The sequence below is a fragment of the Pezoporus occidentalis genome, unplaced genomic scaffold (genome assembly GCF_034315485.1).
Source record: "Pezoporus occidentalis ecotype Australia unplaced genomic scaffold, CSIRO_AGI_Poc_V1 ctg177, whole genome shotgun sequence".
NCBI lineage: Eukaryota > Metazoa > Chordata > Aves > Psittaciformes > Psittacidae > Pezoporus > Pezoporus occidentalis.
Window position 1 is genome coordinate 1,136,127 of NW_026913607.1, and position 288,358 is coordinate 1,424,484.

At 39.7% G+C, this 288,358-nt stretch overlaps 3 protein-coding genes across 4 annotated transcripts in view; 1 reads left to right on the forward strand and 2 right to left on the reverse strand.

Annotated features, from left to right (window-relative positions):
* Positions 1–2,998: 2,998 nt before the first annotated feature.
* Positions 2,999–113,306, reverse strand: HTR1F (5-hydroxytryptamine receptor 1F). Its single transcript, XM_062614680.1, has 3 exons — positions 112,796–113,306; positions 65,468–65,582; positions 2,999–6,739 (listed from the first exon to the last, which is right to left on the reverse strand). Exon 3 carries the CDS (start codon positions 6,681–6,683, stop codon positions 5,583–5,585), a length of 1,101 nt encoding a protein of 366 aa, XP_062470664.1. The 5' UTR covers positions 6,684–6,739; positions 65,468–65,582; positions 112,796–113,306; the 3' UTR covers positions 2,999–5,582.
* Positions 112,800–126,034, reverse strand: LOC134161647 (uncharacterized). The gene is made up of 3 exons (XM_062614690.1): positions 125,353–126,034; positions 124,244–124,677; positions 112,800–113,447 (listed from the first exon to the last, which is right to left on the reverse strand). The coding sequence occupies exons 1-3, from the start codon at positions 125,969–125,971 to the stop codon at positions 112,800–112,802; spliced, it is 1,701 nt and encodes a 566-aa protein (XP_062470674.1). The 5' UTR covers positions 125,972–126,034.
* A 147,894-nt stretch (positions 126,035–273,928) lies between these two features.
* POU1F1 (POU class 1 homeobox 1) overlaps positions 273,929–288,358 on the forward strand; it is a 25,085-nt gene continuing 10,655 nt past the window's right edge. Inside the window, exons 1-3 of one of the 2 annotated variants that reach the window (XM_062614684.1) lie at positions 273,929–274,011; positions 274,932–274,997; positions 282,860–282,864. In XM_062614684.1, coding sequence (XP_062470668.1) covers positions 273,929–274,011; positions 274,932–274,997; positions 282,860–282,864 — 154 coding nt within the window. Of the gene's footprint in view, positions 274,012–274,931; positions 274,998–282,859; positions 282,865–287,801; positions 288,325–288,358 lie in introns of those variants that run through there. The other variant, XM_062614683.1, reaches the window with a different exon arrangement.

Genomic DNA, 288,358 nt, shown 5'->3' on the forward strand with positions numbered 1-288,358 from the left:
CTGTGTGTGTGTGTAGCAACTATCTTTTGGTGTTTGCCAGACTAGAAACAACTGGAATGCAAACTACCTGATTTCTTGTTTCATGGCTGTGGACTGTTTTATGCAGCTTTGTACTGTGAAATATGGGAAACCAGGCTTAGCCAAAAGTGAGTTGCCTAGCAGACGCTTACTGTCATACAAATTAGCCACAGCTTTTGCATCTTGGAGTGCTGCCAGCAGAGCTAGCTATTGCATTAAATGTCTACTACCAGTCATGATCTAAACTGAAAGCGAGAAGATTAATTGCTCTTCTAGCATTATCTTAGCAGTTAGCACTTTTTGTGGTGTTAAACATGTTTTTCCTCTTTAAACCCAAACCGCAAAATACTGCTCTCAGTTTCAAACCAGTGAGTGTATGGGAAGAACAGGAAAAAAAAGCAATTAAGTATAAGTATCACACATGTATAAGAGCTATCTTGCTTTAAAGTGGAAAGGGAAGCTAATTGTTTTAGTGCTGCCCATCTGGTATGTAACAACAAATACCTTCAAAACTATAGTTTCAGGAAATATATGCCTTAAAGAGTGGATACAGTTTACTTGAGCTACTAGTGGGTACTACACAATAGCTTTCAGTAACTATTTTCTTTGACTTTTATTCTGCCTCAACCAAATAAATTAATACATAATTGTACTAATGTAGTTTGACTAAAGAAACACAGTACTTTTTCCTTGCCTAGAAATATTTCCGTCTGAAATTTTCCTGAGTTGCAAAGTTCTTAAGAAGTAACTCACTTGAACAAGAAATAAACAATGTTGGAATTTTGGAAACTTCAATAAGCTGCTGAGGATATAAGGTTGTTTTTGGTAACTGATGTCTGTTGTAAGGGAAGAATGTGACACCAGAAAGGCTAGTTTGAGTTCTGTTGGTAACCTTGACTGTTCATACCAATGCTGCTGATTTCTGTTTCTGTTCTCTGTAAAATTTCTTCTTAGCCAAGCTCTTCATCACCAAGGCTTTCATTTCTGCACTTACTAAATGACAGATAGAAATGCTAGATCAAAGAAATGTTTATGTTTCTTCTAGAGGTTTAGCTTTCCTGATTGAGGAGGAAAGTGAGAAATTTGACCCAGGCTCCCCTGAGACAAATGAAAAATCCTAGAAAAAAACTCCAAACCCTAATCTATTGAATTCATTTCAGAATTCTGCAGGGGAGGAGATAGCATCGTCTTCTTGTAATTTTTAGCAGTCCTGCTATTGGTAGTACTGTCCCTGTAGTGCAGCAGCCCTTTTTTGAAGAAGAATATGAGAGCCACCAACAGATGCCATTTACTCCTTGCTTGTGTGTGGGAGTGTTTGTAAGTGCCTGCTGTGACCGAGTGACTGCTAACCCATTAGTTCTCTGCCTGAGAACAGCTGCCTATGCACTGGCGCAGCTCTTGTTGCTACATGAGACATGGTGTTTGGTTTATCCTTAATCCTTACAGGGCTGCTACAAGAGTTTCCTGTCACTTTTCTTGCAGCATTTACTCTTTGGTCTGTAGAGTTCAGAAAAGCCTGTTTCTTTTCTGCAAGGGAATCTGAAATGTAAAGGCCAAATGGTAATGTGTACTAGCCTAGAAATAATGTGCTGAGTTTGTAACTGCTGGAGAAAATAATTTGGCACATAGTTATTTCTGTATACCTCCCTAGCACCAAGAACAATTAGGCACCAGCTGAAGACAGTGACTGCCAAATCCACATTTGGATGAGGTGGGTGTTTCTGGGTGGTGCAGTCATGCGTTAACAAGTGTGACTGCATCACTAAAACAAAAGTATATTTGTTTCCCCAAGACCTTTGTAGGGATATACCATCCTTAAGAGGAAAGGAAACTGATAAAGCATCTGGTGGGAAGGAAAGGTAAAGAAATGAGTACAGGATAATGAGGTGTATTTAACTGCTTGCTGTTAGCAAAATCCATCCACCTGAACTGGATATAATGTTCACAGCTGCTTCAGGAATTATTCTCTGTGAAAGCTGAAGCGGGAGCAGGTCAGCTGCTCCAAAGCCAGCTCTCTGGGTTTTAGAAGGAATCTAAACTGATGGGCGGATGGGTGGGCAGCAACCAGCAACAGGGAGAGCAGCTGAAGCAGGAGCAGGGATAGAGATCTAGGAAGCTTTGTGCAAACCCCAGAGCAACTGTAAGCCCCTTCCCTGCAACGCATGCACACAGTCTTCTGAGAGAGATAGGAAAAGGGCCATAGTTTGGTTTCTTTCTATTTGCTGAGTTACGACACAGAGCTACTTGCAAAAAATCTTAGTTCCAGTGCATAAAATCTTGCTTTCTCTTGCTCCTTGAATCCAGTGCTAAGCTCCAGTGGATACCTGTGTGCTTAATGGAGAGGGCAAAGCAAAATCCCAAGGAAATCTTAACCTTTATGCGTTTTGAAAGAGGAGCTCACTTTTTCTCTTAACACATCACATACATGGCTAAATACTAGAGATTAAATGATCTTGTGTGGGGTTGTGTTGTTTGGCACAGTGGAGTCTGCTAGAGAACGAGTGATGAGTTGCAGTCAGACACAAAGAAATGATGGTCCACAAGCCGCAAGTACTTTTAATGGGATAACTACCTGCTCATTTGCTTAGATTTCTTGTGGTTGCATCTTCCACCACTGGGGTGTTGGAGGGTGAGCAGATACAGCTCAGCGCAAATGATATAAAAGAAACCACCCAGCATCTTGAGAAATGTTTAGCATCTGAATTAGATTCAGAGTATAATACCATTAACAGTGCATAAATGACAGCTATTTTCTGTTTATCTACATATTGTTCCATTCTTGGACCTTTATCCATTATTATTTAAATAGGAGTATTTTAAGTATCATTTCTCCTCAAAAGCAACCCCTGTTTTTACTTCTGATTTGATTTTACATGACATTGTCAGACTTCTTACATGTAAGAGGATAAACAATATACTCTACCCTTCTGCAATCATAAACGGAGAAGCAGGGGAGACAAAGATAGATATCCTGCCCTAGATATCCAGTGCTATGACTGAGTACCCGGGAAATGTGAGAAACAGGTCTTCAATCTTAGATGTTTCAGTGGGGTTTTCTTTGCTGCTTTCTGCTACTCTGCTAATCCTTTTAGAAAGCTGAATTCCATGGCTTTTCCTGGAGACAGCAGAACACAGCTGATGTTTAAAGCAGTTTTTTCTTTCATCATAATGCAGCCATTGCCAAGGTCACGGGGGCTGCAGAGGCTGTGCTCTGACTGCAGTGGTAGGAAAGTGGGCTAGCTTGCACTGACCATCCACCAAATTCCATCCTGTCGCATCCTAATATCTTCAAAATTTAGCTGTGCTACTGCTGTGCTGGAGCTACATGGCATGACGAGCTTTCCATTAGATTCCTGGCTGGGTTAAAATCAACAATAAAGCAAATGCACTGTTTCTACTACTTGTGAATAGCATCTCATTTAGACCTTGATATGAAAGCAGAATACAGTAAGTTGCAAGTGACAGAAACAAATTAGCTCAATATTTCAGGTTTCAAACCTTGTCATCTTGCAAGAAACACCTCTGACAGCTGTTGTGTCAGCTGGTAGCTAGTGGGCAAAATATGAAGATTATTTAACTGCAGAGTTTGTAATACAGGGAAGGGGGAAGGGGAAGAGAACAATGACAGTGATGATTTCTTTCTGGGTTTTCTTGTCTAATGCAAACTACTGAAAGTCTCTTGGAAGAAGAACTGCAAAGACCAGTGGGTGATACCTTTCCAAATCTAACGTGTGCATAGTGGTCTTCTGTCTCAGCTTCTTTGAGATGTCCTTAAGCTGCTGGCTCAGGTGCCAAATCGGTGCTTTTGCAGGAGACTGCTGCTCCTGACAGTAGGGTTTGTAGTTCCTGTAAGGAGCTTCAAGTCCCTATTTCTGCTAGAAAGCACTGAATGGCTGGCAATAAACTCAGAGCCAGAGTCTTGCTGGCACAGCCTAGATCTGTTTGTCCTGAAAAGTGCAAAATCCATCCTTGGGTTCTGGTGTGGCTTTTAGCAGCTTGCCTGCACTTAGGGGTAAATGCCTACTTCCCTGTTAGTACCCTTAGCTGGTGGTAAACTTGCTTTGCTGGTTTTGAGGTGAGGGCTGTTCTTGCACTCAAAAGCGCTGTGGGCATGTAAATCGAAGGCTGGCATGTAAATCAAAGCTGGCCACAGTGCCATTTTTGAGGCCTTAGAAGGAGCCCACAAAGAGATTTGTTCATTGTGGTTACCTTTGACTGAACCAAGCTGGTCAGGGCTGGCTGGAGTGCCTGCAAGGTCCTTTTAGCTCTGCTGGGACTGGGGACATGGACTAAATGCTTTGGGGGAAGGAAGTGCCAGCCAGTGAGCACCCCACAGGATCCCCTGCCTAGGTGGGCACTGTGTACTGAAGTCACTTCCTCTGCCCTTACTGCAGAAACTGCTGCACAACCTTTTCCAGGGACCCATGCTGCCAGTACCATGGTCGGTATCTGCTTTCTCACAGGCTTGGAAAGAGGGTGCACAGCCCTATTGCTTGAGGCAGCTGAGTAAAGAATTGGGGGACACCAGTCTTCTGAGCCAATGGAGGGCTGAACATGCTGAGCTGGAGCTGTTAGCCAAAGTTCTTCATTAGGTGGCACTCAACCAAACCTCACTAAGCCACCCAGTGACAGCAATGCTCTAGGGGCTCCTGCACAAACTGTGTGGCTGGGTTTGGTGCTGAAAGTCATATGAGCCGTGCCTCATAAGGTGTGTGAGGTAGGGGTGAGGACATGAAGAAAGGAGTCTCATGCATTTCTCCTTTCTCACATCTCCATTAGGAGGACCAGGTGCTCTTTATGAGCTTACCCTCCCTACACGCTACTGCACTGGTTTCTCAGAGCACCAGGCACTACGTGTACCCAGCTCACTGGAGGTGCCCCAGCTGTCTGGCTGTTTCCCTTGGGGCTGTGCCCACATCTCTTGTGGATGCACAGTGGCAGAGGGCTTGTAACACTGGCTGGCTACGAAACTAATAACCCATGAAAGCACCTCACCTGCTGCTGGAGTTCTCTGAGGGCAAAACACAGGCAAGTCCTTCATCTGCAGGAGAAAGCCAGAGCTGCAGCTGCACTCAGCTAATCAACACAGGATGATGCTAGATATGTTTAAGTTACTACTCTTCCCTGGGAAAGGGTTGGCTCTGTGCTGCAGGCCTGTGCCAAACTAATAAAATCATGTCTTAATTCCAGGGTGTATTTTCTGTCTTATTTGTGATTAGGGTGTGTCGTCTTTTTTTAAATTTTGTTACTTTGTCTACTTCAAGTGTATATTTCCTTCATATTTAAGGTAGTACCTTAGGCTTCAAGCTAGGCAGCTGTGCAAATCCCAACTGGATTAGAGCCACAATATGCTACCTCTTTTTCCAGAGCAAAACTGACTGCAGATGATCCATCTCTTTAAAACTTGGGCAATTTATGCTCCCAGTGCTACTGATACAAAAGTCATCATGTAAATGAAGAGTCTCAGTGTTTTTTCTTAAATACAACAAATGTCATCTCAGTTATATAAATTTATACAGGTTAAAAACCCAATGAGTATGTTCTCCTTATATGAACAAAAGCTCTTAAAGATATTGCCTACACCGCACAAGCTTCTGGAAGGCTTTCTTGAAATCTTCATTAAAGATTGTGTAGATTAGAGGGTTAATAAGGGAATTTATGTATCCCAGCCATGCTAGGAAATTAGACATGTCTTCCGAGATGTGACATCTTTCACAGGTATTAACAACTACTTCTTTTACAAAGAAAGGGAGCCAGCAGATCACAAATGCCCCTAAGATCAGACCCAGCGTAGTTGCTGCCTTTCGCTCTCTTGTGCTAGAGATTCTCTGTTTTTTCCAGGACTTCTCATGCTTAGATTCAGACCTCGGGCTTCGTATGGTGATACTGATTTTATCACAGTTCACCACGGGATCTGATGTCTTCTCTGCTGTGCTGGGCATTGAAACTGACTTGGTGCTTCTTTCACCTGCATCCAAGAGCACTTGTCCATTTACCTCCTCCCTTACAATCCGGCTGACGCTTCTTCTGTGAAATGTCTTTGCTGCCTTGTATATCTTGTAATAAAGGATCAGAATCAAGGCCAGTGGGATATAGAAGGCGCCAAATGTAGAGTAAATGGTGGAAACAATGTGGTCGTGTTTGATGATGCATTCATCATCCCTGCTGGTTGTCTGGTGCCGCCAAAACAAAGGTGGCATGGAGATAAAAATAGATATGATCCATACCACTGTGATCATGATGCCAGCGTGCTTAGGTGTCCTTTTTCGTGCATATTCCACAGCATCTGTGATCGCTCTGTACCGGTCCAAAGCAATGGCGGAGAGATGCAAGATGGAACATGTGCAGCACGTAATGTCCACGCTCAGCCAGATGTCACACACCACTTGCCCCATGATCCAGGTCTCCTTTACAATGTAGACAATACTGAAGGGCATTACTAGGACTGCCACAAGGAAATCAGTCACTGCAAGTGAGCAGATTAGATAGTTGGCAGGGTGGTGGAGCTTTCTTGTTACAATTATTGCAGTCATCACAAGAGAATTGATGGCCGTTGTCATTAGTGCAAGCACAGATAGGGTAATGGAAATGAGAATCTTGGATGTTGCCCATTTAAATAATTCTTCTGATGTACCATTTTGTTCAGTTGAGTTTATTAAATCCATGTTCTTTTTTTAAAGGTGATCTTTATCAGTAGCAGTTCTTTATCAGTAGCAGTTACCTGTTGGAAAAGTAAAAACATTCAGAAAGTACATCCTAGAATCACAGAATCATAGAATAATTAGGGTTGGAAAGGATCTTAAGATCATCTAGTTCCAACCCCCCCCTGTCATGGGCAGGGACACCTCACATCCTTAGTCTCCAATCTGAATCTCTTGATTTTTGTCATCTTAAAAGACTATGGACCCCAAACTTACAAGACTTGTCACTGGAAATAATTTTGGATCCAGACAGATTTTCCTGGCTAGCACTGTGTGGGGGTGCTCTGCCTCCAGAATAGGGGCCTCCTTTTTCTCCTTGATCATGCTGTTGGGAAGGGCACGTTTGCATGCCAGGGGAGAGGAGCATCCTGTATTGCCTGAGATGGCACTGCCCTGTGGGGTGGTCCATGTTGCTGCACAAGGAACCAGACTTGTTCCTCAAGCAGGGCAGCAGCATCAGTGCAGCCCCTGGGGTGCAGAGCCAGCCCTCCTGCTAAATACTTACTCTGAATGGATTGCAGTCAAGTTTTGAAACTGGGTAAACTCACCCTGAAGTAAGTACTAATACTGCATTTAGGCACTCTCTACTCCACTAAGCAATGTAATGGCTCTTGAAAACTTTAATCCACAGGAAGCAGGCATAATACTTCTTTTCTGTCTAAAATCTCTCCCCATCAGTATATGAGTCCTCCCTTGTGTATAGATAAGCATGGGCTTTCTAAACAGGGATATAGTTTTCAAGAGAAAACAGAATCTTGAAACATTGCAGTACAAACAGGAGAAGAAACAGTTCCATGTGCAAAGGTTTCTTTTAGGCAGCTCTAAAATGAAACAGCTGGATATATTTTAAAGCTTCAAATGGTTGACTTATTGTCTAACTGAAATATTATACATAGAACCATAGACTGGTTTGGGTTGGAAAGGACCTTAGACATCATCCAGCACCAGCCCTACTCCACAGGCACAGACACCCCCCACCAGACCATGTTGCTCCAAGCCCTGTCCAACCTGGCCTTGAACACTGCCAGGGATGGGGCAGCCGCAGCTTCTCTGGGCACCCTCTGCCAGCGTCCCACTATCCTCACAGGGAAGAATCTCTTCCTAATGTCTAATCTGAATCTCCCCAGAGACCCCAGAGTAGAAGACGACGTGTGTGGTATCATGGAAGTTTTCTGTGTTCATCCAGTTGAGCTGTGTTTCCCCATCTTTATCAGTAGCAAGGCTGGAAGCCTCAGTTTGAAGCAGGACACGCTCCTCCACCAAATGGTTGCAAATCTTTCTGAGGTGAGCAATACCTGCTCAGTTCCCTGTGGATTTGTTTTTATTTCCTTGTACTCACTTTTAGAAATGCCTGAGCTGTTCCCCATGGGAAAACTTACTGAGACACAAGAGCCTAAGAACAGTACTGCATCAGAGAGAAGGTCCATATGCCCAATACTTGGTCTCCAAAGAAGCCAAGCATCAGTGTCTAAAGGAAAGCCTATGAGCAGAGCAGGTCTACTTCTGCCAGGGTCCTGGGGGTGCTCAAAGGCCTCAGGGTCTGGGACCCATCTCCTCTGGGACCTCCACCCCACTGCCTCCTCCCAAAGGCCCAGGGAACATAGCTCGGCTTGGGGCCTTCTGTCCCTGCCTGAACCATGTAGCTGAGCCTTTCCCTGTCTCCCGGATGGGTCTGGGACCTTCATTGCAGACAGCTGCTCTCTTATACTTACGTCATCGCTTGTCATGCAGAGCTGTTGGCATCACGCAGCATAACCCATTCCAAGTCTAGTATAATCTGGTGTAGTACATTCCATTCTATCCCGTCCTATTCTGCTCCATTCCATTCCATTCCATGCCATTCCATTCCATTCCATTCCATTCCATTCCATTCCATTCCATTGCTTCCCACTGGAGTCAGAAGGAGATTGTGATGCCTCCTAAGAGCCTGTGCCTTCCCTGTCTCCTGCCCGCACTCACTATTTAACAACTCCTCTCCTCTGTTGGATGACCCATGGCAAGGGTGTCACGCTTAAAGAACAGCAGCTCCTACACAAAAGCAGGTGAATTGCGGGTCCCAGTCTGCACAGTTCAACCCCACACTTATTTTCTAAGCTTTCCTGCTGCTCCAGGTAAACCTGGGCTGGGTCTGCAGTCAAAGCAGCTGCAGAAACACCTCCCTGTCCAGCTCCACACTCAGCTCCCCTCCCCGTTAAAGTCATGTCCCAGTTCTGGTTTGCATCAAGAAGGCCTTGTTATGGTGCTGAAGGGATCTTGGAGCAAGTGTCAGTGCTGGTTAGGAGGGACAGAAAAAAGTTCTGTTTCACCTGCAGTTGCATCTTTTTTCTGTGCCACACTGCAGGGACACATTCCATTTTTTTCCAGGCAAGCATTTACATGAGCTGGTTGTCAGCATGTCTGGATGCCTTCAACAGAACCTCCCCAGCATTACAGCTTTTCCTCTGGAGGATCTCTCCTGCCTTACATGCTTGGTGTCCCCATCTTTATTTCCACCACCATGGCATTTATTTTAACATACAAAGTGGTTAGGCCTCTGCCTGGTGGGAAGCAGTACAAAAGCAACAGAAGTGTTGAGCTGTTTTACATAGCAAGGCAGACTGATAGGAAGAAAAGCTGCCAAACATTAAAATGGTAATAAAAGATGTGCATTAGCAACTGGGGATAAAACTTACCTGTTCATCTCTGGCTGGCAGTATAGATTTGCTTGAGGGTGTTGTTTCCTTACAAACTCATGCCTGCACAGTGGCCAGCTGCCCACTGGAGAAGAAAAGGCTCTGGGGTGTCCTCAGAGCAGCTTCCAGTACCTAAAGGGGACCTACAGGAAGTCTGGAGAGTCCTCATCAGGTTGCTGTGCTGGCACAACAGGTTAAAACTGCCTGACTGTCCCCCTCTGCTCAGAACTGGGAGGAAACAAACCCAAATGGGGCTTCAAGGCATAGATTAGATTATTACTTTTCCTCAAGTTTTGCTATTCTGTGGTTGCTGCTGAGGAAAACTGAAGAAAACTTGGATGCTGGTTGTTCTGCTGATGACTCTACAGGAACAGTGTAACTCCTCTGATGGCTCTGCAGGAAGCAGAAAGCATGGAAATACCGACTGAATAAATTCTCAGTTATGTTCTGGGTATGTGCACCCAGCTTTCTTATCAAGAAGGGTGTCTGATCACTCTGTGGACTGCAGCTTGAGCTTCCAGCTTTTTAGCCTAAAGCTTGTAACATGCAGTAAGAGGATCACTTTCCATCCTCTTGCATGTTTTGACTTGCAATTTGTTGTGTAAGATCTACCTGATGAACCCTTAAGTGGGGTTTTAACTGACACATTTTAGACTGCAATGAGTGGGTTACACTTGTGTGCAACATGTAGATGTAGATGTGGCAACTTGATACCGCATGTAGAGAAAAATGGGAAATAACTGAATGATTTTTCATAGGAAAAAATGTCATTAAAATAGCTAAAGCTTTTTGGTATTATGTTGGAGTGGCTGAAAAAGAATCTCATATACTGTTAATAACCTTGGACCCAGCTCACTAATTTGGTTTGATATTGTAACCTGGGACAATATTTAGTATGCTGTTGACCTACTCAGAAAGTTTTTTAGCACTGCTTGACCAACACTTAATTGTTTGGAAGACAAGGAATGGAAATGTATTTGACATGGTGATATTTACAAATGCTGAACAGAATCTTGTCCTGTATGTGAGCTCATCACAGCATGTGAGTGTTCTCTTTCTCTCTGTGTCTCTCCTCTGAACTTGAAATACACTTCACACACATAAAAATAGATCTTTCATCATGTCAGTGTCACCTTAAAACCTTCTGAATCAACAGTAATTGCTAGTTTGCAGATATTTTTGTCTACAGCTAGCTGCTTTCCAGAGAAGGAATAGGCACATATGGTATTATCTGGTGAAAGTTCAACCTCTGCAAAATAAATCTTAATTTTTAAGCTTGTATAAATACATGGAGGAAAGAAAGTTTACTGGGAAAAACTATGACTTCTGTTGATACCCAGCAGTTGATCATATTTTAGAAGCATTACTCATTATGGTTAATTACCTTATAAATTTCTAACTCTTTGGATGTTAGTCCTTAATTGCAAGCAAGCAAAAAGCAATTTAGAGCTAATGAAAGCTGATTAATAGCTTTTGAAAGACTATTCAGTGTGAGACGTGGAGTAAGGAAGATATTGCATGGGTGCGTTCACCAAACTGGTGTGTAGATTATACAGGTTACTTTAGTGCTGCAGTGATCTGGAGGCTCTTTGTAAGAAGCACAGAAAATGTGCTTACTTGCCGTGTGCAGTGATTATGCTTCTCTGTGTGGTTTTAAGATTATCAGCTGGTATGCTTAGATTTCATTCAGGCTGCTAGCTTGGAAGGACAGCAGTACTGAAGATTACCACATTGAGTTTTAGTGTACTGCTGTTAGATTATTGTGCTGCAGTCTGCTGTTCATGGGGCATAACCTGTTCTCTAATGGTACCCATCCGGATATATACCCTCCTGTTCCTACATCAAAGTTGCCTTTACAGTGCTGTCAGCAGGTGTCCACCGTGGTCCCTGTGGGCTGCTGTGAACACCGGAGTGTGGCTCCATCCAAGACAGACAGAAGTACGGTGATAGGATCTGCCCTCCAAGATAGTGACTCCCTTTGAGGTTACAGTGGGATGTGCTGCTTAGGACTGCCAAGCACAAAGTTTGGTGGCTTTCCTATCCGAGTTGTATAGGGATCCTCTGCTAACTGTGGTGAGAATTCACACAAGGTTTTTGGGTGGTCATTAGCTAAAAAGATTGGTTTATAAACGTGTGGAGTTGGAACACTGGCTGTGCTTAAGGACTGATGCTTCTCTCTCTTTTGATCACTTCTACAATGAAATAATTCTGGATTTTCTCTTACTAAGTTGAACTCAGTTCAGTCAGTGGTCATCAAGGGCTTCTGTCCTCAGGAAGCAACTGAACCACTACAACCAAGTATGAAGGATGGCTCTGTAAACAGTGCACTGGATTGGGATGCAGGAGAGCTGGCTTCTGCCCCTCTGCTGTAGCTTTTTTGTGTCAATTTTAGAGCAAATTCATTAAAGTGCTTCAGTTAATTCTCTGTAAAATAGCTAGTTTGCATATCCATGTTGCCTTCTCTTTGTAGCATGAATAATCTCTTGTATACATTTACTGCAGCGAAGATCTAATCTCAGGTGATATGCACAGGTTCTGTGGGCATACTGACATAATTACACACTGTACTTCCAGCTCAGACTTTAACATAAGACTTCAAAATGATTCATGGAAGACTTGAAGCTCTCTTCTTTGAACTGTGAGTTTACTTTTTTGAGTGAAAACAAACTTGCAGCTGTGCTGAACTGAAGCTAAATCTGTATTTCAACAATTATAGAACGGGTTCAGCAGTGACACATAGCTATTTTCAAAGAAATTATTACAGTCCAGATGTTTTTTTTTTGGCTACTTTTGTGGAACTAGCAACTTGGTGCCCCTCTTGAACTAAGCTGAATCTATCAGCTTATCACTGATAGCGCAAATTCCATGGAAGCTGCTCTTGCTGCAGCTGGAAGTGTTGTCTTTTATCATTACCTTTTCAGTATGCAGCTCTTGTTGGAAAAGTTTGGAAAGACTTGAAACTAATTGCATTATATTGTCCTGAACTGATGATTGGTGAAAGTGGTGTCTTGTACTTTATCTTCGTGATAGATTTTAACAGACTAAATTAATCTATAACTTCTATTAAAATACAAGTATGGTATTTCAGCTGCTCCATTAAAGTATTAGCCTTTGATTGCTGAGCAAGAGCCCTGTAAACCATAGAAGCTGCTGTTCACCTAAGATAGCATGTGTGTTATCTCGGTACTTGAACATTATCATTTTTGAGGAGCTAGCCACTTCTACAGATCTTTTTTCCTTCCCTTCCAGATATGGCACATTAAGCTGACCAGAATATGAGTACTTCCTTGTCTCTAAAAGCCCATATATCATCCTACTGATCTTATTTAGAAGGCATGGGGGGAAAGGTCTGTGCAGCCTTATCACAAAAGTAAACATTCAATTTGTCTAGTGGCCACTGAAAGAAAAGGGAATGTTGTTGGTGCTCCTCAGTTTTGCAGGGGCACGGGTATATGTTATTAAGCCTATAACCATCCATTTATGTCTGAGATTTACAAAACAGTAGTAAGATCGCTCTTGTTCAATAGCATTAGTCTGTCCTTCCAGATTTGGAAAACAGCATTCCTCTGCCTTTGGGTAAACTTAGAACATAATAGGAAACATTGACTTCTGGAAAAACATGTTTGGGAATACCTTTGGGAAGGGCATCATGAGCTTACTGTTTGGGGTTCTGAATTTAGACTGAACTGTTAGAAATGCACAGCTCTTGATTTTGGGGCCTCGTTTGTCTTATGTTGCTTTAAGTTCTGGCAGTGAGAAAAACTTGCTGATTAGAGTTAAGTACTGCTTTTGGAAACAAGCTTTGAGTGTACCGAGGGGGTTTGACTTTTTCCACCTGGGTTCCTTAGCAAAATGTGGGTTTAACTTGAAAACATTAACAGTGCTCAGAAAGCAAAATAAGCAACTGATCGAACTAAGGGTATTTAAATTGCTACAGCCAGCAGTTAACAGCCTTTGTGCATTAAGTAAACACAAAGTTGTGCCAGTGGCACAGATAGGTCCTACCCATTTCTCTCATTCAAACAGGCTTCAGCTGCTTTTGAAATGCTTAAGTGTTTCACTTGCCAGCAGGATCTCTTGCCCTATTGGCCAAACTGATCTGTAAGCCAGTTAGAAAGGCCTAGCTTTCTTGCTCTTGTGGTAACTGATCCTACAAACTTAGTTTCCTGATGAAAAGGAAGACTATACTTGTTTTCAGCTAGTTTTATCCTAGTCCTGTATAGGCTAACCAGATGCTTACTGAAGGTAAGACTAAAATAATCATAGAAGGATAAAGTAGTTGTAAGTACAGCCTTGCTTAGGAGCTAAAATTGCTTTTGAAACCAGTATTTATGAGTTTGTAAAAATCCTTCCTGATGTGGCTGGGTGTCTTTAGATACCAACCATGTGATGTACTAATGACAATTAGCTTAGGAATGATCTGTTGTATCAAATATGAGTAGAAGGAAATAATACTCTTTTGAATTAAACAAATCTATTTAAAAAGAGTGAACTTGTATTTGGATCTGAAAGGAGATAAGTACTTTGTTGAGCCTGAGTCCTAGTGCCCCAACAGATGAGAAAGAGGAGGCAGGCACTTTTACTTAATTCTTAGTGTCCTACCTTTAGATTCTTTCCTCCCAATAACTTTTTCTAAGGCTCCTAAAGTATCTCCCGGGACAAGGCAGAGGTGATTGGCAAGTTTCTAAGAGAAGTTAACCTGAAGGCAGCTGCTGCAAACATGCCATTCCTGGAATGCAAAGTAGATGGCTATCAGCATTGTGAAGCAGAAATCACTAGGTTTTCGGTTGCCCCCTTTTCTTACCCTGCATGCACCTCTGCATGCTTAAAATCTAACACCCACCTCCCTACTCCCCTCTCCACCCCCCCCCCCCCATTTTTTTCCTTTGTATCTGCTACTTAACTAAGAGGTAGAGTTATTCCCAGTTCTTAATCTGTCAGCAAATATTTGTATAAGCATGCTGACGTAATGCTTTGGATTCCCTGTTTTGGGTGGTACTGCCTCAGTCCATGGGACTAAGCACATTCTGGACCTGAAATGTATTGGTAAGATGGAGTAATATCTCAAAAGCTCTTTAGGTTTCGCTGTTTGACTCTATAAGTAACTGGAGTTATTTATCACTTCCACTTGTAGAAGGTCACAACAGACCCATTTCTAGAAACAGACCACAAATGACTGTAAAATCACAGATTAATCAATAATACTAATGTCAGCTAAAAATAATGCAGAATTCTGCCTCCCAAGCACCCTTCAGGAGAAGCATGCATAAATAGATGGCTTTGCAGTGTGCCCTGAGTATCAGTATAGCACATGAAGGAAACAAATCTGGGAGTCCTGGAGAATAGACACCTCTGCCTTAAAGATGCACAAATCCGTTTATAGCCTGAATACAGGTGCTCTGGTTTCTTACAGAATGGCAAAGAAAAATCTATTTATGTGCCTTGAATTCAACGCACAGAAGTTGCATAGTAAACCCGCATGTGATGCTTTTCTTATCCTTGTCACAATCTAAGTCTCTGCATTGGCAAAATGATACATTGCAGTATGTTTTGTGTCAGGCATAACAAAGATGTTGCTTGCTTTAATTTTCAGGATGGTTCTTTAAATTTTTTCAGCTAACAGAAATAATTCCAATTGGCTAAAATGACAAAGTCTGACAGACTTAGCCCTGAAAATTACTGTCCCATGTGTCTGCTTTGTCATGTTACTGCTTTTGGTGCAAATTCAACAGGAGGGATGTAGTGCTTCCACTGAAGCAGCTGAAATTCAAAGTCTAAGGTCTTGCTCAAGATGCCAGGGAATGTGAACTGTCCCTCTGCCACTAGATGCTGCCAAGAGAGATACAAACTCCACTGGGACCAGAACAAAGGCAGTAATCTCTGGCAAAGGGACAGAGTGAAGCGCTGACACAGCTTCTGTCCTCATCTCCCTGGCGTAATTAACTCGCCTTCATGTTTCCGATTGAGGCTGTATAAATTGCAGCGTGCTGGCTGTGACTTCTTTGGCATATCTTCCTCCAGGAGGCTTTGGTCCTTGCTTCATTACTTCATGAGCATTACCAAGTGCTGTGTTTTCCAGCCTGCAAAATAACAGGCTCTTCAGGTCCAACCAAACATGACAGCCACAGGGATTCCCAAACCTCTCTCACAGGGGCAGCTCCTTGCCTTCTGCATTTCAAAGGTGTCACTGCAGTTTCTGTGGAGGCACCACGTGAGCGATCTTTAAACTCAGCCGGGTAACTATGAGCAGAGGACTGAGCAAAACATGCTTGGGTGGCAGGGTTGCTACATAGGTGGGATTAGTCTGTAATGCATTCCTTGATTGCCTTTGTCATGTTCTCTATTTGCATCTGTTGGATTGCATCTGTGCTGCTTGTCAAGTTTGCCTGGAGGATGCCTCCCCTGCTTATTGTTATCATATCTGTAGCAACTGCTGCATTTGCTTATATGAAAGAATGATGTTCAGAAAGTAATTATGCATTCCTTGCTGCTTCCAGTGTTGAAGTTGAGGGTTTGTTTTTTTGTCTCCTTTTGGAAAATCAGTCACTCATCTGTGTTTGCTCTTTATTTTGTGTCCCTCTGCCATCTGTCTTAATCTAGCTGAGGGGGATGAGGGGGGAGGCAAGCCAGCTTCTCAGCCAGCCCTCTGAGTGGGGGGAAGGAGAAGCAGCAAGAATGGCATTGTCCACAGGATGACTGACTTGCCTACATAAAACAGGAAGCATGCCTCTCAATTGCAGCTTTAGTTTTTGGGTGACAGGAGAGTGAACCTGTTATGAACTTGATCATTTTGAAAGAGAAAATTTCAGACTTGTATTCATAGTTCTCTAGAGGGGATGGCAGGGATTTATTTCTGTAATTCATTAGATGAGGCAATTCAGTTTCTTTGCTTATTTGAGGCTTGTCTGAATCCCTAATCCAGACCTATGTGTGAGAAATGAAGTAGTGTCTGGGCATCCCTGTGTGAGCAAAATGGTACTTTCATGATTGCAAGTATTCTACACAGACAAAGTCCCATGTAACTATGTGGTCAACATCCTGTCCTTAGACAGACGTGTGCTCTTGGTGGTCGAGATCTGAACGTGGACCCTCGATATCATGACTGGAGCACTCACTTCCTATCCCCACTCCTTGACACCCATCCTTAATTTAGGCTGGAGCTAACAGCCTGAAATTTTCCATTTAACAAAAAATCTTTTGTATTAGGAAAATATGTTAAAAATTTAATTTCAGTTCTGTTGAAGAATTAAATGTTCTGTTGAATGCAATGCGTGCGTTTGTTTTCGTTTCAAGTTTTTCTTTGGACTGGCAGTGAATCAAAGAAGTGACTATTCACCCATCTCTATATGTAATTTGTACAACTAGTTTCATACTGTGCAGGAATGGTTTGCTTTCATGATTATCAACTAAATTTTTACAGTGAGGTGAAAATGCAGAACGGTTTTGCTTGTGTTTCAAAACACTGCTTTTCAGGTAAGGGCTTGAAACCTGCAGGAATCACAAAGCAGTGTTGGAGTAAGGAGGTTGAGAGGCAGTTTTACTTCCTTTGAACAGTAATAAAATGCAGCCTTGTTTCTCTCACTTCCCACTCATCCTTATGCTTTGGGGCCATGTGTTCTTTGCCAGCCCACTGTAAGCACATGCATGCACGATTGTAAGTCACAAACCCTTTTCACTGATGCACCTACCCCTGAACTCTATTACTAGGAAGCGTTCAACTTTAAAAAAGACAAGAAAAAATCATTTTCTAGTTAATAGGCTTTTTGGTGGAATAGCTCCGGTATTACCTGACTTCTAAGGTAATGTGGGCACCTTATGTCTTAGTTACTTGCAAATTTTATCAAATGTGGTTTTTATTACATAATAACTGTAAGACCTTTTATTCAACTGGAAGAAATAACCTTGTTCACTCCTGCCTGAACAGTAAGAAAACAATATTTTCATATACGTGTTTAGAAAAGGTCTCTGTTTCAATCTACAATATAAAACCCCATAATTTTCCAACTATCACCTGGGCCACCAGCAGGATGTTTAATTACCTGCTGGGTGCTCAACAGGACAGCTTTGAGAGAGAACTGGTCTCAGAAGGGTTTGTTGGAAGAGGAGCAAAGGCAACATGTCTGTGTGCGCTTCTGCTGCAAGGGTTCTTCTGCTTGGCACAAGAACAGTACAAGTGTGTGGTTAATTACTTATAACTTGGAGAGACTGCAAAATTCACATAATGTGCAATCTCACCTCTGCCTAATTTTGGGAGACTGGTGCTTTTTTTGCAAAGACTATCTTACTGCAGACTTCCCAGTGTCTTTCCCTGGACGTCTTTTTACGGTGTCATTTGTCTTTATTCTAATCCTTATCTGATCATATTATAGACAGAATGTCTTTCCCTAGGTCTTGTTATCCATATGTGATGAAATAACCCTATCATGTGTAAACTCTGCATTGGGTTTGCACTAAACATCAGTTCTCTAATATTTTCTTTATCCGGACTGATGCAATTCAGGTTGTTTCCTCTGAATGATGTGCATGTAGCCCTGACCAAGTATTTTAAGCAGAATAAAACAGGTCTTAACGTTGGTGGATTTGGAAGTGGGAGGAAAATAAAGAGCATCAACTTTTCAGAGGTAGTAGACCTCAAAATGGTGTTTTTTTTCTGATCTTGGTAAAGACAGAGAGGAAAGGATGCACATGCTGCCAGAAAACCGTGCTGGATTTGTTTCTTTCCCACAGGGATGCATCCATGGGAAAAGATTTTAGTGTGGAATGTTTGTCTTCAGACAATACTTTTCTGTCAGGGGGTGCCAGGCTGCCTGGCCCTGGTGACTTCCAGCAGTGAAGAACTGCAGCTCTAGGGAGAGACCCTGTAAAAGGTACAAGGAGGGGAAGGGCAAGTGCAAGTGCAAGCTCCTCCATTTTGCCTGGGTGTCAAAGGGACCTGGGCCCTGCCACCACCTCAGAGGAGGATGTGCCATGAGGGAATGGCGCAACAGGCCCTTATCCTGTCTGAAATGCTGGCAAATTGCAGACCCCCATAAAGTAGTGAGTGTGGTCTGCAGAGGGTGGCCTTCATAAGGTCTTTAGTGTCTTTATTGAAATTGCTATGCAGAAGCTTAGCATGCAAAAAAATGAACTTTGAGCTCTGAACAGGCGTGTGGAAGGCCGGGAAATCTTACCAAGTGGATAGGAGACACTTGCACAGGAAGGTCCTGTATTGGAGATGTCAGATGAAAACTCCTGGGCAGGTTCCCAGGTTGAGATTTTATTTTACAAGCAGTAATTAAAATGTCCTTGGGTCAGGCTGGCTTAGATTGCTGTTGGTGGGCTGACTTTGCAGTAGGCTCGAAACCACACTATGTGGTACTGTGTCAGGCTGTAGAGATTGAAGCTATTAACCTCCTCCATAGGTTTAAACAGGGGCAGAGTTCATATAATGAAGAGGCAGAGAGATATAATTTACTGTTGAGACTGGTGTTGCCTGAGCAAGCTGGCACATGCACTTGGCTCCATGTGGGGCTGCTGTGGTGAGGAAGGCAGGAGGTAAGTTGATGCAACGGCTGCCAGGCTCAGGCCAGCAGCTGGTCTAGAAATGCCTTGTGCATGGTCAGGGCCGGGATCTCACCACCATGTTTTGGCACAGAACAACTTTCTTTGTGGTCAGCTGGCACCACAGCTTGCTGAGTCATTCCTGGAAACATTTGGCCCTGGGTATGTTTTTAGGAATGCAACAGAATGTGTTCACACAGAACCAAGGATTTCTCTTCCCTAGGAAGTTTCCTGGGTCTGTCAGGTCTCCTGTTGCAGATTATTAAGGTCTTAAGCTAACACTTTGTGAACTCATTTTCTTTTCTGATAGCAAAATAACAGACTGTCACACACAGCTTTTTTTCTTTTGCATAATTCTGATGTAGTTGTGACACTTGACATACAGCACAGATGACTGTGAACAGCTTCTTAAAATTTAAACAGATGATTCAGAATTGCTTATGAAAACCAACCTTATTGCTGCCTATTGAATTCCTGAGGCAATAACTGTGTAACAAGATTATCCAGCTTCAGCTGATCCCCAAAACTTCATTGATGAAGCACCTAAAGAATCTGAAACGATAAGCCTAGGAAACTATTTCCAAACAAAATCTCAGATTTAGTTGCTGATGCTGATACCCCCAGTAATTCCCCCCCTCCACCTTGAGAACCTGCTGATGCTGGCTTTCTAAGATCTTTTAAACCCACTTGTATGATTAAAGCCTTCAGCACTGTAAGGAAGCTTATATACTACTTTATCTTAGGGATGCTTGTAGGTAGCACTTCAGCTCTTTGTTTCCCAAGTAAGAAAAAAAAGTATAGTTTCAGAAAAGGGTTAAGTAAAGCTATCTTTTAGATTTAGATTGTAATAGTAACATAAAGAAGCAATAACTCCAGCAGCTGTTTTCTCCTTAAGTTGTATGCTGAGAAAATTACAATTGTCTTTCTTATACAAGCACATTTCTTTGTAATCTCTGTGTATACTTGCAATAGATTTCAAAATATTTCCCAAGGATGTTTAAAACTGGTGTTTTACAGTACTTGCACATGATAACATGTAATATTAATTTAATGTTGAAGAGAAGCATTAAACAGACTGTTTCTAATTGCTCAAATCTTCAGAAGGCACATCAGTACTCTGAACTGCTTTATGAGAGTTCAAAAACCTCCAGTGGATTCTCAGCTACTGTAGGCTGTCTATAGTCCCTGTAGTTTCTGAGAGCTAAAGATTAAGACGTGCTTTCACATAATAACATGGTAAAGAGCAGGGGTAAAGGACAGAGGCAAATGGTTAATGTACTGTTCTTCAGAGACTGGAAGAGGCCTAGAAAAATCAAAGGCAAGTCTTTGATGATCTGACTTGTTTGTTATGTATGGGAGCAGCACTGTGCTTAGCACCGTTGGAAATGCTGAATCCCTTTCCCTGGATTGCTTACAGCCCAGCTCTCACACTGGCAATTTGGAGGATTTAACTATGGACTTCAGCATGAGAAACTATTTTTCTACCAGGAGACTGGAAAAGACCAAATTAAGACTTTGAAGCTCTCTGCTAAAATGCTGTTTCAGTTTTACCTTTTGAAGCTGCTGAAATGTATGGAAAAAGACTTTCAACATTTTAACAGTAATACATGGTTGACAAGTAATAAGAATTATAGTATAGGGTGTCTATCCTCATGTAGAGAGGGTATACACTGCATTGTATTTTTGCCCATAATTTCTATGTTTTTTTTTTTTTTAAGAAATCATTATTGAAAACTAAGTTTCCTTAGTGTTCAAAATAAGCCTTTTCTCCTTGAAGATGAGGAATACTATGTTAACCCTTCTGGAAAGGAGCAGCAAAGAGATTCAGGCAAATCACCACATCTGTATAGTCCTTTGTTTCTTTTTCTAATTTTAGGTTTCCCAGTTTTTATCCACAAAATAATGACATTACATTCTTGGATTCTTCTGCTTCTTTATTTCTTGATACACAATCTTTAGGATCTAGCTCGGTCATATATATCAAACATTCCCCCTCATAGTCCTGTTTTATAGGCTTTCTTAAAATGATGCAGACCTAGCTCCAGGTAGTTATATACACATACATAAAGAGGGTGCTCTCTCTAATCAGTGGACCTGAGTATCTACACCTCCAAGTAAAACTAGCAGGCCTGAGGAGAAATAGCCAAATTAACTAGCTGATGGCACAAATTTTATATGGCCTCTCCAGCTATATCACAGCACCTTTGTGATATATAATATGTAGTGTAGTAAATCCCACAAAAGACCACCAGACTCAATCCACTGCAGAGTGTAAGGACTGTCTAAGTACCTAAGTCCTGTAGTATGTGGGCTCCCTCTCCAATGCTTGAAGATTAATGTCCTGATGATTGTGTTGTGGTTTCTTTGGAGCATGTGCTTTAACCAAACAAACTGAAAACCAGAACTGACTATTAAAACCCCCAAATAAAACAAAAGAAAGCTGCAAAAAACTGAACCAGGAGGTAGGGTTTGTGACTTCTCCCGTAAGGGAGCCAATGTCCCGTCTGATGTGTCTGGGAGCTACAGTAACTTTATGCACACTTATTTATACAACTAGAGTATGCAGGCAGCACAAAAGCATACTCAGTAAATCTACAAAGGGCACAGAAGTAAACTTCTGCCTGCCCAGCACTTGATAGTTGTGACATGATGATTGGCAGGGGGTGCTTTGGATGTAGGCACACTGCATGTGTGCATCTTTGTGTTAGGGAGGTCTATGACTTTCATGAGTGCCCCTGCTCCCTCCCGTGGGAAAACTGTCTCTCTGCCCTGGCTGGGGTGTGCCTGAGGGTGGCAGGACTGTGGCTGACCTCATCTCTGTCCTTGGTTTGTTTTACCTTGCTAGGGGCTGTGGGACCTCCTACCTGAGGAGGTAGGGCACCACGCTGCCCTTAGTGGCTCCCAGCGTGGCCAGGCCATGCTGCACCCGGGCACTGTGAGGCATGGGAAGGAATCTGCCCTCCAGCAGTGCCATTAGCGCCTGAAAATTGGAGGTGGATATCTGGGGCTCCAGTAAGACATTTAGTCCCGGTGAGGGTGGGATCCCTGTTGCATCTGCTGTCCGAACACAGTAAGCTTCAGCACTGTCCTCCTGCTGCTGTGTGCAATGCAAGGGGCACCTGTTCCTGTGCACCTCCAAGGTACAGCTCCTGCTTAGCAGTGGAACTTGCTATGTTAGGAAAAGTTGTTGGAACAAATAAAATTAATGGGGTTGGCAGCATCTGAAGAAATCTAAAACACTGCCTTTACTCAGAAGCTCCATCTGGTTTTAGGTGTTTTATTCTGGGTTTTAGGATTGAGAAGTTCCAACCATTAGCTGCAGTTCCCAGTTTTGCTGTTGCTTGACCTCTACTGCAACATTTATTATCCTGATAATTCAAATGAATTGCTTTAGACCCAGGCAAGCAATCACAATATATTCCTTCTGCAAATGATTTATTCCAGTTGCTTTGTTCTCTCTGTTTCTGATAATGGATTTTTTTTTCATTAGGAGCTAAGTTAGGCCATGCAGCTGACTTTGTCCTAAAATCCTAGAATCTGTTGTGTTGGAAATAAGGTTTTTATTAAGATTTCAACCTTTTTTTTTTTTCTTTTGCTTATTTCAGTATGGCCTAGTTTGACCGCAATATTAACTGTCAGTATCCCCAATTCACTAGAAAGGATGAAGCACTGCATAGAAGAAAACCTCACAAACATAACCATTTATTCATCAATTAAATCCAAATTTTAATTAAAAACCCCTATAACAAACAGTATAGGAGTTTTCGGAAAGCATGAGATCTGAGGTTGTGCTGTAGGAGGGAAAGATGCTCAAATGTACTGAAGCCCTTGCTTCTCTATTATTTTCAGCTAGCAGTGGAAAAAATGCTGCAGACCTTTTGAATGCCATGAAAGTTGTTCGTATATCTCAGCTGGAGATGAGATATAACATGAAAAGTAAGTGCAGAAGAACACTGAAGAAAGAAACAAAATGAAACAGAAGCAACTCTGAGCAAATCAAAACAAGAAAAAAACTGCAACAACCAAAACCCACAACAAACCAACCTACAAAATAAAACTTGTCTACTTCTAATAGCCATCAAATATGGTACAGGATCATTAGATTAACCTTTTGTTATGATGAAAAGCATTGCTGTAAGATGTGTTCCAGCTGTATTTAATGGGATCAGTAGGTTTGTGCTCCTTATTATGTTGAAATGGATAGATTTTAATTTAGATAAATAGGTACCTGACATGGTCTGTGTTTTTTTTTCTGAGTTTTTTTTTTTTGTAGCTGCTGCTTTTATGTTGACTTCTGACTTGTGTGATGATTAACAGATGATTACTTTTTCTGTAGCGAGCAGTGTTGAAGTTGGATGACAAGAAGGAAGTATGTTCCTTGTGTAGATGTTGCTTCTGCAGCAACGTCCAGCAAGAACGATGGAGCTGGTGTTCATGTGGGTAATATGTGGAAAAAGCAGCTGCTTTTGCCCAACACAGTGAACTCTGCTACCCTTTTTGCTGGTTTGCATCTGCCCACTTTAGAGAACTGTGGCAAACTGTGCCTGTTTGGACTTAAGATTTAGATGAGTTTGTTTAAATGCTAGAGATCATTATTCAGTCAGAGTAAGTTGATATCTGTGCCAGAACTGTTTTGGGAAGGTCCGTGTTGGACGCTGGAGCAGGGCAATATGTACTGAGCAAGTGTGCTGGCACCTTCAGGTCTCCCTGAACTGATTTCTCTCCTCTGCATTAGGGCATCTCTTTGCCACCTTGGCATTCACGCTGCACACCCAAGACCTCACATGCCTCTCAGTGTCCAGCAGCTGATGCCAAGCGGGGTGCCAAGACTCTGCTCTTCTGCGACTGCAAAGGTACTAGGACATCATGGATGAATGAATGACTTAAGTGTCTCTACAAGTTTCAGTCTCTGCGGTGAACAGCTGAAGCCTCAAGGGACTGCCATTAGCAGTGCTGTATTCAGGAAAGCAGCAGATCCTTCTTCCCTTTTTATTCTCTCATCCTCTCATTGTAAGGTAATGAAATGCAACAAAAAGGGGTTTTGTTCATCAGACATATCAGCCATTTTGATCACAGGGTGATTGTTTCTCAGTCCTTTTTTCCCCAGAGATTACCTTCCAGCTAGAAAAATAGATGCACTCCAGCTGGGGCTCCGTGCCATGTGCCACTGACAGTACTATACACATTTTTCCCTGTCTGGCTGAACGCTTGCCAGACCAAGGCTTAAGGTCTGTTAGCCTCAACAGGCTTTAAGGAAAAAACTGTTTGATTGCTTCTTAATAATGCAATTTTTTTTTTTGGTCCATCCTAATGTAATTAAAAATCTTTTGCTGCCATGATGGTTGTTACAGTATATCCAGAAGGAGGCTGTTTGTTGACTGCTCTTCAAAATACAAGAAGTTGGTGTCTTCGTGGCTCTTCTTTTGCTTGCATGTAAGCATAGGAAAGATGTGCTTGTGACCTTTTATTCAGTTGGTGTGAGTGTGCTTTCTTGAGTTTTTATGGGGGTAAGAAGTCTGTCTCAGAAGAAAGCTCAGATTCCTTCTTGATGGTATTGTGCTAAGAAAAGTCTGCAATATAACTGTTGAGCAGAGACGTATGTTTAGGAATCTGGTAGCAGGAGGCTTTTAATTTGTTTGATTCCATGGCATGACAAAGTTATTTTCCAGTTTGAAGTATTTGTTTTTGACTGTGATTGTTTGTGCTACTTTAATCTTATAAGAATAATAATAACAACAGTAATCTCTTCAGACATTTTCAGCTGCATGTGTTGGCTGCACTGCAGGTTGATAATAAAAATGGTGTTATAAATTGCAATGACTTGCGTATGGGAATAGGTCTTTTTAATATTCTCCGTTTGCCACAGATGGTAATTACTGCACTTGTACTTTAAAGCAGTTCTGTAAAACCAGCAAAATGTGTGTCATGGGAAAAGCAATTGCCTTTGAAAAGTTTTCATAAGCTGTGCTATTAAGTATTTGTATGTGTGGTCTCGGAGCAGGTAGACTAAAAAATAACTGCCTGTAAGTATGCCACAAATGTTGCTTGGGACCCCTGGGAGAAGCAATATTTGGATCATTTATCTACCAATGAAAGAGACTGATGAACACAGGATCTTTCTTCTGACTATAGTAGAAACGTCAGTCTGTTCAGTTCTTCCTGTTTCAAGCCTTGCTTTTCATTTAAGAGTCTACTGCCCTTTAAGACCATTTGACCAGAATATTAAAGGCACATTCAAATCATATAACCTGTTCAATCAGGATTTTTTATTCCTTTATGTATGCTGTAGATGTTAGAGAATTAATGATTCAGTGGGTAGGGAGTGAGGAATCCAAATACCTCTTTCTGGACCTAGTTTCATGTGGTTAAAATTATGTTTTGCCAGGCATAAAGAAGCCTCTAGTGCTTACTGCTATAGCCATATATAGGAGAGTTGTTTGAAAAGACAACCAAGACTGTCTGTATTTATTAGCTTTAGCCAAAAGACATAGAATCAACTGTTTGCTTTTCCTAAAGCTCTGTTTATGACCAGAGAAAATATCATAAAGATCTCCTGTTCTTCATGAAACAGGATAAGGAACCTCAAGGTGCCAATTTCTTGAGAAAGCCTTTCAAGATCTAGTTGACTTCCTGTGTATTTTTAAGGAGCATTTCACTGTGGTTAAATACTTAAAGCAATTGAGTATCAACTTTAGGAAAGAAGTTAAGTTATAGTGATTTAAAAGAATTAAGTACCATTTAATAGTATTTCCCTCATCTGCTATATTGCAAACACTGTGTCAGGGACTGTATTTATCTGTTCAACTATATTCAATACCTAGGCTTAATGGTGCTCCTGTTCCTCTAGGCAATACTACAATTTACCTACCTATACCTATGAAGCTAATGAAATTAACCTCTATAAAAGATATGTAGCCCTTCTTTCAGTACATAGAATTATGATAGTAATAATAAATGAAATGGAAAAATCACTTAGCTTTAATTATCCAGATTTTATGTGCTTGCACATCTGGATTGCCAAAAGGACATGAGACTTTCATTGATTGGGCTTGGTCTTTATTTTTATTTTTTAATTTAACCTTTTAGAAGTTTGATAATATTAACAGCAGAGTAACTGTGATCAGGGAGAGAAGTTGAATATTTCCTGCCCTTCCATGTCCTTCCTTGTGTATCTTCACAGAAACTAGTGAAGTTAAAGACACGTTTTTGGCTTTTCATTTAGCTGCAAAGCAATGTGAAACAAGGGTCACTTGGTGTTCCAGGAGAGGCAGACTAAGTACTTTCCTTTTGCTCTAGTGGCTAAAGTGTCTTGAGGATGAGTTGAGCTCAGTCCTCTGTTTTGTTCAGCTTTTAGGATCTCTTTCTGTGCAATTTGACCAAATGCTCCCATTTGGCTGTCTTTCCCCATCCATACCAGTTGGCAGCAGTGATTTGGTTACATTTTGCCTGCCAATCTGTATGGTCTGCAAGTAGTCAGAGCAATGAGCACTGTCCATTAGCTCTGCTGCAGAGAATCCAGCAGCAAGTAATTCCTGATGCATCTCCTGGGTAGGAGTTTTGCTTTTTGGGTCCAGTGCTTCTGATCCGTAAGGAAGAAACCCAGCTTAAGTGGACTGAAAAGTTACAGATTGCTTTGCTAGCTCTTGCTTGAACTTTTCAAGGACTACTTTTGATGGAGAAAGTACATTGCAGGCCTTATGAGTGTAAGGGGGAATACTGAAAACACTGGGTGATTTATTAAGGCTACAGAACCATACATAATGGTGTAAATGTAATAGGCATCTAGGATGCTGAAAACCACTTGGACACAAGGAGCTTACCACTGAGAATGACTTACTGGTTTTAGTGGTAGTTTGCATTTATAGGGTTGTGTTTTCCTTAATCTTGAAGCAATTATGTTTTCACATAGGTGTGGAACTGTAGATGGGTTTTTGAAGGTGCAAGCTAGGGTTAGGGTACAAGCACTTTACTTTCCAGCCATCTGTTCATGCAGTTAGAAAATGCCTGCTCTCCTAAAGCACCAGTACTTGGGAGCCTTGATGAATGTGCAGAGTGAGTTGAAGTCAAATGCTGAACCTGTTAATTGATCCATTACAATCACCCTGCCAAAATATGTCTCCTGCAAGGAAATGCCATCTATGTTTAAGTACCTTAAACTTTCCAAGAACATTGATTCAGAAGTGGCAAATCAAAATGTTCATCATGCCTTGTATAAGGCGGCAGTAATTTTCTGAGTTGCTAGTTTAACAAGAGAACAGAATATAAAGAACTTAAAGACAACTTAGCTGGTCAGCAGCTGTAAACTTCTGTCCAAGTAAAGCCAGTAAAAAAATTCTTTAACTAAGTACTCTTTGATGTATTTAAGGATAAGACAGAAGGAGGTCCTTGGGTATTCTTGTATCCAAAGCAGAAGTACAGATTGAAGGTCTCTTACATAAAAAGACGTAACTTAAAGATATATCTATGAAGAATATGTTTTGGAAGATTTCTCTCCAAGTCTAATATTCTCTAGTAAGACAATTAATTTTACAGAAACAAGAGTGTGGCTGAAAATAACTGTGTTTCAAAGGGCCACATACTCGTTAGTGTCAAGTTAACTTGGTGCTTAACTAGAAAGTTCATCCTTTTTCCATTTCAGATGGCTGAAGCTAAACTATGACACACATTTGATTTCAGTGCTGTTGGCAAGCAGTATTGTTTGAAAGCACTGGGACCAGAAAAGAGGTTTTCTGTCAAGGATGGCAGATGACCCAGCACCAGATGAGGCATCATCAGTGCTGTTCTGGGGTGGCCTATCCATGCCACATGCTTACATATGGGCCACAAAGGGATCTGGCATTATCCTTAGAGCACTTGACACCTCAGTAAGCAAACTATGCACATGAAGTTTAGGAGCAATCTGTGTAGTTGGTAGGCTGTCTTAAAGCACATTTAACATTGGCAGCTTCCTCTCTTAGGCTCAGCTTTACATCCATGTTTTACAAGTAAGTTTATCTTTCTTGGCAGAAGCTGTATGAAGGATTAAAAGTAACAGAAAGCATTTTTTCTTTTTCTTTCCTGTTGGAGAAAGCTATCCCTGGGCTTAAGCTCCTGATAGTGGAGAAAAGTGCACAGTTAATCTTTATTCTAACACAGTGGTACCTTGCTTGAGTGTATGGATGAAATAAGACCAAGCCTGGTCTGTCTGTGTACCAATGACACTAAAGACAATGGATTTGGGGACTGGAAAAGTTGGCTAGCTCCCAAAGCAACCACTGTGTTCCTTCTGGGAAATTCCCATTTAAAAGCTAGAGAGAAATGGCCCTAGCAGACACTCTAAATCCCAAAAGGGCAAGCTTCAGCTGGCACCCTGTCTCCCTGTCTGCAGTGGCCAAAGGGATTAAACCTGATCACTCAGGAAGTGGGTGGGAATGACAGCTGCTTTGTGCACCTCTAGCATGGCTGGAAGTGGTGTATGTCCTTCCGTTGCTTCTTCATCCATGAACTGTGGCTTGAAAGCCCCATGGGGAAACTCAGAGAAGCTTTTCTTGCAGGAGGGCCTCCTGCTGTGTTCAGAATCAGAAAAGTGCCATGCTGGAGCATTAGAGAGCAAGCTGGAAGTAAATTAAGACAAATCAATTAGCTACAAGTGCTATTCAGAGAGTGTTTTGGATTCAAATAGGCTCCTAAGAGCATGAAGTATTGTGTCAAATTATTGAGAGTAAGGGTGGAAAATAGAGTAAGTGCATCTTAGTACACATGTTCAGCCACATTAATTAAAGCAAACTGATTATTTCCTTTGGTTAGGAAGTGTTGAGTCTGTACTCTCAAAACAAGTGCAGCTCTTTAGAGGGTGAAGTCTGTAGCATGTGTACAGGTTTCCCTTATGACTCTAAGATTTCAGTACCCATGTGTCATGCTCCATATAGAGTTTGCAGGGGAAAATAACACTTTAAACTAAAAACGATGGAATTTATTTGACTAAATGCAGCCAGCTAATCCTGAATTGTCACCCTACATACAGAAGCAGGCATCTCTAGGGCACAGATATTCTCATCCCTTAGTAGGTGTTTCGGTTGAGTCAGATGAATTATGCCTGAAGGTGTTTATTTCTCCCCACTGATTATAAAGGGAGCATAGGAAGACTAATTCAGATCTAGAAATCTGCAGTGTGGAAATCTAGAGCTAGAGGACATGAATCACGCCCAAGATACCAATAATAGAAAACTGGCAGATAGATTTCCAAGCAGAACATTTATGTCTCTAGTGGCCTTACACAGGGGTCCAACAAGGATGTAGAAGTGCATAAATATATGGGGTCATCAGGGCTGCAGTGGCTCTCAGAGAAGAGAACCAACCTAGAAAGGGCATGCAAGAAATATTTTTTAGTATGTCTGCAGTAATGTAAATGTTGAGATCACTTCTCTTGGGGAATTTATCCCATTGGAGTTCACCAGTTATCTTTGCAACCTTGTAAAAGGGGATTTAGTGGAGAGGCAGCAGGGAACTGAAACTTCATTTCATTTCAGCCTATCTGTGTTACTCCTTCTTATAAGGTAGGTGCTTTCCCGTAACACTTTTGACATTAAAATTCTCCTTTTCCTTCTCCCTTTTAATGGGAAAATACTATGTGGTGCCACTTGGTTTTTATCCTATTTGTAATAACCAGTTTCTCATAAATAAGAATATGGAAAGATCAGATGTGGGGTAATGGTAGAATTTATGGAACTAAAGAACTTTCAGTGAGTCTACAGCAATTTACTTAAAATCTCAGAGTTTATGTTTTTAAAACATGCCATGGACACTGGGATTTGTTGAGAGCTTGTGGCTAACACCAAAGGCTGGCTATTTCTCTGTGTTAAACTACACAAGCATTTCTAACTTCAAGGACATGAAATTGCAAAGCTGCTAAGTATATATATTTTTAAACTAATATGTGTCTCTCTAAAGACAGTAAATTGTGGCTGCCTTCTCATCTTGGCAAAGAACAATGAGTCTTAGAAGACAGAAGCTTTAAAGATTGGTAGTTTAATTAGAAAGTGCCCTAAATGAAGTCTCAGCATTTTAATAAATTTCCTCTGGATGAAAGAAGTTTCTCTCAGAAGAAACTGCAGCAGATACGTAAGTATTGAGGATCACTAGGGAAACCTTGTAACTTTAACTGTGAAGTGTTTTCTCCTTGCCACTTTGAAGTATGTGCCTATGTGCAAACACGGTATGTATGTATATAAAATTGAAATATGGGTATATATACACGTGTGTATTTATACACCCACACCCCACCCCCTCAAAAAGGCCAAACTAAAAAGAATAGGTATCTCCCCTAGTAGTACTAGGGAGGGGAGGCATATGGTTGTCACAGGAGAAATTGTTACAGGGTTAGTGAGGATACAGCATAGCCTGAAAGAGACACTTGGAGCCAAAAATGGGACACCCACTGGGCAGCCTGCACAGAAATAGTCCTTTACTACCTCCTGCATTGCTGGTGGGAGTTTAGAGAGTTTACTGAATGCCACGTGCCCTTGACAAAGTAAGAACTGGCCAGGATGGAGGGGAGTGGTGAATCTCTCCTCCCAGCAGCTGTACTCTGATCTTCTCTGACACCACGGCTTGGTGTTCCCAACTCATGTTTTCCCGCCTGCTCTGGGCCAGGCAAGGTGCAGTGAGGAGGCCCACACTTTACCCAGGACAGCATTTCATGTTGGGAATGTCTGAGCCATTCCCACCGCGTAGATTTTGGTTACCTCACTCTTCTCTCACTGATGTTGTTGGGAGTTATTTCCAGTAAGTCTCACATCCTTCTTCCTAAGTGATATACAAATAACTTGGAAAAGCTCCTTTGGGCCATTATTTTTAAATGGCAGTTCTGAGTGACGCTGGTACAGGCTCCACTATGGGAAGCTGCTACACGGTGTCTTTCACTCTCTTTACAAGCTAGCTGATCTAATATACTGGTACTTGCAGTAGGCTTCAAGGGATTTTGCTGCTTAATCTGTATTAATTTGAGTCATGTTTATCCTTAGCATTTTTTTTATTAAACAGTCATAGAAAGTTAGTTTTGGTAATGTATGCTGCTAGACTCTTCCTGGCAGTTTCACATCAGTTGGACTAATTTTCCTAAATCTGTGTAAAATGTATTAAATCAAGCAGTGTTTTACATAACTTTATTCCTCAGTTCAGCCAGGAATATTTTATAACTTTCTCTGCAGGAAATGTTCAATTGACTGGTTTAAAGTTTCTTCTCAGGTTCAAGATTGGATTAACCATTTTACCAGTGCAATGTGGGATTGTTGACAAAACTTCTGCTTCAGAAAGGCTTATCAAATTTACAGCCCCTTATCATGATGTTGGTGCTGGCTTGTGCATTGTCCTGGGTTCAGCAGTAGCAGTCATTTTTCTCCTTCTTGGTAGCTGGTGCAGTGCTGTGTTTTGACTTCCAGCCTGGGAACAGTGCTGGTGATACCGATGTTTTTGGTTGTTGCTGAGTGATGTTTACCCTGACCAAGGACTTTGTGAGGCTCATGCTGTGCCAGGGAGGAGGGGAAGCCGTGAGGAAGCAGAGACAGGACACCTGACCCAGGCTAGCCAAAGAGGTATTCCATACCACAGCACGTCATGCCCGGGGTGGGGGGTAACTGGGAGTTACCCAGAAGGACACGGGCTTCCAGGTGGGACTCGTTTCTTGGCCGGTGGTATTGTATTCTCTTCCCTTATTTTCTCTTATCACTGCTGTCGTTGGTAGTAGCAGTAACGGTGGTGCTTTGTGTTGTACATTGGCTGCTGGACTGTTCTTGTCTCAACCCGTAGGAGTTGCACTCTTTCGATCCTCCTCCTCATTCCTCCGGGAGCAGGGAAGGGGAGAGACCTGGGGGTGGGGGGGCCTTGATTGCTCTCAGCCCAGCACCACTCACTGGGAGTGAGTGAACAAGCTGCCTGGTTACGGTTTAAACCACGACACTCTGCAGTTAGTTTGTGTTTGGAAAAGATGGCTGGCAGGGATTTCTAAGACTTGTGTACCAACAAACATAGGAAGTTTCATATTTTACAGTACCTCTGCCCAGCCCGCTGTACCTGAACACCATCCCCTGCTCGAGCCTTCCTTGAATGAAGGTCCTCTTGGGACAGTGTTTTTCCTCAGAGGACAGTACAGGCCTCTAGAATACCATCTGGGATGCTATAGTGCAGTGTAGATGAGCAAGGATTTCAGCAGTAATCATGTCAGTTCTGCAATAATTACATTGGTTCATTAATAGAATATAAATTCTCCAATTAATCTTATTCTATTTTGAATCCTAAAAAATTCATTTGTACAAGAAAGTTGAGTAATACAATGCTGCAGCATGAAGCAGTAACAGCAAAACAATAAATATTTGCTTTATGCTTTTTTTGTATTAAATATGTAGCTGGTTTTAGAGTAGGAATTACATGAATTACTGCATTAATTTTTGTGGAAAGTATCTGTGGAAAGAATGGACAGTTTGATTGCCATAATGAATACAAGTTTGCATGCAGCTAATGCTAAATGATGGAGAAAGGGAGATTATTGGAAAGACTTTGTGTATGTATATATGAAGTGATCCTTAAGGACAAATTGGGAGAGAAATTTGCCAAGCAAGCAAATTTTACTGGCTTGATGAATCCTTTTTAATTTGCTGGATTACTGGTTTAGGCGGTCCATTAGGTAGCTAATGAAAATGTTTAAAATAACTATTTTTAAATGACATTTTCAGTAATAAGCCAAGTACAAACACAGTCTGTAAAGCTGATAATAGAGTTCATGTAGTACACAGCAAGTTGACTGTGAGCACATTTTCTCTTTCTGGAGTACATTTGTTGAAGATTATGGGTACAGATCCTAACTATACAGTGTGTAGTAGAAGGACAAGATGTACAAGGGCCTGCTTGCAATATATAAGTGCTACTTCTGTGTCTCAAACACACAGATCAACTTGCCTTAGGGCTAGGAAGAAATTTTACCTAGGAAGCACCATCATTTTCTCCCAAGTGCAATTTTGTTCTGGACTCCTGTCTCTGATATCATAGGGTGGTTGGGGCAGGGAAGCAAGCACAGGAAAGCAAACTCCATCCCCAGTGCATGCTTATGTTTAGAGCAGGGCAGTGCAGTATTTCTAAGTCTGAGCAGACTGTCAGTGTTCAGAACTTGAAAAAAAGAAGAGTGAAATAAGACAGACTTGCTCATTCTTTGAAAGACTTGCAAAAGTTCCTTAGCAGAAAAAAATTATATATTTGAACAAAGCATAAAGAAACATGGGGGCTGTGACTGACAAGTTTCATCTTAGTAAAAGTTTGAATATTTTTCAAAAAAGACCTTTAAGGTTGAAATGGTTGAATCATGCCATTTGCTTGTCTTTTCCACGATACCCAGTTTGAGGTGCAGAATGAGGAGATGTAGCTGTTCATAGCCCTTTTCAAAGGGGAATGGAGTGTTTTCACGTAATGTTTTAAATGTTTTTCTCTCTCTGGCCATTTTGGGAAGAAAAGATAAAAAACAAATATTTCCAGGTCTCTTCTGACTGCAGAGACTGTTTTAATTGTTAGAAATAACCATCACGTTTCTTCCTTGGAAACTCTAAGTTTTGAGCAGCTTGGCTCTGCATTCAGTTCACCGGAGGTTCCACAAGCACAGGTGCAAATACAGAAGTCTGCAGTATGAAGGCCAGTCTTCCTGTCAGTGCTACTGTGCTACAGTGCTACTTCTCCAAACATAAGTTCCTCAGTCCTTCATGCTTGTCAGACTCCAGATGTCATACAGCAATTTCTTCTGTAATATACAAGGTGTGCTAAAGAGAAGCACTTAGAAGAAACATGAATGATGCCTTTCTGTAGCCCTTTGGGGCAAAGGCATGATTCAGAGTTGAGCAAGCTATGTATGGCATCACATTGCTGGCTCAAATCTTCTCTGAAGCGTGGGGAAAAGCATGACTAACACTGACTTGAGGGGAGGAACTGAGCTGGACTGCAAAGTCAGAGGACTGCTGGGCTCCTCTGTCAGGGGAAGGTTGATCCAGCAGCTGTGCTGGGATGACCCAAGGGTTTCCTGTATCTGTGCAGTTGGTGGTAGTGGCCAGCCCAGGGCATTGGTGGCTGTGTTTGTTTCAAAGGCTTCTAGCAAAGGTTAACTGGACATCCTTGCCAGCCCGATATCCAAGGAAAATGGGTATACTTAAAATGACAGCTGGTTGTGCCTTGCTGTGGGTCAGTCAGAGAAGCAGAAATGATAGAAACAGCAAAGTTCTCTTGGCAGCATCAGTTCAGATCTTTAACAACCAAATGGTCAAGCTTCTGTGTTCTATGAACAGCTTCTATGGAGCTTAACTGAAAAGTGTCATCTTCCTATCTTGGCCTTAAAGAATTGGGTGAATAAAAAGGCAAGGTACTACTGAGGAAATGGAAAACAGAGAAGGTGATGAGTGTTTCTTGTTCATCCATTTTTTTTTTTTAAATATGATGGGACAGTTGCTATAGAAATGCTATTCTCTGCTTGATACAATGTGTACCAGTTCCAGGAAGCCATTGATGGTTATCACACATAGCTTTCCGTAAATTTAAATGTCTCAGAGTAACGTAAGGAGAAATATATCCTTGTGGTTCTTTCTGGAAGATCAGATTCTGTAAGATCTGCTTTTACTAGAAGGGGAATATGACTGTGTATGAGTATATGGCCATTAGCTGTTACATATGATCTGCAAAGTGAATGTAGCTGCAGTTTTTAGTTGTAAACAAAGGACAGCATATAGTTAAAAGTTGCATCTTTTAAGACAGTTTTGATAGACCAGAACTTGCAAATAATCTCAATACACACCACCAGACTATAAAGTTACACAAATGAATTTGGTTCAGAAGACAACTTTGGCTGTTTGAAACAATGTACTCCATAAGAATAAAGTGCTCAGTAACAAAGTTTTCAGCTGTAAATAGTGTGGGATATTCAAACTTCCATATAAATATAGCGAACAAGTGTTTTATGAGAAGTCAGTTAGCAAGAAAGATACTTCCTGGTTATTTCTGTGGCTGATAGTTGTGTATCCCATCTGTGTGCTCTAGTATAGTAATAGCAGCTGGATGGAGAGTAATGAGCATGTAGAACAGTATGGGCTTCTAGTCTGTTTTTCTTGCTTAGGATCTTGTTCTGCAGGGTCCAGCTGAAAGCAAACACCTTTGGGCAGAAGCTATTAGAGCAGTGGAAGTTGAGCTTCTTCAGGGAAGGAAGAATGACCTGTGCCAAACAGCCTATTGAAACAACATTTAAGAAAATTAAGGCTCTGAAAGTGAACAGATGAAAGAGTCAATTCATGGCTACATTTAATAGCTCAAGCTATCTACGAAATTTTGGCAGTCAAGCTTTATGCTTCTAAGAACTTGTTTCTTTTATTCTGAGATTTAAAAGATATTAAAATGAAATCTATTTTATGGGAACAAATCCCTTTATAGAAGACTAGACCCTACTGCAAATGAAGATAGGGCCAATTGATTTTCTCCAAGAGCTTTCTAGACGGGAACAGCATCCTTAAACAGCCCTATATTCTTTAAGAATGAAGACTGAGGTGTGTTGGGGGAAAAAGTGAAGGACTTGCTGCTTTCCTTTTTTGATAGTTAAACTTGGATGTGCATAAAGGCATGCCAGTAGTAATTCATTACAAAATTTATCTGGCCAGGTGGATGTGCTGTGTAACATACAGATGGAGTGCTTGCTCAAAACTGCAGTCAGAGGAGTGTGTGTTCTCCTGTGCTGCCTTTCTAGACTAAAAGGACCTCTCTGGCCCATCATGCCTTAAAAACTGAGGGTAAAGCAGCTACAGGGTAGTATATTAATTCATGGGAAGGCTAAGTCTATGTGAGAGTCTAGGTCAGAGATTTACTGTTCCCTTTTCCTTTCCATGGAGTCTGCCAGCCACTGTAAATTACTGAAGTATTCATTGCTACTCTGATGGGGAAGAATGAGCTGAATAGCAAGGCAGCATCCAAACCACCTTCAGGGCACAGTGATCCGGCACTTGACTTGCTCCATGGCCTCTCTGGAGCTGTCAGGTGAACATCATAACCTTTTCTCAGTGCCTCCCAGCTGTCCTGCCTGGCAGGGTTTTGATTCAGTCCTGTTCTGCTCTGCTCATTACTAATTCTTACTGTGCAGCAAGGGTACAAGGGAAGTATGCTCAAATACTTTGAGGGGAAGGAATTAGTCATTCTCCTGTGCTGGAATTGGCTGAGCAGAAGTGAGCATCACTCCATGGGCAACAGTTGCTGTTTTGGGAATCCTGGGGACATAGGGGTCCAAAACTGACTGCCATCAGCCACTGTGTGGGATTCAAAGGGGATTCAAGGTGCAGATCTGTGACTGAAGACTGTTGTCATGTCCTCTGGAAGGATGCCATTGCTCAGCACTTTGTTCCTTGGAGAACTTGCCAACTGACATATAGTTCATTACAGGACCAACTTAATTTGGCATTATTCATTTCCAGAAGCCTAAACCCATACTGAGGTTTAGTACTGTTTCTTGCAGCTAGTGTAAACAAATATGTGCTGTCTGGTAAGAGCATAATGTACTTGTTCAATATTAGACTTACAGACATCTGTATTCCTAGGAGTAGTGCTTTTATTCATCACTATGTAAGAAATTGCAAACCTATTTTCTCAACATCAATACCAATCCTGTTCTTGTATTTTCAACCTCTGATTTGTCAAATATCATTAACCTTGACAGAACTCAATTGCTTTAAATAACCAGATTGCCTATCCTGAAATGTCCTGCTGCGGGGCACTAAGATTTGAAGGCTCTTAGTGCTCCAAGTTAACTTATATGATGCTGCTAGTATCTTGAAAGTACCCATTTCAGTTTGTAAACTGTGCTTTGATGAACGGCAATCTATTGTCAGTGATCTTGTACTTTCTCTCTACTTCTGTGCTTTCACAGCAAGAAACAGGACAAATTTTATCCCTACTGTGTGTGGCAGATGTGTCTCATCCCTCTTCAAAACCAGATTCTGTTCCATTTTGTTAAAATGGATAAAACTGCTACCACTTGGAGTGTGGATCTGATCCATCCATGAACAAAATAAATGTGTATTAATAAAGGATGACTATCAGACTTTTTACCTCTATAGTTATTTTAAAGCCCTTTACAAACTAATTATCAGAGGGTTTCGTATTATACCTTATTCTTTCAAAAAAAGTAGAGAAAGTATAGGAAGGCTAAATGCCTTGTCCTACCTCCCAGGGCAAATGGATGGAAAAGAGCACAGAACAAACCTCTAGATCTTCTTTGCCCCAGCCTGTGCTTTGCTTGTCACCCTCCCCTCTGCTCTCAGTGGTATTCCCTAACCTGCCTATTGAGTGTGTTTTCCAGCAGAGGTGTTTATATGAGTAGGAGTGCCAAACATAAAATCCACCTTCAGAAAGAGATCAAGAGGGTAGAGGAGTGCTTTCTAGTGTCTATGCTGATATGCTTAATGACTTGAATTGGAGGAACAGTCTTTTCATCTTGTCTCTTTTCCCATTTGGTCTTTCCCTTTGGTTGTCAGAACTAGCTATGCTTGCTCCGATCTAGAAGGTAAGGTTCGCAGGGCTTTGTATGTGCAAACCTGCAGTACTGAGAAAGGAACACGTCAACCTTTCTGGAAAGTGCACTATTCCGGTGTGAGGCTGCTGTGTTTGTGTTGCTCCCCTTAAGAACCATTACAAAGAACAAGTATTTTGATAAAAATGAGAGGTGCTACAAGCATATTCCTTCTTTTTGAAGTCCATGCTCTGTGCTATGAGATGCAGCTCCATAGGGATGCCTCCCTTCCCAGGCTTTTCTAAATATTGAAACTTGAACCTGCTTGGATAGATTTCCCCCATTATGCACTTGAACCTTCTCCTCTCATGGCGATTCCTCCCTTCCCCAGTGAGACTCTAGATTTACTGCCTCCTGGAAATATTTGTGTTTAGCTTCAGCTAGGAACATTCTTACACGCTCAAAGCACCATATCTCCTACAAAAAACTTCAAGGTAATATATTCGGTTCTGTAAAGCCCACAGCTGTCTTCTCTTAAAGCAGACAAAGTCTTTTGGCTTTTAAAACATTTTGTAATGGAGAATAAAGAGCAGTGAAAACCTGCCCAAACTCTGTGTATTGTAAATCTGCTGGAAAGCACGGCAGATTATTTATTTATTTATTTATTTAAAGAAATCACTTACATCAGTGTCTCTGACTCCAAGTCACTGGTATTGAAAATATCCTAAACAGCTCGTACATAATATTGCAAGATTTCTTATTCTCAGTCCATTAAATATTATTTTGTTCTCTGACCACTTACACATCCAGTAAAAAAATGTCTCCGGCAGGAGTACCACAGCCTGTGCTGAGTGCAAGTCACAGTCCCTGAAGTGGATGTGTCTAGCTCTCAATTTACAAAAACTGATATCCCCCTGCAAAGTGGGTGGCATCTTTCAAAAAAAACAGCTGAAAAGCAGATGGTGTATCACTGTGATGTCTTGGTGACAGGTTTGAAAGGCCCTGTTACGAGCCTGGTTATAGCAAGAGCATCACCATTCTGAATTACGTTGCTTGAGTCAAAACTGGAGGCATCAAATAAAGATTAGTTCCAGCTCCAGAATACCCAATGAGTGATGGGATTTTATATTTTCTTTTTATTTGTAAACCAAACAAAACCCAAACTGAGCACCTTCCCTTCCCTCTCAGCCAGTATCCTGGCTACTTTTTTTTGCTGCAGCTCAAGATCCAACACCATGCATGCTGTGGTGAAAAATGTCACTGATATTACGTGAAGATGAAAGTTAATTACTGTTTTCAGTGCTGCTTGAGTTGTTTAATTTCATGTTCAATGCAAATGAAACAAACTGCTTTCACAAAATAACTTATCAGTTTCTTCCTTTTGTGGTTCCACTGAGGAAGCCTCCATCTCTTTTTCTGGTTTACCTACTCATTTAAAAGAATATTTTTGCCCTGGCTAAAAGTCCCTACAAGGACTGCCCCTGACTTAAGGGAATACTGAGTGGGAGACTCTTAACAGGAGTGAACTAGAGATTCATTACTTCTATATATAAGAAGGCAACAAAACAGGAGGTTTCTTGAAACTAATCTATGTTAATCTATTAAACCATAGATAAGATGTTTTTCATGATTCTTGTGAAATTTGTGATACTCATGATAATGAGAGATTACTTGTACTTTTCCATTAAAGGCACAGGGTAACAACTTGCTACATGTATTCACTATCTGCTGTACAAAGAACAAGCCCGAAAGGGGCTATATTTTGATGTGTTCGAAAAGAAAGGAAAAGACAGTTAGATGTGGAACTCTTGTATACCCTTTTTTGCTTTCAAGTACAGCTCCCCAAATAATTATACATGTGGTCATTGCAGTTATTGTAATTACTCTTAGCCCCAGAGGTACTCAGCCCAGTGTTGAGTGATTGCAGGAATCTGAACAGGAAGTATGGGGTGCATTGTCTAGTTTCAGAGTATTGCCTCAGCCTTAAAATAGTCTTTTAAAATAGCAACTTCCGATTTTGTATGTATTTTGCAAAATCGTTGAGAGTAAAAGCAAAGTTGTGACAAATCTTGAAAGGTAACAAAACTAAAATTATAAGAAGGCACGTATCTTGTGAAATTGTCTCCTTTCGCTTTTGTTGTCACAACAACTCTTTCTTCTACTTCTGGTAGGAAAGGGATAATGAGAGACCAGCAGCTAGGAGGCTTCCAGCTTTCAGAATGTTTCTAGCACAAGGTACAGCTTCATCTATCTGCTGCAAGATCTGGAGTCCAGATTTTCTATGGCTAATCCTCATTTCACAGGTAGAGAAGGCACAAGAAAGGAATGAGAGAGCTGACTAGAGTTTTGTCATGAGCAGGATGAGGTAAAGGCTGAATTCTGCTTTAGGTTATGACAAGAATGAAACACAACATTTTGTAATTTTAAGATTGTCAGTTTGGGTTCTTGGGCAACATGGGCAAGACTGATAGCTCAGTGGTTTATCAATCCTGCATTGGCCTCATGCTGTCTGCTCTTTGCTAACCTAGTGCTAGGCTTCTGCTCTTTTACAAAGGCCCAGATTTCTGCGAAATTATCATCACACAACACCTATCTGCTGCTTGGGGATATGGTGTGTGGTCAGTAAATCAGTATCTGGATTACAGAACTTCTGTTAAGACTTAGGTCTTTGCAGTGCCCTTGGTAGTTCATCACTGATGAGTGGAATATATTTCCTGTGTGCTGGGTGAAAACAGATGGAGAAACCTGATTTCTTTCCTTTTTGAAGTGCTCACTTCAGAATAACTAGAAGCAGCTTTTTTGGTTCTTTTTCCCCATGGCAGTCTCCATAAATCTTAACAAAGTTAGGGATTTTACAGCTGTAGGTGAGCCACATGAAGTTAATTGGAAAGGTATATACATGTTGCTTTATATGTCAAAGTGTGTAAGCTAGAACTCCATCATATATAATATATATATATATATTGTGGACATTCATTCACTGTTTATAATGCTTGTCTGCATTTATAGTGTGAGAAATGCTGGCGTTGGCTCAGCAGTAAGCACTTCTGGGTTTGCATGCTGCTGCTTCCTGTGCAGTGCGATGCCTTTGGCTGTGCAGTCCTCTCGGTTCCCTCTCCCAGTCTGCCCCAGTAAAAATGCACAAGTTGTCTTTCTCATCTCAGAGCCTTTTCCTTTCCAAACTGTGCATAACCATGGAATTTTTGATAGCCTGTTGCAGAGGCACTCAGTCACTTTTAATTTGTACTTTCGTCCACAAGAAACAACACTAAGTCCTTTTACTGGGGATTAATCTTTGTGTCTCTTACCCTTTGAATTGCTGCCAATCAACTAGTATTTATAAATTGATCTCTTGGGTGATGATGGCAGCCTCATGAATAACTGCTCAATTTCTTTCCTAACTTACTGAGTCTAGTGTCGTAAATTCAAGCTGGTATGTCTACCCATTTCTAATTTGGTCAGTACAGACTATTTATCCCCATCTTACTGCCCATACCAGAATATCAAGCAAGACACTTCATTTGCTCTGTACATCTGTACAGATCAGAAATACAGGCCAGGACTTGCTCTGCTTTGGTCTCCTGAGAGCTCATTCAGAAATGCTATCTATCCTGCAGTGTTTAAAAGCAGGAACACTGGTACTGAAATCCTCCCCAGGAGAATGTACTCCTGGGAGAGAGATGGGCTCTGTATTTCAGAAATGAAGGTTGATCCTTTTTGAAGATGCTAAAACTGAGCTTTAGCAGTGTTTGTATGGCATGGCCTTTGTAACTCATTCCTTTCTTTGCCTCTGAAGCTATTGCAGTCTTTCAGATAAAATCTTCATATCACATTGGTCCCAGGAGAGATGTAGAAGCAAGGAGAGGGATATGTATTATTTAATCTGTGGTTTTCACCATGCTTCAGTTAATCTTTAGATAGGACATGGATGGTTAGTGTTGCGTTAATCACAAAGCAGTTCTGTTCAGATAAGCCTTGGCAATTTTGGATGTTTACTCAATGAATACTGTGCAAGTCTCTTGAACTTGCAAAACTTTCTGAAATAACAAGCTCTCTGTGGGATGTCAGGTATTGTAATTCCTGCTCAGGCTTAGTCAAAGACCTTGAAATACCTTCTCTTACTATTTTGCAACATTCCTACTTCTGATGTTATTCAAGAAATGCAGAAATGCAAAAATCACAAATGTGGGAGAGGATGGTGCTAAATAAGCCTTTGAATGTGTGCTAAAACAAATATCTAACAAAAAAATTTGTTTGAATTCTGGGGGCATATTCAGATTACTTTACTACTAAATATGCAGTTTTCCCCTCCCATAGCTGTCATGCAGAAACAGCTGAAATCCTTCCTCAATTAAGGTATTCCACTATTGAAAATAGTGTAAGAAAAATGCTAGCAAAGACCAGTGGTTACCAATCATACAATATCTAGATGTATTCTGTTAACCTTCCCCTATGCTTAGTTTGTTCCCTAGCCTGTGATAACCAATTTGATATTTACTGCTTTATTTTACTTTCCCCATTAACTTACTTATTGTCTAGAGATTGTTAATGTAGCTGATATTTGTATTCCGTGTCAGCTTATTTCAAAGGCTTTCTTTTTCCTGTTTTAAGGTCCTACAGATGCTTACACTGAAGCATTGTTTGTAATGCTAATGGGTTAGCTGAAATAGGAAACACAGCAATTAGTTTTTCCTTCTATCTCATACAACATATAGAAAGGACAAAGAGATTTGCAGCTTTGTATTCTCCTACAGGTTCAGAAAGAGAGGTTCATTGTCGTGGTTTAAGCCCAGTCGGCAACTCAGCTGCTTGATCACTTCCCCCCCTTTCCTCCCCCCCACTCCCAGAGGGATGGGGAGGGTAATCGAAAGAATGTAACGCCCACAGGTTGAGATAAGAACAGTCCAGTAACTAAGGTATAACACAAAGCCACTGCTGCTACCACAGATAATGATGAGGGAAATAACAAGAGAAGAGAATACAACTGCTCACCACCCTCCAACCAATACCCAGCCCTACTCGAGCAGTGATCTAACCCTTCCGGGTAACTGCCCTCGGTTTATACACTGGGCATGATGTGCTGTGGTATGAAATACCTCTTTGGTTAGTTTGGGTCAGGTGTCCTGTCTCTGCTTCCTCCTGGCTTCCCCTCCTCCCTGGCAGAGCATGAGACTGAGAAAGTCCTTGGTCAGAGTAAACATTACTGAGCAGCAACTAAAAACATTGGTGTTATCAGCGTTGTTCCCAGGCTCAAAGTCAAAACCACAGCACTGCACCAGCTACTAAGAAGGAGAAAAATGACTGCTACTGCTGAACCCAGGACAACATGCTTCTCTTAATGTAGTCATTTGCCTTATTTGTGACGAGTGCCAGGTTGTTTTTTATTAATCTGGCACCCACTGTAACCGTGGCACCTTTTCGGCAGGGCTGTTAATCAGCCTATTTGGTTTCAAGCCTTTGCAGATGCCTCGGGTTATTCTTCCCTGAGTGCACAGCTTTGCACTTTGCTGTGTTGAACTTCATGAGGTTTGTTTGTTCAGCCCTTAAAATTAGTCCTTAAAAGTCCCTCTGGATTAAAGCTTTGCCTTTTGTCATGTCAGACACTTCTAGTCTAGTATCCTAGAGGGTAAACCAGAAAATTTACAGATAAGATTCTGCTCTTATTTATTGTCTTAGGAAACATTTCTCTATCCATTAAATATAAAGGGAACCATTGAAGATTTAACCCCCAAGCTAAAGTTGGCTTTCAGGGGTCTTCCCTGCAAAGAGACAGTGTACATGAGCTTTAGCTTTCAGAAGTTGGAGCAGTGGGAGATACAGAGAGACTGCAACTGTTTTTTTTTGCCCTGCTGTGCAGTGCCCAAGTCTGAATCGAACAAGAGCATTTTTGTTTGCTATGATGTTCTGCTTTGTGTCTATTTCTGTCTTCCAAATCCTGTGTTTCATCTTTAATGGTTATGGCACCCATTAAGCAGAGAACAGTCTTATGACTGAACCAGCTCCACAGGCCGTTAGCCTCATTATGGAATCTTAACTTAATGTTCAGTCTGGTGGTACATTAATAATTGTTCAGTATAAAATGTTGGCTTGTCTTCATGCCTTTTTCCCTCTATTAAGGTTCCATTATTTGCAAATAGAGTAACTTTTGGCTGGTTAACTTATGTTGTGTTTTTCTTGTTAATGTTCCTTTTAACCTCATATTAACTGAGATTTTCATCAGACCTCCACTTTAATATTTTAGACAATAAAACCCTAATGGATGTTTCTGTGCATATTCTTGTCTTTATTCTTGTAGTCTCTCTGAATAATATTCATCTTATCCTATTGACTATGCAGATCTTACTTGAGTGTATGTTATTTCTGGAGTGGTTTTCCACTTCTCCAATGTAGGCAATACTAAGAATCTTTCAGTGGAAGCACACGACCCCCTGTGATAACATGTCCTGTGCTAGTAGTGTGGTGGTTTTGGGTTTTGCCTCCCTAATTGTATTGGGTGGATCTCTCAGAAGTCATTCATATACAGGTTTACAGACCCCAAGATGAAAACAGCCATTTTGTTTTACATGATGGGAAAATGGAAAAGGAATATTGCTTACAGTAGAGAAAACGGTATATGCTAAGTGGTGGTAAGTATATGCAATATATTCTGGTTCATATTATATACAGGATTCACAGCAAAACATGTATTCGACTCTCTTTGTTCACTGAGGGATAAAGGTCTGTTAAGCAAAACCTATTTTCGAGAAACCACGAAAATCTTTCACTTCGATATAGCTCTTCAACTGAAACTTACAGCATGAAATCAACATACCTCATTCCATCCTTTTCCTACAAAGTGAATACATCCTGTCTCAAACCAGATTTGGACTGGGTTAGAGGGAAAATGTTTTAACAGAAGAGATGTATTGCTAAGAAGGATAGCAGCAAAAAGGCACTAGGCTGATGAGTGACTGTCTTGCTCTCTTTCAGCAGTAGCGATTTCTCTTTTCAGCCACTAACCATCCTGGATACAGCCATATGAAAAGCCCACTGCTGAGGGGGAGTGAGTGTGACATTCTCTTCCGTGGGACTGAGAGCTAAATTAGCGCATTCCTCCTCCCCTATTTCTTCCTTCATGGGTTGCAGTGCTGTGGCTGTATTAATGAGACACCAGACTCATACATTACATCTTTCTAGTGCCAAAGTTCAACTGAACTTTGGTAAAACTGCATGAAAATATTTAGTTTTCTACAATTACAGGTTATATATATATATATGTATGTATATATATATTAATGGCTTCATTCATTCTACTGTGACCATTCTTGTGTCTTTCCTTGTTGTAAACATTGAAAAATGACCCATTTTATATAAGGAGGCATCTAGGCTTGCAATTTCATTGTCTTCCTCCCTGTTCCAGCCATGGTTGAGTTTCCCCAAGTCAGAGGACATCTCTGGTGGTGTTAGTGGTAACTAGCCAGAAAGTGAACTTGCAGATAATAACCCTGAAAGTTTCTTGCATTATTTCCCACTGCAAAATGTGGGGTGTGTATGAAAGATGACCCAGAACAGTGGTTTACAAAGTAGTCTCTGATCAGAGGACTGGGCAGCGCTCAGCTCTTCAGCTAAAGTGAGTACCTGCTTCACAGTGCTTTGTAAAGGAAACTACCTTTGGTTTTATCAATGTTTTCTCTTTCAGCCCAGAGATCCTGATTTTGTTTGGTACCAGGGCTAGACAGTAAGGAAGAGAGTGCAAGAAATGCATGTTTGGACAGTTATGAAAAATCATGCCTAGAGAAAGTGCTAGTTTCTAGCTGCCATGTGCTGTAGTTTGGCCGATGGTTGAAGAATGAATAACTGCATTCTTTTTTAAATGACACACTTTAGAAGTGGTGTGGATATTCCCTTTTTTTAGTCAGTCACATGTCCTGATCCAGCAATGTGTTTTAGTTCTTTTTAAGCCTGGATGAGATTTTGAAATAAATAAAATTAGCATGCTTCAGCACTCTTCTCAAGCATGAGTTTTTACCAATTTCTAGGCCGTAACTTTTAAGAAAGCAATTACTTCTAGAATCATTTCATGCATTCAGTATTCCTGTGTGCATTCAGCTGATGTACCCTGTGGTAGACACCCAAAACTTGGAGCATGTGTGACATGGGTCAGGTGGGAAATGATAGCTGAACTCTTGGATTTGTTGCCTCTGACCCTATCCCTGTCCCTTAGCCACAATCCCAGCCCCAGCCACTGAAACCAGAGCATGCATGAGGTAGGAAATAGAAATCAGTGGTGCTTAACCATGCTGGTAATTTAGGTGCTGAAGCTGATAGAAGAGCAGAAGCAGAGAAGTGCACTGAGGGGACCAATTTTGAAGTGCTTAATTCTAGAGTGCTTGAAGAAGGCTGGACTCTTTCTGGTGTACAGATCAAGAGTTTCCTCCTTTGATAGGATTAGGCCACTTGTGTGAAGTCCCTTCCAGGCATCTATTGCTTTGATTCTTCCCACTCCCCAAAGGACTGCAATTAAGAAGTTACTGCCTCCCAGCTGTGCAATTATGTTATCTGAAACCAAATAACAAGCCCTTAGTCTGAAACATCCCCTGCTTCCTGCATTAGTATTCTTCTGATAGGTAGGTACCTTATCACACTTTGGTAAAATGCAGCGAATGTTTTGTCATCCAGTCAATTTACTGAATGTGAAGAGTGTTAGAGGAGGGGATCAAAGAGAAGACATAAGTAAGTAAAATAAAAAAATTATGTCAGTATTTTTAAAATAAAAGCTTATATAAAAGTCTAAATATTTAATGAGTTTGTCAGCAATGAGGAACAACAGACTTCCGAGGACTGCACGTTTAGGTTTGCTATTTTTTGTCATTTTTTTAACCCCTCTTAAAAAATAGTAATTCAAAGTAAAATGTTGGAAGAAAACTATCTAAAGAATCAGATTCTCTGTGCTGATGTCAAAAATAAAAATCAAAGAGTTACTACCCCTTAAAGTCCCTTGTTTAGACTGGCCAAACACTCAATTATGTCAGTCCCGATTTTAATTTTCTTTGAAGGCAAAACTCATTTTGTGAAAATTGTGTATGCAAGGCTGTAATATAATCTGCTTGAAAACTGGTATTGAGCAGTAATCTTGACTATCCCACCACACCGTTAGTGCCACATCTGAAAAACAATTATATGTCTCTTGCTTGAGGCACTCCAGCAATAGAAATAAAGCAATTCCTATGCACAATTTTCCAACACAATCACAAAAGTTTGAGCTAAACTTTCCTTGTTGCCATGCACGCCTTTGTGCTGTGCTCTGGGTGGGAATGGAGACCGTCTCATTCCTTACCTCACTGCACCAGCCTTTAGGCTTTCGAAAGTGCTTCCTTCCTGCTTCACTTGTTTAGACTAAATAAGTTAATTTCTTTATCTCTTCTTAGGCCACAGTTTCTAGCTCTTTGAATTTTTAACTTGTTCTTTTCTGGGTGCTTTTCAATATGTCCCTCACTCTAAGTGCTAGAAAATGGAGAGTCATCTGCGTGAAGCCTTGTTAGTGCTTAGCTGAGCAGAAGGAATTTTTTTTAATGCTTCTTTATGTCCTTTTTTATGTATTAGAGTAGAATATTCAGTATAGTAGTTCCTTTTTAATTCCTTCAATAGCATAGCATTGCTGATTCATGTCCAGCTTGTGATCCCTCAAGTCCTTCTTTGCAGAGTTCCTCTCAGCCCTGCTTTATGCAGGTGATTATTCCTACCCAAATGCAGTGCTTTGGAATTCACTGAGGACAACAGCTGTCTCTTTTAAAATGGGCTCCTTCTCCAGTTTGCTACAATCACTCTTGATATAGAGCCTAGTTGTCAGAGATGGCCCACAACCCAGAATGCATTTACCAGAGAAAAGCAACTGTCTGTGCTTGGACCATTGTTCCAGAAAAGGACAATAAACTCACAAGGTATTAACACTGTAGACCTTCAGGGAAGGTTGAAAGAAAGTAGGAATATTCTAAGGAAAACAGGGAGTATATAGTTTTAAAAGTAAAGTTCACTGCCTTACGTCTTTAGTAACTTTTCTCAGGTCTGCAAGTCATGGCAAGTTTCAAATATGTTGAGTGAAAACAATTGCTCTGGGTCCACACCAAGGATTAATGGCAATACATTGAGGAAGAAAACAATAAGTAAACTATGCAAAAAATTAAGGGCACACAATAATAAAACTTTGTTTACTAGATGATTCTAATAAATTGTCTTAGCTAATGAATATAAGGTGTCAAATTCACTTCTAGAGACAATACAATAAAACCTTCACTACTTTATGTTCCAAAATGACTTTTGTAATCACTGCTGATCTCTGCCAGCATCTTAATACAGGCTGGTGACATATCTAAACTATGAAATCACTTATAAGAATTAACCTGGAAACATGGAGAAGTACTGCAGTTATGCCAGCTGTTTTGGGCAAGGAAAAGTGATATATGCATGATGTTCTAGGTTATTGTTTCTTTGAAGTGTGTTCATATCCTGAGCATTGTTTATTATGGGCATGAGTAGGGAGTAGGGCATGAAAATAACGGCATTGTATGGATTGTAGACAACTGCCTACCAAATGTAAGGTTGACATTAAAGTATCAACTTTTTTTTGGTATCCCTTCAGTTCTGTTGCCTGTAGCAGTAGTTAATAGTTGTATGCGAGAGGAATGGAGGACCCGTCATTCCAAACAGAAGTCTCTTAGTTCTGAATGTGCACGTTTCAGGGAGCAGAACAGGGAGCACTATGATATTTATACCAGTAATCTGGCTATTCCTTAGTTAATTACAAACATCTGGTCAAACTGGCATCTCTATTACTGTACACAGAACAGAATATGGTATCTTTATTCTACGTCCTCTTGGTTTTCATGGGGTTTTTCATTTCCCACAAAATATTTCTGTTAGTGTTGATAACAGCTCCATTGAATTTGAATGTCCTTGTATGGATGGAAAGAGTCTGTATTTGTGTAACAGAAGGTAAAAAAATCTAATTTAGGCAAATATTTGAAAGTGTTGTTGAATATATTGAAAACCCATCCCACACCTAAAATGACAAATGCTTGTATAGGACATATCAGCACTCTGCTGTCATAATGCAATATGTTGTATGACATTATTGAATCTCCAGATTTGCTAGTGAGGAATGAAAAGAAAAATAAAACTTCTGCTTCATACCTTAGAGATGAATGTAATCATCATGAAATTCATTCGGGTGACGATATAAACCTATCCACATATTTTCCACTGTAAAATGTGATTTCTGACTTGTAGCTTTGCAAAAAAAATAATTTATGATGCTGATTTTGTGCCTCAGGATGGAATGTAGTGGGATGAACTGAAATGGCTGGGTTGGTTCAGAGAAGTTGTTTAAGGAAAAATGTATAATTTTGTCGCTCTTAAAATCGTCACAGCAGTTTGACTGTGAAAAGCTTTAGAACTTTGGGAGAAGCGAGATGTGAAATGATGGTGAGGGGGAAGTCTCATGGTCATCCCACTATAAAGGGCCTGTCCTCCTGAGAAAATGCTCTGAGCAGGCTAGTGTGAAGAGAGAAATTGGTGGAGAGGAGATGGGTTGGCAGTGGCTGGTTGCTGGTGCTCACTTTCCAAAGCTGGGAAAGAATTGCCATACCCACTACCTCTAAGTTTTTCTCCTGTCAGCCTACAGCTGAGACACCCATTGGCAAGATGTGGACCTGTCTTCTGCTAATGGTCAGCCCAGAGACATGAGTAACTTAAAGTGCTTTCTTCTGCTCTTTTAGCTCAGTCAAAGAAGCTGGTGGCAATGATCCAATGGTTTTAAGCTCATGTGTCAAGGGTAACAATATAAGATGGATGTTCTTAGTCCTCTCCTTTGTGTTGTTTTTAAAAGTATGAAGATTCTGCAAAATAACTATACTGAGAGAAAACAGAAGGTGTATGGTTGCTTGTGCAACCTTAACATGGTACTCAGCATGTAAGAATTTTATAGAGAAGTGAAAAGCTGTATCAGACTTCTGCCTGTTTTGTTACAGAATCAAAGTGTATGTAATAAAAGAAAAGAAAGACTTTAGGATTAGACATTTGCCTCTGGACATTGAAATGAGTTTTAGCCCTATTTCTGTCCTAACATCTCCTATGAACTCTCTGAAAGCAGTTAAGTAAAGCTCTTTTCCCACTGTGTAGTCTTCATTGTTTGACTTGAGAGGCTGTCTGATTTGCAGAAGTGATAAACTACTTTGAAAAGCTGATATCTAGGAGGTGTATTCTTTAAGGAAAAATAAAGTGCAGCTAATGCTATGCTCTTACTAAGCTGTGATCCTGCAATCAGTACGTACTGGGTAGTGTCTTCTGTCTTCAAAATGTGAACAATGCTGAAAGCCTATGGGGGTTGAGGCGGAGGCCATCAACCTTTGGAAGAAGTTTACAGTGGTGAACACCACTGAAAAAGACTATGAGAGAGTGAGCAATTCTAACATGGAGTGGAGGAAAAAGTACAAATTGGAAAAATAATGGGATCTGTCTGATCAATGGGCATGGTCTCTTTGAACAATAATTGTAGCATGGGAAAAATAACAAAGCATGGCCCAATGAAGGGCTCTACAAAAAAGCCAGTGTTCAAAGGAGCTGAATTCAAGTGGTATGATAGTTTCAAGCTTGTTGTTTTCTATCTTTTTATTGTCTGTAAGTAAACAATATATTGACTTGTTGATGTTTATTGTGTGATTTTGGGCATTCAGGGCTTGCAGGGTCTTTGTTTTGTGCTCTCTTCATGTACATGTATGCAAACCAAGAGACTACTTACTTTTCGATATGAGCCTAAAATGTTGCTTGTTTAACCAATGCATTTTTACAACGCGATAACTTTTATTTTCAGGTGCAGCAGCAAAACCCAGTTATGCAAAAATCTTCTGTCCTAAAATTAGGAAGATTGTGATTCACAGAAATATCTTCAGTTTCAATGTATTTCCTTTGGAATCTGCACTTTGGGTTTTTATAGTTGTTTATTTTGCTTTTCTAGGCAACAGAAGCCTACTTTACTCAGTGTCAGAGAATAAATTAAGTAGTCCTTGAGTGTGTCATTTTTAATCTGGAGAGCGTTCTGAAGATATTTTTAATGACTTTGCATTTAGAAATACCAGTGTGATAATTTGTCTAAACTTCTTGGATACTGTTTGTTACAGTTGCATTTATTTAAGGAAATTTATGGTTTAAATGGCAACCTCGCTGTATGCAAAATGTGTTTCTTAAAGGTCTCCTTATAATTTACACATAAACATTAATATCTCATTTTATGACATTACTGTTGTCTCATTTAGGATCCTGGAAAAACCTAATTTGATTCAGAAAGAACATCTATTATTTTTATTTAACCAGCAGGCAACTATTTTTAAATTACATTGAAATTTATCTGAGACGCACAACTGTCCTATTTAATTCTGTCTTACCCACAAACCTGATGGACTTTGTCACCATTAGCTATCAGATGCAGGGGAGAGGACTTCCTCTGAACTTTGTGTGCCTTTCCCAAATTCTGATCCCAATGCACAACGTATAAAAGTAGTCTCCGTCACTCTCCTGTTTGTAACAGACCTAGAAAAAGCTTTGGGAGATTGTGAGCTGTTATGCCTCATGAAGTCCCTCCTGTCATGGTTTTACTCTATCTCCTTCTTTTCATTACATTCATCACGTAATTTCATTCCTTTCATTACATTGTCTTTTTGCCTCCTGTTTTACCCCAGGCTCTGATCCTCTTATTATCACTACTGTACATGCATTAGAATTGGCTCCCTTACAGGACAAGCCAATTTCTAACAGGGCATAACATGAAGGGTTTTACACCTGAGCTTGCTGCAAACCAGTAGCAATGACATGAGGCAGCACGATGTCTGTCATCCTCCAAGAGCAGCCTTTGTATCTTTAAATTATTACATCCCTGTGCCATTGCACAGTCATGTAATAGAAGTGTCACGGTATAAATACATTACTTTGGTAAGCTAGGATGTGGCTTTTTCTTCTTAGCTTTTACCTGAAAAACCACATGATAAAAATAATATATAACAACTATGTCCTGGTGCCACATGGGCTACTAGCCTGGAGGAGAGCACCAGAGAGGGCGTTATAGGCTCAGGTCAAAGATTCCTTTGGCCCTGGGTCATGGCTCCACTGGTAAAGAAACTGCCCCTGGAGCTGCTAAGTCTGGAACTGTTCACAGTGATGTCTGTGGTCAAGCATGCAAGGTCTCCTTGGGAAGCACAAAGATTAGGCTGTGGCTCAAACCTGGAGAACCTGTTGACTTCAGCTCTTGTGCTGACTATGAAACTATGAGTAAAATGAGTTGCTATAATAAAATGTGCCTTCCTATAGCATCATCTTATTCCAGCTATTGTCCTTTAAGCAGCTGTCAGTGTGGCTACCTTTATGTCTTTTATCAGCTCTGCCAAATAAAAGGATGATAAGAGCTAAGGGCCAGAAAAGTGTCCCAAGTGTATGGTTTGTATGGTTGTGCAAAAGTATACAAATGAAGTGCAGGTAGCACTTTGCTCAGGAACTTCCATTGTCAAGAACATTTTCTTCTGACTTTTCAGAACTCCCTAGCTATGTGGCAATTTTCCATGGATTTTTTTCCATAAACTTAGTTAGTGTCAAATTGTGTATTTGTTCCAGAGGATGCAACGTCTGAGCAGATGCATACACAGCCATCTACACCAGTTGGTCTGGTGGCCAGGTTTCTTGCTGGTGTGCTACACAGACCATTTCAATGTAGCTTCAGGTTCCTATTCTAGAAATGTAATGTTTTCTTTTTCTACATGAAGATTAAATTCTAGATGTCTACTCCTTCATGGGATTCCTCCTTCCCCCTAAGTGGCTGCTATGTTAATTTGCACATTGGCCTCTGCTGGCAAATTTTAACTAAGTACTATACTTCCTACCCCTTTGGCTTATTACATGCTGCTGAACATTAGCTTGCCATGCCTGCCTGCTTTTACACTCCTACTGATGCATTTGGTTTTGTAAAGAAGTAACCACAGGGCAAGCAAGGTCAAAACTGTCACTGCTCCAAATGAAAAACGGAATTTCAAATCAAGGGGGAGATTAACTCTGTGACACTGTCCTTTGAAAAGCAGCACTGATTTTCCGTAATAGAAATCACATCTGTAGCTGTCCAAAGCAAGAAAATAATTATTACAAAGATATTAATAAGAGCACTTCTGAAATGTGCATGCATTTGGACTGAGATGTTTAAAGTGTTTTTCAAGTTGACCTTAATTATGGCTCTAAACTTGTAAGATGATGAAAAATAGTATTTTTCTTTTGGAGTGGGTGGTGTTATCTATTAACATAAGTTTGAAGTCACACAGTAACATTTAAAGTCTATTTATAAGGGAAAGACTAACAAGCAGATGAGCAAATAAACATAGGTCAGAGAGGGGAATTAAAGAGAATGGAAACAATAACACCTGTGGCCAAATGGGCTGGTAAGACACCACTGCTACTGGTAGAAAAGGATCAGAAAAATAACTTGGTGTCTAATTAAACTCTGCATTCTTGCAGCAGAACAAAATACCACACATTATGACTGTGTTTTATAGCACTGTGGACTCCCTGAGAAGCTTTGTGTTCCAGATGCAGACATAGGGTACTTACTATTCAAATAACTACCACTTATCCTTGATAATGCTTTGAAGGCATACCTGGCTGAACTGTAAAAAGCCCATCTGGTCAAGTGCTGTTCTAGTATGCAGATGCTGGCTCGCAAACCACCACTGATTGTTTCCATAAACCACAATTAACTGTCAAGATTTAATTAAGAAATGCGTCAGAGCCATTGGAATAAACAGGAGAGGCAGGGCTGTTGGACAAGTTGGCTGTGTTACATGGCAAAGGCTTAAAAACTTGTGCACTGATGGAGTTGTCTTCCCAACAGTGAACAGGGGCAGGATTGCTTAAAAAAGCCACCAAACCCCAAAGCGTCCACCTTACACATATTGCACAAGATAGTTTTACACCATTCTCATCATTGTCAGCCATATTACAGATATGGTTTTTGATTGTATCAGCCTGCATGTTGCAGTCTTGAAAATCCTTGGAAAAGGACACATTTTATGGGACTATGAAATCACTACTTTCATGTGCACTTCTCTGCTATTATACAAAGATTATTACATTCCGTGAAAATACATAACAGATTTAATCTGAAATAGGATGTGTTTTTTCTTGTACAAGTAATCTGCCTGGCAGGCAGCAGGAGATAAAGAGAATGTTTATTTTTAAATTGTAGTGATTTAAGGTAACATTTGTATAAATGTGCATAGACATATAAGTATTATTTTAAAAACCAAAAACCCTACTAAAGCTGACATAAATGTCAGTTTTGAAAAAGCATTCAAAACCATTGAAGCCTAAAGGACAACTAGACATTGCTTATGGACAAAACTAATATAAATCAAGAAATATTTCTCCTGTTAACCTTGTGTTAATACAGTAAATACTGATAAGTTCTATCTCTGAATATAATGAGGATGGTGCGTTATCTGTTTCAGTAATGCAAAGTTAATTTTAGCTGTCAGAAGATTGGAGCCAAAGACCTGTAAAAGAATATCTTCCCTGAGTTGAGTGAAATCTAAAGGGACGTTTGAATTTGTCTCTGTTCCATTACTTCTAAATAAATTATTTAGAAGCAAATAATGAATTAGTGTAAGTGCCGGTATTTTGATCAGGCCCTACAACTTCTAAAAGCTTTCTTAAGAAAGGTTGTTTTTGTTTGTTTTTTTTTTTTTGTTGAAGTATAACCAAATAGTTGTTTGTTTGGTTTTTATTTTCAGTGTGAAGATAGTCCAAGCAAGAGCCTTCAAAATTCAAGATACTGTAAGTAAAATTGATACAGGTGTGACATAATTGTTTATGCATTTTAAGTGTAATTTTTAGGGCTGTAAATGTATTGGCTGGTCCCAGATGCTTATCACAGGGGAGGAGAATCTAATCTGGATAAAGTTTATGAATTTTAATTTCCCCTATTAAAGTGATTGTTTGAAGGTAAGACATTTCATTTAGAACTGTTTAGAGATGAAACGTGCAGGCAAAACCCTCTCTTGTAGTGTTTTCATTTGATATAATGCATATTCAGTTTATGAGTTATTAAAACTGCAGCACTCATTGCCATAGGATGCTGAAATGTAGATTGAAAATGGATATTAGCAAATTGATGGATAAAGATCTGCATTTTTGAACATGAGGACTTTACATTTAACCTCCCTCTCAGGAACTTCTAAGCCATTTTGAGTAGGACTGATGTGACTGTGTTTAGAGGCTGTTGCAAAGGTCTGACCCCATACCAGAACGTTGTTTTGTGCCTTCCTGAAAAAAACCCTGTGTAGTGACATGGAATATTTCTGTTGGTTCATAGCAGAGAAATATAAAGGACTTTATAGGGACAATGTTCTATTTAGCGTCATGGGATTCTTGTATTCAAGTTGGAAAGCTTTTGCCAGGTGGGTAATTGACTGAAAGAATGCTTCTAGCCCTGGAGAACTAGGCTGAAAAGCTTTCTTTCTCTCATTGATTTGTTCTACAACAAAGAAATGATGTGTCTTGGGATGGTGAGAGACTGAATCCAGCAGCATTGTCTTAACTGAGAAAATGTAAAGCACAGTTGCTATCAAGAACTCACAACTATCATCTGCAAGTTGTAATCACACAACTGTGACAAAAGTAGCAGCTTCCCATTTAGAGAAGGTTTCTGTGCTGTGGCTAGCCAGAGGCCTCAGTCATTTCCATCCATCAGCATCATCATCTGTTTCACTTGCTTCTGCTTTACGCTTAGCCTTCCTTCAGTTGAGAATAGCTGAGAGCTCTGCTGTACCAGCGCTCATACTGCACCGAGGTATAAAAGCTGTCACTTAACATGAGTCATTTTGTGTATACATCTCGAGTGCATAGCTGAACGAGAGACACAAGAGTCAGCAAGCTAGCCCAGCACCTCTAAATATAAAAAGCCTCTAGTTAGCTTGACTTGCTTAGGTTTTCTTCTATATGCCTTAGGTTTTCATACTTAGATCCTAAAATAAGCTCTGGAACATGGGCACTTACCTATTTCACACTAAATTGTGACCTTCCCTTCTGTAGGATAAATTGCTAACTTTGCCACTAGTTCTTTCTACCACTGAAGTTTTTAAGATGCCAAGAAATGTTCTTCCAATATTTTGCAGGTCAGAAGGCTAATTTGTTTTACGCAGGCATGGGTGTACTCTGTGCTTCTCCTAGCCTGTGTACCTTTACAACACGAGTGACTGTAATCCAGCCACCCAGAACTGGCAACATCAGCAAAGTGCCAAATCCCCGACACAAACTCTCGCTTGGCCTTGCTCTCCTCTTCCAGAGGTTACAAATGAAATGTAGGCAGCACAGGGGTTTTATGTTTTGTTTTTCTCTCTGCTTTCCAGTAGGGACAGAAGCTGTTGAAGGTGCAAAGCTGTCATTTTTGATTGAAAAATGTTATTTCTATCTCCTGGTAATTGTCTTTCAAAATCTAGGCAGGATAGATCATATGCAAGGACTAGTAGTTAATTTTCTCTAGGGACAATTTGCTAACAACTTTAGAAGGAACTTCCCCTTTCCTATACGTCCCTGTATCTCTAGTCAGTCTGTTGTAGCAATTGGAAAAATCCTTTGGAGTTACAAGTGTAGAAAGTGTGGAACTACAAGGGAAAGCTGGAAAGGTTGAAAAACATGTATCACTTTAGAAACTGAAGTCCCACAATGGTTGTCAGGGCTTTGAAGTAAGGTAAAAAAGAGAAACCACTCAAACAGGGACAGTGTGTGCAGTTTTAATCATGCTTATCACACCAGAAACCACTGATGTTTTCTGGTATTGTAGTTTAATGCAGATGCCGGCTGAAACCATAGCTTGCTGTCAGCAAAGAGGTCTGTGCTGGCCCACCTGCTTTTCAGACTTCAGTGAGGTTGGTTATAGTGAAGATATTTCCAAAGTGTTTGAAGCCACACTACTTAACCTGCTTCAAGTCATTATGTACGACCCAAGGACAGCTGAGTACAGGAACATATACATGTTACGTGTAGAATAAATCAGTTGCTTATGGAAATATTTTTAAGGATGCAAGTTTACAACTGAAGGTGCATTTGATGGAAGGCAGGTGTAAACTATTAAATCCCTACATATGCAGACTTCAGTTGCCTGGCATAACTTCAGTTTTTGAATGACTTTAGTTAAGCTGTTGCAATTTGTCTAGCTAAGCAGGACCACAATTATTTTCAAAACCAGTTTTCCCCAAACCTTAATTTTACCTATTTATACTGAAAGCTCTTTAGCAAATGGACCATTTACCACTGTGTGTTTGTTCAGTACAAGATGGGTTTCTAGGCACTACCACAATAACACAATTATGAACAAATAACCACTTCAGGATAATTATATACAGACTTTCATGTTCATGCTTTTGTACCTCAGATACAGCCACGGAATATAATGCAGTGCAGCAATTAACTGTGCTACTGTTTGTAGTTACAGAGGCATACTGAGGGTCCTATCCTATGTATGACATATGTCCATAGCCTCCAAGTCACTACCCTTTTGAAACACAAATTGCAGGTGTTGAAGGTTGGGGCTTATGTTTGTGTGTCTTAAAAGCAGTGAGGGAGAAAACTAAGAAAAAGTCCAGAAATGGCAACATCTCTGTGCTTGTGAGCAAGAGCAGCAAACCTGTCAAGTCTTGCCCTTTCTTCTTATGGGACAGCTCAAAAACCATCTTCCTGAGTCAGCATCTGGCCACCAGGGTTGTTGCCAAATAGTCAGGTTTTGTTATTTTAAACACTTGCCTGAATCCTCACCAGGTTTCTCAGCTATTTCCTTACTTTATGTAGTAGATCAGTGCAATAATGCTAAGTACTAAACTCTACAAATAGTTTTATGGGGACAATGACCAAGATGACTGAAGACCTGAAGCTCAAATATGGGCTTAATGTCTCCTTCTGGTCAAAAATAGCAGTTTTGTATTTTAGGGTTGCTTTTTTTTAAAGTTATAATATCAAAATGTAAGCTGCTTATTGGTACAATTTCTCTAAATTATATTTATGCAAGCATTTTCTGATTTGGGCTTTTTTTTTTCCTATCCTGTTGCCAGTGTTTTAGATACATCTAAAGGGATAATGTAGCTTAGTAGTGTATGTATTTGTAATTTTAAAACAAATCTGGTTCCAAAGGGAAGGAAATACTATACTCATAATTGACCTCAAAGAACTGGACAGTTGTTTGCCTGGTCAAGTAAATAATAAGTTCATTTGTGATCTTACCAACTACAGAATTAAATTTTCATTTCCAGCTTGGTGCAGGAATAGGCAAGAGAACTGGCTGAGACTGTCTGAAAATTTCCATTGCATTCTCTACAGTTCTCTACTCTCTAAGCTAACCTTAACGAGCTGGTTGACATTTTCATTCTGCCTTAGGGTATATTTTTAAGAGTGGGAAAATGTTTCCAGGAATATATTTTAGAAAAATTTCCCAGGAGCCATTTTTCCAGAGGCAGACATAGAAAATTTAAGTCATTTTGCCAATGTAAAACATCTGTGAATATTTTTCTTGACTGAGAAATTCTAGCAGACTTTTATGACCTTGAGATTTGACATGGGACAAACTTGGTGGTGAAAAGCATGGCCTTGACATCTTTGTGGAAGCTCAATTACATTTGAGTTAGTGAAAAAACAATAAAACCCACAGTGTGTACAGGCTTGGTACGGACTGTATAGATTTTTTTACAACTACATTCTGCAAAGAAATACCAGTGCTAACTCCTGTTTACTCATAGGAAAAATCCACATAGTGTATTTTTATCCCATTTCCAGACCATTGATGGACTCTATGTTCCATAGAATCATAGAATAGTTGGGGTTAGAAAGGACCTTAAGGTCATCAAGTTCCAACCCCCCTGACATGCGCAGGGACACCTCACACTAAACCATGCCCCCCAAGGCTCTGTCCAACCTGGCCTTGAACACCACCAGGGATGGAGCATTCATAGCTTCCTTGGGCAACCCATTCCAGTGGCTCACCACCCTAACAGGAAAGAATTTCTTCCTTATATCCAATCTAAACTTCCATCATCTCTATCATGTCAGCATTGTGGCTCTGAAGTATCCTGCTATGTCAAACATCAATTTATTAGCAGATTAATCTTTGTGAGCTGCTCTGGGTTATAGCCATATTAAGAAATCCTGTATTTTGAATACGTATTATTTTCAACTGGCTGTCTTGCATGTTTCCTCTATAGAGATACTGAGAAATTTCAAATGATAGACTCCATTAAAAATCAACACACTCTTTCAGGACAACACTTGCGTGCAAGCTTTGATTTTTATGGGCTATAGCTCTTAGCTGTCACAAGGCAGGGCTTACAATGACATAGACCTTCTTAAAAACTCTGCAGCAAGGTCTCTTACAGCATGCAACAGCTATCACCCAGAAGAACACATGGAAATTACTACTTATCATAGTAAAGTTTACCAATTTTTCTTGAACAGATCATGCTCCATGCCCCCCTGCACTAGGGAGACTGCAAAAAGTATTTGCATATGTTGATTTACTCTATAAATTAATTATTATTTTTTCCTTTTTTCTTTTTCTTCACTATTTTACTGGTAAACTCCCATTCTCCCTGGAGTTACGCACTCCTCCTAACTGAGAACGTTTCACGCACCTCTTTATTTATATAAAGCAAAATGAAATTCTCCAGTTTTCTGAGCTTTACAGCTACTGTCAGTGTGATTCATCTCCCCTGCTTTTAGGTGTCTGCCTAAGGTAAAAGCAACATGATGCTTTTACCTGTGCTAGATGGATCCTGTTTGAAACCTTGGGCACTCTTTGTGGTCAAAGGTGTGAAGCAAATGTGGGGGTGAGATTCTGATAACCTATTTAGACCACCTTATGAGGCCACCATATGAGGACTGGCACCTTATGCGTGGCTGTATCTCTCGTTATTGCAACAGGAAGCCTGGAGTGATTGGTTCAGGTACAGATGTCTATCTTTGGTCAGATGAATCCTACCCTAAATTTGCATGCACTGTGTTTAAGCTTTGACTGAGAACAATTAGGGATGCATGACGGTGTTCTGGTTGAAAATTTGTGTTACTGAGATAGCAGGAATAAATTCCAATACAATATTGTCCTGATGTTACGTCCTGATTTTGGAAAGGGAAAGATATTACTTCCCTGAAGTAGACTGTAGTGCAACAGGAAAAAAATTCATTATTATATCTTAGGTCCAGAATAAAATCCCAAATTTGAGTGTTTATTTACTGACCCTTTCAAAAGAGAATCTGCTGAGCTTTGCTATATCAACCCTATCTGCAATAACAGAGCTTAGTTTAATTCAGTTAAACATGCTTAGGCGATGACAATACTGTGTTCAAAACAGGCCACATGAAAAAAGTTGTAGTTACTGTCATTTTTAAAAGCACATTATAAAAGTCTGAACAATTTTCCCCGATTATTATAAATGCACATATTTTACTGAAATAGCAGTAACTTTTCACCCCTTAGCTCATGTAAATGACCCTATTCATTTGTAGCTAAAACTGTCCTCCCCAGAGTATACTGTCTTCAGTAGAATTACAACTTGCATGATTTCAGATGATAGTCTACTGCAGCTATAACCTAAAAAAGTAACATATTTCTTGCAATACATGATAAAAGTAGCACTTGGCAAAGGTCAGCTTTGCAGATATATTGTAGAAAATTCATTAAGTACAATATTCTGATAACTCCCTTTCTTCTGCCTCAGTGTCTGCACCAATTATCTGGAATTTCTGGTTGAAGTGCAGCATCTCAGTGAATTTGTTAACTTTAAGTTGGAAGGTTCCAGTATAATTAAAACAACCTCAAAGTCAAATTTAGCAGGCAGGAATTTTGATAAAACTCTGCTGTATGAAAGTAAACCAAATTTTAAGTTATCTGTACTTCTGAATGTAGCCAAGGCTGCTAAGATTTGAGTGAATGTCAGGGGAAGTCCAAAATGTTTGAACAAAAGCCCTGCTAAAGCCAATATTTTACATTAATGAGGGCAAATACTATGCCAAAATGAAACCCTTCTGCAGGTAAGGCCTATCTTGCATTTCAGATTTCATTTTAAATGCTAACTTTTGTCTATCATGATGCCTCCTTGTTAAGCTGTCAAAAGGTTAGGTCAGTGCATGTGTTAAAACAGTGGGGTACAGATATCAGAGAAGAAACCAGATAGCCAAGAAGCTGGAATGAACTCTCGTTCGGTGCTGAGATAAAATATACACCTACCAGCATTGTTGCTGTCTACAAACTCCGGCAATTGCTTTAGTTGAGCCACCTACAAATAGGGAAATGCTAATATTTACATGGTGACTTTCTATATGAATGTAAGTGTTGCTAGCTTTCATTTGGCAGCCTGCTATAAAACAGAAAGATGGACAACAGGCAAGTCATAGTGGTCAAAACCAAATAACAGTAAAAGAAAAGTTGCATATTACATATGAATCAGTTACACAGTGAGATGATGCCTCTGTCTTACTGAAAGTGCTTGTGTAGGGAAGCTAAGTACTTTACAACCTTGAGGTCTCAGAGCATACTTGCTCTCTTTACATGGGAAGCAATATGTGAGCTTGACAGGCTAGCACTTAAAATCTCCATTATATTCCTGTTTTGGAAGGTCTAAGAGAGTCATCTTGTGTAGCTTACAAGGTTCTGTGAGCCCAGATGCTTTTCTGATTTTATGAATTATCCCAGATCTCAGCCTTACAGGGATCACTGCCACCTCTGCCGCATTACAAAGGTCTCTGGATCGAGGTGGCTGCCAGGAGTTTGAGCAGTGCAGAACACATCAACTCTGCAGAGCTGAGGGTTGAGGTACATGGAGCACTGGAGGGGTTAAACTCCATGGCATATTCTCAGCTGATGTACAGGTGAACTTGTATCATGTGAGCTTGTTGGTCAGCATGAGCCTGCAGGACGCTCTAACCACTATTGTGTAAACTTCAGGATTTTCAGTAACCTGCAATCAGCTGCGCTGTATTGAGCGCAGAAAAAAACCCTACAAGATCCAAAACTAAAAGTAAAACCAAACATAATTTGGGCAGCTTAGTGACTGATGTGTGTCCCAGTGAAGGCACTATGTAGTGTGAATTCTGATAAACAGCCCTTAGCCTAAGCAGTATTTGAGTAGTACCCTGTAAGATCACAAAAGAAGAAAGTCTGGAGTACTGTCAAAGACAAAAGGATGGTAAATATTTATGTGGCTTACAAAAGACTAAGTGGTGTAATGTAAGACTACCAGATGTTGAAAGATGCTAGTTTTTAATGCATTGGAGAAAAGATGCAAGAATACCTTGCCCTTTTAGAATACTACTGAGGCAACGTATTCCAAGGGCAGAGACTTCACAAGTTAAGTGCTGTCCACTGAACTAGCTTCAGTCTCAACCTTATTCAGGTATAAGAAATATGTGAATAGTCTAAAATATGCTCGTAATTTAAATGATAAATGCTGGTAAGTACTTTTTTTTCTTTCTGCCTAAGCTTTACTCAAAGTCTTCCATTAAAATATATAATTGAGTATCTAGACAGTTGCATTTTGATTTGCAACTATTGCTAAAACAATATATCTTTCAGATAAGTCTTTCAAGCATTACTTTTAATAATAATGTTTTAAATTAAAAGACTGCTTCTATCAGAATAGTGAAGCAAGATAGCTAAGAAAATAGCTCTGTGCCTGAGCATAGAAATTCATTAAAGTTAGAAAATCCATGAAGCAGTGATGATAATGAGAAAAGTATTGAGCCTCAAAGTCGACAATACTGAAATCAGAGGCTGCATTTAGGGCTTACTGCTCTTCTCTCTTTTCAGAGATTTTCTTCTTTTTTAAAATTCTTTCAAATCAAAGAAAATTTTAACAACTGAGTTACTTTCCATTGCCATAGGCATGTGGGATTTTACTGCCACAAATACCATGCCTGATAGTGCTATAAGGAATAATCCTTTATTTTACTTATGTAAGTGTTAGTATTAATGATTTCCCTTCTTCTTATACTAAGAAACATACAATTATTTAATAAGGACAAACACCACTGCTTGAAGAAGGCAATTTAATATAATCAAGGTACTCTGATTTCTAATTTCCCTCCTGGTCTTTATTTAAGTTGCATATAGTGTATGTGTTACTTTATCTTAGGAGTAAGCTGTCTTTATAAAGAAAGCCTTTTTTTTTTTTTTTTAAAGAAATACTTGAAAAAATGCTGTTTTCCTCATTAAAATATCCTGCCTTCCCCAGAATAGAAGGGACTTTCATAACAAGCGCTGAGACACACGCTTGTCTTTCAGTTGCATTCGCTTTTCCTCTTTTGCTTATGTTATTTCTTTTCTTCAGCAAGTCAAGGCAGTATTAAACAAAAAGTGGCACTAACATAACAGCCGAACTCACGGTTCTCTGCATCCCTGCCTTTCTGCTGAGCTGTGCTGCAGCTCTTGACAGACTGTAGGAAGTTGGGAATACAGAGAGGGTTTACAGAAGAAACTGACACTACACACATCCAGCATGAGACAAAATTTATAAATCTGATACTTGGCTCCATTGACTCTTTTGCCTATGCAGAGACAAAAGGTTCTGCCTGGGACAGAGCAACCCTTTGCTGCTGGAGCACAGATGGTATGAAAGTGCTTTATATGACACAAACTATTACAAAATGTTTGGTGTGCTGTCAAGAACTGTTTTCTTTAAGCTGCCAGTCTGTCATTATCTTTTAGAAACCAGCGTACAGCCAGCAAACCCATTTCCATCAAAGAAAAAAGGAGGAAAAAAAAAGCCCTGATTATACTCCTTTTCATTTTCTCCTACCAGGCAATTTCCCTCTATAATATCACACAGGTATTACAGTAGAACTACGAATAGCAAAAATATCTCTTGTACTAGATACAAAACAGCAAATAGTAAGAAAGAATGTAGGTTTTAAAAATGACAAGAGAAAAGGAAAGACAAACTTTCTCCACACCTGACTCTGCTGAACTTCCCAGATACAGCATAAAACTTCCCTTTTTCTATATTACAGGCACAGCCATGCTGAGAGGCATTAACTCCCTACCTGCAGCTGATACAGATACTGCTAATTTTCATAGCTGAACCAGGTATGGACTAGAGCACTTGTTTCATGCAGTCTAGCTTGCAACTTTCAGGCTGAAACTCTGCTGGAGACAAAGAGTATCATCTACCCTGCTGTTTTCCTGAAGACTTGACAGTTCTTCTGTCTTGCTACGTGAGTCTCATTACAGATATGCAATGTATTTCTCCTGATTTACAATGAAATCTTTAGTCCCCCTTTTAGAAAATGAATTAGGCAGCAATGGGCTGAGATCATAGATCAGAAGAGCTCCCACTTAACTGTTACCTCAGGTACCTGGTTCATTCATCCTCTAACATGACAGTTGGAGGAATTCCTGGTCAAGGTAAAATCCAACTTAGAAGTATAAAATTGTGCAAGTTTGGGAATTTTGTCTTTCTGTATGCATTCCTCATGGCAGCAGAAAGGGCTTTTAAGGGCTGAATGAAACTGGCCTGCATTCTGACTTATTTTTCACTAAAATCTGTATGTTTCATTAAGGCTACCATGAATCAATTAGATGACTTTATTTTCGTCAGTTTTACAGTTGCGCAGTGACACTTTTTAATTGTTCTGTTATTACAAGCAGAGTAACCTTTGCCTCTCACTGTGAGAGAGACTTTTAAAGCACACCTTGCCAAGTCTTTCAGCACCAAGAGTTCAGACATGATCCTGGGTTGGTAGGACTCTGAACTTGTGTAGATATAGGCAGAGTAAGGAGTGCTGAACACGTGAAAACATCAGCCATGAGGGTCCGTTTCTTCTTCTAGCAAAAAAAAATAATGAGGTTAAATACCCCAGGAAGAATGGCTTTGACTGTCAAATGGTGGCACATTGCTCTAGTCTCTCTCAGCATGTGCAATTTTCAGGTCCACTTATGAGCAGTCATACTTCATGTGAGCTCACTCAGGCAATTGACTGCTGAAGATTTTAATTTATTTCTTATTACTTTATTATCCAGGTGTCTTGATATTAAATGTTGATTTTATCTCTTGCTACTGTTGCAGGACATTTTACCCTTCTGTTTTTAAATGTTTTTGTATTCAAACCAGTTGTAAGTACTTTATGAAATGTTAACAATAATCTGTTGTATTTGAACTGCTATGGGAAACAAGTTTTGGGGATTTAATCTTTGTTGTTGTTAAAAGTCTACTGTTATGTCCTATGGGAAAAGTCACTTTGAAAAACTGCACACAGCAAAACCAGGAATAAAACCAAGCATGCAGTGGCATGAGATGGTCACAGGCCAACACAAAAGTGAGAAAAATCTTCTCACAAAATATCTCTGTGATGAGCTAACATCAAAAGATTTTAGGTTCAGCTTGGCACTGAGAAATTTGGTTACACAAAGTAATGAGTGCTGCTGTGCTTTTCATCTTCAAAATGTCTTACAAAGGTTAAGTCTTTAAAATATATCTGTGAAATGAAGCATTATATTGCCACCATTGTTTTTTTTCCCCTTAGTTGAAGTAGATGTTGAGTATTTAACTGTCCAAGGCCATGTAGAAGGTCAGTCAGATCTAGGACTGCAAACTTAGCTTCTCCTGCAGCGCCTGAACTTCTCAGGCTGTGCTAGATATTCTGCATTTATTCAGTCATCCCTCCATTGGCCACTGCCCTCATTTTCTGAAGCTGATTGTCCTCTTTGACATCTTTTCCCTGGCTGGTCGGTAGCCTCCCACTGCACCATGTGCAGATTGCTCTGTTAAGCCTGCAGTAACCTTGTAGGTCAACCTTCAACTGGCTATGTTTGCTTGCTCTTTTACTTCAGCTTTTTCTCTCCTCTTGCACTACTTTAAGGAAAGGTCAATCTTGTAGAGCTCAGCAAAACTCTCCATTCCACATGCTTCGCAGAACCCGTATGAAAGACCCAACTAAATGAATTTGATCATCCCTTACAAACGCAAGTGTAGAATCTTTGTGTATGAGGGTAGAAAGCAACTCACCATCTCCTGTGTTTGGAATAGTCTTGGAAAAGCTGCCTCTGTGCCAGGAAGCCTAAGGACTGGACTGGAAGTAGGAATTAAATGTCCCTTAGCAATACCGGATACTGCCAAAAACCTGAAAGTGAAAAAACATCAATGTAGACTCTGTGAGTGACAATGAAAGATCTTTGTTTCAGGGGAAGGAAAAAAATTTCAGAAGGCCTAAAATGTAATTTGCAGGGTCTCTTCAACTTACTGGGAAGGATTCTTTAAAAGCTTCTAGGCCAATGTCAGGAAAACCCCCCAGAGTTTGTGTAAAAGGATATCTGGTAATGTCTGAAATGCGCTGTAACAGGCTAACAACCAGCAAAAAAACTTGTCAGATTTGATAATTTGAAATTGGCTCTACTTGAGTAACTCAAGAAATTGGAAAAAACTGACCTGGCTTTTCCTGAAGATAAATGGTCAGTAAAAGGAAACGGAGGAGGAAGCCTTTGCTGTTTAGTGAAGCCAGTAGTTTTAGTGTATCTTATGCTTTTAGCACTCGGGTACAACTCTGAAGTACTAACAGTTAATTTCCATTAACTGCAGTGGGAGCCCAGGGTACTTGGCATTTTGCAGTATTAGGTCTCATGTTATTAAGCTAAGAACATAAATATGCCAGAGTATGTGCTGTTTGAATTGCAAGGCATTGCTTCTTGAGTTATCAAAATACTAAGGTCAGTTAGCAATCTCAGTAAGCAACTGTCTAAAGAAGAAATACACTGCAAAAGAGTGTGGCCTGTAACAAGCAGAAACGCAGCATTCTATCAAGAATAGGCTTATTTAATTTTAAGTATAAAATATTTAAGTGGCTACTGTGCTTAAAACGTAGAAAATCAGCTATCAAAAGCAGTTCTTGTTTCAAAGGGGAAGAGCAGTCAGTAAGAAGGGTTAACAACAAGAAGACCAAGTGACTAAATAAGGTCATTGATTTCCTGGGAAAAAAGATGAAACCTAATATTTTTTGCACACATTATTGAATAACATGGTAATTATTCTAGAATATAATTCTAGTAACATTTGACTGTGATCTGGTACCAAATGAGTTCTTACAGCTCAAAGTATACCGTGGCAGGTTTTGAGCGTCGTTACAGACTTACTGGTTGTACCATCTACTCGACATTACAGCCTAGGCTAGGGTAGTCAGTGGTGTGGTTTCTTGAGGCTGTCAGTGCAACTTTGGGAGGAAGTCCATGTTTCATTACTCCCTGCCAGGTAGGCACCCAGCAAATCACGAGTTGTAACATCAGTCATGCACATGTTGAAAAACCATGGAAAAGCAGAAGCTCTCAGGTACTTTTGTACCTCTGCCGTTGCTAGATATGACTTACATTTTTCAAAAATTAGTTTCCTGCTCAGTGCAGAGCATTAATCTTAAAAATGGAACTTACTGGCAGTAATTATAGAGTTTAAATAGCAAAATGACTGCCTGTGCTCTCTTCTTCCATGCTCTCCTTTGCAGTGCAGATTTCTCTAGGCAAGGCCAGGAAGGACAGAAGGTAGAATGGCCAGCATGACCTACTGCAGGAATATGCAGTACTCAAGATGTGAGTAATGATGTACTCAGCTGTATCGCTTTTGTATCATCCAACAAATTATCAAGGCAGAGGCAGAGTAGCCCTCTTGTCTGGTTTTGCTTGGAAGTTATTAGTGTAATGTCCATTCTCTTCTCTCAACACATCATCCACTTGTGGCATAACTGTTCTGCATGAGAATGCAAGAGTGCATGAGCGCCAGAATAGTTTTAGAGTGATCTTAAAATACTCAAAAGGATTTCCATCTTAAGGGGTGAAGGGATGGGAAACTGGTTTTAGTTCCTGTTTGAGATCTCCTATGTTATGTTTCATGCTAAGGTAAGAAATTGTAGGTATCAGAATGTCTAGGTACCACCTACAGACCTTACAGATTATTTTTGGCTTGAGGTCCTTTTCATACATGCCTTCCTCCTACAGTCTATCCTTTTCCCATCCTCCTTCCAGCTTTTACATCTTCACGTTTTTATCCTCCTCTCAACCATGTTTGTGGGCACCTTGTTCTTTACACTCAGACCCTTCCTAATTATGTTCCCTTTATCTCTCCTGGTCTTCTAATGCAAAAAGGAATATTTCTGAAATGTGTCTGCACATAGAGTCAAGCATTTCATTGTTGGCACACCATCCATTGACTTCATTCTTGTCTGGGTGGGAAGTGAATGTCTTCTGAAGGGGATCTGTAGGCCACCTGGGTAGTGAGATAACTATTTGCAACTTGTTATTCAGCTTGGAGTGGTGTCAGGCATTTCTGTGCAGGCAGATTTGCGAGCTGCCTTATGAACTCTTCTGAAGATCTTGTCTGGATGGGAAGGGAGGATGGTTGTGGGAGTCCTTGTTGATGATATAGCACTATGGATGTAGCTCCTTTATCTCCCATTGTTTTCAGCTTAATTGAATTGAAAGTACCCTGGATCTAGAGGTTCAGTGCAGAAACTGAACAGACAGCTCCAAGGAGGATCCTCCATAGCCAGCAGGTGAAGTTCATATGAAATTACACTTTCTTTTAGCCTTCTAAGAATATTTGAAAAAATTTGGTAATGTTCAATCAGTAACTGAAACTGGTTTTAGAATAGTGATTCCTATAAACTGAGATCAGAGAGGAAGAAATTACAGAACTGCAGATACAAGGACTTTTGGAACCATTGCTGAGTGATTTACAACCAGGGTAACTTTTGTTATAGCAGAACATCCCCAGCTAAAGGGAAAAATCAGGAAATTGCTTGAAATCCTATGAACTCACTGTTCTGTTTAATAAACAGAAGCCAAGCTTTTAACAGATGAACAGGGCTGTCCTGTACTTATGAGGACTTAACATTTCTAAGCATAAACAAACTTCTTTTTACCCGATATAAAATCATTTCACATCTGCTCAAAATCCCAATAATCTCAATTTATGCGTGGCAGCAACTGTCTTCTGGAAAGCAGTCCAGCAGAATTAATTGTGGACCTCCCTCTATCTCTGAAGCACATTTATTCCTTCCACCACTTCTCAAGCCTCAGAGTTCTCTTGCTGTCTGAGTATTTACTGTATCATGTTGAAGTCTGTCAGTAACCAAAAAGCAGAACTATGAATTCCAGCCCTCCTTTTGTAGCAAAGACATTGATATTGTGAGGGCTTTGGTCTTGTGAAATGTGTGGAATATAAAGGCAAATTTTTTTTGTGGTTAAAAATAACATATGAAACAATTCCATGACAAAAGTGACCTTACTGCGTAGAGGATCCTAAATAAGACTCTTTAAATGGTATCTTGTGCTAAGATAATTATGGGAAAAAAAAACAGCTTCACATGAATCGGCTGTTTTAAAATCTGAACTAGCAGGACCATTTGCTATTGTGCAGAAGACCTAGGTTCAGAATCACACACAAATCTTTGTCTTCTTAAAAGCCAGTAGGAGCTGGAGGTGGTATAAGGAAAATTATGGCCGTACTGCAAAGGCAAACAGAAGTCTATTTGTGATCTTGAGCTCAGTTTGCGTTTCCTGGGGGAAAGGTGTTAAAAGTAGATAATACTTCCCAGAATGGCCTGATGTCCGTAGTTGGATGAAAATTCTCTTTTTTTATTTCAAATTTATGAGGGTTGCGTTGGATATCCCAGAAAACAATGGATCGATAAAATCCTGTAAATCCCAAACACGTATGTAGTATAGCTTTACAAAAACAACTTACAAAACAGCTTTCCAGGAGAAGAAAAAGTCCACCATAATGACAGCACACTGACAGTGCAATAAAGAGGAATTTGTTACTCTGACTGCAGGCGTTGACAATGACCAGAGGGCAGATGCATAAAATAGAAAGGAAGAGCCTATGCTCAAATGTCAAAAAAATCTCCCTGCCACAAATGAAAGAAAAGAAATATGTTCAAAATATGTGTATTCTGTACAGGCATAATAATAATAAAAAAGCTAATTTATCTGAGTACAATAAATACTCCTGAGCTTGAAGCTGAGGATGCAGCATTACATAATATAATCTGTGTATAAATAAACAATTCCTTTCAAATTTTCATTGCCATGAAATAAAAAGAAAACTTTGCCATTGAATGGACAAGAAAGCAGCAACAAAGATGAAAATGAACAGCAAGTGAAGGGTTAAAAATGTAGGATTGTCTTCATGAGTAATATCTGTTGACAATATTTAAGCTACTGTTTGATTGCAGAAGCAAATCTGATTATTATAATGATTTCTTTTATTACCTAAAGAGGATAGTATCTACTCACAAGTATGACTACTTCAGTATGAAATTAATTTTGCAGGCATAAATTGAACCCTCAAACAAGATCTCAAGCCCACAAAGGAACAGCAATAAATTGAAAGCCCATTTGTTTTTCTGAAGTTATGCAGTTCTAAACAAACCTTTCTGTGCAGCCTGTCTGCTTTTTTGGTTTTTCCTTCTTTTCTATTGAATGTTTTTATAAGGAAGAAGAATTTTTGTTCTGAATTTTTCTTCCCCTGATTTTTCCCATATGAAGTTACAATCCTCTGATAGCTTGTATGAAGAGGATTAGAACACATCATCACTAATTGCAGATGAGGATTTAAAGGAGGGATGGGCATGAGAAGCGGAAAGATGAGATTGCCCTACCTGTCTTGATTCAGACTGTGTGGATGCTTTGTGTCTACCTCTGCTGCTCCAGGAAGTTAGCCTGGCTTCCACATCTGTCTTCATCTTATGGCAAGGGAAAATTGTTTTTCATTGAACATGATGAAAGACTAAGTTTTCTGCTGAAAGACTGCTTCCTTTATTGGACATTGGTCCTAAAGATCTGTTTCTACACAAAGTTAATTGTTTCAAGAAAGCACAAGAGAAGGAGAAGTTGCAGAGAGGAATCACTTCTAAACTCCAACAATAGCCAGATTGCAATTGTGGGATTGTATCTTCCTCCTCAACAGATTTTTTGTTGTTTCTATTAGACTGCAAGCTTCTGACTACTGTATCGTATCCTCACATATACCATACAAGTGTTTCCCCTGAATGTGGAAATAGTAATGGTAATGTATGCAAACCCTAACCATCTGCAAACATTACTGTTACTAAATGTCAGCAATGGGGAGCAATATGACTAATAACCTTAAAGAATTACATAACCTGAAAGTAGCAATGTAACAAAATTATATCAGCACACATCACCCTACTATGCTTCAGGACAAATCAATTATCAAACAGAAATCAAAGTAATGGATACATGCTTATAAGAATTTAAGGTCCCAGGCATTGATTAACCATGACTAAGAGAACTTCCTGTCATGAAGATAATTGTTGTATCATGAAGAACCTAAAAACTCCCATGTGAAGCCATGAACTACTTGGAAAGATGTGTTACTAGCCCTACCATTTTTTGATGTGTTGAAGTCTAAGGAGATAAGACGCAATAAGCAAGTCGGAATTGCTTCGCACTTCCCTGTATGGAATGTTCCTCAGTGAATTGTATAAGAAGGGGAAAGAAGTTAACATTAAAACGCCCTATTGTCTGCTTTTAAAAGTATTCTTTACTTTCAAAGCCTACTATCTTCAGGCCTTGTAACAGGTGACTCAGCAGTTTAAAAACAGCCAGAGGGAATTTAATTATCTTCAGACATTTAATGAAAACCAGAGTTTTGTAAAACTTTTCAGGACTTGTCTGTCAAACCTCGACAGATCAGGAAACTGAAAAAGACAATTTCTTAATTAAGACTGAAAAAGAGCTTGAAGTTAATTTTCAGATAGAAAGGATGAGTTTTTTTTTAATTGATAAAGATAAGGAAATATGCAGTGTAACTACTTCCTTGTGTAACCTATCTATTAACAAAGTTGTAATCAAAGTTCCACATCTTTGCTTGTCCCTCCCATTCCAAACATTTTTTTTTTAAGTCATTTGGAAAACTATCTGTCATTTAGTTAAGGAAAGAATCAAATCCCTCAGTTTTCTCAGAATGAAAGGGAAATAACAGCTTTGGTTACATTAAATAGACTTGATGTAACATGCTGGTTCTTGATCATCCGAACTTAGGATGCACATCAGTATTTCTTGGTGGAAGCTGTGTTATAAAATGATTTATTTTTTGTCATTTAATCACTCAGAGCATTTCTAGTGAGGAAAAGCAGGGATTAACAGACAGAGGACAGGGCCTAGGATTTTAAAATTTATATGCCCTTTATTGGCTGGTATAAATAGGTAGACTAAGTATGAGCAATGTTTTACATATCAAAATGCTATAGCTTTAAAGCAGGTAGCATTTTAGTCTGATATAATATTCTTTTACCAAAGTGACCATATAGCTCAAACTTTACTGAAAGAGTGACTCTGTTTTAATGTAAAGCTATTGATGATGCAGGGCTTAACATAGACAGTTACCAGAAAAAGGAAATCTTGCTGTGAACTTTATCAGTGCCTTTGCAACTGACTGGGAGACAGACAACTTTTCTGTTGGTTCATACTTACTATCAGAGTTTGGCATATTAGTCACCATGGCAGCTTACAGAATCCTGCTCATATTATTTGACTTCTTTCTTGCCAATGCAGGTGCTGCTGTCCAAATATCTTCTGGGGAAAAATTCTTGACAGGGCATAGAAACAGCCATGGATACAGCTGGGGTGCACTAATGGTACTGATTATATTTTTATTTTAGAGCAGGCAAATAAACAGCCTGTAAACCTAGCATAAATAGTCCTGGGACATTATCTTTCACTGCTGTGAATTGCTCTTTCCATTGTCTGATCTGCTTTTCAGCAATGCTGGGTGGGCATTGGAGCAAGTGTGAAAAGCTGTTGACAGGGAGGAGTATGAGAGTAGTACGGGAGCAGGATGTGCCAGAGCAACAGCTCTGCCTCAGCCAAAGCAATTTCTTACCAGTTTCCTCAAAGTTGCAAGAATGTACCAGAAAAGAATCACCTCTGCTACTCATAATGCTTAACAGAAAATGGATGTTTGTAAGGGCAAGTGCCATTGTAAAAGGAAGGAAGGTAAGATATGATTCGGGCAATCTAAGAATCTCAACTTCTACTCAATATTTTCAAAACTGGGCCCTGATGGATACAGCCCCAAAGGATGCCAGTTTCAGAGCTACCTTATGAAACAGATTTACTTAATGCTGATAACGCAGCCAAAGAATTGCTCTCCATTCTGCTAAATTACATTTCATTTCAGGACTCCAGTCCGAAACTATACCCAAGACCTTCATCAGTTTAGAAAAATGAGCCAGCAGTCTGGCTGAGCTTCCATCTCAAGCATGTTTTTATGTGCAGTGATAAATAACTTTTTAATTTTCTGCACAAAGGGCATTTTCTTCTTGATGTATTTGAGAACATTGTAGAGAATCTGTGGTTAAATAAGGAAAAAAGTAGGACTTCTTTTATGAAGAAATTAATTTTTGATGCTATTGAAATCTGAGAATTTTGAAAATACTGTGCATTTGTCATTTTTGCTTTGTACCTGAAAGCTGCAAAAAAGTAATTGCATTTCTCTGTGAAAGATGGTGAAGTGGGAAACAGCCAGCCTTCTTTTACATCGGGGACAGAAAACGTATCAAATGGAGAGACTACATATTTAGGTAAAGATGTCTGGATTATGCCTGAATTAAGATATATTTAAGAAAAAGCTTTCCAAAGTCTTTCACATAATTGTGTACTAAACCACATCTTTCTATCCATTAAAAGTACATATGCTTCACAGTGTTGTTTAGTTTAAAAAATGATGTGTTAGAGCTCTAGTGTTCAGTCTCTAGAGCCAAATACATAAAATGCTCTCCTCTTCCTTATCCTTCTCCAGCCCAGGGTGGCCAGCTTAGTGTTATGCATGTTTTTGATTAAAGATGAGGTATAAATCTGATCCAGCATGGTAATTACTATACTACATTGTAAGTCACAGACCACTGATGCTATTATTTATTCTTAGACAAAAACATTCATCCCCCCAACCTCCAACTAGAGGTTGCAAAACTGCTAATGGCTAGCCTCTTCCTATGAGTAAAAACTCCATTATTTCTCATTTGCTGCAGTTGCTGCGGGCCACCTCACTTGTGACAGCCAAGATACCTGCACTGTCTGCTGACCGTCCTCTGTGGAAAGATTTGAAATTTTCCACTGCTGTCTTTCACTATAGATAACTTAGATAACTTCTTAATGCTAAGGATGGTCACTTGCACCTCATCCAGTCTCTCTGAGCTTAAATAAAGGTGTGCCCACACACTCATGAGATCAGTCTCTCTAGAGAAATTATCTTTTATCCTTCTTAGAGTAGGTGGGGGTATCTGTGCACACCTGAGGCCATCTTGGCAAATTCCAAAGTAAACTGGATGGAAGACCAATGAATTTATTAAATGTCTTTTCTGAAGATTTTCCCCACTGTGAAAACCATTACTTTCTTTTTACTTCATTTTCTACAAAACCAGATGCTAACGTAGAATGGAAGTCTGCACATAAGCTAAAAAAAATTTAAAATGGAAAAAATGAAATTGATTTTAAGTACATAGTGTTCATGCAGAAGATCAGCTAAATCAGTTTTATACTGAAAATATGTATCTATATCCTTACATATAAGGAAGAAATTCTTCACTATGAGGGTGGTAAGACACTGGCACAGGGTGCCCAGAGAAGCTGTGGCTGCCCCATCCTTGGCAGTGTTCAAGGCCAAGTTGGAGGGGACTTGGAGCAACCTGCTCTAGTGGAAGGTGTCCCTGCCTGTGTCAGAGGGTTGGAACTAGATGAGCTTTTAAGGTCCCTTCCAACTCAAACAATTCTATGATTCTATCATATGTAAGTGCCCATACAACATTTTCTTTGGGATTAAGAGAATATTTTATTTTGTATTTTTAATGAGAATTCTATTACACTCACTCCATCATAAATTTTCTGCTATTGTTTATAGATAGTTCAAGAATTTGAAGCCAAATGACTTAATGCTGCAACATTTCAGATAAAAACTGTGAGGTAAGAGGGCAATATGTAGAATATCTCAGAGTTTCATATTCAAAGAAAAAAACATATTTAAGAAAGCTGGATGTATAATGAAAAGGCAAATAAGTGTTTCACGTCCTTATTTTCCTCTCTGAAATCTCAGGCTCATACTCCTCCCTTGGCTTCTGAAGACACAACTGCTTACGTGTCAGTCATGAGTATTGCTTCCCTTTCTCAAACACTTTTCCCCCACCTCTTAAAATAGTTTCCAATGTTGGAGCATGAAGCCAGAAGTGGTAAGGTCCTACCAGATATCACATTATCCTGACAGGCAAGTTAGGGAAGGACTGCAAGCATGGCTTTTCAGGAGGAAAACAGCAGTTTTACAATAGCAAATCCTGTAAGCAAAGAAATGTAAACAGGAATGATTCTAGGGTTTTAAGATGGTCCTTGTTGTCTGAAGCCTCTTTTAGCCAACATGGCACTTGTCAAGGCTTAGGCACCTAGCTGTGTGTTTTCAGAATGTGTGACCTGATAGTTGCTGTCACTGTATCTTACCTCATGAGAGGCAAAGGAGTCTGACACTGGCCCCAAAGTGGTTCCTATGAAGACTGGGACTGTTTTGGGACTGCCTCTGGCAAGTGCTGTCATCTCCATCTCCAACAGCATCTGATCTACTTCTGGGGACTGTAATACAAAGTGGACTAGCCTTATTTGAGTAGAAAGGAGTAAGGTGAGCCAGGATCTTCCCCTACTTTACTGGGCTTTCCGTTCTTGAGCTACTTTGCCGGAGCAAGAGGCACAGCAAAGAGATGCAGCAATGAAAGAGTGCTGGACAGAGGGATCCTGCTAGCCCTCAGCTTCACCATAACCTTCATTATAGAGGATTCTGCAGGATAAGAAGAGTTTGGAGGTGAAATGGTGAAGATGAAACAAACGGCTTATAACTAGCCATGGATTGCTATGTGTATGGCTGATAATGTGGTTAATGATAGTTTTGGGTTTATGCTTTGTGCCTAAGGAGCTTGAGAAAGTAGGGTTCATCCCCAAATACCACAGGACCCACATGGATGTTTGAAGGCTAGTGCCAGAGAGGGTTTATGCTGTGGGAGAAGTCTCTGCAGGGGTTAGTACTGGACACACTGACACCTGAGAGAGAATATGCTCACGGTTTGTCTGAGGTGGAGATAAAGTCTTTGACCCAGGGATGAGTCAGGTCTGGCCAAGGCATGGGAGGAGGAGGCAGAGGGAAGGATAGTAGTGGGGCAGGAAGGAAGATGAAGTGGGAAGAGTCACATTTGCTGCTCTGGCTGTTGCATGGAAAATAGGAGGGGAAACAGTGACTCCGTGCACACTGTGACTCTGTACTGCTGTGACAGCCAAACAGGATTTATGGGGCTCCAGCACTGGCATACTTGGAAGCTGAGCATGTAACTTGTAATGCCAGCTTAGTGAATGCCTATAGCTGATCTGAAGAGTTAGATTTATTATTGGTTGCTACAGGACCTTTAGGACTTGTGCTGACAAAAGCCACTGGCGTATGGGTGCTTTTGCAGGTGGAAGATATCACTGCACTCTGATTTAGGCTGAACTTCAGGCAAGGATTGCAGTTAAAGAGCTTGACAACAGGGTTTCAACACTTAGGTTTATTTTTGCCTCCTTTGTTTGGCAGGTTAAGGAAAGGGTTGGTAATAAAACAGAGCAGCTGGCTCCAGCTATGCAGGAAAGACTGGGAGGAGGGTATGTATAAGCAGGGGTGAGTGCTGGATGCCACCAGTAAAAGCAGTTTTCAAGGGAGGCTGCTAAGAGCGAGGAGAATCAAAAAGACTGGAAGGAATGGTGAGGGAGAAAAGTGTGAGGGAAGAGACAAAAGCCAGTTGCAGTTTCCTAGGGCTCCTTTTTTCATCTCTGTCCTTCCTGTCTTCAGTGTACATCCTGACTTTACGTCATATCCTCTCAGAAACAGTACACTACAAACTACAGATTTCTGTTATGTTTACGTAACAGAATATACATATTGATCTGATACCAGAATATACATGATCTGATACCAGAATATACATGATCTGATACCTGCTTAAGTGCCCTGGCCCTGGCTACTACAAATCACAAAGAAAGTGCAATATCTGTATATATCTTTGTATCTATTTCTATCTATGTCTATATCTTCTATACCTATACATATATTTGTATATAAGCGAAGTATTGAAATACCAAGAGTAGCCAGCACTCAATAAAAGCAGGGTTGCTTGTGGCTCGAACAAAAGGAGAAACAAGGTAGTCACAGTGCAGGTGACATGATACTACAGCTTGAAAACTAATTACGAACAGAATTTAAATAACATTTGGACGCAACAGCAGGAAACACACATGTTTAACAGGATTTTGTTTGACTGTTTAACCTCTTCATTAACACCAAAAACCAAACTCTGTCAGACTTTGGCTTTACCTGGTTTCTGTAGTTATACTTTTGCCTGTTTCATGCTTCAGAGCATTTCTTCTGCTGTTCATTTGTCTCTAGGGATACAGGCCTCTGTCTCTAAGTTCTTTTGATCTCCACTGTATGTGTCACTATCTCTTCAGCAGTCAATAGGATTACATAGCTATGAATAAGGCCTGGCATTCATTACTCTGCCCTGCAGGTTCACTAAAGAATCTGCAGGAGAGATCTCCTTACAAAGCTGGATGAAATTTGTTGCCAAAGACCTACAAACCAAGGAAGGCTTTTCTTTGTGATAACTGTAAAACATAAAAGCATAAATAAGTGGTTTTCAGTGTTTCGGGTATTGGTATAGTCTGAAGGGATATCAGTTAATAGAATAGGTCTCTCACTGCTGATACCCTACTAAGTGACTGGGACTACATAAAACTGAAGTGGCTTTACATCTTCAAAGATGTAATGACCTTTTAGGAAAGAGCTCTTTTTCTCTAGCATTTTATATTCTGTTTCACAATGGTTTTTGAATTAGCAAGTGAAGAGGGACAGAAGTGACATCTGTTTTAAAAGTCACCTTCTAATGTTGTATTTACTTCTATCATGATTTAAAAAAGCTTCATCCTGAATTTGTTTGAAGGGTTCACGGTCTGAAGAGAAGAAATGATTATAGGTTTATATATGACTATCACTGTAAAAGCATGATTTCTTTAGGATGGGGTTTCAATAACTTTGGACAATAGACAGTATTGGTGTCAGATTTTACATGGATGAGTCCCCCTGCTCTCCTCCTACACCCATTTAGACCTTTACATGGCAGAGACTTTTACATATGCATCTCCTACTCCTTAGTCTTGTTTCCACAGAATCTTATCCCATTAGCTTCTGCTGCTTTTTGTTATTATTCTTTCCTCTTCTCTTCCTCATTGCTTTCCACACAGCATGCAGTCCAACCTGCTGCCTGATGTTCTTCCAACAAATTACTGGTTTTGACACTAGAATCTGTTTACTTCCTCCTCTTTTTTTTTCTTTTTCCCCTCAATTTTTTTATAATTAACTTTTTTTTTTTTTCCCTGCACATGCTGTTCAAACCTCCTTAATAATCTCACTCTTCTCCAAATAAACTGATTTGTCTTCTCATACCATTCCAATATATGTATCTATGAGAACTGACTCTGTACTATGTCCTCCCCTCCCTGACTTTCCTTTCTATCCAGAGAAGGGTCAGACTTTCTGTCAGGACACTGAATGCATCAGCACACTCTGCAGCCTCTTGCTTCAAGGAGTTTGGCTGGCTGGGCTCAGAGCTCTGACATTTGTTGACAGCTCTTTTTTACTTGCTGGATGTTAGCTCCAGGGCTGTTGGTAGCTTGCATTCCCCAAAGAAAGAAAGATCCTGCTTAACCTCCTTCCCTATTCTTACCATTGATTATGATCTGTAGAGATTTCATTCTCATTTTCCAAATTCCTTTCTTTTTTTTTTTTTTTTTTTCTGATGGAAATGCACCAAGAACACACACTGCAATGTGCAGCGACCATGCTGATCTCCAACAGGATGTGGCTGTTCAAAGGGAAAAGAACAATTCAGAGCTGAAGGGCCTGCCAGTATGTGTACCTGAGTACCTAACTCAGAATTTCCCTCAGATTCCCTAGCTTGAGCACATTTTGTGATCTTGAAGCCAAAAGTAACCAGCAACACATGGAAACAGGAGATATATTGGGTAATATGGTACAAATCCTTGGCTTGTTTAAAATCAGTGTTTTGGGCTACATTGCTAGTCTACTGGGAAGTATGAAAAGAAACATGTTGGGTGTATCCGCCGGGTACAAGAGGCTACATGAGTGGATCCTGACAGCTTCCTACTTAGCAGGGTGGTTTTGAAGTGCTTAGATTGACTTAACCCATTAAGCAGAAAGATGTTTCATAGACCAGATGTTACACCATTTCTCACTCAAGAGAGTTGCTTCTGGTATGGCACTTCATCTTTTAAGATCTTAATCAATACTAATTGGTATATGATTGCCTCTAAAAATACTATTCTATGAGAAAAACTATTCTCTGATGTTACAGAGATTGATATTTGAGAAATCATAATGTACTACAGCCCCATGTAAATGACTAAATAGGTGATATTCCTGTTTTGTGTGTATCTATATATTGTTTTCCTTGATAGCTTATATTGTAACTCACACACCTGGAACTTCCACCATGTGTTTTAAACCATTCCAGAAGTAATGCCCTGCTAAAGGAGATCACACTTTTGAAAACTGTCATGAAAAAACATTAAATAAGAGATATAGCTTTTTTTCCCTTCTTTTTTCTTTTCACTTTGCTTTCAATCAGCATACTGATTCTGATCTTATGAAGAATTCACCCCTGCATTTAATATGTAAGGATGGTTTCATCTTTGGTCCATTCCTGTTTTGAAAAGGAACCCTCCTGCATACATCCCTAAGATTTCCTTTCAGCAAGCATTGTGATTACATACAACTGAAAGCAGAGATCACAGATCTTAGTAAACAAAAACAGAGGATTGACATAATATTTAAAGCTGGCTATGACAGAACTCATAGTTCACATCTTATTTTTGTCAGTAGCACGTCCAAGCCGCGAAGGCCATTCTTGAAAAATCACAGCTGTGGTATCTACAATAACTGAACTACAGGAAAGCTGCAGTTAGGTCATAATGCCTTGTCACTGCAAATGAAACCAATGATAATAGTTAGCACTACCTACTGATTTTGCAGCATGTTTTGTTCAGGAAAACCAATCCTAATTATTAATAGGATGATAAAATAGTATGCTAAATGCCTTCCCTCCTGCCCTGCGTGGTTGGCTCAGATAAGGAGCATGATGGTGTCGATCATCCACAGCTGAATCAATCTCATCCCTCCTTATGGTGGGCAAGTGCAGAGAAAGGTGATGGAATGGGCTGGGAGGGAAATTGGGTGGGGCCAGGTGGGGTTTGGAGGCCATTAGGGGAAGGGGAAGTTTCCAAAAGGAAGCAGGGAAGAGGCTAAGGCCAGCAATCAGCCTTTCAGTGGAGAGGAAGAAATTTTCTTGGCTTTCTCTGAACAGTAAGAGTTTGTGTTGTCAGTGAGAGCTGTTGGTCAAGGAGGAGGTGTTCAAATTAGTTTCTGTGCTGAAAGAGTATTGGGAAATCGATTTGGGCATTTTACTGTACCTTAGCAATCTAATTCTCAAAGTAAGTTTTATAGGGCTTGCTGCCAATTGTTTCAAACAGAGCTTGAAAAATGTTCCTGCCTAAGGTAAATACTGGCAACTCCAGAAAAACACAACTGCTGTTTCAAAGCACTTACGTAAACATATGTTCCACATCTACAGTTATTTGTTTTACAGAATTTTTTTTAAGTGCTATTAATGGTTTGGGAGGCTTATACCAGCCTTCTGTGTGCACAGGCAATTCGACCACAAGTATCTGATTTAGAAGATCTGCAAAGCATCTACTTTGCATGTTTGCAAGCAGTCCAGGACGAATTGTTTGATGATGCTCTTACAGACATAGGCTACATGTGGGAAAATGATAGATGCTATGGACAAATGGGAGTATTTCAAATGCTCTAAGTACTTGCAGTATAGGTAATATGATGTGAGAAATGTTCAAAGGTCCAAAATGTTGTCTCATGTTAAAGGTAAGCGACTGGTTTGTTTGTTGTGTGGTTTTGTTGTTTTTTATTTTTTTGTTCATCTTTTTGTTTTCTTCATCTTGGGCTGAGGTGGTTTGGCTTAGGCTGAGGGAATTGGAGAGCAGTTGCTGCCCTAGCCCTGGGAACTGAATTCTGGTAGGCAAGCTGGTACATGCTACTTGCAGCCTGTCTCTTGCTGCAGCCAGCTGATGGGGCAAACTTTGGGGCACTAAAGTTGAATGCTGAAAGACATTCTAGATTTAATCTCACAGGATTCAGAGGAAGGAGATAAGAAAATTGGAAAACGAATTATGTGTCATAGGCAAAAAAAAAAAACAACCTTCTTTGCTCTTGGTAGGTAACCAAAAGAAATTCTAATGCAGATGTTTAATTACAGTATGGGTGTCATGCAAGTAAATTTTTTTGGCTGTACCACTGCTCCAGCAATTCAAGGACCTGTAGCACAGGCTTGTTTTTCTGTTTGCAGCAATCCCTGCATAAAGTGCTCAAACTCTGTTTAAAAACCATGCCAGTTCCTTGTCTCAGCTGCTTTGGCTTGAAGGCTGATCTAGATTTTCATGCTGGTAAGTGTGAAAGCACTTTCTACCCCCAAGTTCTACATTCAGTTGTATTTACTTGTATACCAGTTTGTATTTACTTGAACCGTTACTGATGTTACCTTTGAAGCATCTCTTACTTTCATATTTGTCCCTTCTTAACTATGTTTTATCCATTCCCTTAATCATCTTTCTATTCTTCCTCTGTACCCTTTTTAGCTTACGTGAGTGATTTTCAGAATGTAAATAACCAAAAAGTAATTCAAACAGTGTATCAGTGAAGCTTTTCAAAAGGACCGTCTTCTCTTTCTGTTCCAAAGCTATCTTGGAGGTCACCAGGGGAAGAGGAAGTTTCCATTCACCAGGGGAATGATATCTTAAGATGTCATTAGCTTTTTGCATCTCTTCATCCCACTAACAGCTCACAGCCATATGCTGTTTGAACAGTATATCCTGATTTTCCTCTTTATAGCCATCTTCAGTACTTGATCTCCATGGGAATAGTAAGAATTCTTGTAGTTGTATGATTAAAGATCAATAACATCTCATATACTGTAAAATGCCTCCTTATTTTTATGATGAGAACATGCTATTGCTTATTGGCATAGATACCCAAGAGCTCCAGTCATATTGGGCAGCATTCTGCAAGGTTGTATGTGAGGGGGGAAAAAAAAGGGTGAATCCTCCATTGATCAAATACAACCTCCAAACTTTCCCAAGTGATATATAAAGCCTGAAATGTGCCCCAGAATGTGAAATGTGAAGAGCATGGTCATGGTTAATGTAGGCTGGTGGTCTTGGTTTACAGCAGACTGGCGAGCCCTCATGTGGTTTCAAAATATCCACTGTTTTGGATTAAAGTTATAAGTGAAACAAAATAGGCAGAACTAAGGTAACTGAAGTTGAACACAGCACTCAGACTTGCAAAACTTTTATGTATTAATCAGAGCCTTGTGAAAAAAAGTTTACCTGAACATTTAGGAGTTTTACCAAAGAATTACAAATTCAAATTCACAGAAAACTAGCGAATAAATTGCTGCATACAAATTCAAACATATCTGAAGTGCCAAAATGAGAAGTTTATACTGAAGAGAAATGCTGTGCAAGAATTGTTTGGTGTGTCAACAATTTCTTGTAGGATTTATTGAAAGGTTAATACAAGTAAAGACTATTTGCTCAATAAAACGGAAGCTAAGCAATAAAAAGATGAGCTCCAACAAATATAAAATGTCAGGAACCTCTTATTTAACAGCTGTCATAGCAGCAATATCATCTTTCTTGAAATATGTTATATATGCATCTTGGTTGATGAACAGCTAATTAATCTTGTAAGGCTAAAAGCTAAAAAAAAAAAATCACAGCAGCATGGCTGAGCAATCTTTACAATCTTTATATCTGGAAGAGAATACATGGTAAAATTAAAAGCTTTTCAGAATCACAGCCAGCCAGACATCCTTTATGCGCAGCATCGTTTTTATGTCTCATGTTATGCTTCCCTGAAATGAGCTTTTTGTTTTGATTTTTTTTTTTTTAATGCATTTAGGATGAATAAATCTTCTGTGAATCAGCTATAAAGATTTCTATCCTGCTTTTAGTGTCCTGAGCCAACTCAATCTGACAGAGAATATTTTTACTGTAAGAGAGTCCCTTTACTTGGAAAACTTAACACAGCATTTCAAGTGAAACAGTACTGAGAGGGCCATAATTTTTAAACTATTTTAATCCACCCATTTAAAAGCAGTTTCTACTTCTGATACTAAATTCAGCAGCATGGCCTGAAAAATTCCAGTGAAGAGATTAGTTTGGTTAAATGTAGATATATATATATAATCATTTAGGTTGGAAAAGACCCTTAAGATCAAGTCCAACCACTATGATTCTATGATTAATATAACACTGCCAAGTCCACCAGTAAACTATGTTCCTTAGTACCATGTCTACATGCCTCTTCATACTTCCAGGGATGGTGACTCAAACACTTCCTTGTGCAGCCCGTTTCCAAAGCTTGACAAACAACCCTTTCAGTGAAGACATTTTTCCTAGTATCTCATCTAAACCTCTCTTCGTGCAACTTGAGTCTGTTTCCTCTTGTCCTATCATTTATTTTGTCAGAAAAGAGACCGTTACCCACCTCACTACAACCTCCTTTCAGGTAGCTGTACAAAGGGCTAAGGTCTCCCCTGAACCTTCTTTTTCTGCACACTAAACAACCTCGGTTCCCTCAGCTGCTCCTCCTAAGACTTGTGCTCTAGACCCTTCACCAGCTTTGTTACTGTTTGGGTTCATGTAATGCAAACATCTGTAAACTAGGGTGTGGTTTCTTTTTGCACTCCATTTATATTCAGTTGTCCTTCAAGGGTAGAGTGATTTATATCTGAAAATAAATTGTCTAAATCAGGTAAGAAGATTTGTATTCTGTCTTTTTCTGTTGGCTACACAGAGTGTAGGATCTTAAGGTCCCTTCCAACCCTAACTATTCTATGATTCTATGAAATGCTCAGATGCAGGTTTCTAAGTTACATACAAAAATCTTTTCTCAAGCAATGGCACTAATTGATATAACTTCATAAAGGAAATAGTAATTCATCAATCATATCTTTTCTATAAATTTATCTTCTGTATGAATATCTGGCTGGGCTGAAAATTGGTCTTAATAAATCCAGCCTGCTTTAAAGTGGATCAGCAATGCCAATTTGCAAATCTCACCTAAGCTAGGGGTTTCTTTTCTACTGAGAATTTGGGGATAGCGCAATTCCTTTATAATGCCCTTAAGCATGTAGTCCAAACCTGCCTAGGAGGTGCTAAGTAGCTCATATTATTTGCATACCCTTAGCCTGAAGCCTCCTTCAGGAGTCAAATAGCTGAGGTTCTCCCTTGGGGTTGGTCAGACCTTCACAGCTCTGGCCAGAGAGTATAGACCTGTTCTCAGCAGCAGCTCTCCACAACAATCAAAAGCTACTACAGAGGAAGCCTTTTAGGGGCCCTTTATCTGTTCCAGAAGTCTTCAGTTGCTATAACTTGCTGTAGTTGCCACAATCCTGGACAAAATGCATTCCCCGGTAACGTGTCTTTTTGAATGTGTATGTTAAATAATGTATGTTCTATATTCTAGTTTAGTTAGTCTATGTCTCAAGTGGGCACTTCCAAAATAAGACACAGAACCTTCCTGAGCTGTGCACAGTACTTGAAGGACTGTGCCAAATCTGAAACTACCATGAGTTAACAATTATGGGTTTATCATCTTGCAAATTTAATTTTTAAATGAGAACAAGCAAATTTAAACTCAGCTTTCAGGTCTCTGAAGGCTTCTTTTCTTTCTGTTCCGTGTTCTTCCTTTTCCCTGTTCATCTATTCAATAATGAAAAATGGACTAGAAGAGTAGAAGTACTTTGGATATTGAGCCAATGTGTTAACACTTCTACCACTGCCATTAGAGCCACTGTAGTTGGAAAACAAAGCAAAAGAAATACTCATCTAAAATTCCTTCAACTGGAATACTGTGTTTTCTTACTCCACATTTTCCTGAGTGGTAGAGACTTTTTTTATTAATATGATATTAAATCAAAATAATACTAATAAAATAAAAAACAGAAACACTTTTGGTTACAAGCTTGAAATGATAGCCCTGCTTATCCTTTTTTTTCTGTATTGAAGATGAAAACAAATATAAGCCCAATTACAATCACAGAAGCCATAGATGTATACAAGAAGTGACTGAAACACCCAGCCCATGATAAACCAAAAGTGAGAAAGTATAAAGTATATTGCTTTCTCCTTACAAGAATCTTGCCAAGTGTGTTTTCAGCTCGTAACAGTAGAAATGTTGCATGAGCTAGATGATTTAACAGCTAATAAAATACGTCCAAGCTATCTGGTACAAATAAAAGGTTAGACCAAATTCTCGCTTGGTTTTCTTAGTTACACATCCAAAATGCCTATACTTGCAAGAAGAATTTGTGAAGGGAAGTCATGGTATTTAAAATACCCATGGAAATTCAAGTATTCTATCCTGCCGCTGTGCTAAATTTCATGCTTTAGGCAATGCCTTGAGAGAAACATAAGCTACTGCTGTGCATCAAAATGAAAACTCTAGGACTTTTATTTATACATGTTGATACTCTGTATTAATGTGTTATGTGCATCTAAAGCCAACAATTGCTTTATCTTCCTCTTCTGAATACACGAGACCAAGAGGGGCTGAGAAAGCCCTGCTTTCTAGGGAGAAGAGTTCCTATGTGGTTTTGTGGGGTTATATACAAAGGATGAGTCCTGCTTTGTGGGTGGTCCCTGTACTTGAGGCAGTGTTAGCACCACCCCAGCAACCCCTGGGCTCTTGTGCAACCCCTCTGCATGGTGCCCTAAACCCTACCCTGGTGTACTTTTGGCATTCTGACCTGCAAAACCAGTCAAAAATCATGTCCTGGTGTGCCTCAGGGCAGAAGTTGTCCCTTGCCCTCCTTGTACTTTGTCGTTCAGCTGAAGTGACTTTGTCTGAGCCTGCTTTGGAGAATTAGTCCCTGAGGAGTTTGAACATGAGTCAGCTTACACCCTTTGGCTTTCATGGTCCACATGGCCTGGACAAATAAGCCAAAGGCTGAAGTCTTGACATCCCCAGAGTTCTCACTGAAGATACGAATCACATCCAAGGGGCAATGGAAGACAGGTACACAGTTCAGATGCTTTATTCTACATACCTATTTTGGAGGAAAAAAAAAAAAAAATCCACGTAGAGATATTCCTAGGTATATTCATCAGGTACGTGACCTGTACATGCACATCGTTAACAGAATTGTTAAAGGCTTGTAAAACAGTGTAACTTGCTGCTCACATATGAACTAGCTCTCTAGCACTTTGCTGAAAGTCTGAGAACACTGTGATCATATTTTACTGAGTGCTTCTGTCTTTCTAGAAAAACTAATGCTTACTTTAGTTTAAACCATAAAGCTGTGTCCAGCTCTGCAAGCCATGGTGCTTCTGCCCCATCACTTCACCTGTTCTGCTAAAAATGTGTTATTACAATGATACTGTATTTTTTGGAGGGTATTACGAAAGGGTGGAAGGAAACAGCAAACATCTGGAGTTGATCTGGAGGTTTTAAATAAATATGAACATAACATTGAATCAGAACACCACCACTTCAAACCCCTTCCCTTAAAGATTTTGTTAATCACCATCCAGCGCAGGGCAACCAAGATGATTAAGGGAGTGGAGCATCTCCCTTATGAGGAAAGACTGAGGGAGCTGGGTCTCTATAGTTTAGAGAAGAGGAGACTGAGGGGTGACCTTATTAGTGTCTATAAATATATAAAGGGGGAATGTCACGAGGATGGAGCCAGGCTCTACTCAGTGGCAAACAGTGATAGGACAAGGGATAATGGGTACAAACTGGAACACAAGAGGTTCCACTTAAACTTGAGAAGAAACTTCTTTTCGGTGAGGGTGACGGAACACTGGAACAGGCTGCCCAGGGAGGTTGTGGAGTCTCCTTCCCTGGAGACATTCCTGTGTAACATTATCTAGGTGTTCCTGCTCTGGCAGGGGGATTGGACTAGATGATCTTTTGAGGTCCCTTCCAATCTCCAGCATACTGTGATACTGTGATTTACCTCAGAGCTAGACAGACAGATGGCGGTAATCCCTCCTGATGTACAGTGCAGCATGTCATGTTCAAATAACATATTACAGTAAGTAACACACAAGTGTCTCACAAAGTACCGTCACTTTGTACTAAAATTGATATATTTATTAATATTTAATATTTCTGCTGTGTGAGCTTTGCTAACAGTTTTCTGTAGGCAATTTGGTTTTTATTTTCAGACACACATATTTGTATGTGACACTAGGAACATAAAAATATTTAGAGATAAATTTTACTTAAAATTCTCCTCAATTTAAAAATATTCAAAGATGTTTAAGAATATATTCTAAATGTTAACTAAAGAACAGTTAAACATTTTTTAAACTGCCCCATCCATAAATAAGAATGTCTGTTTTAAAAAGTCCTGTGTTGACTGTGTTAGCAAATGTTTGGATTATTTGCTATTAAATGACAATTTAATCTTTGAGTACGTTTATAAAGTTCTGCAGTGTTGACACTAGTACATATTTCATTTCTTGCAGATCGGTATAATGATGAAATAATCTTTGTGCAAATACATTTAAAGCTCTTCATCTTTAGATCTGAAGTTATTGATGTGGATGGAGTTAGAGATATTTACCACCATGTTTATTTTGATCCCCTTTTCCGCAAAAAGTCAATAAGCTCAAAAATTCATGCATCTGGAGAAGGAGGAAAGACGGTTTCATTTGACACTGAAAGTAATCACTTGGGCATAAAGGATTGGCTGACTTCTGGATGTGAGTGGGTACAACATAGATATCTCGCAGATACTGCATGTTGCATAGCAGTCTTTCATCAAAGCAGAATTTATGGGTGTTTCCTTGCTACTAGGTCAGAGGTGTGTAATATTATTCCATTAATTATTATGAAAAGCAGGTAGCGGTACAATAAAAGGAAATACTGATTGCAGGTACTATTGTATGTTATTTTGTATGAACAAAGAAAAGGGGGGAGATCACTCCTTTTGTGAATATGTGAATATTCACATATATTTGTGATTATTTTGTGAGTATTTTAATATTGAACTGATATGGGCAGGGATCCCCAACCTGTGTTCCAAAGGAAGATCAACTTTTTCTTGGCCCGCTGGTTTGGATAGAAAACATGTCATATGGTAAAGTGCTTTATACAATATATTTTTTCATTCTTTAAGTAGCATGTATCAGTTTGTTGCTTTCAATTTAAAATAACTGCTTATTGTATCAGACAGAGAACACCATGCTATTACCTATGCACAACGCATGTAAAACTTTCCAGTTTTCTAAGGCCGGAAGCAGATGAAAACAAGCGGGACTAAAATATACACCGTTTCTCAAAGAACAAAACTAAACTAACTGTCTAATTATCTCTTCCCAAGCCCTGGACGCTTCTTTGTCCTGGAAAAGGGGTTGAGTAATGAGAAGGTGCAGCAAGTGTACAGCAAAGGGAAGAGAAAATAAATGTGAAAGACAGTTGCATTCAGTCCTAGCTACTGCAAAAGCTGCACTGAGGAGACTTTCTAACATCTCCCACTCCAATGGTAAAATTACCGCCTACTAGGCATATTATTGATGTGTATTTGAAGTCATAGCTACGAGCTTGCTTTTAAAGCTGATGTTTTAACTGTTTTCTTTGGTATGCAAGCCCAGCAGAGACGCGCTGAGAGTAAACCAGGTTCAACATTTTCTTGTATATCATTATTTTTTGCTAAGTTCTTGTCTGCACTGGCTGTGCAAAACATGCTGACAGGAAATAAAATGCTCAAGTGTCAGTGAATCAATTCGTTCAGGGGATTCTTCGTTCAAGGTTATTGTGCATGAGAAGAACTTTGCTTGATCGTCAGCTTGAGTATGCAGAACTGAGGGATTGGGGAAAACAAAACCAAATTTAACTTGCTAATACTGTATTCTTAACAGGAAAGTAACTGACACACCACAACTTATAAAGTTCCTGCCTGCTGCTTTTATGGCCACTTTGCAGGTAGAACTATCATTTATATGGAATTTGAAAGCACTACCACCCTCTCCTGAAGGTTTCATTGTGATCAAGCTAAATCTGTTTAGAATGGGATAGCTGGGTCCAGAGCCCTTTCAAAGGCACCATAAAAGGCTGTTGATAAACAGCCTGTCCCTTCTGTGAAACAGAGGTGCAGAAAAAAACATCTTTAATAGAAGTGTCTGTGAAGTAGCCAGATTTAAGATAAGACTATTTTTTTTTCTGTTTTAAAGCAGATAAATAGAAGAATTTTCCTCTTCATGTTGAATCTTTTTTTTTTTTGAAAGCACTGGTCTCACATAAGCAGTAAGAACTTCTTATGGAGACTGCAAAACCAAACAAAAAAGCCTTTGCCCCAAACCCAGTCTGCAAACCCTCCTCCATGTGGGATCTAAGGGTAACAACATCCTGGCATTCTTTCAGACCCCTTTCACACTTCAGCTGGGAAGGAAGGGGAGCAGATTCTCTGGAGCTTCAAACAATCCCTCTTTCTTGTTTCTCTCTTTATCACTGGTTTGTAAAAGTGTTTCAAGTATTTAAAACTGATGTTTTGAGTATGAGGAAAATAGATGCTAGCAAATTTCAGTTCCAGCTTTGAAAAAAGGTCTGTCATCAAATTGAATTGCTTAACTGTATATAATTTGTTAGAAAGGCAAAACACATTCAGAAGATTCAATAGAAAAAAGAAATGGGTTTAGGAATAAATAAAAACAGGTTAGCTGTGAAATCTTTGTTCAGAGACTGGTAAAAGAATATAACTGAAATACGTATTTGTTCTACAATTTATTTTTTTTTGTGCTTTCAAGACTGAAGGAATTTAGAATTGACTAAAAGGAGAAATTACAGATCTGAAATTCATGATACATATTTGCAATTGCTACGTAATAAGATACGTTCAGATATAGTGCGATGTAATATGTACTGAAAATAGTAGACATGGAGGAAAACTGCATCCCAAAAATTGTATTTCACAAAAATTGGATTTCAAGCCGTTCATTACACAATGGAAGTGAACTTGGAAGAAGAAGATATGGCTTGGCATGCAAAATATTTTAAATGAGTATGTGCTTTAAAAGGTTGTGTTAACACACACACACAACTTTAGTGACCTTGTCTGGTAGAGGATGGGGAATTTTGACTTCTGACTGCTGCAGGCTAATTGGTACTGCACTCCTGCTTTCCTAAAATAGAACACTTAACACTGATCTTTATTTGGAAACCCCTTTTCTCTTTTATGCTGCAAGGCTTTTAAATAAGAAACCTTAGAGTATATTTGTGAAATGAGTCAGTTATTTTAACTGGGTATGTTGAGGCACGGTAAGTAGTAAGAAGTAAAAAAGGATTTACCAAGGTGATGTGTCAGTGGTAAAAAGCTGCCTGAAAAGTTCACAAACATAACACGTACTTAACTTTGGTTAAATCCATAGAGGGAATATTACATGTACTCTAAACTTGAAAAGCATAATGGTAGTTACCTGTAAATAGCTTGCTTTAGCTTTGAGAAACTTTGCATAAACTCTGTTTCAAAGTTTCAAAGGAACAGATTAAGTTGCTTTTCCTTAAATGTGTGTCCCACCTGGGCAGCATGGGTGCAGTTGACTACATGAGAGCTGGGTGAGACACCTAGAGATTTCAACCACCGTTAACAGCAGGCAGGGTTTTTCTCTTTCCTCCTTCAGCTGGAACTGGCAGAACCAGCAAAGTCTATGCCGTGTCAGCATGCCCAACAGAAAACTTTGCCTTGTGAGGGAATACATGTACCTTGTTTGTTGCTGGAGTGACAGGTATGCAAAATGGTTAAAATGACTGCAAGTAGTAACAAGGCTAAATATTATTACTGAATGCTGGAGTATTATCTAGCCAAATGCCTAGAAAAAAGTGCAGGAATCACTGACGATTATAAAGAAATGTACAGAAAAAAATGACTAAGAATGGTTTCTCTTCTACCAGCCTCAGGCATGTTTATCGCTAAATCCATTTCCCAGACTGATCAATCTCCATTTCTGACTAGTTCTGTGATAGTTACTCTTGTTGGAAGATTGTTTCCCAACCTCAGTGGCTGAAGGTTAGAAATATTTATCTAACTAACTTCAGGATGTTTGTTCTCAGGTCCACATCACCCTTGAGCTAAAATACTATTTTCCCCTTTCCAGTTTTTACTTCAATTATATGTTTGTAAACAGAACCCCTGTCCTCATCTCAACTGTTATTTTGGCAAGTTCAGTCTTTCAACAGCCTCTTTGCAATTGTATAGCCATTTAAAAATGGATTGACCTGTCACAATTATTGGAAATACTGGTTACTTTACCTAATATTTTGCATTCCATTCTTTCAGAATTCTGTTGTGATGATTATTTGCTCTCAAAGACCAAATAAGCTCCTTAGCAGTTTCCCTACTCTGATTCCTTTTAGATGTTCTGCCTTTTGTTTCATGCTCAACATCATCTACTCTGATTGAAATGAGGCAAAGTATTTACATTGGTTTTGGGCTGTACCTAGATTATCTTTAATCTCTGTCCCATTCTTCCTGCATAGCAACTCCATTCTCTGCCCCTGGCCAGCCCCCACCCCCCCATCCCCCCCGTTTGTTTTTAATATCCTTTGCAAAGTCTAGTTTTCATTGTATATCAGCCTTTCTTCATCTCTAACACTCTGATGCTTTGCTGCTCAGTACTTTCTTGTTGGCTCTGCATACTCAGCATCAGGTTTTGCTGCCACTATTCATTTTATTTGGCAACCCTATCTAAGCATTTAAAACAGTAATTAAGGGTTTAAATAAGTAAAACACATTTCCTAAAACCAGTCCTACTACACTGTGCTTCACAACTTGCAGGTCAGGTTATTTTATCAGCCTGTTTTTGTTACCCTAAAGAAAATTCTCATTAGACAGATGCAACCTTCCCTTCGCTTACTTAGCATTGCCTAGTATGTACCATTTTGTATTGACATGTTGGCTTCCAAGTTATATTCTGCATGAAATACCATTTTGTGTTCTATAAAGATTTATGTAGCTATATATAGCTTCTGCATGCTCTCCTAAATGGTGATCAAATGAAACATTTCTATTTACTCCATGCATGACATTTATTGACTGAGTAGAAATAAGGTAAAGTACTTTCTTTGGTAATTCAGAAGGAAAACACAGCAGCTTCTCATGGTAGACATAATTTTTGATACGGTGGTGTAAAATGAACACTAAACAGAATTTTAGCAATAAATAAACTTCTAGAAGAATAACAGTAAATTAAGCTTATATCTGTGCTGTCACGCTAGTTTTCAAGTCTGCCTTGTACCTGTGTTTTTCTATTTTCTTTCCTCGCATTCTCTATCTGCTCCCACACTTTTATTAACAACTCCTTATTTAATTTTGCCTGTTGCGGCTTCCCATTATGTTTCTCTTTAATTTGCTTGAATTGCTTTTCTCCTGTTGCTGTTTAACTCCTACTTTCAAAGTAATTTTTTGCTTCACCTGACTGCTTTCATAAGACTACGCTGGTTTTGCCTTGACTATTTCTTAACAGGCAACTTCGAGCACTGCAAGGTCTCTTGCTGTCTGGGTGCTAGGGGAGGGGAAGCTGTCCTTTGCAGCATCTGTTGCCTAGCAATTTGTTCCTCGGGTGCCTTTAGCTGTACAGTATTGTGATCAAAGCTGAAAAGCCAAGTGGAAGGAAAAGTGAAAATGGGCTTGAAAAACACTGCAATCAAAACACAGCACTTGCTGCAACATTTGTGACTTCTACATGACAGTGAATAGACCCCAGCTATACATTATGCCCTACCTGCCATTATGTACAAAAGGCTTAACTCCTTTTCCTAAGTGCACTACGCTCCTTGGAAGAGAGAAAACATCTGTCACCATCTAGCAAGCTCTCCACTGGACGATGCGGCATGGCTCTGCCTTTTCAAGATTCAAGCTAATGTTTCTCAGCCTTGATTTCTTTTTACATCACCTTAGATATTTCCACTAACCATCAGGTGGAATTTGTACCAGAGGTCAGGAAGTAGCATGTTTCCTACAGCGTAAGTTTAATAGAGGTGGGATGGAGTACCTTGAGAATCTCTACTTTTTGTTGTGCAGGTATCGTTTGAATTCACAGACTTAGATGTGGCTTTGCATGTAAAAGACCATCACTGTAATCAATTTGAGCTGTTTCATGACATACCAACTACAGCTAGTTCACAGTAGCCCCTGCTAAAGATTTGAAAGTTCCCCGTACCTCAACACCAACAATATTGTGTTCAGTGTAAAAGAAATCTTGTGTTAATATGGATGATGCCCAGGTTCTTGAGATGTTGGGCTAAATTTTATTTGTGCCATGAAAATAGCTAATATCATCACTGAACAAAATTAGATGGAGTGATTAATGCCATTCATGATGTTAGAGGGGAAATTAAATTAATCATACTTGAAAAAACAAGTTTTTCTCACTGACATCGTCTGGATGTCAATACCTAGATTAAGACAGTATGGCCCCAGCCTAACAGCATTTTCCAAAACTGCCTTTGTACTTTGGTTATAAGGGTTGTATTGACCTTCAGTGTGTTTGAGAATTGAAATAATTTTGGAATTCATACAAGCATTTCATTTATGAAGTGCCCCCTGAAAGAAACATAACTATGTACTCTGCTATTAAAAAAAAGGAATTCTATTTGTGGTACATAAAAATACAGGGATAAATATAAGTAAATTATCCTAAAGACAAAATTTCTCAGAAATTTAGACAGGTTAGGATACAATAGCTAAAAAGGATCTTTTGATAATCTCTTGTTCTTCTTAAAAGTTCACAAAAGAAAGGACTTCATTCATCTGTCTTTCAAAAGCATAACAGGGAAATGCAGTAGAAGCATAAATGATTTTGAGTTGCGCTCAAAGTCTCTGTACCATTAGAGGGTTAAGTATCTCCTTCCCAACTAACCAGCTGCTGAGTGAGTCTTTTGATTGAGATTTTGGAACTTGACAGTGACATTTTCACATATCGTGCTTCTGGCATGGAAGCAAAAGCCACATTCTGCCACTTCTCCTGTTCCTGATAATTTCTCACTGGGAAGATCGCATTTATTTATCATAATTTTATTAATTACATTTCATAAAAGGAAACAAGATTTTCAGGGAATTAGGTAATCAGTAACATACCCATAGCCATGATTCCTTTATTTTCAGACTCTAACCATTCTACAGTGCATCTGAATTTCAAGTTTAAATTGATTATTTGCTTCTAAGATAACACCTTTCATTAATAATCATATAAGAAGATAGATGCTTTGTTGTCTGGAGAAATATAAAATCAAAGGGTTGATTTGGAATGGATTTTTCTTTAGCTTTCTGAGCTTGAATGACCAGCTTTTCTGTTTGTGTTTAATGTCAGGTTTTAAGTTGTCTCAAGAAAGTGTTCCCTTACCCATGTTGTAAAAAAAATAAAATAAGTGTAGACAAAAAGAGACAAGGGAATGAATCTTCAAAAGTAACAGATCTAGGACCTTTAGTCTGAAGGTATTTTCCTTTGCAAGGCTGGAATGGGGATGGAAATGAGACGGTGAGGGTGGAATTATAGTTGGACTGAGAGCCCCGCTGAATGTCTGAACCTTATTCTGCTTTTAGACTTTCCCAAGCTCCCACACTATAGACATTATAGACCAATAAGTGAATGAAGAGTCACCCCCTCTTTAAACTCTGGAAAGGAACACATTAATTTCCCTGCTTTTGAAGGCTTGCCTACAAGGGCAGGTTTTGAGAAATTATGGGTTTATTTGAAACTTTTCGCACAGCAACTAATAGCCAAAACTGTTTATTTCTCACTATCCTTTTAAATCTGTTCATCAGTTGGTTCTGTAACACCAGACCAGACCTTAGCCTCACAGTTTTCTCTCCTATCATGGGGCTGGGAGCAATTTGCTGTGGTTTTATTTCACCTCCCCTTGAAGCTGAGTTAGAAATTGTATAAGAAGCTCTGGGAATGCCGGACTGGAGAGTCGAAAGAGTCAGCTGTACTGTTTACGTGTCTTTTGCAAACTATGTCCATTTTCAAGTTGTTGGCCAGCAGGGAAGGAAGGTGGTGCAGCTAGGTCCTCAAAGTCACTGCTATGGGGATGTTACTGTCTGCGTGTGCCATCACATAGCAGGTGTCACTGACAGCCAGCTGCTATGTCATTTTGGACAAAGGAGGATAAAATCTAAGGGGTAGTTTTTGGTGAGCTCTGCCTGCACCGAACGGACTTCCAACAGCTTGGTTTCTGGGCACAGAAAATCGGTATTCCTTTTTAGGAAAGGACACAATGCAGGATGAGAATACATAACAATGGCATAAGTGCACATGCTCCCCTGATGAATTTTGGGCCCTTTTTGAAGCCTGTTTTCCCTGTAGCTGCAGCCCTACTCCCTCGCGATGGGTGGCCAGGCAGTGCCAGGCATCCTGCTGCTCTCCTGGAAGGCACATTTTATCCTCTGCTTATCAACTTGTTTATGCTGTCTTTCATTGGCTAGGCAAAATAAAAGTTCACCTGTAGTTTCGATGGCTGCAGAGGAATGGGTTTTTGGAAGCCTGAAAGAGCAAAGGTGGTGGTTCCTGCAGGGACAGAGGTAGCAAAGTAAGGCTCATTCACCGAGTTTTGCACAATGGCTGTGGCAGCAAAAGCAAATAATATTGGCAGGTGAAACCTATATTCAGAGACACTTCACACAGGTGGCAATGCTGGCTTTAGCAGCTGTGGACAATTGCAAAACAGCGGATCAGAAGTGCCCCAAGCTCCTAATTTTCATCTACAAGCTCAACCGTATCCTTATTACCCTTTTCAAATGCTTTTCCAGTGTTTCTGCAGAAAGCTGGAAAAGCTTTACGTTTACAACATTACATTTACAGCATTACGTTTACAACATAGTTGATTTTATGAAGGGGTACAGAACTTATGTCAACAATTCATACATAAGCAGTGCAAGCTTTAGGGTACTTGAACATAAACCCCTTCAGAAACAGCACAGCCATCTAACTGAACATAATTATGTGGGTGTGGAAAACTGTTTAAAATGATCAAATTAATTCCAACTTTCGCTTTTCCTCTCAAGAGAAAGTCTAATGTTATTTGCTTCTTAGAACCTTTGCTTCTCCTCTCACTGCTGAGTAAAAGGGAGAAGCTGTTGCATACAGGAAAGAAGAAGACAGTCTCAGTATTCACAGCCAAGTGCTGTACGGCCTGCTCATTGCTCTCCAAGGTGGCAGAGCTTCATTAATGAAGCGCAAAGGGTAACCATATGGTACCAAAATATTTTCCAAAATATTTCTCTCTGTGCCATCTCCAAAAGCTGTTTATCCATGTCCTGCCTCTTAAAATCTTCCTTTTCTGGTCCTTGGCCAGACTTCAGGTTCTTTATATGTTTTCCCATTCTCTTTCCAGTTCCTGACCCAGAAATCTGTCAGGGTGTGCTGGGATGTTGTTGGTACGTAACTGGTGGAACAGGGAAGGAGTTAAAACCAGAGACTGGGAAGCTTTAAAACAGAACACAATAGTTATTGTGCTAATTTTGATCTCCATAGTAACACTAATGCAATTTTTTTCCCTCTCTCCTGGTAATTCCCTTCCTATGATCTCTTACTGGGCTCAGACTGGAGACCAGACTGGCACAGGGACTTAGAGGATGCCTGGACGGTTTTGAATCGGTGGAAGGGCTGTTGCAAAATGGGTGAGAGGCAGGGAAAAAAACTCGTAACCTGCTTGTGCAACTCTGCTGGCTGTCCTTACTGTGGGGGACAGATGCCACCAAGCAACAAAAAGGGTGTTGTTGAAATGACAATGGCAGCTGGCTCAACAGGCAGCAATGTTTCTGTTGGAAGGATTCTTGAAAAGGTTCTGTGAGGATAAGATGTCCATATTATTTCTATAGATGAGTCCTCAGAAAGACATTCTTGCCTTTGAATGTAGTATCTTTAAATTTGGTTTTGGATTATCTGAAGGTCTGCATAAATTGCATAGCAAAACCAGACTTTTTCAATAACTTTTCTGAAATCAAATCATTAATTGTGCTGAGGCTGTGACGAAAGCAAACTGAATATCTTAAAATCCATATGCATCTTGAACTATCTTACTTTGGCAATATATGTTATAAAAGGTAAAGGTAGATGAAAGCTCAGAGCATTGTTCAGACTGTAAAGGAAATTATGATCTCAATTGCATTTTCTCCTGTACTTGCTGTGCTTGCATTATAATAAGCTTGGGGTTTTTAACCCTCATGGTACCATCATACTGAACAAGAATAGGGGGTTAGCTGGGAGAAAGGAGACTTTTTGATATTTCATAAATGCAAGTATCCCAAGGTGTATTTGCCCCTGCTTAATGCTGCTGTGCCATTTGGAGAATGACAGAGGGCAAACTTTTAAAAGGCATGAGAAGCACCAAGAGGAAGAAGAAAATGTTAGAAAATGCTGTTGTGACAGATGGTGAGGTGGTAGGCTGTTCTCAGATGGAGACATGTTGAAGAGCTTTACTTCTGTGCTCTGGACACCTTCTTAAGAACAGGCTGGAGGCAAAACCACCCAGAAAACCTCAGAATGGCTTTCATCTGGGAACTTCAACCACTGGAAGAAAAAAGTTAGTTCACAGCTCCCTATGTAGCTGTATTAGAGTTAAATGTGAGAGTTCTTCTGCTAACAGTGTTGGCTGTCCACGAAGATCTATCAGGAATCCTGGCTGGAATTCCTTACGCCTTGCCTGAGAAGTGTTAATGCTGGCCACAAAATATGTGAACACAATAGTGGTCTTCCTAGCAAAATACCAGTGCTGTTTGGAGCCAGACCAGCACTGCTGTATCAGCTGACTCTGAAGATAAATTGATAAGTCATTTTCGAGCAAGTGTTCCACTTCACCAAAAGCATATACTAATTATATAGATGTTACCCTATAGACATGAGGCATTTCAAAGAATTTTATTTTTTTTTTAAAGGAATAAACCTAAGTGTCTTTTACCTCCTCCAGTCCTTTCTGTCCATCCGTTCTCTCATCTTTCAATCCCAAAGCCTTATTATCCAAATTAGAGACCTTCCTTTCCCCACACGTTCAGAGCCTATTGCGTATATGTAGTTTCCAGAGCACTGAGTGGGTTTGATGTATCATCAGGCTAGAATGTGTTAGGAGCTAATTCTGGGATGCATGAGTGCAGGAATTGTCATGGGAACACAGTCGATAATCAAAAAGGATAAAAATTCCAGTAGGAAAACAGGCTATGAGAGGCTTCTGTCATGTTGCTCAAAACAACCTTAAAGAGATAATGATTTGCAGTTACCTCAAAGGAGACATCATGCAGTGGAAATCCCTGACAAAGCAAATCACCAGTAATTAATAAAAAAAGGCACTTAAAAAAGTAATTTAGTTATACAAGGACATAAACCTATCCTTCTAGACACTACTAATGAAAAAGAAAAAATTGGGGGAGTCAGTTTCCCTCTGACCGAAACTGATAATAAACACTGATAAAAAAAAAAATAGTGTTTTCTCACCTTAATTTTTTTTACTGACAAAAAAAAAGAACAGCATACTTAGTCTACCATGTAGCCAGCTGCTAGGCTTCTAACCCAGTTTCCTTGGAAAATGACACTTACAAGATTGTGCCGTCTGTCAGTCCCCATGAGTTCCTTTCGAACTCACTGCCCAGTTTTAACTAAACTTGCACAGATATCAAAAGTCTCTGTATGTCTGATGAAAACATGCTGCCAAATAAACACAAGGCAAATCCCTGTTAATGGAAAGACCACAGCATGTGTTCAATATGTTAACAGACATTAGAAAGTCTGTACGAGGGAACAGAAGGACTGAAAACTTTTATAAGAACTACAGGAAAGCAAGCTTCAAAAGTTTCACTGCTCCCATTACTAACTGGGAGTCACTACACTAAGCTCTATGATATAAGTACTCTTAACTTTCTAATTCCAACCTGTGTAGGGCCTCCTGTTAATTCAAGTGTCAAGCTTTCAGAGATGAAAAGCTGTACTGAAAATCAGTGATAAGTTGATATTGCTGCATGCAAGGAAGCTGGCAAGATCTTGTAAGGGTCTGCAGAACCAGCTGTGAAAGTCTTCTGTCGCCTTGCTGGGAGAGAAGAGCCATAAGACTGAATCACCATTTGCTAATTCTCATCCTTTACACTTACGGCTGGCTATGGATGAAACCAGAGGCACATCTTTTACCTGAAGGCCTTCAGAGCTGCATGCCCTGCTTAAAATTTATTTGCAAGTATTTTACATGTTCCCATCCCAACATAACAGCCTGAGTAACCCTGAACTCAAAGTAGCAGGGAATGTCATCACAGGAAGATCTGGCAATCAGAAATAGATGCATGGCTCATCCTTGCAGAGTTTAAGTACCTCTTGCAATTCAGTGTGGTTTTCTTTCTAGTTCTTTGTTAAACAGGGGAATGCTCTTCACCTTGCTTTATGAGTCAGGCAAGCTAACAGCCTAGACTGTGATTCTGACTGCGTAAAAGGTAAGTAATTGCAAATTATGAAAATTAAGTGCTTATATAATTTTATGTATTCTGTTATAGTCTCTGTTACTTTTTAATCAGGGTACCTTATCCTTAGCTAGTGCTCTGCTAAGGCTGAACTGACAGTGTATGGTGTGGTTCAGAAAGACCTAGTGAGAGCACTAGGGTGGTATGAGGGAAAAACAGATGATATAGCAGAAATTCTACTTCAGCCTCTCTCCTGTAATAATTCCATCTCTTTCTTATTGTCTGTGTTTATTCTATTGTGTCTTGATTTACAACCTCTTTAGGGTCATGTTTAAAATGTGTATTTATAGTTTTCAATACTACTCTTTCTGGAATGCTTTGTTTAGACTTGCTGAATGTTTGCAATCCACTAATGTTTCCTCCAGCTCAAACAACTTTTCTGTTTCCCTGCTCCAGACAAGCAGGCACTATCCCAGAGCCCACCCCTGCTCCTGCCTTCTTGCTAAGGAAGAACTGCCCTGCAGCCCACTTGCAGGTGTTGGCATGGAGCATATTCTGTAAGGCAGGAAGACTGCTCATCATTTATAGGAATCAGGTGGGGGAGGAAACTCTAGGATCAGCAGAAACCTCACCTCAGCACAGTGCAAGAAGGAGTGTGGTCCAAGCCTTGTTCTCTTAAGACAAGCCACCTGCCTCTAGAACTCCACAAGCAGTGCTTCCTGCAGTGCTGAGTGTAAAGAGGTGGCGGTAGCTTTTGTGGGTGCCTGACAGGCTGCAAGTTAACAGTAGCGCAGGCTGTTCAGTGAAGTTTTGCTTTTATAGTCACACACATAGGCCACTGCCAGAGGCTGTGTGTGGTACAGCCTCCTTCTTATCACAGTGGAGAATTTGAAAAGCAGAGACTGCGCTGAATATTTTTATCTTTTCGATGTATTTGTTCATGTATTTCCTTAGTTCTAATAGGGACCCTTCTACCTCCCACTGGCTCCTCCAATCATGTATATAAAACAGCATAAAATACAAATAAGCACTTGCGCACAGAAACCATTGGGTCTGAGCACTGAGTACTCCAGCAGTAACACTGAATCTACATTGCAAACAAACAAAAAGCATAAAAGTAGCTAGGTGGATAACCTTTCAGAAGGCAGAAACATCTGAATTACCTCTTTACTTCCTTCCTTTAACACATTACCATAACTTTGATCTAAACTGAATTGACTCTAAGCCAGTTTATTGGAATGTATGAGCTGCTCCCCTGTAGATGAGGCTCTTGCCTGAAAGGTGTGACACTGCTCACTCTCAAAGGCACCAAATGAGAGAGGTGTGAACAGATTCTTGTATTTCCCTCCATTGCAGAGACAGAAGAAAAACTGAATCTCACTTTCAGTTTTAGAGGAGGTGAAGATGCAAAGAAAGGAAGAAAACTATTCCTCCCCCCCCCCTTCTTCTTTTCACTCTCAATCAAAACCACCTCCTCTGCCCTGGCTGGGAGGTAGCTGTGGTCTGTGAAGAACAGTTCTGCCCACCAGGTCTCCCTACTCTTTCAGTGTATTTCTGTTGCAGCTCAGCTATTTAAGAGCTGGCAGCTGTGGTAGGTAAGAAGACAAGTGTCTGAATAAAGGAGACAGGGTGCCAAAGACTTACTGAAAGCAAGCACAATACTTCTTGATCCTTACTGTCATTGATTCCCACAACTCTTTAAAGGCCAGTACACGCAGTGATAGCACTTGCTTGGCAGGTGTTGATCCAGATTTGTAACTGGGAATATTAGGGGTACGATACATTCTCATTGCCACAAAGAAGTTTTCTGTTTCAGGCAGGATGAACAAGTCTTTAATTTCCTGCCTTTTTTAATTAGCTCACCAATTTATTAAAATCTTTATTTTTATATTCTTAATAATCCCTTCAATACTTTGACTTATTAGGTCAGTGACTCATACCTACAGCTGTACAAAAACAAACCCCTTTTATATAAAACAGCTTCCTTTTCAGGCTGACCATGTAGTCTTACCATTCTTCAAATGATCTATACTTCTCTAGATTAAAGAATGAGTTTCCAGGAAGCAAATATGTTTGGGCTCAACAGACAAAGCTGTATGTCAGGTTACTGCCACAAAAGTCTATACAGTATTTTCTCAATAAAAAATGAGAAAGTAAAATTATTATAGTCACATATGTGCTACACTTTACATATGCAGAAAAGGCATCACAAAGTTATGATGTTGCAAAAGTAGTTCCCTCAGTAACACTGAAGAGAACAAATGAGTTGGTCTTTCCTAAAAAGAATTGCAGTAAAAAAGCCAGAATCACATCTCTAAGTGAAGTTCCAATGACTTAAAGCAGCTCCTGATATTTAAAGTACTCCCTCCTGTGTAAACGGTACTTTGTCCTATGAGTATTTTCAACGTATCTCTCTGTCAGCCTGCTTTTAACTTAGGGTTTACACTGTTGCATTGAATTTCAGTTTACATTCCTGTATCACTTTCACCAAGACGTCTCGCAGGTTTGTGAAATAAGTAAAGATATACATACTAGAAGTCAGATGTCAGCAGACAAATGCATCCAAGGTCAGCAAATACATTATTTGCTTTTTGATCTTTCTGTGTTTTAAGTCTATTTCCGTTTTAAATCCAGGTAAATTCTGGCCAAATCTGTTTTCCCAGTATTTTGTACAAAGCTTTTTCTTGTGAATTTTCTAATGGAGGAAGAGATAACCAGTTTCTGAATTGTTAGATAAAGTTCCCTTTGACTATCACATGCTGATAACGTGTGTTGCAATAGTCCTGGTAACTGCAGACGGTCACCAGTGTATCCTCACTACACACCTGAAAAGTCAGCATCATTGCTGTGTTGCTTGGTAAGATGAGAGTCAAACTCCTTGGCCTAGGATATCATCCCTGGCTTTGTCCATAGGCAGGGGTCTGTCTCTGAATCAATAAAATTAATGGACCAGCCACATTTCCACCTTACAGACTGGTGAGACATTCAGTAAAGAACAGATGATACTGCAGTAGTGGAGAACACATGGGTACTTTTAAGGAAGAGAAGCACCTCTGTGGGTCTGCACACCAAAGGGAATCAGGACTCATTCTCCTCTTTATCCTTGCCTGAGGATATGACCAAATACAGCAGATACATCCCATTCTTGCAAGTGATTTACATGGATGCAACACAGACGCTGTGCCTCTAGTGTACTGTATTTCCTCTGGTTTTCATGTGTTGCATCAACTAGCCTTCCTGAGAAAGAATAATTCACTGGGATTTTCTGCAAACATGTATTTGAAAGAAAAGAGTGGCTTGCCAAAATATACCTTCCTCTGTTCATTTGGATGTAAATCAAATCCCTTTATTTCCTTTTTATACACTTTTATTCCAGTAGAGGTCAGCTCTGCTTGAGCTGGGGAAGAGTAGAGCAGTTCAAAATGTTGGTGCCTGCACACCTGGCAACAAAGTGCTGGTTTCTTTTTACGCTCCCCTTACAGCTACCAACCAAAGCCCATTTCTTGCCCTCCTCTTGGAGAGAACAAAAGGTACTTTAAACCAGGTAATCTGTACCTTCAAGACTGCTGTAATAAGCTGCTGAGCCATTCTTGCTGCTGTTGTGTGGCTCCAAGCCTGTTTGAGAACAGCCTGTAATGTGTAGGAGGAGCAGGAAAGCCAGAAAGCATAGTCCTTGAAGAGGACTGTGAGACACGCAGCTCCTGAAGAGTAATAAGCTGTGTCTGGAATGTGCTTTCTAATTACTGAACTATTAGGGGAACAGAAGTACTGCTGTCCTGTTTCAACTATCTTCATTTACTACTGTACCAAAACTGTTAAATAATGAAGGTCTCGGTGCTCAATAATGTTTTGACAAAGTTGGTTCTGGCAAAATTATTTGGATGAATTCACAAATAATTTTACCACTTTAAATGGCATCATTTTGGTGAATATGTAGTTCACCACAAATATTATTTCCTCAGCTCCATCAGTTACAGTTCTTAAATGTTCACTCTTCACAAGACAAGAAACATTTTGATGCTGAAGGAAAAATGTGTTGTTAAAACTATGTAGTTCTACTCTCTGGTTTAGTGTCCCCCAATAGATGTCCTTTATTGTCTGTTTTTAAGTGTCAACATGCATTTCAGATTTTGCATCTAAACAAAATTCTCTTACCTAGTCGCCGTGGTTTGAGGGCTGTTGTTGTGAGTGACAGCTGCTCCCACTCTTCCCTCCTCCCCTCCTCTTTGGTTTCACAACCTAGCCTTTTCCTTATGCCTTCTCCTTTTTTTCCCACCAGTACCCAAAATACTGTGGAGGAAATTGTGTTTAAATATTCAGAAGTACTGTGCATGGCAGAATGCTGTATTAAAAATGTGCAAGATGCATTTATTCTCTTTTCTTTTTAAAGACTAAATTATTGCTACATTCAGAATTTTCGTTGGTTGTCATTAATGATTGACATGCTTGACAGAATTTTGAAGTTAGAAATTAATGACAGCTTTTCTGAAATTAAACATCATGCTTTAGACCAAAATCTCTCCTGTACCCAGTGATGTGCACCATTGAGACAGCAGCTGCTTATGAAGGATAATGCTTAAAAACCCTCAAAGAACCTCACCATAAATCTAATCTAATTAAATAATTAATATTTTTCACACTTTTCTGTTACCTTTTTGAAATATAGCTTCCTCATAGTAAAAAAGAGGAGAAGTTTCATGCCATCTATGCGCCCCTTTTCTTTGTTCTATTAGAGAGATTCAGTAGTTTGAAATGACTGAAATGACTAAATGTGGTCTGCTTATTTCTCACATGTAGCTATATATATCAATAAATGAGTGCCATTAGTCTAACAAACTATCAGGAGAGCCAATAAATAATTTCAGTACAAGATCAAGGATGGGTCTAATAAGCAGCAGACTTGACTTGTTACCTGAGAATTGACAGAAGAAACAGAAATGCACTAGGAAGAAGTAATTCAGGCATACCACCATGGTGAACCTGCACTCCATATGTAGTGTTGGCCCAGCTGCAGCCTTTTGGAGTGTCAGATGAATGTTAATGAAAGCAAGTAAAGCTATTTTCCATTTTAGTGCTTGTTTCTCCTGATGGTGTTATCTGTTATAGGTCAAGCAGCTACAGATGACAGCTTAATAGGTCATCTTAAAAGCAAGATATACAGAGCTGTTGCCACTGATTAAAAATCACATATCTAAGTGCAGATGACACACTTCGCTTTTAGGTGGCTACAGTGGATTGAGAATTCCAGTGTGAATATCAAATCTTGTCACAATATCGTATATACACAATTGGATGTTGTTTACTAGAGACCATGCAACTACTTCACCAAAAAGCAAGTAATTTTCTAGCAAATTGACAGCATTTGGAAAGTTGCCATTCTTTGCTGCTATCTGGGTGTCTGCATAGCCCACCACTTCCAGGTACTTGCTGCCAGTACTGACACTCATGAGCAGGCTCCACACTTAAGCCCTCTTTTCTTTCCTTACTAGCTCAGTCTAAACATAGGTCTTTTCTAGGTCAAATTTGTCTTTACAGATAGTTCAAAGCACCACTGGCTTTTGTGCCAAACACTAACGGAGGCATCCTAGGCTGTTCATCTTGCTGTTTCGTTTTGGTATCTGTTTGGTGATAACTGGCTTGCTCTATACTGAAGAAGGCCTTATCTGCTTTCCCCAAGAAGAAGTCTTGGTATCACTCAGCTATTCTCAAAATCTGAAATGGAAACAAAAAACTTAAGCCTGAACCAAACAGATCTAAAACAAATGGAAAATATATCTGTATTGCCGAGATCCCTGCTCCCTAGCCTAAGTGTGACTGGTGCCCACACTTGCTCATGTTAACTCTTCTAAGAGCAGTGTAAACGGCTGTGCCCATGCTGCATGGCGTCTAACACAGGTCCCAGTGGCTGAAAGACATTTTTACTAGATTTTAGAGGTTTTATGGTTCAACACAGCTGAATTGATGTGAGGGCTGACCCAGTGAAAGGGTAGTTTGATAGCATAATACTAATGGGGAGACCGGTTGCATGTCCTTCGACATGGTATAAGGGCTTGTGAGCCCTTAGGGGCAGAAGGTCTGCTAGAAGTGTGCTGGAATTACTATGTACGACAGGAAGATCCCAATCTGGGCATGGTCTCAGCTGTCATGTTTATGTGAAATGTTCTCCTCAGAAAATCATCTCTAAATTCGCAACTGCCTTTTATCTTGGAAATAACTTGTTGGTTTGGTCCACAACAGGATCCAAACAAACTAACAGGGACACAATTTGGATGATCAGAAGACAGGGACTTAACAGCAAATCAGGGAAGTAACATACCCATAGATCCTCATTAATAGAAAATAGTCAATTATTCTAGCTATAAACATCTTAAAAGATTAATTAAACAAAATAAACCCAGACCAAAACAAACCCTACAGCCACCTAAGGCTTTTAGTCTAGATGAAAAAAACCACATTTCATCTTTTCCAAATCAGCAGGGACCCTTTCTGCAAGTGGCAACTGTCAGTTTTTAGGTAATTTCATAATAAGAAATTACCTGAAAGCACAGAAGAAAAAAATTAAAAGCTTTCAGTAAAAGGCAGAGTAAGAATGAACTTAATTTATAACCCTGATGTAAAAATTCTTTGTGCAGAAAAGAAGGGAATGATGCTGTTATATGCAAGCCCATTGTGTAAGATTGTTTATGTAGATACAAGCATTAGAGAGGACACAATGAAAGTCATTTCCCTAGGAAGAAATTAACAGCCATAAATGAATCTTTTACAGAGAACAAACTGCTAGTAGACTTCTAGAGTCTGACTTCCCTGTTTTCTTGAGGAGATGATTACATTAGTTGCTTGTTTTGTCTTGTACATTTGGGATTTTTTTTATGTCATTAAATGATGTCAATGTATTGTTTTGCTTCTGGCTGCTCCCTCAGGTGGCCTCTCATCCTGGTTCGTCCCCTCACTGTGCTGGGGCTGTCGATGGATCCTATTACCAGCACTTGGCTCTACCTGCTTGCACTTGGCTGCGTCCCTCTGGTGAGGCAGTGCCTGTGATGGGGTCACCTTGGCTTCCAGCACGTCACCCCTTGCAGAGCAGCCCTGCTCTCTCTGTTCTCCACGTGCCCGTGTTCAGGATGTGGATGGCCATGTATCAGTGGGTTACATCATCTGAACATGAATCAGCTCTGATATAGCTGATATTTATTGAGATGTACCTCTCTGCCTGGTCAGTCATTTCCACTGTTATATTTTCAGTCTTGGATGCTCTAGCCCAAGAGTATCCTTGATACTTGTTCTATTCAGTTACTTTTCTTAAAACAACTTTAAATTCTAACTCAATTATTCAACCCATTTGCATTCCTCCTCAACCTTTTATCACCTGCACTTGACTACAAGTTATTCTCTAAGCTAAACCGTTAACGAATAATTAAACACTAATTATTATTAAACTATTAATTAAAACATTACATGATACCCAGGAGAGTCTCCTGGACAGTCACAAGTGGTGCAAGCCTTATAGCTTGACATTAGTTTTATAATGAGTAATTAAGACCTATTCTCTGAGCAAATTTTTCCAGAAAGTGGTATCTGGAAAATACTCCTACTAGTATTTTCAGCCAAGCTACATTTATTGCTTTGTGTCAGTGACAATGTCAAGAGCTTGTCCTGTAGTTAATAGGATTTATTATAACACCAGTTGGAGGAAAATACTACAATAACTGACTGAGCTGCATCTGTAAACAATACAGATGTAGTCCAAATTTGCCTGCACCTTCTAGTGGCTGACACACCGATAAACCATGGCCTGAAACGTCTCCCAAAGATCAATCCTTTCGATAACAGACCTCCTGTTTCAATTGTATCTCTTCTGGTTTCAGAGCACCTGCTACTCATCAGTGACCCAACTCGTCATCACAGTGAGTGAGGGAAATTGTACTCCATGGGATCCATTACTGCCCAATACAGTGTTTTGTCCAAACCATGCCAATCTTTTGCAATCTAAGGTTAAGAGAATGAGTACTGATAGCTACTTTTTTTCCATATTGAGCTTCATAGATAGTCTTATGCCTAGTACAAATGGACCGAATAGATTTAATGCTATCAAATCAACAGTGTCCATGCTAGGTAGCCAGGAATGTGTTCCTTTCCTCCCAGAGGAAGGATCACTTTTCAGCAAAAGATCTAATTAAAACCCAAATCTATGCATCTAGAGACTAATGAATGTGGTTATGATACAAAGAAATGATCTGCACTTATAACTGGAAAATGCTTGTTTTTCATATACTGCAGCAGCCATTATGCATCCTGACTTCTGGACTCAGGGGAAAAACCACAGCCACTATGGTTATTTCTGCCCACACAGAAAGTTTTCCAGTCAGGGCAGTGTCAGTGCTTTCACAGGAGTGCAATCAGTAGCAATCCAGGAAGTCAAAAGACCTGGAAACTCAAGACATCTGAGGGTGAGGAGAATGTGGTCTGTCTGAAACCTAGCTGCTGTGAGGTAAGCAAGATGAGGAGACTGGGACAAAGAGGGAGAAGATGCAATGTGATGCTGCAGTCATTCTATGCTGCTGACCTTAAGTGTGATTCACTGAGCACTATGTCTCAGTCAGAGGTAGGAAGCAAGAAGCAGAGAACATTTGGCATTCCAGTCCATGAAAAGGTCCAAGCCAACTGTTCTGCTCTCCTCATTCAGCTGCTGTAGGAACCAACTACAGACAGCTCTAGGAAGTAAGTGTCACTACGGGGAAAAGGATTGAAACTTGATTACAACAAACTCTTATTCCCACGACTGTGAAAAAAGGAGGAAGAAGAATCTGACTGTTGTCTCTTTGCCCATAATTGTTATTGCAGACATGACTACACAGTTACAGGTACAGTGATTAAATACTCATAGACTCTATTTTGAAGGTCAGAAGTTTCTAAAATTGTCATATTTGTCATTGTGACTTATAGCAGCAGAGTTCAGAAGTTCTCAAATCAGGAGAAGCTGCCAAATGCAACCACACTTCAGTAGGTACAAAGTACCCCTTGGAGCAATTCCTGGTTTTGCGTTATCATAAAAGATCCATCAAATTCTAATCACCTCTCATTACTGCACATGCAGAATTTTTTCTTGGTTAGGTAAGTTCCAGTCCTTCTCCTCACCTACTCTGTCCAAAATTTACATAATGGATCAGACCTTTCCGTGACTCTCGGTATTCGTTCTGTCCTTTCCTCTTTCTCCAGCGGGTCACATTCCCAATGTTTCTTCATGATTCAGGGCAACTTTTTATTCACTCATGTGGGTTTTATATTTGGCTGCCATGAAATCAGTATTTGTGTACATACACCTATAAGCACACACACATTTATATACACAAGTAGGTAGCTAGATCCCCTTAGCCTTCTCCTTGCACCTCATAGTGACAGTCCTGCTAATAAGCTATCCTTTAAATAATATTCCCTGTGGCAGAGAATGACTTTTAAATGTTTAGCACATAAGGCATAACTGCTGTGCTTGCACATGGGCCAGCTGACTTGCTGATTAGTTTCTGGATGTTTCTGCCATCAAACCTTTCTATTTTCCACCATCAACAAAATCCCAGTTCAGTCAAAGCCTGAAAAACTAACACTCATTTAACATGGTGGAGTAATGTTTTCCTACAAAATGCAATAGTTTAGGCACAAGATTTTTCTAGCAGAAAATAATTTTAAGAAATTAATTTAGGTGGCCATTTTCTTACTTTGATAAACCCTGTTTTCCATCTGGGGCTGCTTGCCACTCAGAACAAGACTTTCAAAACTCAGCTTGCATTCTGACAAGATGAAACAGAGCTTAAACATATGCAACAAGGTTACTTGCTTGTATACTGATGTAGTTTTTCAAAAGACAGTACCACAACTAGTGCCTTACAGAAATCCTCTCATTTTTCCATTAAGCCAGTGATGTGTGAGTCCTTAAATTGGGCTTTTTGTGGTGCTGAGCTGCTGGCAATTCATGGCAAAGCAAGCCATGTTTGCTATTTAAAACTAGCTGTCCTGCCTTTAGTCATAGACTCTCTGCCTCTCTCCTGCAGAAAACCTGCAAATGCATACACAGAGATGCATAGCTGGAAGAGTCAAACCCAGTTTCACAACTCTTCCAAGTAAGCCTCCGAAATTGTGATGTGATACAATCCAGCTGTAGGCAAGGGAAACTCAAAAGTGTTTAGTCAGTTCTTAGGATGCCTAGATCTGCATAGTTTACTGTACTTTCATGTGCTTTTCTTCTTCCAGGAACTCTGCAGGAGAGCTGAGGACATGAAGAGAGCGTGAAGGAAAATGACCACCAATTCCCTTCTCTTACTCCATTGCTAATTTATAAGATGAACTATCATGAAAATAACACTTGAAATTCAATATATATAATGCACGTTCCCAACATTTTCTGAAATATGCTCTGGCTTAAAAGAAAATGTGAAGCGTTTACACTGAGGGACTTGCTTCTCTGCCAGGAGCCTTGTGCAGCTTTCCCACCATGGACATTAAATGTCAACTGGAAAAAATATGTTGTTTTTATCTTGCATTGAAAATTCTTCAACTTTATTGCATTTGGAAACATAATGTAGTAGTAGAGGGCAACGTTATGTCTCACATATTTAACTAGTTTACAAAAAATATGACCAGTGAAAACATTTTGGATAGAACCACTTCACGCAATAGTTGCGGAATGATGGATCACATTCACTAATCCTTCTTTCTAAATGTTATGACGAAGTAAATGAGCATTTGTATAAAAATGCTGTAACAGTTGAATTAGAGTGTGTAACCTTTGTGATCATAAATTAGAGAGAAGCCCTTGCAGGCAAGAATGTAACATTAAATAAGTAAATAAATAAAAAGGCATCCAAAGCCAAGAGATACAATCTAATACTGAAAATGTTTGAAAATATTATGTGCCTAGCATTAATCACTAAGGGTCTTATAGTATAAATTGTCTCACAGGTCAAAGGGACACCCACAGGTGGAGATTAGTCATTTAAAAGACATGGGTAGAAAACGTGATTTCAAGTACTAAAACTGTCTTAAAGTCAATTTCTCTTTCATTTTTCAATTTTCCTGCCCTGTTTCAGGGTGAAGGGCTCATAACACCTGCAGTATATAAGGCTTTTCCAATCAGTAACTGAAAGAAAATCAAGGCAAAAGGGTGTTACTCTTCCAGATCCAAGAACTTCAGTTGTAACTTACAGCTGTGCATCAGTAAGCTATTAAAAATATCTGAATTTGCATCACCTGTTCCCTTGTACACACTGTAACAGTGGTATGTGATCCTCAGATGTGGAATTGGCACAGGATGCCATGAGCACCTGAGGGATGTCATGTGCAGCAGAGACTTTTCTGTCTGTAACCCCAGCTCAAGAGGAATCTTAATACTGAGAAATCAGATTCCAGAAGTGGTGAGTGCCTCCTGCCTGACTATATTCTGTAAGCTTCCATTGCTGTCTGGATAAAAGACTTCCCCCCTGCCCCCCCCCCCCCCCCCGTTACTTTGGAGCTTATAGGAGATGGGGAGGGAAAGAAGGGAAATTCAGCAAGGAAACTTGCTTATTTGCAGGTTTCACTGAAAGCAGTGAGAGCTGTGGAGCCTAAAACTTCTGAGGAAAAAAACGATATTAATAAACAAACAAAACCCAAACCCACAAACAAATGACAGAGGCTTGATTAATCTCTTCTTAAGAAGACTTTCTGACTTCCCTAATAGTCTATTTTAGTTATTTTAGTGACATTTCACAGTGGCTCGGAGCTGATCACCTTTTTTTCCTCTGACAATCCAGGCACTTCAGTCTCCACAATCAAAATGAAGAAACTTTCAGATATTTCTGACAGGCTTGGCAGAAATCTGGTCTTGGCAGAAATTGCACTGAAGAAAGAAGGCACTATCACTGCTATGAATAGTAATTGTGAAGAGGTACCTTAAAACAATCTGATGCAAAGATCAGTGCTGTACCTTTTGCATTGCTCAGACAGTAATATTACCTGGAGTGACTAAAGCTTTGAGCAGCACTGCTGACCAGTCATTTAACCATTCATGTCCTGCGTGCAGAAACGATGCTCCCTACTCCCATATTCCCATTTTAACGCAACACTGCAGAAAGTTAGTGTGCAGTGACAGCGGCACACAGTAGTTTCTATGTTAGTGAACAAAGACTATTTTTAGCCCCTAAGCAAAGTATGTCTCTTTGGTCAAAAGATCTTAATATTTAGCAGACTCTAAATAATCAGTGAATGCATATTCTATCCCATTTTCCACACTAACAAAAGAAATGGTGGATGAACGTAAGTTTTTTGGAAGATGAATTCAAATAGAGATGTAATCACAGCAAGCAGCAGTTTACAGCAGAAGCATACGCTATGTGCTTTCAAAGGCATCTCAGGTCCTGTCTCTTTTCTTTGACTACTGAAACCAGTCTCCAGGCTAAAATCCCCAGTATATGTGCCCAAAAGTAAATGTTGTAATTCTCTTCTCCTTTTTCCTTCCTTCACTATTGTCTGTAAGTCCCCTGTAGCTCAAAACTAGAATCATAAGTCCTGTGCTTGGGCACTATCTGGTTGGTGTATGCCTGGGCAGGTGTGTGTGCACATACACGTGCAGGTAGGCAGATCAATACACAACTAACTTCTCAGAAAGGAAAGAAATAAAACCAATGAAGAGAACAGAATCTACACTAAGCTAAGTTTTCCCTAAGTTAAACTTGGAAATTTAGCTCATATTTTACAGCAAAGTTCAGGTCAGTCATTTTTACCAGCTATACTCCCATTTTCTCTTATTTCATGAGAACAAGGCAGTCTTTTCTCCATGTATACACTGATTTTTTTTTTTTAACTGACCTCATTTTTGTTTTCCTCAGGTGAATGGCTGCTGGGTTAATGCTCCAAGAAGAAGAATACCTCTTAGGACAGAGCATAAATGTGTATGAAATTATAATATCTAACAAAACAAAGGCATACAAACTCCTAAAGTTGGTTTTCATAATGCGCAGAAAGTCTGGGGTTGCCCAGCGTCATAAAGCATTCAACTAATACAGTGACTGTATAAAATCAATAACCTCTTAAATAAAAGCCTACTGGATTTAAAAGCTATGCAAATTGTGCAAACTGCATGAACCATGGCATGTTTCTATCATAGAATCACAGAATGGTTTGGGTTGGAAAGGACCTTAAGATCATCTAATTCCAACTCCCTGCCATGGACAGGGATGCCCTGGGGCTGAGAAATAGCACTTGATTTGGTTCGGGTGACCTTGTCTTGGCAGGATCCACAAGATGAATGAGGGTGAAAAGAGAAGACAGTTCACTTTTTAACTTCAAAAGCTCAATTTTTTAACTGAAGAGATTCAAAGCCAAGTGCCAGCATTCAACATCAGTCAGCATACAGGATAGCATGCACAAATCTATGCCATATTAGAGAGCATCGGTAAAAATTAAAGTAAGGAAAAGCAAACTCAAGGGGATGCTGACACATGAAATCCCATCTACATTCGGGTTAGTAAAACAAGTAAACATATTTGCAAGGCTGGTATGACGTAGGAAGGTTTTCATTCCTCAGTTCAACTTTAAGATAAAGCAGACTGTTCCATTCAGACCCCAATATTTCAAGTTCTCCTGCAGCACAAGAGAAGCTAAAACCGAAAAGCTAAGGATGATGAAATGAATCCGGATAAGCCATAAATACCTACATACAGAAGCACACGCGAGCAAGACAATGAAAAGTTAGCTGGATTTACCGGTTTAGTTATCCAAGTGGGTGGTTTGTTTGGGTCTGGGTTTGCTTGGGAAACGTCGGGAGCTGTGTTCACGAAGACCAGTCCATACGCATCCGCACCGCGGCAAGCTGCGGAGAGCAGAGCGCTTCCCTCCCCCGCCACCGCTCCCCCCGCCAAAAATGAACAACGAAGAAAACACAGGGAGGGGCGGCACCAGCCGGACCGGCAAACTCCGCCGCCAGCGCTCCGGCACCGCCCCGGCACCTCCCCTGCCAGGAGGAATGCGGGAGCGGGGGCTGCGCGCCGCTCCGCCGCCTCGCAACTTGCGCCCGTCGCGGAAGCCGCTGAAGCGGGGTGGGCAGGGGCGGCAGGAGGCAGATGCCGGGATGTGGCGAGGCGGTCCCCGGTGATGCTCCACCGGCGGTGCCCGCCGCGGGGATGCGGTCGCCTGCGGGCGGTCCCCCAGCTCCGGCGCTGTGGACCGTAGGGATGGATGCCCCCAGCCTGGCCGCGCAGCGAGAGCAGGGGCGTCCCTTGCTCTTGTGGGGCCGCCCTGCGCTTGTGCCACCTTCACGGCTTCCCGAGCAGGACGCGGGCCACGAGGAGCCACGCGAATCCTCGGGGGAGGCTCCGGTGTATCCGAAGTTGGGTGGGAAGGTTGCTGCCTGGTCGTCTGGGGAGGGACAGGAGAGGGGAGAAGGGGAAGGTCCGTTTCAAGCACCCGACTTCTGTGGGATTTTGGATCTTCAGAAGCATGTACTTATGGATGGGACTGAGTGCCCCCTCCAAAATGTTATGACTGGGCTGTGAGGAGATGCCAGGTTGCATGTAATGTGGTGCAGAAGTGGACAAGTGTGTGTGCACTTCTGCAGAGGTGAAAGAGCATCCAGCAGTCATACATTTTGCGTAGGAGAATTTGAAGTGAGTGATACCTCTGTGACGTGCTCGGACATGCCTGGGGGGTGCCTGACCTGCTGTCCCTGGGCTAAGCCCCAGGATCTTCAGCATCTACCAACAACTGCACATCTATTCGGTGTCCTTCTTAGCAGCTAACAAGGGGCCTCTGCACTCAGCATGTCTCCGATGGTTGCTTCTTGCCCATCATCCAAGGAGGCCAAGTACCAAAAGGACAATCTGTTTGGAAGCAGAGCTTTGACCGCTTATGTGCTGTTTGCAATTCACTTCCCTGATGCATATTTTGCCTTGATACTAAGTAATCCTACTTGGTAGTAATCAAGTGATCACCCTTGATACTAAGGGTGCTGGTTAGTACCCTTTCCTTTAGCTCATGATGTTTGCTGCTCGCTTGGGCCTCTGTTTGTATGAACCCTTGTTTTTGAAGCAAACCAAAGTGTGGTCAGTGAAACCACTCTCTATTATACCATCACAAACTTTTATTCCACAAAAGCTTTAAAAAGTTGAAAATACTAGAAGTTAATTTACAACTTTAGATATTCAAAAAGGCAAAGGCGTCTCAAACCTTGAGATGCTCTAACAACTATCTGCATCACACGGCCACACTGTAGTTCCATCAGTCTGATTAAGGGCAGTTCCCCTGGATCATTTGGTCCTTGCCAGGTTCTGAGATGGCTGCTTACGACTTGCCTTCTGCAGGCTTTTAAAGTTCCAGTTTTACACGAGCTGAACACAGGTTTTTCTTTTGCAGGTTTTGGCACTAGTGATGAATATAGTCCTCGCCTCCCTCAGCTATCAGTCACATGTATCTTATGCTAGTGTTAGAATTAATTAATGAGTTTTAATTATACTGCAAGTGACCTTAGAAATATCAACAATAGCAGCAGACCAATCCTGCTCTGTCTGCTGACAGTCCTGCTCTGTCTCTGCTTAGTCTGATGACTAAGAGTTGACTGTTTATGATTAACCTGTGTTGCTCTGTGGTCTGCGTCTGGGTTCGGATTGATGCCATTACACTCAAACTAACAGGAATGGTAAAGTGCCTCTTTTGAACTGACAATTTAGTATATTATTTTTCTGCAGTGCCTATACACTTTTAAAAATAGATTTTCTCCTAGGGAAAACTGTTGCAGTGACATTGATAGTGACAGAAATTCTCTAGTAATTCCCAAAACAGTGTGCAAGGGCATTGGATGTCAGAGTGTGAGCAAGTAGTCTTTCCATCTTCTTCTTCAAGTATCTCCCTAGGACCTCTTGCTTCCTGTGGTGTTTGCTTTGGGTTTGCTTATTGCTGCTTTGCTCTTTGTGTGTTCTTTCAGTTTCAAACTGTGGCTCATCCTTAGATTGTACCCTACTCAGTGTAGTGCCATCTTCAACATCTGATGCACTTCATAGCAATACTTGATTGTTTTAAACGTCTGTTTAGAAAGTGTATGTCAAGGTGAAAGTCATGCAACAGTGAGAAAGGCTTACTCATCTTAAGTGATATTTGCATTAGTTTAGATAAAGCTATTTAATACCCTGCATTTGAAAAAAAGAAAAAATAAACAAAAACGTAGGTCAGCGAACAGGTAATAGCTGCATATGGGGCCACTACGTTTACTGTAGGAAGAAGGAGGTCCATACTTCTGTACGTAGATCTCAAGGTTTTTGATAGTTATTTTGCCCTGAGTTTCTACAGCACCTGCTGCATTAGAGTGCTGATCCTGGACTCAGGCTCAAGACTCTGTGACAACACAAATAATAATAATAATGGATTGTTTGAATGATGAATAAAAAGAAAACAAAATAGTCTGTGGATGCAGAGCCCTGTTGAGATTTGTGACATGCATTTCAATTCCTTTCTGAGAGATTACATTCCCTGTTTTCTGTTTCCGAACAACATTTATCATCAATGACGTTGCTAGTCCCAACTTCTTCTTTTGAGCTGACCCAATTAGTCACCAGAGGCTTATTGTTGTTGATGATTTTCCAGGTCTGTTTGTGGCCAGGAGAAGCCCAGGAGGGATTTCCGTCCATTTTACCATAAACTCTCCACAAACTAAACCAAAAACTCTGAATTTAAAGACTTCAACAAGGTTATAGAAGGTTTGCACGCGTCACAGTCACCCTCCAAAAGACAGTCTTTCTTAGCTCTTTGCATTTATCACCTTAGGGGGGTGGGGGATCAAAAAAGTGGCACTGCCCTGCAGTGCATTCAGAGCCTTGGGAAGAGATGGGTCTTATGGAGTTAGTTATTCTCTGCACAAGCCAGCTAATGGCCTCTCCAGTGTCTCAGCTCCCAGGACCGGTACAATAGATGATAATGAGCTGGTGTGTATAGCTGGTGGATAATTTGTACCTCCTGTGGCATTCCTTTTTTTGCAGGTTTTGTTTCCTTCTGGGATGTTTCTTTCCAGGAATGTTAAGAAGCATTAGTTGTTCCCTGCTGCTTCCTCCTTTCCCATTCACTAATGTAAATCTGGTGGCTGGGGTTTGCTGACTGCTGCCTTTCCTCTCTGCCTGGATTGTATCCACAGGCCTGGGGATGCTGGGTTTTTTTCCTCATATGCTTCCTCTTTTACAGGCATTGGTTTGAGAAAAAAAAAGGCTTTTGTTCAGGAAGAACATAATAGCATGCTGGTGAAGGCTGTGGTCAAGCTCCCACTTTTGAGCTGTGGATGGATTAGGAGGTTAATGGGTAGCTACTATTTCTTCTTCCTCAGCTAAGGGTATGCGTGTGGAAATTTATACAGTCACATCTTTACAGTAAACAAAGCAGGACCAGAGCTAGGTCTTGAGCATGAGCATGTCATTGCCTATGCTGTTTAATTTGTATCACACTCCTGGGTGCAATGGTAACTTGTGCTAGCCAGCACTCTGAGCTGATGCCTAGGCATAGTTCAGGCCAAAGGCTGCTTCTCTTAAGCACTGAAGTTACAGTGTAAGTGGGGTGGGTGGATTTAAAGTCAGCTGTATATAGACATAGTGGCTTCTTTAATGTATTTCAGCTGCAAGGATCTCAGCAGAGTATTTTGTAGTAGGGAGTAGTCCCACCCCCCAAGAAAACCCCACCGTGGAAATTAATTACTTACCATAAGTAAGTAATTCATGTTGTAATTTGGTATTTCCTGTTTCTCTTGCTCCCTGCTACCTCTTTGTTATCTTACCTCCCTTGCGTTATCCTGACACTGCATGTCAGTTGTAAGACAGAGGGTCAAAGAAAGGTTTTAGTGAAGCTATTTCAGTTGTGACAGGAATGGGTTCCTGTCGTGGTTTAAGCCCAGCTGGTAACTCAGAACCACCCAGCTGCTTCCTCACTCTCCCTCCTTTCTTCACCCCCCCCCCCCCCCCGAGGGATGGGGAGGAGAATAGAAAGAATGTAACTCTCATGGGCTGAGATAAGAACAGTCCAGTATAACACAAACCACTACTGCTACCACCAATGATAATAATGATGAGGGAAATAACAAGGGAAGAGAACACAACCGCTCACAACCCCCCCGACCAATACCCAGCCCAACCCTGGCAGCGATCTAACCCTTCCGGGTAATTGCCCTGAGTTCTACATCCTGGGCATGACATGCTGTGGTATGGAATACCCCTTTGGTTAGTTTGGATCAGGTGTCCTGTCTCTGTTTCCTCCCGGCTTCCCTTCCTCCCTGGCAGAGCATGAGACTGAGAAGTTCCTTGGTCAGAGTAAACATTACTGAGCAACAACTAAAAACATTGGTGTTATCAGCTCTGTTCTCAGGCTGAAAGTCAAAACCACAGCACTGCACCAGCTACTAAGGAGAAAAATGACTGCTACTGCTGAACCCAGGACAGTTCCACTACGCCCTTGGTCAGAGCCACACCCGTACACAAGGCATTTGCTTTCTGGGGTGTGAAGAGGTCTCCCTGACCGTGTTTGTGCAGACATAACCAAAGTCACTAAGCACAGCTTGAACTGATGCAAGAAATTAATGTGGTGAATAGTGTTGTGAGAAGAGATTTCCTCCTGCTGGCTTTATGAAAGATAAGGATAAAACTTGCTGTGTAGTCTCTAGGGTCACACTGTCTTGGAGAAGATGCTCCTCCTTGGCAGAGACATTTATCAGGACACAATTCAGCATCACAGAAGATAGGTGTGACTTTTCAATTTTTACTGCTCTGCTTTTAAAAGAGCTTTAGTTGACCATCTTTTCCCCTTTTTAAATCCCTCTTTTTTGCTCTCTTTCTGAGTGTATCTAGTGTACAAATCCTGACTAGCTTGTATGGTATGGAGGGAGACTGAGTCAGTGTGACACAGGGATTTGGAGCAGGTTCAGCTCAAGGACAAAAGCCCCACAGAGCAGTGTGAGGGCTCAGTGGGTGGCCTCACGGACAGGAGAGGTGAGACGAACCTTGCTGAACCTGCAGTGCAGCTGCTAGTGTTTGCATCAGAGCCATCTTTAGGAGCTGTTGCTGAGTCCCAGGATGACCTAGGGGCTGATGCCTCACAGTTCTTGCTTTTTCTATTTCACTATAAATACTTACACATTTGGGATAAAATATGATGTGCAGATGCCAGGGGTTATGATGTTACTATTTACTCTATGGTGTCTAGAGGGTAGGGAGCAAAGCCTTGTTAACTCTACCTTGCACAACCATCACAGTGATGTGCTGTGGTATGCCCTTAATGAGGGTCAGCAGAGCAGTTCAGCAGGGGCAGTGACAGAACATCTGTGGTTTGCAATACCAGGTGCTCAGTATCTCTCAAAATCAGACTATTTGGTTGCATTTTTTAATTATAACACTCCTAGTTCGCTCAAAGTCTGACCATCAAGTGAGAATGTACACTGCTGCTCAGGAAAACAGCAGATAATTTTTGCTTAATGAAATGTATGTATCTCATTGCTGTGAGGGGAAAACTGTGAAAATGTTTATCCTCTGTAAATAGTACTTACACTCCATGTATTCAAACCTGCTTTCATCACAGAGGATTAACCTGAAGCATACCCCCAGCAGATGTAGCATGGTACAGAGGGCAGGGCATGGTCTGTTACTCTTCTCCAAGTTAAAATAGAGAGGCTGAGACTGCCTTCTGGTAAAAAGAAAAGCCGCAACTTCTGTGGACAAAGGGTGGGAAAGCAGATGTACAGCAGGGGGTACCTGAAGAACAAGAAAGAGCCTGGGGTTTTAAAAGCATGAATATTGCCTCATGATGAACAGGAAAAGAAGAATGCAATGGGAAGTCACTTAGAACAAAACCATGAAACTTACTGTTACCAGAAAATTCATTTCAGAGTTTTCAGAATGTGAAAATTGTGTATGACACACAGCTGAGAGGGAGGACAAGGATGCTTATTTCCTGATTTACAACTAGATTATGTCAGCAAGATGTTTAATATCTCTTTCTTAGATTCAGTAATTCCCATTCCACTTGTCCCCTGGGGTTTTAGTGGCTTTCTTCAAGCCAACATATAGCGATGTGTATATTCATGTAGTGAAAAAGACTACAGAAGGCAGCAAAAGCCCTGTGCTTTCCTCCTTCCTTCAAAAGTGAGGATGTCTTCCATACTTCGTGTTTTCATGTTTTTCTAAAGCTGAGAGACTTTGCAATACAATTATTCTTCCAAAGTGATAACTGTCTGAGAGAGGTGGGTATGTCAGCCCTTAATAGGTATCAAATCTACTCTTAATTGTAACAAAGAACATACGTATCTGAGGAAACTTCTAGATGAGAGCCACTAGAGAAATCTTGATCATTTTCACTGCTAAATTACTGGGTAGCTGCATTTTACAGATTACTTATTTAGGCAGATTGTTGTTTCTGTGAATGCATATTTTTATTTTCTGGAAATTGTATTTTCCACTTGGCTGGGTGCTGTGGTTCTGTCAGCTGCTGTGCTCATGCTTACACACACGCACTAACACAGAGGCTGGTATCAGAGGAGTGTGCAACTGGGAAAGATGAGTTTGATTAGCAAAAGGAAGAAATCCTAATTACATGGCAAAGTGGTGGACAGTATGCTGATAGCTACAGGTAATAGTGCCCTTGCTCAGCACATCATTAAAATATACCTGATAGCTCAAGCTAAAAGGCTGGCTGTAGCGTGTAAACCAGTAATAGAAAGAGTAACCTTACTTCAGTAATGAGAAAAAAATGAGCGTATCTTTTTCCCCAAAGAGAAACACTTTACATAAAACTGATCATGAGAACTATTGATGTCAGCTGTGCTAGTAGAGATGTTGATAAAAAAAGTCAGTGGCATGGGGATGACTTCTGAATATAGCAAAAAAAAGCACAGTGTCTGCTTAGATACATGCAGAAGTGCCAGTAACAGAAAAGCCAGAATTCAATTGAGAGAAAATATATTTCATTCCACTTCAACACAATCTGAAGCAATTTTACTTGAAGAAAAGGGTATGGACTAGTCTCTTTTGTGTTTTGTTTTGTTGTGCTTTCTCCTAATTTCTGCAGGCATAGCCTCTTCTCTAATTTGTTGCTCTTTTGTTTGTTTATTGGGTGTGTTTTTCCTGCCATGTTGTGTCATTTCTGTATTTCTTTGTCCCTTTTACACATATTTTTTTTCCCCTCTGTTTGTCTGTTTCTATTTGCTTCCAGTTTTACTGTCTTTTTTGTTATAATGTTTTCTATTAAAGTTTTTAGAAGCATTGATAAAAGATGCAGTGTCTACCGCAGATCCTATTGGTAGGCAACAACCTCTTCTTCTCATCTAGTTAGGTAAAACAGGAAAAGAGCATAAAAGAGAACAAAAACACTGGCAGGTGAGGTAAAGTCTTGGCTTTCTTACCTCTTGCAGCTCAGTCGTATCTACCTAAAAGATTTTGCTAAATTATTATAGAGGGAAGGTTCCAAGCAACAAAATAATAAGAGTTAAAAACATCTATAGTGTACCGTATCAGCAGAGGACAAGACTGCTGTGGAGAATAGAGAAAAGGCAATTAAGTAGTTAAATTAAGTTTAAATTAAATTAAAATTACTAGGGTTTGTTCAGACATCTCTTGAGTCTTTTTGTTTTCTGCTGCTTTGATTGATATTTAGAAAATTCCATTGCAAACTGAAAAGCCCAGGGACATATTTAACATATTTATTGAAAAGGTTTTGAATCTTCCATTATTAAACAACTTGACTGATTGCATTGTTCTTCAGCAGACTGAGCTCAGGTGAGGATATGGAAGAATAAATAAGACAAATATTCTAATAGCTTCTAAAAATGCATCTTTCCATGACAGCATTTGCTTTTAAAGATCCCACTCTTTCTGCATCATTAATGAATAGTGTATAGCTGGCTGATTATTCACCTTTTGTGCAAGAGCTTGGTGGGCTTGCTTTGAATACAGACTGTGGAATGAATGTGTTTGAGATTTTAAATGCCCTTGTTTTCTAAAAGGAAGCTTTGTCACCATGATATATCTTTGGAAAAGCGTTAACGCAATTTCCCCACCAGCTTCTTGACTTGCAAAAATTTAAATCATATTTTAGGACCCTCACCAATGTATCTGCATGGTTTCCTTTGTTCCTGAATAAGCATACTCTTTCAGAGCTCTGATGAATTTGAAACTAAAAAGTTCTTCTGAAAGAATATAGGAAAAGTTTCTTTTGTGTTATTTTTTAAATAAATCACTAGATTGTGCCTTTATTTTTCAATATGACTTTGTAGGTGCTGGTGGTTTGTGTTTTCCAAAAAAAAAGTAATCAAGCATAGATTTATATTGACCAGTTGCATACTATCCCCAAAATCTGAGGCTGGTAAAGTTATTTACAGTGGAGGGAAACCTTCTAGTGACAGCTGCTTTTCTCCAAAGACAAGATTGGGGAAGTTACTGACAGTTCTGCCTTTACGCTGAAAAACTTCAACTCTGCATCCAAGCATCTCCCAATAGATAGATAAATCATCTCTCTAAGTTTCTGCCTTGTATTACTCACCCTGTGACCTCTTTTTTGAGAGCTGCTGGGCTATCTCTGTCACCATGGAGCTTTGAATGTTTTTCTGTCATATATTTCCCAGAAACATCCACTCTTTTACATAATTTTTCCTCTCCCTCCATTTGTGTTTTTTGGTCTCTCTATCTGCCAAACCCTTGCATGCATCCAAAGGCATTAGACCTTCACCTCCTCCTTCTTAGAGGAAGATGCTTTCTGAGATATGTTCTTTCCTGTAATTCTTGTGCTGAGCATGTGTTTTGCTTTCTCAGGCTCCGTTCCACTCCCCCCCCCCTCTAATAAAACCTTTGGTCTTAATATTTAGTAAGGGCAACCTTTCAAAGTCATTTTCAGACACCTAAGGGCAACTCTTCCTTCTTACTTCTGTTTTGTCTAGAAAATGTGTTTTTGCCTAGAATATTTAGGAGGAACAGTAAAATATGATTAGGAGATCTGTCACATCCATAATCTTAAATTTAGTTGATACACAAGCGACCACTGGCTCATTAGTTTGTTCCTGGCATCATCTACATGAAGCCCAGCTATTCCTTTCTTTGAAATTTAACTATTGTCTGCCTGCTGTTCCTTGTATGAAACTATCTTTGCAAAGAATGAGGGAAGTCTTAAGTGAAAACCAAGATTCCTCCTGTGTTTTGCTGTCTAGCAGAAGATTTGCAGGTGTGTTTCCTGAACTTTTATATGGATGTAGGTATATGGCAGCCTCATTCACCAATCTGTTGGAATGTTTTTATGAGGGAAAGCATTTGCAGTGAATAATAAAACACATTCAAAACTATAAATGAATTATTTTGAGTTTATAAATGTAACAATTGATCTGCTTTGTGGACTAGGTGGAGCTTGATGCAAGGGAGCCAGCTGGCTTTGTTTGTTATCAGATCCAGCTGGGAGATAGCCAGGTGATTTCTCTAAAGGGCTAGGAACAAAGCAAGTTTGCTTGATTGTTTGAAGGAGGTTGGGGGGCTGCAGTGTCTACAGCCTGCCTTGGTTAGGTGTGTGTCTGGGCTCTCTGCTTTAGCAGTGCAGCATGTCCTTAAAACCTTAGTTGAGTCCTTTTGGGCAAGCTGTTAGCTTGCTTTGGTGCTCTGCAACTGAAAGTTTAGCTATTGAAAGAAGAGAAATGGAAGCTGAAGTGGCAGCGTTCAGGCTGTAGGCAAAACCTTTGGCCTTTTGGAGGGCAGGGAAAAGGCAAGTACAGCTGAGTTCACAGTGTATCTCTTCTCTGTTGCAGCTAAGTCAGGGTAAGATGATTTATGGCTGATAAATTTCTGTTTTGCTTAGGTTATGTGCAGATGAAGGTAGTACCTGGCTCCCACCTCTGCAGGGGTTGTCTTGTAGAACGTGGGCTCCAGCCTCACCTGGGGCTGCCCTAGGGGCCACTTTTGAGTCATAGGCTTTCTGGAGTCTTGGCTTTCTCATCTCAGTGTTACTGTTGTGTGGCTCTTAAGGCTGTTTTTAGAAAAGCAAAGACTGTTTGATGCAGTGTTGTGAATCTTGTCCTTAATGGTTTGGGAGTGTGTTGTGGTTTAAGCCCAGCCAGTAACAGCACCATGCAGCCACTTGCTAACTCCCCTTCTTCCCACACCTCCAGATGGGATGGGGAGGAGAAGGGAAAGAATGTAAATCCCACAGGTTGAGATAAGAACAGTCCAATAACTAAAGTATAATATAAAATTACTACTATTACTACTGTCGTGGTTTAAACAAAGTCAGCCATAAATCACACAGTCACTCTCTCACTCCTCCCTTTTTTGCCCTCCCCCTGCTGCCGGGGGGATAGGAAGGAGAATCAAAAGAATGCAACTCCCGGGGGTTGAGATAAGAACAGTCCAGTAACTAAGGTGTAACACAAATCGCTACTGCTACCACCAATAATAATGGTAACAGAAATAACAAGGAAAGAGAATACAACACCTCACCACCTGCCAACTGATAACTCGCCCCCGCAGCACGACGAAGCACCGACCGATACCTCCTCCAACCCCGCAGTCCCCTAGGCCTCCCGGGTAACTCCCAGTTCCATCCTGGGCATGACGTGCTGTGGTATGGAATACCTCTTTGGTCAGTTTGGGTCAGGTGTCCTGTCTCTGCTTCCTCCTGGCTTCACCTCCTCCCTGGCAGAGCATGAGGCTCACAAAGTCCTTGGCCAGACCAAACATTTGAGCAGTAACTAAAAACATTGGTGGTATCAGCACTGTTCCCAGGCCAAAAGTCAAAAACACAGCACTGCACCAGCTACCAAGAAGGAGAAAAAATAACTGCTACTGCTGAACCCAGGACAGCACCTACCCCTTATTCCATACCATTCACATCATGCTCAGATCCCACATTTTCAATATACCATCATTCTTATCTCAGTGCACTCTTATTTTAGGGCATGGACCAGTCCCTATAAAGCTGCTGAGTCCACCTGGTCCATGATGTCAGGCTCCATCTCTTGTAACAATCTTTCAGAGCAGGAGAGGCTGAATGTGTTCACACTCGTGAATAACCTGGGCAATAGTGTCCGTAACTAAGTCCACCCCTCAATCATGATTCCGTCTCTATGTTGCATCTCTGCTCTGATGGCCTGAAGTGCCATGGGCCCACCAGGCTCAAAATAATTCACCCTTCCCTTCTGCAGCCTCTTGCTGGGGACTCCATACAGCTGCCTTCCAACTCCGACACTTCCAAAGCACTGGAGGGGCCCAGTGGACTAGATACTTGCCCATACTGTCCCACACACCCTGCCGCTCATGACTGTCCAGCCTTGGGGAAAATCTCCTGATCCTGCTATATTGTCGTCTAACCCCAGACAAGACCCAAACCTGACTCTGCTTAACTTCTGAGATCAGACAAAATGGTTGTGGGTAGAACACAATCTGTGTGTGTGCCAACATGCTGATCCCCATCACAATCAGCAGGCAGGTCCCAAGGGTACCCAAAGGCCATTCAAAACCTTCAGAACTCTCAGATGATGATGCTGTACTTGTCACTGGGGCTGGTGTAGCTGCTGTGCTTGCTGGCTCTCTAACCACCAGCTTCTCTTCTTCTGAGTCCAGACCTTCCTCCTCAGCCTTGCTGGGAACTGCTTCGTGGTCTCCTGCATAGAATCATAGAATAGTTAGGGTTGGAAAGGAATTTAAGATCATCCAGTTCCAACTCCCCTGCCGTGGGCAGGGACACCTTATGCTAAATCATATCAACCAAGGCTTTGTCCAACCTGGCCTTGAACACTGCCAGGGATGGAGCATTCACAGCCTCCCTGGGCAACCCATTCCAGTGCCTCACCACCCTAACAGGAAAGAATTTCTTCCTTATATCCAATCTAAACTTCCCCTGCTTACGTTTTAACCCGTTACCCCTTCTCCTATCACTACAGTCCCTAATGAAGAGTCCCTCTCCAGCATCCTTACAGGCCCCCTTCAGATACTGGAAGGCTGCTATGAGGTCTCCATGCAGCCTTCTCTTCTCCAGGCTGAACAGCCCCAACTTCCTCAGCCTGTCTTCATACGGGAGGTGCTCCAGTCCCCTGATCATCCTCGTGGCCCTTCTCTGGACTTGTTCCGACAGTTCCAAGTCCTTTTTATGTTGAGGACACCAGAACTGCACACAATGCTCCAGGTGAGGTCTCACGAGAGCAGAGTAGAGGGGCAGGATCACCTCCTTCGACCTGCTGGTCACGTTCCTTTTGATGCAGCCCAGGATACGGTTGGCTTTCTGGGCTGCAAGCGCACACTGAAGCCGGCTCATGTTCATTTTCTCATCGACCAACACCCCCAAACATCCTCCAGTTGTCCCGGGTGCCCGCGGCTGGGCCCAGGTGTGGCTCCCAAAGGTGGTACCTTGCTCTCCACATTCTCCTGGGGCTCGGAAGGCGGCTTCCGGGGGATGCTCCCGGCCGTGGCAGGGCTCGGCTCCTCCCTGGGGCTCGGCTCCCCCGCGGGGCTCGGCTCCTCCGCCGCCTCCTCTCGTTCCTCCCCCTCCCCGGCCTCCTCCACCGGCAGCTGCTCCCTACCGGCCTCCGGCCCCGCTCCCGCCGCCGCTTGGTCCCCGGGGCCGCTCTCCCGTGCTGCTTCGGCCGCCGCTGGCTCCCGGGGCCGCCCCCCCTCGGCTCCCCGCGGCCTCACGAAGACGGAGGCGAGGGCGAGGGCCAGGCCGGTGAAGAGCAGCCGGACGGCCAGGTACAAGTCCACGGCCACGTCCGTCCCGCCCTGCTGCTGGAGCCCGCCCGTATTACAAGTCATTGCCATAAAGCACAGTGAGACAAGAACCTTAGCCCAGGCCCCACACTTGATAAACACCAACACAGCAAATACCGGCTCTAAGTAATGTACTGCATTCTGAAACTGTGAGATCAAGAGAAACAACTTTGAGAGCCAATAAATCGGCATTGTGACAAGTGACTATCAATCCGGCCAGATCTGTTGTCATCTCAACCCTTTGTGCCCCACGTTGGGCGCCAAAAAGAGCTGTCGTGGTTTAAACAAAGCCATAAATCACGCGATCGCTCTCTCACTCTCCCCCTTTTTGCCCTCCCCCTGCTCCCAGAGGGATGGGAGGGAGAATCAAAAGAATGCATCTACCACGGGTTGAGATAAGAGCAGTCCAGTAACTAAGGTATAACACAAATCACTACTGCTACCACCAATAATAATAATGATAAAGGAAATAACAAGAGAGGAGAATACAACACCTCACCACCCACTGACCGATAACTCGCCCCCCCCCCCCCAGCCTGACCAAGCACCAACCGATACCTCCTCCAACCCCGCAGTCTCCCAGCCCTTCCGGCTAACTCCCAGTTACCTCCTGGGCATGATGTGCTGTGGTATGGAATACCTCTTTGGTCAGTTTGGGTCAGGTGTCCTGTCTCTGCTTCCTCCTGGCTTCCCCTCCTCCCTGGCAGAGCATGAGGCTCACAAAGTCCTTGGCCAGACCAAACATTTGAGCAGTAACTAAAAACATTGGTCCTTTTATTGTAACTCTTGTCAATATAAGGTTGTAAGAAACCTTATAATGGCACCTGATGTATTACTCAGAAATTGGTGTGAGATACTTCTGTACTTAAAAAAAAGTCTTCTTAGTATCCATCTAACTCTTCCTGCTCTCTCACTATTTAAAGTTGGCTTTCTTTACACTTTCTTGATCAACTTGAATATACTGGCCTTCGGGATGTGCTGTTCATAATATATTGACGATGATCCAACATATATTCAAGTAAAGATGATCATTTATTGTTTTTTTGATTTTTTTTTCTTCTGAATATTAAGCTGAAATGCTGCAAGTTCTCCAGAAAAGACTGCAAGAAATATTGCACACAGAAATTGTTTGATGTAAAAGTCATCCAGTAGAAAACTGTTGAACTACTTTCCAAAGATGCATACCGGTGCACTCTGGACAGCACAAGTTTGTACTTGCTGAGGGTATGTGTAGGGATATGCAAAATATCTTCAGGATTTGTTCCACTGACTTTGCAAGTTCATGTAGCAAATATTGAGTACCTTTTTTTGTAATTACGGTTTTGCAGACCACAGTAAGTTTATTCCCAAATCCTTGCAGTGTGAATGAAAATACTGTACCCTGAAGTACAACTGCAGATACAGGTTAGTTGAGCTAAAAGCCTGTGATTATTTTAAGCATAGGTCATAAGAGAATGTACAGAGATGACTATAAATATGCATGTTTATGAGTTTATTACCATCTATTGTTTACCAGATACTGTTTACTAAACCTCTGTTCTTGAAAGGTGGGAAGTGAAGAAGGATGGTGAGAATACAGTGTGCTCTGTTTGACTAGATTTAAGTGAGTCAGCTGGTTAATGCCTTTACAGCAATAATATAACTGCCTGATAATTGTATTTTTTTTTCCCCTTGACTCATTCAGGGTGAGAACTTTGCTTTGCAGGAATAAAACGTGCTAGAATGGTAGTTGAAATTCTAAAGTTCAAAAGTAGCTTAGTTTCAAAATTGCTACAGGTAAATGGAATGCTTCATGCAATTAATGTGCTTGTAATTCAATATCTATTTCTGATGCACTAGAGAATTTTTTTTTGAAAGCTTTCTCTGAAGCCTAGAAATAGCAAAGTGACTTTCAGTCCAATGTGGAGCTGCACATACTAGCTGTACCTCTATGAAACTTTGGCAATTACTTGTTTTTATAACCCAATAAAACAGTATGCCTTTTTTCCAATTTGTTCTGCTTGCATTGTTGCAAATGACTCCCACATTTCCCCCCCCCCCCCCCCCCCCCCCCCTCGCCCCGCAAAAGGGTGAAAACCAATGGTTGGTAAATGCTATTCAGTGAACAAATTGTTAGGTATGTTACCAGACTTGCTTTAAGCACTTGTCCGGGAATATGTACTGCTAATGGCCTTTTTCTAACAAAAGCTTAATCAATAAACATTAACTGGGGAGTAGGAGCATGCAAGTTATTTGTTTTATTGTGTATCAGTAAATAACACTTTCAAGTTTGATGGAGAGCCTGCCTGCTAAATTTCAAATTCAATGTAGTCCGTTTTATTTATTTATTTTATTTTTCTTCCACAAAATAGCTCATGTCAATGTCAGGGTGTCTTTTTTTCTGCTATACTGATATAGTGGATAGTAAGTTTTATCTAGACTTACAGACAGTCAACATATAGAAATGCCTTATTTATAGCAGAATTTGCACACCCGTGTGAATGTAGAAAGCAAAAGATGGTATTAGATTTTATTTAAGGATGCAACACTGCAAAAGAATATTTGGAGACTAAGAAATTTACCAAGCTTTTCTAAATATTTAGGAGCCGTCTTACACTTTTTGCTGCTGTCTGTAAAGCTTGATGTAGCATGTCTTCATCCATCTCCCTGTGTGCAGTATTCAGTGTATTGTTACAATGCGCCTTCATACCAGTGTGTCGCAGGATGCAAAATGGTCAGCGTTTCTTTTTGTGTTACAAGGAAGACTCAGCGTGCTTTTGCTCTAAATCAGCATTATCCAAGTTCAGGCTAAGGTGGGAGTTAGGAACAGCATAGGGAGTGTTTTAGGGTTGATGTATTGTCAGAAACTGCAGTGAAAACTGTTGAGATTTTTTCATAGCTTCTCTGGGGGGCTGTGGTGCCTGACCCTGCGCAGGTCCCCTCTGCTTCATTACCTGTGTTCAAGATGTCAGCACAACCTGGTGACTTCTTGAAGAGTTTCTTACACTAGTCTCTGAAATATTGATCATTCCTGTCAGCAGCCAACTTAATTCCATCTCCTGCTCTGCAAAATGTGCTCCAGTCAGGGCCCCTGATGCTGCATGGTTAGCAGGGTTCTTGTTAGGCTTAGTGCCCAGTGAGGCAGGTGACTGCCTACCCTGTAGAAAATCATCCCAGCTCTTCAGAGTGGCTGCTCTCATCTTCTAGGTCTGCTGTAATAGTCAGAGACCAGTCACTAAATATTAATGCTTATGTGAAGATTAACTACCCTGTTTTTTCTTGTCTGATGGAGAAGTTGGAAATTACTTGATTCCCAGGGAGGTGCCCCACAATCCCCAAGTAGCTGTTCAGGGGGATGAATTCATTGTGTGATGTAACCTAGAGTAAATGATCAGCTGAACTTGCATGGTTTGGAAAGGGAAGGACTTTGGCTTCAGAAAGCCTTGTAGATCTGGAGATGCTGACATTTTGGGTAGGAATGCACTTATGGTTTATACAGTTGATCATTATCCTAACTTTCTACTGGTCTTCTTGTCCAAAATAATAACCAGTAATTACATGCAGCTTGTGTGCCTTGTCCGTCCCCTGTCCCCCCCCTTCCCCCCCCCCCTTTTTTTTTTCAGGGTATGTATAATTTTACTTCCAGTTCAGTAACCTTGTTGTTTAATTGGAGTGGTATTTTATTCTTCTGTATGCTTGCATGTGAGAACTCCTAGTGTTTGAGCAATAAAATGCTGGTTTAATGTTTCTTCCTTCACTATGTGTGTGATTCTTCTACCACTGTGCAGTCCCATAATATGAAGGATGGTATTGGTGCATTGCTAAAATGCAGTCAACCTCTACTGCATCCGAAATAATCACTTGTAAGTGAACGCCATCCCTTTAACTTGTGAACTATCCTGCTTGCTGAATAAGTACTTCTGCCTTGTCCCCAGTTTCTCCATGAATTACAGTTCAAGACTAGTTCAATAGTTACCCAGGGAAAGGGAATACATATCGGAATGTTTTTTCTTCTTTTGGATAATAATCACAAAATATGCCTTGCAGTATACTATGACTGCTTCAGATGGAAAACTCGTCTTCTTCAGGGAGACAGATGCCATTTAGTATAAAGATGTTTGTGATAAGCAAAGAAATACTGCAGTCCAGGGGGATTTGACTTTTTTTTCTGTTTTATAATATGGATATTCCTAGCAAAAACGACTCTACCTACTATAGGGAAAGAAATGATGGCAAGAATTTAACTGCTTCCTTCTCTTGACTTAAGTTTAAGAAGTATTGGAGTAAAAAGAGATAAAACAATGGGGGGGTGTGGGGGGGTGGGTGCGTTGGTGGGAGGAAGTAAAGTAGATGCTTGTAGAATGGAGACTTGGAGCCTTAAAAGGAAAAGAATTTGAAACTACAGTAATAGCATTATTGATGTACAAGTACCACAGAGGTTGGTGTCAAAGAAGGCAAATTTTCCTGCCTTTTGTAGGAACATGTTGTAGGTTTTTTTTCTACTTGTATATCCAAATTTAATTGGTTACAATGAAATGAATCTTAGTTTCTCACTAATATCTGCAGCATCCATTTACAAAAAATAGTTGTCACTCTGTTTTTCATCTAGCATCATTTGTCTTTCAGTGTAATAGTCACTGTCCTCAGTTTCACAGCATCATAGGTGAGGATATCACAGAGGTAGCTCAGCATCATACACTTTTAATCTGCCTGTTTTATTATTAAACAGAGATCTTACTTGGGTTAGCAGTCGAAGGAAAACAACAATTGAAAATGTATGAAAGAAAATGAGAAGAGAGGGAAGCTCATACTAGTTGATGACAGATTTATCACTTTAACGATATTTTATGGTGTGCTCCTGAGTATGCATCAACAGGTTGTAAATAATCTCAAGGAAGGATTTGCACAAGCTCTGAAATGCTTGCAGTGTCCCAACCCAATTTCAACCTGTGACAAATAAGCATAAATACTGCAGGCAGCATTTTACTCATCTCTGTAGCATTCAATCACTTGTGAAACAAACTTAAAAGGAACAGTGCTGTGCAGCCTAGCTTAACTGACCGCTGGGGAGAGTGGCAAGAAGGGGGAATATAATTTTAATAGAGGTTTTAAAATTATCTGGAATACTTTGTGGAGAATACTTTTTTTTGTTACGAAAGTGACTTCTTGCATCATTTTTAATATATATGGAAAATATCAGTTATGGAAATGATGGCAGTTTTATTCCCTCTGCAAAAACTTAATGAGCAGCAGTAATATCACAGTGACTCCTTTCTTTTACTGATGTCTGCTGTCTATGTGAGGCTGTTTCAAAATAGTTCAAAATAGTGACTGCCTACTGCAGCTATGCCTGCTCAGTGGCAAATACAAATATTCTAGCTTGTCAAATAACATGGTTATTTGACCCTGGTTTCTTTGTAATCTGTGGAAAAACTTTGATTATGGTCACTTTGGGAAAGTATTTGTTTTAACGTCCTTTTCTAAAGGGATTGGGTTTAGGGTGGTATTTCCTGAAGTGGCACTTCTACATTACTTTGAAAGACCCAAATTCAGTTGAGGTCTTTACTGGGGGAAAAAGGGTTCTCTGGTGGTCAATGCAGTGACTTAGGAAGTCTTGGAAGCTGGAACCTCACAAATAGTATTTTCAGAAACATGATCCAAACAGAAAGTAAATTTATTGACACTTTCAGATATATAATGGAAAATATACTAGTGCACATACAGTACCTGAATACTTCGTGGTGTTGAAAGCTGCAACTCCAGAATGACAGAATATCCTTCTTGCTGATGACTTGCTTGAACGTTGTGCTTCAAATCTTCAATTACTATTCAGGGATAATTAATTACTAGGCAGCCACTGAAAACAAAGCATGGTGTTTCTGGAGATAGTGTTTTTTTTCCTGTGCCCTGTAGCAGAGGGAGACTTCCCTCTGTGTTTGATTGTGCAATGCTTATGCGTGTTTGTAGGGGAGGGCGATGATGAATGAATGACAGGAAACTTAAGAATAGGGGGAGAGGGATCAGTACAAAGGCCAAGGTAATTAATGCCTGAGGAGAAAGTGTGCTCTATAAATGGGGTTTTAAACCCTGTAATGTATACCAGCAGTCAGAACAGTTTTTGGTAACTTTTGAATGATGTGCTTGTCAACTATGAGAAACATAATTTCTGAAACCTCTTTTCCCATAGTAGAGCTCATGATGTCAGTTTTGTTGCTGAACCTCATCACTTGATCTTCACTTGCATGTTTTTGACTACATCTAGGGTACCACCCTGGTTCTGAAGTGTTTATGGTGCCTTGAACAGCCCAGAGAAGACTTTCACTGTGTGTTTCTCACAGAGTGGGCTCTGCACACAGGAATGTGCTTTTTGTGAACTTCCTAAGTTCCTTGCAATGTGTGTGTATGTGTGTGCAGACACTTGCATGAACACACACTCAGCTGTTGACTTAATCAGAAGAGGTTGGTTTAGCTATGACAAACTTGTTATGTCCAATTTCTTGGTTATCTAGGTGTGAAATCTGTCATGCAGGGGTAAATCTGCTTCTAAACCAGGAGTACCTTTGTAAAATTACAATAAAGAGAAGTTTGAGAAAGTGCAATTCATTTTTCGAATCGCAGCACAGTCCCAAGGCTGCAGTCACAGTGACTGAAAGAGCAGCTGCTGCTGCTTCTCATGTATCAGCTGTGAAATGGGCTGGCATCATACATTCGATAACCAAATAAATGCAGATGTTTGCAAGATCTCTTTTTATTTTCCTTAGAATATCCAAAGGTCACACAATTTTTTGAGGATCGACTGCTACCAGTGTTTCTCATTAGTTTAAGGACAAAGAGTTTCACTGTTTGCAGGCAGTGCTGGTACTGGAGATGGGGAAAATTCCTGGCATGAAATTATTCATTCTTGTTGTGTTATGAAATGCTGATATTTGTGCTGGGTGATTCAAGAAGCACTGGCATTCTCGCCATCGTATACCGCCCATTTCAATCACTGTGTGCAGATTTTCCTTTGGGCACAAGCAGGTTTTTAGGAGGACAAATGGAGATAAATTCACCTATGTTTGCCTGAACTCCGCATTTTCGGTGAAATATGAATTTGTAAACTCGTGGAAATATAGGTAGGAGGATAAGCAGATGTGTAGAAAGAGGAATATGGGATTTAACTGTGCTTGAAGGTGTTTATTAAAAAATGAAAAGCTTCTGGAAGTCAAAGCAGTTCAAGGTGAACAAACAACCCTTTCCTTGCTCCTTTTCTTTCTTTTATATACTGAGGAATTGTCTCTTTCTGACCTGAAATCTTGAGCTCTTGGCTTCTTCAATGTTTACATTGTGACTTCAGCTGTTGAACAGTGTGGTTCTTATTAATATTTACTTGTTATGCTGATCTAAAATCAGGCTATATTTGTCATGTTTTGTGAGAAAGATTGAACAGCAATTTTACAAGCTTTAGTTAATGCTAGCTTAAATCAGTATTTTGCGACTCTCATTTAGAGCAGGTGGCTGCTGTGCAATCACAGGGTGGCCCCAGAATTGTTGTTTGTAGTAATTCCAATTAAGTTAAAGGATTTATAGTTAGCTAAGAAAGTATGTTGCTTTCTACCACCCTCTGTACCCTGCCAAGTCAAAACTGAAACACATGTTTTCATATGTATGGGTGGTTAGGTTTGCTCAAAGTCCTGCTGTTCACCAATTTCTATGCACAATATAGAAGCTTTAATGGATTTTAGTCTGAATTACAATGGGTGAGGCATTTTTAGTGAAAATTAAAAAAGATGCCCATAGAACACTAATGCATGGATATAGCGTGTGCTGAAATATCATTTATTATGAATAAAGACCTTCCAAACTATATGGTTCTTTTCTTGACGCTACAAGATTCTAAACATGGGAAATTTTAATGCTGCAGCTGTTTTAGAAATAATTTACTGAAACTGTTTAGACTTTCACTTGCATTATAAATATAGTAATTTTTAGTTGTCTTCTGCCTTCCTATTTGATAAGACCTTTTTTCAATGTTTCTTAAAGCATTTATGTCTCCATTAGCTGTGTGTGTGTGAAATTATGATACTGACAAGTCCTCACTGGTAAGAACCTAGTAATTACTATGCAGTGTTGGTAGAGCTGGTTTTCTGATGCTTCTTGACTGCAGGCTAATGTACATGGATCAAAATGTTGTTTTCAGCTACACGTAAAAGTGCAGCGGGCTGCAGTGTTGGCAGTGAGCAAAAAAGATCCCTGAGTCACTGTGGAGACCTGTATGCCTATTTTATCTGTACTGTAATGGAATTTAGTTATTCAAACCCTTTGAGTGGTTCTGAAGCTCTTGCCTTGTATGGATGTACACATGAACATGCAAATTTGTTTATGTTGTATTTTACATTCTTGTTTAGAAAAGTTAGTAATATCTGCTTCTGGTACTTAGTGATGTAGCTTCACTGATCAAATTAATTTTGTGTAAATGTGGTCCTCGTTCACTAATGATAACATATTGTACCACTGAAGTCTAGTGGAAATTGAAATAAAATATTCTCCATTTTATTCTTCTCATCAGAATTATGTTATATAAACCATAAATATATTTATATTATGGTGATGGTCTTGTTACCACTCGTATTCTTTCACTGCAAGTGACACTTAAATTCAGGCCTCATTAAGGGCATTCAAAGCCACATGTAATACCATTGTGATTGGCCATGTTAAGGACTTTTTTCCCCGTGATTCTTGATGCAATAAATTCATTGTCAGCGAACCCATTGTTTCAGTCTCAATCCACATACTTAGAAGGACAAAGTAATGGGGAAGCTTTGGAGGGATTCCAGCATTATGTTGATGTAGCCTTATCACAAAAGGCAGGGTTAGTAAAGGTAGAGTTCAAGTGTGGTGCATACCTTGAACTAGTTGTACTAGCTCAGATTTAAAGCACTTCTCTACTTAGAGAAATGTTTCTCCAGGAGAAAAAATGAACCAAATACAATAACTAAAGAAGATTTTGGGTTAGCTCTGCAATGAACAGTAACCCGTATGGGTATATGTTGCTTTGGATGCTGTGTTGAACTACTGTCAATGACCACTGATTAGTTAAAAGTTGTTTTTAAACTATCAATCACATATTCTTACAGCTCTTGAGCAGTGCAGTCAGAGCCCACCAATTGATCAGAGAAGTACCAAGTGGGGTGAAAGGGAAGAAGACATCTTTCTAAGATCCAATCCAAGACCATAGATTAAGCATACTAAGTGTTGCTCCTGACCAAAGTCTGGATGAATGGTTTTTGTATGTTTACATATCTGCGATTGGTTTTATATATTTTACCTTGAGTTTCCTGGCAAACTGGCATTTGATGAAAGACCCAACTGCCTTGTCACTAACTTTTCCCTGTAAGGAATTTTCTTGCTTGTTAAGGTCTTTCTGGAATAATGAGCAAAAACTTCTTGCACGCAAGATAACACTCATTCAAATATATGAAATGTTGAATATTCTTGTGTAGCTTGCTTTCATATACCAGCTCTTTTCTCCTCCTTGTCCCCCACATTCCCTTACTCATTTAGGTTTTCCTTTTGATTCTTTCTTCCCTTTTAACCTCTGGTGCTCAGACAAGAGCCCACAACCATATATTAAAAGACTGGTACAAGAGAGGAAGGTGAAGAATTGCAGTTACTGTGCGGAGACAACCATGCAATTCATTATGAATGGTAGTGTAATAAATCACATTTCCTAATAATTACAGAGAATTGGCAAGTGACTAAGCCTGTTGGCATAAGTCACATAGCTTTCAAGAGAAGGACCAGAGGTAAAACTGTGGCAAGGTAGCAGCTGTTGTCCACTTTGACTTGGCATTAGGAACCAAAACATTTTGTTGCAATCTAAGCTAGCTCTGGAACTACAGTGAACAAACTTCTTTAAGTGATAGTGAAGGAACATTAGTAATGCTGTAAAACAAGAGGAAGTTATGCCAGTGTTTTCATTTTGATAGACTTAAGCCTTCATAAAGGCTTTAAGAGGTGTGAATGCAGTGCTTTGACAGTTTTTTGTTTGGCACAGAACGCGCTGAGCAGTGCTGCAGCAGTGTTGGTACAAAACACTTCTACCTCACAAAGAAACATGACATTCTTCTAGTTTTTTACTACAACAGTACTTCAACAGATTTATTTGAATTCTGCATTTTGGGGGAATTTGACCCCTTCTGTTTGGAGAGGAAGAATTTTTTGCTCAATGAGAGATCTTGCGAAGAACCTATGATCTTTCAGTAATCTTCAAGTGTTTTGAGTCTCAGCTTGGTATATTGACTACATTTGAGATGGTCAAAAATCTTTAAAGCTCAACCTGTAAGAAACTGGTGAGACCATTATTACATTGCTGTTCCCATCTGTTGATTGAGCTCCAAGAGTTCCTTTCTCCTTTGTGGGCTTTCACAACATTCACTGACTCTGACATGTTTGATTTGCTTTGTGAATTATGCATGACAAGAAACATCTTGCTCACTGCAGAGGGAACAGCCTGTGCTGTGAACTGTGGTGCTTGTCTGCTGCATGTGGTGCTAATCTCAGTCACAGATACCCCTAGAAATCTGTGTGGGATTTAGAAAATAAATAAACAAAAATATTACCTGGCAAGAAAATATACCTGTATTCCTGAATAATGGAATGGGATTGAAGTTTTCACAAGACAGAAAGCAAGATGAAATATTATTTTGTGTTGGTGTATTCAGTCATTAGGTTTTACATCTGAAAGCCACTGGCAGATAGCTCTGCTGTCTGTGAGGCACCAATGAATTATGAACAGAGCTCCCCAGTGATTCTGGATGCAGTGAAAAAACTTATGGAGCATTGTCATGAGATGAATGTATGGCTCAGACATCACAGATCTTCAATGTGGCTTCAAATCTCTTTTATGGGCTTTTTCAAAACTGGGCAAGTTATGTTTTTTCTGTCTGTAGAGTAGGCAAGAGCTCCAGTGTTCCTGTCCCTGCCTGTTTTGGAGCTTTTGAAGTGTGTGTGTGAAATCATGGTTTTGGCGATGTTAATGTGAATGGATAGGTAACAAAGTGGTGTTATGTCAAGATAATGAGTTGATGTTTGGACCAAATGGTTCCTCCCCTCTCTGGTATGGTGACACTGCTGCTATAGATCTAACAGGTTTTGGGTAGAAACCATTTTTCTCTTCAGACTATTTTTATTGTATGCTAGTTCACTTCAGCATCACTCTCTGGTTATGTGTGTTTACACTTCCTTCACTGCAACTGATTGCAAACAAAACTTTGTCATATTTGAGTGTGGGTCTGAAGGATCTGAAGCCTCTCTAATATGGTTTCACTGATCCTCTTTTATCCTTTTTCCTGTAAAAAGGTGTACAGATGTCTGTTCAATATTTTCAGTGTAATAAGATAAGTATTGATTAAAATAACTTTTCCAATAGGATTAAAAAGATCATGGGAGGTTTTTTTAGTGTATTAATTTCACATTTATATTAATAGTAGTAGTGAGTAATAACACTCCAAGGATATAGAGAATAAATATTTTCTTGAAATATGTTGTTTGTAAAGGTTGAATAACTACATGAGTTGTAAGACTGAAGATCAATATATGCCTCTGTTACATTCTTTGATTTATAATTAGGTTACTGAAAGGTTTGAAAGATTGAGGTAATGGAGGGAGGATGGAGTTCATGAGTGAAGTAAACTTGTATAAAATGTTCTGAGGTGGAGAACCAGAACTTTCCCTCCCTTTAAAGTAGAAGTTTTAAAGTCTTTTCCCTTAAATGAGGTCAGCTGTATTGTTGAAATGAAGTAGGTGCGTGTGCAATGTTTGGATACTAGTTGCAAAAATAATATGAACTTGGTTGTGTTTGCTTTTTGTCCCCATAAATGTGTTTTGGAGTTAGATTTTTCTTTTTGAGCAGGAACAATGTTTTAAAATTTATTTAGGGAGACAATTCAGTTGGCATTTCTGTATCTCAGGCTTTTAAGGAAATTGATACTGCTGCATGACAAGTATTATACAGGCACTCTATGCATCGTTAAAAGGCTTGAGAAGATGCAACCTTTGGACTTAAATTGGCTGTCATAATTTGAGCTAGTTAGTAATAAAAGAATAAACAAAGTGATTATTTCAGTAGATTTTACATAAAGCCAACAGGGTAGCCTCGTTTGGAGGATCTTGAAGAGGTTTGGTGGATTTTCCAAGATACTTTACTACATGTCTGGAATAAGAAATGCTTTGCTTACTGTGAGTTTATTGTGCCACTTTTGAACTAACATTTTTCTAACTTGTAAAATTCTCCTAGAACAGTGTTCACTGGTTTGCTTGTTTGCAAATGACTTTAACTCCATCTCAGTGAAGTAAGTGAAAAAAAATTCTTTCTCTCCAATCAACCATTTGGGAATCATTCTAGTTATTGCTTTTCAAAATAGTAAAAACCATGGCACATCTAATTAAAATGCTTTTTAAACACTGTGTTCTGTAGGCAACATTTTTCTTTAAACTGACATGTTTCTCTACGTTTGTCAACAGCACACTCCTCAGTCTGTACTTTTTGGTCTCAAGTTGTCATACTTATTAGCTTGATTACACTGTATGTCATCAGACTAATAATGCATATCTTTGTCTATATCCAGATTCCACTGAAGTGAGTGGGAATTCAGCTATAAGTTTCAGTGGAATAATTTCATATTTTACCTTAAGGAAAATATTTACTTTTATAAACTTCTGCTAATGATTGGCAAAATCTGAAGGTTTAAATGGTGGTGGTGTGGTTTAACTCCAGCCGGCAACTAAGCACCACGCAGCTGCCCACTTGCTGCCCCAGCAGGTTTGGGGGAGAGACTAGGAAGGGTAAAAGTAAGAAAACTCCTGGATTGAGATCAAGGCAGTTTAATAGGTAAAACCAAAGCCATGCAAGCAAAACTAAACAAGGAATTCATTCAGCACTTCCCATTGGTGGGTAGGGGTTCAGCCATCTCCAGGAAAGCAGGAATCCTTCATACATAACAGTTACTTGGAAAGAGAAATGCCATCACTCCAAAAGTTCCCTCTCATGCTTCTTCCCCCAGCTGTATATGCTGAGCATGACGCTGTATGGTCTGGGATATCCCTTTGGCCAGTTGGGATCAGCAGTCCTTGCTGTGTTCCCTCCCAGCTTCTGGGGTTCTTTTAGGTTTCTGCTATAGTAATTCTTAAACATGCAAATGAAATAATGGGTTATAACAGTTTAAAGGTATTTCCATTACAATATTGACCCCTGATCCCTTTGGACCAGATCATAGGTTTTAACATTGCAATGAACTCCTCCCCTTGCCCCTGCTCTGGCTTCAACATATCCACAGACTGCAGTCCCCTAGGGGTGTATCTGTTCCAAGTGGAGCCTTATCAGAGCCGCAGTCTCTTCAGGGGTATACTTGCTGCAGCATAGACTTATCCACAGCCACAGTTGCCTTAAGGTGCACCTGTTCCAATGTGGCCTTATCTATGGACCTGTTCCAGAGTTTGAGGATTCCAGGTTGAGAGAGAGAGGTGAGACACAATGGATAAAAAACAACTAGTTTATTACTATAGGAAAAGATAGGGAGGAAGGGCAGGCAAAGGGTAAAAGAAACAGTGACAGATATTTTTGGTGAGTGTTCATCTTGCCAACCCCAAAGACCCTGTGATGACGATCAGGAAACCAGCTCTGACAGGCATCATCGCAGTATGTGAGGTGGCAGGCTCAACCTTAGCAGGCGTCCCTGCAGAAGTAACATTGACCTGAGTGTTACGAGGTTCTGGCTCCCCACATTGCATGAGGCTTGCGCTTTTGTGCTAGTGAAAGGGGACACTCATTCTGATGTAGGGGGCCAGCCTACATCAGAAGGAGTGGCCAGCTATACAAAAAGGGTCTCTGGGGGTCGGGACATTTTTGGGATTTCCAAAGCAGGACTTTTCATAGAGGAGCCACCATGGACCATTATCTCATGTGTCTTGCAACTGGTATAAGACTCCCTTTTGCTGACAGCGGTGTTAACTCCCCTATATTCAACGTTATGTTCGTACAACCCATGCCAAACAGTACTTCTCAATTTTTGTGTTTCACCACGGACCATTATCTGTTGTCACTGACATAGGACCACAATGCCTTCAGAGGTATGCCTGCTCCAATGTGGCTTTACCCATGACAGCAGTCCCTCAAGGGATACACATGCTATGCTGTGGGCTTATCCGTAACTGTGTGCTTTGAGGTGCTCCATCTCCAGAATGGTCTTATCCTTGCGCCATAAGCCTCTCTGTGGGAAGGGTATGGCCACATGGCCAGAGACAATTTGAGATGTATTTGTTCTGGTGTGGACGTATTCATGGCCACAGACACTTTGTGGTGTCCTCCTCCCACATGGACTCATTTGCAGGTCACAGTCACTTTGCCTTGAGTTCATGTTGGAGTTCCAGCCTGTCCAGTACAGCAGCAATGCCCTGTCCATCTGCCAACCTGTTGTGATTTAAGCCCAATTGGTAACTCAGAACCATGCAGCTGCTCACTTGCTCACTCCCCCTCCCTTCTTCCCCCTGCTTTGGGAGGGATGGGGAGGAGAATCAAAAGAATGTAACTCCCACAGGTTGAGATAAGAGCAGTCCAGTAACTAAGGTATAACACAAATCACTGCTGCTGCCACCAATAATAATAATGATAAGGAAAATAACAAGGGAGGAGAATACAACTGCTCACCACCTGCCTACTGATACCCAGCCCAATCCGAGCAGTGATCTCGCCCTTCCAGGTAACTGCCCCCCAGTTTCTATCCTGGGCATGACGTGCTGTGGTATGGAATAACTCTTTGATTAGTTTGGGTCAGGTGTCCTGTCTCTGCTTCCTCCCAGCTTCCCCACCTCCCTGGCAGAGCATGAGACTCACAAAGTCCTTGGTCAAGAGTAAACATTACTGAGCAACAACTGAAAACATCGGTGTTATCAGCACTGTTCCCAAGCTGAAAGTCAAAACGACAGCACTGCACCAGCTACTAAGAAGGGGAAAAATGACTGCTACTGCTGAACCCAGGACACAACTGAGGCACGTTGCTGTTATCAAAGTGTTCCCAGGCACAGCAGAGTAAGATGGTAGGCTTTACAGCCAGCAGAGAGAGCAAAAAACCAGCCTCTAATGAGCACGAGACTCCAATATGCAGTGAGGCAAGCAAGCACAGGAGCATGTAAACAAATAAATAGCAATAATAGCTATAAATTCCATCTAGCACATTCCAGTCAAACCTGTTGTTACCTCAAACTCTTTTAGCCCCATGTTGGGTGCCGACTGCTGCAGTTTAACCCCAGACATCACCTAAGATAACACAGACTAACTGATGGTGGGGTGAGGTAAGAGACAGAAAAGGCCTCGATTCTGTGCAAGCACAGCTCAGCACTAACAAATCACACCTCTGCATTATCAACACTGTTTACAGCACAAATCCAAATCATAACCCCATACTAGCAACTATGAAAAAATTAACTCTATTGCAACAAAACCAGCGCAGATGTGATCATCCTAACATCTGCAATCTGGAAAACTGTCTGAAAATCTTACTTGAAGAATCTGTTAAAGTCCCTATTAGGAGCAGTAAAAGCCTTTCCACTTACACATTTTTTGGCACTGGTTCACGTGCAGAACAGAAGAGCAGCAGAGTTGTGAATTCGTAAAAGGAGAAAAAATAATAAATGAAAGCAACTTGAACTACCGAAATCAAAATTCAGTTTTGTTCACTGAGACTTTTTTATATTAAATCTGGCCTGAATCATTATTTTTAAGTCAGGAGGTGTTAATACTTCAGTCTGTACGCTTGAGTTTATCAATCCAGATTATAATCAATACTCAAGAATAGTAAATACTGGTATGCATAAACAAGGGTAAAAGCTTTACTTTGCAAAATTCATCTCTCTGTTGAAAATACAAAACATACTTGTCTTGCAAGGTACTTTGATATTTTTCTTATTTGTTTAAAATATAAATCTATAGCATAGAGCAGAATTGCTTTTGCAGTATAACACTGTCCTGTGTTAAGCCTGTTACTTGACTGTGATACTGGGGTATTATATACGGGGGAGTGGAAGGCAATGACTTAACAGCAAAGGGAAAAAGACAGTTGAAGTCCGGTGAAGTCTCTCTAATACCAGTCTCCTTTGCTGAAGAAAGTGTGAGGCTGTGGGGTTTCTGAGTGCATGCTGGTTTCCAAATGCTCCTGACAAGGATGACAACTACTGTCTGCAGCCCCTGGGTGTGAATAGGTGCTCTCGTGACACGGGACAGCAACCCTGGGTAGAATAGCTGTTAGCCACAAACCAACCCATATTTCTGCAGAGAAAATGGTGTCTAAAAGGAGCAGATGCTGCTTTAGTCCCTGTCACAGGTACCTGATTGGACAGACTTCTCCTTGATGGGGAGGAGGTTTGCTATCCTAATCCCATCTCTTCCCCTGAGTATGTGGGAGACTTCTGCAAAGTGCTGATTTTCACTGTGTAGATCTTCTGAGTTATCCTGACAAGCCTTGAAGTTAGACTGGAAAGACAGGCAAAACTCCTAAGCATATGAAAATTGCCAGGCTATATAGTGAAAGGAAAAATACTGAAATAAAGCAAAGATAGGTCTTAAAAGCCCATATTTGTGTCAAAGAAACCTTCTAAACCTAACTGGTGATGCACTTGACCGATCTCCAGGTCTGTGCAAGTGCTTGTTTTATTAAAGAAGTCTATTCAACTTTATTGTCTGCACTTTACTGCAGTCACTGAGCAACATCCTCACAGAGAATCCCCATGATGACTAGCTCTTTGGAAATAAACATGAGTGTAGTTTTGCTTTGTCCTACTGCTGCTGTCACAGGCTGGGAGAGCACAGCTGCGTCCCAAGGCATCCAACAGAGCTGTTTGCTTAGTACTTTCATTGTGTTGATGGTGTGCTTGCTAGTGCAAGTAGTTATTATTTGTTCAGTTTCATTTGTACAGCTCACAAACACGGGAAACATGGACTTTCTTATTACAAAAGGAGCTGTTACTAAACATAGAAAACTTCTGTATTTCAAATATTTGAAGTTGTTGTGGCACTTGAAGGATGAGAAGAGGTAGATATGGCTTATTCACACCTATAATAAAAAGCAAGCATCTCTTTGGCTTCAAGTGAACAAGTATCCATATGCAAACAGCTGTTACTCATCAATGATCAGTTTGTTAGAAAATACATGGAGTGAACAAACTCTTACATCACCCTTGCTCCCGTTCCTAACGATGTGCACTTTGCGTGGACTTGTCATGGTTTCAGGGAAAGAGAAAAACAAAACTTGAAAGTGGTAGTCACCAGAAATTCTGTGTGATAACAGAAATGTGGTGTTGGCTGTAGCAAGCTGTTGCTCTGACGCAAATGTTAAGGGAGATGTTATCACCTTTCCTTTTGCTTAAGAAACCACAAGAACTCTGTTGCAGAAAAGAAGGTTGATTTTTTTTTTTTTTTAACTTTGTAATCACTTTAAAATCATCCAGTATGGATCTTTAAAGCATGGGCAATTAGAATGGATTTTCATGATAATTATTATCTTGTCTTTCATTTGCTATCTAAGAAACTATCTGGTCGCTTAGGGACCTATATTTGCTGATTAAAGTGATGATATAATGGGCCTCTGATGGTAACTCAGCTTTAACTGGAGAGGTACTGAAGTCCTGCTAGTTTGCTATACCAAATGCAGAAGACTACTGGGGGAAGAAGGCAGAGGAGCTGGTGTGTGGGTTTCCTCCCCACACTCATCCAAAGAAAACCCCAGTATTAGTATTTCTAGTTATGCGTCTAAGATACTTTTTTATTAAAAGACCAACCAAAGTGAGCTGCAATATGTGTAAATGTTTCACAAAGCATAGTGGGAATCCTACCAGATTTACTGGTGCCCTTCATGTGCAGGTCTGCACTTCTCTTCCACATCCATGTCATGACTGAAGCTGGGATTTCACCAGTGCTGTAAACATATTGTGTTGGTATGACACTGAATGCAGGAAAAATGTGATGGTTTATTCATCTTAACAGTTGAAGTTGTGAAAACTTTTGTGGTGGAGAGTTAAATTCTGCAATTTTGCAGTAGTTATCCTGGTCTGGTTAATATCAGCAGATGCACTATGGGGCAAGGAGTTATCTCTTTAATGGGGCAATACATACGTCATATGCATTACATTTGCAAGTCACATCTATGTGCAGTGTAAATAGGCACATTTCCTGTAAACTGGTTCTGGTAGCTGAAGTTGTGTCTTTAGTGTCTGACTTAGCTCTGTCTGTGGAGGAGAAAGTGGTTTCCTGGGGTTGGCACCACCCCTTGTGCAATCTTTTGACATGTAATAGCATATTTCTGGGTATGATACACATTATATTATGACCTGCTTCTCCTAGGTACGTCTACCAGCATGGACGGTATAATCCAGTAGTAGTAATTGTGCCAGTATGGGCAATACGGTCTGATAGTGGTTTATGCTCTGGTCGCCCACCAGCTACTGGAAGGGCTGGTTGGGGACATCTATGTAAAGCATCACTGAGAGCAGTGCTGAGTCAACATCTGTTTCTCTTTTCTGCTCTCTTGCCACTACCAGCATGGCAAAAAGCAAGCAGGCGCTCTCTGAAGAAAAATCGCTCTCACTTTGTAGCACAGCCAGTCTCATGTGTGGAGAAAAAGTATACTAGGCCTTTTTTCTCCCCTCAGAGAGAGAAGAAGCTGTTCCTGGGATCTGTGTGCTCTGTCAGCAATCCTGTCCTTTGGCACATTAGCTCTTGGCTGTTTGTCCCTGGATTTACAGCTGCTACAGCTTACCAGAATTCCTAAAAACATTGGTTTACTTCTATATTAGTCTAAATTTAGTGCAACTTAATGAACAGATGACTGATCATCTCCTAAACAATTATTCCTGCTGTTGGGAGAGAAGCAAGTTGAGAAATGCCTGAGGGAGAAAGAACTGTCTTCCCTCAGTGAAGCTTGCAGTACCTTCTGGCCAAGTCCCATCCTACAGAACTGGCTCAGGGATTGCCTTAGGGTTCTGCCCAGTTCCTGCCTTGCCTTGCCTGGCAGTTGATTTATGTGTGACTTCTGTGTTGATTTAATGGTACTTAGTGTGTGTTTGCATCTCTCAAGCTACAGGTGTACGCAACACAGCTCAGGCTCATCTTCTCCTCTGGCACAGGGCATGCTGGCTATTATGCGTAAAATATCCAGTATGGGGGAGGAGGTTTATTATCAAATTAGCAAACTTTAAGACATTACAAAATACAACTTACTTCCTTGTAGTAGTTGAAAGATTTATAGGCAAAAAGTGAGTTAACATTGTTTTAGTTTAGGAGGAGATGCTATTTTTCATATCTTCACATGACCCTTCCTTCCTTCCCTCCCCCCCACCCCCAAACTACAACTCAAGGATTTACTAATCTTGTAAATCAATCTATGGTTAACATATTTAAGATGTAAAGCAAGCTGCCTATTTTGGCCTAGAGTCAAACCCAGCCCTTTGCTACAGGGTTTACCTTGCAGCAAACTGATGTGCTCTGGGAAATAAGTCACTAAGGGGAGGCAAAACCTCAGTAACAGCTTGTGGAGAATCTACATTCAAAGAGCAAAGGCAAAAATGAAGTTTATTGATTGCCCTGGGTTGAGCAGTAGCAGTCATTTTTCTTCTTCTTGGTAGCTGGTGCAGCAATGTATTTTTGACTTTCGGCATGGGAACGGTGCTGATAGCACCAATGTTTTTAGTTACTGCTCAAATGTTTGGTCTGGCCAAGGACTTTGTGAGCCTCGTGCTCTGCCAGGGAGGAGGGGAAGCCAAGAGGAAGCAGAGACAGGACACCTGACCCAAACTGACCAAAGAGGTATTCCATACCACAGCACATCATGCCCAGGATGTAACTGAGAGTTACCCGGAAGGGCTAGGGGACTGCGGGGTTGGACAAGGTATCGGTCGGTGCTCAGTTGGGCTGGGGGGGGGCGAGTTATACGTCAGCTGGTGGTGAGGTGTTGTATTCTCCTCCCTTGTTATTTCCTTTATCATTATTATTTTTGGCACAAAAAGGGGGGAGTGAGAGAGGGACTGCGTGATTTATGGCTGGCTTTGTTTAAACCATGACATTGACCTAGCTCATAATGACACAGCATAGGCTGATATGTATGCTGCCTTAGGAAGAAAGGTCTAAAATTGCCAACGGGAGTCAATGCTGTATACCACAGAAAAGTTGTACACGCAGCAACAGGAGCTTAACTGTTGTAGCTGTTGGAGGTATTTTTTTTCTCCCCCCATGCAGTGAGTCTACATCTTTAAACTGTCTGTATAGATCTTGCCTGCAACCAGAAGTGAGCTCATGTCTGCCTATCCTAAGAATTGGGGAATTTTTTTTTTTTTTTTACAGAATGTTTTGATATAATCAGGTCAACTGGAAAACCAAATTCTAAATGCTTCTGCTTAAAACCAGAATGCAGTAGTCTGACCAAAACCCAACACTGTGGTACCTCAGGGGAGCTGTGTGCACTCCCTATTCTCAGGTTTTAAAGACTGAATTGTGGTGTAATTACATTTCCCATTATGCACAACTTGAGAGCTGCTGTGAGGCTCTTGTAATCCCAAAGTTATGAGATGACAGAGAAGATGGGTTGTCTCAAGAGCCCATGTAAGTAGGAGGATGAAAGAACCTGATCTCAAGTATAGTTGTGAGGGCACTACAGTCATCTATATGGAAAGAAGTGCTTTTGACTTGCTCTTTTCTGACTTATGTTTCCTGTTGGTGGCCTATGCTTTTTTCCGCACATTTTTACCTTAGTTTGCTCCTGCCCCAATTCCCCAGATTATAGACATTACAGAATTCTTGAGGAAATGGTAGTCAAAAAGCTTTTATAACATAAGGCAACAGCAATCTTAATTTATTATAGTTTTATGAAACCTAACTATAGGTCTTTTTAAAAACATGGAAAGCCTTGCTCTTTGAGATGAAACATGACTTCCACATTTTAGTATATCTGCATAAAGAAAATCTTACCTGTGAGTTCATCCTTTGGTTTTAGCATTAATTTGTTTTAGAAACTGTTGTCCATGTATATATTTCCATGGACAGACACTGTACTGTCACTCACATAATCGTTTTTGAGTTGCTTGGTGTAGCAATGTATTGCTAGGTCTATGCATAGTCTTGTGCTATAACTGTCACTACAAAAAAAAACAACTACAAATAAGGCTTCTATTTTTCCCCTTCTGTGTAACTTGTGACAAAGCCATTATATAAAGATTTCTCCTGAAATGAACTTCTGTAGTCATCAGAGGCACTGCAAACTGCTTGGAAGACATGCTTTTAAATGGAATTTGAAAAGATTGTAAGGATTAAAATAGCTGAACTTGAAAATAATAACATAGCAATGATGTTCGGATAAGATACTTTAAGACTGAATTTGTCTTTATAAGGTCTACAGGTTCATTTAATTTTTCATTAGGATAACAGACTAAATATCAATCTTTCCATTATCAATGCATTTTGCAGTGCTATGTCAGACAGTTAATTTAAAACCAGTTGTCTTTCAATCCCTATTTGATGGATGTGTAAGGGACTGGAGAATTGCAATTGATTTGATTTGTGCTTTTGCAGCACTTCCAGTAACTTGAAATGCTACTGTTTCTTGATTTTTCTTAAGATGTGCGTTTGCAAAATGTAGATAAATTGGGCTTGTTATATAGAACAGGGCTGTTATAAAATCCTAGCAACACTCTCTGCATCCTCATTTTGCATCCCAACCAGAAAGAAGTGCAGCAGGAGGGCCAGGAGACCTCCTTGGATGGATAAGGAGCTCCTGAGGAAAATTCAAATGAAAAAAGAGGCTTATAATAAGTGGAAGCAAGGACAGGTGGCCTGGAAGAGTACAGGGATGTTGTCTGGGAAGCTAGCGACCAGGTTAGGAAAGCTAAGGCCCAGTTAGAATTAAACTTAGCTAGAGGTATAAAAGATAACCAATTTGGTGGCCTTCTATGATGGGGCTACGGAACTGGTGGACAGAGGTAGAGCAGTTGATGTCATCTACCTGGACTTCTGTAAAGCGTTTGACACTGTCCTGCACAACATCCTTGTCTCTAAATTGGAGCGACATCAATTTGATGGATGGACCACTCGGTGGATAAAGAACTGGCTGGATGGCTGCATTCAAAGAGTTGTGGTCAATGGCTCAATGTCCAGCTGGACACCAGTAACAAGTGGTGTCCCTCAGGGATCGGTGTTGGGACCTGTCCTGTTTAACATCTTCGTCGCTGACATGGACAATGGGATTGAGTGCGCCCTCAGCAAGTTTGCCGATGACACCAAGCTGTGTGGTTCGGTTGATACCCTGGAGGGAAGGAATGCCATCCAGAGGGACCTTGACACGCTTGTGAGGTGGGCTGATGCCAACCTCATGAAGTTTAACCATGCCAAGTGCAAGGTCCTGCACCTGGGTCAGAGCAATCCCAGGCACAGCTACAGGTTGGGCAAAGAAGAGATTCAGAGCAGCCCTGCGGAGAAAGATCCGGGGGTGTTGATTGATGAGAAAATGAACATGAGCCGGCTTCAGTGTGCACTTGCAGCCCAGAAAGCCAACCGTATCCTGGGCTGCATCAAAAGGAGTGTGACCAGCAGGTCAAAGGAGGTGATCCTGCCCCTCTACTCTTCTCTTGTGAGACCTCACCTGGAGCATTGTGTGCAGTTCTGGTGTCCTCAACATAAAAAGGACATGGAACTGTTGGAACAAGTCCAGAGGAGCCCACGAGGATGATCAGGGGACTGGAGCACCTCCCATATGAAGACAGGCTGAGGAGGTTGGGGCTGTTCAGCCTGGAGAAGAGAAGGCTGCGTGGAGATCTCATAGCAGCCTTCCAGTATCTGAAGGGGCCTATAGGGATGCTGGAGAGGGACTTTTCATTAGAGACTGTAGTGATAGGACAAGGGGTAGCGGGTTAAAACTTAAACAGGGGAAGTTTAGATTGGATATAAGAAGGAAATTCTTTCCTGTTAGGGTGGTGGGGCACTGGAATGGGTTGCCCAGGGAGGTTGTGAATGCTCCATCCCTGGCAGTGTTCAAGACCAGGCTGGACGAGGCCTTGGTTGATATGATTTAGCATAAGGTGTCCCTGCCCATGGCAGGGGGGTTGGAACTGGATGATCTTAAGGTCCTTTCCAACCCTAACTATTCTATGATTCTATGATTTTACTGTGATATGATTGAGTCAAGTTCATTTTTAGCATCTTCATATCAACAAATTATTCTTCCCATATTGTCTCCTCCTATAGGAAGGGGTAAGATAGCTTCCTTTGTCCTCTCCCCTCCTTTCTTCCCTGCCCCTGATAATAATTAAAATTTAAAAAAGAGAAAAGGGAGCTTGTCTGTAATAGCTAATACACTGTATTAAGAAGAACAAAACTATGGAGAAAGCAAGCTCAATATGGGTATCTGTGCAGCTGCAGCAAAGAAGACCAACAGGATGCTAAGTTACATCAACAGAAGTATTATGAGTAGAGACATCATTATTTCACACAATACTTATCAGGCCGCATCTGGAATGCTGTGTTAAGGTTTGGTCCCCACTATGCAGAAGACATGGACAAGCTGGAGAAGGTCCAGATAAGATGTTCACAGATGTTCACAAAGATGTTCAAAGGACTGCAAAGCCTGGCATGTGAGGACAGGCTGAGAGAACTGGATTTGTTCGGCCTCAAGGTTGAAAAGAAAGCTCAGGGAGACCTTATCACCATGTTTCAGTATTTAAAGGATGGCTACAGAGATGAAAACCCTGTTTTTACAAGGAGTCACATGGAAAAGATGTTCTAGAGAAGATCAAGAAACTGTCTTCCAGTAACTGCAGGCTATGCTGAAAGTCTTGGTCATGAAGAAATTCAGTACATACTTCAACATCAGGTGTCATGGGAGCAACATATCACCCCTGCTTTATTGCCCTTCCTAGTGTAAGTCCCTTACTGTCTATCGGCTTGGATTTCTGTGTGGATCAGCCTCTGAAGAGACCTGAAATAAACTTCATGTTGACTTTTGGAAAATTCTGCTCTATCATTACTGTATTCGTGTTTCTTACATGGGAACCGGTGGTGTGCAATACCTACCCCCAAGTTTTAAAAGCAGTATTCTTTATTAGAAAAAAAAAGCGATGAGTAAAATGTAACTATCTGATAAACAGGTATGACTGGTGACATTCCTATGTGGTGTTTGCAGTTTTGTTATATGAAGCTAAGCAAGAAAGGCAAGAGCTGAATTGTGCCATGTGAGAGGGGCTCTGGAAGAAGAGAGGTTGTCCTTCTCTCTTTCTTGCACCATAAAAGAGATAGAGCTCTGATCAGAGTGGTGGTGGTCAAAGAAATAGTCTTTCAAGATAAAAATGAATAAATTAAACCCTGTTTGAAGTATTAAGACCGAGTCATGCAATAAGTATCTAAATCTTTTCAGTGATTGCAGCTTTTAGATGTAGATAACCTTTTAAGCTTGCTCTGCTTTTGAACTGAAAATAGCAAAATAGTGATATGGCAGTATAATGAAAAGATAGGTGAAACATAAAATATGAGCCTGAAAGGGAGAGGTGAGCATGAAGCAATGAAACTTCTAGTTGTTCCTTAAGATGAAAAGCTGTTACAGCTGAAACGGTGATTCTTCAGCTACACATGTTATAATTTTTACTCTGCTAGAGTGGGTATTGATATCATGCAGCAAAATATCTGAATCATCATTCCATGGGGGAGGCTAATGATTTGGGCTATAATAAGAGTTGTTTCCAGAAACAAGATCTGGAATCCTTCAGTGGTGTTTGCAGTATTTCCAAACGGGTGAATACATGCATCCAGCATACACTGTATTTGATGCACTACTTAAGACTTCAAGCTGCCTGAAAAAACTTAAAAGCTGTTCCTGAAAAACTCTTGCTGCAAAACAAGGTTTTACTTTTATCAAAGGGAGCTGAAGAGAACAGGTAAACACTCCAGGGTGAAATGCATAATCATTTTACTGGCTGAAGTACTAAGGTGAAGAGTTCAGTACTTCCAGAATATCTTACTATACCTTCCTGACATCTAAGATGCAGATTCCTGAAAGCTATACAAGTAGATGTGGAGTCATTATGTGATAGTCTATGTCACACTGTGTCACTATATGTCCCTGTCACTGAAATGGGTACCCTGAAAGGTGAAAGGTCTTTCCAAAAGTGAGTGACTGCAGAATGAGCCAAGCAGCTGTCATTTGCCTATGCAACTCTCCACAAGTATGAACTTTTCCACTGAAGTATTTTTTTTTAATGTGTCGAAGTTAATATTACAATTCTACCTTACATTAACCCGGTCTTCAGAAGAAGACTCAAGATGCATGTAGTTTGCTGTCAGTCAGTGGCCATGCAGCAGATCTGTTAATTGCTGCTGGAAGCTGTACCTGCCCATGGTGGGGGGGCTGTGTGGAACTAGATGATCATCAAGGTCCCTTCCAACCCAAACCGTTCTGTGGTTCTGTCATCTTGTAGGGTGACCCTGCTTGTAATAATTAGTACAGCATTATCTGTAGAGAAGAGAACACTTTGCCTACTTAATACCCATGCTGTGTCAAAAATAAGAGGTGTCACTGATGCTCCAGTATAATTTTTGTCCTTCCTATTCCTAACAAAACAGATTTTGAGCTAAGACGTGATTGTTCTTATGTCACAGCAGGATTTCTATGATAGGATTAAGTAGCATGATAAGGCTTGGGAAGATGAGTTAGCAGTAGGTTTGGAGTTGTATGCCATCACAGGAGAGACTACATCTAGGAGATCCTGTGCAGTACTTGGGGTTGATGATGCCTCTGAAATTACCATAGTGTGATCTGTTTCCCCTTGCTAGGTCATCTAGAAGTCAGATGTCCAGTCAAGTCTCCTTTCAGAGTCCTCAAAGATAGACTGATACCTTTTGGAGACTTGGATATTAATCTCAGAGGATGGATTTCCACCTAAAGGGTTGTGTACTTTTCTCCCTTGGCTGACCACAGATCAGCTCCAGCCTGGACATCTAGGAGTAGTGCATCCAGCATGAAGTTTACATAAGGATCTTCCAGCTTATCGTTAATGCAACCATTAAAAAATCCTGATAAATAGCAGGAGAGGGATAAGATTTCCAGTGTATGAATACACGAGATCACCACAGAGTAAATAATTTACTTTTAGGTAAATGTTAGGTAATTGTCTTTAAAGTGGCTGTGACTTGATTGAGTTCTTGCTGGCTGAGAGGCATCTTGTGGAGTCTTTGAAAACAGTAGGTTTTCTGCTTGTAACCTGAAATGATGGAGTGAGTTCAGACTCTCAGCTCAAATGCAGACAAGGCAACCACTACTCGTTACTGCTTTACCTTCTGCATTTGACTGCAGAAATGTAGATCTCCATTCAGGATTTTGACTTTTAGCTGTTTTGGATTTAGTTTGCCTTTTTTTTTAATTTGCTTTTTGGATTTTTACCCATTTTAACTGCGGCATTTTTCTGGCTTGACTGGGAAAGAAAGATATGCTCTTGTAGGGAAAAGGAAAAAGCAGCAGTTTGGAACTAGATAAGCTTTAAGGTCCCTTCCAGCCTTAACCATAACCTAATATAAGTGGTTATATTATTCTATGAATGATGTAGTCATACTTCTAGTCTTAGAAGATGTTAATCATCTTAACTGTTAGAAATTCTTGAGCAATACAAGCCAAAGTCAAACATTACAATGTAGCTCATGGTACAGTTTTCCTTACTTCTAGTTTTGACACAATTTCTAGAATAACAGAGACAAGAATTAAGCTCATAAATGGTTTCCAAGTATTTTTATTGATCAAGCATAAAAAGAAAGATAAATGCTGATGTTAATGCATTGCACTGTTCATTATTTTGTGTGGCTGAACTGTGGTTTATTTTCTGCATGATACAGCAAGAAGATATTTGACTAAAATCTCTCCTTACAGTTCAATAAATCAGATCATTTCAAGGTAGACAGTTCACTCAATTTATTTCAATAGATATGCCCATTCTGATATGTTTTTCCTGCTTTCCTAACGCTGTTCAGGAATCTCATTCTGAAATGCATTCTTGGTGCATTTCAGCTGAAAGGTAGGCAGATAAGTATTATTTTGACATAGCAAAAGCTGAACTAATTATTGCTGCAGGCTTTGGAAAATGGAACACTTCTAGTGTGTCTGTTTCATTCTGAATCAATTGTTGGATGTTTGTGTGTTGTCCTGATACATGTCTATAGCTTAGAAGATAGTACTGAGACCGACTTGTGTTTTGTGGGTTGTATGGGTTTGGGTCTTCTTATTCCCATTAAATTTGCAAATAAACATCACTCGCACTAAAATTTTCTGCTCTTTATTCATACTGTTATCAAGCTGAGTGGGTATAGCTGTGGTTAGGAATTCAGGCTGATTTTGTACCCTTTCCTCTGCAGCTGGCTGTAAGGAAGGTCTAGTGATAAAATTTTGTTTTAGTGTCCTCCAGTGTCATGCTTGTGGAGATACACAAGTAGCAATGACTTGGGCTTTAAAACACCACTACTTTTTCTGTATGACTATTTCAGAAAGCCTTACTCAGATGTAAACCCCAATACAGTGTCAACTAAAACACCAGAAGAGACCTGTAGGCAGATACTGGCAACTCTGATGTAGAAATCCATTTGAGAAGCAAGTTCCTAGTATTTTACCAGCTCATGCATGCTGAGTGCTTCCAATGTGAGGAATTTTTTCTGACATATCTAAGCAGGTTTAATTTTACTTGTTTGCTCCCCAGAAGCTTGGTTTGCTGTCTTTCCCCGCTTTCTGCTGGAGTTCATAGTTTTAGTGTGTGACGTGGATGCTCAGACTACAGCTCACTGAAGAACCTGGACCTTTGTGTGCTGGTGAGAATGTTTTTCACTCTGTCAATTTTGAGTGTTGCTTATCTCTCTGTATCTGGTGTTTGGCATGGCATCATTTCTGGTGTTTCCTTGCAGTTGTGAAATATTTCAGATAATTATGTTTGGTTTTCTTTATACTCTATGAATTGCCTTCTAAACTGAACCTTTTTGGACAGAGTGGCTAGTGCTTAGGTGTCCCTGATGCATTTCCAGTAATGCTCTTGGAAGATTTCTGTCATGTGTAAAGAGGAATGAGTAGTTTTTTTCAGAGAAACAGCTTTTTTGTGTAAATGTAGACCAAAGATTTCCTTCCTCATGGGCAAGTCACCAAGCTACATGTTGTTGCCTTTGAAAAAAGGAAATAGCACAGGGCGAACACCAAAAATTATGCTGTCTTGGTGTACCATGATACCAGGTGGTGTGAAGCAGGCACAAAGCAGTCTTTGTTCTTTCTGTGCTATTTAATATAAGCTACTTAATATAAAGAAATGTTCTCTTGGTCAGTTCCCTTTACAGATTAGTCAGGAATGCTCATAGATCTCTTTCTGCTATTAATTCTTTAAGAACAAGTGTAATGCTGGCTAAAGTGTCCAAGGCTCTAGTTTTATCGTTAGCTGAGATTTTTTTCTCTCTTTCTCTCCCCCTTTCCCCCCCTCCCCCCACCCACTCAGCCCCGCTTCTAATCTGGAATAAGAGTAGCTGTAAGAAAATCAACTGAATTTATCCTATCTTCTTGCTTTTACCAAACAACTGAATTTCAACAAAGCTGCAGGGAGGGATTCCATAGCTGTAGAACAGGTGCTTTGTGGGTTCCTAATCTGGGATTTTATTTCTTCCTCAGACACTTGATCTGGCTGCTTGTCCTGAGGTGTCTGCTTATTGCTTATGTTTTAGGGTAAAAGAGGACTTGATCCTGCTTGAATTGAGAGAAAATGTCTTTCAGCACTGGTCACAAACAGCAGTTTCTAAGTAGATGCATAAAACTGGGAGAAAGTGTTAGTATAGATGTTAAACTGGATTAAGTGATGGCTGAAAGTATGAAATTCTGCTTTTCATCTGAGTGATAGTTGTTGCCATAGGGAAACGTTACAAAAACTTCTCTTGATGCAGTCCAAAGAAATGAAGTAACCACAAACTGTGTTTATAGAGTTTGTTTATATTTTTTCTTCCTATATCTTCACCATAAGGGTGGGAAGAAGGAGGAGAAGAGAAACCTATATTCTAGCAGAAGCTAACTATCTACAACACAGATGAAACATGGACTGCATTCCCTCTCTGAAATACAAACACCAGTGGTGCTTTTATAAAAAAGGTAGAAAACTATTGGAACAGAGAAATAATGGTGTAATTGAGTGCACTTACCAGAAGTCTTCATGCTTATAGTAGCCTGTGGTTGTTTTCAGTGGTGTGGGGTGAAATATTGAACATGGTGCTGTATATATATAGTCCTTCTCACAGAGCTGTCTTAAGGATTTGTTGAATGTAGTTACATTAAGCAGATTGCTATCAATCTTGCAGGCTAACTCTAGCCTTGCATCCTCAGTGCTTTCAATAGCCTAGCTGCAGAAGCCGACTATCTCTGCTGCACATGTGGTGTTCAAGCAATTTTGCTTTGGTAGGGTCTTACAGTTATGATACTTTCCTGTTCTCCTTGTAACTTCCAGTTCTAAATTACTTGTACATCTCTGAATCCTAGACTTCTCCATCTCGTGGTAGTCATGTTCAAAGGATATCTTGTTTTCTTTTTTTGATATTAATGTGTTGAAAATATTTTAAATTTTTTTATGGACCTTTCTATTTCTGAGTCATTTTAAACCTCAACTGTTTTAAGGCCTGGATTTCACCCCCCCCCCATCCTGTGTTTTCAAATGTCCTTCAGTAGAGTCGGAAATATATTTGCAGAGTTGCAATCTGGTAGTTGTGTAACCGAGGCAAACACAAAATTCCTCTAAAATAACACTCATTTCTATCTCTGCCTGTTTCCTCCTGGCTTTTACTTCTGGTTGTTTCTTTTTTGGTAACTGCAATATTTTACAGCTCCCCCACCTTTGCATTTTTGTGTTATTTTTCAAGAATTTTCATGCAAATGTTTAAATTCCTGAGTCATCCTGTGAAAGTATTTTCTTGCCTTAGTTTTTCCTTCTTGCAGTACCCTCACAGTGCTGCTCTTTCACTTAAATTCATGCAGTATATGCTTTCACACCATTATTGCTGGATAGGTAGAACATGCTAGTCTGAGAAATGAAGTTTGCTGGAGAGATCTACCTTGGACTTGGCCGGGTGGACTTCTTAATGTTCTTAATTTTGTTTCTGATCACACTGGCAAGTGGTAAAACATTGCGATTACCATGAAGAGCAGCCAGTGTCCAACTGTGGGCCACCCTGACTCACACTGAATACTAACTTATTTTGCACAGAGCTTCATTGATTTCAGTGGCATACTCATCTATTTTCTACCTATTTCTGCAATTGGATGCCATTTGAAGATGAGCTAATTGTTGATTTGAAAGTTATTGATCAAGGACAGCTACTCAAAGGGAGCTATATCCAGAGACTCAGTTAGCAGTAGTAAGTATTCTGAGAGGGACTTTGACCTTGCAAAAGTGGTACAGATATCCTTGAATAAATGATACTTCCTACCTTCAAGCTGAGATGAGAACTTTTAAATGCTTTAGGACAAAGTGCCTCCATGTGCTCCTGGAGGGGCTGCATGCACAAATGTGGTGATGTTAACAGACTTGAATCCTGCTGTTCAATTTTATTTCGTGTCTGCCTTCTGGTCACTATCCTCTGAAAAATGCCAAGGAAATATGCCAGTGAAACTCTTAGAGGACAGGTCCTGAAGGAGCGTAGTAAGCTATGGGAGCAAGATGACTGATTCAGGCACATCAAAGAAAATACTGTGTCCAGTTTCAGATAGTGTATGTTTAAGTTAGATTTCTTGAACCCTGAGGCATCCTGTTTGCTTCTTAATAATACAGACATGTTATACTAAGGAGATGTGCAGGGACATGGCAAAACGAGGCAACTGTGTAACACATGCTGGGTCAAATTGATTGTTGATGTATGCCACAGAAGGAATAATATGTGTTGTTTACATTCTGCTTTGCCAGCTTTAGAATTAACCGCAGTCCACAAATAAAAAATGGTTTGGTATCACTAAGAAACCAAATTACAAGCAGGTTGTGGAAAGAACAGGGGAAATACTACTTAATGTCAGTCACCCTCACAGTGGTGCTCAGCCACCTGGAAAGCAGTGTGTGCCCTTAGCCTGCTTCTGACAAGAGAGTAGAGATGGAGGTGGAAGAAGTAAAAATAATAAGTGATATAGAAAAATACTGCTAAGAGGAGGTGTGCAAAGACTGGGAGCATTTTCTGGGAGACAAATGAATAGAAAGGATCACTGAAGAAAGCTTCAAAATGGATTAAATTGTGTATGAGTTGGTCAAGAGAAGTGTTTATGCTCTTTTCTTCCTTATTTTCTTATGACTGCAGAATAAACCTTTCAGTTACATGAATGGTCATCATAAGTTTATTCAAGAAGCACTACAGGCAGACATGAGAATTATGGGTGACAGATGAGGACAGCCAGAGGGGAAACATACAGAGTGCAATGTGGAATTTGAACCAGCAGTGTAAGAATACATCTAGTTAAGTTCATGCAGGCCAGAGCCTCAGTGGAGAATCAGCAGCACTGGAGGACTCTGGGTTGTCACAATTCTAGCGACTCTGTTAGATGTACCTGGTGTCAGTACTTGTGTTGTTTAAACTCAACAACAGCTATGCCCTGCAACTTCTCTGCAAGTACTTCCAGGTAATGCTACTCCAGTACCTCCTACTAGTTGGGTTACTTAACCTGGTGGGGACTTGGGAAGTTGCTTAAACCGGGTTGAAATCTGCAGGCATTTTGTAACTTCCTTTTCACCCTGTTTAACATATAAATCAAACAAAGTTCCTTATTTGGCTGCTAATGTTAAATACAGCTGAGACATTTTCCACAGAAAACATATGAAGTTCTAAAGTCCTTTTTAATAAAGCAGTTTTCAATTTAGAGATGTGAGGGTAAGTGGCATCAAAAATAGCATCTGTGGGAGTTGCTGTTCAGCACGGTCAGTGTCCTTACAAGATGATGAAGAGTATTCGTACAGATATGTGAGAAGTTATAGGAAAGGGTAGCCCCAAGGTACATAAAGAATTGCTGAATTTTAAGTTGGGTTAAAGACAGAGAAGATTTACTTTTTTTAATGATTTTGTTATACATTTATTTATTTATTTGAGTTATATGAGTGATTTTAGGCAGGTATAATTTCATTAATTTTAAATACAAAAGTTGGTATTTTATACCAGGAACACATGGCCTTTTGAAACCCTCTGAGTATTGCAACTGCAATTACAAGGGTATCTTTTTGTTGTTTTGCCTTTTTCTTTTTTCTACACATGTAAGAATGATGTTGGTTTACGCAATTCTGTTGCATAACAAAGCCAGTTTCCCTTGTTTTGAATACTGATTAACAAGATCCTAGCACTATTTTGGCTTCTGTCATCCTTGTTTGCAAAGAGTTAATCAACCAAATTACTTAATAACACATCCATATTTCTGTAGGGTAACAATAGCTTCTCATGTCCACAGAAATCACTTATATTTTTATTTAATGATTCATAACTGCTTAGGAATTGGTATCTTGGCAATGTAGCATCTTTAATCACACAGCTGTCTGCTGTTCTGATGTGTATGTAATATGTGCATGATATTGCAGAAGTTCCTTCAGAGTACTGAGAAAATGAGATAAGGGTACATCATCTGGTGATAAAGTTAACTACCTCTATATTAATATTATTCTCAGGGTTTCTGTATTAATCCATTTGAACTACTTTTACCTATAAAACTACAATAACAATGTTATACTATTATATAAACACACTGGTTTCTCATGGTGAGCTGCTGCTAACAAAATTCACTAAAGACATTTATTTAGCAGAAGCTGTATTTATATAGTGCAGCTGAAGTTGCTTAATACCAATCATTCACTTACAATTATTTATGCTTTATTATTGCTTAGGGGGAGCATTGTGAAAGATGATACCTCAGTGTGTGTCTGCTTTGGACCATCTTCGTATGGTTTGTTTGTGGAGTCTAAGTATAGCTTAACCCTCAGACAGCAAGAGTTGTCCAAGAGGGACCAGGTTTTGCTGCAGGGCTATGTTTGCTTATCAGTTCCCTTGCTTGCTCCAAGGGAGGGGTGGTGACCATTAAATGGTAGTTTTTGAATGGCAGTGGTGACCTCCTTGAGTATCCTGCTGCTGGCTCCCATGCAGCATGTGCTCTGGGGAGCTGGGGTAGTCACTGACCCTGTCAGCTATGGAGATGGGCAGATACTCTGGGATGCATTTACCCCTTGGAAAAGTGGCAAGGGTTTTCAAGAGCCATCCCTCATGCCAGGAAGTTTCCAGGCACAGAGAGCAGTGTTGGGCAGGCAAGGATGGGGAAAGTGCCCTGGAGCATTGGTATCTGCCCTTCCAAGGAAGGGTGATTGCCCCAGCATGGCAAAAGTTGGTGGTGGTGGCTGAGCCAGATGGTCTGGGGCAAGCATTCTTCTCCATTTCTTTATAGAACCCCTGCTAGCAAAAGTGGCGTTTCTAACTCGTACCCTCCTCCAGTGGAAGCAGGATCACTATAAAATGTGGGGGAGTATGTGTTTTTACATCTTAAAATTTAAACTATGAAGCAATTGCATATAGAAACCTTTTTATCCCGTTAGGAAGCAGGCTTTTATTAGAGTACTATTGCTAGATTTTCTAAGCCATAGTAGAACTGTCTCAGAGGAGCACAGAAGGTATTTAGTTATGTAATTTATTCCATAAAATGGGTAAGGTGTAATATAAATCTCAGAGCTGATGAACACGTTATGCATGTTGTGGCTCCACTGAGCTGAAATAGTTCTTTTATGTTGCTTGTAGTAGATGGTTCACAGACTTCTTTTTAATACATGGACATGTTATGCTTTGCCTGTGAAGTGCCCATGTTCTAAGATGCCAAGACTCCTCAAAGGAGTGCAGACACCACCACACATTTGTTTGCTCCTTTTAGCACCCCCCACCTCCTCCTCAATAACCACAAAACCCCCAAAACTTCGTTTCTTTTTTAAGCCTAAAGCAGAAGAGTTGTCACTAGCAAATACTTAATGTCTAAGGAAGAAAACACCAACACCACAAACCCAAGGAAATTAACTTGTATCTGATGTGGTGTTTGTTCTGGATCTAGTGGAGAAGATTGCTAGAAACATCTTTCACCCTGACATTTTTTAGTGGTAAGCATTGCTGTTGCGTATGATGTGGTTCATGCACGTCTAATGCTAGTGTTTGCTGTACTGCATAGATCTTGACTTGCCAGAGGTGGCTAGATTTGGGATAAGGGTTTTGGGGAGGTTAAGACCAGAAGATCAAAGTTGGAAGTCAGAAGGGAAGTACATGGAAGTTTATGCAAGGCCCAGAGCTGCCGTAGCAGCAGAGCGCGTGTGCCTTTAGTAATTGTGAAACAGATACTATTCTTCATACGTAATTCATAGTGGCAATGTCTGCAAAGCAGAACCTTAGGAAGAGCCTTTCATCTGAAGGGATAATCTGACTTTTAAGAAGCATTGAAAACCCTCAAGTCCTTCTTGCGTTAATGCAGGCAGAGGAGGCACTTACTTGAGCAGTGCTGTGGGTGGCTGCTCACTAAACTGTGTGACTCCTTGCCACGGCCAACTATAGAAAGTAAAAGCTGAAGGAATAGATGGTGGTGAGGGAGAGGGACAGTCACAGATTGTGATACAAACCCACCACCATCACTTGTTCAGAAAGTGCCTGTTGTGCAGAAGCATAGGCACAGGGAGGTCGTGGCTTGGTGCTCTTCCGTTAAGCAATTGCTGGTGGCTAGTAATGGCAACAGGCTGTGAAGCCAGGGACCCCTTACACTTGCTCTGATTTTGTGTGCTTATCTCCCCCATGAAAGTAAAAGCAAGCTAAAAGGCTGTATTTCACAATATCTTGTTTAGCTGATAAGCTGATAGCAGTTGGTTCTACAGAACACAGAGCGACTGCTTCATGATTGTTTCATGATTAAAAAACCTGATCTTGAGTTCTCATCATTGCACTGGTTTATTAAGAGATAAGGCCTGTTAACTATTGGACCTTTACCAAATGATTAGACTGCTGGCTCTGCTGACTTTGCATTACAAGGATTGAGTTTTATGAACTAAGAGTACAAAATCTGTAAATAGTTCCTCTTGCTTCTTCAGTTACTTGATATGCATTGGCAGAATTGCATATTCACAAGGCCCTGCATTGGTTTTGCCTGACTCCAGCAGCTGTGGTGCTGGGCTTTTTTCATAGCAGCAATAAAAGCATCTCTTCATTTAACAAACCAAAAATGTTCAATGAATCACTGTACCAAAAAATACTGATGAGCAATCTGCTTTTTGGCCCATTAAGAGACACTGACCACTTTCCTCCATAAGACTTTGAAAAGTTGAAGGCCTGACAAATGCATTGGGATGGCTGTTTAGAGATTATGAATGCTGTGTAACATGTCAATGCATATGATCAGGGCTGTTTCAGCAGCTGTGCTTCATATTGAAATGATTCAGCACTAGGTCTATGAGAGTTTGGGAAATGTCTTGGTATGATAGGAACAATGTGGGGTATTATTTTTCTCTTTCTTTCTCATCTCGCTTTCCAGGACAGGCTGTGCTATGTTCCTGTATTTCCACATCACTGATCTTGAATCTCTCCTCTTCAAACATTAGGGATGTTTTTCATTTTTATTGTGACAACCAAAACTGAGCAAGGCTCAGTTAGGGGAGGCCAGACTGGACAAGTATAACTGATGGATTTAGTAAGCTCAGGAAAAAGAGAGCAGCAACAGGGAAAGAAAGGAAGTATGAAAAATGGGAGAGAGCAGGGAAAATGAAGAGTCTGCATGTTGATGTATTCAGCCTGAGCAGCAGAAGATTTCATAGAATCATAGAATTCATGTTTCAGTGTCTGACCTAGAAACTACATCAGTCTGTCAGAGCAAGATGGGACAGCAAGTTGAATTTTATCCACTTGGTGAAAACTGGGTAAGGAACAAAGTGCTGTTTTTCTTTTCTGATGCTTAATAAGCTTTGGTTTTCTTTTTGTGCTATAGTATTTGAAAAGAATTCTGCTCACTGTAAGTCTCTTGGCATCCTGTCATCTTCATTCACCTGAAACATTGTGCAGTTCTTTTTCCTTTGTGCACCTACACCGGAATCTAATTACTTCAACCTGCAGTCTCCTGGTGCAGTACTGTCGGTTTTTAGAAGTGAGGCTTCTTTACTAGGTAACATGCATGGAAGAGCAGTTTAGGACAGGGGAGAAACTGCCTGCAATTTGTATCACTGCTGTCTTTTGAGGTAAGTAACCATTGGTGGTCTCATCCTGCCTCCTAAAGAACCCTTCTTCAGGACTTTTTGTCTCAACTTTAACAGCAGGTGGTTCCCAGTGTCTGTTTTAGAAGATGCTGTTTCACCTTGGAATATAACAAGGCACCAAAGGAGGAAACTTGCCTCCTGAGAGCTGTGGTCACCATCTCGCTTCTGTTGACTTCACAGGTTTTTACCCCAAATGGAGGCACACCAAAGTGGGTTGATATTTTTTGTAAGGCAGACAGGCTCAAAGGAACTAGCAACCAAATCCTGGTGCCTTATGCTCCTGATGGCCTCCTGCAGGATGTTGTGTTACCTTGGCTGCCTCTTGCTGGCAGGCTGCCATGCCACGTGGGGCATTCTCCCCATTTCTAAAAGAGAGTATCATCATGTTTGCTGCTGTGAAGATAAATATAGCACATGAGATTAGCTTACCTGGTAGTCCCTTGGCTGAAGGCCCAGATAACAACTGTATTTATGGCCCTGCTCCTTTCAGAAGGCCTTTACAGATCATCAGTTTTAATAAAGGATGTTGGGAGCATCGAGCTTTCACTTCTTTATTTTTTAAAGTTCCAGGGAAAACTAATTTCCTTATGCATAGAATGTCCTATATCAGGGTTCCAGACTGTTGTTTGTTTTTGGTTTCTTTCTTTCCCTTACAGCCTTATTTCGTGGAGGGTTGATTTTTGCACTATTCTAGATCCCCTAAGTGAAGTTAAAACTCTGTCATATGTTAGTGGAAACAGTTGTACCATCAAGGTATTGAATATTCTGCAAAGTCATGTTTAAATGTTATTCTATGGCATAGAGGAAATCTGTAATAAGGCTTCACACAGAAGTGGAAGTTCAGTGTTCTGGTGAAGGGTTTTGCTAGCCTTACTGCAATATCCTTATGACAAGAAAAGGCGGGTGAAAAAGTGCTTTTTAAAGTTAACTTTCCAGCTGCTTTGAAGTGAGACTGGCATAGCTGCAAACAGTTCCTGTTATAGATATGACTTTTGCTAGTGGAGAAAAGGATGCCAAGAGGGAAGGAGACCTTAACAACACAGTCCTGGAACACAGGGAAATGAAAAAAGCACCATGTGCCTGGAGTTACAGGGTAACATGGGGCATTGGTGGAGGATGCATCAGTGTGTGCAGCACCAAGCTCAGCAAGTCCTAGCACAAAACAACCACAGAGACATGGACCTAACTTTTTGTAAGCATATGCGGGCCTTCTAGTTGCAATTGCAAAGTTGAGGAAATGTATGGAAATGGAAGAAATACACATTATATTTAACCATACCATGGATTTCAATATCGCTTTAATATCCCTAATGATCTTCAAAGACAGTAGTTAGAGCTGATGTGAAGAAGTTGCTATAATGAATAGTCTTACTGCAGTTCTAATGCAAATGCCCTGGACCGTTTTACTCAGTACACCATCAACCCCTCACCTTATTCATCTAAATAATTTCAGAACAGCTGAAATGTTACTCAAAGCACTCCACTAAACTAACTCTAAATATTCCTTTAGCTCTTAAAATGAACTTTCCATTTCAGTAGTAAAACAGAATCTCCCTTTCACACTTGACCCTTCATACAGTACCCAAACTTTGTTCATAAACATTAATCTATCTTTATGAACTCTTAACATTAAGTATGTGCTTCCCAGCAGGTGTATTTAGTATTCTTCTGTGCAAATTATGAATATGCTGTTAAAAATGTGGTAATAAATGAACTTTTAATTTTTCTTATTTGTGAATTCTATTTGCCATGGTGACCAAGTAAACTTATTAATGTAGCACCACTAATATTTTTACAGTGTCAAAAATATATGAAAATGTAAAGAATTTTTTTAGCAACTTAAAAGTTAATGTTTAATATATCAATGTTTTCAACTGTACCAGACTAATCTTTCCCTTTTATTTTGACATTTTCAAGGCAGATACAGGATTTTTGTTTCAAGGAACTTCCTAGATTGGTCCCATGTGTTAAAGTTTTTATTAAAACAAAAAGGGAGATGGGAAGGTCTGCATGAATCTAATCACTGGGGGTTTTATTTATTTTTTTTAAAAAACAAACATATAGCTGTACACAGATTAACTTCCTATGCAAATATTGTGTTCTGAGTCTACTTTACTATCCTTACTTGAGTAAATTTTACTTCACTGCCTTAAGTTAAAACCCAAGACATTTAGCTATTATGAAAGCATTTGGTTGATATTTCAGAAAACATCAGTTCAAGATGAGGTTGATACGCTGGAGAGAGAGGGAAATGTCACTGATTTGGTAAAAGCCCTGTTTTTTCTTCAGATGCAATTTCACACTTCTAATGCCAGAGAAATGCTTTTTTGATTCATAGAAAACAGAACTATCAGAATTTAGGTTTCATGGTATATCAGCGAATGGTACAAAGAAATGATCTTCAGCACCATTTCTGCTTCTTTAGAAGGAGATCCCTGGATTATTATTTTTTTCCTCTCAAATCAGATTAAAGATGATGTGTTCTCTATCAAGACCTTTCCAGGTCTTTCAACAATATACATTCAGGGTAGACAGTGGCTTTCTGAGTTTAAGTGGCAACTGCTGCCAGATATGAGAAGACTGGAGGTAAATGCTTTAGTTCTGTGAAGCCACTGATTCCCTTCTCATGGAGACCTGTGCACTGCACCTTCAGTTTTGCAGGGGTTTTCATATAGCAGTTTCTCCATCTTCCATCCTTTCTGGGGTCCTTTCCAACCCTAACTATTCTATGATTCAATGTTGGCTGCTGTGTGCATGGTATTACTGCATCACACAGAAGAAGCATGCACCCACTGGAGGTGTCACTCCTCAGCTTCTTTTGTTGACTGCATTTGGGACAGATGATATTTGGTAGAACAATTTTTGTTTACTTTAGAATTGCCAACTGACTACTGCTGTGAAGGTTACTCAAATAGTTCAGCTTAAGATTCATAGAGGATCATAAAGGACTGCTCTAAGCTTGAGCTTGTCCCAGTTCATATTCATATGAGAGTCCCATTGAGAATAAAATTTCTTGCAAGAGATATATGGAACATCTTCAAACAAGCCACTTCAGGAATTTTTTCTCTTAAAAAGATTTCCTAAGTATCATGAAGGGAAACTATTGCAGAGGGATCTTCCTTTCTTATCCTCACAAGAAAATGTTTAAAGACAGTAGTCTTTGTTCAGAGAATAAGCTTATAGAGAGTTTTCTTCAGCAAAGCAAAAATTGTCAAAGATGGAATATCTGTGTTTAAGTGGTTCCCACTGCGTTAATGTTTCACAATTCAGTATCATTTAAAAGGCACACTGGTTGCCTCTGATTTGAAATTTCCTTAAATCAATATGTTGCAGAAAAGGTGAACACTAAAGCAAGAAATCTGAATTGAACTCTGTGGGATGCTTTAACCATAGATATGTTTAAATTAAACACATTTATATTGTCTCAAAATGCGTCATTGTTTGTGTGTTTTATTGCCAGGGTGTCCTGGGACTGTGAAGCAGGAGCAGAGGAAGATTTTACACAACAGTCTGGCTTTAAATTCAAAAATGTCAGGGTGCCTCACTGTGTGACTTTTTCAAAGCCTGAACTAAACTCACTTCTGTTCTGAACCATGCTCAACAGTATAGGAAGTTGGCCGTGATATAGTGCTTGGTTGTGTCCCTTTAGTAGGAGACAGTGTTTGAGTTGCAAACCCCTAGACTTGCAAGCTTTGCTGCTGGGTTCCCCAGCAGCATGTGCTGGGGAGAAAGGGCACTGTTCTTCTGTGCCTGGACCAAAGATTTCAATTGTTCTTGTTTCATTTCTCTTGTAATACAGTGTGGTGAAGGAGGAACTCTTCTCCACAATAACAAAACTGGACAACAACCTCTGTTTTTATGTCTGAGACAAAAATTTAGCTCAAAGGTACCTGCAGTCTCTAAATGGCTATTTGTTATTACTGCTCATTCTTAGACTGAGGCACATGTACAAATTTAATTAAAATCTCAATTTTGCTGTCTCTCTTCCTGCACGCTGAATTGTGAGGTTAATAAATGTCTATGTGGTGCCTCTTTTTCCTTCCAGCCATGCTCAGTCATTTCTGTGACTACATCTGCTTCAGGACACATGCTGAAAAAAACTAGATTTGCAGCTCACAAGTGTTACCGGAGTAGGAGAAAATTCATATTGTTCTCCACGTCAGGGGAGAATGCAGGTTTTCTCACGAGAAATAACCTGATAGCTCTCTACTTTTCTGCAATATCGCCAATGTTTTTGTCACCCATTGGAGAGAAAAATGCATGTTCAGGCCTGTAGCTGACTCTGGAAAAGGTAGGCAAGGAGATTTGGTGAGAGACATCTTTTTTGTGCTTTTAACACTACATCCCTTTTAAGACTGACTTTTTACTGAGATTTCAACATAACACTAAGAAAACAGCACCTTCTTCACCCAGAATTATTTACTTTTTGCTTCATCAATGAGATTGTATTTGCATTTTGCATCAAAATGTTGATGGTATTTCATAATGTCAGGATCTACTTTCTTGGTCTCTCCAGACGGTATATGGGGTAGAGCTTTTTCCAGGAAGCATCTGTCTTGGCAGTAGAAATTCGAACAGAATGGTTAACTTTTCGTAAGTGCTTGATGGTTTCCAGTTAAGATCCTGGCTGCTGGTGCCAGAAAGGGCCCAGGGTGAGTGAGGGCAGGCTGGTGGGGGTCAACTGAATCAGGCAGAGAGTTGCAGAGTTGACTGGGAGCAGTGAGCATGGGTCAACTTGCAAAGATAGGGTGGCCAGGGGGAGAGCTGGGCAAACTCTCTTCTTATTTGACATGGTCACTGTGTTCTCTACCCTAACAAGAAATCTAGTTTTTCTTATTTTCTCCCAAAAATCTAACTCTTTGTGTGTCTCTCTTGCTACTGGGAGATATTCTTGTAATAAGGAGGTGAAGACACATCCATCTCTATGCTGTGAGGTCACCAGAAATACCCTGATATATGTCCTGGCATTATACATAAGAGAGGTATGTTAGTGAAAAACCTGGAGAATGAAGAGCAAAATCACTGTGAAAATGCAATAAAGTGATGAAGGAAGAAATTAGAAATAGTAAAAGAAGATTTTCTGGATGAAATGAAGTTGGGAGACTGCTTCCAGGAAGGTAAGTAAGTGGCATAAATATAAACAGTGCAATTACCCATGGAAACAGTGATTACTTTCATGGAAAGTTAAACTTATAATTTAATAAGCAAATACAATCTAGTAAGACTGTGTTGTCCTAAGTACAGGCCAACTGTCAGCACTCAAAGAGCTGTCAGTAATAAACTGTGTCTCATTGCTTCCTTCTTTCTGAGGAGAGAAAAAGGAAGAGAGTGATCCCCTTCTTTCTGTGATCCTAGGCCACTGGGACTGAAAGTAGTAAATGCTGTTTCTATTTCAGAGTAACTAATCTCAGAACCTGGATCTTCAGTGACCTGAATCCTGGGGACAGAACTCCATGGAGAGGGGTAGTAGAAAATCACTTTATCAAATCAACAATTCAAAAATAACATAAAGTAATAAATGGTACAATTGAATGCAATAAGAATGGTTTTGGTAATGTATTTCTTAATAGTTGGAATCTGGTTTTGCTGTTGAGGGGCTTTGTGCTGAGGATAGTAAGCTTCTGAATCTTTTTTGTGTAGCTGAATATGGTAAAGCACTGCATATGCTTTAGGATCAGTATTACGCTTCCAGGAGAAGGAGGGAGTTTGGAGATTATTTTTCGGGGGAGAATAAGGTCCTTGCTCAATGTTTTGGATTCAGCCTTTTCTTTCAGGCTAGAGTTTACTTCTTTGTGTTGACAGATCTGTTTCTTCCTATTGATCTCCTAAAGATTCATCTTTATGTGAAAAATACCAATGGTTTTTCAATGTCAGCTCACTCTTAAAATACATTTTCTTCAAGTGAAAATGTAATTACTTGTTTATAAAGCAGAAGCCCCTTTTTTCATCTGTAATCTTTTGAGTAACTAGATTTTTTGTTTGCTTAAACAAACCATAATCTCTTTCCCTGGGTGCCTTCAAAATCTCTCTCTCATGCTAAAAATTGCATCTCAAACCTAGGAATTTGAAGATCCTTATCATCTTATTGCAGCATAGAGCCTGCTAAACCTTTGACAATTGCCTTCAGCAGTAAAAATTCTTTTTTTATACAACAATAGGTTTATAAAGTGTATAGAGGAAGCTTTATAATGTAATAGAAAACAATTTTCTTGGTATAGCTTAGTAAAGCAAAGATCACTTATCCTATATAAGCAGCACAACATGAATAAAGGTTAAGTTGCTGCAGATTTGTGCAAGCTTCCTCGCAGTTAATTGAAATGTAGACTTGTTAAGGAAACCTGGTGGTGAGATATAGTTTATCCATAGATAGGAAGAAGGAGGAAGGAGGTGCAGATAGGTATTTCTCTGGTAAAGTTGCTTTGAACTGTGGCATGCAGATTTTTACACATACAACTGAAGCATCTCCTGGTCTTGGGACTTTAAAAAATTGAAGTTTTTATGACTACGTTGTTACAGGATGTATGCTTCCTTCAGGTCAGCTGTATCATTTAACAAACAGTTAACTGACCTCAGCTGATCCTACTAATGCAGCTTGTGCCTGCTGTAGCTTGGATAGTGCTGCAGTCAAGTGTATAATCTGCGGAAGGACAGTTGAAGAAAATGTGTGCTGTATTATCTATAAGAGAATGAAGCTATCGATAATGAATCGATAATGAAGTTATTGATTGTGTGTGGCTTTGTCTTAGTTTAGCTTTGCGGCTTAGAGAATTGTTGAGCTTGTATATCCCTAAAATTACCTCTGGCGGGTTAGTTGCAATCCACACTACTTGAATGCCTGATTTCCCGGTTGCTCTGCTGAGAAGGGGGGGGGTGTGGGGTGGGTTGAGGAGTGTTTTGTTTGTTTGGGTTTGGTTTTTTTTTCCTTTGATAGGTTAATGCAAATTGTTCAGGTGAATTCCTGTCCCTTTTAGGTAAAACACAGCGGGTTTGCTTCATGTATTCAGTTCAGTGCAGAATGGAGATGACTCCAAAACGCTGGATGGCTGCATATTGCCTTGTGAGTCCTGGGAATGCTCCTGCTCCAGGCAGGTGCTAAATCAAGCTGCTTTTGCTCAACATCGTATACCTGTGGGCTTTAAACCTGCCAGGTGTCTGTCCTCTAGAAACAGCATGCTTCTGTGGGCTGGGCGGGGAGCCAGCAGCTCTTAAGCTGTACTCCCACCTGTATGTGGTTTAATAATGCTTTGTCATTAAGCAACTTTATTTTGCTGTTATCTTTTGCCTTTCTCTCTCCTTTCCTCCCTGTCGTGGTTTAAACCCAGTCAGGCAACTTGTTTGCTCACTTCCCCCCCCCCTTCTTTCCCTCCCCCTACTCCCGGAGGGACGGAGAGGAGAATCGAAAAGAATGCAACTCCCACGGGTTGAGATAAGAACAGTTTAGTAACTAAGGTATAACACAAATCACTACTGCTACCACCAGTGATAATAATGATAAAGGAAATAACAAGGGAAGAGAATACATCATCTCACCACCAGCTGACCGATAACTCGCCCCCCCCAAGCCCGACCAAGCACCGACCGATACCTCCTCCAACCCTGCAGTCTCCCAGCCCTTCCGGCTAACTCCCAGTTACCTCCTGGGCATGACGTGCTGTGGTATGGAATACCTCTTTGGTCAGTTTGGGTCAGGTGTCCTGTCTCTGCTTCCTCCTGGCTTCCCCTCCTCCCTGGCAGAGCATGAGGCTCACAAAGTCCTTGGCCAAACCAAAACATCACTATCAGCTCTGTTCCCAGGCCGAAAGTCAAAACACTGCACCTGCACCAGCTACCAAGAAGGAGAAACATGACTGCTACTGCTGAACCCAGGACACTCCCCTACAACTATGTTGTTTCTGAAGCTTGCCAGCAGTACATAATAAGAGCATATTAGGGCTCTGTTGATATCGTAGGATTGGTTCAGATCCACAGATTTGCCAGTGGATGCTAAAAACCAGCAGTGCCAGCATGCTGCTAAAAACAGTCACCTTCTTCTATTTACTTTTTTTATATCTTTTTTTCCTCAGGACTGGGGATTATGTGCCTTATGGTCTGTTGCTGATGTTGTACTTACATAGGAATTGCTGTTGTTGTTTTTATCAAATACAAGTTTGATTTTACCAGAGAGCTTGTAGTGAAGTAACAAAAAGGCAGATTTGAAAGGACCCAGCTGGTGGTTTTGCAAGACGATCACTGCTGGGGGGGTGGGGTGGAGAGAAGGCATTTAATTGGGAAAATAAATATATCTTGCAGCTCACAGAACCAAAAACACCAGCTGCTTTTGACAGTCTGGTCATGAAAATCCATTAGATGTGGACACAGATGTGTCACAATCAATCCCGATTGGCACTGACAGGTCAGATAGGGATTTTCATTGGAATAAAAAACCAACCTTGGTGCAAGTCATCTGAGGTTAGAGACAATTACAGAATGTTCCTTTAGTGGTATATGAGGTTCCTTGGTGAAAGAGGACTATGTTCCCACCGAGACCTTGTAGGTGAGGATCTAGGCATTACCTGCTTTGGGGCTGTGCCCTAAAGTAAAAGCTGAGCTTTCTTCTGTGATTATCTGGTGGTGGTGGTGTCTTTGATTGAATAAAAAGAAAGAAAAAGAGAAAAGGTGTAACTTTTGACAGAAATGCTTTGGGTGAAGCTTTAGCAGTGTCCTCTTTGGCTGCCAGACCTTGAGAGAGCAGTCTTTGGGATGAGTGTATGAAAAAAGACTGAGGTGAATCTTGGTTTTGGAGAACAGAAACAGTATTACTGCATATAGGTGCTTTGGTGAGCAGTCCCAAGGATAGATGATAACATGGTATGGAAAAAATTCTGGTTTTGGGTGTAGTAAGGTGAATATTGAGGATGGATACACCTGGCTTTTTGTTTCATGCTAAAGTCTTCATAGCTTTTTTCCTTTTTTACTAAGTGTAGATATTTAAAACAAATAACATGATTACTTTCCTGCCTTGAATAAGATGTAGAGACTTGAAATATGTTTCCTGCAATAGGCCCACCTTCTACAGGATGTCTCATGCTGGCTTAAAATTGTTGCAGAGTGAAAGCTCTGGTCCCTAAACCAGATGCTTTTCTAATTAACTATCTTTGCTTTTAAAGTAAGACCCTCTATTGTAACATGAATTTGTTGCCTTTGGTTTCCAGGCTTTGGAAAGTTGATTAAACAGCCCTTTATTGCCAGAATTCTTTCCCTCAGTAGACAGGCAATCCAATCAAATCTTCATCTGTATTTCATTTGAACTACACAGATTGAGCTTTAGTCTGTACCTATTGTCATTTTGCTAATTCAGTGTATGGTGAAATGACCCATCTGCTTTTTATTTTGAATCCCTAAGAATAAGCATAAGAGTTCAGTTTTCTCTTTTAATTATAGGGTATTTCTGTTAATTTTCTTTTGAATTTTTTGGTGCACATTTTAATGAGGGTAAAACACCAGGATGAAATTGCTGTGAGAATTCAAAAAGTATAATATAATCTAAATTATCTTATTATTTTCTTCTGTGATATCAAGATATACCTTGATGCCTGGAAGAAGGAAATATTAGTGTCATAGAAGTTTGAGAGGTAAGATATAAACAAGGCCTCTGGTAGAAGTTGCTGTTTCTGTTAGTTAAGTCAACAAAGTTGATAAATCTGGCATTCAGGGAGTACAGCTTGTGCAAAAACTTTCCAAAGTATAAAAATTTAAGTCAGAATAGTCTTAGACCTTCAACTGTTCCCTTTCCACAAGCTTGGAAAAATCAAAGGAGATGTACTGCTTAAGTATAGGAAAAGGTTTGTGGCAAAAGCCTTTTACTAGAAGACAGGAGATAAGGATTTTCTGAGTTGAACGGCACAATGTCTTCATGCTCATGGAATGGAAAGCAGCTTTGTGATAAGCAACTGAATATCTTACTGACCTCAATTAACATTTGTTCTGTCTGTGCCAGGACTGAATTTTGTTCTTCCAGCCTGCTAGGTGATATTAGGTGAATAGCAGACAAATGTAAATGACCTCCTTTTATTGCTTGGGTGGCATGAATACCTACCTGAGTCCACTTTTAACTAAATTAGAAGCCTCAATGAAGAGCTATAGCTCTCTGTGAGGTCCTTGGAGAGAGCTATGCTACTTGGGTGTCCTGAATCGCCCTCTGTGCACTTCATTGAGCACATCGGAGCATAGAGTCATAGCTCAATCCAGTGTTAATGTGAATTTGCTCTCTGTATTCACATGCATCTAATCTTTCTATATCCATCCCTGAATTTGCCTTTCTCTTGTTTAATGTTTAAAAAAAAAAGAAAAAGTTTCTGGTTTTCTCTCACAACAGAGATTTGTCTAATTGTGAGATAACACAAGAAATTATAGAAATCACAAACTGGATGTCAATTTGTCTTTGCAATTCATGAGGAAATGCTGTACCTTTAAATCACAAAAATCTAATGGCGGAAACTGCAGCCAGATAAAACACTGATACAAGGGCAGCTGAGAAGCAGTGAAAGACAGATGAGACAATGACTTTTTGTCAACTGCCTTCACCCTCCTGGAGAATACGTGGTGTCAAGCTGTCAGTCTACCTGAATTCCAAACGGAGTGAGCTGATAAAACAGCATGAGTCTTATCACCTCGTCTTTCTTGGGAAAGTTTAGAGACTGACATAATTCATGAGATGTTCTGCCTTTTCACTCCTCTCCTGCCCTTTTTCTTTTTATCCTCCCTTGTATTTTACCATCTTGTAACCTAAAACTATAGTCTGTGGTGGTTAAATACTATGCCTTTACACTATTTTATGAATAGACTGTCTGACAATAAAAAATAATTGGTGTTGTCCTGGGTTCAGCAGTAGAAGTCATTTTTCCCCTTCTTGGTAGCTGGTGTAGTGCAGTGTTTTGACTTTCAGCTCGGGAACAGAGCTGATAACAAGCGATGTTTTGGTTTGGCCAAGGACTTTGTGAGCCTCATGCTCTGCCAGGGAGAAGGGGAAGCCGGGAGGAAGCAGAGACAGGACACCTGACCCAAACTGACCAAAGAGGTATTCCATACCACAGCACGTCATGCCCAGGATGTAACTGGGAGTTAGCCGGAAGGGCTGGGAGACTGCAGGGTTGGAGGAGGTATCGGTCAGAGCTTGGTCGGGCTGGGGGGGCGAGTTATCGGTCGGCTGGTGGTGAGATGATGTATTCTCTTCCCTTGTTATTTCCTTTATCATTATTATCATTGGTGGTAGCAGTAGTGATTTGTGTTATACCTTAGTTACTAAACTGTTCTTATCTCAACCCGTGGGAGTTGCATTCTTTTCGATTCTCCTCTCTGTCCCTCCGGGAGCAGGGGGAGGGCAAGAAAAGGGGGGGAAGTGAGCGAACGAATTACCTGACTGGGTTTAAACCACGACAGGTGTAAAGGCAGAAAAGGTCTTGAATCAACTCTCAATCTGCTTCTGGATTGGTAATGCCTCTAACTGGGAGATCAAGTGTACCAAAGTATTACTAAGAAGTAGGCCCTCTCCAAATTGTGAAGTTGTAACTTATTTTAATCTGCTCTGTCTTCCACAGATGTGCAGAGATTGTTGGGTTGTTGGTTTTTTGTGTTTTTTTTTTTTGGGCAGGGTGGGTTTTTTTTGTTTGTTTTGGTGTTTTTTTTTTTGCATATACACATTTAATTCTAATTGCAAAATATTTAAATATGGCAATGAAATAATATCCAGATAGACCCATTGTTCTACTATGGGAATCCTGTGGCTGCAGAAATAACTTTGATTTGCTATCACACTTTATTTCTGAATTACTTTCGAACCTTAGTCATAGTTACATATGATTTATTCTGTTGTTTATTTAATATGCCATTGAATAGGTGAAGTCAGTACAACAAGGTTTATTTCAACATCAGCATCATCAAATATCAAAAGCCTTAGCTGAAGGGACCTAAGCTGATAAATGAAATCACTGATAGTCATGGATTCAGAAGTCCATGACCTTCCATTATTTTATTACTATACAGATAATGAAGAAGCAGAGAGGATCCATCCGAAGAGGCAATAATGAGGATCTTGCTCAGAGATATTTGCTTTCCCAAACAATTCCTTGCTTCCTGTGCACTTAAGCTCATGGTGTTAAAAGTGCTTTGGTTCCCAGCTTCTATTCAACCACCTTCAGATACTCTTTTCTTTTACCCTAGGGTTACATTTATTGTTTGCAGTACGGTAAATTTACTTTCACGTCAGCTAATTTGGTCCATCCACATAGATTTAGTTTCATTATGGACCATGGGAAATGACAGCAAGAGATGTTTTCTGGGTCCCTAATTGCAAAATTCTCAAGTTTGCATCTGCATTTTTATGGAACATGCAGAATACATGTGCATATATAGAAGCTTTGTGGGAGGAATGAGGAAAGTGGACAGAGAAGGGAGGGATCTTCACATCAGCCTCTGAAGTAGCTACACTAGGCAAGTACTGTTACCTGCTTCCAAATTGCTTCAAAGAAGGAGGCTGACTGTGGAGGAACATTTTCAGTTTAGGGATTTTCCATCAGGTGGGCTGATGTTCAGTAAAAGCATGATAGCTCTTTCAAGCATGTTTCAGTAGCTGTAGTAGGAAACGTCAACATTAAGCTTTGAAGAGAGATTTTGCTATAAACTATGTTACACAAAGTCTAAGGTTGGGAACTTCATCTTGTGTTTTAGTAGGCTTAGAGTGGGAATTGGTAGACTCATTTTAAGGGACATGGAGGGTGTTGTTGTTGGGGGGATGTGTGTGTCTTTTTTTGCTGTGTTTCTTGTTTGGTTGATTGGTTTCTTTGGGGTGTTGGGTTTGTTTTCTTTATTTGTGGTATTTTACTAAAACTGTAGTCTGAATTAATACCTGGGGAAAAAACTTTTGAGGGTCAGGTTTGATCAGTTTTGTGTTGTTTTGGGGAAGTGTTTTGTTTTGGTTTTGGTTGGGGTTTTTGTTTTTTTTCTTCACCTCAAGCTGCGATGTTTTTCTGATTGGTGAAATGTTATGGCTTTACTGGGATTTCAAAGGAACTGTATGCAAAGTAAAAGCAAGGCACAAAAGGTTTAGCCCAAGCTCTAGACCAGGTGCTTCAGATGTGGAGGGCCAGAACGCCAGGCTGGTTCTGTGACCAGGCCTTCTGGAAGGATGTCTTGGGTACTGGGTGTGTTGTGGTGCTGGTGCCTTGATGTTTGCATGGCACTGGTGTCTGTTATCTCTGCAGTGCCCTGCAGAGACTTATTTGATTAATGCAGAAACTAGTTTAGTTTTGATCTTTGAAAGAGTTGGGGAAAAATGTGACCACAGCCCAAAACCCACTAGGTATTTGTAATATTGCTAGTAGTGCAAAATATGTAGAGTTCTAAAAGATAATGCAAGAAAACCATCATCTGTTTGACAAATATTGTCTGATATGCAAGGTAATAGAGAGCGTCATTTGTTTTTTGGTGTGTTTTTTTTTAAGTATATACACAAAACAGAAAAACATTAAACAAAGATACAAGATTGTTTATCTCTATGGAAGACTGCATTCAGAGTACTTATAATGACCTCAGCATTCTGCTTAATGAATAAATGGAGTATTCAGCCATATCTGATAATGAAAATGAAGCATGTTTAATTGACTTAGCACTTAGTCAATCAGCAGTTAATGCAGTTCTGAAAATTGCTAAGTTATTTCATCTTGGAAGGTCAGAGCCTGCTTGTAGAGAAGTGACAATCTAGGCTTTATACCTTAGGCATGAAATAAGTATAAATGGCAAGCAGTAATTGATGTAGCCTGGAGGTTTTAATCAGTAGTGTGGCCTTGATCCACTTTCCCTGAGCTGTCTGCAAAATGTTTGCAATTCTAGAATGAAACTTTGTTAGTGGATGTCCTACAGGCAATTGCACCGGAGGATCTTTTAGACTGTGAGCAAAACAGCTCTGGTATTGGCAGACCAGCAAATTAAATTGGGTTAATAAAAGTGTGATTTTTGGTTGCCACTGTGTGAATGTCCCAGAATAGCCTGCTGGGATTTTATTCAAAGTACATATTGAGTTACAGTGCTTGATTTGACACCTGCAAATATTGCTGCCCTGATTTTACTTGGCTACAGACAGTGATTCAGAACTAAAATAATTCCTTCCAAAATCCTCCCCTCTCAGCAGGGATTTTTCTATGCCTACAAGAATGACTTAGTATTCACAGCCAAAACAGCGGTGTTTGAGGAAGAGGCCATCTATTTAGTTTCTTGCACAAGGGATAACTTTTTCCCATTTTCTGTCACCTGGCTTTTAGCAATATTTTTCTTAATTTTCAAATACTACATGGTTTTCACACACCATCTTGATCAGCAAATAGCAACTATAAGGATTTAGGATATTTATTTTATTTTTTTTCAGGTTGTTTTGCATTTATTTGTAAGAGCAGAGCTTTAAATGTGCTAAATGAAAAATGAGCTATGTGCCCTGAATGAATAGGAATGGCAGCAATGTCTGAATATTTGTTTCACAGCCTTTGAATTGCTCTCTTGTCCCTGATTTTAATGTCAGGTGTCGTGATGGGGCCCAGGATTTATCATTCTTTTCCCTATTGGAGAGCAGCCCTGGAGCATTGCAGTCTTGCAGTAGAACGGGTGGGAGAGGGGAAGATGAGGCCTCAGCCTCCATGTTGGTCCTCTGATCCTTTGCAGACATGATCCCTGCCCATAAATCACTGCAGAGGCAGCTGATGATTTCCTGGGCATCCTACATGTGATCTTGATAAATGAGGGAGCAAGTCTTAAAATGCTATATTCAACTACATTCTTCTTTGGTCACCTGCTTGCTGATGCTTCCTGTCCTTGAAAATCATCAGATATATAAAACAATTGAAAATGATTTTATTTTTTATTAAAGTATGTGCTAGAATACTCCTTTCTGCTTTTGACTTATTTCAGTGTCAGGCTTAAGACACTTGGTGTTTTGTAAGTTGGGGCTTTGCAGACCTACCCTGAATATATTCTGAATATATTGCTCAAAATCCAAATTTTTGATCTGACATCACTGAAGATGATTTGAATTGGTTTTAAACCTGATTTTTGTACTTCCTCTGATGTATTAGCTATGAGTGGTCATTTATCAATTGTGGATCTTGACAGACTCGAAGAGCTTTGGAATTTGCTTGTGGAACAAAAGGAGAGGCCTGCCAAACCTCCAATGCAGGGTATTGTGTGGACTTTCAAATTACAGATTTTACTTGGCAGTGCTGGATTTTTGGGCAGCCAAGGATGTACCATGAAGGTATTGACAAAACATCCTGTCCTCTAATGAACGTGTATTATAGTGATGCCTGTAAAGCTCCAAGAGTAATACATTTCTATTGTTAAAAATATTTGGAGTCCAGACCAGAAACTTCCTGTAAATACTTTGTAAGTATGAAAGTAGCTTTTGGGAGGAATCCATATGTGGCCTTTGTTTCAGTCCCTGTTATGCACCAAAACCACTCTGCTAACCATAGTTTTAACTAAGTCCATTTACCTGTGGTAAATAAGTGCTGGACACTTCATTCTTTGCATGAGCTTGCACTGGATTAGATAATGCGTTTTGCAGAAAGAGGTAGAGAAGAAAACACTGAATGGCATGTTTTTCTTAGATACTTCTAAAGGTTGTGTTTCTCTTAGTGTTCTGCTGTGAAATACTGATCCTTATTGCTGGTATTTAGTGTGTTTCACCAGTCTCTGTGCTACAATCCACCCTCAGCGGGTATTAATGTTGATCTGTATAATTGAAATGGATTATAAAGGAGGCATACTTCACCTGTGTGTTGCCTTTTGGTTACTTATCACTGTGCACGGACTGGAAATAATTTGGTATGGTATTTGATGGTCAGAATGTAGTGGTACCAAGACTGTTACTGGAGAGAAGCAAAAAAGGACAGTGTCTCCCTCTCCACTGTTCCTAACATCCAGCTGTGACACAACTCAGCTGCAACCTTCTGGAACTATCATGAGGCAGGAGTGCACTGGGCTGGGCTTGGGTGCCAAGCTGCCCTCAAACACCCTTGGGAATGTACCCAAACTTAGCCTATATAGTCCTTCAGTTTCCTTGCCTCCCTGTGTGGCTTTAATTGTAAACTCCATGCTGGAGGGGTGAGAAAAGAGCAGGTCAAGAGAGCTGTGCCTCCTACACGGGACAAGACTATAGTAAGCAAATACATTTGAATGGCTTCAGCATGCTGTGGTCTTCTGCAACAGGGATTGATTTGAGATCAGAATTCAGCTCCTTCCACACGTGGACTGATAGCAATGTGAGAATGTTTGTTCTTGTCTCTAGGGAGACTTCTTTTCTCTGCAGCTGGGGGAAACCCCCAAACATGCACAGCTGCAAAATAGGAAAGAGGGAGTGGTTCTCTTTGTATTAGCATGCCAGCAAACTTCAGCTGAGCATCTACTTCTGAAGCAAGTTAGCTCAATGGATATAGAGGTCTGATAAGGACCGAGTTATAATATAACCCTGGGTAGCTTATGTTGGATTTGAGAGCATATTATCTTGTCTTAGTTTCCCATATGCTTTGCTTCTGGTATGTGGCCTGTTTTCCATGTTTAATTCACGTATCTAAATGATAGAAAGTCTTCAATGCAAAATGAACCACCTGAACTCCTTTAGAGGCAGCACAATTACAGACAGAAAGAACAGTTATTCTCTGTAGATCAGAAAGGAAATTCATTTAGAAAACTCTCCTACACCCAGAATCATTTCTTTCAAAACATATGTACATGCATATATGTGTGTATGTGGCAGCTGTTGCATAACACTGCTCCCAAAATCTCGTGTTCTCATAACACAGTTTCCTTAATAAAGGGGTGTTTTCTATGTGCCTGCACCTTTATGGATTAGTTCAAATTGAGCATCAGTGACTAAAGGGTGTAATGTTAAAGATGAGATCTGATGAATGCTCAATGTCATAGTCAGCAGTGCTTCTGATTGCCTGACATATTTCTGAGACATGACTTTCCTAGATCTGGTCACAGCCATCCTGTGATTGCACGCCTATTCTCATCCTTTTCAGTCACTTTCAGCTGATGAGCTCCCAGATTGCAACCTGAAGACTTGCTGTTAGCTTTTAAATGTTGTAGTCATGACTTTGTGTGGGGTGTAAGTTGTACTGAGTTGATTGGAGGGGTGAGGCTGGAGAAAGCTCTTTTCTGTTTGGTATTTGTCATTAGCTTGTTGCCTCAAAAATGATTTTTTACCATAACATGCAGGAATTTGCCTACACAGTGTGTCCTATTAGTGTGGAGGAATTAAATATGGAAAAGACTCCCACTTCCATTGTCTCTTTTATTCTGTTCCTTGAATGCCCCAGTTGGACTTCTGATGAAGTATTTCCTCCAGTTGTCAAGAAAGTTTAAGCTATGATCCTAATTTTCTGTTTCCTAGCAACTCTGCATCCTTTTGCTCACATAGAAGGGTGTCTTATACTTTTAATATACTTAATTATAAGCCATGGTCAATGAAGGGAAATGCTGTGGAAGAATAAATGTCATCCATACTTCAAACAGAAAGCAGAAAGTTCATGTAATAATTGCTTATCTCCTTTAGAATTGCTTATCTGCTTTAGCATTGCACAAGTAATTCTTTATATGTGCTTGCATTTCAAACTTAAATTTTTAATTTTGGTTGGCAAGATGGATATGACCACCCTCAATCATTTGGCCCTGGGAGTAGGTATCACTGCTTGTAAAAGTTTTCTTTGGCAACTTCTTGTGTTTGAACATCACCAACATGTTACTCGGATGGTATTTGGTTTCCTATTTATTTTATTTCATCATATTTTGTTTGACTGCCATGCTTTGAGCCTGACTTTTCTTACTTGGAGGGTGGGGCAGCAGTCTGCTGAACTGGATTGTGCTGGATTGCAAGTTCTACATTAAAAGATTTCAAAGGGATTGCATTGCTGCTCTGTAATGCCTGCATAAAGCAAGTCACTGACATCTTCAGCAATCCAATTATTGTGATGATTCCTTACTATTTTTCATGTATAAAATGAAGTATTTTTTTCCATTTCCTCTAACTTCATTATGATGTAAGCGTGTTGTGAAAGTGGAAGTTGTGAGGGAAACCTTTGAAATCAAAGTTTCTTTTAGCCGTATTACAGGCAGAACATGGATGGCAGCCGAGTGAGAATTCTACATTGTCTAGAAATTTAGGAAGAGTTAAACATGTGATTGGTGTCTGAGATTTCCTAAGTGACTAAGTAGGTGGCATAAAAACAAAGTGAATGCTAACTAGGGGTTTACTTTTTGGTTATAGGTTTTGCACATTTAGAAGTATCAGCATTTCTTTGCATAGGAATTAAAGACGTTTCTGATGTATTAACAAAGTATCTGTTTCTGTTAAAAAAGATCAAACTTGTAACATTTTTGCTTTCCCCCCCTCTGAAGTGCCGGAGGGTTTGCATTGCTTTGTGGAAAGAGAGGTTCTGAAAGAGCAAACTTCAGTGAAAACACACTGCAAAAGAAGTGTTTAGCTGTAGGACATAGGAGCTGCTGCGCTGGTTTACAGTAGTAATATATTTAGCCTGGGATCTTTCTTCAATAGAGACTTAAAGATGCTATGAATAAATTTTTTTTTTTCTGTATTTCAACACCACAGAAAAAAACCTGCTTCTAGAGAATACTTCCTTCTCTATATCTTCTGATGAATGTCTTCATTCTTACTTATTTTGGATAAGTCTTTTGGATAAGACTTTTTCTTAGTATTTTATAATGGAATCAGTTTGTGTTTTGTCTTGCTCTTTAAACACCACCCCACATAAGCTCCCTTGTTGTACAATTGTTCTTAATTATGAGGTCACATATTATTACTCCCACGAATACTTGCTTCATGGTGGCACCAGTTAATACTGGTTCAAGATTTTATGCTTTAAAGTGATCCTGTGTGTTATTGATATAGTATCATCCAAATCCTGATCTGACTATAAACCATTTGTTATAAAAATGGTTTTCTGCAATGCCTCTCACTCTGGTATCTTACAAGATTTGTCATCATTCATGCATCTGTTTTCAAGGTGTTCTGTGAGGGAAAGTGATGTCTTGCCATTTTGCTTGAGGGGAATGGAAGGGCAGAAATGTCAGTGTAAAAAAAAATAATAATAAAAAAAATACTCATTTGAAATGCTTTAATGAAGACACTAAAACAACACAGGACTACATAAATTTTAAGCACACATCCAGGTCAGAGCTTGATTCACTTTAGCTACAGGTGCTGCAGAGCTCCTATGCAAAAGACTTTTTTATTATATAGCTCTGCTTCATCCCTGAGCAACCTCATCCTGTGCATTGACCCATCCATCAAAAATGCAAACAACAGAAACTCTGCTGGTCCCAGTGTGAAGTCATGTTCAATACGAAGGAACAAAGCTAACCATTAGTAATCACAGTCTTTCACTGACTAAGCAGATCCTCCATTAATTAGGGAGGACATGCACCTTGCCGGGAGGTTCACCAGTATTTGCTGGTAAGGCAGGAATGGCACAATGTAGAAACTGTGGGCTGAGTTAATACCATGTGGAGAAGAATAGGCTTGCTTACAGCACAGCTGCTGCCCTGGTGGTAAAATCTGAACCTCTCATGATGAACACTTTTATCTATCCAACACCCAGGTAAAACAAAAAATCGCTGTTATTTCGTCTGAACAGGTAGAGATGTATGACAGAGAAATGAAGTAGTTGTTTACAGCTCTGTAAGATCAAGTGGTACGAGCTCCAGAATAATGCTTTAATCAAAATTACCACAGTGTCCTTTTGTTTCTGGTAGCCATGGCTTCTTTCCTCAAAGCTTCCTTAGTTTTCTTGCTCCTATTGTGCTAGCTCAATCTCTCCACCCTATGTGGGGCTCCCAGTGCACTCTGCCCTTCTGCCTTCCTGCTCCAAACTGCACTGCACTCAGCCTTACCTGGTGCTGCAATTCACTTTTAACTCTCTATTTGGGGTATACTATAGTTACAGTCTTTTGTTTTCTGTAGCATGTTTCTGATGTACAGTACCATTCTCCCTCACCGTTGAAATGTTTTTACCTTATACTTTGTTTCCTGAAGCTCTGTTGAGAGAGGAACTTGGTCTTGTGCCTACTATCATTTTGCCCTTTGTGTTACTGCAATTTTATAGGCAGGATAGGGCCATAGAGGGAAGCTCTCTTTCTGCAGTAACTTACATGCAGTACTTACCAGCACAGCCAAGACATGTACTCATTGAAACTATAATTTTTGAAGGGAAGAGGATTAAAACTTGTCTCCTGGGTATGAAAGTTTTAATACTTCTGACTGTTTTGCTTCCTCTTCTTTGGCTGAATGAAGTTTTAAAACATGACTGTTCATCTGAATGTATAACAAGGTAATATTGTAGGGAAATAAAGATGGATAATACCTCTGCAACTGCTGTGCTTAACATGATGAAAGACAAGCTTTTAAAAACTTTTAAAATAGGTATTCTGTAGGCATTTCTCTTGTCACTTTCATTATGCTGAGTGGAAAGTGTTAGATAGAAGTCTCCCCCTCTTTTTAAAGCAATCTTTTTTTTTTACAGCAACCACTTTATGTGGTTGCTGTAATACATGGGTAAAGACATTGAAACATCCCACAGTTTCTCTAGCTTTTTTACAGTGGGAACTTTATAGGGTAATATCAACTTTACTAATAACTCAGTGTTTGAGACTTCCCATTCACAGTCTTTCACAGACATGAAAAGAAAATGATGTGTCCCAGACAAAACTGCTTTCTGTCTTGAATAGCTGGAAAAACTTCTGCACTAACCAGAAGTAAGGTGGTGTGTTCCACAAAGGGCTTTGAAAGCTCCTTCTAAAGTTTTATCAGAAGCTGGAAGGGAGACAGCATTGAATCAAAAGTGAAATGTTCTTCCCAAATGCCCTTCCTGCACATCCCCACCATCATCTCATCTCAGTTTGAGCTGCTGACCTAGAAGCAAGCAGACATATGGATACATGCCCTTCTGCTGCTTTTTGCAGTGACAGAACATCGCAAGTACTTTGTTACATCTGTGCTGTATTTGGTCAGCTTTGCAGCCAGGGCTTTTAAATTACTATTTGTTTTCTGATGCTTCTACTAAATCAAACAGAACTTTTGTGGCTGCTGTTTTTTGCCAAAACCATGTATCCTCTGTCCTTTCCCATCAAAAGTTTGGATGCTTAGAAGCTGTGCAACTTTGTGGATGATTTCTGGTGTAAGAGCAAATTGTGTCCCATGACAGGAATGTCAGCAATTTCCTGCATGAAGCGCAGTGTTGCATCCTCTGACAGAGGCTTATACTCCTGACTGTGAGCTATTAACAAATTAATTGCTGTTATCCCACTAGTCCACTCTGAAATATTTTAGAGCCAGGTATTTCAGCACTTAAGCTGGCACAATTTTCCACTGCTGCAAAAGCTTATGGTTGAACATCAAACAAGACTAATTAGCTTTCAACTGCCTGAGGTGTGAAATTACAATTTTCATGATTTCTTGATTTAAGATAGAGCTCAGAAAACATTTGTCTTTGCTGATCTAATCAGTTTTTGGTGGAGGAGAGAGGAAACTGGCACAGCTTTGATTTCAGTATGACTTACTGTACATAGCATTATATCCCATTATATTTGCAGTGAGGTATATACATGATTAACAGGCAAAATGTATTTCCTGCAGAGTTTTGAAAAACTTAGGGTCTTGTACAAATAGGTGCTGTCAGTCCTTTGGATCTCATGCACTTTGGAAATGAGACTGCAGCACCCAGTGCTGACATTCATGCTTTTCAGAAACATCTTTGCAAGATCTTTGTTGTTTCCCTGTCCTTGCTTGTTTTGTTTATTCTTCTTTAAAGATGTGCTTGGCTATTGTGGAACAGTGTAACTAGATTATCTTTAAACAAGAAAGCTGTGGTACTGAGCACTCAGATGAAGTCCTGCCTGCTGTGGATGAGTTTTGGGTCAATCTGCCAGCAAAGTCTGATGCTTGAAGAGAAATTGCTGCATTCCTCCAGCTCCAGATGGAGGTGATCTGTTTGTTCTATACGCTTACATATAGAACATACAAGGGAGAAAGAACGGGGTTACAATGCTCAATTTCAACAGGCAGCATTCTTTAGAGCACCTGCAAGTACTACTGAATTGCACAATTATTATTTTCTTTGCAGTCTAAGTCACTAATATAATAAAAGTAAATCACAGAATCTTCTCCCCCCTCCCTTAGACTCTTTCCCCCAAAAGGTTTTTTACAATGTGTAAACCATTTCAGTAATCAGGTGATGAAGTGATACACCCAGAATATTTCTTCTTCTCCCTCAAACCCCATAGTATTTGGAACATAATGTCTTTCTCCTCTCCTCCCTCTCTTCTACCCATGTATATACGTGTGCTTCTGAAGAGTACTCTAGGATCTAATAGGAGATTTGCCCACTTTGCCAGTAAATGAAGTCTTTTCCCAGTAGGTGTATAACGTTTGTTTTTACCATCTAAATATAATTTTCTTTTTCAGCTTCTGAGTCTGGCTGCCAGACAGACATATCCATTATTCAACATGGTGTTAATCATCTGGACTGAGATACCTGGACCAAAAGATGAACTGTGCAGAAAGAGCTCTGTGTGAAGAACACTGGTGTGATAATCATACCTCACACTCACAAAGGGCAAGACTTTTATCAGTGATCATTGTATTTCCACAGCATTGATGTTTTCAAGCTTTAGCCAGTTGACACATTTAATAGTCAGGGAAGATGTGTAGGTGCTTTTTGGTCATAATTTGTCTGACCTGTTTTAGTTGTAGTAGATGGTAAGACAAGATGACTCATGCCCTGTGAATGCTGATTTTTCTCCAGTGACTGGAAAGGGAACCTAAGGTGGCTGTTGCAGATGGAGACATCAGTATTTATTTTGATCCTTTTCAATCCATTTAGTCATTCTAAATTAGCAGTACTTTTCTTCAAAAAATTCTTATGATTCTTAAGAAATATAATGAGATTTATTTTACATCTTTATAAAAGCATGGGCAGAAAGTTTGTTCATATTTGTGGTATTCTTAGTAAAAATATGAAAAGGGGGGAATAAGACATTGTAATGAAATAAGCAAACATGGAACAGTTTTCAGCTCTTCATTCTCTGCCTCACTGAGACATCCTTGCAGTATTTCACGCCTACTGTTTCCAGAAACGGGACTGCTCTGTATTTTTTTCACTGCATGTGATGGAGTGTGTTTGCTTTAGCCAAAAGCACTTTGAAAAATTATGTAAGTTCTTTCATGCCTGCCTTTTAGTAATTGAATTCAGGGGATCAAGTAAAATGAGTGGTTGTGGGAGGGAGGGATATTACAGGTTATTGCAGAAATGTATCTTTTATCCTGTTTTATTTTCTTGTCTGTTTACTGGGTACTGATGAAAATACTTTCAACCTAGTGAGAAATCTGTTTCTGTAGGTGGTATGTGATGAGTGTGCGGCTGAAGAGGGGGATTTTTTTTCCTCCTCCTAGGAATGGTAGGATATCAGAAGAAGGAGAGTTTTTAACCATTTCCAACTAAAATGGGTATGTGAAGAGGATTAGTGAAGGTATACAGAGGTTTATAGTTAATGGATTTAAGCCAAGGGAGTGCTTTGCAGTAACCAAAATTGTTGAGGAACCTGAAAGGAAAAAATTCTGGTTGGAAGGGAATAATTTGTTGTGAAAATATTTGAGGCCAACAAAGTAGCAAATGTTTCATACAAAAAAAAACCAAAAACAACAAAAATCCCAATCTGCTGCTTAGCCACTTTAATGACAGTAGTTATTAGTCACCACCAGTAAGGCAGTTACCACAGTATCACAGTATGCTAGAGATTGGAAGGGACCTCGAAAGATCATCTGGTCCAATCCCCCTGCCGGAGCAGGAACACCTAGATAATGTTACACAGGAATGTGTCCAGGCGGGTTTTGAATGTCTCCAGGGAAGGAGACTCCACAACCTCCCTGGGCAGCCTGTTCCAGTGTTCCGTCACCCTCACTGAGAAGAAGTTTCTTCTCAAGTTTAAGTGGAACCTCTTGTGTTCCAGTTTGCACCCATTACCCCTTGTCCTATCATTGTTTGCCACTGAGTAGATCCTGGCTCCATCCTCGTGACACTCCTCCTTTATATATCTATATACATGAATAAGGTCACCCCTCAGTCTCCTCTTCTTCAAACTATAAAGACCCAGCTCCCTCAGTCTTTCCTCATAAGGGAGATGCTCCACTCCCTTAATCATCTTCGTTGCCCTGCGCTGGACTATCTCCAGCAGCTCCCTGTCCTTGAACTGAGGGGCCCAGAACTGGACACAATATTCCAGATGGGGTCTCACCAGGGCAGAGTAGAGGGGAAGGAGGACCTCTCTCGACCTACTAACCACCGCCCTTCTAATACACCCCAGGATGCCATTGGCCTTCTTGGCCACAAGGACACAGTGTTGGCTCATGGTCATCCTGTCGTCCACTAGGACCCCCAGGTCCCTCTCCCCTACACTGCTCTCTAACAGGTCGTTCCCCAACCTATACTGGAACCTGGGGTTGTTCCTGCCCAGATGCAGGACTCTACACTTTCCCTTGTTATATTTCATCCAGTTATTCCCTGCCCAACTCTCCAGCCTGTCCAGGTCTCGCTGGGTGGCAGCACAGCCTTCTGGCGTGTCAGCCACTCCTCCCAGCTTAGTGTCATCAGCAAACTTGCTGATAGTACACTCAATTCCCTCATCTAAATCATTGATGAATATATTAAATAATACCGGTCCCAGTACTGACCCTTGAGGCACTCCACTGGTTACAGGCCTCCAACTAGACTCAGCCCCATAGACTACAACTCTCTGGCTTCTCTCCTTCAGCCAGTTCACAGTCCACCTCACTACCTGATCATCCAGTCCACACTTCCTCAATTTAGCTCCGAGGATGCTGTGGGAGACTGTGTCAAATGCTTTGCTGAAGTCAAGGTAGACCACATCCACCGCTCTGCCATCATCCATCCACCGTGTTATTTCCTCATAAAAGGCTAAGAGATTGGTCAAACATGATTTCCCCTTGGTGAAGCCATGTTGACTGCCCCTCATAACCCTCTTATCCTTGATGTGCCTTAAGATGGCACCAAGGACAAGGTGTTCCATCACTTTCCCAGGGATGGAGGTGAGGCTGACCGGTCTATAGTTACCCGGGTCCTCCTTCTTGCCCTTTTTGAAGACTGGAGTGACATTTGCTTTCCTCCAGTCCTCAGGCACCTCTCCCGTTTCCCAAGACTTGGTAAAGATGATGGAGAGTGGTCTAGCAATGACTTCTGCCAGTTCCCTCAGCACCCGCGGGTGCATCCCATCTGGACCCATGGATTTATGGATGTCCAGATTGCTCAACTGGTCTCTAACCCATTCCTCATCGACTAAGGCAAACCGCTCCGTTGACCTGACTTCATCTAAGGTCTCAGGGGTACAGGGCTCTTCAGGACTGCCTGCAGCAGAGTAGACAGAGACAAAGAAGACATTCAGTAACTCTGCCATCTCTGTATCTTCTGTCACCAGGGCACCCATCCCGTTCATCAGTGGGCCTACATTGCCTCTGGTGTTAGTTTTATCTGCCATGTATTTGAAAAAGCTCTTTTTGCTGTCCTTGACCCTTCTCGCCAGGTTTAATTCTAAGGAGGCCTTAGTCCTCCTAGCTGCCTTCCTACATCCTCTAGCAGCAGCCTTATATTCCTCCCAAGTGGCCAGCCCCTCCTTCCATCACCTGTAAACTCTCCTCTTCCACTTGAGCATACCCAGCAATTCCCTATTTAGCCACGCAGGTCTCCTGGCCCTCTTCCTTGACTTCCTACGTGTCGGGATGCTCCGATCTTGAGCTCAGAAAAAGCAATCCTTGAATGTCAACCAACTATCTTGGGCCCCTTTACCTTCAAGCAGCCTTGCCCATGGGATTTCCCCTAGCAATTGCTTGAAAAGGCCAAAGTTTGCCCTGCTAGAGTCCAGGGTTGCAATTCTACTTGCAATTCTACTAGTCCTACCACACAAGATCCTGAATTCCACCATCTCGTGGTCGCTGCAACCAAGGCAGCCCTCAACCCTTACTGCTTCGACCAGACCCTCCTTGTTAGTGAGGATGAGATCCAGCAGCGCTCCTTTCCTAGTCGGCTCATCCACCATTTGCAGGAGGAAGTTATCATCCATACACTGGAGGAACCTCCTGGACTGTGGCTGGGTTGCCGAGTGGTCCTTCCAGCAAACATCAGGGAAGTTAAAATCCCCCACGACGACCATGGCCTGTGACTGTGAGGCCGCTCTCAGCTGCCTGTAGAAGGCCTCGTCAACTTCCTCACCCTGATCTGGTGGTCTGTAACAGACACCCACAGCAGTATCGCCCCTGCCAGCCCACCCCTTAATTCTCACCCACAGACTCTCAACTCGCTCTGTTTCCCTTTCTCTCATGTTAGGCATCAAGATGAGCACAAGCTTTAAAGTTAATTGCTAATGTACCTTCAGCTGCGGTTTCTAGGTGTCCATGGAGTTTTTTCCCTGAAGAACTAAGAAATAGGAAATTCCTGTTCCTCAAATTCTTTGTGCTGAAAACCATGACTCTTCTTTGCATATCTGAAACTCAAGGTGCCTTGCCGAGGTTGCTGATCAGTTCTGCCAGAATTTCTCTAATGTGTGGTAGAAATCCAGGGGGTGATGTTGTGTTGAGTCCAACTGTCAGTAGGTAGAGGGTACTTAAAAATATTGTTCAAATGTATCATACCACACTGAAAAATCTGAGTAGCATTTCCTCTTGACAGACTTTTGTTGTAAAAATGTAAACTATATTACATATACAAATGCAGATGTTGCTGCTAGCACCTGTATACTGTGGTGTGATGCAGAGAGAAGAAAGAGTGCCAGAACCATACTAATAAAATCTTGGGAACAGTAGAAGAGGAAAACCAAAAAAGTGTTGGCTTCCTTGGTACCAAGCTCTTCTCTCACTTACATTTTACTGTTGACTCTTGTTTGTTAGTTCATTGCGGGCATTAGAAAATGTGGCATACCGGCTTTGTTGAAATGGGTGTGTTCTTAACTGTATTATACAACATGAAGAGAGAAAATTACAGAGTGTGAGCATATGTATACTGAAAATGATTCATTGATTGCAGATCATGAGTAAGATGTTAATGTCAATAATGGTTGCCTTGATTGATTTTCTGCAAGATGTGGTAGGCATCTGATTGAAATGGTGCTGTCATTTCTGGTAAGATAGCAAATCCTCTTGCATGTCTGACGGGTACATGCCATGGATGAAGCCAAAGCAGGTGAGCATCCCAGTTATTTTTGGTTAAAGTATCTGTAAACTAAATCAGGGTTTTTCACAATTACTTGTGACATTAATGTGAATGGTAGAATACTCCTGTTTTTATACTACTGTTTCAGAACAGCCAACTTTATGTGGCTGTGATTCATGCGCCCTTTGTTTTAGCAGTATAAAAGAAACCTTTCTTCTTCAGGCATCTTAAGTTCGCAGAAATTTTGCCCACACTGGGCACTCCTCAGATTTTGTTTTGATTCTAAACTGATTATTCAGTTGCATTCATTTTGCATTTATAGGTATCAAATTATTTACAAGGAACCTGAAACTGAGGGGATTTATATAAAGAAGTGCACTATGAAGAGTCTGAATTTCAAGAAATGGCTTTGTATCTGTCCAGTCGCTTCCAACTCCATCTAATACCATTGCTGCACAACTGTTGAGTTCTCAAATATTCCAACCCATAGCCTATAGTATGCTAGTAATGGGGTAACTAGTTACTGGTTAGCACTGTAGCATGGTTTTCTCTCTAGCTAAGAAAACCCAAATACTGAATTATACCCAACCACATGACTTTGCAGCAGTGGATGGCTGCTGCTGTTGGCTAGGTGAGGGAGAAGGGTGTGAAAATGTGCCACTCTTAGAGTAGGATGGAGCTTTTCCCTTTGACACCACCTTCACCTTTTATCCTTGCAGTATTAGGAGCAGAAAGCTTTCTTGCCTGCAAGTCTTTCACTGAGCTGAGCTGGCTGGGTCAAACCTCCTCTGTTCTTTGTACTTGTGCTGATGTCTGTGTAGAACAGCAGGTGAGCATGCACCAGATGCAGGAGATAGGAGTTTGGAGCCCACCATCTGTTTCACCAAAAGTATGTAGGTATTTTTATGGTACAGTTTTGGAAATACAGAACTGATCTGAGGAAATGTAACACAATCTGGTAGGGAAGAGTTATCTTTTTCTGTTGGTCGTAGGGGTTTAGGAAAGAGCAAGCATCACAGCAGTCGGTGTGGAGGAGCTTTTGTGATAATATGCTCCTTTCTGTTTACAGTCTGAGGACTGTTCTGGATGACTGAACTTTACTCCTATGTACTCGAGCCAACAATTTTGGCAGCGAGATCTGGCTGTGTGCTGTGTTGTGAAAACTCTCCAGACATTGAAGCCACCTGCTGAAAGGCCAGTAGGAAGGATGCCCTGCTGCTGGCTGCCGCAGGTGCTGGTCTGTGCTCACAAAGAGGCAGGAGCCTTTTCACAGGCAATTGCTCTCTGCTTTTATTCTGGTCAGACAATTTGCCATGGAAAATGAGTTTGATCTTTTTCTGGTTTAGTCTTTGTTCTTTTAGGTGGACTGACTCAGGTCAGGAAAAAAGGCTATGGGTGAGAGTGCACTTTCTGTGGTGGGCATAACCAGGGACAACACTGTTCAGATGGTAAGGTGGGCAGGACTGCAGCCAGGGAGGGACATGGGGTGGCCCCTGCAGACCCTGTACGACTGCAGCAGGAATGTACACTTTCAGGGCTGGCTGGAAGTCCCCTGTGAGGACAGGGGACTGGACCCGTGTTGGGGACGCTTATGTAGGTGACATCATTGTGCACAAGAATGGGAACTTGCTTGCATGCACACACTGGGCAAAGAGGGCACTTTTCTTTGGTCTGTGGGTCTCCCATTATACTGCTGCTTTTCATGAGAAAACATAAAATTTTTAGTTCAGATTTTCACCAGCTTTATTAATTGGAGAGGTATTTGCCACTGAGTTTTCTTCAGATCCATACTTTCTGTAATCCCTTATCGTATTACAAATATGCAAGTGATAGCTTCTTATGTAATAAGGCTGCTGTCGTGGTTTAAACCCTGTCGGCAAATCAGCCACGCAGTCTACTTCAACCCCCCCCCCCGCCCCGCTCCCGGAGGGATGCAGAGGAGAATTGAAAAAGTGTAACTCCCACGGGTTGAGATAAGAACAGTCCAGTAACTAAGGTGTAACACAAATCGCTACTGCTACCACCAATAATAATAATAATGATAAGGGAAATAACAAGGGAAGAGAATATGATACCACCCACTGAAACAAGCCTGACTGAGCAGTGAGTGCCCTTTCAGGTAATTCCCAGTTACATCCCAGGCATGATGTGCTGTGGTATGGAATACCTCTTTGGTCAGTTTGGGTCAGGTGTCCTGCCTCTGCTTCCTCCTGGCTTTCCCTCCTCCCTGGCAGAGCATGAGGCTCAGAAAGTCCTTGGTCAGACCAAACATTTGGGCAGTAACTAAAAACATCGGTGTTATCAGTGCTCTTCCCAGGCTGAAAGTCAAAAACACAGTGCTGCACCAGCCAGTAAGAAGGAGAAAAAATGACTGCTACTGCTGAACCCAGGACAGCTGCTTATTAAACTCCTTTTCAGGCTGACTTTTGAGAAAAAAATCTGGCATATCAAATGCTGGCAGTTGCATGGAACTACCTAGAGTGAGCATCCTGCTGGACTGAGCCCATCTCTTTCTACTAGGTAGAAGATGAATTTTGTGATCAATCTCTTTTCTTTTGATAAGCTATGCAGACAGTTAAATCTTGACATGTACCTCTGCATGTGGGCATGTCGCAATGGGAAAAGCTGTCATGTGGGCTACACAGCTAAGGGGATGCCCATGCAGGGGTTTGGTGGGAGCAGTGCCTCTTTTAAAAGGCTGTGTGGCCAGCTTTGCACAGAAGGCTGGATGCTACAGTCCAGTTTATTCTAACCTCGTTTTTAAACACCATAGTGTATGCTTAAGAGTGAGTGTTATATCTACGTTAGAAAAGTTTCAGGTTTGAGGCTAATCTTAGGTTTGATCTTGAAAAACTGCAGAGCCTTCTGTTTCTTCCTAATATTTTTTTTATTCAAGTGGAAAAGCAAACTCTTTTCTAATATACGCCTTACAAATGTTGTGATAATGTGAATCTGCATACTTCTGAATCCAAGTGCTTTTAAACCAATACTTTGTATTGTTTGTGAAGACTGTGTATTCTCTTATAGACTCAATAATTACAGGCTATGCTTATATGCATTGGCATTGCTGCCATTGTGCTTTCTGCTTATTTAAATGAGAATTTAGCAGGAAAAAAGTAGGAATTTAGTGGGAATCACAGCCAGAAGATGCCCATCTACTGACAGTGGAACTCAAAAGAAGCTGTTTCTATTTTTGCACTAAATTAGTGTGGTGGGTTGACCCCAGCTAGCAGCCAAGCCCCCAGCCAGTAACTCACTTGTTCCCCATAGCAGGATAGAAAAGAGAAAACTTGTGGTCAAGATAAAGTCATTTCAAGTGAAGCAAAGCTGCGCATGCAAGCAAATCAAAGCAAAGAATTTGTTCACTGCTTCCCATAAGCAGGCAGATGTCCAAGCACTTTCTGGCAAGCAAAGCCTCAGCATATGAAATAGCTGTCTGAGAAGACAAATACCATAACCACACATGCCTCCCTCCACCTTCTTGAACTTTTATTGCTGAGCACAATGTCATATGGTATGGGTATCCCTTTGGTCAGTTCAGGTCAGCTTTGCTGGTTGTGTTCCAACCCTTGCAAACCTCACTGAGAGCAGAGAGAAGGGTAAAAAGCTGTAACAAACCCTCCTGCCCCAAGCACCCTTTATGCTGCACAAGCATGGCTTAGCAATTAGCCAAAACACTGGTGTGTTATCAACACTGGTTTAGTCATAATTTCAAATCAAAGCATCATATAGGCTGCTATGAAGAAAGTCAGCTCCATCCCAGTACAAGTGGTCTAATAGTGTATTTGTTTTACTATCTGTTCATTACCACTGTACCTGGTACTTTGGCTTTTCTGCACTTCCATGATATTCAGAGCTCTAACACTGGCTTTTGTTTGTCTCCTTGAAAATCACTTGTCTTTTTTTTCTTGGAATCTGTCACTTAAATAACCTCTATGTTCTCCACGCCAGTTGCTGCTTGTCTGATCAAGCTGCACCTACTAAGAAAAGATAATTCCAGACAGATGGAGTGGTCTTGCCACAGAGGCTATGGGAGAGTGGCAACTAAACTGATTAAACTTGATGAAGACACTGACAGATTTGCACAATTAATATACTGACACATATCTTTCTTGCTTCAATCTGTCAGCATGGCTAATTCATCACTGTTAAATTCTCTTGACTTGACATTCTAGGCTGGTTTTTGTACCATAATTCACCTGCCATACTACCTGTGTTCTTTTTGAAACAAACCCTTTGAATCAAAGCTATTTAATAATACGGTGTGCTTTTCATCCTTAGAAGAGGTTTTACACTTAATATTGCAGCAGCAGAGAGCTTAGAATTATGTCAGCTAGTAACCTAAAGGTGTTTGTTTAAGTCCTTCAAAGTGTTCATCTTTATAAATATGAATAATATTATTCTGAATGGTTTTAAGATCTCGTACCTGCCAGTTTTGAAACCATGCAAGTAATAGCACTATGAGGGCTGATCCTGCCTGTGGAGTCTTGGCTGGACAGTTAGCTGCTGCAAAGATCCTTTGACCAGAGTACTGTGAACACTGAATTATAAGCAAATCTTGTAGCAAATTGTTTTTCATATACAAGGTAAATCAGGGTCACTGTTGCTCAGAAGAGCTCTTTCATGCAAATTCTGAAGTTATTCCTGTGCTTTGAGTGCAGTAAAATCCAAAAGTTCAGTGACAGAAAGTAAGTTGCTAGATACAGAAGTTTTATCACACAAAAAAATATTTCCAGTTACTAGCTGTGATGGTTTGGGGAATGGGCATGTTTAGGGCTTAACAGTGATCATTCCTGTTCTGATATTGTTGACTAATATATGTGTCGAATTAGCTGTGGACTTGTCAGCCCTGTGATTTATTTTGCTCGGATTGCATAATTGAAGGTCTTCTGCTGATAGAGTCTTTATAAGAGGCCCACTGCAAGAGAGACACATTTTATTTGCAAAAGGCACTCTGATGTTCTCTAAAGGTGAGTCGGAAAATCCAAGGTGTTGATGTCAGCCTTCAAATATCACAAAGGCTGTATATGCTGTGACACTTACAGAACCACATACACAGTTTGTTGCCAGCTCCTGAATCCAGAAAACTTTGGAAAGGCAGATACAATGCTGCTGCGGACCTTTATGTGAGTATGGAGGAGTGGAGTTTCACTTACCATATTTACACAAATATCCTTAATTACTATGTTCCCTTTAATTAACACATGGATTGTTAATTAATAAAGACATTGGCTAATAAGAGGTTGATCAAGAAATGCTGGCTTGTTTGGGGAACACTGTCATATCACTGCTTGTACCTCCTTAGGGAGAGGTGCAGCCTGTGATGATGTCTTAGCAGGAGTTTGCTTTCAAATGAATTAGCTGAAGACCTGTAAAGAAAAAGGCCAAGCCTTTGGGGAAATTATTGTTGCATTTTTGCTGTGTCTTTACCTCTCTGGTGAGCTGAGAGAATGTATGTTGTTTTACTTATGTTTACTTACGTGGGGCCGCTGGTGTACTACGTGTCTCTTGCCTTCTCTTTTATTGCACTGCTGGAGGACTCTTCCTAGTAAAAGACAGAGTTTTAGACCTTCTGACTTTCATTTCCAGACAGATGCTGGGAGAAGCCTGGAGCCACAGTACACTTGTAAATACAAACAAAGGTTTCAGCCACCCTGTGTAACTAGATGCTTTGGGGGTCTTACACTTAATGCCTGTGCTGGCTGCTGACTCACCTGGATCCATTATTCTCAGAGAGGCAAGTGGCACTAAAATATTTGATCCTACATCCTGAAGCACCAACAGGTGGATTGCCAGGATTCCTTTATGGTGGTACAGTATCCACTTATATACAGTGGGATTGTGGGGTTAAAGATGACGAATGAAAAATGTGAAGGACAAAATTATCAAACACATCAAACCACACAGTTGGCATAAACTCTTCTTTGCTTGTATGTAACCAAACTAATAAGGGTCAGGATGTATTTCTGCATCTCTGAAGAACTGGCAACTAACTTCTGGTTTCTCTATAGAAATTGCTTCCATGGTTATAGTTAGAAGAAGAAAGGAAACTTGTTTTACATCCAGCAAACACTTCCATGATTTCCTTTTTTTCACTGTTTAAGCTTTTTATTTACTTACTTTTATTTAAACATATATATGTTTAAATATATATGAAAGTTCATATATATGTTTAAATATATATGAAAGTTCATATATATGAACTTTCTGCAGACTGCTTTCATGGTCTTGGTAGTGTGTCTAAACACGGCAAAGTAAGAAATCAGCTACTGAGTCCTCTATAGTGAAGGGAGAACTTTGCTTTACCATACCAATGTCTATCCTGAAGTTAGATCCAACTTCTTTTTAGTGCTAGGTTCTTGAAAATGTCACTAAAATGTCCATTAAGTATTATTATAGCTTCATATGTTGGTGGTTTTGAATAAAAAACTTCTACCATGAACATACCAAAGCAGATCTGCTTGAATGGTCATGATGAAATAGAAGCATGTGAATAAAAGCTTGTTAAAATAATCAGTGTCTTTGTGCATGAGAAAGCTAGGGATATGGCTCTGCAGAGTCTTACAAGAGCAATTTCAACTGTCTAGTCTTGTTATAATGAAGTATTACTCTTTGTCTTTAAAACAATTCTGCCCCCCCATTTTGTCCCCTCAGTACTGCCTTTATTCTTACATTCTCCCAGAAACATTCTGAAGCTGGGAAGAATGAATATATGTAATGATATAAATTATAATTTTATAAAACTTGGACTCACAAGAAAAAAGTCTTGAGGAGAAAAATGATGCCAATATAAGTAACTTTTAGATGTTTTAATTTTCTAGTGTCCAGACAGAACATCTAAATAGCTGCCTGGTGTTGTTCAACATGCCAAGCCCTACAGAAGTTTCATAACGCATTGTAGAGGAAGATGTAAAAGACAGATGACTTAGCACAGATGGTGGATAAATTTGAGTAGTTATCCCAAGACAACAGTATTATGGCTTCCATAATCTTAGTATCTGTTACATTTTGTCTTACAATTCATAAACAGGGAACATTCAGGCCAGCCATATGTTAGATGCATCTTTAGTGAGAAGGAATAGAAGCATTTGGAGGCTATTGAAGCAATTTAGCATTTTGCTTTTTCTCCATCATGTCAAATGATGCCATCTTATTCTGTCAGAAACTTTGGCTTCTTGCTTTCTGCTGTGCAAGGTGTTTCTTAATTCAATGGCAGGACTCAAATGTTACATTTATAAATGCTCAAGTAATTTCCAGTCTCCCCTTATCCATCTTATCCAAAGAATCTGTTTCAATTTTGGATTGCTTTGCCTATCTTGACAGCTGAGACAGTAATGTGCCCATATTTATTAGAGGTGATGTGTCTCTGAAGATGAGAGTCACATCACAGGGAGGGATTCAGGCTAATTGTACTCTAGCTTTGGAGATGATTGAATTGGTAGCTATATTGCAAGTTGCTGTGTTTCTTGTAATTTTTCAGTGACTGGTCACTGTACACTTTGAGGAGTAAAACTTTGGGCCCAAACTCCACACTTTCAGCTGCTTAGTCACAAACCCCGGGGGAATGGAGGAGAAGGGAGTATGAATGGATTAAGAAAATTAGTGACCTGACAATTTTATTTTTGATCAGTGTAACAGATGTTTGCTGCTCTGTCTCATATGCCTTCAGCTGGATGCACAATACACAGATAACACTAATACTACTTGAAATCCTACTAAGTTGGGGAATATCCCTTTTCCTATCTACAGACAAAAGACACAAGAACTGGCAAAGGATAGGTTGGGTGTGTACAATGCACACTTGCTCAATTCATTCTTTCTTAACCCATGTGTAGCTTCCTTCCAATAAAGAAAGCAGGATATTAAAATGCTAAAGTGCAAGGGTGTTTTTGCCTGAGAACTGATTGGAACATATCAGCAATTGTTCCTGTATCTACCTTTGTAAATGTAGTTGTGGATGCAGATTTCATTTTGGGAGTTCTCAGGGTATATCCCACTCAGACTTGGGAGTTATCTTTAGGGTTGTACTGTTTGCACTACATGCTGACTGTTTCTGTTGTCAAATAAGCAAATTCTCTTTTGCTATTTTGAGATTAAATACTTGCAGCTGGTAAGTATGCATCTTCTTTTACTGAAATGATTCTCTACTACATTGGAGACTATGTTGTTTGACTGGAAAGTAGAGAGTTCTGAAAATTATTTTGTATCAAATTTATTCCAGCCTGATTCCGTAATCTTTTAGCACAAATCTGACGCTAAAAAAAAAGTCAGGACACTTGATATTCTTGACGGAAATTGTGTTAATTTCTAAAGACTGTATTCTGCCCCTTGACTTATATCTCTGAAAATCAGTTTAGATATATATTGCTTAGCATGATGAAAGACGGCAAAATCTGGGCATGAATCAGAATTGACTACAGTGCTTGATTTAGTTTTGAATGTGAATAAGCTTTAAATTGATTTATCAAATGAAAATAAATGACAGTGTTCAAGAAAGTGAAAACAGGAATTTACTGTGGTACAAAGAAATCTTGAAACAAGAGTGGGCAGGATTATTTTATGAGGGTTTTTTGCTCTTTATTCATCAACACCAATATTACTAACCCCATGGTAGTAGAAAAAAGAAGGGTTTGGTGTAAGATGTAGCAGAACACAGAATAAGCTCTGTCTTTTAAGGCAAATAAATAGATATGATGTTATGTAAACGATTACCAAGGGTTCTGTTTCTGTTTCATTTATGACATCCGGTTTGTGAACTTTGAAGTGCTACAGCAGTTAGCTCTGCTGTATTTAAATGATTCTAGTTTACTTACCATGAACATTTTTATGGTGACATTTGAGACAGTTCTGCAAGAGTAAACATCTTTATTCAGTGAGGTCTCAGGCATTTTCTGTAAAAATATGATTGTAAAGATACCAAAATATGTATGAAAATTTCATAATTCCAACAATTTTTCATAATTTTATATTATTTTAGAGTGTTATATAAATTGGTCAACAATCTTTTAAGAACTTTTCAAAAAGGGAATTGGTATGACTCTCTTCACTTCCCCCCCTCCACACACTATTACATTGGTAGAGCATGTGTTAAGACTGAAGCCTTGTTTTGATTCATTTCTCACAATTCACATTTTCCTTTGATTTAAAAAAATAAAAATGAAAGAGGGAAAAAAAAAAAAAGAGAAAAGGAAATAGTAACTTTGGATTTTTTTTTAATTTTAATAAAATAAACAATTACTTTTGCCCTATGAAAAACAGTCAACTGATCAAATAATGCCTCAGAATCATAGCTATCTGCATTTTGACACATCAAAAGCTGAATGTCATTTGAAATCAAATGATATATTTGCAATATGAAGGCATTATATAGCCAGTCTACAAGGTAAAATCTAGGAATCAGATTGACCAATATCAAAAAGTAAAACATTTAGAAAATATTTCTAAACAAAACTATATTTTATCTATTAACACTTGCTCAAAATTAAGAAAATTTGACGAGACAGTGATAGCTCTGAAGTTTTACAGTCTTCAAATTGAAGGATAAACAGCATATATTCTATTAGCTCAGTATCTGAGAATCATTTTCATAGAATGAAGACAGAACACAGCTGCTAATGATACTGCAAGTTTCATTCATCAAAAGACTTTTTGTGTCCTAATTTTAATGCTTCTTAGGAGGCGACTTCCTTCTGCTCTATCATCTGTCTCTGTTCTGAATTAAAAGTTAAAAAACATCCTAATTTAGCAATATTGTTATAGCTGTTATCCAAAACTAAAAAAGCATGCTCTTGATAATATTTACAAGAATGTAGGTGAATGAGACATTCGTATTTTGGGAGAGGCTTAGACTGGGGTTCCTACATGCGATCTTTTTTGTGTCTTTCTAATAGTCATTTCACTTGCAGGGTTTACCAGCTGTTTAAACAGGACTAGGCATAATAGTTCTATAAATATCTTGGATCATGTCTTGAATCCTACAGAGCAGCTGTTCATGGTTATGTGAATAATTTACTGATTAATTAAACATAGTCCCTTAAACTACTAATTCACATCAGTTTATTGCAAAGCCTAGAGTCTAATACCACATGGCACTGACTCAAAGATCACAGGACTTCCTAAAATGTTTGGATTATTTTTCTAGCTAGCGTCTGTATCTAGGAAAAAGTGACCCCAACCAAGTGGATTCACTTCTAATCTTTCAAGAAGCCAAGATGCCTGATTATTTGATGTGTTCCTACTTTTATTCCCCAGCTGTGACCTGCTAAAAAAATTGTAGACCAAGAAAAATAAGCTGAGAACTAACTTCTGGCACCTAGAGTGTTTTTATTTTATTAATTTTTTGTTTGATTGTTTTTATTTTTAATTTTAAATTTTGATTTTTCACTACTTTATTTTTCTTTTTTAAATTATTTTATTTCATTATATAATTTTAATTTTAAATTTTAATTTTGATTTTTTTATCCAAGTAGAATTATTTTATCAGTATAAATATAAGAAATAGAACTCCCTGGGTAACAATATAGAAAAAAAAATCTATTTTAATCACTGTCAGTCTAAAATAAGTGAACAGCATACAGATTTTTTCCCAACCCCGAAACGCACATAGATTTTAATCTACTGATGGCAGTATCCTAAGACTTTTCTATAGCTAGGTTATTTCCTCAGATTCCCCCTGCCTTCCAAGGTGAATAGCTCAGCAAGGAAAAATCCTCTTCTTTAGGAAGGTTCAGTCAAAAACAGGAGTCAGTTTATGTGTTAGGAGTAGGTAGTTATATTATTCTGGCAGTTAATGCTAAAAGTTGGAGGATTTTTCTGAGATGGAAGAAATTGATTTGTATGGAGATTTGTTGAACTGAAAGAGATTTGCTCATGTCTATCATTACATCATTATTTGATGCCAAGAAAATAATTGTGAAGGGTCATTACCCACGAAGAATACAAAATCCTGAGAAATCATCTGTGTATCTGTCTTTCCAATGGTCCATTTGTAATCTCAGCTACATCAATGTGTGGGAAATAGTATCAGTCTGTACTCATAGAAAATCTCCCAGAAGAAAAGCAAAATTAGAAAAGATGTCTGTAGTACTTTCAGTGCCACAGAATGGTATTGTCCCCTTCTTACTGTGATGTTCACATTCAAAACATGAGGGAATATGTTGTATTAGAAAGTGTATTTTGTTCATATTTGTTGTTGATGTCATGGTTTATAATAGAGGTAGTGCACAAAATTGGTTGTTGCTTTCTGGGTTTTGGCTTTGAAAGCACGATTTTGAAATGAGATATAAACCAGCTTCATTTGCTGTTTGAAGCAGAAATAACAAGGTTATTTCCTCACTGAAACTTCCAGGTGCTCAGATTTTCAGCTCAAAGTCCATGGGTTTTTCATTGGTGTGCCAACAGGTAGTACCTCCAGTTAACTAATGTATAATGTAATAGCTCTTACAAGTGCACAAGGAAATTAGTAAATCTGATAAATTAGCAAATAACGAAATAACGGCAGTCATGGACTATCTTTGAATCTGTATGCTTATCTCCTCACAGTTTGCTTCCATTTACTCCTCACCAATATTTGTGACAGAACATGGCTAAAGGCCGTAGCAGCAGTCTTTAGAGAACTGCTTGATATGCATGGTTAGTTTTCTATAATCAAAGTCACAAGCCTGCTTCATGTTCAGATTCTTCTCCTGCCTTCTGACCCTGTTACATGATTATTTTACTTTTTTTTTTTCCCATGGGGCAGGTATTTTGGAGCTGTTAATATATCCAGGAAGAAAAAAAAAAAAAAAAAAAGCATTCACAATGTTTTATAAGCACTGGATCAGTTCTATACCAACTTATTTGGGACTGTTGTGGTTTAAACCCAGTCAGGCAACTCGTTCACTCACTCCCCCTCCCCCCTGCTTGTTGTTGGGGACTCCATACAGCTGCCTTCCATCTCCCACGCTTCCAAAGCACTGGAGGGACCCAGTGGACTAGATACTTGCCCATAGTGTCCCACACACCCTGCCACTGTCCAGCCTTGGGGAAAACCTCCTGGTCCTGCTATATTGTCATCTAACCCCAGACAAGATCCAAACCTGACTCTGCTTAACTTCTGAGATCAGACAAAATGGTGGTGGGTAAAACACAGTCTGTGTGTGTGCCAACATGCTGATCCCCATCACAATCCCAGGTCCCAAAGATACCCAAAGGCCATTGAAAACCTTCAGAACTCTCAGTTGATGCTGCTGTGCTTGTCACTGGGGCTGGTGTAGCTGCTGTGCTTGTCACTGGGGCTGGTGTAGCTGCTGTGCTTGTCACTGGGGCTGGTGTAGCTGCTGTGCTTGCCGGCTCTCCCACCGCCAGCTTCTCTTTTCCTGAGTCCAGCTCTTCCTCCTCTGCCTTGCTGGGAAATGCTGCGTGGTCTCCTGCATCCTCCTGGGGCTCGGCGGGCGGCTTCCGGGGAATGCTCTCGGCCGTCGCGGGGCTCGGCTCTGCCGCGGGGCTCGGCTCCTCCGCGGGGCTCGGCTCCTCCGCCGCCTTCTCCCGCTGCTCGGCAGCCGCCTCCTTCAGCTCCTCGACCGCCCCGACCTCCTCCACCCGCAGCCGTCCCCTCGCGGCCTCCGGCCCCACTCCCGCCGCCGCTTGGTCCCCGGGGCCGCTCACCCAGGCCGGTTCGGCTGCTGCCGGCTCCTGGGGCCGCTCCCCCTCGGCTCCCCACGGCCTTACGAAGACGGAGGCGAGGGCGAAGGCCAGCCCGGTGAAGAGCAGCCGGACGGCCAGGTACAAGTCCACGGCCACGTCCGTCCCGCCCTGCTGCTGGAGCCCACGCGCATTGCAAGTCATTGCCATAAAGCACAGTGAGACAAGAACCTTAGCCCAGGCCCCACACTTGATAAACACCAACACAGCAAATACCGGCTGTAAGTAATGTACTGCATTCTGAAACTGTGAGATCAAGAGAAACAACTTTCAGAGCCAATAAATCGGCATTGTGACAAGTGACTATCAATCTGGTCAGACCTGTTGCTATCTCAACCCTTCGTGCCCCACGTTGGGCGTCAAAAAGAACTGTCGTGGTTTAAACCCAGCCACACAGCTCGTTCACTCACTCCCCCCCTTTTTTTCCCTCCCCCTACTCCCGGAGGGACGGAGAGGAGAATCGAAAAGAATGCAACTCCCATGGGCTGAGATAAGAACAGTTTAGTAACTAAGGTATAACACAGATCACTACTGCTACCACCAATAATAACAATGATAAAGGAAATAACAAGGGAAGAGAATACAACACCGCACCACCCACTGACCGATAACTCGCCCCCCCTGCCTGACCAAGCACCAACCGATAACTCCTCCAACCCCGCAGTCTCCCAGCCCTTCCGGCTAACTCCCAGTTACATCCTGGGCATGACGTGCTGTGGTATGGAATACCTCTTTGGTCAGTTTGGGTCAGGTGTCCTGTCTCTGCTTCCTCCTGGCTCCCCCTCCTCCCTGGCAGAGCATGAGACTCACAAAGTCCTTGGCCAAACCAAAACATCCTTGTTATCAGCTCTGTTCCCGAGCTGAAAGTCAAAACACAGCACTGCATCAGCTACCAAGGAGGAGAAAAATGACTGCTACTGCTGAACCCAGGACAGTGTCTTATGTGACTTAAAAGCCTTGGGTGTTTTTTATTCTGGCTGGAATTTTCAGTATTTCGAATCTTTTTGATCTCAAATTGAAATTAAAATGTTGACCTTTGCCAGGTGAAAATATCAATTGTTTTCCTCTCACAGAAAAGCCAACAAACTCTGGTGTGCTGAATTTGAATCAAAATGCTTTAGGTACAGTTTAATTTGGCCTTACTTTACATACAACTTCCGGGTACCTCCTGTGCACTGCAGATGCTGCATACCTGCTCTCTATTGTTTTATTCTCTCGTTTTCTCTGTTGCCATATGCTGCATCATTAACTAGATTGAATTTCCACCGGAGTACTTTGGTTATATATTTATCCACACACACTGATACTCAGTTTAAATGCATGCTCTGTAAGAATTGTGGAAAATTGCCATTTCTGTGGAATTCCTGACTGTCCCTGTTGACTGCCAGTAAATACCATTTTTTAAGATGACTTAACCAGATGACTCCAACTTTGTCAGAGATATATCCAAGACATGACGTTCACATATCAGAGTAGATAGCTCACCAATTTTCAGAGATGAATACAGCATTTTTGACTCATTTGGAATTTGGAACAAATTGTGGTCAGGGGGACTTCTAAACCCCAAAATTGTCCCCCTGGGAAGACACAGCAGAAATGGGAAAAGGTCTGAAAACCTAATTTCTTTTTAGAGCCCAAGTTTTTCTAAGTTACTGATTCAGCATGATCTTCTACCAAATCATGGAATGCTTGTGTCATCACATGTCTAATTTGTCACTGAAAAAGTTATTTCATGTGATTTTAATCCACAGCTTTCTCACTGGCTTTTCCAGATAAGTCCAAAACAAGAGCTTCCTGTTAATCTGAAACTAAGGAACTGAATTTTTCATCTGCTACAGGAGATGGCAATATTTATATTGATTATACACTGAGTAATATAAACACGGCAACTCAATCAAAGCTGTCTTAAAATCAGTAGCACTTTCAGCAGTGAACAGAACTAAGTTATAGTATGATGTGATAATATAAGCAGTAAAATATAAAAAAGAATGTAGCATACTTTAGACTAAAGGAATAAACTTTAAACGTGACATATGATGTACTTGAAAAAACATTGTACTAAGACCATTTCAAATATCTATTTCAGATTCTTATTGTTTAGACTTGCTGGCTAATTCCAACACCCTACAGTACTCACTGATTTTGGTACCAGTTCTTTTTTGAATTGGTGTTAAGTTTTCTGAATATTGTTGTTGTTGCAGGTTTTGCAAACAGACTTTTGAAGTTCTTATGATGGTCTTAATGTCGTATCTGCAACATATTAGTAGAGATATATTAGTAGAATTTCTTAATGCATCCTGATTATCTGGGCTTAAAAAAGAAATTGCTTTTGTAAAGGAATTTTTGTGGCAAAATGGTTTTTTACTGACATACTGATGTAATGTTCATGAAATCCAGCTGAAAAGGCATTTTAGAGCTGAATATTTTTGTTCACGTTCAAGGAATTTAGGTTTACAAGATATTTAGCTATTTTTAGCCAGACTGAAATGGGCTGGAAGTTCTGCACTTTTAATGTCCTCAGATGGTGTCCAGATAACTCTTTAATGAGTTAATATTTTAATAACAAGCTGGGGAAACAGCTGTGTAACAGTAATGAGGAAAATACATTAACTTTGAGTACAAAAATACAAAAATAAAAAGTGCTGTACATGAAGTGAGGCAATTTTAAGAACTTGTGCAACTCTAAGACCAGAGGCTGTATGGAGCTGCATATGATAAATACAGCACAGAGGTGGAAGAGTTTATAAGAGCTGCTGACTGCACTGGAAAAGGTTTTCTGAAGGGACTAATGAAGGTTAGTTTTGTGAGATATGATTTTTGCTTCCTAAATAACAAGTAAGGTAAGTAGCCCTTAGAAAGGTGAAGTGTGGAACATTCAGTAGCTACCACTGTGCAGCTTTTTCACTTTGATCAGAGGGAGCAGGTGCCAGCATTTGAAGTAATCCACCACATTTTCAGGGGGCCACATTTTCTGGTGTGAAGCTCAAGTATCAATAATGGCAATGTTTTCATTCTCCTAATGGATAGGAAGTAATGAATTCACCTCCTTCTCTGCAAGGAAGCTACCATCTTGGCCTCCGAATGATTCCATAGCTTTGTATTTTAAAGGATTTATGATTCTGTGACTTTGTTATGTGTTTAACCTGGTATATAATTCTTAAAATAAGGGATTAAATTATAGAATCACAGACTGGTTTGGGTTGGAAAGGACCTTAAGATCATCCAGTTCCAACCCCTCTGCCATGGGCAGTGGTGCCCCACACTAGACCATGTCACCCAAGGGTGACCATGTCCAACCTGGCCTTGAACACTGCCAGGGATGGGGCAGCCACAGCTTCTCTGGGCACCCTGTGCCAGCGGCTCACTACTGTCACAGGGAAGAACGTCTTCCTCATATCTAACCTGAGCTTCCCTTGTTTAAGTTTAAACCTGTTACCCCTGGTCCTGTTGCTGCAGTCCCTGAGGAAGAGTCCCTAATCTCTCGTAAATTGAGACATAGATTGTGCATCATGTGACTATTGGGTAGAAGTACCAGGCAAATGTTTATGCTTTTGTAAAAATTGGCCTCAATCTGGAGAAACTTGTCCTGGCAGAGAGCAGATAGCCCCTTGCTATATGGGACATGCTAGGTATGGATTCTCTGAAGCATGATTCTTGAGCTGCCTTCAAGTCCTTTGGTTGCTTGTTGTCATTTTAAAATGACGGGATTGTGCTTGGGAAATTTAAGTAGGTACCACATTATTATTATTATTATCATTATTGCTATTAATAATTATTATTATTGTTATTATCTTTTTTATTGATAAATGCTTGCACCTTATCTGCACCGTATCTTTACCTATGTGTAAAACATACAATTGCAAAAGAAAGCTATGCTATGATGCAAACTGAATTAAGGTAAACTACTGAAATCTTGCTCTATTGAGTTAATTTGTTAGATGTGTACACAGTTTCATAGAAACATAGAAAGTTTAGGGTTGTAAGCAACCTTAGAGATCATCTAATTCCAACCTGCCTGCCACTGGCAGGGGTACCCCACACTAGACCAGGTTCCTCAAGGCCCTATCCAACCTGTCCTATATATAAAGTTTAGTTATTATATAAATATAGAGTTTAACAGTATGTAAATAAGATGACTTGGAGTTGAGAGGTGTTCAAGTGTTTTTTGAAGCTCTTCAAAATTTCTTGACATTGGCTGTTATAGTGTCACAGTTATGGCATGTTGCAAGGAGGGGAAGGGTTTGTAGTTTAGAACTGGTTTTCCTATTAGGAAGCTAATGATCTTGAATAGTGTTTAATTTTTGCTGTGAAAACACAGCTTATTACAATAATACATGTGTGACTGATCAGGCGCATGATGTTATTGCAATTATCTAGTAGACGTTTTAATCTGTGTAATATGTTGCTATGTGACTATTTTGCAGATATCCTAAAATCAGGATATAAGGCAGACAGGCAGTGGGTAGTCTGTTTGCTGGCACCATTTTTAAAGAGGTATTACAGTGCCTGGAGGCACAGCCTGAACCAGCTCAACCCTAAGCAGACAGAAACAGTATAATGCTTGACTCCTTCTCACTTTATTGCAGTCAGATCCCAAAAGGCCCATTTCAATGACTTCAGAAATGCATCACAATGTGTGAAAGGCTGGTTGCGATGCAGGTGGAATGTGTCTATGCTGGAGACTGACGGATGATATACACATCCAGTATGGTGTACTGATCATCCAAGTGCCTGTCCTGTCTCTGTCCTGGGCTGGCTGCTCCTAAGGTATAGCTGTACTTTCCTTGGATATTTGAGAGGGTTTCAAAGTGATTCTGATGTATCTGCCAACAGCTAAGTAGCACCTGGCTGAAGTCTATACAAGCCATGTGGAGCTGCTCTCTCTTCCTCTCTGCAGGTTGTTGAGATTACAATTAAAGGTGGAAAGGTGGGTGAGAAAGGAGGAGGTAAATGAAATGAAAGGGGAGATGGGAAGAGGAAGGTGAGGCTGAGATTCAGCAAGGTTAAAGAAGGTGAGGTTAAGGGGAATACCTCCTCACCCCAAAGGAAAACAAGCAAACAAAAAAAACCCAAAACTAAACCCCAAAAAAGCTGCACCCTGAACTTATCTCAAAGTAAAGGGAATCAAATAATTACAACTGTATTGTGATTGAACTGTATGTTGCAACTGCTATATTGTGCTTGTATTGTGATTTCAATATGTTGCTGTATCACTCTGCGAAATCAAAATCCCATGTAACATCAAATATCTGCAAATAAGCACATTTGGTGTTAAACCCTCCTTGTGCAGAATATTTAACAGAACCTAGTCAGAGAGTATTGGACTTGGGCAGGCATGGAAGTTGTTTGATGCACAAAGGAAGATAACTGCCGGTCAACATTTCTGTAACTGCATATTCCTAGAAATCTTTTTTGTCTGTTTGAGGATTGTCAGCTCATAGGTCGGATTCCCACCATTTGCTCTCATATACCTTAAATTACATTTATTTTTTTCTTACTGCTAATCTAGATCAAATCCAAAATACTTTCTGTTTAATGAGAACCTTCTGAAATCTAAGCCTGGTTAGGTTACAGCTTGATCCTTCTCTGAAACACACTAATCACTAGTGAGTTGTCAATGGAATAAAAATTTAAACTTGCCAAGTCTGGCCAGTCTTTAGGAATTCCTGAAATATTTGTAAGTAAAGGAAAACATGTTCTTTTTTAAATCCATTAAATAGAGCAAATAAGTGTTCATTATTTATTAGACTCTTCCTGGTTTTATTCAGCATCTTGCTTTCCCTGAAATCTTCCTATAGTTTTGGTTTTCATTTTAGATACAAATTATATAGTAAACAACTGCTGTACAATGGTCTGAAGTAGTCATGACAGATTATTCATCACTGCAATGATGCAGTTCAGTGATGTATATTAGCCAGCTGAAAATCTCTGCTCTGTCTTCTTGCTATGAAGGGGTCTAGTTCTAGAGAAGATACATAGCTACCAACTCTTTTTTTCCTCATTTCACTGAAAAAGGAACAGTGGCATGAAGAGGAAGAATCAGAAATGCAGTTTTCACTTATTTCATTCTAGATAGGACCTCTGTGCAAGTGGAGAAGCACTATAGAGAGAGAAAGGGAGACTAAAAACTCTCACAGATGGTTATCAGAAATTGTGATGTGACTACGGCTGGTGTAATTTGATGGTGTAGCTTAGTTCCGAGTATGAACAACATATGGTTTGAGGTTTGCTTCTGAAATGTAATGTGAAAATTCATACGTACGTAATGAACTGATCTGGATTTATGGGAGAATTAAGTCTAAATTAAGTAATCTCTGGCCACTTCTGTGGGTTTACCCTTTTTGCACAGTTAGATGCCATTGAAAGTCCTGAGGATAAACCTTTGTCTTGCCTACAGATTGTATCTCTGTGTGGCTTATGCGCTCAGCTTTATGATGGCCATGGAAAGGCAGAGGAGTAGACTCTCCTCTTTCCCAGGTGTTGCTGATGAGGGCCCTGTGTAAAAATGGGGCTTTCCAGACCATCGTGGTTGGTGTATCTTGCTAGTTGTCACTTATCATCCAGATTCTAATTCTAAGGTACAAGTGCTTCAGGTCAGGCTTATGGTACTGTGAAATTTTAGTTTTGATGATATGGGAAGAAAGAAGGGATCTTTCCTTTCTTTGTGGTCCAGAAAGCACTGAATCAATTTTAGCTTATAACAAAATCATGGAACTAATATTTATACAAGCTAATTTGTTTTCAGAGAGATGGAAGCTGAAGTATATTTGATAGCTTCAGATAGTGGGCCTACTCCACTGGAAATAATTGCTGTTTCACTGTAAGATGAAAGAGCAACTGCATTTAAAATGCTGGGTATTTGCTTGAAAAACAACATATGAGCTCTTATTTATATCTTATTTAAGCAACTGGTTATGCAAAACAATTTGCTGTTTGGCTTGGCTCATTTTAATGACAGCAAAAAGCAGTGTATGCTGAGGTTTTGATTAGCTGTGCTCTAAATGTGTTCTCAGAGTAAAGCTTTTCTTGTGGTATACATTTACAGAACCTCAGGAATAGCTACTTTCTAAAGTTTCTTTCACTGTAGATCATATAGAAAAGTGATGGTAAGCTTTGGCTACTGCTCTTGCTACCTGGCATGAATTTGATAAGTGTCTTGTCATGTTCTCATGACAAATATTGCCATGCCGATTCCATGGGAGGTTGGAGTCTTGGCAAAAGCTTTCTTGATAAAAAAATTCAGACATTTTTTAGCATGGAAATAACCATTAACAGTGATGGTATTAGATTGCCTTAGGTAGCCTTGCCCTGTGAACCAGAGCCCCTAGATTACACTCAAAACTTTTTCGTATGGAATGAACTGTTCATTCTGTCATCTTGAGCTATATCAGGGGAAATCTTAACAACATGCATGTTGTCATATCCATTCTTGTAGAAAAATCAATGGCAGCATAGGTTAAACTTTAATAGGCTATTTCTCATCTGTTAGGCACATGAATTACATTTATTTTGCATCAGATCTTCGTCTTCTCTTTTAAGGGACTTAGTTTCCTTTTGTGGCATTCCTTGTAGCACCTAATATGTCAATGAGTTGTCTTTTATGTGTTTCCTTCACAAGATGAATAGCGGTTATTGCCTGTGAACAATTTTGAATAGGGTAGTGCTGAACTGTAATATCTTTTGTTCACCCCTGGTACCTTTATTATGACAATTGAAATTTCTAAGTTACTCCTGTAATACTAAATGCATAAAATTAAAGACTGAAGGGACTGCTTCTAAAAGGGAAGGGGTAATTGAAGCTCAGCAAGATCTCTCTAGCCCCAGAGCACTAACCTGTCTGTGCCAGCAATAGTGTTAATTGATGACGTTCCTAATATTTCACATGTAAGATGTGTGGATGCCAATCTGGTGGGATCAGAAGAATTCAGGGCTCCTGGTTTGCTAAAAAGACAGAAAAAAAAACATGGAATTTGATTACTTCTTGGACATTTTCAAGTGGCAAAAGTTATAAACTCTAGGTTTTTTTAATATTGTTTTTAACCTGGAATTATTAATGGATAATCTTGTTATTGTGAGATTTTTACTAAACTTTATTTTACCATGTTCTTGGGACTCTGTTTTTACTTGATCAATGATAAGGTACAAATTCAGAAAGTGAGAAGTTCTTCAAAATGTGGTTGAAATAGTAACGATGTGCCTGAGCGGGTTTGTCCAAGTGAATGCAAGAATATGACAGTGTGGCAGCTTAAATTTGCACGATGGTGGTTTTATAAAAATAAAGAAAAAATCATAATTATTTCTGAATAATTAGGAATGTGGACATAACTAAATGTGTGAAGGATGTCATTTGACTTGTCTAATGCCTTTCTAATGCGGAACAATTCATAATATATTCTTTGCTTGGTGAAGGACTCAAACAGCATTACTTTCAAGACCCTCTGTGTCCCACTTCACATGATGATCAGTCAACTGCTTTCAAATTACAGCAATAAGTTATTGCCATATTTTTGCAATATAGTCTAAAAGGGTGTTGTATTACAAGGGGTGGAACAAAGAACTGGTCTTTGTAAAGATGAGGTTACTTCCTTGTGGATAAAATTGTTGAAACCATTACTCTAGTCGCTGGGAACTGGCGTTACAATATTTGAAATGTGAGGTAAAGGACAGCAAAAAGCTTTTTCAGAGTCAAGAACCAATACCTCTCACTGAGGTATTGGAAGGATTTTATAACTTGAGCTGGGAATTGGGTTAAAGCCAGCTCATGTAGGGGTACATTCAACCTGAGAATGGCTGCTCATCCATGACTAATATTAACTTTAGCATGTCTTTGAAAGCCTCTGAAAGTATTGTAGCAAATGTCTGTCAGGATTCTGTTTCCTACTGTTTCATGGCAAATGATTAATACTCAATGACTCGATTTCCTTTTGTTTGCTTTCAGTTTTTTTAAGTGACCTTTCATTGATTCCTGAAGTTCTGTATACAAACGTCAGTGTCAGTGAATGCCACAATGGAGCTACATCCTCCCAAATTGTACTTAACTCGCAGTAAATCCAAGGGTCTTATTCTGAGGAAGTGGGATAATGGTGTGAACAGTTAGAAGGACTTGTATTGTAAAACTAATAGAGTGCATATTGTGCAGGTCATTGTTTTCATCGAAAGATGCCCATTTTGATCAGCCTACCATTATTTCCTAAAATAGGATAACATTCTCAAGATGAATAGGAGGGAAAGAAAGATTATGCCTGAAGATTAAATGCCACTGAGTTTCACTTAGTAGCCTGTGGCTCATATAGAGCCAGACTGAAAGTAAAAATGCTGCTTCTTAACTTTCTCAGTGTTACCTGTATTTTTTCTGTTTTGACCTGCCTTGTCATTTTGTATATACCACAGCAGTCTGTATCATAATGGCACAACAGAGGAATTTTGTGATGAGCCAAGATGCACACATTGCAACCCTGTATTTACTCTCCAGAGAAGAGCCATATAGTTGAAGTTGTTGGAACAAGAAGGTAACACATCTAAATCTCTTTTTCTAAAAGGCTTAATGTAGTGAAATGAAGCCTGCTGGATTTTCTCTGAGAGTCCTTTTTTTCGCTGGCAGAACAGAAAGACTTTTTTCACAGAATTTTTTGGAGCAAAGTTATTTTGAGTCTTGATTTTCAGAATCTGAAGCACAGAGTACTGTCTCAGAATTCAGTGACATTTTACTGTGTAAAGATGTGTTGGAGAGAGTGTGCTGCTAGATTTTATGAGAAGTCATAGTTTTGCTGCTTAAGCAGCAGTTGAAGTTAAACATCATTCTGTTTCAGTGTCAGATGCTGATGTGTGTATGTTTAATGTGCTCTGTGAAGAAGTGCAAGGTAAAGGCCTTCTATTCATTATAACTATTTAAATCTGAAGATAATAACATGAGTCATGGAATAAGTGAACAGTGAGAGAAAGCGATTGACCACAAAAAAGGAAAAAGATGACTTTCTGAACTTTCTGCAGCACTATGTACCTGCTGTCAGCATAACCTGACACTGCAGAGCTGTTGCACAGCAAACAAGTTGAAATAAGGAGGCAAGTAGCTCAAATGCTGGGATATGGGACTCTAAGTAAACCTATGCTTCATTGCCAGTATGATCACCAATCTTCAGAAGCCTGCTTATCTTGATGATACCTTCAAATCTTTCCAACCTTGATGATTAATAATTGCAAAGTATTTTTATAAATAATTGCAAAGTAAATATTTGAAAATAAAAAAAATACAAATAATAAACCTGATATGGGCCAGTACGTAGACCAGAGATTTACTTAAATCATTGAATGCCACTTAGGTTGTACTAGTTTTTTCTGGAATTGTACTTGTCAGAAATAGCGGCTTTTTTCTGGTCTTGTATCCTATAGTTTGCGGATAGATAGAAGGCAAGATCCTTGAAGTTTCTATGGACGTTTCTATGTTTTTGAACTGACACCAAGCTGTGAATAAAAGAGCTGCCCTAAAAACACCAATTGGTTTTTGAGACAGGGTCAGAAGCAGTAAGCAGCCAGGAGGGATTTGAGAAGCTTCTGTGTGTGGAAGACAATTTCTGGATCTAATTTAGGGGAACCTGCTGCAATCCTAAACACATGCAGGCCTAGAAAAAGGAAATAGGACTTCTTGAAGATGGCTGTTTCTACTGACATAGACTACTCTCTATCACAGCCTTTCACTGCAGCCATTTGTGACCTATTTTATAGTGTCTGAAGCACTAGAATCGGAACGTTCTTCTATCCCTCTTTCCTTATCATATAAAGAGGATATATAATACCATATTTGATCATGTCAGCCAACAGCAGCATGCAAAAACTTCCTGTTGTAAATGTCCGCATTTTGTTGTAAATGGTCTGTTTGCACCAAGAGCGAAGTCCTGGTTACGTTTATTTGGAGAATAATAATTATGCCATACTTTAAAGCAAACTAAAATTACAGTGCATCCTAAAAAACATTTCTGGAATATCAGAAGGTGGGACTTTATATCCCGTATTACCCCTTAGCTTAGCTTAGCTTCATATACTGCATGAAACACTACGCTACAGGTCCAAATGCAGTAGTAGGATTGATGGATGGGATCATCTTTGCAGCTAGAAAATCATGCTAGCTAGCTTATGCAATCGGTGAAGGCAAAGTTGTTTCATCCATGTTGCTTGGCTTGCCTAATCTTAGAAAATGTATTAGTGTAGGATAACTTTTTATGTACAGAATTCAACTTTGAACACAAATATGTAGGCATGATCCATCCATGGTGGTAGACTAGAATTGTTTTTAGCTAAAACCAGTTCGGTTTGGCCTAGGCAGGGTTTGTGTTGCTGATGTCCTGGGGAAGCTTCACAGACTGCTGTTGCCAATTCAACAGACATTTAGATCATTCTGGGTCATTTTAAGGTGAAGGAAGCATGTCATTTGTCTGTCTTATGCTTACAGAGAAGCCATTTTTCAAAGGGGCTGTAAAACTGAGGGTTTTAGTATCTGTGATTTATCATAGTTATCTTCGCAGTGTCAACAGAAGTAAGATTTGACTTTAATACAATACATTTGTGGTTTGAACAGTTGCTTTCTGCAGCCTATGTATCCTGTTTGGAAACATTTCCATGTCTTGGGCTAAGAGTTGGTTGTAGTAATGTCAATAAGTTGAGACTTGCAATAAGCTCATTATGTGTTAATTATTAGTACTTCATTGCAATGAAGTAATTCTCAGAATAGAAGTTAATTTTCTCTGTTTTTCTCTCCCCTACCCTAAATAACGTATAGGCCATAAGACAGGCATAGGGAACAAAAACTGCAGTGAAAGTAAATAATTTTGAAATAACTGAAAGTGGAGACTTCGGGATTAATGTATAGTGTGCTTTTGTTTCTAACAGTTGCCCTGTCTATTAAATTGAGTCTTGGTTCTTTTGCTTTCTCTGATTTTTATATACATTCCAACAGTGGGGCTTTTTCTTCTTGACAGAATTGTTCCCTTAAAAATAAAAAATCAGAAATTAAAATTCTATGAGTTTTAGAGCATACTCTAATAGAATAGTGGCATGATTACTCTGAAGTCAGTAGAAATTAAAAGGTCTTAACTCTAGAGTTTCTTGGCTCCTGCAAGTGTAGAAAGAGTTATACACTTAGTGCAATATCTTATTTGGACCCACAGTGAAAAGGTGCAGTGGACCTTCTGCCTCTGGTTTTGGTGCTTTATTTTGCAGTGTAGTTTGATACCAGTTTTGGAAACAGCTTCTGATGAAGGCTCAATTGCTTTCTCTATAACCCAATAGAAACAAGAATTCTATAACAACGACCTTTCTGAGGCCAGCAAGAAAGAAATGAGAGCACTGAAAAGATAACCTTGCGAAAAGCAGAGCAAAATAAAGTATTAGTGAGAAAACTTCAGAAGTATAAATAGCTGCTCTAGGACAAAGTTTCATTCAGATTTTCTTCTTCTAAAATATTTTAACAAACATTTCCTAGAACCTCATTTTCGTTTGATATATGAGGAATGCCTTTGCATTTAGCTTTTGATTATTTGACTGCTGTTGGAACCAATGCTCTGTGGGATCAGTCCTAACAAGGTAATGGAACTGTGCTCAGGTTTTGGGCTGTTGCTGCAGAGTGGCAGTCTGGTTTTGCAAGTGATTTTCTGAAGTTTTCATTTCTTAAGGAATTCTAAATCTGAAAACAAATATTGCTTGTGTTCCTTTCTCATTAACTTCAAAGCTACCACCTGCTTTCTATTAAATTAATAATGTAATTGCAGATAATGTCTTTATGAAGGAGGTGATGGAGGATGGCTTACAGTGTTACTGTGCTGTTGCAGGAATAGAGGTGTGCATTGGGAAATACCAGTTCTTAGTGTTCAGACAGTGTGTCAGTATGCTGTGCTGGAGCTTTCTGTCTCTGTTATCAAGTACAAGTCTGCGCACCAGAAATGAGGAAATAGGTAACTGCAGACTCCAAATCATAGGCTTTGGGTAGGTATTTCTTTCACTGGGATGCAGTGGTGATTTTTAACATACTATCTCATATAAGAGATTTTCTCTCAGTAGGGGGGGAACTGTCTAGGGTCTGCAGACACTATTTGACTGATCACTTTCATGAAACTTGAATTATGCTTGCCACCTCTGAATTTCTTTTGGGACTAGTGGAGATAAACCTAGCAAAAATAAAACTGCAGGTAAAGGTGAAAAGATGTAATGTTTAAAGGCAGTATAGATCATACATAGACCTTATCTTTAGGAAAACTGCCTGTAAACACAACATTTAATGAGAGATATTTTTAACACTCAGTCTTTTGTATTTATTTCTTTTTCCTATCATGTTCCTCTATTTTCTCCTGGGAGGGGACAGAGCTGTGCTTTGGAGGTTCAGGTAAATATTCATGGGAACAAGTCATCTTTGTTGTCTTATTTTTGCTTCTGTTGTTGCGAGGTAAGCAGAAAGCCAACACAGCAGAACATGAGCAGAACATGTTGATGCATCTCAGTGGTGCATGTATGTTCCCTTGTGCTCTTGCTTCTGGGCAGATTATACCTAGATAGCAACATCACAAAGGGAAGTGGAAATGCCGGGCCCATCTTGGCTTCTCTCTGAGGCAACAAGCCAGTAAAATCCTTCACTTGGCTGGATTTGCATTGATTCAGTTTTCTGTATTAGTCCTAGAGGAAATCTTGGTTGCTTGGCAGGAAGTGTTTGAGAAATGCTGAAAAGTTTCCACAAGCCACTTAGTGCAAGACAAACAAGACAAACACACCAAGTATATATTTCATTCTGATCAATATGTATTAGTCTCAATTTTTTTTTTTTTTTTATCAGGGTCATCCTGTTAACCCTACTGTGAGTATTTTTATTGAACTGCCTTGATGAAAATAGCACTTCAAAAGTAATATTTAATTACTGTAAATTATGGAGGAAGCAGGTGCCTTTCTGAAAATTTCATTATTTCTTTTCCCCATGTTTTGCATGTTTTAATTTATATCAAAATCTGTGTTTGTTACTCTGCTAATGTGAAAGATATGAAAACTGAAACAAGCTTTTGAACTGAAAGCCAACTTGTGATGTTCTTGCTACAAATACTATTGAATTTTAAAAATGGAAAGATGATCCTTCCAAAGCCACCTTTGCAGACTTCCTGTTCTTTGCACATTTTTAGGTGTTCTCTGTAATTTTTTTCCACTTTGCTGCTGTAGTTAATGACATATTGAAGCTTGACTTTTCTTATGGCTCAAACAGCTTGACTCTCCTCATAGCCGAAAGAAGTAATTTTGTTACAAAGCACTTTTTTCTGAAGACATTAAAAACTGTGTGGTGTGCAGAAGGGCTTGCTGGGCAAGGTAATTATCTCCTGCCTCCTATTTAAATGAAAATCGAACATTCAGGACATTCTCTGGACTGGAATATAGTCTGCCCAAAATAAAAAGCAGTTCTGGGGGCTAGGGTGGTAAATCTGCAGTCCCTCGTGTATGATTTTTTGTTGTTGTTTTCTGTGGGATAGGTTAACTTATTCTGTGTCAATGCTAGCTGTGTGAAATGATATAGTATAACAGGGTCACTTGTTGCGCAATCTGTCTGATCTCACAGACTTCCTTTGCTGTGCCACCTGATTAACTTCTGGGACCTAGAAGCTTTAAGTGGATTTATGTTCTGGCTATTTTTCTCAAGTCTGTCTGTTACTACACTATATCCCTTATATCTGTTAATCAGTATCTCCCTTATATTCTAATGCGGTCAAGATCTTGACCTGATTGTTGTGGAGCTCAAGGGTTTGAATACTTTTCTTTTTTTAAGTCTTTGAACATGCATGCCAACCTGTGGGAGAAATAAACCAAAATCCACCTTCTTTTGCAGCAAGCATGAATGTCTAATTTACCTCTAAGCTGCACATTCGGCACTTGCTGTTTTAAGGCTGTTATCTTTTGTTGTAAAGTACCATTACCGTTTTTAACTATGCAGGGTTTGTACATTGAAAGTGATAAAATATTGCTAGCAAACAACAGCCCAGCTGAGAATACAACACGAACCAATGTATACAGTAATTAGCAGTAGTTCCAGAAATATCCATGGCTAATCATATCAGCCACCTGAAAGAAGGTAATAGTTCCACTCATACCTAGTTAACTTTGGATAGCTTAAAACAAATTCCACCCCATCCCTCCTTCTGTTGTTTTGTTGTTATTCCAGACATTTGTCTTATAGGCTATGCAAAGACCCTGTATAACACCCCAGAAATTATACAACAGTTAATCCAGAACTGGTATTGAAAGTCAGGACTTGCTTTGTGGATGGCTCTGTAAACTTTGTATCAGCCTCCAAAGAGGAAGAGTTTCAGAACATTTCTTGCACCTTCTTTATTCATTGATTGTCACTACAGAAAATACCAATTTGGAGTCTTAAACACCAGAATAAGCAGTGGATTCCCATAGAAATGAAATATTCTTACACTGCTGTCTCACTGTAGGACTTGCCATGCAAACACTTCATAAGCATTATTTAAATCAATAAATCATCCTTTTTGTGGAGAGTATTGGTATTTGTAAATGCATGCAGAAGCATTCTGGAGTTATTTACTCTAGCTCTCTTGGCAAGAGTTAATTTACAGTATCTTTGTTATGTCTTAGAATACCACCATGCACATTCATCCTTGCCATTTTATATACTGAAAAGCTGGAGATTTGAGAGCAATGTCATTCTGCTATAATATCATCAAGCTGAAGGTATTATACTGAGTTCATAAAGAGAAAAAAATTTTAGGCCTTTATCCTATTCCCACATAGTATACACATGCATACTTAATTCGCATACATCTTATTCTCTCAAAAAAGATCCCAGATAATTGTTAGCAATTTCCTTAAAGATATTTAGAGCAATGTATTTTGTATCAGGAAAGCTGCTGGATTTCAGAAGCTGAGGGTAGGAAATACCTTTTTTTTTTTTTTTAACAGCTTAGTCTCTTAATTTTTAGCAACTTTCTTGAATAATATAGTGCCTTAAAACACCAACTGAAATTTACTGTCTTGAATTTGCAGTCTTTCCTTTCAGATAGAAAAAAAAAAAAGGGTTTATGACTGGAATTATAGGGACTGGTCTCTACAAGAGGACAAAAGAGAAGTGTCTCATGAAGGATATGATTTCAGGTACAAAGGGTTGGGTTACTAGATCTTGTTCCTTGCTATGGATAGAGAGACAGACCTTACAAATTGAAAAGTGAAGATGTTGCACAGAACATTGCTTTGGTGAATTTATTTCAGTTCTTCAGTGATTACCCTGATAAAAGCAACAGCATACTCTGATACTTTTACATGATTTTGCAGATTTTTTCAAATTAATAAATACGAAGGTTCCCCAAGATAGTTGCTTTGGAAACATAAGTTATGGGTAGCCTTTAATAATGACCAGTGAAAGATGCTTACCACAGAAGTGTAAATCTACTAAAAGCAAATGTGTTCCCTACAGGAATTTTTGGCCAAGTTAATAGTACCTAAGTTGTCCTATTGTCTTTGTTCTACACTTCCTTAGCAGAAGTAGAGACCTGTGTGAAAACCCTTTTGTCCTTGATGTCTGTCTTAACTCTTTCTCTCGATAATTTAATGATGGTGATTTCCACATATTAAGAAGAAAATATTCCAGATCTATAGGATCTCTTTATTGGAGAATAATTAAAGATACAGTACTCTAATGTTAAAGCCTTTGTACTGTGAAATATGGCAGATCTGAAATGATTGTCTTCTCTTTAATGTAATTCTAATTTTCAGTCACTTGTATTGAAGGTGACTTTTTTTATGTGGAAGAGGAGGGAGCAAGCTTGCTTGCTGGTAAAAAGAATGAAAACTTTTCAGTTTTTGTGCAGTTGAATGTTGCCTGTAATCTCCATCTGTGGAAAGTGACATGAGGGAAAAAAAAAGCAAGTATTAACTGTGTTTACAGCAGGACTTCAACCAAATTGTTTCATGAATGAATGCATGTAACTTTCTGCAGAGTAAACCTAATCATGGCATTCATTTTAGTGCCTTCAAAACATCCCCCACTGCATTTCTTCAAGCTTTCTGAAAAAAACATTTTAAGTAGAATCTTTAACTGTTGTTAAATGATACAGTATTTCAGGAAAATTCTAGAAAATGATTGCTCCTCCCTGCCCTTCCAGATGAGAATGATATGTTTTCCATTTATTGATGGAAATTTTTGTTAATAAGTAGAAATAGACTTCTTGGATTTTGGAGATTTTGCTGGCATGTTACTAATGTGTGACCTCTGTGATCCTATGGCCTTCCCTTGTTTGTTAGACCCTGCTCTGCCTGAAAATTCTGTCCTAATTGGATGTTTTTCTTCTACTGACACTCTGTAAAATTACCTACAGGTATGCCATGAGGAAAATATAAATACACTGACAGACTGCCTATTATTTGACAAATAAACATATTGGAACATTTGTCTCCAGTAGTACATTACTGTACACAGATCATTGAGGTAGCCAAATATCCTAAAGGTACAGGACATCTATTACGCTCCCACACAAGGCAAACAAAGTAGTTAAATTTAGTACTCATCCACCAGTAGCCTACAATGCATTTTTATATTTGTGTGTATTATTTTTTTAAGCAATATCATCAGAAGACTTAAAGGTGTAAGAGGAGAAAAAAGATAAGTTGAAATACAGATATATCAAACTAATGCTGTGCCTTCATATATCTGATTTCTCATCAGATGTATTTGAAGTCGCTGAAGTTAAAACAGGTCTGAGCTTAACTTTATGCTTGTCATCCTAGCATTTTAAGTTCATTATCTCATGAATTATATTTGTGTTATGTTACCTGGCTCCTATTCTTGATCACTTATGCAATGTCTGACTACCCTGTTGAATGTTAGGACTTTGAGTTGGTGGGAACTCTTGGAGTTAAAGACAATTAGCCAATTTAGCTTTGTTTTGCTGAGACACTAATTAAGCTTTCTCTTGCTTAAAATAGTATTGCTGCATAAACAGGATTGTATAAAAATTAATGTCTGAGGGGAAGAGGAGGAGAAAAGAAGTGTTTCTATGTATGCTATTTCTGTTAAAATTGGGTATTAAAACTATATATTTGAAATAAAATTGTTTTATCAATTGCATAAGTATGTTTTACACTAAAATTTAAGCTGTTTTGTACTGCTGGTGACCATGGAACTTCTTTTCCATTTGGGAGTGATGTATGAATAACAAAATACAGGTTTGGTTTGAGTCCATGCAAGTTATGTGTACAGAAATGCAAATATGTAGGCACGAAGATGCAGACTAACCAGGAGCAGAGCTGCTTGGTCATATATTATCAGCCGTCTGTCCTTTGATATTACAAACTAGTCTATTATTAGACAGCTCAGACTATGGCTAAGAAGTATCTATCTCTTTACTTGTGATTAGTTAATATGGCAAAGTAGGTTAAAATATGTACTTAACAAACATTCTTATGTTATGTATATATCTGCAAACAGATTTACTCAGACTTCAGTTTTCCCTCTGCCTCTCTTCCTTATCTGTTCTTCAGATTTTGGTACTGAAGTGCCAAGCCAAATATATTTGGTTTCCTGTGGTGCAAGCTGCTTACACAGAATGCATGGAAAATTGGAATTTAATAGTTTTCAGTTTTCCTGTCTAATTGACATTCAAATTCTTCGTAACCATGCAAGAATTGCTCCAAAATGCCCTTCAGTTTTCACTGTAAAAGCTCTGTGTATCCTATAAAGATATATATACAAAATCTTTTTATGCTTCCTAGATAATAACCCCCTTAACAATCAAACCCAGAGAATTCTTCAAGTTCTTGTCTCTACCCAGAGTTCATACAAGGAGGATTTACCGTTTTGGAATGAATAGGTCTCTAAGTTACTCTAAGCTGAGCCAAAATAAAAAGATGCCACATAAACAGAAAAAAATGTACAGTATGTTCAGAGGGGAAGAACTTCCAATAAGTTGCTTTTTTTTTATATACTTCCATGGAGCAAAAAAAACTGACGAAGCTTCAGAGTTAGGTGTTTGCCTGTGGTGCAAATGTTGGTTATTTCAGGATGTAATTTGTGATTACAGACCAGGGTCTATGCCAAAACAGGCTGTGCAATAGCAAACAGAAGGAAAAATTGCAGATGGGAGAGTGCGATACTTTGAAACATAAATTGAGTCAGCTCTTGGCTTCCTCTTCTACCTCAGACTTTCTCTACAGTGCAGAACTAATCTGATAGTGTTTGACACTGCAACTAGAACTGCTTCCCCGGAAACTTCTGGGGACAGCTGAAAAATACTGTTGCTTTTATTTCCTCCTGTTACTAAAAAAGGAATGAACAAACCTTTCTAACTCACTTTTCATAGGGGAAGACTGCTTTGTATCAATTTTTTAAAGTTTTTTTCAAGTAGTATGTGTGATCATTATAAATTTGGTCCAAAAATAGCAATGAATCTTCTCTATTTGCTTTTATAGGCCAGTGGTACTTGGTGAAGGACTGACTGCCTGAGGCAGTCACAGTTGCCAAGCTAACTATGCCTTGTTTCTGTAAAGGTAGATGCCTGCCCAATTAATTCACCCTGCATAATTTTAAGTAGAAACCTTGCCATCATTATAATGAAGCTCTTTGTCAGCCTAATAGGATATGTAACATTCTTTTATTTAAGAAATCCATGCAGACCAAGAGAAAAAGTAAGAAAAGGATTCTTCTTTCAGTGTAGTAATAGCAAGCAAACAGGAAGACTGGAGGATAATTAAATTACTTTTTCCTTCAAATGCAATATCATAGGTTTAATGAATTGAGACCTCAAACTTAAAATGCATTTCAGAAAATCAAATTCCTCTGAGGACAAAAAGTCCCTGTGCATTATTACAATGTGGAACATGTGACCTTCTAAGTTTCGTTGTTTATAGCAAAGAGTAGGGTTGATCTGCATAACTGCTACCGAAAGAAATATATGATACTGCTGCCATTTACCTTGTATTCCACTATTTCTTGAGAGAAGGAGAGAGGAAGGGAAAATAAAGAATATTGACAAGCCAAACCAAATCTGAGTGTGCTTTCAAGACTTAATAGTGGAGTAAAATCTGGAGAAGTGTATTTGAAATTTCTCCTTATTAGGATCTTTCTTCCCTTCCTTCTGTGACGAGGGTGATGCAGAGAGAGGCCTGTTGTAAATACAGCAGGAGGTTGGAAGCATGGCAGGTAAATGGTGGTGGTGTTTATTTCTGAAGCATGCTGTGACATTCAGCAGCCTTTCTGCAGTGCTTAATCTGCATGCTTGATATATCTATCTAGACCTAAACAAGATGGATGAGGGAAGGAAATAGTTTACAGGATGTCTGCTAATCAATGGCACATTCTGTTTGGAGGTCAAAATAATTTCCAGCACAGTAGGATTGTAGATGCAGCAGCTTTCCTGAGCAGGGGCCTCTATTCTGTGCCAGGTGTTCACACAGGGTCTTCTGTGGCAACGACATGAGGAAAAAGCAGCTTGAGTGATCAGAAGTGTTAGAGAAGCAGCACATGGTACCAGCAGGTATACTACTTGCTGGCCAGACTTCCATACTCTCTAAAAGATCACTCACTAAACCATTCCTTGAGTGCCATGCCTTGTTGCATTCCTTTCTTTTCCCCAGAGTAGGATCCCTAGGTTTCTGGTGCCTAATTCCTGCTAGGCTTCTGCCTCCCCAAATCCATATGTCTTTTCCTAAACCTGATCTGGTTCCACATGCTCCAGCAGAAAGGAAAGTTCTTGATGTGCCTGAATTCCTGAGCCAACTTCAGTACTGTATACAGCAGGGAAAGGTGCAGGAGAGAGCTTCTCCAGAGAAGGTTGCAGCATTGCCTCCACATAACCCAATGTCTGTTACTCCCGTATCAGTTTTCTTAACATAGATTACTGCCACAGAGCAATTTCTTCCCTGTTGTAGAGAGCAATGCTACCACACTTGAAGCTCAGAAAACCTCCAGCCGTTAAAGTGTGCCACATTTGAACTGCCAGACAGCTGCACATCTCTGTTTGGGTCTCACCTTCCATAACTGGTGTTTGGCATCAGCCTGAGAGGGTTTGCTTGAGTTATTGCCAGCTTTTTTCTCTCTGGTACAGAGCAAGAGACAGTGACTCTTCAGCCTAGTCTTATGTTCCCATGTGCGACTTTTGGGTTTTTGTGTCCTTTGTTCCTGGTCTAGGTCAAGCTGCTGAGGGACTTGAGGCTGAGTCCTTCGTGCCCTATGGATACGTGGAGTGTTGCTGTTCTTTAGTTACTCTTGTAGGTGCTCATTATCAAAATACATGAACTCTGTGAAATAGAGATTTTCAGAAAAAGAGACATACACCCCCCAAAGCAAACCCTTTGGCCTGTTTTCAGTGAAGTGTCTAAGAAGTTTTCATGCACTTATGAGATTTCCTAATTCAAAACTGATTGTGTTTGCTCAATTACTAATCTAATTTGCAGTACTGAGAGCTGATGTTTTAAATAATTTGATTGAACCGAGGTAGTTTTGTATGGCAAGTGTTTGCTCATCAGAGCTTGATACAAGATATGAGCATCAGACTTTGATGTTGTTGAGCATATAAATTAAATAAATATTCAAATAATGAATGAGCGACTAAACCAAATCTGAACTGCATCTGTTGCGCATCTGTGGACACTGGGGCTCATGGTGTCATCATGCAAGGAGGGTCAAGGATGGTCAGGGGCTGGAGAGACCAAGCACGGGAGCCTTAGCTCCCACAGGCAGGGGTCACCCGTGGCTCCCTGATGCACAGTGCTGTCAGGGCATCTGATGCTCTAGTTCCAGTGGGATGGGGCTGCCCTGGGCTGTGCTGGCCCTGTGGGCTCTGAGTCCCCATAGGCAAAAGCCATGAAGGGGGACACGCTCCAGGCCCTTATACCTAGGAAGGAAATGCTGATGTTGATTGAACTGGATGATTGGGAGTGAGCGCTTCCATAAATGCAGTTTATGTGACTTTACACCGTGTCACACTATGGCATGGTGTTATGCAGCATTACTGTCTTGGGATTTGACTGAATGAATGAAACCTGCTTTAACATTAAAGGTCTGTGAGATCACTGTGTAAATGACTTATGTCATTAGGTTCTGCTTAGGTCAGCTTGTAGCTCTAAGCAAGAAAAAAAAATAATGGTATAAACATAATCTCATATTTGAAGACAAGATTTTAAAAATCTTGCCCTATCAGTGATATGCTGCTGCTTTATTTGCACAGTTAAAACAGACACTGTGGTCCCTGTAAACAGAAACACCTTCTCAAACTGATACTGTGATTTTTTCCTTCAGGGTACCTATCTTCAGGGTAGTTATTACTTAAACAGCAGAATTTCACACTGGCTTTGAAAAATAAGGCTGAGCAGCTGGAGAGATTCAACAGCAGTACTGTGATTGTTCCTTCTTAAATGCGGTTTAGATTGTAACCCCACACTGTGAAGCTCCTGACTCCAAAGATGATAGGGGCAGAAATATCGAAACTTTTGTGATGGAGAAAGGGGCAGAGTGAAGTGGATGATAATGTGGTTTATAATGAAAAGAGTAGAAAATGATTGGATGTATTTGAGCTTAGATCAACACATAAAATAGAAATTTCAGAGCTAGAAAAATTAGAGGATAATAGATCTGAGTGAAAAGTTTGCTTTTCCAGAGAAAAAGTTGGAAACTTTTCAATGTTCTATAACTTCAAAGAAGGACTAGCCCCACACCACACACAATGGCGTGAATTATGAGCAGAATATTTTACAGCTTGAAATGTCTTCATGTTACTGATTTGTTGGTCCTAATGTTGTTTTTAAACCAGTTTTTGTGTAGTCCTCTTACAGCTGAATTGCAGCAAACCTGCCTCTTAATTCATTCAGTTAAAAAATGACAAATATTTCTTAACTGTGTAACCATCTAGGTCATTTGATTAGCCTGATATTTCAATCAGGTCTGTTCCGAAAACAGCATCAGTGACAGTAGAGCTGACAGTGACAAGTGATATTTTATTCGTTTTTTGTCCCATAATTTGCCAGCATTTATTTAGCTTGTTCTGATGAATAAATATATCCCATGACAGTACCGACTTTGAATTTTAATTTAGGGTCACTTTTGACCATTATTGGAGGCAAGACATGGTACATAACACTATGCCCTCAGACAAACTCAAGTGAAAAAGTCTAAAGTTTCATCAAACAAGATTCTTACAATTACAGTAGGAAAAAATAAAATATGTTAGTATGCGGAAAGTTGATGGATCTTCTCCAACTCCAGTTTCTGTGATTTTGTTAGTTTTATCTTTTTATGTGAAAAAGAGCTGTGTGTAAAACTGGTGAGAAACTTTGTGCCTTTAGGCTTTCTACCTTTAGCTGAAGGTCCTGCTGGTGCCTAGGGGTGGCTGAGCTGTGGCTGACCCCAGTCACTGTCACCCTTTCTGAGGTCTGTGGAATAGGTTGGAGAGGGAGGGCACTGCATTGCCCTGGTGCCCTGCAACCTGGCCATGGGGTTTAAAGGTCACTGTAGAGGAAAGGTTAGAAGAAAATATATCTTGGCAAGATGAAATTAAGTGATGTAGGAGGACAAGAAAAGCTGAGGAAGGTCATTGGCTGAGGTGGAAATACTGGGAGTTAGACACCTGGAAAGTGATGGTAAGGTGGGAGAGAAGGTGATGGAAGCATAAGAAAGTTAAGTTACCTTTGTGAAATGGAAAATGCACTGGATAGAATTGGATATAGTACATCTTCTAGAAATAAAATATAGACACAAAGGAAGAAGCAGCCACTTACTTGTTTCTGAATTTCAATCCTAAAGTAAAATATAGAAAGCTCTTCCTACATACTTCACATAGGGAAAGAAAAAAAGGAGATAAATAGTGATGAAGATAACACTGAGTGTAAGAACCTCTGATCTCTCTTCATACACTGCTAAGCTGGTGTTTGTTGTGATTACATCTTTAATTTGATGATTTTATTTTTTAGAATGCTGGAAATATTGCTAAAAAATCTGATAAATTCTTTCTTAATAAAAAAAAATGTTTTAGATATCTGGGGTCACCATCAAGAGATTTAATCGTTCTCTTAAGCACCATTTGGTTAAAAATGCAGATACCAAAACCTATGATCCAGAAACTGAAAACTTGTGGCATTGCATTTTTTTATTTTATATTTCTGTCTCTGGAGAATATCTTGTGTTTCAGTATGTAAGCACGGTCATGGTAGGGACTTGACTTAATAAAACTTAAACTTGTGTTTGTAGGTCAGCTTTGGCATTTTTTTCAAATTGCTTACAGCTGAATCCAGTAGAAAGAGATAAAAGTCGGGATAATGGGTAGAAGCGGCTAACAGTGCCTCATGTTCTCTCATCCAGGCAGGTATCCTATTCTAAGACGATAAATGATAAAGGTAGTGATCAAATGTTATCCGAATTGTGGTGCAATTAATAACCATAAAAATGAAAATACTAAAAACCTAGCAAATGAGAGAATTATTCAATCTCTGTCTCTGGAGGCTACAGTGTGGGATAAACTCCAAATGTCTGGGTAGCTAATTATTTTGTGAGTAATCATTTCAATACTAGATCAAATCTTGGGATTGTAGCTTTTTCCATTAGGAAGATGTCTCGTTATTTCAGCATTTACACTGATTTAGTCAAACGTAGAGGCTATTGAGCTCTAAAGTATTCTTCTCAGAGAACAGCTGGATGAACTCTATTACTAAGATTAAACCCCACCACTGCATTTTCAAACTGGGTAATTCCTAGCACTGAAGATAAATGCTTCTCTGCATCAGACAGGCAGGATATCTCAGAGTAAATTTTATTGCTAGGTTAATCCTAGGAATAAAACTTCATGTTTTTGTTGCTTTGTTTGACTTTTTTGTTTTTTTTTCAGTTTTTTTTTTCTCCCAAGGTTGGTTCTGCTCTATCACACTACAATTGTTAAAGAAAGTTTCAGGCAGAAAACAAGACATGCAGGTAATATAGTAATATTTTTTCTTATAAAAGTTAAGTTTATGCTTAGAAATATGAAGGAGATAATAAAAAAAGTTTGCAAATGTGTGTTGCTTTACTTGGTAAAATACCATGAATTTACTATAGTAGATCTTATTTTTCTGTGTATATGTCATGATCCATAGAGAAGATCTTTCTACTATTAAATTAATAATTCATCTGTCATATTGGCAACATTGCTAGGATCACGTAGTCCCACATAAATCCTCTGTTAAACCCCCTTATACTTGTAGCAACTTTATGTTTCACAAAAATCTGTGATGTTAAAACAAACTAACCTTGTGATCACATTCCAGTTACAAGGCTTTATCTGCTTGCTTCATAAGAGAAAACTTGTATTTGTTTGCATAAGGAAGAAATCATGGTGCCAAATCATGAGGTTTTAACCATATAGGCTTGCAAGAACCCAGTTTGTGGATGGCTTTTTAGCAAAGAATGGCCACGTTCCCAAGTCAGCAAATGCCTACGTGGAGTTCGACATGAACAGAGAATGAAGGAGGACGTGGGTAAGGAAGCAAGAGTAACGGTACAAGCAAGATAAGAAGAAACTGGAATGTGCTAAGATACAAAATAGTGAACTGTTGGCAGTTTTAAAGGTTAGGTTCCCATGCTGTTATTTGACCAATTGTATACTAGCTGCTGTCTGCAACAAGAATATGTATCCAATCATAATACACCAAGTTATTGTAAGCAGATGCAGACAATAGTATAAAAAGGATAGATGCTTTGTAATAAACGGCTTTTGTCTGATCACATTGATCTCTGACTGAGTCCATTTCTGCAACATCAGTTCGTTTCTGTTTAAATCATTACCAGAATTACCTTATAGACAAAGCTAACATTTTAAATAGATACTTAACGTTGTATGCCTTCATATCTTTCATCTTCAATTTATAAAGAAATTCTTAAATTCTTAAACTTTTATTAATCTCTATCTGACAAGCAGTTACTGAAGTATTGACCTTTTTTTTTTTTTGGCATCTTTTTAACTTTTTGGATCACTTCTACCACTTGAGTTTGATTAAACTTATATACACAGATAGTTGCCTTATGTATATGCCCCCTAGTGTTCAAATGAATTATTGTTCCCTTAACGGTTTTCGTTACCGGTTAAACGCTTTTGAAGAAATGCCATCATCTTAAACATTATGCTTATAAGTTCTTTATGCTTTAAAATGTGGTTTAAAATGCTCGCTCGATAAAACAGTTTTCTTTCTGACCTCCCTTTAGTTTTGATGCTTCTTGCAATCCCTGACATATGGAAGCATTTAAATGGAACTTTATTTCAAATAACATACCAACAGAACATTAGGAGCCCTTTTATATGAAATTCAGGAAGAAAAATCTATTAAAACACTTTGTAGACTATTTTTTTGTACCTTTAGTGTTACATGGTGAGTCCTCCTGTAGACTTACTTTGAGGCAGAGCTACATGCATCCCTCTACAGTAAAAAAGTGAGTATGGTATTAAGGTTCATCTTAAGTTTTATGCTGTCTTGGTCTGAAGTGAACAGAGATACAGTGTAAAAATAGCACACTCTGCAAGAACTGCAGATAGTTCAAAGCTGCGTGTATTCTTAAGAGGATTAAATGCTGGAATTTGGGGAGGAAAAAGTCACTATAGTAACTGTGCTGATTGTATTTCACATATGTGACAGCTAAAAAAAAAAAGCCCTGTATGTAGGAGAGTTGCTATCTGTAAGGTTTGTGTGGCTTCTAAATCAGGTTAGTGGTTATTTGGTATTTAAACTTATTTGCTTAAAAAATAGAGATCATAAAATAAGCTTCGAGTTTTTAAAAGAAACTGTGTTACTTCCAAGCCTAAAATGTTCAATGAACATGTTCAAATACTCAAGTGGGGGAAAAGTATTATAAAAACTTATGGGAAATGTGTTGTTATGTCATCTATCCATAGCCCTGCTTCACCTTTTCCTCCCTCCCCTTTCCTGAGCAGAAATAGAGGTATCTTTTCTTTTGTCAAACATTGGACTGTTCATTATCATAGGAAAACTCCTATTGATTTCAGGAAGATGAGTCAGAAGTAATAGTGGTTGCCTAGAATGCATGTTTTTATTAAGATTTATTAAGATTTACACACCTTTTTTTTTTTTTTTAGATGTTCAACTCTGCCTTCTGGAGTAAGTGCACACTTCTCCTAACACTTGCAAGAATACAGCAGGATGTCCAGGGCCAGGAGAGCTATTCTCTAGTTTGTTCAGTTTCATATCTGCATAGAGATTATTAACACTCTGAAGATCTCCCAGGCACTGAATGGAGTTTTAGTCATTCAGAGGCTAAGAAATTAGATCTGGCTGATTATTCTGCAAGTCTTCTTCTGGTCTTTAGTCAGATGTACACAGAAAACTCCCATTGAATTATTTGGATTTTCATCACAGCCAGTGTAAAAGATTACTTTTTTCTCAGTAACTTAATGCTAATGCTCCTTCAGTGTTGAATGTCAAAGCTGTGACTTCATATCATGACAGGATAATCCAGCTGGAAAGGACCTGAAGAGTCTCTAGTTCAATCTCCTCCTCAAAACATGGTCAGTCATGAGGCCAGATCAGATTGCTATGGACTTTATCTAGACAGGTCTGGAAAATCTCTGTAATCTTTCTGGGCAAACTGTTCCCGTATATGACATCCTTATCCTGAAAAAGTCTTGAACTTCCCTTGTTTCACCTTGCTCCTATCTTCTCTTGTCCTCCTGCCATGCACTGCTCTGAAGAGTTTGACTCTACCTCCTTGCCTGTGGGCACTGGTAAATTTCTGTTAGATTCCCCTGAAATCAGCTCTTGTCTTGGCTGAACAAGTTCCAGTCCCTCAGTTTCCCCTCACAGGGCAAGTGCTCCAGTCCTCAACCAACCACCACCAAACCCTGATGAACTTTGTCAATGTTTGCACCAGTTTGTCTGTGTCCCACTACAGAGTCCCAAGCCAGATACGGTGTCTAGCTATTGGTCTAAATAGGGAAGGGATCATCCTTTCTCTCAATCTGCCATCTGTACTCCTCCTGTTCATACATCTGAGGGTGCTGCTGAACATCTTTGCTGCCAGAGCACACTGCTGGCTTGTGGCCAGGTCCTTTTCTCAGAGCTGTTTCCTGCCTGCCATTGCCCAGGAAGGGTTGTTTCCAGGGCTTTGTATTTGTTTTTGTTTAACTTTGTAAGGCTCATGTTGGCACATTCTTCCAGCCTAAGTGTCCTGCATGGTAACCTTGCCCTCAAGTGTTTTGACTGGCTTCTCCATCTAGTGTTATCTGTATATTTTAGCACTCTGTTGCATCTTCCAGGTCACTGAAAAAAGGACACTGAACAGGACAGGGCACAGTATAGACTCTTGCAATACCTACCACAGGCATCCGGGTAGAGTACAATCCATTAACCACTACCTTCTGGACCTAGTCATTCAAACAGTTGGGTTTGGCTTTTTGTTCGTTTGTTTGTTTGATTGTTTAAATCCTTCTAGCTGTCCACTCATTCAGACCATAACATTCTAACATGCATGCAAGAATATTGTGGGAAAGAGTGATGAAAGCCTTCCATAAAACATAATCCAGAAAACATGGCTTTCATGTAAAAAAGCTGTCTATCTCGTTCCTGTTCAATATGACATAAGGTATAAATTCAGGTTTTGATGCTTCTTAGTTAATACTTTTTTTTTTTTTTTTTTTTGTGAGCATGTCATGGTGTGTTTAAAGAGAGGGTGACACAAATGACCTGGCTCAGAAAACCTTAATAAAACTAAGTCATGTGAGGATGTGATACAGGAACAAAAAGTGTTCAGATGCTGTCAATGCCTGCTGTAGAAAAGCTAGCATCTGTTTGCTGCATTAGGTGCTTATGGTCCCCTTTTTCACATTTTGTAGCACAGAAGAAATAATTCTATAGTTGTTGTATTAACACTTCTTGATTTACTTCAGCTTTTGCCAAGATGTATTAATTTGTGTATAATTTCTCTGTAATTTCAATGTCTGATATGCTTCTTGGTTTTACCCATATTTTTCATTAGATTATAGTTGGTATAATGATATAGCCAAATGTCACATACAATTTTTTGGCATAGTGTTATGCTGATCATATGTGGACCTTCGCAGTGTAGGCTCCCTTCATTACTGAAGGAGGGAGATGGGTACATCTGGCAAGCAGCTCATTTCTTCCTCAAATAAAGAGGAAAAACAAGGAAGATGAAATATGTCTTGAGAGCACCCATAAGCTGTCTAAAGTGTCCTGCTCATACTCAATCTTTATATGCCATGTACATAAAAATAGGGAAGGTAAATCCCTCTTTTTTCTTTCTCCTGAGAATTGTTGAGCAATTAAAGCTTTCACACTGAATGCAGACACACTGTGAAGATACAGCTATGGCTCTACTAGCTCAAAATGGCAGAGACAATTTTTTAGGAACATTTAGATTTGATGTTAGCTAGCAGGCTGCTTCTATGAAGGGACTCCTGGAGTATGTGCAAAATAACCTATGAATATGTGAGAAGTACTTGCATGAATAATTCTGGTTTGATGGTAGCAAAGTACAGTTTCAGGCCATGGCTCAGCTGGCAGTCTGATTCACTGGACATTGGTCAGACTTTTCTGCCTTTCTCCAGATATTTAAGGAAAATGGAATAAAGATGTATGGAAGAGAAGAAGTTTTTTTCTTTCGTAATGTCTCATCCAGTTTTGCATGAAATTATTGGTGTGGGCTTTCCAGATGGTTCAGTGAGAAGCACAGTCAGGAACAACTCCAGAGACGACTCTTATGTGGAGCTAGGAATCCTCCAAGGCTAGCCTTGGATAAAGTAGAAGAATGCACAAAGCCAGCAAACATAATTAGTTTGAATTGGCTGTTGTGTTCTCATTAAATGGAGCAGAGAGGAAATGTCAAAATAAAACAGAAAAAAATAGTAAAAAAACCCACCACTAAAAAACAAGTATGCCAAATTATGAACTGGTATAAGTTGCTTTTCTTGCTTTGTACCATTCTTCAGTTTGACCTTTGAAGCCATGGTTTATCCAAAGAGGAAACAAATGTGAAGTTCTACTTATCGGCAATTCAAATTATCTTGTTATCTACTCCTAAAAACGACCACTTGGTGGTGGAATCAAACACAATAAAATATGTTGTGCATTGCAATTTCCCCCTGCTTTCGGCCACTGTCTTTTCTAATGTGCTATCTAGATAAAGGTGAATTGCTCTTCATACTTTGGGTTTTGATACTCTTCATTTTCTCAAAGTAATGGCAGTAATGTGTGCAAATCTATCCAAGAGACTTGCAGTCAAGAGTGAGATTTCCAGTTTGAAGAGCTGCTTTCCTCCTGCCTTCTTGACTATGGTTAGAGATTGGTTTTGTTGTAGAAGAGAGAAAGATTATAGCCAGTACAGTAGTTTGTTTCTCATTGGGGTAAGCATTTGTACATAGGGTTTTCCCACATGTCAGGCCCCAATGCAGTTTGCACAAGGGTCTAACTAGTTGCCTGAAAACGACCAGACTGAACAGAAAAGTGTTTCTTTTGTTACTTCACAGTACTAATTAAAAGCTTTCATACCTTAAGCTTGTGTGATTGGGCTACGTTCTGCCTGTTTTCCATCCATGCTGTTTGAAGCTTTTCCCACTTGGATTTCTAATATGTAACTATTTGAACACAGAAAGCAAGGGACTTTGTAGGAAGGGCATCCTGCAATGTGGTGAGAGAGTCAACTTTCCATCTCGGTTCTCAGTCAGGCCTAGATCTAACTCCTGGGTAGATAGGCTTTCTGGGAAGGTCTCTAAAATAGTTTCACCAGGTTCTTTAACGTTCTCTTTTACCTATTAATCTACATAACAAACCCAAATATCTCCATTTAAATTGCTTCCATTGCAGAAACAAGGAACATAGTTTAATCTTCTTTTGTTACCTGTTCCTCAGGGAGAAAACATCAGAATATTGCAAATAACTGTGGCAGTCACCTCCTTTCTTCTACTTCAACAAACAGGTGCGAGAACAAGAGAACTGGTAAAAACATAAAAAAATTGTGATTAAATAGCTGGGGCTTGACGCTGAGCTTTAATTTTTCAGCTTTGTTCTCAGAATATTTCTGTGTTCATTTTCATTCTCTGCAATTCTTGAAGCTTTGTGCTGAAATATATTTTTCTTTCTCCTCTTCATCACTCTTGCTCATAAATTCTGCAGTGGACAGAAGAATTTGGATGCATACAGGAATATCCTGTCTTCATTAAATTCAATGCTTAATTGGGATGGCTTCTTCTGTATGCTTGCCATTGTAACTTAAACACAATGTTTTATGAGTAACTCATAAACCCTGAACTTACTGGGAGTACAAAACCTTCATTCTTTCCTAGATCATCTCTTAGTTCTAGTATCATAGAAACAAAACAAAATGCTATTACATCAGCTTTGGTGGTACAAACATAGCATGCATTTGCCCTGTTAAACTTCCCCTGCAGAAAATTCATCTCTGGTAGGCTGAGTTGCTTTGGAATAGTTTTATTTGAATGTCAGCTTGGGTTTTCTGCTGCCTTTTGAAAGGTCTGCAGATCGAACATTACCACCTAGTGGTTGACTCTAGTGGACAGGAGAAAAGAATTGCACGCTGCTGCATATAGGCCATGCCAGGTTTTGCTTTTAAAAATCTGCCCACCGTGTGCAGAGGCTTAAATATCTGAAAGCAGAGACCTGCTGGGTTTGTGTTTGGTTTAGTCCCTAAGTATTGCATTGTAGTTGATAAATATCTTCAAAAAGAAAACACAGAACAAAGGAAAAGTAAACTCGCAGTTATGATCAGAAATCTATTTGCTTCAGATTAACTACAATAGCATAACTGCTACTGTACACCAGATGTGTAGTGCTTCTAAGGGAGTTCTGCACTCAGGTGAAAGAGCTGCAACCAATGTTCTAACTGTGAGAGCAGACAACACCTCTGCAGAGGGGGCGGCTGAGCTTAACTTGACTCAGAAGCACAGGAACGGAATTTTTCATTTGTCAAAAAGTTGGGTAAAAAAAAAAAAGAAATAAAAATTGTTTGTTTTTTTTTTAACTTGCTAACTAAAGCAGTAACATTAACTAAATAGTTTAAGCATGGTTTTTATTACCTAAAAAAGAAGTCTTTAGGAAGTTTATATTGTCTTATGCTGAAGATCCACTTCTATTACTTGATACTATACAATATGATATACAAGCTCATTCAAAAAGCAAGAAATTGGGTGAGCTTTGAGTCTCTGAAAAAACTAACTTATTCATGATTAAATTTAAGTTCTCTATGGATTCCTAACATCCAAGAGGCAGGAGGGGAGCAGGGAAGGGAAAGGGGTAACTTTTTTCCATTTCATTTGAAAAATCCAGTTACATGAAGGGATAGGTATTTCTCTTGGTATTCGTCATCATATCTTCAACTTCTGATTAGAGGCAAAAGAAGCAATGTATGAAGAAATCAGTTTTGAGTTTTAAAGGGGAAATTTATTTACTGTGTTTTTTTGGTTGGATGATATGTGTTTGGTGAACTTTTCTTTTGCAATTAAATTCTCTGAAAAAATTAAAGTTGGATGAAAACTTTCAGTTCTGGGACAGATTTTTCTCTGTGTTTAAGCTATGATAGTCACTGCAGATATTATCATTAATGTGATTATTTTTGCAGATAATTGATTTTTAGGGGTCACCAGAAAGAATTTCACTAAGGCTGACTTGAGTAGGCAGTAGCCTGAAAAGTAGATTGCATTCCCTTTTATTTCTTTGAAGACAAGGATCACCAACTGTAACTTTGTTCCCAGCTTCTGCACTAGACTTTGTTTATATCTCCAGAGAGCCTGGATTCACTGGGACCTAGTAAATGAGCTAGTAAGGACAGCTCGTAGGTATAAGTAATTTTGGCAAGGGGCTCGAGCTAGAGGCTGAAGTGTAAAAGCTTTCTTTTATCATAAAGTGTTAACAGTGAATCAGAAACTGGGATCAAGATATCTGTGTCCGCTCTTACAACTGTATGTGTGTGCTTTAATCAGGAAGAGTAAGGCTGGAGGTTGCAATTGATTCGACAGGAAAATGGGGCAAAATACTCATTGTGAATACTCAAAACAATTCTACTTGTGAATTTATGTAAATCCATACTCCTTAGTTTAGCCTTCAAAATATCTTATTCTCAACTTAATGGGTTTTATTTTCTTATGGACCAATTTTAAACCTTTTGCATACTGAAAATGCTCTAAACAGTAAAAAGTACTTTTCTGTTTTATAGTACAATTATAACTATTTCTCCAAACATCTTCCAATATACACACTAGGCTAACACTAAGGAAAAATATCCAGAGTTTTGGCAATGAGATCCTAAGCAACGTATTTCTATGGTAAAATGAAACTTAAAGTGACTACTAATACCCAAGGGCATTCATAAGTATATAAAAGGGAGGAGGGAATAGCTTTTAAGCAATTACGAAGTTATTTTATCAGAAGAGCTGATATCACATCATGTCTTGTTAGAAAGTTAAATCTCTCAGAACTAATCTCACTGCTTTGTAGTGAAAAGGACTGTACAAATGAAATCCAGCATCTTGCAAATGAGGCTCTGCAGTAACTGATGCCAAGTTTGTCTTTTTAGGTGTTGATAATTGTTCAAGGTTACACTTGTAAAGAAATCATTGGCTTATAAACTCCAGAAATTACTGCCTGTTTTGTATGGCACAGGGGAGATGAAGTTGTTGCTTCTCGAGGGCAACATCTCAGTGGTGGTAAATGGTTGGTGATGGGAAAGGATAAAATCAATATTTTTGTGGTTTTTTTTAGCCAAACTATATAGTGTTCAAATACCACAAAGATAAAGATGTGGTAGCATATTGATTACTGCCCAGATGTGTTCAGGGAGTCAAAAAGGTAATTTTCTATGCACAGGGAAAGAAGGCTGAAGAAAAACCATTAGAAAAGCAAGTGATTTTAGTCTAAGATAAAACAACACTCTCAGGAGCTCACCATTCATTCAGGAATTAGCAATATAGTTCTGGCTAGCCATTTAATATAAAACTAGCTCCAAAAAATAATTGCCAAAGCATTATTTCTTTAACATAAACAACCAAGGAAAATATTTGCTATAACTGCTGCAGAGATAGATAGAAGCCTATGAATAACCATTACTGAAGGAGCAACTTCTTGAATGAAGTATAAGGCTATGAATCGTAAAGAGGTGGCTTGTTTTCCTCATGGCAGATTCTTTACATAAATGGCTACAGCAAGGGCAAACAGGTAGCAGTGGCTGCAGAAAAAAACAGTGTTTAAAAAGTTTAAAATGATGGATGGTCCAGTAGTACAAGGCTTCTTGTATTAAGATTGGCAATATGTATTAAGTATTTTCTTGGTTTAGATGCGTAATTAACTGTCTGTGGTGGAAAATCATCTCTTTTTTTTTCAGCAAAGAGTGACTAAGAAGGTATCTTTTTATATGTGGGAAAACAATGAAACTGTTTCTAATACAGATGCACTGTCTTCTGATGTAGACGCATTACTAGAATGTACTCAGTTTATGCTTTGTAGACTCTTACGGAACTTGAGCACATGCTAAATCTTAAGTAGCTACCAGGTGCTGTACTGAATTTTGGCTGGTGACAGGCTGTTCATAAAACCTCCTTTGTGGGTTCATCTATATTAATGCTGATGGTCCACTCTTTTTTGAGGTCTCTGTGGTGTGGTGTGTTGTGGGCAAGGTGTTCCCAGTTGTCTGGTGTATGTGTGTGTAAAAGTTCCTGCTGTCTTTGGGGTTTAAGTGGATTGGTATCTGGTTTTAACCAAATTTCAAAGACTTGTTTTGGGAGTTACCTGGTGCTATTGTATATTTTGGTAGTTCCCCCACACCAGGTTCTTCAAGTAAATCCCTCTTAGTCCTCCTCTTACTTTTTATTCTCTTCTTTTGTGCTGTGTGTTATACATCAAGGCTGAGACTTCTTAAAATACTCCAGGACCCTAATATCCTTCACACTGATTTCCCTTGTTTGTGACCAGTGTTCCTTCCCTATGCTCCATCAACAGTTCTTGGCCCAGTCAATTACAAGTCCCCTCAGCTTAGGAAATAATATTTAAAGCTTAAACTTTTACTGAATTCGTTTTGGTTTTAGAATGATTCAGGGACAGGGGGTGGGAATGGAGGGATAGTAGATGATGATGTAGGAAAAAAACCCTCAGAGCCAGAGTTTAATATTTTTTTTCCCTAGATGCAGTGAAGTTTATAGGCCTCAACTTCAATTATAATCTTTGAGTGGATGTTAATCATGGACCAGTTATTAAGGAAAGTCTTTATGGTGTCCATTTTCACAAAACTTAGGAATCACAAATAACCTTAATAATTGGAACGGAAAATTGTATATTGACAAGGAGGGTTTATTGGGATATTGCCTTCTTTTTGTAATGCCTTTATTGTCTTATACTTCAAAGAGACTATTTGAGTGAATAATTAAATACTTTCCTTTATTTGTTTTCAAAATTCTTAAGCTCTGTGTGCTATTAAGTACAACACAGGGTTTCCCCATTAACGAATAATCACTTTATTGTAACAATTGATATGATTATTCTTGGCTAATATTACTCTGTTCATCAGAAAAATTTGGTGGCATTAGTAGTCTAGAAGTTAGGTTTTATCAAGTACTTCAAAAGGAAAAGATTAGATTTATTTTCATCAGTTCAACATCTAAGAACCTAAGCTTGGTACCTCTGACTATTTTCTTGAAGTCAAACCAGGTTTCATCTATGCAAACACACACAGGCTTGTATGTATGTGCACATACACTCTTTGCTGAAAGGAAATATGATATATATGGACATAGGAAGTACATGAATTTACTGGTAAACAAAATCAGTAAGATAAATCTTGTCTTAATTACTTGGAAATCCTTTGAGCAGAAACTTGCAGTAAGACTTTTCTGCTTTTGCAAAACTTAACACAGTTTTGATAAAGAGGAGCAAAGTATGACAGGTTATTAATTTAGGAGGCAAAATTACACTTATGGTACCATTCAGTTGAAATTCTTTGCAAAATTTGTTACGATTTTTTTTTTTTAATTTTATAATTTATGGCTGAAGGATGCAGTGTTTTATCATGGGGCTCTGAGGAAATGCTTTAAACCGTTATGGTGGCTGCTGCGGCAGCCACCAATGCAATGAAAGTACTGTTGTTGTCAATAACATGACTAAAAACTGATAAAGTGGCACATCTTGCCTATATGCCTTGTAGCTGATTAACATCCACTCTTTTGGTAGGCAACCCCATGAATTCCATTAAGTAGTACGCACTGGAGAGTACTAGAGCAGGATCCAGCTCTTAGAGATGTGTGGATCTGTACCTTTGTTTTTTGCCAACGTTATTTAGTTGAAAAGAAGACCGAGATAAAATTATAGCCTTTTGAATGCCAATGTGTGCTTGCAGCTTTGTTAACCCACTTTTTTTCAATCTCAGTGAAGCATTCTTGCATAAATAAAACACACTATTAGAAAATAAATTATGCATAAGATGTATTTTATGAAACTAAATAAGGGATAACAAAATGAACTGGATTACTGACAATAATAGTTTTGCTATCTGCTGTACCAAAAAGAAAAAGTAACATATCTGAAACAATATTTTAATAGCCTTGCCAGAAACAGCATGAAGAGAGAGATTGCAGATAAACTGGAAAAACTTACCTTCATAGCCAATATTGTTGAATATTCTTGTTTTCAGAGTTATCTCTTTTCAGAAGGTCTAAAATGGAACATGGATATGAATATTAAGCCAAATCCTGTTCGTCTTTTCCATGGAAGAATTTGTCTTGAACAAGTGACAGCTTTGGTAGCAATAAAAGCCTGTCATGGGACAGATCCTTTATGGTATCTTACTTGCCTGGACACCGGCTTATTACTAATCACTTACTAGTCACTTGAAGGATGTCCTCAGCTATTCCATTGCTTGACTTGACAACTAAAAGACCTCCAGATGATCCTACTTGAAATTTTGATATGGCATAAATTAATAAAAAGAAAAGGGGGTGGTGGGGGGAGAGGGAAGGGAATGTAGGGAACTATGGAGCATAGATTTCATTTTCCTCCCATCAGTTTTTAGGCCTACTTTAATTCCCAAGGACCGGGAGTGCCAGATCCATTTGATGTTAATGTGACAAATGCATGTTTCCTTGCAGATTTAGTGTAGCCATTGAAGAAGTCCACCACCTGATATGAATCCCACCATTTGTTGAGCCACTTTAGGGGACTGTATGGGTATGCGAGTGTCGTGGTTTAAGCTCATTCACTCCCCCCTTCCCCCCCCCCCCCCGGATGGATGGGGAGGAGAATGGAAAGAATGTAACTCCCACGGGTTGAGATAAGAGCAGTCCAGTAACTAAGGTATAACACAAACCACTGCTGCTGCCACCAATAATAACAATACTGATAAGGGAAATAACAAGGGAAGAGAACACAAACACTCACCACCCGCCGACCAAGCAGTGATCTCGCCCTTCCGGGTAACTGCCCCCAGCTTATACACCAGGCATGATGTGCTGTGGTATGGAATACCTCTTTGGTTAGTTTGGATCAGGTGTCCTGCCTCTGCTTCCTCCTGGCTTCCCCTCCTCCCTGGCAGAGCATGAGACTCACAAAGTCCTTGGTCAGAGTAAACATTACTGAGCAACAACTGAAAACATCGGTGTTATCAGCGTTGTTCCCAGGCTGAAAGTCAAAACCATAGCACTGCACCAGCTACTAAGACTGAGAAAAATGACTGTTACTGCTGAACCCAGGACAGTATCCACCCCTTATGCCATATCATTCACATCATGCTCAGACCCCACATTTTCAATATACCATCACTCTTATCTCATATATATACATATACTACATCCACACAGAATGAGAGAGAGAGAGATCATTCCTTAGTGCAGGAACCAACCCTTATAAAGCTGCTGAGTCCATTCGGTCCATGATGTCGGGCTTCATCTCTTGTAACAGTCTTTCAGAGCAGGAGAGGCTGTGTGCAGGGTACACGCTCGTGAATAACCTGGGCAATAGTGTCCATTGCTAAGTCCACCCCTCGATCATGAGTCCATCTCTATGTTGCATCTCTGCTGTGATGGCCTGAAGTGTCATTGGCCCACCAGGCTTAAAATAATTCACTGTCCCCTTCAGCAGTTTCTGCAGCTTGTTGCTGGGGACTCCATACAGCTGCCTTCCATCTCCGATGCTTCCAAAGCACTGGAGGGGGCCCAGTGGACTAGATACTTGCCCATACTGTCCCACATACCCTGCCGCTCATGACTGTTCACAAGGAGAAAAACGACTGCTACTGCTGAACCCAGGACAGCGAGTCAGTGGTAGCTTAAGTTCAGTGGGTACTTCAGGGCACGGTGATCTGGGTGAACCCCTCTGGTTCTGAATGAAGTGACGTGGAGTTGTTTTGTAATACCCTAGAACAGATTAGCAGTGGGGTGTTTAAAAAGAGTAGTGAAAAGTAACTTTTTTAATTGCTTCAACTGCCTCTAAAACAATCTTATCCAGAGCTTTCAACAGCTTTACAATGCTCCCTTAAAGCATAATTTTAGCTGTTTCACTTCTGTAACTTTCTCCTCTCCTTCCCCAGCCCCTTTTTTAAATCCTTTGGCATTATAAGAGATAATCAAGGTTTGTAAATAAGGTATTTCCTTGTACATCATATAGCCTGGTACAGTACTTGCTAGCACCAAGACACAGCATGCTTATGAAGGTGGGCTTTTGAACCTGCATTTCTTGCTTAATTAAATAAAAAGTGAATTAAATATGCACCATATCTTTTGCCTCAAAAAGGAAAGTGAAGGCCTTTGTACAGATTAGTTAAGGGTCTTTGCAAATGGTAGCATAAACTCTATAAATACTATTTCAACATTAGCAGAACTGAAATAATTATTGAAAATATAATCATCATGATTTATGTCAATACATAAACAAAAAAGCCTCCATCCCTTGAAACTCTCATCTGCTTGTCAAATTTTGAGTAGCAAATGTAAGGAAAAAAAAAGACACATTAGATGTGGCAGATGGAATTAGTGAAGAGATCATCACAGCCGCACAGATCAGAGATCATAGGCAAGACGTTTTACAAATTCCAATGAAGGTTTTTGTTATATACATGGGAACTACAGAAACTGTGTTCCATGGAAGCAAACAAAATTTGGCCAGTTTTAGAGAAAAGAAATATGTAGGCTTGGGTCAGAAGAAAAATCTACCTTTAAGTACATGCAATAGATATTTTTCTTAATGATCTTTATAATTAGGTTCTTCCATGAGCCTCAGGAGTACTGGCAGTTAGTCAAGTTACACAGAAATGTGCAGCTGGTTCATTTCCTAATTGCTGCCCATAAATTAAAGAAATAGTGCAAGATAGGTTTCTTAGTTATGCTATTCAATAACTTCAGCACACTGGATAATCTGGCTGCACTTCAGGTCTCTGAAAACAATGTATTTAGCTATAAAAAGTCAGTTTAACTCTGTGTATATGAAGGTTAGAGAACCCTTGAAGAACTGTATCTACAATGTGTATAATAATTGCTTAATGTAGCATGTAGTGTACTTGATAGACACTTGTATTAATTAGTGAGGAGAGGAATTATATTTTTAAGAAAGTCATTGGTATCTTCTTGTACAGTACAATCTAGGCACTGCATGGTGTGTCACTTATTTGAACCTTCAGAAAAAGGTCAGGGACATCAAGTCTAGGAAACTTCATATAAAACCAGTTTTAGATAGCTCTATTTTTTTTTTTTAATTTTTGAGAATACAAATATGTTGTCATTTTCTCGCTTAAAATTGTGTTTTATTTCCTGAACTTGATCATATTTCACTAAGGAAATCTTCATGTAAATAATTCTTGGATTAGAGGTTTGTGTTTGATACTAACATCTCAAACTAGATACTGTTTCTTCTGAACAAAACCAATCAAATGTAACTATTAACATTCATAAATATTTTATTACTTATTCTTCCTTGGCTAGGAATAAATGCACAGATGTGAAGGTAAATACTAAATTATTCTCACCTATGTGATTTTTTGTAACCCTTGGGATATTTAAGAAACTGTTAGGTTAGTCCTTTCCATATAGGTGGTGACTAGGAGCTAAGAGTACCAAATACCTTTCCTTCCTATAGAGCATGGAGTTAAATACTGAGCAGGACAGTGGTAGGTATTTATTTTATGACAATTTCATTTGCAGAGTTCAGAGAAGGCAACTAGAAAGATACTGAAGTCAACACAGTTTTAGGCACAGGGTAGGTAGCTACATCTTGACTTAATTATCCGGAGTGTACTGCCAGTGATATCAACCAGTGTCTTCTTCCTTCTGAAAGAGTTACTTCTCTGATCCAAAGATGAGAAATTTTTTGTTTCTTTTTTGTCCTGGTCCCTCTTCAATTTTCTTTGACCATTCAAGTGCTAAGAGGCAGCTGGAAGAACTTCTAGGGTGTTAAGAGTGTCTCTCTTAAGTATTTGGAGAAAAAGGCCTCTAAAGTTTTGATCTTGTTTTTATTTCAAACTTAACTACTACTCAAGTAACTCATCCTCTGAACAAGAAAGCTCAAAGCACAATGTAATCTCTCTTGTTTCTTGAATGTTGTAACAGGCACCTCTTTCCTGCGCATCTGCCCCTGCCCTCCAGAAGTTTGTGAAACAGTCTAATCCTCTGGCTAGCAGGGGTATGCAGCATTGCAGGTGTGATTGAAAGGAGAACTAGATTAATTTATTGAATATACAATTTTCATTTTTAAAGGATTTGTTGATGATAACACATATCTAGGAACAAAATATCCAACACCAAGGAAATGGAGAAAGAGGAGGAATCCTATTTATTTCAGCTGGCTATCAATAAATTCCTCTTATCTGCATCCTTGTTTAGAGGGCTTAGTGACAGACTGTCATAATTTGACTTGTTAAAGTTGTATGAAACTTTTTCTATTAGATAGTAAATTTATTTGAGAACAGTTCTATAGACACTGAGCTTGTTCAGATTTTCAATGACTAGTTTAGGCCCAAAAAAAGGAGAGAGAGAAAAGTGCTGAAAAATTACTAAGGAAAAAAAAAAAGTATTTTCCAATACATGGTCTGATAAGCTTTAGCAATATGATTGTTTGCTATCTTTTTTCCCACTGAAATTTTATCTTATTCACTGTTCACACTGGAGAGCATTTATTTAATGATGACTACTGCTATCTGAAAAACAGGTCAGTGACTTCTTTCTCACAGCCTGTTCAAGTTCTGTTTTGGAAACTTCTTTTGAAATTTACTGGCCACAAACATGAGCAAAGAGGCTCCACCTCTGTGCAAGGTGAAACAAAGAAGTACTGCTCTCTCATCTTACAGATTAGGACGTGACACATAGGAAGACTATGTCAAAAATGCTTCTAAATTTGAGTGCCTGCTTGAAGATGCTTTTTGGAGTGATATTACCACTAAATAACACGTTTCATGTTCACAGCATAGCTGTTATTGACCTTCAGTACCCTGAAATGAGAATTTGATTTCTGGCTGAGCAATGAAAAAAGACTCTCTAAACCAAGCCTGTTCTTATTCCCTTAAAGTCCTGGTCTTCTGCTAAGATGCCTAATTTAACTCAAAAGGCTAAAGAAATACTATAGAACTAAATGTAGGCATTGCAATGTGCACATTTATGTCTGAATGAGTAACACTGAGCTCTTTTGTGCGGTCGAAAGAAATAAATGGCAAGGATCTCCCACAGATGGCATCTAAAATATAGTAATAGATTTACATTCTAGCACCTGTCTCTGAAAGTGGGGTGAGTAATCCACAGCTGGACATCTACAGCTAGGTAAAATTAATCCTACCTTCTGTGTCTCACTCAGCTAGCTCCTTAAATGGCCACCTGTGCCACACTTAGTCTTCTTGGCTAGCCTGAGCTGGCTTTGACACCAACATGTCTTCAGATCTTTTCTCCATGTCTACTTTCTGCCCCTCACACCCTTTATTAAAGCAAGGCATCCTCTTTTTCCGTGCCTTGTAGGGGTTCAGAAGTGTCAAGCTAGTAAGGACATAAGATAGTATTCATGTTCCTGCATCTCCTTTCAAATCTATGAAGGTTAATAGGGAAAATCCTGCTTATCCCTTGGAGTTATGCTCACTGCTCTGCAGGATAGTGATGGGTGTAAAAAGGTTAGCCTACAGCTTCCCAGGGAGCTGGAGCTTGTCTGGTGCTGCTGATGGCCTCTGAAAATGAGTTGCTTATTTCATGTTGTCTCCTGACTATACATGACCTTAGAGTTTTGAAAGCCATTGAACTTGCCAAATTTGAAGAGATAAAATTATGTGTTTCCAACATCAGGGACACTCTCCTTTCTTCTACCCATTGTTCAATTGGCTTTATTGGAGACATGACGAGTTTTTCAGTTAGAGAATACTTTATCTTCTCTAAAAGAATCGGAACTGTTTTCTTCTGATTTTCTTCCTGAAATGGGTGATTCCTTTCAAAAATGACCTCCACCCCTCCCAAGGGGAAAAAACAAACAAACATCAAAAAAAACCTTATCCTCAAAATTCAGCTTTGGGCAGGAATATGATGCAGATAGCAGCAGCCCCAATTACTTGAGCTGTTGGTTAGAAGAGAATGAGAAGAAATAGGCATACGAAGTCTTATGATAGAAAAAAAAAAAAAAAGAAAAAGTAATATCTCTACAGATTTGATTTTTTATTTTTGTTTTTCAGTTTTATGCCTATATATTAGTGTTGTAGTTCAAGGCTGGCACTGCTTTCAAGTGACAGTTTTACCAGTAGATATCCAGTTTTACCAGTAGTTTTACAGTTCACAAAACTACCTATTAATTTAGATTATGCTTAGCAAATAGTTTCAATTGGAAAAGAAGGTTTTACCAGAAGATCAAGTTTTATGTCATACTCAATAAGGGATGGTGAGGAACAGTCAAGTTCAGTGCCCTCATTTTATAAACAGATTTGAATTACTGTTTTCCATCTCCAAAGAAAATTCCCTAACCCCTTTCATATGAGATACTATCATACTGGTTGTTCTGACATTTCTGATTCAAATCACTTCACTTTCTCTTAATTTAGAATTCTTCTCCATTCATCGTGGGTATTGAGGGTGAAGAGGAAGCTGCTACCGCCTACCACTATTTTTTACTTCTTTTTTTTTTTCAGGTGGCTGAAAAAGAAAGGCTTTTGATTCAAGTCAGGCAAAAATATGTATTAACAAAAATGTCTTGTCATTTAAAGTCCTCTGAAGTATTAAGTAATATGAAGATAGTGGAAATGCATCTTCCATTGCTTCTTCAGAAGGTCTGAAAAATATTCTCCTGAAAACTTGCATGCTGTGAAGTTCCCTTTTATCATGAGAATATGATTTTTTTTTGTGATCCTGAATACAGATACATTTCTGTAAGTAAATTGAGCTGTGATAAATGCCTAATTATCACCCTTTAATGGTCATAATTAACCTTAGGGAAGGCTTCTGTTCATATGTTGCATTTGCAAAACAATTATCTGTATGTAAGACTTTTGTTTAATCTTTTCATTCCAACTGCCCCCTGCAAATTCTATTCACATTGAAATTGTAGAACATAATTTGTTCAGAGAAGGTTAATCAATTCTGTTGTTTAATAAGAGGTTAAAGTACAGCCCAGAGGAATCTTTTGTATTTCTCATGCCCACTTTTTAATGTTTTATCTCTTATTTGCCAGGATCAGAATACTGTTGGTTTTTTCATGCATATAGCTGTTCACTATTCCAAAGCATTAACACAAGAATATATTTTTCCAAACAGCAGAATGCTTTCAGTTGCTTCAATAGGACTTCTTTACAAATATATCTGTTTGGCAATGGTATTCCTTTTACATTTGTTTCCTCTTTAATGTGTCGGTGTTCCAAGACCCTACATAATTGCTTGCAAAGTAAGAATTCTTTGCCAGTGCATCATTAGCCTTATATACAGATACATTAATATATGTGATATTTATTCAGTAACATACAACAGCTTTCCATAAATCTAAGTAATCCTGGCATATTACACTTCATAGCCATCTGACACTAAACTAGTGGCTGTGAAGTATCTTGTACCTGCCTTATACATCAGTCATCTACGGGACGAGAGTAAAGAACTTGCAATTATTCCTTTTCTTTGAGATAGCTTTTTAAAATTATGTACTGATGCATGAATTTGTATTTTTCAGCTGTTATAACTCTGGGGCAAAAGATATTTTAACTTTACTTACAGACAAGCAGAGAAATAAAACAATGACAGATGTTTCATCAATGAGAGACTTCAAGATAAGGAGGTTCTCTCTGGACATCAAAGGCACAGTGTGTTGTGGAATTATAGACTGAACAGTTTCTAATAACCTGTTAATTCAGCAGGAAATGGAGGTGTAGAAATATGGAGGGAGACAATGATCTTTAAGGCCTGACTAGAAAGTCTTCTACCATGGTCACATGCCTGGAGAGTAGTAGCACTTGGTCGATTCTGCAGATCTGAAACCCTTACTCAGAGACTTGAGCTCTGTCCCTGCACATCAAGAGGCACCTTCTAGTGTCCACTAGCAAGTGCCTCAGCTGATCCTACAAATTTTGTGGTGCATGTTTCTGTTATTCTGTAATGGAAGCAGAAAGTATAAATGTTTCCTGCAGCCTCTGATATCTCTGGCTTTAAGAGCACAGCATGCTACTTAGAAGTCTTGATTTCTAATAATGATTGTGATTTCACTTTATGCTGGATAATGCATATCTTGCAGTATTTTCTTTTATGATTACACCTCTTTTTACATACAGTATGAAAGCAGTGTACAATAAGAAGAATTATCTTGAAGTGTTTCTTAAATTTTTGCTTAGGTCAACAAAATAACTTAGGCTGCTAGTGGTCAGCAATTGCTTGTGTGAACTTGGTGAAAATTCTCTCATTTTAGCAACAGAGTAACAGAAAATAAATTCCACTTCTTCCACTCAAGTGAAGGGAAAGTAGACTTTTCTGTTCACGTTTTTTTTTCTAGTCTGGAAATGCCAGTAGTATGGAAGGAAATATGCGAATTCAGTGTTTAGATGAAAACAGTTTGGAAAAACTTTGCAAGACAGAGTATGCATGTATGTGAGACACCTTTCCTGTAGCATCCTTCAGCTAGTTCTAGTTGTAGCTATTGTACCTTTCTTCAGGACTGAGGAAGATCATACAGCACAAACTATACCTGAATCAAGGGTTATGCATCCTTACTTACAAGGATTTTGTTTGAAGTGAAGGGGTCTAGGAAGCGGCAACAGTGGGGCTGCTCTCTCACCTTGGAGAAGACAGGATTTGGAGAGGTTGTAATTGCTATCTTCAAGTACCAGAGGAGCATGAGAGAGAAGATAATATCATGCTCCCTACGGCAGTCCACAGTGAGAGGACAAGGGTCAATAGTCATAAGTTGCACAAAGGGAAATTCCAGTGGAAAATAAAGGGAGGGCGGAAATTTGCTGTGAGAGCAGTCTAATAGAGCAGCAGATTCCCAGTGAGGCTATTGAACCTCCGTTCCTGGAGGTATTGAAACTTCAAATGCATGACACTCTGAGCAACTTGGTATGAATTTGAAGCAGAAGGTTGGATTGAATGATTTCCAGAGGCCTTTCCATCTGAATGATCTGTGGTTCTAAGAAAGCATAATTCTCATTTCAAATGTCTGGCCTGATGGTTGGGTTCCCCTGGTTTGGGGGCAGAGGGTGTATAAAGCGGCATGTTCTTTCTTCCAGAGTTTAAGGGGGAAAAAGAAAAGGCAGAGGAGTTCAGACAGGTCTCACTTTGTTCTGATGGGAAGTAAAAGCATGCTTGAAAACAGGCTTACAGAGTCAGAAAACTGTTTCCTACTGTACTTTAGCAGCAAGAGAAACTACCTTAGTCTCAACTTGCTACTGTCTACCAAAAGCAAGCAAACTTCTGCCTCACTTTTTTAGTGATTGATGCCATTCAGTATAGTGATATGAGCAAAGAACTTGCTTAGGTCTTCTGTTTTAACTCATTTTTCTATATCCCTATTCAGCCATCATCTTCAGTACTGGTTATTTTATTTCTTCCTAAATCCCCTAGCAAAATCTCAAAGAAAATAATCCTCCTCAGTATGGCTCATTGCCACCATCATTACCTCTAGGATTAATAGCATTTGTGATAACTGCAATAAATTGGACTATTTCATGTTACCATGGCAGCCAAATTGAAAGCAGCAATTTTTCCCCCTAGGTTCGCTGCAGATACTGTTGCAGGTATAAGATATAAGCTAATATTGGTTTATAATTTTTATCTGTGTTATAACAAAATGTATTTTCCTAGATTTCTCATTCTCTGTGATAAGTACCTATGGTGTAGGAGTTTCTAATTACAGAATATCTGGAGACAGAACTCCCTATTTGAGTGTATTGGTGATTAAATGAATCTGACATTTTTGTCTTGAACGATAGTGAGTTTCAAATACTATACTGAAAAGCTCTTATAAAGCATATAATTGTTGACTGCCAAAGAAAACTTCCTTCATTATGCTGTTGTTAAAAAAAATCAGGTTATGCTTTAATTTAAAACAAGACAAAACATAGCCAAAATCGAACAAAAAATAAAAAATCCACAAACCTAAACCAAAAACCCACCAGAAAGCTGTATTTTCTGTTCACTATGGGCAGCAAGATTCTGAAAAGTTTTAAAATCTTATAGAATCTTGTAGTGATTATAATTTGCCTTTTGTATTCAGTCTCTAGCCCTCTGTCACAATTTCCACTCAAGTCTCTTAGCTCATGCTATAGTAACCATGTTCAACTAGTAAGAGACCCTGAAAGTCTGCCCTTTCTGAATTAAACATGTTAAGTACTTTATGTATTCAACTGAACTAAAAAACTTAGCTGCTTATAAAGATGTTTGTAAGGTAGTAGTCTCTTGGAAGTATAGCAGGAATGGTAAAAATTAACAAAAAGTTACAGTAATAACTTCATAATTGGGGTCTTTCTGTTATCTCTAATAACTGAGGTAGAGAGTCTGATCTCCAAGTATGGAAAGACTGAGAATCTAGATATTCTTGTAATTTTATTTAAACGTGTTGTCAATACAATAGATTTGGTAATTGCATGTGCTAAAGAAATAACATCAACTCCTGCAGCAGGCAGGCAATGGTTTAGTGTTCATATGGGAAAATGAGACTGAATTCACTACAGCATAGTCTCTCTGCAGCTCTGGGTTCCTTTCTGTTGTGTAAGCAGTGTGTCTGATGGGGAACTGAGGCAATAAATACAACATGCTGATAGAATGCTTAACCAGAGATCAAATGTAAACCTCAAAATCTGATGCTTGTGTTTGTTCCAAACATCCTATTCCGTGATGACTGCTGTTACATATATTAGTTCCTGAAAGTCCGTTGTTTGATAGAAATGGTTCAATGTTTTATAGACAATCAGCACTAGTAAAGCACAACTTTTTTAGAAGCTGGAGGTATTTTGTGCTTCAAAATCATATCATTTCCATGGAGAAAGTAAGCCTTAGATGGATCCTTACAGTCACTGTGTGCATCCCTGCCAATCTAAGTAAGAAGATATAGTGCACTTCTGGTGTAAAGCTTTTGGTTTTCCTACCCTACTGCACTTTGATTTGCATTGAACTGCATTCCTCTTGGATGAAACTTAATTGGAATATCTTCTCGTGAACAGCATCTAATGTGCTGCAGACGTTAATATGTATGGAAATATCTAATCAAGATAGCAAGCCACACATCCACTCCACCTCCCAGCACATACTGAGGCGGCGGTCACTGATAGAAAGCTCTTAGAATTATCAAGGACTCGTGCTATGCCAACTTATCCTTTGTGCCATGAACAGTTAGGTAGGATCTGCACTTTGTTATCTCCTGCTTGCCTCTCAGTTCCTTGCTGGTCTCCACACACATTGTGTTTGGCTTCCTCAGGAGCACAGTGGGATTTTTTTCTCTTTGTTCACTTCTGCTGTTTTGCTTACTTATTTCTGTTTGGCTGGGGGGAGGGGTGTGTGTGTGTCCTTTCCCATGCTGATTTTTGGCCTAAGTCTAAAGCTGTGTGCCTTCTCAGCATTCATTTTCTCTGAGGTAGGTGGCTAGCAGCTTGGTATGTAAGGTGCTTATTGGTGTCCTGTCATGAGGGTGTCAAGGCACAGTCCCACTCTGAAGATTTGCCATTAGAAGAGAATCAACTGCTTGTTGTTTATTACGTGATATTTGCCACAATGCAAGAGAAGTAAACGTAAAATTACACTCCCTTATCCAACACTGTCTACTCCTTGACTTTCTGCATTTTCCTATTCTACAATAGTGACATGGTTATCAATTGACCTGGATATGTATATCTGGCTGGATGTCTGACTTCATATATATTAAGATCCATCTTAATATACACACACCCACAAACACATATATATATATATTATTTTGCTCCCTTTTCCTACAAAAAGTATTGTTTCAAAGTCTTATTGTTCAGATTAATAGGAAATATGTTTTAATATTCTCATTTAAACTTGGTATCACCAAATCTATGCCTCCATCTCCTGTTCTAGTCCTTCACCAGCGCTACTTTTTCTCTGTTGTATTTGCCATCTGCAAGCCTACCCACTCTGATGTATGCTGGCTAATTAGAGAATCACTGCAGTGGAAAGACATCTCTGGAAACATCTGCTCAGAACAGGGTCAACTAGCACAGGTACTCAGGGCCATGACCACTCAGGTTGTAAATATCATCTTTCAGAGCTCCTTCACTCGGGTGACTCAGAGCCTGTTTGATCTTTTAGTAGACTCAGCTTCTTTTCCTCAGCTGTTTTCAGACAGTAAAATCGCATTTTAGGTTAGATGTTTTCATCAGGCCCTGAGTGCATGTGTCTGAGAAACAGTAGCACTCAGTTTCATCATGGTTTTCTTCCTCTAATCAAGCCTGATGGTGAAATTTCTCCTGACAGAATTATTTTTCCTGGAGAAAAATCAAGAAGATTCTGTTTCTTAGAGGAGAACAAAAGATGGTGGGACTGGATGAAAGGAAAGCTGGGAAATGCATATGGGAGAGACAGAAGAGGAGGTGCCTGTGGGTAAGGTGGACACTAAGTGGCTTGTATTTCTATGGTAAATTCTAGGTCTGCTTGCTCATTGGAGTTATGCACCTCTGTTCAAGCCTTTGAGGAATGATGATGGGTCTCTGGTATAAACAGTAGTGATTAAGTCTGTGTAATCCTATCTGTACCAAAATTACTGATGTAACCAAGAGGAGTCCTGCAGCTGGTTGTCTGCCCCTGGCTGAACTGCACTAGTGGCCTTCCTCATACCTGGTGGCTTGTCTTTCAGTGTTTCTTTAATCAATGATAGTGGTGTAAGGAAATACTTATATGGCTCTCTGCTATAGCCATTGCAGTGACATTTTTCCATTGTCACAAATGCTCAGTGAGTTTTGTATATTATTTGTACATGATGATTATAACTCCCTCTTTTGTCATATATACTTTATTATTATATTGCTGGAGCTCAGGATGTTAAAGCTTGTTTGAACAGAAGTTGTCTTCTGTTCAAAATACAAAACCTGACTGATACATTAAACAAAAGCCCTTCTTCTCTCATGCCTTCCCCATATTACTGTGTAAAAACTTTCGTGGTTCTTGCCAGCCTTTTGGTCTTGAACTCATCATTTTCACTTCTAGCTCTCTTCATCAGCATTCTTGTTTTTTGTTTCTCCCTTCTCCTTTCATATTGCTTTTTTGAACATTTCTTCTTCTGTTTGTATGGGGATGCTTGGAAACAAGTAGCTTAAGATCCTCTGAGAACATCAAGAGTGCTCTTCCAAGGCACATCTGAAATCTTCCTGTCTGAGCTTCAGCTTCCTCATACAGCTGTATTTTTTTCCAGGTTATCGGGCAGATGTAGGCCAGTAAATGATCTTCTGCCTGCTATGATGCAAATTTACTTTCCTGATTGTCTTATAAATATTTTCTCCAAGAGAGCTATAGTTATTAGGGTAGAGAGAGGTTGCTGCATTTTGAATGGGTTTTGCATTAAGAGTCTTAAGAGGCTTGGTGTTCCTTTGTTTAAGTCAAAGAAATGCCTTTGCAGTGGGTTTGGATGGCAAAATTTGCCTGGAAACTGTTGCTAAGTAAAACTTGCTTTTGTTGCTGAATGGTTTTGGTTGGAGTACCTATCAGTAAGAAAACATGAAGCAGAATCGCAGGTGTGAAGGCAAGCAAGCTAGGAATGGCAGTCTGAAAGTAGTATGGTCTTGTGTGAAGAAACACATATGGAAGCTCAAGGGTAACTTCATCATAAAACTACCTAGGTTCATTGTTACTCTCTTTTTACTTTTTTGCAGCTTTTGCTGTTTCTGTGGCACTATTGAGTGTGGGGTTTTGTCGTTTGGTTTGGTTTTCAGTAATCCTTCCCTACTAACTACATAGTCAAGCTCATGTTTCTTTGCTTTTCACATAAAACATCCTGATAATTTGACAGAAAAGTGACAGCCACAGGTGTCTATCAGTGGATTTGTGAGTAAAAGGCACAACTTAAAGCTATACATCAAGCATAAAAACTGTCATGACATATAACAGGGCAGAAGAATAATTGACACGTCTAGCATAAAAGCATAATACAAGAGTACGTATCATCTGCAGATTATTTTATTCAGCTAACAAGAGGACAAGGGCATGGAGTGAATATAGAAGCATTTGTTAAAAGGCCAGCTTTGAAAAGACTTTCTCTAACTGCCAAGAACAGAAAATCGCATGAACAGCTCGAAGTAGCTGTGCCAAGTGCACTATAGGTGACTTGCTAAAGCAGAGACTCGGCTGTAAGCATCTTCTGAGGTGACTGCCTCGACAATACCTGATACTGGAACTTTCTCATCTGTAACATTTGGTATGTGGCAACTGAATCTAATTAACTCTCCTGCCCATCGCATGCTAGCCCTGCTTGCCTAACTCCCAACTGATCCTGAAGATCGCCAGGTGAGAAAGTACATAACTGCCTTCCCTCGAGAGGCAGCAGCTCCTTGTGTGTAAAGACTTCACAAACACAAATTCTTGAACTTCCAACGAGCCTTTCCAAAGCATTTCTTCTTCTCCTTCCCTGTGCTAGGTTCACAGTGGTTACAGCAGTCCTGGGATTGTAGTAGCCCGCTTCAAGATGGGAGAGGAAATCGTCAGGATGGATTGCAAAGACATCCTGGTCTCCTTCACTCAGAATGAGGTAAAGCAGAGTCTGTCTTCCCACTCTGCCATGGTTGGGTAGCCTATTAACCTACCTGTCTTTTCCCTACCCATCTTCTCTTTCACGTTTGTTTCTTAGATATTTGGAGGTAGAATGCCACTGATACTGAGGTTCGTGTCCAGTGGAAGTGTGTGAGACTGGGGATTCAGTGGTATTGTCCTGTTTGTCTTTGAGCTTATAAAGGCGTTAATTCCTGACTTGTATTCCTTACATGTGATAGAGAAAGAAAGCTTGTTAAGAGAATTTATGTATTCTATATGCAGGCCGAACAGACTGATGCAGTCACATTTCTAGCAGTGAAGGAAATACTCAATCCATAGATTTGGGGATTTTAAGATGTTGGTAGGAACAGACAGAAAATAGCCTGTTGTTTGGTTGGGGTTTGGTTGGATTTTTTTTTATCAAATTCAGAGTTCTCTGTGCATGTGTGTGAGTGCGAGGAGCTTCTCTTGTGTGACCCACTGGAACAGGCTTCAATCTCTTGATATTTTAGGGGTGCAACACAGTATTATCCAGTCCATCCTTCTTTCTTCTGCTGTCCATTCCTTATTTTTCCCAATAGTCTCTCAGACACATCACATGGTTGCAGTCAGTCATTTTTCCTACCTTTCTGGAATGTCATATGGCCCTAGTGAATTACCAAGGAAACAGGATTTTTAATGCAGGCAACTCTGTCTTTGCTCATGAGCATATTTCACAAGAATGTAGAAGGGCAATGCCTCAACTCTATAGCTAGCAGAAGACTGTGCAGCAATAAAAGGCAGAGGAGTACAGCATGTCTCACAAAACTATCAATGAATACACAGCTCAGCAACTTTTTTATGAGACAAAAAAAAAATAATCCTTGGCTATAGCAAGTAGCAGCAGCCTTCCAAGCTGCACAGCATAATGATTTTCATCTTTTCAGTTGTCCCAGCCCCCACCCCAGCACACAATATATTTTGTTTGACACTATGACTGAGAAGATACTCAGCAGTCTCACATTTTTTCCTCTTCAGAGTATTTAAGTGCTCAGTGATGTTCTTTGGAATATTCTGATTAAAATAGAATATTATTTAAGCTCAGAGAAGTATGCAACATAGCCAATTTAGCATTTTTACCCAGAACGTATGTTTTAAAGCCTCTGTATACAGAAAAAAATAGAAGAGTGAAACCAAGAGGGTGGCAGAGCTGTTACAATCTACAATACAAAGAAGTAAGAATAGTTCTTACCACACGTATACAAGAGAATGATGTTTAGATGTCATTCAGCCTACTTAGGATGTCTGACATGTTATTTGAAGCCAACAACATTTCTAGCAAAAAATATAATAATAGTTTTATAATCTGTGTTATGAAGAGCCTACTGTTAACGTCAGACTGGACTGAAGCTTGTTTTTTTTTCAGAGATAGTGAACCTAATGCAAGAAAGCCCAAAGCACTTAAGGAACTAAGGGTAAAATACTAGGAAACCTTTTCTTATTCAGAAGACTTTGCAGTAAATAAGACAAGTGAGGACACGTGAGAAGGCTAAAATTCTCAGTAGTTGCTTTGTGCACAGCTAATTTATATCCTGGGGACTGCCAAGGGGAGAGACATTGTGGAAAATGTCTGAAGTGTATGTCTAACTGAAGGTGGTATAGGAATACCTAGAGTTAAGCTTCATGCCATTGCCTCGCATTCTAGCATTTCATGACCTGCATGTCTATTTTTGTGACCATAATGATCTTATAATGTTATTGTGGTTGTATTTATTTTTCCTTCCCACAAGGGAAGTAGAGCACTCTGAAAAACACCAACTCTCTATTTTACCTAAGGATAAACAGACTATGGGTCTTGACCAGTCATGAAACTATTGATGGTCCAGCCAAGTGGGTGACTGCGTAAAGCTTGGCTCCTGATGTTAGTATGGTTCCTTTGCTCTGTGCATCACCTCTGTCAGAACTAAATCACATGCCAAAGAGCACAGATCAGAGTGATGGAGCAGTGGTTTAGCTTTTTCACTTGTTCATGCTTAGGTAATATTACTTTTTTTTTATTTCTTTCTCTGCTAAAATGTGTGACATGACATTAAAAATTAGTTGATTTAATTTGGTGAATTTTGTTTCAGTGATATATCCACTCAGGATATTGACTTCCAATTTTGTTCTAGTGCTGGCAGTGGAGCATACTTCAGCAGCAGGGTATTAGTGAGATTGTTAATTGATATTTGCATTTAATAAGCTTACTAACAGAACTGCATTACAGTATAAATATGTGCTAGAGATGGTGAAGAAAAAGATGGACACCTGATGGAATCATTAATTTGGCAGGAATTGTTGTTAGCAAGGCTTTGTGCTCACAAGACCAACAGTGGTTTGTTTTTTAGGTTTTTTGGTTGTTGTTTTCTTTTCCCAAGAATGTGAGTTGTACTGGAAATATGTGGAGGTTTTGATTTTGTTTTCAGTAGCTTAGATTGTATCTACAATGGTGTAGATCACATGAGAAATCCAGAGGCCAAAGTTAATGTGCAGGGCTAATATTACAAATTAAACATTCAAAATTATATTGCCTTTTATTCTTGAGAAAACACCATGTCAAAAAAATGCTATCAATCCAAGCAAATTCTTTACATGGCATCTGTTTCAACTGCTGCCTGTGTGGTGACAGGAACATAGAATCATAGAATCATAGAATAGTTAGGGTTGGAAAGGACCTTAAGATCATCCAGTTCCAACCATGGCACACATGAATCATTTATTGTTACAATCTGGGTTGATTTGGGATCAATTTAGAGTAAAGGTAGTTGGTTTTGTTTGGGATTTTTTGTGCTTTTTTTTTACCAGTCTGAATACATAAATAAATTGTGAGCTTCTATGCTTGAATTTGAGCCCAAAAAGTCAGCCTGAGCAGATGCTAATTCTGAATTTTATAATCAAATATGTAATTCATAATTTTCACTGCTGGTGATTTGCATCATAAATAGGAGCAATTAAATAAAAAGAGGAGTAATCAGAATGCTGTGCAACTCACCAAGCAGTCCACATGTAAAGCTTTTTTTTTCTATTAAAATAGGGGTTTGAAATGTTTGTAGAAGCATGCATTTTAATGGGTTTATATTTCCCTAGTAAATGAACAGAAGTAAACTGAGAAATATTCTAAGAGAAATGGTCTGCCTACTTTTGTGCATTGCTGTCTTAGGCATGCTGTAATTTTGTAGATCAAGGTATGTGAAGAGATTTTAGGCACAAATTCTATAAGGGCTTCGATTTCTCATATCTTGCACCAGTCAATAGAATATTAATATAATAGTGACATGGATGACCTTGTTAATGCAATAAACAGTATGGTTATAAGACAGTCCCTGCCTGCTGATGATGTTATTTACAGTAACATCCAGAGAGACAGAAGCTGTGATTTGTATCTCCTTTTACAGAGCATTTTACTGACCTACAGTCTAAGTATGTAGTTAAGGAAAATGTTAGCAGACGTAAAAGCAGCATGTTCAGTTCGCTACTTCTATAAAACAATTGCTGTGTAAGCATAACTGACATTAAAGTCTTCAGCCAACTTAATTTCTCATTTCCACATCCAAAGTGCATTTAGTTTAACCTGTCCCCTCTAAAGAAATAATATGCTTAAGTAAGGACAAGGTGATAATTTTGCCAGTCAAATTGGGATCTCTAGATGACTTCTAATTCTGGCCTTGGTCATGAGACTTGATCTTTACTTGTCAGGTCTCAGTGAGTTAATGAATGATACGTTCTGCTCCCTACAGTAATAAATTTGCACTCTCTCAGCTTCAGCCGATTTCCAGTTTGTCCATTGTGTTGGTAGGTGTCCTAATGAACATAGAAAGTTTGTCCATAGAGTTGGTAGGTGACCATAGAAAGAGTTGAAGCAGTGATGCTACTTCACCTGTTAGTCTTTTTTTGCATCTATTTAACCTGGCAGGATTTAAAAAAATAGCACTTCCTAATTGTCTTTGCTGACTGTTTCCAGTATAACCCAAAAGACAGTGATTATCAGCTGTTTGTCTTAAGAACTCTGATGTATAAAGCCCATGACAACTCTCTCCTTTTGCTCAATGCAGCTTATTAGTCACAGACAGCTCTTCAGTGAAGTGCTTTTTCCAGCCTCATAAAAAATGTCTTGAGAGGGCTAGGAAGGTGTGTGTGAGGGGGTATTTCTGTTGATGTCTGGGTTAAGGGGAACATGTGCTCTCACTTCAAGGGAGATGGCGAACCTGCTTCAGTTCAGGTTCTGAGACCACAGGCGACTAAAAAAGCACGTTGAGGGAAAAATTTCTGTTTCTACCTGCCTCCATCCTGAGTGTTTGTCACTTGCACTCTATACAATGAACAGAAGACAGCCTCAGCTTACCTAGACATGAATAGATCATTGGAAATGGAAAACCACCATGTTTTGCCTTCCAGGTGGCAAGTAAAATAAAGTAGATTTGTCTACAAAAAGTAATAGCCACAATCTGGACAAAGTTGTTTCCGTCCAAGCACCTGAATATTAACAGCCTGGAAAGCAGGTATCACTCATCATATACTGAGAAATGTAATCACTTCACTGTACTTGCTGCTGCCTGAATTCCAGGTTTCAGAGGGGCATGATATTACTTTTTTTTTAATGTGTTACCTATTGCATAAAAATGAGAACCTGAAGCTTTGATAAGTGCATTGGCTAAAGAGGATACAGCATTTTTGAATTAGAAAGGGAAAATGGTTAGGTATACTGTGACTGAAGCAGTTGAAATGCATGAGAGGGTTATTCAGCTCCTATTGTTTTTCCTGTTGTGTAGTGTGGACATAAGACTTCATGGTATTTCAAAGGCACTACTCTTCAGTGCAAAAGAATAAGTACTCTTTGACAAAGCATGTAGTCATACTGTTCAGTGCTACAGGACATGATTTTGATGTGGGTGGTGTGGATTTGTGGGGGTGGTTTTTATGGGAACACTTAGATGCTTTTCTTGCTGGCTGTAAGGTACCATCATAAGACAATATGCACCAGTAACTTGAATTATATGCTACCAGATATAAAAACTCCTTTTCTCAGAAAGGGACTTCTTACGCACATGTAGAGTTTTTCATCATCGACTACACTGCTTCTGCTTGAAATTAAGTTTATTGTGCGACTGCAGAACACCTAACCAAATAAATAGTGCAATAGGAATTAGAGGCCAGTAGGTACCTTCTCAATCATCACAGGAATAAAACTTTGTCTGAAAAGGCTTTGAGAAATAAGTCTCTTGAAAAGTTGGGTAACAAAGTAGAAGAAAAAGCAATTAAGCATCTTGCAAAGACTTCATATACTTTTGAATTCTCTGTTACTTTATGATTCATTATACCTGACTTCAACAATATTCAACACTATACACAAGTACATGATTGTTACAAAGTACGAGACTGTTTTGTTGTATTTTTGTGTTTGGCCTTTTAAGCCACTTTTATTTTTTTTGGAAAACACTAATGTGTGAATTCTGATCCATTAGAGAGTAGGAGCCTGCGCTTAGAATTCAAAGACTATGATTAATAATTGGTATTTTTCCTCTTGAGTGGCAGGTACACTTAGGCACCATGAAAACACAGTTTTCACCTTGAAGAATTGCACCTGTCCTTGGAGTGTGGCACTTCTGCTCAACAGTGGACAGAGGACAGAGGAAAAAAGATGCTTAAATTCAAAGATAACTTTGCCACACGGCAAACTTACAGGAACAAAACTTAGTGTATATATAATTACTGAAATGCCCAGCAATGTGCTGAGCGTAGCTTCAGCAGAGAAGTAAATAGAAATCCAGTCCTCAAAACTGCCACCAGCACTCCTCCATCACGCTAATGTGACAAAAATGGTGTGGGTAAGTATGCTTTCTTCCTGAAGTGGTAGTTCAAAATAGTTTAAGAACCATCCTGGGCTGCTGGAGTCATACCTCTGATGGGAAGAAAGCCTTGGGTTGACTTCCTGTCTCCCTGGAAACTGGGGGATCAGTAAGGACAGAGAGCCAAGGGCTAAGTGCTGCCCTGCCTAAATGGGGTTTAGTAACCCATCACCAGAATTCCCCAGAGGGAGGGTGAAGCCAGCAAGGGTAATCTGCTCACCAAGAGAGCAGTGGAAGAGTGAGTCTTGCATTTTTAATCCAAGAGAATGGAAAGCTGTATTTGTACAATCTGTAATTCCAAAGATGCAGGATGGAGGAGGTAATCGTACTTATTACATTTATTATTCCACACTGAAGAAGATTGCAGGCAGATTGCTGAAGCTGGTCATAACTTCAGTTGCTGGTATTAAATCAGGGATTAATTCTAAGGTTGTATAGCATATTTTTCTTTATTTAAAGAGAATGAGAAGACTTATTTTCTGGCATAAACTGCTACACACTTCTCTGCAGGATTATTTTTGCCCATAGATGTCCTTCTGGGAGATGACCTGGCAGAAGATGGCAACTAATATGGTGCTAAACAAATTTAGCAGTCAGCATACCCAGAGCCTTTGAAAGCCTGCTCAATGTTGCACTTCTATGAATCTGTGCTCAATATTACAGGGTCTTCTAGCTTGATTTACCCATTTTTAACAAGAAAAGGAAAAAACCACCCAAACCCAAAACAGCAACAACAACAACAAAACCTCATTTTTTTCCTTATAAAAATGACTAATTTGAGAAAATAAAGAAAATACATCTGATAAAAGTGTCAGCTGAAGAAAAATATAAAACAAAACAACAACAAAATGTACAAGAATTTTTCTCATAATGCTTTCTATGCATCTTCCCCAAATATATATGTATAGTTGAATGACAATCATCCAAAAGGAAATCCTTGCAGTACTGAAGTTGACTATTTAGGAAAATTAGTTTCCATAACAGTGAAGGTAGTAAATTTGTTTAATGCTTTGCTCTGCTTATTGCTACCTGTATTCTGAAGTAAAATGTATAAAATAGACAACATAGATGGGCATGTAGACCTGTAGGCTTATAGAAGAGGTAATTTGCCTTGATGAAGTTAACAGCTCCCTTGAAAGAATCTTAAGAACAAATGAAATGCTAGAACAGTGCTTTCCTGAAAACAGCTATCAAAGAAGTCAAGGTAAATAATATTAAAGTGATGCTGATCCTCTGAGCATGATCTGATAGATTTTCAGAGGCAGTTGCTGTGCCCATGAGTGTGTCCAGAGTCAGCTGCTCCACCATGGTCCATGGAGGGAGGGCATGGACGGAGTACAATTTAAAAAAAAAAGAGGAAAATAATAATGCTGTTGACTTCCAATGGTGTGAAACTATAGCAACTTTGAAACGCAGTGTTGAATGCAGGTCGTATGCATTTCTTCCATGTTCTGCCTTCTCCCTGTGGCGCTGAGCAGAGGCCTAGAAAAAGAAAACAGCAGCAGCAGCTAGGCTCCTAAAAGACACATGGAGAGGCACTTCAAAGGGCTTCTCTTCTTACAGATAACCTGCTGCAGAGCTTGTAGCTTCATCTTCTTCGTATGGACCTAGAGGATTTGCAGCATTTCTACGTCCAGCCTTATGCTGCCCCATGAAGATGCTTCTTGCGTGAGCACAGTGGTTTGTGAAACTACTGCTTCGATCTTTCTGATGTTTTTGAATGTATAACCTGAAATTTGTGTCTCATATGATGTAATGTTCAGGGTACAGCTAACCCTCTGTTGTCAGCATCCTCTCTTTTGCTCCTTTGTAAGTAACATGAAAAGAAAAATCATTTTGACAGTTAAAGTACCCTGAGCTTTTTCTGTGGCAGATTTCAGTTTCCAGAGTATAAAAGAACAGATGCTCCTGATGACTTGTGCCTTGAGCTCTGTTTGCTGGGGGAGAGGAGGAGGAGTACTTTGGCATTTTCCTAAAAGCACTGTCAGAGTTCATCCCTTGTCAGTTTTCTCTCCTCCTGCAGGTTTCAGTAACACTGGGGAGTCAGTTACCTCAGGGTTTTTTTCCCTGTATTTGTCATATGGTTTTTGCTTATAAGGAGTAATTAAATATAAGATGATGAAAATAAGCTTGGAATAGGCAAGTGTCCTGCCAGAAATCAAAGAAGAAAGTGAACTTTTTTCTTTCTTCTTCTTCTTTTTTGAAACAACACCACCTTGCTTTCAAAAGGCTCTTTCTCCAGGGATCTTAAAGCTCATCAAATGCAAATATCTCCTTTCAGAGACAGAGTAAATGAAGAACAGATGCATGGGCAGAGTTCCTTCCACAGAGTACAGGAAATGTTCTAAAAATCAGTAGTCACTAATTCATGTCATGTCTCCCCCCACAACACACCACACACCAAAAGGTGCTGGATGATGCTTAGGAGCCTGAAACTTTTGGAGGGGCATGGAACACACAAGCACAGATGGTAAATCCTCTGCTTTTTCCCTTGGATATACCCCTTCCATGTTCTGGAAAGATCTCTGACTGCCTTTGAGATGGCCTGCAAACTTGCTTTACTCTTCTGGACCTCTGCTAAGGTTGTAAGTGAGAATGCCAGAACCAATTGTGATGTTTTGTGGGGTTTTTTTTTGCGATTTGGATAGTTGCCTGTTAGGAAATTAATTGGAACAACTTGGTCTTTTAGGGATTAAACTAAGAGAGAAAAACAATTTCTGTTCAATCGATGCTTAATTCATATTCTTGCGTTGTATGAGAATTAATTTTATATCGTCCAGATTTTGAATTCACTGAGAATAACAGTTATAGATTTCAACGACAGTTTTGTGAGAGCAAAGACTGTGAAGCAGGCAAATGTGAGTGCAGGGTAATGCACAGTTTAAGTGAAGGACACTTCTAGAAGGTTTCCTTAACTGTTTTTGGATAAAAAACAATTTATCTGGCACTTGATTGACCTGAATTCTAAGGGCCTACACAATATGCTTTAAGGGCAATGCTATGTCTTGTTTGGTTTGTTGTTTGGTTTTTTTTTTTAATCAGACTAGCTTACTGTCTGGAAAACAACTATTTGTGCAGTTTTGCCACAATGTTTGCTTTTAACTTAGAAAAGGTTAAGCAGAAGTTTGAATATTCTCTTATTTGTCCCCTTTTTTGCCTTCTTTCCTTCTGTGTATGAGAATGTACATTTGGAGCAGGGGTTTATTTAGAAAGCATTTCACAGACCACATTGTGTTGTTTTATGAGCCACCAGCAGTCCACGAACCATGGGCTGAAAAACAATTTAGTGCACTGGGATAGAGCCCTCTCCCTGTTTTACCATGGAAAGCAGCAGGCCAAAATTTTGGCTTGATATTCAAAACTGGGGAGAAATAGAGTGAGAGATTTGGCTGACCGTATCTGTTAGTGTGCCATGAGTCCTCATTTCTTGTCTAGTGGGTAGTGGCAAGCTCATTCCCTGCACAACTAAAGGATTTGCTGCAGCAGCTGAGATGCCTGTTGGAAGATATACATGCACTGTTCTACATGTCCTTGTGGCTATTTCCCTATGTCTTAAGCAGGCTTTGATCTGTAAATACTGAGTGTTGATTTATAATCAAGTCCCCAGTTCACAGACCAGGTTATTTATTTATTAAGAGTATTCACTGTAATTATTTTCTTCATGAGCTGGTCATCTTGCTGAATCATGAAGATTCAGAAAATGTTCTTAGGGTTTATGATACTCAGAGTCCCTGGTGTTGGTACCACAATATGCATCTTTATTGTGCTGTTTTTCAACTATAAGCACATCGGTGAATTTCCAGGAAACTCATTTCTGTTAAAGATCTATTTTCAGTGCTCAAAAGGGATTCTTATTTGGTTTCTTACTGTGGAGTGTGGAGATCAAGCAGGATGGAGATCACAGTTTTAATGAAAGCAAAAGCAAAACAAATCCCTTAGGGAAAGGGTTGAGGAAATTAGCCAAGGTTCAGGAGCTTTCAAGTCTAGGGTAATCAGCAGGGGAAACCTGAGGATCACAATGGTAAAAGCAGGACAGATGGTCTTCCTTGTAAAAACCCTGGGAAGCTGTGAATTTCCTAGCATGTGTGAGCTAGTGATTATCCTCTTCTGTGCCTAGCAGCATGTAGTGCTTCCCTACTCCATAACTGGAAATCACCATCCATCTTAGGTGCAGTAGCCCTCCAGTAGAAAGAACAACACCCCGTCTTGCTTGGGAAGAACAGTTCTTTCAGCTAGTCATGCCCTATAAAATCTGAGTGTCTGCTATACCTCAACTTTTATTTCCAAAGTTGTCTTTTTATAGAGGAGAAAACTTAGGGGTGTCAAAGAACTCAGAACTATATTTCTAGGATCTCCAGAAATAGAGGCAGTCACTGTAGGTTTCGTGGTTTGATGGTATCCCACTAAAGTAACTTTGTCATTCTCCCCAGATTATTCACTGCCCCCCTCATTTGATATGAAACATCTTTTTTACTTAAAACGTAACAGTGGAGATTTAGACTTCTGGGTCAGTAAAATTGCTGCTCATTGCTTTGATACAGTGCTTCGTGTGTTTATTATATCAGTGTTAGATCCATGCTTAGATATCCTTGTCACTATCATCCTCTTCAGTGCAGATATCCAAACAGACATCTTTCAAGAGCTGGAAAACAGCTCTGTTAACAGTCCAGATGTTTCCATTTATTTGTCAAGTCCTGCTTTATTTCTTACCATGAAAGTTACAATTGACCAAAACAGCTCTTTTTCCCACATGAAAGGTAGCAGGACACTTGCAGTTTAGCCTGGTAAGCAGCTATGTGTGGTGGAAGCAATTGAAAGAAGGGCTGTGCGATCAGATGATGGTTCAAAACTGATGTGAGAATTCCTTTAAGGAGAAGGTCAGAAAGGAAATTTTTTTACCTTTCCCCCTCAAATTAGCACACACAAATCTTTGCCCCCTTTCAGTGCAGGAGTTTTACAGAGGGGAAGAATGGAGGTGTGGAGAGTTTAGTCCAGTACCAGAATCACAAACAGTGTCTAGTTGCCTTGAACATTACTACTGGACCTTAAATGAAGACATCGATTCAGCATGAATTTAGCAATGTGGCACTGCAACTGTTGAAGTTTGATTTGAACACACGCACAAGCCCTCCTATGTGACACCTGGGTTGGTGGTGTGCTGGTTTTGGCTGGGGTAGAGTTAATTTTCTTCATAGTAGCTGGTATGGGTCTGTGTTTTGGATTTATGCTGAAAGCAGTGTTGATAACACAGGGATGTTTTCATTACTGCTGAGCACTGCTTTACAGAGCCAAGGCCTTTTCTGCTCCTCACACCACCCCACCAGCGAGCAGGCTGGGATGCACAAGAAACAGAGGGAACACAGTCGGGACAGCTGACCCTAGCTGACCAAAGGGATATCCCTGTCCATCATGCTCAGTGTATAAAGGTGGGGGGAGAGGAAAAGGGGGACACGTTTGGAGTCATGACGTTTATCTTCCCAAGTAACCATCACATGTGATGTAGCCTTGCTTTCCTGGGGATGGCTGAACTCCTGCCTTCCCATGGTAAGTGACGAATTAATTCCTTCTCTAGCTTTGCTTGTGTGCATGGCTTTTGCTTAACCTATTAAACTGTCTCAACCCACTTCTCACTTTCACTCTTCCAATCTTCCCCATTCTGGTGCAGTGGGAGTGAGAGAGCAGCTGCATGGCGCTTAGTTGTCACCGGGGATTAAAATATGATAGGTGGCTTTTTTTCTATGAGTTGCTTGCACAGTCCATAAGTTTGAGAGCAATACTACAGTGATATAGTGATAATTACAGTGATATAATGCCCTCTTTTTGGCCATAGTTAAGTTTTATTCGATATTTAATATTCTCTTTCTGCTGTGGGTCTGCAAAACAATTGGTGCTGACCAATGCTTGTTCATGTTTGTAACAGCTGTCCTGCCACATAAAAGAAAGTGAAAAATTATACGCCATGCAAAGTGCCACCTCTCCCTGTCCTTGTATCTTTTGTATGAGGTGTCTTTTACATGGTTCGCTGATGCTCCAATGACTTGGCTAGTTTTAAAGCATTTGATTCCTTATGCACTCTCCTAGTAAAATGAGTATTCACAGATGCAGCACATGAAATGACAGTGTGTATAGAAACCTGGTGGGGACTCAGAACTGTATCTGCCAACAGCTGTTTGGAAAGTCTTGCTGCTTATGACTTCAAAGGCTTGCCTAAAAGCTGGATAAGTTTCACTCCCTAGCAGAAATATTTTATTGCCCTCTCTCTACCTTTCTAGGTAGAAAATGTGAAAGAAACTACCATGTAACAGCATCCATTTGCTATCTGAACCTAAAAGAGAAGCTAGAGCTATCAAAAATTCATCAAAGTTAGCCTCAGTAGGATGAACTTACAGACACACACTGCTTAGGAGGAAGGCATAAGCTGCATGGTCAAATTATTCTTGGGACTTCTATCTTGAAGTGACAATCCTAGCACAAGTGGCAAGACTTTCAACAACAATAACTGTGAATGTCCCTGGCTGCATAAGAGCTGGGACTGACTTGCATCAAGTGTTTACGGAGCGCTTCACTCATCTTAAAATGTTTTTGCGTGCTACTGTGGTTAGACCCAGGGCTGTACTGAAAACTGGACAAAAAAATAGTTGTGCTTATGGTGCGATTAATTGAGATGGATTAAACTATTCTCACAGGTTTATCGTCTTATTCTCAATGAGATAGTAATTAGATAAACTTTTCTTCTCAGTGAGCAATATGCTCTTCCGAGGGCAATTATGATTTAGTTCTGCAAGATGCCAAATGAATATAGCTTTGAGACCACTGATGATGTTTAAGACTTTGCATTCAGAACATGATCAAAAGCTTAGAATTTAGCTCATGAGAAAAATCAGTTTGTCCTGTTGTTCTTTCACTACTTTTACTATAGATATGTACATGAAATTCTTCTATTAAAGGATTAAATCAAATACCTAGAGACTAATTCTCTCAGCTTTACTGAAGTAGTCAACCCGATTTATTGTTACTGGCTTATACAGGTAGCAGTTCTCACCAGACTTAACTTATTTTTCTCAACGGGTGGTCACATAATTAGACTGGATTTTATTGTAATTATGTACTCCAGATAAGCATCAAGCTTTTCCCTTTTGCCAGGAATCATCCATATTTTAAACCAGCATATGAGAGCAGTAAAGAGTATTTGGGGGATGAGGAAGAGGAAATGGCTTAAGCATGGTGGAGAGAACTTATACTCCTTGCAGTATCTTACCTCTGCACATGGGAGGTCGTGGTTCTTGGACAGTCTGTCACACTGAAGTCTGAATGTTGGTTCCGTCAACACCTCACCCTTGTTTTCTTTCTGCTGAGATGGTGCTTCCATTGTACAGATAACATCATGCTGCATTTGAAATCCATGTTGAAATTCTTGGTTCCCTGCATTGTTACAGTGATGAGTGACGATTTGCACTTATGGTACCCATGAGTGAGGCTGGTAAAGAAAAGATCAGTGCCTATTCTGTGATGCACTGTGTATTTGTACAAATAACCTCTTAGTTCACTATGAAGATTTTTGTGGAAAGCTCTCAAGGCAAGTCAGGTAGTCTGGGGAAAGGAGGGAAATCTCCACCTACAACAATTGCATCTGACTGAAATTATGGAAAACAGGCTTAGGCCGCTTTAGGTATGTTGTAGCCTGAGACAGTTGACCAACAGGATACTGGTACACCTTGAGTAGCTTCCTGAAATGCTGTTCATGTCCCAAAAAACAGTGTTAGCTTCACACTTTATTGCTTTAAAAATGCAGATGGAGTTTTCACATGCCTCTTTCCAGCACTGTGCCTCTTAAAATCTTATCTGAAGATGCCTGTTTGATAGGAAATGGAGATGGAGAAACATTTCAGAGGCATGAGGCTGAGTTGCTTCTGAGCTGCTGATGTTAATGGTGCAGAGAACTGTTAATGGCTCTTCCGAACTCCACGGAAGGGAAGGTTTCAGTGAGAAAATGTGTATATAGGCCTATTATGTTTGATCTGCTTTATGCCAGTGGAGAGAAACTTTTTGTAATTCATCTCATCTGGGGGAAAAAAAACAGTGTAAAATGTGTCAGATAATTGGGCCCTGAAGTACTTATTTCTCATGGTTGGTTATGAAGAGAGTCTGAGGTGACAGGCTCAGCTGCTGTATATTTCTAAAGTTAAGTGAAAAAATTCAGCCTTGGAAATAAAAGGAAAATTAATCCCGCTTTGGCCACAAACATAATTTTGTTCCTGTTTGCGAACCCCTGGACTTTCACAACTAGGCTGGTTTGTGTTCTTCCCTCTACCCCAAAGTACCTATGCAGCACTAGCGAGAGGATTAAAACCAAGCAAGCTCCAACTCGATTTGGAGGTGATGGTTTTACCTCTGTGGTCACTGTGTGTTAGCATAACCCTTGGTTGCCCTGGAGGCTGGGGTCCAGGGAGCATCAAACAGTCCTAGGCACAGCCAAAACAGTGTGTGCTCCGTGATGGATGCGTGTCCGGCATTCGGAACTCCAGAAGCTGAGTGAAGAGTCTGTGGGTTGTCAGGTCTCTAATGGGCTGAGCTCAGTCTGCACCTTCTCACCTGCTGAGCTCTGTGCACGGCTGCTTTCATTCTGTAGCCAAACCTGGAAAAATACACATCACTGGGAGGGTACTTCGGATGTGCCAACAGCTGTGCACACAATGAGCACATGCATGCAACACAATTTGTGACTGCAGAAGCCTTGTCTTGCCGAGAAACCAGGGTAGTTCCTTGCTCTTGTTGCATTTTGTTTTTCTCTAGGAGGCAAACACAGAAAAGAATGCAAAACTCGTAGTGCAATAAACGTGTCCATGTGCGATGCAATGCTGCGGTGCTGCGCCAGCATTCTGAACAGGACCCTGTGCAGAAACTCTTGTGTTCCTGCAGCGTCCTGCGCCGTTTTGCTGGCTGGCTGTTTGGGGTTGCCACCTGCTGGTAAGAATACTGCATAGCTTTCCGTCTTCCGGGGAGGAGACGCACGTACAAATGAGCTGCAAAACTACGAGTAATGTTTTCTGATTAAGTGGTTTAACTTTTTAATTGGAAATTTGTTTTGAGTGCAGCTGCAGTTATTTTTCTCAAATTTAATTTATGTGGTTTTACTGCTCTCTGTTTTTTGCAGATCATATAAGCTGCCAAATATTCGTAGAAACAGGCTATTCGGTTAGAAGGCACAACCTTTCAAGGCAAAGCATGACCTACACTAGATTCTCCAGCACCCAGTCCAGCCAAAAAGCAATGAGCAATGCTTATTTCTAATAAGCATTTATTTCTAGCCAGAGCAATGCTTAAATTGTGTAAATTTCCAGGGCCCAGATCTCATTTGTTGCATTTTTGTAACCACTGTAACAATCAGATTTTCAAAGGGACCTAAAGGACCTGAATTGAATAATCCTATTAAAACTTTAGGGTTTTAAATTGCCTATAGAAGCTTTGGAGAGCTCACCTGAAATGCATGTCAAAGCTGAATTGTGACCACCTAACAGCCCATGTTGTTTCTGTCTCAAGCTTAAACACACAATTTGTGGTGACTTGCAAGTTATCATATCAGTAGTGATACTGTAGTTACTGCCCATGCACATGTTCCTTTTCCATTGTCTCCCTTTGCATACCCAACTTCTGCTAGCTTGAAGAACTTATGCACCACATGGCATTAAACTCGTACCTCTGTTGCTCAGGTTCAGAGATGTGTATCAAACAGACCCAGGGGAGGAGTGTGAGGAAATGCTCTTTGCTCAAAAGAGTGTAAAGACCCTATAGGAAATGCTGCTTGTGTTTGCTATAGCTCTGTGCTGACCACTGCCAGTCAACATGGACCTGCTGGTTGGAGCAGGTCAGATTGGACAAACAAGCCAGTGTGAGCCCTGGGCAGGAGGCAGTGGTGGCAGTGGAGTTTCATGACCCTTTGCTAGTCCCCAGCTAAAGGGTTGTGCATGGGAGAGAACATCTTGAGGATAGCATTGCAATCTAAGTGATTACTCATAAATCCTGGGTTAGTGTTTTTTTCAGAAGCTAATCTCATTGTCTTCTGCATAACATGTACTTTTCCACAGTACAATAATTATCAGATATCTCCTGGCAATTAATAATTTAAAGACCTGTAGAGTGTGTGCTATTTGCTGCTTGAGCAGGTATTTGATGACTTGTGATGCGAGAGCTGGGTATGGACCAGGAATGGCACCTGCAGGGAAGGGAAAACATTTCATATGACTCATGTGAGGACCTGCAGGTCAGATGCTTGAAGGGAACTTGCTATAGCAGGGTGGTTTTATTGACGGCCACAGAGCCCGTGCTGTCTGGTTCTGCTCTGTGCCATTGTACATGCCCATCATTTGCCCCTGACTGGCACAAAATTGATTTTGAAGTGGATTCAACTGGATCTGTGTGTATGGGCTCATGGGATAGTTCTGCAAAGGGACCTGCTTTCCCTCTTGTCTGCATGGGTATAGGGGCAGGGTGCACATGGGGTTCCCTCTTCCCTCTCTCCAGTTTGTGAAAAGGTTGTTTTTCAGTTCTCTCTCCACCTCCCCTGTTGAGGTATGTAGGGACTGGAGGTGTGGAAGGTCACTCCTCAGCCTTCAGCTTTGTTTCTTTCAAGGCATTATAATAAATGTCTAATCCCTTCCCTGATGAAAAATATGTGGTTATAGCTAGGGCTGCCTGTTGTTAAGGCTGCCCAGCCCTTTGTCTGACTGTATGTTGTTAGTAGTTATTTAGAGCTGTCAGGCTCTGAAAAATTGGGATGAAATTTTTCATGCTTAGTGAGAGTCTCAGATGAATTTTTCTGTACAGTTTCACCAATTCCACTTTTTATGAGAAATGCGATGGGAATTACTTTGATCATGTTTCAAATAACACGAAACCAAACAAAAATCCCTCTCTTTGTGTTTGTATTTATTTCATGCTTAAAATTTGGAATATGGAAAGATGTTTTTAAACATCTTTTTGAAAATTGGCCTGTGCTCCATCAATAGAATAGCATTGAAATACTGTAACTTGACCCAAAACAGCAAAAAGATTTCTGTAGGTTAAAAAAATGCAGTAATGAACAATTATAAACCTTTCATTTTAAAGAAGGCAATGGCCAGTGATGATGACCCAGAGGTATGGGGATAAATATGAGAAAGGGACAGACTAGAGAAGACAGAATAAAAAGGGGGCAAACATAAAGAATCAGCAAGTGAAGACCCTCTATGGCTGTGCCACTATGGCCTTCTCTAGGAGATGTTTATTTTGGGGAGGTGAAGGCAAATCTCTCTCCTTTACTGAAAGCAGATGAGGTGCTTCTGAAAGCAGTCTAAACAGCTGCTGAAGATTTCAAAGATTATACCTTGGTGCCCCCTAAGAACTACAGCTCACCAGTGAAATACAGACATCCTCAGACTCCAGTCCTGGGCCTCTAAGCTGTGAATATAAATGGCCTGATTTTAAAGGCTACGGTACAGTGAAAAAGACCACTGAGACCAGAAATGTGATGCTCTCGGCAGCTTGCTCATGCCTCTGAAGCTGCCCTTGGAGTGTGTTGGAACAACTACCAATTTCTCAGCTTTCAGAACAAATCAGCTGCTCCGGATGCAGGTGTTATGTACATTTTTAGATCAATAGGTAGAAGAAGCATACATGTTTTATTTTCCTTAATTAACAATTCACTTGAATTTGAAATCAAAGCTTTTCACCCTAAGATCAGAAAAATGAACAGAGACCATACTTATTTAGGATGGCAAAGCCCATGGTGAGCAACATTGCACAAGAGCAGTGGTGGCACGGTTTAGTCTTTCTTACTCACTACTGACATATAACTCAGTGCATGACACTGATGTCAGTGGTGAAGTCTGAATCAGGAACTGCCCCTGGTGAAGCAGATGAACTTGAGCTATGTTAACAAGCCTCCTCACTTGTGCCAGTAGTTTGTAGCTCTGCTTTCTGGGAAGTGTATCTGCATATTATGAGAGACAGGTATTCAGACATAGTAGCATAAGTATGTGTGATGCTGGGAAAAAAAGAGGCATGGGACATTTGCTAAAATCAACAGATCAAGAGTTGGGTGATCTGAGTTTTAATTTCTGACAACGATTCATCATTTTGTGAATTCTGACCTAAATCCCATTGTGAAGCTTTCAGCAATCCTTGCATATCAGTTCCTCAAATTGTGGGGTCAGTAGACGCTGGCACAACATGAAGAATTTGTTGCTTCTGCCTGAAATATAAAGCTGACATAAAATTAAATTGAAAGAGAATGAGACTGACCTGTAATTAAGTTTTATGGTATCTGATTGGGTTTGAGCACTGAAACCTTGATGAATTATTTGATCCCCTGTTGTTCTAAAATGAAAAGAGTAAAGGTGCAAAGGTACACCTAAAATCTGTGCTCCACTTTTTTCTATTGAAAAACTGGATGAAGCGAACATAGAATTGAACACTGGATTGACTATGAGGCGTTAATTTATCCACTGTGCTTTAGTTTGAATATAGATATAAAATGCCTGCTGAAACAAAGAAACCTTACTTTTGATTTCTGATGTGCCAAACATTCAAGCCAATGTTAAGGGTAGAGATTAAAGTCTCTGTGTGTGTGTGCATGTGCCCATGAGCACACAACTTTTCATAATTGGTGTCTCTGCAACATCTGATTAATCTTTATGCTAATTTTTCTACGGAAAAGATTCAGTGTGTTGCAAAATCTGGCATTCAAGACAAACCAAATGCTGCCAGATACTTATTTCTGTGAAAGATGAATCTCAAATCAGTTTGATTGCTCCTTTATTTTTGAGTTACTAAGAAAAAACCCAATTTGTTTTTATTAATGTTTCAGTCTACTTCATTTGACCCTAATTCCAAAGCTGTATTTGATACAAAAGTTTGTTACATGTGTCTACATGCCTGTACTCTAGAGAGAGGCAACCTTGCTACTGCAGTAACTGAGCATCTGGCTGAACGGTGTTGTTAATGGTGACCATATTTGTAACTAGTCCATTAAAAAAAACCTAGCAAAATAATCTTGCAACAATTTAAAGTGTGGAAGAGCATTTCCGAGAAGCTGAGGGAGTTTCAAGGTATGTGGGCTTCACATTGGAAAACTGAATGTGGAAGGGTACTAAGCAAACTTGGTGAGATTTGTGATCATTCTATGTTGAACTGGTTGCTAAGGAAATTTGTTATGTTACACAAATAACCTTTATGCTTTGGTGAATTTCATTCAAAGATTGCACTTAGAGATCACATTGAACCTTAATTCTTGGTGATTTTTTAAAAAGTATATATTAAGGTATTGTATTTAAAGTATGCAATGACTCTTCCTACCAAAGAACACGAAGGTATTGGCTTATATCCCCATTCATGCACATACTGTTACATCACTTTTTACCTTCAAAATGTCAGCTGGGAGAAGGTGGTTGTATTTAGACATTCTCAATAAAAAAAAGACAATTGTCAGGAATGGGCAAAAAAAATGGCCTTTATTAAATTTTTTCCTCTCTATAGAAATTCAGGTTGGCAGCTGAGAAAAGTGGAACTAGCTGATATGTTTGAAGAGACCCATAGTCCAGCTTTCACACAATTCACTTTCTTCTAATTAAGGGAAGAGATGGTAATTCTTTCCTTTTTTAAATACAAGTTGAAGCATTACCTTTCAAAAAGTGAGCTGTGCACAGGATGGTGTTTGGGTGTGCATGAAGGTTGGAATAGAAGCTCTAAAATCCCCCAGACCAAGTTGGTAAAGGGTGGCAAACTTTCAAAATGGAAGTTTTTAACAGAATTTCCTCCAAAAATGGTAGTGAAAATCATTATTTCAAATATTATTCTAGATTTAATTTACATCAGTGTAAGAACAGTAAAAAAACCTTGCATGACAGTCAAGTACACATGGATATTTATATTCTGTAGCAGCTATCGTACTGCCCTCACATGCCCTGGCATTGCAGCGTTCTCAGTACTTTTCCATCCTGTGTTTAATGACGTGACCAAAATGGGTCAAAGCATTTTAGTTTATTAATCCTACTATCCAATTTTGCTAATATTTTGGTTTCCTCAGCTCTTCTCAAAATGGCTGATGAAAACTATGAAATTATTAGTTCATCGTGTCCTTTCATGGAATTAACAAATATCTTGATCTGGAAAGAAGCTGTATGGATATTAAACAGGTTTTCTTTATTTCAGCTGTGTTTGTGACATAAGCACACAATCAGCTCTATCTCTCCGTCCAAAGCAAAGCTGTGAGGTATCTGTATGCGTTCCTATATAAACAAATACATGTTGTAAACTTTTGATGTTTTTACCCATGGATTTCCTGTGCTTACAGGATTATTCTTGGTCATGGAAAAATTCTGCTTTTTCAAAAGTCACTTTCAGGAGTCGCCAGGCCTGCAGTTTTGTGTTCTGCAAAACTACTATTAGAATAAAAGCTTTATTTCTAACATGTAGTTTAATGTAAGAATATGGAAAACCTAACTAGGTTATTTATGTGTTTAAATCCAACTTCACACTAAAATGGTGTCTTAACTACCATAGTTTTGTGTCAGCATATTTCTCCTTTCTAACATCACTCTATTATCTTTCACTACAAAGATGATATTTTTTCAGACAGACATCACCTAAGGTGATATTTTACTGCTTTGTATCATCCTTAACCATTGAGCAAACAGTGAAAATTAAATAAGTAATCTTTACCAAAGAATGATTATTTAAAGCTAAGCTATTAATAAAATCCTCTGACAGGTGGAGGTACTTAGTAATATCAATTAGTTCTCTTTTTAGATATGAAGTATTCATTTTATAAATTTATTTATTCTCTATGTAAAGTTGTTGCCTCTTGAAAGATGTCTTGCTATTGGGAATCCATCATGCTATTCATTTAGAAGAATATTCTGTAGATGATATGGACGTGCTTTCAACAGTTTGGGGAAAAAGGAGCAAGTGGTTATGTTTTGCAAACATGAAGATGAGTCTGAGTGTTGGATTAAGAAAAAGATTAAGAGACGGCTTTGCAGAAATCTTCCTCTCAGGTACTGTGTTTGCTGTGTGGAGACAATAAGTTATGATAGGCGTTACTAGCAACATATGTTTTTTCTATAATGCCATATTTCTTAGTTAGCTTTCTCTGTTGAGGCTTTTGTGAACTCAAAGGCAATTTGTTTCAGGCTAGTATAGAACAGTCACTGAGAGTGGTAGAATTTCATTGTAAGGACTTAATTCATCATTCAGATTGCTCAGCTGATGATCTGCATGAAAGCTGTAGAGCAGAATAAATAACAATAGCTGTGAATCACATCAGCATGGAGATGTTAGGGAAAATCAAATGTGTTGTTTTTTTTTTTCCCAGGAATTTGGAAAAGTCGTCATGCTCTCATTGAACTGAAATAGAGACAAGCGATCTGATTTTGTATTCCTTTCGTTCTGTGTTGGTGCACATGGTGCAAACAGGGAGGCAACTGCTTACATTCTGTCTGTCAAGGAGCAGTCAGGTAGTTCACCAACTTTTTTAAAAAGCTCCAACAAGACTAAAAAGAAAAGCTGGTGTTTATTTGTATCAAATGAAGTCTCTCTTCTGTGGGGAAGGTGACTATTCAGTCAGGCTGAGACAGTCCACAGGGAAATTCTGGAAGAAATCAATGTATTGTTTATAAAACTAATACTAAAAATGTAATTGGAATATGGTGGTGTTACTATCATCTTCTAGTAAATGCCAGCTGGCAGAGAAAAGAGGGGTGGATTTCTCTTTTTCCTTTAGTTTTGTAATGGTATGTGCTGGTGTTTTTATTACTTACCTTTTTTCATTGAGGAAGTATAGCTCCCAAGTTAACCTCCATTTAAATATAAAAAGGTTAGACTGTACTAATCTCTGAACAGCTGTTCTAAAACTGACTTTCTTTCAGATATGCCAGCTCTTTTTTTAACATATTGTATATTTTTGCTCAACTTGTAGTTTTGACTGGACAACAGGAAAAATGTGTTATCCTCTAATGCAAGTGATTTTTCATCGTGTGATTGAGTCAGCTGAGTAGTTGGAGGGAGCTTAGAAAAGGGATTTGTAGCCAGTTCTGAGTCAGGGGGGAAGCAGGGACTTGAAAAGAGGAGGAAAAACCAAAGAGAAGTAACAAGGTGACAGAAAAGTGAAAGATTTACTTGTCTGTTTGGTCAACCAAAGGGTGTTGGGAAGATGAACTCAACTAAATTACATTTTGCTGTATAACATGTTTCACGTAGATGCTTGGCTTGAGGTGTTTCTTGTGGTTTATAACAGATTATATTATGTAAAGTTCAGTTAAATTGCCATTTTTCTTTTTCTTTTATTTTTATTCTTCACTTAAACTGTTTAAGTCCACAACTGTAAAAATATTTTGTAGTGTAGTGATGGGGATATAGCACCATTATCAGTGTAGACCTTGAGACCATGCTAACTCAAAGATGCTGTTTGCAAACCATCTCTCTTTGCTTGTTTCTCTTTTGCTTCTGAATATACTAATCCGTACTGGTCTTAACAAGAGAAGGTGAACAGGGAGGAGAATTCTGTTAGTATTCTTCCTAGGCTGTGTTATGTGGGTAAGGAGTTCCTTTTATTTTTCTGTACTCACACCCTTTGTCCAGATAACATGTGCTGGAAAGCTCAGTATTTCCTTGTGGAAAAATACCTTCCCTTTTGGAGTATGTAGCCTGTGTGGGACAGTATTACTGTCTTGTTACCCAGAATCACACATACCTAATTATTATTATTATTATTATTATTATTATTATTATTATTATTATTATTATTATAAAAGAAACCCAATAATCTGTCAGTGACTTATGAAGAATGCTATTTGTATTTCTTGGTGTTAAGTTACTGCAAGGGATGGCTTATGTCTTCCTTGCAATAAATTCCTTATTTCTCTTCATCCACTGTAGTATTGTGATACTACACATAAAGGTGTAGAGAATGGAGGTCAGCTTGTGCATGATGTTTCTTCCCCACCCCATCCTCACTATGCAGGGAATGTTGCAATGGTGAACAGTGGAATTTCCCTGTGGTAAACTCCTTCCCCTCATAGGAAAATTACCTGGAGAAAAAACATGTTTAAAGTCCCTAGGTTGCGTGTATTATGTTCTGTACTTAGTACTTATGCTCCTTGACTTAATACTTCTGTTGCAAGAGTGTCCTAATGGAGACTTCCCTAAAAGCTCAGCTCCTGAGATGCTGTGTAGTTCCAAGAGAGGCATGGCCTGGCATGTGAGGCCAGAAGAATCCTTCAGTTTCCTTGCAGGGCTCTTGCAAGAACTGAGGAATGACAAGCTGGAGAGTGTTTGACTGCTATGGATGGGAAGAAATCTCCTCCAGAAAAGGGATTCCTACAAAGTTATCTGACTGTTGCACCTTGCATGTGAAGTATAAGAGCTCCTAGGTGGCTGTGTTTCCTGCTGATGCTCCCCAGCTGCCTGCTGGCTCCACAGGCTGACTGACAGCCCATGGGGAAGGTGGAGATTCTCCAACTGCCTCTTCCTGATGGTATTAGAGCAGGAGGAAGGCCACCACATTGCTTGATAGCTTCAAGTATGGTACGGAGCAGAGGTCACCCGTAACTGAATCATGCTGAGAATCACACTTCCTACCCACAGTCTGCTGCTGCTGCTTTCCCCATATGGCTTCCTTGCATAGGAAGGAAGAGGGCATTTTAAAGGTCTAGATGCTGTTGAGCTGAGCTTAGGATTCCATTTGCCCAGTGTGACAATCTGTAAAGAAGCAGGAGGGCTTCCTGAGGGCTTCTTTCTTCTTGCCCCCTCTCATGTACATGTTTGAGTTGTGCTTGTTTGTTTTAACACCTGGAAAATGGCAAGGTATTTTATCTAAATACCTGCTCCTTCAGGCTAGCACACCTGCTGGTATGGTGAGAGCTTCTTGCCATGTGTTACGTTTGTATGCTGTCAGACTGAAGTGCAGTGCTGTGATTTAAAAGGAAAATTCAAAGCCCTGTTGTGCCTGCCTCCCAGCATGATTTCTGAAGCACGGTACCTGTGTGGCAGGGTGCTTTAAAAGGAGAGAGAAGCCCTAGTTAGCAGCGCAGTGACATCGTGAAAGGACTGTAGACACAGTTCCAATGAGAAACATTCAGGTACTTGCTCTGGGGAGAAAGGAACACATTTGAACACTTTCAAACAATAAGTAATTCTTGTAATCCCATGCAAATTGTTTATAACAATTGCTCTGTTGTTTTTGGAGTTTAGCTGTGTTTTGGGAAGTTTCCCACTTTCTGACTTTTACCTGAGCAATATTATACGAGGGGTGTGTATATGAATGAGATTGTTTTGCTTCTCATCTATAAAAAAATAGGAAAGCCCCCTAATTCTTGCTTTTATTTGAAATGAGAGGGAGATCTCTCAGCTGTCAACTTGTATTGAGACTGAACCAGCTTGGATCTTGGATAGTGGCTTCTGAATTTGGAGACTGGACGGGCACGGTCCTTTGCCCATGGAAGCAGCCTGGACAATGCAAGTGGAATTTTTGAGTCCTTACGTCCACCTAGTGAGATATTTCATGCTTTCTCCCATGGCACAGGAATACATTTAAAAGCTGTATAGTTTTATAAGTGAAGCATTGATCAAAAAGTCATTGATCTGAGTGCTATCCTTAGGTTGGCCACTGATGTTGTATTGTCTTGGGCAAGCTACTTAACACATCAGTTTCCTCACCCATAAAAGGGAAGCAGTACTTTTGGGAACAGCAGTGAGCTCTTTAGATGAAAGGAGATATCGAAGGGCAAAGTGGTGGTGTATCATGAGGATTATTCTTTTACTGATATGGTGCACTTTTCAGGTTTAACGCTGCTTGGTAATGAGTAATCAAGTTGTGTGAATTAACTTTTCAGTGAGAGTTATGAAATACTTTCCTAAAGAACAGAGCATTTTAAATGTTACGTGAGATTTAAGAATTAAACTTGTCTCGTATTTCAAAGAATTTTGAATGACCTTCAGACTAAGCCAGTGAGGGGTTTGAATATTCTAATGAAATCACTTTGCTCGCAAGACGTTTTGTTTGGTAATGAAACTCAAAACTACTGACCATGTTGAGCTGATGATGTTTGTCTGTCTAATACATTAATATTTACCAATGCAGGGTGTGCAGGCAAAGTTCAGCTGTGAATATAGATGACTAGGATTTTCTGGGAGCTCATGTAATAGCCTCTTTTAGGTCCTGATCTTTGTAAGCAGCCAATGACCTTTATTTGACACTGATAATGAAAGAAAGCAACATTATTTTATCACTTAGCTCCATGAATACAGAAATAATGGTGTTCTAATCACTAATCATCTTAGCAAATTAGAAAGTCCTACTTATCACCCATCTTACCAGATGTACTTCTACTAAGTAGTGGTTTTGAAGACTTTGATGCGATTTTGAGGCTGTTTACTTTTTAAGTAAAGTGAAGATATCAAAGTCTTACCCATTATTTTCAATGTATTTCAGAGTCTGCTTTTGGGGTTGCTTGGGTTATTGCTTGATTGTTGCCGCCATTTAAATCAGAATGAACCTAGCTGAATATAGGTAATTTTTTAGGATGAAGTATAAATGTTGCAGTTGTCTTAGTTTGAAAGAGCAGAATGTATCTGTACAAGCTGTGATCTGAAGTATCAGAGTAATTTAAAAAAATAAAAGGTGATAACCTCAGAAGATTCAAATTAAATTTAGAAAAATACCCACATATATTTTTCATCATGTGTCTTTACTACTGTAAATCTTATTAAATAACATTGTAATCATATAATTTACGGTTTAAATCCAAAAAAGGGATGTCTAGAGTTGCAGTTTGTCTGGAAAGCTTTCCTCACACAATTTATTCTACATTAGCTGTCTGTACTATCTGCTTTAAGCAGTACTGATAATACCTCAGACCAAAAATCTTTGAGTATTTTGTCAAAAATAACCTCAGATAATTAAGAAAAAAAAGAATAGTTTATGAAAGCTCATAAAATTTTCCCAGAGCATAATGTGAATCCTTTCTGGAATTCTGAATGACTTTCCACTAAACCTGAAACTTTCTATTTAAATACATTGCTTTCATTTATTTTATGCCCAAATTTTTGAAACTGAAAATTTTGCTTTTAGTTTTGAAACAATTCCATAGCTGAAAAGTATTAGTTTCTGCTGGTCAGATATCCAAATGTAAGTGAGACTATATCAACCTGTTCTTCTTTCCTGTGACATGTAATGTGGGGTGGGTTTAGGAACAGGAGGCACAGAGCAAGGAGGGAAGCAGGTGAGCACATCAGAGACTGATTGTCATGCCAGAGGGAGGGGGATGCGAAGAAAAGAATCCTCATTATTCAGTACAATTCTCATGAGTTTTAAATTATCCTTGTCCCAGGTTTCCAATAAAGTTGAGCAATGGGCGAAAGCATTAATCAGTTTTCAGGAATATGATTTCATTTTTTTCCTATTACATGCTTCTCACACTTCACTAGAGAGGTTTGGGAATACAAGGCATGCATTTGCCTCTGGCTGTGAATCGTGCGAAATTGCCTGCAGCTTATGCTAAGTATCTAGACTACCAAAGTTTCTTTGGTGTTCTTTCTAATTAAGTTAATTGTAAAGTGTCAAAGATGAGGTCACGTGAAGAATATATAATAAAACACATTCTTTCATTATGTGGCATGAGAGGGTGAAGATGAATATTTTCTTGCTATTAGAAACCTTGCTGTGATTCACCTGGAGCTGTAGATGGACCTAAACGCAGATCGTGAAATTCATCTTCCCAGGAAAATACAGTTGTATGTACTTCCAAGTAGGCATAGGCTATAATGCCCAAGGCATCCTGCTGTGACAAACAGTCATGGAAGAACATTTTGAGCTTTTAAATGAACTCGTGTCCTTTCAGGATTTTTGACTTCTAGAAGTAAATCTCCACAACCTTTTCAAAAGAGAGTGAGGCTAGTATTGATTGCTCTCTCTGGGAACTGAAAGGAAATTTTGCTTTTGGAGATACATGAAGTGAATGATACTTTCAAGAAGAATATTTGGGGGTTGTTCATTGTCATTGTTTAATACAATTGTTTACTTGTACAAGTCTAGTTCCTGAGAAAATGTTATGTTTGGTAGGCTTTTGTCCTTTGGATAAGGTAGAGCTTGTGCTGCCACTTATATTCTGGCTTTTCTGGCAGATCTTGTCATCTTCAATAGTAGATGTTTAATAGTAGATATTAAATAGTAGATAGTTCATAGCAAAGGTGCACAGATCAGATGATGGTCTTAGGTTATATGTAGTGTTGATGAATTTCAGTATTAGGTTGGTGGGTGTTTGGAATGCTGATCTGGGCGGTTCCAAGGCATTTTCTTGGAGACCTTTGTGATCTCAGTGATCTGGTTTAGCAGTTTTACCCTGGCAGGCTGTCTCTCTTGGGTTTGATTCTTTCTTTGCCCTGGTGTGTTTATATTCATTTCTTTACATGTTGTTTCCTTTGATCTTTGTGTCTCTTCAGGGTATAAAGGGTCATTTCTGTAACATTTCAGACATAGAGCTGGTCAATTACCCTCCTTTCAATATTTTTTACTCATTTTTAAAATAAGAATGACTTTTTGATTAACTGAATTTGGGAAGAAACTATGTCACTAAGGGGAGTATAAACTGAGAAGCAGAGGATGCATGTTTACACCATTTGGGGGAATGTGAAGGGACCTTCAAAGTAGAAGTGAATGTAACTTATTTAATTGCTATACTAACTTTTAAATGTTAGACTTTTCCAAATACTTCACATTACTTTCCAGCAGGCAAAAAAAGCCTCAAATCTAACCACTGCTTGTTTGCCCAGGTACTTTGTCCAGAGCTTTTCTCTTTTTGAGAAAATATAGTGAAATCAAAGTCTAAGCAAGTGACATTTTACAGTGTTTGACCATTACAAAACTACTTTGATTTCCTTGTTGTTTAAGTTTTGGTAAGCATATGCTATATGATATGGATGAATAATCTGATCTTTTGAAAGGGTTTGTTTTTTCTTTGTAGTTGGACACATTTGAATCTGAGAATATCAAGAAATATGATTTCTGACTGCAGAATTTTGATTCATAATTGACAACTCGGCTTAGATGCAGCTAGATAATGAAGTACTTTGAAGCTGCAAGGCAATGTTGAAATTGCAAGACTCACAGTACCATTTATACTGTATTCAGTACATGAATATTTACAAAAGCTTTATGAAAACAATATTTGCTTTGTAATATGAGAGAGAAAATTAGGAAACAATTAATTGATAATGGATATTTGCATGATAAAAGCTTCCTGCTGTCACAGACACGCTTTCTGAAAGGACATAAGAAAAACTTTAAAAAGTCGCTTGGACAGGAATAGGATTGCTGACTGAAAGTTTAGGCTGTTAAAAATAGCTCTGTGTGGATTTAAACTCACAGCCAGGTATATGAAAATCTTTTTTCACATGGAAAATTTCCCACTTTCTAAATGAAAATTTACATGAAGAAAATAGTCTTTTGCCACTGAAAGGGATGTTATGTGATCCTGAATTACTGAAAATGAGTCAGTTGCAACTCATCTGAGCTTTAAGCCTGGCCTTCAAGTGCTGTGAGACTGTTATTATTATTAGTATTTTGTAAATATTTTAAAGATGTTAGCTATAATCTTTTTGCTTTCACATCCTTGGCTAAATTCATGCCTGGTATCAGTCCACTGGCCGGGCCAACTCATACCTGTTTGCAGCCTAGTGCTAAGGCGCTGTTCACTGGAATTACACTGGAACAAGCTTGGGCCACTGCCATGAAGTGTCAGGGACTCTCCCTTGCAGTCTATGTGCAGTGTGTAACATTTCGAGAAGCAGCAGTCTGACTGGGAAGGAGCACGAAGCAAAGCAGTGAAACTTGTATGTCTGTGTTATTTAAGTTTGTAGATCTTATCTATAAGTTTAAACATATTTTATGATGCTCCCTGTATGGGGAGCTGCTGACAAGGAGGATAGGGTTGCTCTGAGAGCCGTGGGAACAACACCTTTCCCTGCAGATAACAGATCATGTCTGTGCTACACGTTCAGAGGCTCTTTTCTGTGGAGATGATCTAACATTAAGGGCAGGTGGTTCAGAGAAACAAATAATCTTATGCCCTTTTTGGTCTTTATCAAGTAGTCCCACTTGGTCTAAATCAGGCTTTAAGGCTATTGTATGCTCTAATGCAATTACATGGTTTTTACTCAGACTCCAGTGAACCAGGCTTTGGCACCAAGACCAGATAAGCCTTCTATAGGTTTTTAAAAGTGAATTAAATTGTTCTGGTCCCTGGGAAAGTGTCTTCCTTGAAAATGTTTAATCTGCCTTCCCTCCCCATCATTTGCAGATGAAATTATCCGTGGTATACGCTGGCAGTTGGTTAGTCAATTTGTGTCATAGCTAAGAGAGATTTTTTTTTTCTCTGTGAACAGTGTAATGTACTGGGATGTGTTTTTTGATTTACAATGATTTACAATGATTTGCGATGTGGGAAGTAAACCATAAATCTATTGTATCCCTCTGTCTTTTTTTATTTTAATAACATAAGCATAGTAATTTTAGCTAAAGATCTTTCTGGATAGTAAAAATACAGGGAAGAATTGGGTAAACATGCAGATCTTTAGAGCAGTTGTGAACTACTGAGAATGTTAAAATATTGCAAAATTGACACAGCAGCTGTAATTATATTGCTAGTGCTTTTTTCCATCCAGATCACCGGTTTTGTGTGATACTACTGGCATATTTAATGGTTACATTCAGAGACATGCTGAGCTTTGTCAGCCTCACATTTTTGGGATGCTTTGTACTCCCAGTTCCTATTGAAACCACCTGCAGTTGGAACTGCTAACTTTGTGGAGACAAGTCCTTGAAAAATAAAGCGCACTTGTGATACCAAGAAGCAGTCCAAGCATCTGTATTTAAGGGGCTATCCTCAACATTACCGTGGTCTTTAAAGACCAGCTTTCAGAGAATCACAGAATCATTAGGGTAGGAAGGGACTTCTGGTGAGCATCTAGTCCAGCCTCCAACTTTCTAACGTAGACTGTGCAGCAACAATAGAGTATTTCGTCCTGAGAGTTGAGGCCCGAATCTGCTACTGTGCTGACATGGAGAGAGGAGGAACTGTGCCCTTGCTGTTCCAATAAAGATCTTTTAAAGACTGTGCATATGTGAAATGGTTTCCACTATGTTTTGAAGGTGCTCTTATTACACAGCACTGAGCTGGCACAGCTTGGAATCTTGATGCAGAAAAGTTACAACAGACTCCTCAGCTCTGCACTACTGCTGAGCAGTGCAGAGTGTGCCAATAGTAAAATGAATTAAGAAAATACACAGAGGAATGATACCACTGAAAGCCCCACTAGAGCTTGGATTCTTTGGAAATCTGGAATGCAGATGGAGCATGCTGAACCCATTATTTTTTGCTAAAGTGTTTGCTAAAGGCTATTAATGGCAAAATAGAAACAAGTTAGAAAGTAGTTCTCTTATTCCTTTCTATTTATTTTACCCAAACACAGTGAACTATCCATGATATTATGGAATTAAAACTTTGGAAGTTAGGCGTCTGTATAACAATGAAATGTGACAAAGGAATTTTTACATACAAGAACATTGTGCAAATACGTACAGGGTTGACAGCACACAAATTGTAGGAATATTAGAAATAGAAAGCATTAAAAATCCCCCACCACACATGCAGTAAAGACAAAGTTGAAGCTTACTTCTCAAGGAACCAGAGGTTCTCTGAGATGCATTATTGTGACAGAGCTATATCTGAGTTGTGTGTATATATCTATATCTATATCTATATCTATATCTATATCTATATCTATATCTATACAAACACCCCCTCTCCAGAATACAAATGTACATGTGAGTGAATGTTTCAATGGGATATATTTCAGCCTTAAGAGTAGCATAGCAATTACGCTTATGGAGAATTCCATCTTTACAAGCTCTTTGTTTGAAAAAACCTTATATTTTCAACTTATCTAGCAAAGGAAGAGGGATATCATAGATTTATGGTTTACTTCCCAGGAAAAGGAAGGAATGATATTGCCAACACCTGCATTGTGCCTGATTTCCTTTGCAATCATGTAATACTTGGCAAACGTGAGAATTAAAATCCATGTTGTTGATGAGCATGGGATCATCTCTTAGGAACAGAGGTGTTGTGCTTCTGTGAAGCAATATGATGGTGCTTTCCCTGGCTGCCTCTCAGCCAGACCTGAAAGCCTACAGTGAGAGGTTGTTTCTTAAATGAGAAAACCGTGTGAAGGGATCTTTCTGCCATGAAAACAGATAGCTTAATTATGTCTAAACAAAACCTCAAAGGGTTTTTGAAAGCATTCTTCACTATTTTGGGATTCAATCAGAACAGATTTAGAGGGAAAAGAATCAGTCTCCTGACATAAAGTAAAAATTAGAGACAAGGGAAGAAATTAAGTGAGCTCAGCATTATCTCATAACAGACAGTGACATTAAAATCTTAATTTTCCTTAATCCTCCATATATGATAGCCACTCAAAAGACCAGTTTCAGCTAAGAATTCAGGAGGGTTTGGATGGGCTTTACTGTGACATTTACCAACATCATATCACCACCCAAATGCAGAATAGGGTCTGCGTCTCAGGACAGAAAACCAGGGCATTTTTAAGTGCAGGGAAGGAATGATCTCTTTCAGTTGGTGGCTGTAGGTCTGAAATTCCAGCTGAACTGCTACTCTGTCATTCTTAAGTGCTGAAAGACAATTCAGAAATAAAGGAAGAGAGAGCTCTCAGGGTAATAATGACTTCCATGTATATAATTTGGTCCACTTGAGTATGTCCAGGGGAGCCTTTCTCATTCATAAGGCACTCTCCTACCAGAAGAGGATGCATCCATTTGGTTTCTATAAGCTGTCAAACCTTGGGATGCTAAGTGTTGAGATTCAGATGGCAGTTGGGATTTATTAGTACAGTCCTGTCTTTCTTTTGAAGATCTGTCCAAAGAATGCAGTTTGGAGGGAGGACAGATATAAGTCATGCAACAAAGTAAGGGGGGAAAAGTACCTCAGGGAGCCTTAAGATAAAGATTTTTTAAAAAACAAAACCAGCCAACCACACAAAAAAACCAAACATCCCAACGTATTTCCAGGCATCCATATGTGATCTACCAGTCTGGAAGATCTTCCGTGAGAGAAACTGGTGTTAGTTCAACCTGACTTCTTCCAGTACCAAAGTCCAATTGCTTCTTGACACAGGAGGAGAACACTGTGTCATCCTTTTTATTTATGATTAGCATGTTCTTATGGCAAGAATGGAGTGTCCTTTATCTAAGGTTCTTGAGATGTCAGCATAGCAGTAATGAGGCACTTCTCAGATGCATGGGTAAGGCAATCTGAAGCTCAGCCAAACAGCTGTGTGTGGCTCGCACGACAGGGCTTCACCAACAAGGGATTCTTCTTTCCAGAACAGATGTGGTACCAGACTTTGCGCGGTATTCACAGAGGATTGTAACAAAGCTTTAGGAGAGATGCTACTCTTGTTAGAAATGAACTCTACCTGACAAATGTGAAATTTGTTGAAAACCTAATATTGGTAAGCAGAGTCTATTCAGCCTCAAAAACATTGACAAATAACTTTATTTTAAACTGAATACAACTAAAAGCTCAGTCATAATGCAGAAAAGAAAAACTGAAGTTGTTACCTGTAGTGAGAAGTAGGCAATGTGGCATGAGCACATAAAAATAAAAACCCAGCAATAAATAGCAGCGGCATGAAAAACTCATTTGAGGTGGTGTCTGGGATGGCGTCACAGAACAACTTTTTACTGTACCCTCACGAAACTTTCAGCATCTCATGGTCTCTGTCTGCACATACTTTTCCAGCCTCTTGCTCCCAGCTTCTGTGGTGAGTACCCTTCATGAACCTACTACTACCTCCTCTAATGAACTGTATAGGTCTGGAAAGCTTGGGTAGCCAGACAAAGCTGGGTAAGTCTTCCGACTTCAGGAAGAAATGGAAATATGGAAGTTAGCTCCATCCTGTACCTGGGGGACTGGCTACAACTTCTTTTCATCTAGCTACGAGTTTGCAGTAGAAATATTACCTGTTGGGATTTGAGAAAAAAGAATTGTCAAGGGACATGGCTGTAAAGTTATTCCTAGTGTTTCTTTTTCTCATATGGCTTCAAAACCCCAGTAGGTAGGTGGACTTAGTCATTAGAGGTGAAAATGCTTAAAATAATTTCTGAACTTCCTGTCACTCATGTAACCGTTCATACATAGCACTCTGGCCTTTGAAGCTAACAAAATAATTTGCGTCATAAGAGTGATGTACCATTTGAGAACTGTATATAGGCTGTTCTAAGGCAATGCCATCATTGTTGACTTCTGTCCTAGTTTCCTTCAGTGCCATGCTCTGACCTAAGAACTGTATGGGTTCCAAATATATCCTTAGCTGAATGCAGTGCTAGAGTTTGTGACTCAGTTCTCCCTTATTAGTCAGCATACTCATGAATCCACGGATGTTAATATTAGGCGCAGCCCAAAATAGTACAAATAGCAGTTCGTTTGATGACAGTATCTTCCATAATATTGCAATGATTATTTTTAAGTTTTTGTGTATTTTGCAATACAAAAGTGCAAGTATTGATAATAACCATGAGCATAGAGCCTCACTGTGGTTAAAGCACATGTGCAATTTGCCATATGCAGTAATTCTTCTGAAATTTCTCCACAACCTCAGACACACCCCTCTCCAAAACACATTTACAGATAATGTCAAGGATTCTGCAGGATGGCTTGATGCAATACTACTTTTCATAGAATCATAGAATAGTTAGGGTTGGAAAGGACCTTAAGATCATCAAGTTCCAATCCTCCTGCCATAGCAGGGATGCCTCACACTAGCGCATGTTGCCCAAATGACACAATTATACGTATGATATGTATGATTGCTCTCATGTCATAAATATGAAGCCTATGCTATCAAAAATCTCGTTCAGATGTTTGAACCAGTTTGGAATATGAAACATGCAGAAAGTGTCTCATCTTTACAGAAAATAAATGAAAGTTCTGACCCAATCATCTTTGGTCACAAACAAAAACCAACCAACCTTCTTTAAAAAAAAACACCAAAACCCACCTAAACCTTTACAAAAATTCCAAAACAGACCACAAAAAAACCCAAACCAAATCCTCCACATCAATACATTTTACTTCCTATAAAGTAAAAGTAAATTAAATAGAGCACCTGTGTCATTTTTGCATTTGAAATTTATGGGTTATACATAGACTATAGGACTATTGTGTTCTGCAGTAATTATCACCATTTTTATGATAATCTGTTCTTTATGTTCTTTACTGCTCTAAAGCAATTCCAATCTCACTCTAACAAATCACACTAGTAAGTTCTTTGAGGAAGGATCCTGGTTTTACTTAGTGTGTAGCACAGTAAAGACCAGGACCTTCTGGATGAAACTAGATGCTGCAATAATATAAATAAATAGTAGAAACTGTGAATGAGTTTCATGTCACACTATGGGCTCTTTCAAGAGTTTATCTTTGATAAAAATTTAGTACACCATGCTAATGTAAAGCTATCTGTTCAGAAACTTCCTCCTGTGTACGGCTGGTCCATATTACACATCTCTGATTTATGCTACATATGTTAAGACAAATGATCATTGTGCAACTGCTGGGAATTAGGTTAATTTTGATTATTTTGCTATAGATCCTTGACTTTTGCAGGCTTTCAATTGAAGTCTCAGCCAGGTTTCCTTCCAGACAATTCCCCGGATGAGATTTGGGGGGCAGGTGTTAACTGTGGAAACCTACTTAGTATGAAATGTACTTGTCTCATTGCTCCTGACTTTGGAGACGATACTGTTATGTTTTTTTTTTCCTTGTCATTGTTCTTCACAAAAGACCTAATTGAAAATATCTGTCAAATCATGTCTCTAGTTTCCCTCTTCTTCTCCCCTCATTAATTGGAAACGTATCGTGTTTGTGTGGGAAGGAAGGAGGCTCTATAGCAGTATTGCTGGGAAAAGAACATTAAAATGGATAAAGGGATTTCCTAGTGGTATAAATACCTGCACACGACCTCCCTGTGCACTGGAGCCCTCCTGTATATGTATTGAAAGTAAAAAGCCCAGAATAGTTTGAGCTGCCGTTAATCGTGCAGCATCTATTCTGTTAGAAAACAGGGGCAAGCGGCTCTTTGCCTTTTGGAGGGTATGACTTGCCAAGCATTTGCTTCATCTGACACCTTTGTACCCTTGAATTCTGACTCTTCTGCCTCTCTGCCCCTGATAATGCATCACAGCGCCGCAGACTGTCTACCGGTTTCTAACCATGCCACCAATGTTGTGTCTACAGGTACTTTTAAAGATAATCTTGCTTTCAGTAACTC

Coding starts and splice junctions, on each gene's coding strand:
- HTR1F (XM_062614680.1), bottom strand. CDS start 6,683: ATGGATTTAATAAACTCAACTGAACAAAATGGTACATCAGAAGAATTA.
- LOC134161647 (XM_062614690.1), bottom strand. CDS start 125,971: ATGCCGATTTATTGGCTCTCAAAGTTGTTTCTCTTGATCTCACAGTTT. Junction 124,678..125,352: donor ACTGGAGGATGTTTGGGGGT/GTTGGTCGATGA, acceptor TCTATGCAGGAG/ACCACGAAGCAGTTCCCAGC. Junction 113,448..124,243: donor GTCGGAGTTGGAAGGCAGCT/GTATGGAGTCCC, acceptor GTCCCTCCCCAG/ACGACCAGGCAGCAACCTTC.